The sequence below is a fragment of the Dendropsophus ebraccatus genome, chromosome 3 (assembly GCF_027789765.1).
Source record: "Dendropsophus ebraccatus isolate aDenEbr1 chromosome 3, aDenEbr1.pat, whole genome shotgun sequence".
NCBI lineage: Eukaryota > Metazoa > Chordata > Amphibia > Anura > Hylidae > Dendropsophus > Dendropsophus ebraccatus.
The window spans coordinates 91,398,860-91,652,723 of NC_091456.1; the positions used below are offsets into that span (position 1 = coordinate 91,398,860).

At 43.7% G+C, this 253,864-nt stretch overlaps 1 protein-coding gene and 1 long non-coding RNA gene across 5 annotated transcripts; one reads left to right on the top strand and one right to left on the bottom strand.

The window, feature by feature from the left end:
• Positions 1-123,874: 123,874 nt before the first annotated feature.
• Positions 123,875-190,461, bottom strand: PCGF3 (polycomb group ring finger 3). 4 transcript variants are annotated; one of them, XM_069964379.1, is made up of 9 exons: positions 190,280-190,461; positions 142,935-143,052; positions 135,178-135,274; positions 133,562-133,617; positions 129,381-129,491; positions 128,006-128,094; positions 126,568-126,705; positions 126,403-126,483; positions 123,875-125,066 (listed from the first exon to the last, which is right to left on the bottom strand). In XM_069964379.1, exons 2-9 carry the CDS (start codon positions 143,041-143,043, stop codon positions 125,019-125,021), a joined length of 729 nt encoding a protein of 242 aa, XP_069820480.1. In that variant the 5' UTR covers positions 143,044-143,052; positions 190,280-190,461; the 3' UTR covers positions 123,875-125,018. The 4 variants fall into 4 exon arrangements, with proteins under 4 accessions (XP_069820480.1, XP_069820479.1, XP_069820482.1 ...); XM_069964378.1 differs by lacking the exon at positions 190,280-190,461 and adding an exon at positions 185,435-185,760; XM_069964381.1 differs by lacking the exon at positions 190,280-190,461 and adding an exon at positions 164,001-164,048.
• On the top strand, positions 155,656-243,583 carry LOC138787192 (uncharacterized). Its single transcript, XR_011362322.1, has 5 exons — positions 155,656-155,945; positions 219,461-219,585; positions 242,191-242,308; positions 243,098-243,128; positions 243,479-243,583. It is a non-coding gene; the product is annotated as an uncharacterized lncRNA (long non-coding RNA).
• Positions 243,584-253,864: the final 10,281 nt, after the last annotated feature.

Here is a 253,864-nt window from a genome sequence, read left to right on the forward strand (position 1 = left end):
CCTCTGGTGGTGGAGAGAATGAGAGTTTGATCTTTTTTTAAGGGTACAAACACACTTGTCGTATCCGCAGCGAGTTTCTGGCTGCGTATTTGCAGTGAGAGTCGCTGAGGATCCCGGCCCTGTGTACTCAGTGGCAGACAAAGTCGCAGCAGGGATGTACATCCCTGCTGCGAGTTTGTCCGCAGCTCGCCCTGTTAACTCCCCGGCCGCCGGAGACTATACTTCACCTGATCCCGACTACGGGGCTCCCGACGTCTTCACTGCCCGTTCAGCCAATCAGTGCTGCGGTGGGGCAGCGCACTGATTGGCTGAGCGGGACGTGCCTGGAATCAGCGAAGGACCAGATGATGTATAGTCGGGACCAGGTGATGTATAGTCTCCGGCGGCCGGGGGGTTTACGGGTCGGCCTATGTACAAACTCGAATACGCAGCGAGAAACTCACTGCCGATACGGCAAGTGTGTTTGTACCCTAAGGAATTAATCACTGTGAACACTAAGGTTATTCCGGGGGGGACAGGGGGGGACATTCATCTCCTCTCACTGTGGATTAAAGGTGAGAGGAGATGAAAGCATGCAGTGCCCGTTACCGGTGGCCATCGTTATACTGGTAATAACGGCGATCGTCGGTGCGGAAACTGGCCGGGACTGAGCCCACACTCTGCGGGCATTACCGGCGCTGCTGCACTATAAAGAGCGCCATACCGGCGCCATAAAGAGCTGATGGCAGCAGAATAGAGCCCATTAGTGATCGCCGTAAAAATTCATATCGGCGGTCACTAATAACATAATACATGTATTCTCTGGGTCACTATGGTTACACCGATACCACATTTGTGTAGGTTTTTTTAACTATTATCACTTTGGTGCAATAGAAACTATCCTCCTAGCAAAAACCCACAAAAACTGTCGCCACATTGCAAGATCCATAGCGTTCCTGTCAGCAGGATGGCTTATCCATGGTAAGCCCGGGGGCCTTCATTAGGCTCCAGGAGTTACCATGGAGACATTGGGGGGACCAGACAGCGCCGCGGGACCTCCGATCATGTAAGTGGACCTGTGGCGCCGTCCAGTACACACCGGAACCCATTAGATGCCGCTGTCATGCTTTGACAGCGGCATTTAACGGGTTAAACTGCCCGGAGCGGAGAATTCTCCGCTCCGGACAGTTACAGGAGGGGGTCAGCGGTCACAATGACCGCTGATCCCCCGTCCTGCAGCCGCCGCCGGGCGGTAATTTATTCCGATGCGCCCGCCGTTAAAAGGCGTACACATCGGAATAAAGCCCATTAGTTTTCCTTATGTGGAGTTATATGGAGTTACCTACCTACCAATGGTTGGACAAGAAAAGAAGACAGGACAACTCTATTCAAAGAAAATATCACCTATGGATTAAACACCATGAGGCACCATGACATACTGCCAATGGTGGCGTTAAAGGGTACCTGTCATGATTTTCCCTCATCTGATCGGCACATACTCACTTCTGCCACTGGAGGTTCAAGTAACTACAGATTAAGTAAATATGGACTTTATGAGTCACTTCCGTGCACAGGTTCTATTCTGATTCAATAGGGCTTGTTGGGTCTCATGCAGTAACCGACCCAGCGTGGTCATCCAAATAGTTACCTGAACTTCCAGCAATATGAGTGACTGCATGCCAATCAGGTGAGGGAGCATCCTGAAAGGTACCCTTTAAGGGTGAATAAAGCTAATGCATGAGCAGCCCTCCTATTACCATTGCTGCATAAGCCAAAGAAATACCCCAGGCTCCGAGTCTACAGATCGCAGTTGGCCCCTAGAATAACACCTGCATTCTCACAATGGAACACATTCACATACCACAACATTTTTTAGTAACATTTAGCAACATGGCTTGATTGTAGAAGTTGGAATTTCATCTGTGAAAATGTGGCAGAAATTTTAAAACAAAGTTGTGAACATTCATCAGAAAAAGGTGTCTGAAAAGGTGTCTGTGGACTTGATACACATTATGGTTTATATTCTCTAGGGAAGCACATATGCTTACTAGAGATGAGCGAATATGATTCGATTGAGATGGTATTCGATCGGATATTGCGGTATTCGAAAGATTCAAATTCTATCGAGTAGTGTGGCGAATACGTGGGAAACCTTTCGAAAGCACTCCCATCGCAGTTGGCGCTTTTTTTTAATCCAATGACCATGCAAGGAGGCTGTGAGGGACCCTGGGAGTACGCATGCATCACGAGAACGGCGTCTATGACATCAGCAGCAGCAGCTGTATTCATTCCAGTACCTTGTGTGTACAAGTGACTTATAGTGTCCCTGGTTCAGCCCACTAAGGCCCCCTGATATATACTGTTCCAGTAGCCCAGTAAAAGGCATGTGATACATATTGTTCCAGTAGCCCAGAAAAAGACACGTCCTATATACTGTTCTAGTAGCCCAGTAAAAGGCATGTGATACATATTGTTCCAGTAGCCCAGTAAAAGGCACGTGATACATATTGTTCTAGTAGCCCAGTAAAAGGAACGTGATACATATTGTTCCAGTAGGCCAGAAAAAGGCACCTGATATATACTGTTCCAGTAGCGCAGTAAAAGGCACGTGATACATATTGTTCCAGTAGCCCAGTAAAAGGTACATGATACATATTATTCCTGTAGCCCAGAAAAAGGCACCTGATATATACTGTTCCAGTAGCCCAGTAAAAGGCACAACATACATATTGTTCCAGTAGCCCAGAAAAAGGCACCTGATATATACTGTTCCAGTAGCCCAGTAAAAGGCACTTCATACATATTGTTCCAGTAGCCCACTAATGACATCGGATATATACTGTTCCAGTAGCCTAGTAAAAGTCACGTGATACATATTGTTCCAGTAGCCCAGTAAAAGCCACGTGATACATATTGTCTCAGTAGCCCACTAAGAGCACCTGATATATACTCTTCCAGTAGTCCACTGAGGGCACGTGATACATAGTCTTTTTATAGCCCACTGAGGGCATCTTAACAACTATGAAGAACGGTAGTGCAAAGGGACGGGGTCATGGACGCGGAAGAGGCGTTTCAGGCACAAGTTGTGTGCAAGCACCCGGACAATCAACAGCTGCTGCTGAGGGGCAGGCAGGTTTACGTTCTTCCAACATCCCTCAGTTCCTTAACCGGCTAAGCATAGGGCAGAGTACACCGCTGTTAAGGCCAGACCAGCAGGAACTGGTGGTCAAATGCATAGCAGATAATGCTTCCACCCAAATGTCCACAGAGTCCAGTCCCGTCGGCAGCCAAGAGTCTGGACTGCAGAAACCTCGCTTTGACCCTCCTTCCTCCCAACCTGCCCAATGTTCCCGAATACATTGAGGTCACCTTTGCCCAGTCCTCGGAGCTGTTTTCTGGTCCTATTCTGGCATCGGAACTGCAAGAATCCCGGGATTTTATATGCACGGATGCCCAAAGTTCGGAGCATCCGCCATCTCCAGGTGATGTCGTTGTTGAGAAACGGCACCCACCAGGTGGAATCATTGATGACGATGATGACAAGACACAATTGCCATCTAGGGAGGCAATGGGTCTGTCCATTGGGCAGCAGGAGGATGACAGTGATCTAGTTGAGGAGGAGGCGGTTGACGACTAAGTGACCGACCTAACCTGGCCTGGTGTGTTGTCCCGTGGCGAAAGTTGTGGAGGCCCGTGCAGCCCCCCAAACTGCGTACCAAGGAAGAGAAGTGTCCAGAGGCAGGGGAAACATAGAGCGAAGGCAGGAGAGAGGTATCAGAGCACAAGCCCGTGTCAGCCTCCGACACCAAGCTCCCACCTCGAGGGGCCGTGTCTCTTTGGTCTGGACATTTTTTAATGTCTGCGCCAATGATAAACGGAGCGCGGTGTGCTCACTGTGCCATTCCAAAATAAGTCAGGGCTCTGAAGAAAGCAACCTCACCACCTCAGGTATGCAGCGCCATTTGAAAGACAAGCACTGGGCAGAGTGGGAGAGAGCGAACGCGGGACAAGCTGCTTCAGGCGTCCCCGCTGCTGCCACTTTCCCTCATTTGTCTGCTGCCTCTGCAGTCCGGATGACCAGGCAGGACATTGAACCATCATCCTCCGCTTCGGTTATGTCTCGTTCTTTCACCCCCCGCCTCCCCTTCGTCTGTGTCCGGCACTTCGCCCGCAGCTTCGTTTGCCTCCAGCCAACAATTGTCCATTGTGCAGGCATTTGAGCACAAGCGAAAGAATGCAGCGAGCCACCCACAAGCCCTAAACAGCCACATCTCAAAAATGCTGGCCCTTGAGAGGTTGTCGTTTAGGCTTGTAGAGACCCAGTCCTTCTGCGACCTGATGGCGGCTGACGTGCCATGGTATTCGGTCCCCAGCCACCACTACTTTTCCCGGCGTGCTGTCCTCGACCAGCACCAGCACGTGTCCGATAACATCAAGCGGGCCTTGGTGAGCGCCAAGGTCCACCTCACCACGGACTCATGGACAAGCGCCTGCGGTAAGGGCCGATACATATCCATCACAGCACATTGGGTCAATGTGGTGGAAGCTGGGACTGGGTCTCAAACTGGGAGGGACTACCTCTGACCCCCCAAGGTAATTGCCGGCACAGGTTCTGCCAACCCCACCACCTTCTCCTCTTTCGCCTTACCATCTTGCTCAGCCACTGGATGGAGGCGCTGCAGCACTGGCGTGGGGATACGACAGCAGGCCATGCTCAAACTCCTCAGCTTGGGCGATAGACAGCACAGCGCCCGAGAGGTGCTGAACGGCCAATTGCAGGAGACGGAAAAGTGGCTGTTGCCGCTGCAGCTCGGACCAGTCATGATTGTGTGTGATAACGGCTGTAATCTGGTAGCGGCTCTAGAGCTCGGAGAACTCACGCACGTACCAAGCCTGGCCCACGTTTTTAATTTGGTGGTTCAATGTTTCCTGAAAATGTACCCCGACCTCCCCAAGCTACTGGTGAAACTGCGGCGCATGTGCGCCCACTTTTTTAAGTCCCACGGACCCGCTGCTAGCCTGAGGAAGATCCAGCAACGCCACAATTTGCCTTAACACCGGCTTATCAGCGACGTCACCACTCGCTGGGATTCCACGTATAATATGTTAGCCCGGGTGTGTGGGCAACAGAGAGCTCTAATGGAATACTAGCTTCAAAATCCCTGCGTGCCTACCACTCAGCTACCTCAGTTTGCCAGCCATAACTGGGCATGGATGGCAGACATTTGCAAAGTTTTGCGCATATTCGAGGGCTCCACCAATAGGGTCAGCAGTGATGACGCTATAGTGAGCCTAACTATCCCTCTCCTATCAAAGAAACCCTGCTCTCCACAAAGCAGAGCAACTTGTGTAGGGAGGAGGCCGGGATGGCAGGAGACGTTTTGCAGCGTGACACTGAGAGCACACTGTTGTCAGCTTCTCAGCAGCAAGGCCAGGAGGAAGAACAGGACGACGAGATGGAGGAAGATGTGGAAGAGGAGGATGCCTATACTTTGGGTGAACAAGCTGGACACATGGCTGGAGCTGTCTCTCTATGCTTTGGAGGTGCTGGCCTGCCCTGCAGCCAGTGTGATGTCAAAGAGGGTCTTCAGCGCAAACGGGGGAATGCTAACCGATAAGTGCAGCCGGCTGTTCATGGACAGTGTTTATAAAGATGAACAACAACTGGATAGACCCAGAATTCCGAACTTGTCCACCACAGAAAAGCAGCCAACAGTGAAGTGCCTTGTGCACTTCCCTCTCACATTACCTTCTACTCCTCCTCAACCTCCTACTTCCTCCTTAACCACTAACTGCACCTGTAGGGCCTACTAAACCCAATTTTTCCGGGGGCTCGCTTCAAGGGCCCCCAAGTGATTTTCAAAAGGAAAAGCCTACTATGTTCAATGTTTTCTGGGGCTCAACTCAAGGGCCCCCCATCTATTTTTTCCAGGGCTCAACTGATGAGCCTGAACCTAATTTTTCCAGGGCTCATCTGATTGGCTTCAACCTAATTTTTCCAGGGCTGACCTGATGGACTTCAAACTAATTTTTCCAGGGCTCACCTGATGGGCTTCATCCTAATTTTTCCAGGGTTCACCTGATGGGCTTCAACCTAATATTTCCAGGGCTCACCTGATGGGCCTCAACCTAATTTTTCCAGGACTCACCTAATGGGCTTCAACCTAATTTTTCCAGGGCTCACCTGATAGGCCTCAACCTAATTTTTCCAGGGCTCACCTGATGTGCTTCAACCTAATTTTTTCTAGGGCTCACCCAATGGGCTTCAACCTAATTTTTCGAGGGCTCACCTGATGGGCCTCAACCTAATTTTTCCAGGGCTCACCCAATGGATTTGAACCTAATTTTTCCAGGGCTCACCTGATGGGCCTCAACCTAATTTTTCCAGGGCTCATCTGATGGGCTTCAACATAATTTTTCCAGGGCTCACCTGATGGGCTTTAACCTAACTTTTCCAGGGCTCACCTGCTGGGCTTCAACCTAATTTTTCCAGGGCTTGCTTGATGGTCCTCAACCTAATTTTTGGGAAGGCTGAGCTGAAGTGACTGCCTGCTACCTTGTTCTTGGAAGGCTGAGCTGAAGTGTCTGCCTTTGAGCATATTGTATTCAAAAAAGAATGGAAGAAATCAATACAAACACTGCATAGAGATCTAAATAACATATTTTAATTATAAAATTAGGAAAACAAATAACGAAAAACAGAACAAAAAAAAACAAAAACATCAACGCCTTTGGCGCAACTTGTCGATCTGGCCCTTCAGATTTCTCAGCCCCAGCTGCACATCCCTTAAGGTGCGCATTGCCCCATATGCCCTCATAGAGAGGTGGTCTGTCTCCTCCGCAAGCTGGTTAAGGTTCTCTATTACTGTTGATGTAGAAAAGAGTTATGTGATGATTAGAAAACTTATACAGGTGAGGAAAAGTGATAATTTCCATCCTGTAGTTTCTCAGGTTTCTGCCCTGACTATATGCTAGAGGAGTTTGGAGGATTAGGGGAAGGTTCTTACCGCTCGCTGATAAGGGCCTTGCTTCTTTTGGCTCTGGGGAAAAACGCCCCGGACAGTCCCCGAGGGTCGGAGCTAAAAAATTTAAAAAAATGTTTTCTAGAAAGAAATTCAAGCTGTATCACGTTATTTAACCTACCATCTGAAGACAAGCTCGATGCTGGAGGCGTTCTCTGGGGAGATGGGGTCCTTGCTGGCGATGGGGTCAGAGGGGCTGGACTTCTCAGTAGTGGAGGTGTGGGAGGGTCTGTCCACGGTGGTGTTGTATGAACTGTTCAAAATAAATAAATAAATAATAACAAAGACCTGCCACACGCTCTCCCGTATCGGCGGCTCTCCTCTTCTCTCTCTGAGAGTGGTGTGTAACGCACTCGACCTGCACTGCAAGCAGGCTCAGACTGGCCCATAGGGGAGTATGGGAATCCCCCGGTGGGCCCTACCCATTGGTGGGCCCCTGAGCAGTAGGTCTGTATCAGTGTTTAGCAGCTTCAGGATGACATATAATCCCCCGGTTAGTTTCATGGTACTTCACCTTTCAAGAAACTTAAGTGGACGGCTGTGCTTTTTGCATAGAGTAGGGATAAGGATCTTCGACCCTCCATCAGTTGCAAAACTACAACTCCCATCATGCCTGGACAGCTCCTGTACACTAGAACAGGGATGGGGAACCTTCGGCCTTCCAGCCATGGCCGATTCTAGCTTTTCTGCAGCCTGAGGCGAAAACTGAAATAGCCCCCCCCCACACACACACACACACACATACACTATACTGAGATCAACATCATATAAAAACCTTATACCACTATATAATAACTGCATATCACCACCCCATAGAGACAAAATATTATGGCCAATATTATCACTACACAAGGGAAAAATACCACGACATCCTGAAAACACTACCCCATCTTAATGACTGATCAATACCACCAGTATTGCTACTCAAAAAAAACTACCGTATAGAGTCCAGCATTCCCCCCACACAGTGACAGTATAGTGATCTGGGTACAGTTACATCGAGTGACTCACAGGTGACGTCTTCTCTCTTCAGAGTCGTTCGATTTCTCATTTCTTCAAATCTGCGCCATCAAATCTGCTGCAGATCCTGTGAACGCACCCTCATGCTATGTTCACACTTTGTATGAGGCCGTGGGAAAAATAGACATGCGGCCGGATTGCGTACATGCGGGCGAACCGCGAACATACGTCCGTAGTAGGGTTATGCTTCCCTAGCTTGTTTCGAAACAGGTTATTTACTTGGAAATCTTCGCCCAGCCCAATAAAACACACAGAACCTTTTGGATCTAAAAATCAAGTTCAATTTGGCTGAAATAAGTACTCCGTACGGGACCGCATGGAAATCCACGGCCGTGAGTTGGAACATTTTCGTCCTCAAACAATGGTCTTGTTAATTTTTCACGGCGCCGTATACCATCCGGCCGTAAGCTCATACGTAGTGTGCATTGTGCAGCCGTATATCGTATACTTTCAAGCGAACGCATCAACCTCAAAAATACGTGCGTATATTCGCGGTTCGCACTACGGCCGGAAATATACCTAGTTTTGAACATAGCCTTAACATGTGGTTTTTTTTTTGTCTTGCTTGAGGAACTCTCTTGTCTCCCATTTAGAATCAATACGAAACGCAACAAAAATGCACAAGTGTAAATGTTAGTGCATCCCCTTTCCTGGGACTCTCCAGGTAGTGAAAAATTATCTGGGCATGCTGGGAGTTGTTTCACACCAGCTAGCATTACCAGGTCGGGACATTGGCATACTGAGTACAAGATGCTGCAAAGCTGGGTGACCACATTATACAGAGAACAGGACACAGGGAAAGCTGGGTGACCACATTATACTGAGAACAGGACACTGGGAAAGCTGGGTGACCACATTATACTGAGAACAGGACACTGGGAAAGCTGGGTGACCACATTATACTGAGAACAGGACACTGGGAAAGCTGGGTGACCACATTATACTGAGAACAGGACACTGGGAAAGCTGGGTGACCACATTATACTGGGAAAGCTGGGTAACCCCCCATTATACTGAGAACAGGACACTGGGAAAGCTGGGTGACCACATTATACTGGGAAAGCTGGGTAACCCCCCCATTATACTGAGAACAGGACACTGGGAAAGCTGGGTGACCACATAATACTTAGTATAAGATGCTGGATAGCTGGGTGACCTCAGTCATACAATATGGTGGGTGACGTCACGTATACAATACATTGGACAGCTGGGTGATCTCTAACTTGCAGTGAGAGTTAACATACAACCCGGGGCTTATCATCAGGGGGCGGGGCTTGTCGGACATACCGGGGACTGGATGGGGGCAAGTAAATCCTCTATCAGTGGGCCCCCAGTCATTCAGCAACACCCCAAATCACACTACCTACATCAGAAGTGGTGCTCCCTGGCCTCCAGCAGCACTACAGAAACCACAATCAGCCACCTCTTCCCGTGGAGACACGTGTCGGCTGGATGCTTTTGCAGGCGGCAGTGTCTCCTGGGCTCCCCCACACACAGAGTTCGCAGTACATGTACTGAAGGGTGACCGGAGCCCACAGGAATCTGCTGCAGACAGGGCACTGCACCACACAGTCTCCTCCTCCTTCCCGACCACCACCAGCCCCGCTCTGCTTCAGCAGACACATGAGCTCAGGCACAGTGCACAGACATGTGCGCCTTCAGCTCCTTCACTGCTGCGCTCTGCACAAGCTCCCGCACTTCTCCAAGCCTGGCTCCTGCGTACCCCCTCAGCCTGCTCTGCGTACTGCAGGTTGAGAAACCCTGCTGTAGTCAGTGAGCGGTCATGCATATAATATATGCATGGCTGCTCACTATGCAGGGGCGGCCAGTGCCGCACCCTTCAGGGTACTATGAGCTGCCGCCTGAGGCAAAGACTTCACTTCGCCTCATGGCAGATGTGGCCCTGCTTCCTGCTGTTTCAAAACTACAACTCCTATCATGCCTGGACAGCTCCTATACACTAGAAAAGGGAAGGGGAACCTTCGGCCTTCCAGCTGTTGCAAAACTTCAACTCTCATCATGCCTGGACAGCTCCTATACACTAAAACAGGGATGGGGAACCTTCGGCCTTCCAGCTGTTGCAAAACTACAACTCCCATTATGCCTGGACAGCTCCTATACACTAGAACAGGGATGGGGAACCTTCGGCCTTCCAGCTGTTGCAAAACTACAACTCCCATCATGCCTGGACAGCTCCTATACACTAGAACAGGGATGGGGAACCTTCGGCTGTCCAGGTCCCCATCCCTGTAGTGTCTGACCAGTTACTAACAGTGAGTGAGCATTGCCGGTCACATACAAAGCACTATGCAAAGTTGCTATAGTAATGGAATGTGTGGCGCTGGGTATATCTGGTGTATGTAGGGTGGGCCCCTAGAAAAAAATATTCCCTGGTGGGCCCAAGGTACTCGAGTCCGACACCAGCTGCAAGTCCTGTTACATTGTGTGAACATAGCCTATATATACATGCAAATGTTTACACTTACAACACGGTCCCAACTCCCGACTTTCATCTGCTGTGGGCCGAACAGCTGCCCTTCTGTGGTACTGCAGCCTTCGTTCTTCCATTAGATCTTTTAAAAAAAAAAAGTTTAGACGTCATCATCAGCATCATCATACTAAGCTGTTTTATTGCTAAAAAGGTCAATACTTATATTATGAGAGGAGGACCATATGCTGTGGGCTGCACATGACAAGTGCAGGCAACTTATGATATATGTGGGCCTATGTGTTGGCAATCAGATCCCAGTATATTACATATTTCTGTCTCAGGAATCCAGTATATTACACATCTCAGTATCACGACTCCAGTATATTACACATCCCACGATCAGGCTGACAGCATATTACTCAGCGTGCTGTATCTCTGCAAGTTTCCGGGGACTCTTATATTTCAGTTCCGACCATTTTTTGGGGATTTGGATGGGGTCCTTCTCTTGTTGAGATCCTGCTGGAGGGCACGTATCACCTTCCTTACTATACGCCTTTTATGTGTGTTGGGGTTAGTGACAGGGACACGTTCTAGGCTATAATCCATTTCATCCATGATTTTCACCATGACTAGGGGTAGGGCAAATTACGGTGGTTACATAAAATGATAACTTTAAAGCGCATACCCGCCATTATCTTACTTTACCCCTCCCCATAATACACCTCCCCTTTACCTTAAAAGAAGACATGACACCTGCTAACGTTGGAATAATGGCCACAGCAGCCTTTTATTGAACAATAAATAACATGTCAAACATAAACACAAACTATTTAAACCCCGATAACTCCCACCCAACCTAATAATATACCCATCAGGGAGGTCATGGATGGCCCAGCAGCAGTATGAACTATTGGTCCCCCCGTCGCACCGCGCCGACTCAGGGCTGGCAAATATGCCCCAATACTGCTTCCCAGAGAACAATTATTCCTCCGCCTAAGCGGTAAGCACCACCAACCATGCCCCATCTCCCTGCAACCTAAAGGAGAGGGGATTGCCACCTTCATGATCTCACCTCCAACACCTCCTCACACAGTGCCATCCACGACCACCCCTCCGCAGCTGCCGCGACAATAGAGCAACAACAACAACAGCCAACCACCCACCTACCAACAAAGCAACAGGGCGGGCGGGCGGGCGCTTCAGGTCCGGGACACGAGGAGCTGGTAAGTGGGAAACCCCTCCCCTTCTCTTTATACCTCAGCTCTGCTCCCCTCCCCGACGCTATCCCTTGCCCCCTATTGGCCTCTGCTAGCATCCCCACTCCCCTTGCTCCATCCCCCTTTCCCACTGCCTGACCATGCGCTGCCCTCATGCTCCCCTAAGCCCTAACCCTGTTAACCCCCTACTGCCCACCCCTTCATGTCCGGGCTGCAGCTATACTGCGCCCGCTTACGCCCTCCCTTAAGCCTCAGCTCTTCATGGCGAAAAGGGGACGATTGCCTGGCCATTTTTCTCTCTCCTAATCTCTGCTCAGCTGCTGCCTAGTGTTCGTACAGCGTAATGCGTAATACGCGTGAATAACATGATGCTCTACGGACGCACATTGGAATCATGTATGCAACGCTGTGCAAGAAATATGAAGGAAATATTTTTCCTTCACAACTGCGGAGAGTGGCATTATACTGCGATTTTGGGGTGTTGGGTGCACCTAGGCATGCTCCCCCTAATGTCCCAGTGTCATTATTGAGATGTTGGCATTGTTTAGGGAGGGTTCATGGGGGACTTGGTGACCTCCAAGTAGTCGAATTTGGATTTCCAAGTGCCGAGAATTTTTTCTCCCATAGACTATAATGGGATTGAATATTCGTTCGAATAGTCGAATCTCGGTGCCTATTCGATTCAAATTCTCGAAAGTCAAATATTTCACTACTCGCTCATCTCTAGTGCTTATGCTATGCATATGTTTAGTTTATCACTGAATTCATTGCATTAATGCTTCAATAAATATGCCCCTATGCATCAACTTCTTTGATTTTCACTAAACAAGTTATAGGTCTTGGATGTTCTGTTCCCCAGTGCTCAACTTCTGCCCTCTGGCTGTCTCAAGACGAGAGGGGTTGGTTGCAGGGGCGTAGCTAATGTCTCATGGGCCCTGATGCAAGGGGTTAACTTGGTCCCCCCCGGCACGCACACACACACACACACACACAATGCCACGTTGCACCAAACCTATCCCCCTTGCAGGAATGTGATAATTTAGTATTGACAATTCTGTACACAAATTCACCCAAATTTTTTATAGTGAAAACGGGGGGTGATTTCAGTTATTACTATGGGTGGAATTTATTAATATTTTAAAGAATGTTTTCAATATTTTTATACCCTTTTTTTTAGTTGATACATACTGCATACTGAGCATACTTATTAATGCAGTAGTCAGGTTACCCAGGAGATGTTGGGTGCGGTAGTGTATATTGCATCTTATATACAGCAGGTTATCCAGGAGATGTTGGGTGCAGTAGTATATAGTGTTACATGGTATATACAGCAGGTTACAATGGAGATGTTGGGTGCAGTAATGTATGTTACATCTTATATACAGCAGGTTATCCAGGAGATGTTGGGTGCAGTAGTATATAGCGTTACATGGTACATACAGCAGGTTATCCAGGAGATGATGGGTGCAGTGGTATATAGTGTTGCATGGTATATACAGCAGGTTATCCAGGAGATGTTGGGTGCAGTAGTGTATGTTACATCTTATATACAGCAGGTTATCAAGGAGATGTTGGGTGCAGTAGTATATAGCATTTCATGGTATATACAGCAGGTTACAATGGAGATATTGGGTGCTGTAGTATATAGTGTAACATGGTATATACAGCAGGTTACAATGGAGATGTTGGGTGCAGTAGGGTATGTTACATCTTATATACAGCAGGTTATCCAGGAGATGTTGGGTGCAGAAGTATATAGTGTTACATGGTATATACAGCAGGTTACAATGGAGATGTTGGGTTCAGTAGTGTATACTATACATTATATACAGCGGGTTATCCAGGAGATTTTGGGTGCAGTAGTATATAGTGTTACATGTTATATACAGCAGGTTACAATGGAGATGTTGGGTGCAGTAGTGTATGTTACATCTGATATACAGCAGGTTATCAAGGAGATGTTGGGTGCAGTAGTATATAGCATTTTATGGTATATACAGCAGGTTACAATGGAGATATTGGGTGCTGTAGTATATAGTGTAACATGGTATATACAGCAGGTTACAATGAGATGTTGGGTGCAGTAGGGTATGTTACATCTTATATACAGCAGGTTATCCAGGAGATGTTGGGTGCAGAAGTATATAGTGTTACATAGTATATACAGCAGGTTACAATGGAGATGTTGGGTGCAGTAGTGTATACTATACATTATATACAGCGGATTATCCAAGAGATGTTGGGTGCAGTAGTATATAGTGTTACATTTTATATACAGCAGGTTACAATGGAGATGTTGGGTGCAGTAGTGCATGTTACATCTTATATATATATATATATATATATATATGTATTTTTTCCCCCTCCTTAACTAAATGATAAAAAAATAATAATCATTTATAATAATAATGAAGAAAATATATATATTTTCTCTTTAACTAATAAAATAATTTTTTCTTCCCTTTACTTAACCCATAGCTGCACCAGGACGTTACTGAACGTCCTCGTGCCGCTATGGGAGTTCAGAGGGGGGTCGCACAGCGACCCCCCTCTGAACTGCCGCGATCCCGGGTGCCGCATGTAGCCCGGGATCGCGGCTATTAGCGGGCACGGTCCGATCGCCGTGCCCACTAATTAAGTACTTAGAAGCAGCTGTCAAAGTTGACAGCTGCTTCTAAATACTTGCTCATATCCATCCCTGGTGGTCTAGTGGGGGGATCGCCCCCCTGCGGCGCGATTGCGGGGGGGCGATCCCCGCATCCATCCCGGGCCGGGGTCTGCGCCGTAATGGCGCTGATCCCGACTTGGCATTCTATTGCTTTTGGCTGCAGCAGCCAAAAGCAATAGAACACCGATCTCATGGATTCATGCAGTATAACTATACTGCATGGATCTCTATGAGAGATCAGAGTGCATATACTAGAAGTCCCCCAGGGGGGCTTCTAGTATATGTGTAAAGTAAAAGAAAAATGTATTTTTAATAACACAAAATCCCCTCCCCTAATAAAAGTCTGAATCACCCCCCTTTCCCCATTTATAAATAAAAATAAATAAATAAATTAATAAACAAACATGTTTGCTATCGCCGCATGCGTAATCGCCCGAACTATTAATTAATCACATTCCTGATCTCACATGGTAAACGGCGTCGCATCAAATCCAGAATAATTGTAATAAAAAGCGATCAAAAAGTCATATATGCGCAATCAAGGTACCGATAGAAAGTACACATCATGGCGCAAAAAATAACACCTCACACAGACCCATAGACCAAAGGATAAAAGCGCTTTAAGCCTGGGAATGGAGCGATTTTAAGAAACATATATTTTCTTTAAAAGGTTTTAATTTTTTACAAGCCATCAAATCAAAAAAAAGTTATACATGTTACATATCGTTGTAATCGTAACAACTTAAGGAACATATATAACGAGTCAGTTTTACCCCAGGGCGAACGGAGTAAAAACAACCCCCCCCCCCCAAATAAAATTTAAAAAAAAACATTTTTTTTTTCAATTTCACCACACATATAATTTTTTTCTTGTTTCCCGGCACATTTTAGGCAAAAATTACATCTGCCATAGCAAAGTACAATTAGTTGCGCAAAAAATAAGGGCTCATTTGGGTCTCTAGGTGGAAAAATGCAGGCGCTATGGCCTTATATACACGAGGAGGGGAAAACGAAAACGCAAAAATGAAAACTGGCTGTGTCCCCTAAGGGTTAATGATAAAATAAATAAATAAATAGTTAATAATAATAATAATAAAAAAATATATATAATTTTTTTCTCTCCTTAACTTAAGCTGCTGCCTCTTACTATACAGTCAAACAGAGGCAACAGCTTTAGTGGCTCCAAAACTTCTTCCCCACACAATCACAGACAGTCCCACCAGCAGCTCAGCTTCTCTTTGTCTGGCCACCTACCCCCTGCTGGGCTCTTCACACTTACAGCTCTGATCAGGAAATGGAGATGAATGGAGGCCAAGGCTCCACCTCCTCTTCTTCCTCCCGCTCCCCCGACTTCTGGTGACGTCATCATGCAGCACAGTGAGTTTCCCCGAACTTCCGGTCCTGGTGCTGCAAACTGCCTATGCGGGGCTAGGGGGTCGGCTGGGTCCCGTGGGATTTTATTTTTAGTGAGGGGTGGCAGATGTGGGAGAGCAGACTGCCTCCGGCGGGCCCCGTTTCACTATAATCAGAAAACAGGTCATATAGGAAAGACTGGATTTCTCCTCTTTTCAAATCCACTCTTGGGTTTGGCTTCAAATCTTTGGCAGATAATCTGTCGTCAGATCTGTTGGTGGAATAGGGCCTTAAGACTTTCAGACAATCCCTTTAAACAAAGTGCTGTTTAGAAAATAAATTGAAACACAAGAATTGTAGAAAAAAAATATCTTATTGCTATCCATATGCTCATATTAAGCAAATGGCAGAGCATCTGGTCGTGTTCCTAGCATAGATTAAAAATAAGTACATTTGATAGAATGACATAACAGTGGTGAATTAACATCTGAGGCTTTCATGTAGAAGTATTAAAATTGAAATTGTTTTCCTTTTCACCCATCAATCTTCCTTTGTACCTCACCTATGCTGAGGAATGTACCATGTATCATTACTAGTAGGGATGAGCGAACATGTTCATAAATGTTCGTATGTTCGTACGAATATGACGCTATCTAATTGTGTTCGTCGATCACAATTTTTTTTAGATGATCGGAATGGTTATAAGTAACGATCAAACTTGTCAACGTATGCAACTGCATAATTTATGCTTTGCGCTTGATAATTTGTACACATTTCTAGACTGAAACGTTTTCAATCAGTACGCACGTGCGTAACTCTAGACCAAAACAAACGCAATCTGTATGCAACTGCGTACGCAAATTAATGCAAATGAAATGCATACGCAACTGCGTAATTTACACTTTGCAACTGATAATTATTTTTATATTTGTGTTTGTGATCCGAACCAAACATCTGGATGTTCGCTCATCACTAATTCTTACTTTTCTTCTTTAAGATTGCAGATGTGAAGGATAAATAGAACAAAGTAATAGGGTACATTTCTAGAAATTGTGCTGAAGCACTTATATACAACTACAGAAATAGAGCTAAAAGCTATTTCCTTTAAAGGGGTTTTCCGGATAAAAATAACATCTGGCACGCCCACCAATAAGCTGTTCAGTAGGGCTTCTGCGTCCAGATTTCAGTGGTGAATGGGGCTTGAAGCCCCTGTATCAGGGGTTCGATTAGGAAAGTCCATTTCAGATTTTAACAAAAATGTCGGTCAAAACAGTGCAGCATACTGCCTTATTTTGTCCAGAAAAACACCATAAATTCAATAAGCTCCATTAACCTATTCCTGCTGCAGCCATTTTAACATTATTGCTTTTGTTTTTTTTCTCTCTCACCTTTTAACATATCCATCTAGCCTAGAATGTCATTATGACTTCTAGCCTAGAATGTCATTATGACTTCTTATGACAATTACTGAGTTGGTTGCTAAAGACATCTTGTGCCCCGTGATAGATATGCTCTGTAAGGATTATAAATGGGCAATGGTCCTTTATATAACTGGAAGAGTATAGGGCCAGAGCCTACAAGCTACTGCCTTGCTAGTACAAGGCAGAATTTAGAGCAAAGAGCAGCACACCAGCGGGGGGCCATCCACCAAAACCAACCCAGCAGGCAAGGTAGAAGAGCTGTCAGTGTGGGACAGAGGAGGCTCTTACTGGATGGATCCGTCAGCAGGTTATCAGCCAGTTTTTACAACATTCTGTCTACAACTATAAGAGGGAACAAATTGCTTGTAGCCATAATATTATTATTATTATTATTATTATTATTATATTTACTTAGTGTAAATGTTCTTAATTCATTGACTATATGTTAACACAGAAGCATTCTGACAAGATAACATACAAAAAGAATATTTTATTCTAAAATTAATTTAGACTTACTGATGTAGATAGACAGAAAATTTTACACTTTTAAAAATAAAGAATATGACTAGCGTGGGCACATCAGAATATATTTATCAGTGATAATTGTAAGGAATATAAATATGTGATCAAAAGCAGAGCATTCATAATCCATTACAAAGACAGCTTTATCAGACAAGAATTCCCATAGTTAAGCATTTTAATAGTTAGAATGCATAGAATTAAATAAAATTTGAACATCTATGCAGAATATATAAAATCCTTCCTATCTTACTATATAAAGCAAGTAATGATTGCATTAAAGCAGTGCAAAATGGCCTTCACCAGGGCAGGTACATGATGCCATAGCCAGTTACCCCAATTCATAAAAGAATTGAGGCAACTGAAAAACTGATATACTATAATTGTCACCTTTCTTGGGTCCTAACTGTGGCCTCCAGTACTCAGATACCTCCAGGTCTAAATGGTAGAGCAGAATAGAGTAACTAGCAGGCATTTGCAAGAAAAAACATAAGCACATATACATATCAGACGGTAACAACCGTGAGATTACAGATAACCACTTAGTGACTGGTACTGAAGAGAATGGCTTGGATGATAATACAAATAAATGATGCAGATAGCATCCTGGAATATGGAGAAGATGATAACACAAAGACAAGCACAGTAAAAGAACATAGCTCTCCCTAATGTTTCACTACTAAATCTTTCCTAAAGCTAAAAAACACAGTAAAACTTCATTGTCCCTGTATTACACATCTATCAACTCTAAACTAAATTATGCACCAGGATCAAGAAAAACACAACTAAAGAAAAACACTAGTGATAAGCAAGTACTAAAGTGCTCAAATATCACAGGAGTTGGCAGCAGCTGCAGCGCTCGCCCTGAGCCATTAATCACCTTGCACTTGATTCCTCGCTGACAGGTCTTTCCTGACAGTCAGATTTGGTTCTGGAGGAGGGGCTGAAGTTCCTGCTCCAATCTCGTTCTGGGGACGGGACTTCAGCCCCTATGTAACTACTTCCCCCACCATGTCTTAGTTGCCTGCTATAGCCTTCATTTGGATGGACTAACCTACAGCCTTAAAAGGAGTGTAATCAGGGCATTCTAAGCTGTATAAAGTGTAACTGTCCCTTGAGAAGTTAATAAAGATTGGACTTAAGGGAGTACTCCAGAGAAATTTCAATCTCAAGCCTTCCAGTACAGTAGCTGCTGTATTTCCTGCATGAAGTGGTGAGTTCTTACTGGAATCACACAGTGCTTTGTGCTGCCACAGTGCTCTGGACAGTGGCAGTGGCAGCAGAAAGCACTGTGTTAGACTGGAAAGAATAAACCCTACCAGGGCACATAGCAGCTGATAAGTACTGGAAGACTGGAAGACCCTCCATTGCTGGTTCACAGGTTTGTGGCAGTTGATGTGTGATAGGCGTACTGCAGGGGCTAGTGACTCCTGGGCCCTGGTGTGAGAGGTCAACTTGCCCCCCCCCCTTTCACGACCAAGTGATGCTATTGCTATATATATATATACACATAGACACCAAGACAGATATTACCAATAACACCAGCATATAGGAAGAGAAAATATTATCATCATACATATTACCACCATATTGTTACTGACCAAATCCAGCATACTGAGACCAATAAAAAACACAGTACCAGATAACAAGTAACAAATAATTCCACCACATACTGACTAACACCACCGCCGCTACTAAAACCGCCACATACTGACTAACACCAACGCTGCTACTAACACCACCACATACTGACTAACACCACCGCTGCTACTGACTATTACCACCACATACTAACAGCACCGCTGATACTGAGTAATACCACCACATTCTGACTAACACCACCGCTGCTACTAACACCACCGCTGCTACTGAATAACATCCACTATACACGTATCACCGCATTCAGTCATATAGAGGTGGACCCAGCTCCACAAAGGTTCTGTACACCATATACATCACAGTGCAGTTACATCAGTTGACTCACAGAGGGCGTCTTCTCTGATTGGAGTTCCTCCCTTTTCATCTTCTTCTCCATCCCTCCTGGGCCATCATAAGAACTTCTCCGAGCCACGAATCCACAGAATCTGCCAGACAGACATATTAGGCTCCTCATTCTGGCACCATCCTCATTTTTCTACACACTGCACATTTGTATTGGCCCCTTTATGCCCTCATTTAGTAGGTAGGCTGACTCTATGTGACCCCCTTACAGTGTATGCCCCACTATATGTAGCCTCCTTATAGATGGTCCCCCTCTGTGTACCCCCCTTATAGTATATGCCCCCTACTATGTAGCCTCCTTATGTACCCTCTGTGTATCCCCCCTTATAGATGCCAGCCCTTATCGATAACCCCCTCTCTCCCCCTCCTATAGATGCTAGATGCACCCCTTTCCCCCCCTTATAGATGGTCAACACTCCCCCCTCCCTTATAGATGGTCCCCTCTCCCCCCCTTATAGATGGTCCCCTCTCCCCCTCTTATAGATGGTCCCCTCTCCCCCTCTTATAGATGGTCCCCTCTCCCCCCCCTTATAGATGTCCCCCTCTCCCCCCCCCCCTTATAGATGGTCCCCTCTCCCCCTCTTATAGATGGTCCCCTCTCCCCCCCCTTATAGATGGTCCCCTCTCCCCCTCTTATAGATGGTCCCCTCTCCCCCCCCTTATAGATGTCCCCCTCTCCCCCCCTTATAGATGTCCCCCTCTCCCCCCCTTATAGATGTCCCCCTCTCCCCCCTCTCTTATAGATGGTCACCTCTCCCCCCTTATAGATGGTCCCCTATCAGCCCCCTCCCTTATAGATGGTCCCCTCTCAGCCCCCCCCCCTATAGATGGTCCCCTCTCAGCCCCCCCCCCCCTATAGATGTCCCCTCTCAGCCCCCCCCCTTATAGATGGTCCCCTCTCAGCCCCCCCCCCTTATAGATGTCCCCTCTCAGCCCCCCCCCCTTATAGATGGTCCCCTCTCAGCCCCCCCCCTTTATAGATGGCCCCCTCTCAGTCCCCCCCTTATAGATGGTCCCCTCTCAGCCCCCCCCCCTTATAGATTGTCCCCTCTCAGCCCCCCCCCCCCCCTTTATAGATGGTCCGCTGCGACCCTGGTAGTTACGCCACTGGTGTACTGGTGCCTTACTGTCAGCCACCGCCCCGTCCCCCGTCCTTGCAATCCTGCATATTAACCATTTGAGCCCTGTTACATAGTTTAAGCACTTGCACTTTAAGGCTGGGTTCACACTACGTATATTTGAGGCTGTATAGCAACCAAAACAAGGAGTGGATTGAAAACACAGAAAGTCTATGTTCACATAATGTTGTAATTGAGTGGATGGCCGTCATTTAATGGCAAATATTTGCTGTTATTTTAAAACAACGGCTGTTATATTGAAATAATGGAAGTTATTTACCGTTATATGGCGGCCATCCACTCAATTTCAACATTGTGTGAACAGATCCTTTCTGGGTTTTCAATCCACTCCTGGTTTTGGTTGCTATGAGGACCTGACATGAGGACCAAATACAGCCTGAAATATACATAGTGTGAACCCAGCCCCCCTGTATATATACTTACTGATTTGTATTCCATGTGTAGGGGGGACATTGTATGAATGCAACATCACTATACTAGATTGAATACCTACTCGATCGAATCATATTCACTCATCTCTAGTTAGTGAGATAGGAGAAGGTTTGGTAGGTAAAGTTAGTAACATAGGAGAAGGTTTGGTAGGTAAGGTTAGTGACATAGGAGAAGGTTTGGAAGGTAAGGTTTGTCTGTTTGCTAAGGACACAAAAGTGTGCAATAGGGTTGATATTCCTAAAGGTGTCAGTAATATGGAAAATTTAGGGGTAGAAGGGGGAAAAGAATTTAGGTTAGTGATTCCTGGCAGCCTATCATTCAAATAAACTTCTGACATGTCATTGCGACATGTCAGAGGTTTTTTTCAGTCAGGGTCTGGGTGCTTAGACCCCTGCTGATTGTTAGAATGAATGGCAGACACACGCTGTACTGGAAGTTCCATAGGGCTCCATTAGAATTCTGTTGACTGCTACTTTAGCAGTGAGACGGAGATGAAGAGGCAGAGTATGCGCAGCTGTGTTCATTTGCATCTTCATTCTAGTGATTGACAGGGGTCTCAGCACCCAGACCCCGACTGATACAAACCTCTGAGATGTTGCTACGACATGTTAGAAGTTTGTTTAAATGATTGGTACCATTATGTATAGATAGAGGTAAGAGGTATGATGTTGTGATCCCACTGTGTAGAGCTCTAGTGAGACCACATCTAAAATACAGAATCTAGTTCTAGTATCTCACCTACAAAAAGATATTGACAAAAAGGAAAAGGTGTAAAGAGGGTCTACAAAAACTTGTGCTCCAGATGAAGAAAGTTTGTAAATGATTTCTATTAAAAAACAAACAAACTTAAAGCCACTCTATACCCACAATCTTAGAGTATCTGTGCCCTAACTTTGCACCACCCCTTTGTCCGTCCTTCCCACCCTCTTCATCATTAGGAATGCAAAACAAAAGAAAACACTTGGCACTACTCCAATCCCTTTTACACTCCGTGTACACTCTGTGGAGTAGCTCACTTCGGGTCTTAACAAGCACAATGGTAGATGCGGTGCTCTGCATGAGGTAACGTAAAGTCCATATATATCAGAAATAGTAGAGAGAATGATCATACGGCACTCTCCAGATTCCGTGCAGATTCTTTATTTGTGCATAGTAAAAGAAAAAATAACCTTCACTGGAACATTTTCTCCCGTCTGAACATTGGCCCATGTTCAGTATTCACACAGCTGATGAATAGGAGACAATCTGCCTGGAGCATTCCTAAAGATGAGGAGGGCGGGGAGGAGGGACAGAGAGGTTGTGCTAGCCTAATGCATACACAATCTAAGCCCTGGCCAATGGGCACAGGGCTGCCAGTTTAAAAGTTGTTTTTTAGGACAATAACTGCATCACCTGCCGAGCAGACCCCAGGACAGATCTTGGATTAAAAGCAGCTATCCGAAGGTACAAGCGTGTTTTTTTGTTTTTTTTTGGGGGGGGGGGGGTCAGATTGTGGGTACAGAGTCGCTTTATGCCTTCTAAAACGTATCAGCTGCTGTATGCCCTGCAGGAAATTGAGTTTTCTTTCCAGTCTGCCATTGTACTCTCTGCTGCCACCTCTGTCCGCATCAAGAACTGTGCAGAGCAGTACCAAATCCTCATAGAAAACCACTCATGTTCTGGACAGTTCCTGACATGAACAGAGGTAGCAGCAGTGAGCATCAAGTAAGAGTGGGAAGAATACACCACTTCCTGTAGGTATACAGAACATACAGAAGCTGATAAGTACAGGACGCTTTTTAAATAGATGTAATTATTAAATCTATGTCTATTCACTGGTGTATCCAAGAATGTCGCCCAACGAGATCAAATCTTTGCTGTTGGTATTAGTTTATTAAGAAGTTTCTCCATTCTCTGTAAAAATAAAACCTCTCTAAACCACTCAGTTATTGTAGGGAAACTATTTTAACCTTTTAGGGAACACGTGCGCACTGTGACTTTATATAAATATGGGTAAGATCGATTGAGGGGTTTGCACCATTTTCCATCAGTTTCCGCTGCCTGCACCTTTTTTCAGCACTGGGATTTTCTATTAAAGGGGTACTACGCTGCTGATTAAAAAAAAATATGTCTCTGTTTAAATTTCCCACTGTTTGCAGGTCCCTGAAGCTCCAGTCGATGGCTTCATTTTTTCTTTACTTCCTGTTTTGGGGTTGCTGCACTTTGTCTCCTTTTATGTCTAACTGACTCTGTAGAACTGTTAGATGGCTTACATCTTGTTCAGACAATCAGAGCTGAGCAACCTGAGTCATCTGACAAAGGGGGAGGCTGGCCTAACAAGGCTTAGACCCACCTCCCTCTTGATGATGTCATTGTCACAAAATTGCTGTCACAGAAAAACCTGGGGTCAAGGTAATAATTAGTTTACTTCACTTCCTGGTGGGGGAAAACGATATGGAAGGGGGGCAGATAGGTGATTGAAGTGTGATTACAAAGTTATATAATGTGTTTCAATTTGTAATGTGTTTCAATTACCAGAAAAAAGCTTTTCGCTGGAATACCCCTTTAACTACTTTTTTTATTAGACATATCATGTGCAAATTGTCAGTCTTTGTGCAAAATCCTACCCTAGCGTAGCTTTTTAGGCAAGCTGTTTTAGGCTGGGTTCACACTGCTTTTTTACAGTTTGTCTTTTTTTTTTTTTTTTGCAAAAAAACAAATGAAAAATGAATTTAAAAAAAAAAGATGCATTTGTGTGCCTCAGTTTTGACCTGTTTTTTCATTGACTTCCATGATAAAAAATAGATTAAAAAACTATAAAAAAGCATCCATTTTTTAGCATACACAAGAAACTTGGTTGACCAGGTTTTTGTGTACGCTAACAAAAAGATCCATTTTGATCAGTTTTTTAATCTTTTTGTTTGCAAAAAGGGATGGGAAAAATGGACTGCAAAAAACACTACGTGAACCCAGCCATAGGCATAAATTGTGCAAAATGTATCAAGGCACTTATGTCTGATGATGATTTTTGCACCACAACTGTAAAATTTTGCGCATCCCATAAAAAGCTCCTCCTGCAGATGATGCACTGATGGCACTGTACTGTATTTCCCAACAAAAGGAAGCAGCTGTGTATCTGAGTATGATAAAAAAAAAAGGAAAAAAAAAAAAGATCTGCGCACTTTTCAACAAATAAGAGATAAAGCGAGAAAACCAGTGAAGTCATAACCTTATTACCTGGAAGCATATATTCTGGCCTAAGCTATTTTACACCCAGGGTATAGAATATATCCCCTCGGGTATAATGTGCCCTGGGCCAGGAGTGAGAAAATAAGATAAGTTGGAGGGATATAGTCAGGCCTAGACTGTTTTATACCCCGGGTTATACTGTGGCCTGCGCTAGACTATACCCAAGTTTACAGTCTGGTCTATGCTATTTTACACCCCTGGGTATTAAAATATACCCCATGGGGTATACTGTGACATGAACCAGGGGTGAAATAACCAGTGAAGTAAAAACATTATGGCCGGAAAGATATAGCATGGCCTAGACCAGGGTTTCTCAACCTGCTGTACACATACCCCAGGGGGTACGCGCCGCAGGTTGAGGGGGTATGCGGGAAAGCGGGGGGGGGGGGGGACTTTTGGTTTTAGTGCACCAATCATCGCTGCGGCTCTGATATCCCTCCCCCCTTCAACAGCAGCAGCTCACCCGCGGTACCAGTATACCGTGTGGGTGATGCTGCTGGGGAGGGAGAGAAGTCACAGCCGTTCCTAATAGCCAGCGACCACGGGAGGCGCTGGCAGTGACACCCCCGGACCCTGCTCGGCTTGCCATAGTACCCCGACTCCCTTTCCCTGACAGACTCCACTCTGAGGATAGCGGCAGCCCTCCCTCGCTCTGGCTCAGCATCGATTGGGTCCCGGGAAGGAGGGAGTGGGTGCTATGCGTCCTCGGTTTCAGGGGCACAATCGCCGCAAAGCATCTGCACTTTCCATCTCGGGACCCATTGCCCAATCCTGAGCCAGGGGGAGGGCGGGCTGCCGCTATCCTCAGAGTTGGGTCCGTCAGGGAAAGGGAGTCGGAGTACTATGGCAAGCCGAGCCGGGTCCGGGGATGTCATTGCCAGTGCCTCCCATGGTCGCCAGCTGATAGGAACGGCTCTGATTCTCCCTCCCCAGAAGCATCACCCACCAGCGGGTGCTATGGGGTGCCTCCAACGTCAAATTCAACCCCCTCTCTTCTCCTCTCCCCCCCCCCCCTTCTCCTCCTTTCTCCCCCATCATCTCTTCCTCTCCCCCATCATCTCCTCCTCTCACCCCCATCATCTCCTCCTCTTACCCCCATCATCACCTCCTCTCACCCCCATCATCTCCTCCTCTCACCCCCATCATCTCCTCCTCTCACCCCCATCATCTCCTCCTCTCACCCCCCATCATCTCCTCCTCTCACCCCCCATCATCTCCTCCTCTCACCCCCATCACCTCCTCTCTTCCCCCACTACCTCCTCTCACCCCCATCATCTCCTCCTCTCACCCCCATCACCTCCTCTCACCCCCATCATCTCCTCCCACCCCCATCATCTCCTCTGACTCCCATCATCTCCTCCTCTCACCCCCATCATCTCCTCCTCTCACCCCTATCATCTCCTCCTCTCATTCCCATCATCTCCTCTCACCCCATTCACCTCCTCTCACCCCCATCATCTCCTTTCTACCCCATCATCTCCTCTCTACCCCCATAATCTCCTCTCTACCCCCATCACCACCTTCTCTCACCCCCATCATCTCCTCCTCTCACCCATATCATCTCCTCCTCTCACCCATATCATCACCTCCTCTCACCCCCATCATCTCCTCGCACCCCCCACTACCTCCTCTCGCCCCTATCATCTCCTCTCACCCCCATCATCTCCTCTCACCCCATAATCTCCTCTCACCCCATCACCTCCTCTCACCCCCATCATCTCCTCTCACCCCATAATCTCCTCTCACCCCCATCATCTCCTCCTCTCATTCCCATCACCTCCTCTCATCCCCATCTCCTCCTTCCACCCCCTTCATCTCCTCCTTCCACCCCCTTCATCTCCTCTCACCCCCATCATCTCCTCTCACCCCCATCACCTCCTCTCACCCCCATCATCTCCTCTCACCCCCATCATCTCCTCTCTACCCCATCATCTCCTCTCTACCCCATAATCTCCTCTCTACCCCCATAATCTCCTCTCTACCCCCATCATCTCCTTCCTACCCTATCATCTCCTCCTCTCACCCCCATCATCTCCTCCCTTCACCCCTATCAACACCTTCTCTCACCCCCATCATCTCCTCTCACCCCCACTACCTCCTCTCACCTCTATCTCCTCTGACCCCATAATCTCCTCTGACCCCATAATCTCCTCTGACCCCATAATCTCCTCTGACCCCATAATCTCCTCTGACCCCATAATCTCCTCTGACCCCATAATCTCCTCTGACCCCATAATCTCCTCTGACCCCATAATCTCCTCTCACCCCATCACCTCCTCTCACCCCATCACCTCCTCTCACCCCCATCACCTCCTCTCACCCCCATCACCTCCTCTCACCCCCATCACCTCCTCTCACCCCCATCACCTGCTCTCACCCCCCATCACCTCCTCTCACCCCCATCACCTCCTCTCACCCTCATCACCTCCTCTCTGCCCCCACTACCTCCTCTCACCCCCATCATCACCTCCTCTCACCTCATCATCTCCTCTCACCCCTCACTACTTTCTCTCACCCCTATCATCTCCTCCTCTCACCCCCATCATCTCCTCTCACCCCATCACCTCCTCTCACCCCCATCACCTCCTCTCACCCTCATCACCTCCTCTCACCCTCATCACCTCCTCTCACCCTCATCACCTCCTCTCACCCTCATCACCTCCTCTCACCCTCATCACCTCCTCTCACCCCATCATCTCCTCTCTACCCCATCATCTTCTCTCTACCCCATCATCTTCTCTACTCCATCATCTCCTCTCTACCCCCCATCATCTCCTCTCTACCACCATCATCTCCTTCCTACCCTCATCATCTCCTCCTCTCACCCCCATCATCACCTCCTCCCACCCCCATCATCTCCTCTCATCCCCACCATCTCCTCCTCTCACCCACATCACCTCCTCTCACCCCCATCATCTCCTCTCACCCCCATCATCTCCTCTCACCCCCCACTACATTCTCTCACCCCTATCATCTCCTCCTCTCACCCCCATCATCTCCTCTGACCCCATCATCTCCTCTCTACCCCATTATCTCCTCTCTACCCCCCATCATCTCCTCTCTAACCCCATCATTTCCTCTCTAACCCCATCATCATCTTCCTACCGCATCATATCCTCCTCTCACCCCCATCACCTCCTCTCACCCCCATCATCTCCTCTCACCCATCACCTCCTCTTACCCCATCACTTCCTCTTACCCCCATCATCTCCTCTCACCCCATCATCTCCTCTCACCCCATCTCCTCCTCTCTCCTCCATCACCTCCTCTCACTCCCACTACCTCCTCTCACCCCCTTCATCTCCTCCTCTCACCCCATCACCTTCTCTCACCCCATCATCTCCTCTAACCCCCCACTACCTCCTCTCATCCCCATCATCTCCTCTCACCCCATCATCTCCTCTCACCCCCATCACCTCCTCTCACCCCATCATCTCCTCCCTACCCTCATCATCTCCTCCCTACCCCCTCATCTCCTCTCTACCCCCATCATCTCCTTTCTACCACTCATTATCTCCTCTCTACCCTATCATCATCTCTCTACCCCATCATCTCCTCACTACCCCCATCATCTCCTCCTCTCACCCCCATCATCTCCTCTCACCCCCATCATCTCCTCTCACCCCATCACTTCCTCTTACCCAATCACTTTCTCTCACCCCATCATCTCCTCTCACCCCATCATCTCCTCTCACCCCATCTCCTCCTCTCTCCTCCATCACCTCCTCTCACTCCCACTACCTCCTCTCACCCCCTTCATCTCCTCCTTTCACCCCATCACCTCCTCTCACCCCATCATCTCCTCTAACCCCCCACTACCTCCTCTCATCCCCATCATCTCCTCTCACCCTATCACCTACTCTCACCCCCATCACCTCCTCTCACCCCATCATCTCCTCCCTACCCTCATCATCTCCTCCCTACCCCCTCATCTCCTCCCTACCCCCATCATCTCCTTTCTACCACTCATTATCTCCTCTCTACCCTATCATCATCTCTCTACCCCATCATCTCCTCACTACCTCCATCATCTCCTCCTCTCACCCCCATCACCTCCTCTCAACCCCATCATCTCCTCTCAACCCCAACTCCTCCTCTCACCCCCATCATCTCCTCTCACCCATCACCTCCTCTTACCCCATCACTTCCTCTTACCCCCATCATCTCCTCTCACCCCATCATCTCCTCTCACCCCATCTCCTCCTCTCTCCTCCATCACCTCCTCTCACTCCCACTACCTCCTCTCACCCCCTTCATCTCCTCCTTTCACCCCATCACCTCCTCTCACCCCATCATCTCCTCTAACCCCCCACTACCTCCTCCCTACCCCCATCATCTCCTTTCTACCACTCATTATCTCCTCTCTACCCTATCATCATCTCTCTACCCCATCATCTCCTCACTACCCCCATCATCTCCTCCTCTCACCCCCATCACCTCCTCTCACCCCCATCATCTCCTCTCACCCATCACCTCCTCTTACCCCATCACTTCCTCTTACCCCATCACTTCCTCTCACCCCATCATCTCCTCTCACCCCATCATCTCCTCTCACCCCATCATCTCCTCTCACCCCATCATCTCCTCTCACTCCATCATCTCCTCTCACTCCATCATCTCCTCTCACCCCATCATCTCCTCTTACCCCATCACTTCCTCTTACCCCATCACTTCCTCTCACCCCATCATCTCCTCTCACCCCATCATCTCCTCTCACCCCATCTCCTCCTCTCTCCTCCATCACCTCCTCTCACTCCCACCTCTCACCCCCTTCATCTCCTCCTTTCACCCCATCACCTCCTCTCACCCCATCATCTCCTCTAACCCCCCACTACCTCCTCCCTACCCCCATCATCTCCTTTCTACCACTCATTATCTCCTCTCTACCCTATCATCATCTCTCTACCCCATCATCTCCTCACTACCCCCATCATCTCCTCCTCTCACCCCCATCACCTCCTCTCACCCCCATCATCTCCTCTCACCCATCACCTCCTCTTACCCCATCACTTCCTCTTACCCCATCACTTCCTCTCACCCCATCATCTCCTCTCACCCCATCATCTCCTCTCACCCCATCATCTCCTCTCACCCCATCATCTCCTCTCACTCCATCATCTCCTCTCACTCCATCATCTCCTCTCACCCCATCATCTCCTCTTACCCCATCACTTCCTCTTACCCCATCACTTCCTCTCACCCCATCATCTCCTCTCACCCCATCATCTCCTCTCACCCCATCTCCTCCTCTCTCCTCCATCACCTCCTCTCACTCCCACCTCTCACCCCCTTCATCTCCTCCTTTCACCCCATCACCTCCTCTCACCCCATCATCTCCTCTAACCCCCCACTACCTCCTCTCATCCCCATCATCTCCTCTCACCCTATCACCTACTCTCACCCCCATCACCTCCTCTCAACCCATCATCTCCTCCCTACCCTCATCATCTCCTCCCTACCCCCTCATCTCCTCCCTACCCCCATCATCTCCTTTCTACCACTCATTATCTCCTCTCTACCCTATCATCATCTCTCTACCCCATCATCTCCTCACTACCTCCATCATCTCCTCCTCTCACCCCCATCACCTCCTCTCAACCCCATCATCTCCTCTCAACCCCAACTCCTCCTCTCACCCCCATCATCTCCTCTCACCCCATCTCCTCCTCTCTCCTCCATCACCTCCTCTGACCCCATCTTCTCCTCTCTCCCCATAACCCTTCACCTCCTCTCTCTTCCTCTACCCCCTTTACCTCCTCTCTCGCCTTCACCTTCTCTCTCTTCCTCTCCCCCTTCACCTCCTCTCTCTTCCTCTACCCCCTTTACCTCCTCTCTCCCCTTCACCTTCTCTCTACCTCTCCCCCTTCACCTCCTCTCTCTTCCTCTACCCCCTTTACCTCCTCTCTCCCCTTCACCTTCTCTCTCTTCCTCTCCCCCTTCACCTCATCTCTCTTCCTCTCTCCCCTTCACCTCCACTCTCTTAATTCCCCCCCTTCACCTCCTCTCTCTTCCTCTCCCCTTCACCTCCTCTATCCCCCTTTTTCCTTCTTTTACCCCTCAGACCTTACTCTCCCCTTGATCTCCTTGTGGCTCAGAGGTCAGAGAAGAGAGGCAGGGAGCAGGGGGACTTATTACTATATGGGGGGGTCATAGGGGAAGGGGATATTATTTTTAAATGTGGGATCCTAAATACGGGGATAACCCACACACCTACTCACTGTACAGTGCATGACACCAAACAGCGGAATTATTACTGTATGGGAGCCTATAGGAAAAAGGGAGGGAAGTTAAGGGAAAACTGTGGCGCCTAAGATGTTTGGCGGGTTCTCTGGCAAGAGATAAATTGTAGCTGCAAGAGATCATCATGGAAAAGTGATATCTGGCTACATGGGGAGGTATCTGACTATAGAATAAGGTATCTTAACTACATGCAGAGATGTATGGCTGCAAGGTGGTAGGTATCTGGCTACATAGGGGTAGGTATCTCACTACATGGGGAGGTATCTGACTACATGGAAGAGGTATCTGGCTACATAGGGGGAGGTATCTGACTACAAAGGGAGAAGTATCTGGCTACATAGGGGGAGGTATCTGACTACATGGGGAGGTATCTGACTACAAAGGGGGAAGTATCTGGCTGCATGGGGAGGTATCTCACTACATGGGTAGGTATCTGGCTTCATAGGAGGAAGTATCTGGCTACATTGGGGGAGGTATCTGGCTACATTGGAGAGGTATCTGGCTTCATAGGAGGAAGTATCTGGCTACATGAGAAGGTATCTGGCTACATTGGGGGAGGTATCTGGCTACATTGGGGGAGGTATCTGGCTACATGGGGGAGGTATCTGGCTACATGGGGGAGAGGTATCTGACTACATAGGGGAGAGGTATCTGACTACATAGGGGAGATATTTGGCTACATGGGAGAGGTATCTGACTACATAGGGTAGATATCTGGTTACATGGCGAGGTATCTGGCCACATGGCGAGGTATATGACTACATGGGAAGGAGGTAGCTGACTACATGGGAAGGAGGTAGCTGACTACATAGGGTAGGTAGCTGACTACATAGGGGAGGTATCTGGCTACATGGGGGAGGTATCTGGCTACATATGAGGAAGTATCTGGCTACATGGGGGAGGTATCTGATTACATGGGGAGGTATCTGACTACATGGGGGAGGTATCTGCTACATATAAGGAGGTATCTGGCTACATGGGGGAGGTATCTGTCTACATGGGAGGGAGGTATCTGGCTACATGGGGGTAGTTATCTGGCTACATATAAGGAGGTATCTGACTACATAGGGGGAGGTATCTGACTACATAGGGGGAGGTATCTGACTACATAGGGGGAGGTATCTGACTACATAGGGGGAGGTATCTGACTACATAGGGGGAGGTATCTGACTACATAGGGGGAGGTATCTGGCTACATAGGGGGAGGTATCTGACTACATGGGGGAGGTATCTGACTACATGGGGGAGATATCTTGCTACATATAAGGAGGTATCTTAACTACATGGGAAGGAGGTATCAGTACACTGTCCCACTGTAACCACTGATTGGATGAGCGGGCTGTTAGTGAGCCGGGAGCCAGAGAAGCAGGTGGAAGTACAGGCAGGTAAGTATGATCTGTTAAGGGTCGGCAGCTAATTAGGTAAATAGGCTGTGGCTACATTCATGCAGCAGAATGAAAATCCTCTGTGAGAATGCAGAGCCATAGGCCATAACAGTACAGAGTATAGCAGTGGATTTAGCTACGAAACGTACACGTGAATCTACCCTGAGGCAATGTTATTAATGGATGGCATCCTTGGGGGTACTCGGCTGGAGCATCTTGTCGCATGGGGGTACTTGGCTTGAAAAGGTTGAGAAACATTGGCCTAGACTGTTTTACACCCCTGGGTATGAAAATATATCCCTTGTAGGGATGGTCCGAACCGATTCCCGCTGTCTGCCCGCTCCGTGGATACAGCGGGAGGAACGCCTGGAAAACTGGGATACAGCCTATGGCTATGGCTGTATCCCAGTTTTCCAGGTGGTCCTCCCGCTGGATCCGCCCACTCCACAGAGCGGGCAGACAGCGGGAATCATTACCGAGGGTTCGGGTTTGTATAGTCTGGCCTAGGATGTTTTACACCCCAGGTATAGAGTTTATCCCCCAAAATATATTGTGGCCTGGTTCTACATGATGGCTAGATGGCTATATTCTGGCTGGATGGGTATAGTTTGGCCTAGGGTATTTTATACTCTGGGGTATACTCTGGTCTAAGCTATTTTATACCCCAGGGCATACTCTGGCCTAAGCCAAACTATACTCGGGTATAATATGGACGGGGGTTAATCTAGCCTGCTACACCGGGGCCTACTTTTTCAAATCTGACCTGTCTCCCTTTTACTTACCTGGCTTGGGAACTATCACCTCTTTTAACAAATCAATCTTCTTACAGCAGCATTTGATCTGGCGCCTTCTGTTACACCTGTAACTGTGTAACTGTAACACAGAGAAATCTTGTTACATAGACTGGTAAAGATTCCAGTACAGACTTATCCATCAGAATGCCCCCCTCCCCACAACTGACAGTAATATACAAAGGTACCATGTATAACAAGCAAGAAGGATTTAGCACAGTCTAATCCAATACCTGGCTGCAGTGCTTATTGCCAATTTGTGTCAATTCTTTCGGCAGAATGCGGATTTAGCCGGCCCATAGAATGCCGTGCGCCAGTCCCTGCCCTAATGATGACTTTATGAAGGACATGGCTGGCATCAGAAGGAGTTACACATGTTGTACTATGTCTTATAAAATATACTGTCAGTAATAATAACAACAATCATCTTGTCTCTTTCCCATCATTCTGAAGAGTTGGAGTCCTGGCACTTGGTGTCGCTTTACTGGTCACCTTTATTCAGTAGCGTTCTTTGGCACCAAGCACCCCAAGCAATCGCTTGGGGCCCCCAACATCCACAGGGGCCCCCACGCCCACTCTTCTCTTGTGCTCAAGACCGCTAGACAGGGCGCTGCCCCGCTCGCTGCTGTGATCTGAACTGTAACTATAAGCACTCGTAATGAGCGCTCACAGTTACATGCAGCAGCAGCACTGACAGGACGGGAGCCATTGGCTCCCTTCCTGTCAGTCACTCTTGTGGCCGCAGGAAGTGTTTACCCTGCGGTCACAAGTGGCCGCTCTTTCCTTGTGGTGTCGGTGCTCCAGTGACATCACTGGAGCATTGGCGCCAGGACAAGGGGAGCACGGCCTCTTGTGACCGCAGGGAAAACCCTTGCGGCCACAAGAGTGAAGAGAAGAGGAGACGCCCGGACCCAGGTGAGTATAAGTGTTTGTTTTATTGTGTTATATACTATATGGGAGGGGGAGCACACAGGGGCCTGTGTAACTGGGGGAGCGCACAGCAGGGGTCTATATAAATGGGGGGGGAGCACACAGTGGGGCTATATAACGGGGAAGACACCGGAGGCTATATTTAACTGGGGGAGCACACAGGGGGGCTATAGACTACTGGGGCTTCACAGAGGGGCCTATATACTACTTGGGTCAGCACACAGGGGGTCTATATACTACTTGGGCCAGCAGAATGGGGTCTATATCCAAGTGGGGGAGCACACAGGGGGTCTATATACTACTTGGGTAGCACACAGGGGGTCTATATACTGCTGGGGTAGCACACAGGGGGTCTATATACTACTAGGGTAGAACACAGGGGGTCTATATACTACTGGGGAACACACAGGAGTCTATATACTACTGGTTGGGCACACAGGGGGTCTATATACTGCTGAGGCAGCACACAGGGGGTCAATATATATATATATATATATATATATATATATAACTGGGGAGCACACAGGAGGTCTATATCCAAGTGGGGGAGCACACAGGGGGGCTATATACTACTGGGGTAGCACACAGGGGGCTATATATTACTGGGGGAACACAAAGGGGTCTATATACTACTGGTGGGGCCCACAGGGGGTCTATATACTACTGAAGGAACACACAGGAGTCTATATACTACTGGTGGGTCACATAGGGGGTATATATACTGCTGAAGGAGCGCACAGAAGTCTATATACTACTGGTGGGGCACACAGGGGGTCTATATACTACTGGGGAAACACACAGAGGGTCTATATACTACTGGGGGGCACACAGGGGGTCTATATACTACTGGGGGCAGCACACAGGGGGGTCTATATATAACGGGAGCACACAGGGGGTCTAAATATAACTGGGGGAGCACACAGGGGGTCTATATATAACTGGGGGCAGCACACAGTGGTCTATATACTACTTGGGGAGCACACAAGGATCTATATAATACTGGTGGAGCACACATGGGGTCTTTATACTACTGGGGGAAAAACACAGGGGGTTTATATACTACTGGAGGAGCACACAGGGGTCTATATCCAAGTGGGGGAGCACACAGGAGGTCTATATCCAAGTGGAGGAGCACACAGGGGGGGCTATATACCACTGAGGGAGCACACAGGGGAGCTATATACAAGTGGGGGAGCACACAGGGGGTCTATATACTAGTGGGGGAGCACACAGGGGGTATATGTAACTGGGGGCAGCACACGGGGTATATGTAACTGGGGGCAGCACACAGGTTTATATACAACTAGGACAGCACACAGGGGGTCTATATACTTTTGGGGGAGCACAAAGGGGGGCTATATATAACTAGGGGAACACACAGGCGTCTATACACTACTGGGGGAAGCACACGAGGGGTATATACGGTTCAGGGAAGAAAAAGAGTGCTGCACTTCGCACTTATGGCTGATACTAGTACCTCTCGGCTTCATAAAAAACATCAGAATTCTGTATGTGAATTGATCAAGCCACACTGCCCCATGTACCGCGTGCAGGTATCTGATACACATGGGTCCCTACACTAAGTCCACACTGTGCCTGTCAGCGAACACCACCCTCGCAGGCATGCACAGTCAGGGAAGGGTGGCCATAGAACGGCCCTGCAACCCCCATGCCACAGGATCAGACCCAAAAATGCCACACCAAAACCCAGCCAGCACCACCGGCGGAGGAAGCTGCCCCCAAACAGCACAAGTCTGGATAAGGTATTGCACTCACCATAGCTATCAAAGATAGAATGGGACAGACAGAAGGGATTAAAACCATGAGCACTCAGGTGTCTCCTGCTAATTGCGGTCATGTGGGTCTCACCAGGAGGAGTGCAAAACATGGAGAAAAGAGAGAAACAAAATACGGTTCAGGGAAGAAAAGAGTGCTGCACCTCACACCTATGGCTTATACTAGCACCTCTCGGCTTCATAAAAAACATCAAGGGGTATATACTACTGGGGGCAGCACACAGCAGTCTATTGTTGTGGAGTGCGTGTCGAGGGGGGGGCAGATATAACTTTGCTTGGGGCCCCAGAAATGCCAAGACCGCCCCTGCTTTTATTAAATGGTGAGTTTTCTTCCTCATCTACTTTACAGATTACATTATTGTCTATAGGGATCTGCTGTATAAGCCAAACTGTAACTGCATTGTACTGTGTGACCTCTAGGGGGTACAATAAGCACTGCAGCCAGGGATTGGATTAGATGGTGCTAAATCCTTCTTGCTTGTTATACATGGTACCTTTATATATCACTGTCAGTAGTGGGGGAGGGGGTATTCTGATGGATAAGGCTATGTTCACACTATGTTTTTTTCAGCTCCCGTTAAAAGTGATGTCCGTCATTTTGAGTCTAAAATAACGGATGTAATATAGCAGCATGGCCTTCCCTTAGTGAATGACGGCTGTTGGTACATTATTCTAGTTTGGGTTACTAATTGGACTTTGGGTGCGGCTTAATTGAAAAGTCCATTGAATTTAATAGTAAAAACGAAGAAAGAACGATGAAAAATGAAAAACTGTGTGTGCACAACTAATAAAAAAAGTCTGCTGTATGCAAAAGACGTCCGAAAATAATGATAAGATAATTTTTTTAACGTCAGCTGTAAAAACGTGCGTTATTCAATGCATTGTGTGCATTGGTTGTCCATTTTCCCATTGACTTCAATGCATTGCCATTGCAGTCAGTTAAATTGCAGCAAAAACAGCCGTTTTTTCAAATATCAAAATTGAGTGCCTTTTATTTTTGACGTTGTGTAAACATAGCCTAAGTCAGTACTGCAATTTTTACCAGTCTATATAATACGATTTCTCTGTGTCACAGTTATAGGTGTGTGAGGCGACAGATCAAACGGTGTTGCAAGAAGATCGATTCTTTAAAAGACGTGATAGTTTCCGAGACAGGTCAGATTTTAAAAATAGGCCCAGGTCCTAAAGGCCAAAAACAGCCTGGTCCTGAAAGGGTTAAAGCAAAAGCTTCTGTTATATGTCTTGCCTACTGATGGGTTTTTTTCCATAGCAGTCATCCAGAAATCTGTAAAAGACGTTAAATCCATTTTTTTAAAAATGAAGGGCCGAGCTGTGGAGACGTCAAAGAAAGTGTCCAGTGCTACAAGAAGAATAAAAGTAATAAAAAAGAAGCCATCAAGAACGGCCCTAAAAAAAGGAAAAGACTTAAACGCCTCTCCAATTCTTTAACCTCTTAAGGACCGAGCCAATTTTCGTTTTTGCGTTTTAGTTTTTTCCTCTGTAGGGATCTTCCCGGGGAATGGTGTGTTTGGACACAGTTCACAGCAGACTTGGACTTGTAAAATAACAGCTTGGCGTTTATTTGCAGCATAAACAGTCCATCAAACAAAACACAGCAGCACCGTGCTTTAAGAAAAAACAAACCAAAAAGGTCTTGCCCGTCTAGGCACTTACTAACAGGTTTCTTCACCTATCGAACACTTGAAAACAGGACGTCTTTCACCTGAATACCGCAAGGTGTGTATTAGCTCCAGCAGAGGCTATGTTCACAGGTTGCTCCCAAACAGACACCCAGGCTGATCACTCCTGGCTGAGAGCAAACACTGGATCCTCTGCAGGGCTTTTACCTTGTCAGGCTGATTAGGGTCAGAAACACCTGACCCCAAAACCTGACCTGGATCGGGGGGAAGGGAATGGCAAGTCCCACTACCAAAACCTACCTGCCATTCCATGTAAGTCCAGGCCCGGCAATAATAAATAATAGCTCAGCAGCATAACACTGCTGAGCACAGATGCCTCCTGGACTCACCATCTCACGCTATGTATTAACCTGGGTGAGATGTACATCCCCTCGAGCACTTTACCAGTGACATGTCCACATATCCCCCCCCTCTTCTTCAGACCGGAGGGCTGAGCGTATTGTCCCCACAGGCAGTGTACTCTTGATAGGGCGTCAGCATTTGCCTGTAATTTCCCTGGCCTGTGTTCCACCATGAAATTAAAGTTTTGGAGGGACAGAAACCACCTAGTCACCCTCGCATTTTTCTCCTTGTTTAATTTCATCCATGTTAGGGGGGCATGGTCTGTCACTAACTTGAATCTCCTGCCTAGTAAGTAGTACCTCAGGGATTCTAGGGCCCACTTCACTGCCAGACATTCTCGCTCCACAATGGCGTAGTTTTTCTCAGCCGGGGATAGCTTCCTACTCAAGTACATCACCGGGTGCTCCTCGCCATTCACGACCTGTGAGAGGACGGCACCTAACCCTGTATTAGAGGCGTCTGTCTGTACTAGAAACTCTCGCCTAAAGTCAGGGGTAACTAGCACAGGTTGTTGGCACAGGGCAGACTTAAGGCTTTGAAAAGCCTTCTCGGCCTCTGGAGTCCATGTCACCATTGCGGACTTCGCACCCTTTGTCAGGTCAGTTAGTGGGGCTGCAACTGAAGCAAAATTTGGCACAAACCTTCGGTAATAGCCCGTAATACTCAGGAAAGCTCTGACCTGTTTCTTTGTGAGGGGTTGAGGCCAATTCTGTATTGCCTCAATTTTATTTAGTTGTGGTTTCACTAACCCCCTTCCAATAATGTAGCCCAAGTATTTGGCCTCCTCTAAGGCTAGTGCACACTTCTCTGCATTGATGGTTAACCCCGCATCACTTATGGCATCTAACACCGCCTGGACCTTACAGAGGTGACTTTCCCAATCAGGGCTAAAAATGACCACATCATCGAGGTAGGCAGCGGAGTAATCACGATGTGGTCGCAGAATCAAGTCCATCAACCTCTGAAAAGTGGCAGGGGCTCCATGTAACCCGAATGGCATCACTATGTATTGGAAGAGCCCATCAGGGGTGGAGAATGCAGTCTTCTCTCTAGCCTCAGGAGTGAGTGGGATCTGCCAGTAGCCCTTAGTGAGATCGAGGGTAGTTATGTACCTGGCATTACCCTTCCTTTCTATCAACTCATCTACCCTGGGCATGGGGTAGGCATCGAACTTGGAGATCTCATTTAACTTTCTAAAATCATTACAGAACCTCCAAGTTCCATTGGGCTTTGGGATTAACACAATCGGGCTGGACTACTCGCTCTGGGACACCTCAATGACTCCTAGGTCAAGCATACGTTTTACCTCGGATGATACCGCCTCCCTCCGTGCTTCTGGTATCCTATAGGGCTTAAGGTTTACTCTGCTTCTAGGCTCAGTTTCAATATGATGACTAATGAGATGCGTACGCCCTGGTAGGTCAGAAAACTTGTCTTTATTTCTCTGCAGGAACTCCTTAGCTTCCTGCTTCTGGGACACTGATAGGGTGTCACCAATCCTGACGGAGGGATTGGTGGTGACAGATGACCAACAGGCTTTGTCGCCACCAAGAATTCCCTGTCTGTCCAGGGCTTGATCAAGTTTATGTGATAAACTTGGAAAGGCTTCCTTCTACCGGGTTGGTGCACCTTGTAGTTGACCTCACTGATCTTCTCTACAATTTCATAGGGACCCTGCCACTTTGCTAAGTATTTGCTTTCTACCGTGGGAACAAGTATGAGTACCCGGTCACCTGGGCTAAATGTCCTGATTCTGGCAGAACGATTGTAAATTCTGCTTTGGCCCTCTTGCGCCCTCTGGAGGTGTTCCCTTACTAGGGGCATTACAGTGGCTATACGGTCCTGCATTTGTGCTACATGCTCTATAACACTCTTGTATGGGGTGGACTCACTTTCCCATGTCTCTTTCGCTATATCCAACAAACCCCTAGGGTGACAACCATAGACTAATTCGAAGGGAGAGAACCCTGTGGACGCTTGGGGTACTTCCCTAATAGAAAACATCAGGTAAGGTAGTAAGTGATCCCAATCACGACCATCCTTTTCCACCACTTTTTTTAACATATGTTTCAGGGTTTTATTAAACCTCTCCACTAATCCATCTGTCTGTGGGTGATATACAGAGGTACGTAGGTGTGAGATTTTAAACAGTTTGCATAGCTCTTTCATCACCTTTGACACAAATGGTGTACCTTGGTCGGTCAAGATTTCTTTGGGGATCCCCACCCTGGAAAACATATAAAACAATTCCCGTGCAATTGTTTTAGAGGCAGTGTTTCTTAGGGGTACAGCCTCAGGATAGCGGGTCGCGTAGTCTAACACAACTAGAATGTACTGGTGTCCCCTAGCCGACTTTACAATGGGACCCACCAAGTCCATTGCGATCCGGTCAAAAGGTACCTCTATGATAGGGAGTGGGACCAAAGGACTGCGAAAATGCGACACTGGAGCGCTAAGCTGACATGTGGGGCACGACTCACAGTATTTTTTTATGTCAGCATAAATCGCAGGCCAGTAAAACCTCTGGAGGACTCTCTCCTGCGTTTTATCTGTCCCCAAGTGGCCCCCAAGGACATGATTATGGGCCATGTCGAGTACCTGACGCCGGTACGACTTAGGCACCAGAAGCTGTTCCACAACCTCATCATTAATCTTAGTGACTCTATAGAAGAGATCATTAGTCATAGAAAAATGTGGAAACTTTTTCTCAGCTTCTGGTTCCTGAGGTACCCCATTCATAACAGTGACCTGCTCTCTCGCATTTCTGAGAGTGGGGTCCTGTAATTGTGCAGTACCAAAATTATCCCTAGACACCTCTAAGTCTGGAACATTCTGCTCAGTAGGAGGAGCCTCTTCCTCACCAGCCAGGACCTGCAAAGGAAAAGCATCATTTTCATCCTGTACATTTTTATCATTTACCGTGGGTAATGCAATAGACTTAGGGGTATCCTCACTTCTTTCAGGGGATTTTCTTTTTCCCCATAGAGCCCAGAACAATGGAAAATCACGCCCCAATATCACATTATGCATAAGGTTTTTAACCACACCCACTTCATATTGTACAGTGCCTAGTTCAGTCCCGACATTAGCCAGTACTATAGGGTAAACCTTTGTATCACCATGTATGCACACGACGCTCATATGTCTTTTTGGCACAAAGTCCCCAGTCACCAGGCTGGCATGCACCAAGGTGACAAGGCTTCCTGAGTCCAGCAACGCCTTAACAGGGAAGTTATTGACAGTAATGTGGCAGACTTGCGGTTCAGTCTCTAGTCCAGTGACCGCAACAAAAGACGGTTCCGCAAATAGCGACTGACGCCGGCTAGCGTCACACTCCATGGGCTCAGTGGTAAGAGGGCAATGGGCAGACACATGTCCCGTCTCATGGCATCTCCAGCACTGGATAGGGCCTGGTCTCCTTGGCAGGGAGTCCTTTTTAGGGCCACTTAGCCACCGGGGACCACCACCAGTCTTTTGCCCCTGAGACGCCTCCTGAGCGCTCTTCCCTCTATCAGCACCCCTCCACACTCCCCCAATAGATGGAAGTCTCTTACCAGCTGAAGGCACAGGTCTGGCACTCCGGGGAGGTGAAGGTGCTGCAGGAACATCACGGAGGTAGTCCTCAGTCGCCTGGAACCTCTCCACAAGGTTGACAAGTTCGTCGGCACTCTTAGGGTCGCCTTGTCCCACCAAGCGTTGCAGATCGGCAGGAAGTGCGCGGAGGTAGCGGTCCATCACGACCCTCTCTAGGATCTGTGCAGGAGTAGAAGTGTCTGGCTCCAACCATTTTCTTGCCAGATGGATCAGGTCATACATCTGGGACCTCGCTGATTTGTCCAGACTGTAGCTCCAGTTGCGGACCCTCCGGGCACGGACAGCAGCAGTAACTCCTAGTCGGGCGAGTATCTCTGCTCTTAGCCGAGGATAGTCCTTGACCTCTTGCTCACTGAGGTCATAGTAGGCCTTTTGAGGTTCGCCTGTTAAATATGGAGCAATGACCTCTGCCCACTCAGTGGAGGGTAGCTTTTCTCGCTCAGCCACACGCTCAAAGACAGTTAAGTAGGCCTCAACATCGTCATCAGCAGTCATCTTTTGCAGTGCTCGCTGCACAGCTCTTCTCACAGACAAAGTCTCTGGCGCGGCTGCTGCCACCAGCTGGGGATTAGCACCTGCAGACGCCTCTTGCTTTGCTATCAGGTGCTCAATAAGTCTCTGTTGTTGAGCCATCGCTTGTTCATGGCGCAGATTAGCGTCTCTCAGAGCCTGTTCTTGCTGCCTATTAGCATGCTGGTGTGCGGCCAATGCCTGTTCATGGCGCAGGTTAGCCTCTGCCAGAGCCTGTTGCTGTTGCATATTAGCCTGCTGCTGTTGCAGACTCACTTGCATTAACTGCTTCATCATCTCCTCCATGTTGCTTGACTGTTTTTGGAGTGAAGCAGCAGCCTTCACCCAGGACATAAGCAGCTGTAGCCAAGTTGATGCACACCGTTGCCCCTAGCAACCGTTTTGCCCGCTCCGCAGCACCAATTGTAGGGATCTTCCCGGGGAATGGTGTGTTTGGACACAGTTCACAGCAGACTTGGACTTGTAAAATAACAGCTTGGCGTTTATTTGCAGCATAAACAGTCCATCAAACAAAACACAGCAGCACCGTGCTTTAAGAAAAAACAAACCAAAAAGGTCTTGCCCGTCTAGGCACTTACTAACAGGTTTCTTCACCTATCGAACACTTGAAAACAGGACGTCTTTCACCTGAATACCGCAAGGTGTGTATTAGCTCCAGCAGAGGCTATGTTCACAGGTTGCTCCCAAACAGACACCCAGGCTGATCACTCCTGGCTGAGAGCAAACACTGGATCCTCTGCAGGGCTTTTACCTTGTCAGGCTGATTAGGGTCAGAAACACCTGACCCCAAAACCTGACCTGGATCGGGGGGAAGGGAATGGCAAGTCCCACTACCAAAACCTACCTGCCATTCCATGTAAGTCCAGGCCCGGCAATAATAAATAATAGCTCAGCAGCATAACAATGCTGAGCACAGATGCCTCCTGGACTCACCATCTCACACTGTGTATCAACCTGGGTGAGATGTACATCCCCTCGAGCACTTTACCAGTGACATGTCCACACCTCCTTGTGTTTAAAAGGTCATAGCACTTGCATTTTTCCACCTAGAGACCCACATGAGCCCTTATTTTTTGCGTCACTAATTGTACTTTGCAATGACAGACTGAATTTTTGCATAAAAAACACTGCGAAACCAGGAAAAAATTCAATGAGTGGTGAAATTGAACAAAAAAAACGCATTTTTTTATTTGGGGGGTATTTGTTTTTACACCAGTCGCCCTGGGGTAAAACTGACTTGTTATGCATGTTCCTCAAGTCGTTACGATTACAACGATATGTAACAGGTATAACTTTTCTTTTATCTGATGGCTTGTTAACAAATATATGTTCCTTAAAATCGCTCCATTCCCATACTTATAACGCTTTTATCCTTTGGTCTATGGGGCTGTGTCAGGTGTCATTTTTTGCGCCATGATGTTTACTTTATCAGTACCTTGATTGCGCATATACGACTTTTTGATCGCTTTTTATTACATTTTTTCTGGATTTGATGCGACCAAAATGCGCAATTTTGGACTTTGGGATTTTTTGCGCTTACGCCGTTTACCGTGTGAGATCAGGAATGTGATTAATTAATACTTCGGGCGATTACGCACGCAGAGATACCAAACATGTTTATTTATTTATTTACTTTTATTTAAAACATGGGAAAAGGGGGGTTATTCAGACTTTTATTAGGGGAGGGGACTTTTTACTAATGACAACACTTTTTTTTTATTTTTTTTACACATATACTAGAAGCCCCCCTGGGGGACTTCTAGTCTATACACACTGATCTCCCATTGAGATCTTTGCTGTATACTTATACAGCAAAGATCAATGAGATCGGCACTCGTTTGCTTTCGGCTGCTGCAGCCGAAAGCATCCGAGTGCCGAGCCGGGATCAGCGCCATTTTGGGGCTACATACAGTAATACAGTAATTTTGAATTAGCGGGCACGGTGATCAGACCGTGCCCGCTAATAGCGGCGGTCCCGGGCTACACGCAGCACCCGGGACCGCGGTGGTTCAGAGCAGGGTCGCCGCGCGGCCCCGCTCTGAACGCCTTTTGCGGACGCATGACGTACCGGTACGTCATGCATCCTTAAGAGGTTAAAAGAAAATCATAGAAGCGAACAAACCTTTTCTCCCCCTCCCCCATCCATACAACCATCGACCCACCATACCCCTTCTCCCCATACCTCCATCTCTCCCCTCATTCTCTACACCTTCCCTTATTTTCTCCCCAACTTTTACTGTTTTTTGTTTCCATTATTTAATTTTAAGGTTTTTTTATTATTCTTTTAACCCTTAGGCGACACATACCATACAGGTATACCTTTTGTTCCTTAATTGGGTTGTCCAGCTAAAATCTTTTTCTTTCAGATCAACTGGTATCTGAAAGTTATATAGATTTGTAATTTACTTCTATTTAGAAATCTCCAGTCTTCCAGTACTTATCAGCTGCTGTATTTCCTGCAGGAAGTGATTTATTCTCTTACATCTGACACAGTGTGCTAACATCTCTGCCCGAGACAGGAGCTGTCCAGAGCAGGAGAGGGGATTTTTATATGGGGATTTGCTGCTGCTTTGGACAGTTCCTGTCTCAGGCAGAGATGTCAAGAGATGTCAGCAGAAAGCACTGTGTCAGACTGAAAAGGAAACAACATTTCTAACAAAGGAATGGGGCCTGAAAAAGAAACAACAGAATGGGGCCTATACTATATAGGGGCTCCTATGGGGGGGGAGATCTGGTGATAATATTTGCTTCTTATGTAATGTTAATAGATGATACGGCTATGGGGGTGTGGCTATGGGGGCGTGGCTATAGGGCATGGCTGTAGGGGCATGGCACATCGCTGTGAATGTCCCTCTTTCCATCCAGCAAAAGTTGGGAGGTATGGTAGTTGTATGGCTGGGGGGTAGTACTTTTGTGTGTGTATGGTTGCGGGGGTAGTGGTTGTGTGTATGGCTGGAGGTTAATAGTTGTGTGTATGGTTGCGGGGGTAGTAGTTGTGTGTATAGCTTGGGGTGGATGTAGTTGTGTGCATGGCTGGGGGAGGTAGTATTTGTGTGTATGGCTGAGGGGGTAGTTGTTGTGTGTATGGCGGGGGTAGTAGTAGTTGTGACTGGGGCTGGAACTCAGTGGAAATTTATGATTTGTTCTGCAGACATGGCTTTTTTCTTTTTCTTTTCAATTTTGGCGTTTTTCTCTCTGGCGTTTTTGCAGCTCTGTGGCAGTTTTGGCAAAAAGCAGCAGGCTTTTGGCAAATAGCACCTAGACTTATAGATCAAGTGCGGCAGGTCCATCAGGGCGATAATAAATGTCTCAAATATTTCGGACTAGAGAGGGTTAATTAAACTGAGAGAGGCGGAGATCGCCACAAAACCTTCCTACGCAAAGAGACCCTCTGCATTTCTAGAATAAACACGCTTGGTCCGCTGGGTATGAATGAGCGCAACGAGTTTGCACCTTTCATTTGATGTTTTTGATATCTGTTTTGTGTCACATGCACTATCATTTATTTAAGCACCTTCTCAGGTGCGTTACATCATCTTTAGACCAGAAGAAGCGCGTCATCATGTAAAACAATTGTAGTCTACCTGTGGAGACGTGCTTGCTCTACACTAGCCAGAAGACGTACAGCATTGGTGAGTGCCTGCTTCTTCTTTCTTACTGTTTTACATACTTATAATAATGATACCATTAAATACATGCTATGACACAACCAAGTTGCACCTTAAGTGCCAATAATCAATACATGATGTCTAGTAAAAATGCTGATTCCAGCAATGCCTTAATGTGATCAGAGGCATAGCTAGCCTTTCCTGCACCCGGGGCAAAGATTCAGTGTGGTGTTCTGCCTCAGGGCCGTTTTAATACATTGGTGGGCCCGGTGCACAGCCTTCAAGAGTGCCCCCCCCCCAACGTTATCAGAGTAGGAGCTCCACACACAGTGTACTTAAAGTGCCCCCACACTGTATTAAGAGCCCCAATACATACAGTAGTTACCTTATAACACTATTTCCATCATACAGTGATTACATATTACATGAAAACTGCACTGAACAAAATATATCAACAATGATACCATTACATAATACCGTCACACCATGACCCCTATCACTACAAGCCTATAACAGAGTGCAGTTACATCCAGTGACTCACAGGGGCCGTCTTCTCAGAATCAGAATCTGTCACCTTTTCTTTTTCACTCCATCAAGCGTGGGCCACCATGATGTCTCCCCCGACTGTGAATCTTCTCTCCAGAATCTGCCAGACAAATATTTCAGGCTGCAACACATACAGTAGTTCATTTCCTTGTACCCCTATATAGTAGTTACACCATTCTGTACCCCTATATAGTAGTTACACCCCTCTGTACCCCTATATAGTAGTTACACCCCTCTGTACCCCTATATAGTAGTTACACCCCTCTGTGCCCCCATAGTTTTAAGGTGTCCCTGTGGTATATAGATCCCTGTGTGCTTCCCCAGTTATATACAGCCCTCCTGTGTGCTCCCCCAGTAGTATATAGAACCCCTGTGCACTCTCTCCAGTAGTATATAGCCCCCCTGTGTGCTCCCCCGTAGTATATAGCCCCCCTGTGCGCTCCCCCAGTAGTATATAGCCCCTCTGTGCGCTCCTCCACTAATATATAGCCACCCTGTGCTCCCCCAATAGTATATAGCCCCCCTTTGCTCTCCCCCAATAGTATATAGACCCGCTTTGAGCTCCCTCAATAGTATATAGCCCCCCTGTGCACTCCCTCAATAGTATATAGCCCCCTGTGTGCTCCCTCAATAGTATATAGCCCCCCTGTGCGCTCCTTCAATAGTATATAGCCCCCCATGCGCTCCCTCAATAGTATATAGCCCCCCTGTGCGCTCCCTCAATAGTATATAGTCCCCCTGTGCTCTCCCCCAATTGTATATAGCCCCCCTGTGCGCTCCCTCAATAGTATATAGCCCCCCATGCACTCCCTCAATAGTATATAGCCCCCCTGTGCGCTCCCTCAATAGTATATAGCCCCCCTGTGCGCTCCCCCAATAGTATATAGCCCCCCTGAATGCTCCCCCAATAGTAACACTTTTACTTACCTGGTTCCACACGTTCCTCTTCTCTTCCCTCTTGTGGCTGCACGGCAGTGGGCATAAGAGGCCCTTACCTTGGCGCCAGCGCTCCCGTGCTGTCAGGTGCCAACACTAGAGAGTGAGTGCGGCCTCTTGTGACCACAGGAAGTGCGGCCACAAGAGTGACTGACAGGGAGGAAGCCAATGGCTCGCTCTCTGTCAGCGCTGCTGCTGAAGGTAGCTATAAACGCTAAATACGAGCGCTCATAGCTACAATGTACAGCACAGCAGCGGGTGGGGGGGGGTCTGCAAGGGGCGCCATGGATGGGTAAGTAGATTACCCATCCATGGCGCTCCCCCCTGACAGGCTGGTGGCCAGAGCCCTGTGCGATCGCACATAGCAGCGGCCAGCCTGCTCTGGGGGTTCTTTAACCAGTGGGCCCGGTGCACGTGCACCTTTTGCCCTCTGGTTAAAGCGGCCCTGCTCTGCCTCTGCGGTCTGCAGCCTCACTTCCTTCTCACAGACTACACTGCTGAGAGGAGGAGAGGAGGGGCGGACCCGGACACTGTACCTTAATATCCTTATTGCGGCCTGCTCACTGCACGCACAGCTTCTCTGTCAGTAGTTTTTAAACTGACAGGGTTGCTGCTGCTGTGCATCAGGGGAGGCTGGTGCCCCACTCAGCCATGCACCCGGGGCAGCTGCCCCCCTTGCTATACCTCTGAATGTGATGGTATAATGAAAAATACAACGTGCCACAAAATGTACACATATTATATGTCCACTAACCCTCAAACACTCAGTAGGAGGTAGGCAGACAATAAAGCAGTAGCAATATACTATAGAGATGTTCTTGTTTATATGATATAAGGGTAAATGGTTGGATCAGAAAAATGCGTAATATACAGACACCTTAATAAGGTGACAGTGACATAGGCCTATCAATCATGCAGTAAAGACACTGCCAACAATAATATATTAGTGCTGAAAGATACTTAGCAGAGCTTCTGGTCCCAATGTTCCCTCCGGTATAGGGCAGATGGTATGGAGCCGTGGCCTGTGTAGCTGCCAAAAGTCTGGAAGCTTCTTGTACATACACAGGACAGCTAATCATGAAAAGTCACCCGAAGTGACAGTTACGCCGTGTCACAGAATGTGGCCTAAAAGTGTAAGGCAAATGTGGTGCAAATCTTTAAAAAGGGCTCTAGGACTATAGGTTATAAGTGCTCTAGGGCTCTAGGTTATAAGTGATAACCAGCATGGTTTTACTAAAGATAGAAGCTGTCAAACCAACCAAATGCAGTTTTATGAAGAGGTGAGTTGAAGCCTGGATGGGGGGTGGCTGTGACTATAGTGTACCTAGATTTACCAAAAGCGTTTGACACAGTCCCTCATGAACATCTGATGGGTAAGTTAAAGGAGAAGTTCGGCCAAAAGTATTTTTTAATACTGTATGTTATTAGACAAAGTTTTAGAGAAAGTTCGACAAATTCCTAATGTACATTAATTACGGGAAATGCACATGAAGTGCTATTTCCCTTAATTTAGTAGATCAGGGAGTCTTCAAATTCTCTCAAAAACGGTGGCGTCACGAATCAGGTGTCATTCCTATGGAGTATCCAGCAGGGAGCGCAGTATGTGTAGAAGTCTATGGCACTGTATTGAAGTAAATGGAAAAGAATGTAATGTAAAAACTACCCTTTATTGATGGACTATGTTTATGGATGGACTATGTCTATGGAATAATTTGGGGAGCAAGGACACTTGCTCCCCAAATGGAGGGCACCGAGCAGGGAGGGAGAAAGGGGCCGGTGCATCTAACTACCTCATCCCTCCCTGCTTGGTGCAGTGGGACAGATAGACACCACTACTCCTCCCATCATCTGCTCATAGTATGAACAGATGATGGGGGAGTAGTACCAGGGAGATCCCCCATCACAAAGCCCCCCCCCCCCCCCAGCCTTGCTCCCCAAATTATTCCATGGTCCATCCATAAACATAGTCCATCAATAAAGTGTAGTTTTTACAATTACATACTCTACCATATACTTCAATACAGTGCCATAGACTTCTACATATACTGCGCCCCCTGCTGGACGCTCCATAGGAATTAGACCTGATTCGTGATGTAACGGTTTTTGAGAGAATTTGAAGACTCCCTGATCTACTAAATTTAGTAAATAGCACTATATTTGCATTTCCTATAATTAATGTACATTAGGAATTTGTCTAACTTTCCATAAGTAATAACATATTAAAATATACTTTTGGCCGGAGTTGTCCTTTAAGGTTTCTATAGGTTTAGGGAATTTAGTCTGTAACAGAATTGAAAACTGGTTTAATAATCAAACGTGGAGTATGTGGTAGTCAATGATTCCTACTCTGAATGGTTCTTTGTCATAAGTGGTGTACCCCAAGGGTCAGTACTGGGCAGCCTTCTGTTTAATTTGTTTATTAATGATATTGAGGATGGAAATGACAGCAATGTTTTTATCTTTGCAGATGACACCAAGCTTTGTAGTACAGTGCGGTCTATGGAAGATGTGCAGATGTTACAGGATGACTTAGACTCATTGAGTGTTTGGGTGTCCACTTGGCTAATGAGGTTCAATGTGGATAAATGTAAAGTTATGCACCTGGGTACTAATAACCTGCAAAAACCATATGTCCTAGGTGGAGTTACACTGGGAGAGTCGCTGATAGAGAAGGATCTGGGTGTAATTGTAGATAATAGACTAAAGAACAGCACATAATGTCAGTCAGCTGCTTCTAAGGCCAGCAGGATATTGTCATACATTACAAAAGGCATGGACTCTCGGGACAGGAATATAATATTACTGCTTTATAAAGCTTTGGTGCGGCCTTATCTGGAGTATGCTGTTCAGTTCTGGAACCCGATTCATAGAAAGGATGTGCTAGGGCTGGAAAGGTACAAAGGTGGGCAACTAAACTAATAAGGTGAATGGAGCATCTTAGTTATGAAGAGAGATTAAAAGAACTAAATTTGCTTAGTCTAGAGAAGAGACGTTTAAGGGGAGATATGATTAATTTATTTAAATATATAAATGGCCCCTACAAAAATTATGGGCAAAAGATGTTCCAGGTAACACAGTAGAGGGCTTGAAAACAGGTTTAGGGGAGTTCTTAGAACAAAATAACATAAATGTATAGAACCTACCCATCATCCACCCCACTTCCCTCGATCCATCCCCTTCTTGGTTGAACATGGACATATGTCTTTTTTCAACCATACAGTCATGGCCAATACATTTGAGAATGATACAAATGTTAATTTTTACAAAGTCTACTGCTTCAGTTTTGTAAAATGGCAATTTGCATATACTCCAGAATGTTATAAAGAGTGATCAGCTTATCAGCAATTACTTGCAAAGTCAATATTTGCCTAGAAAATGAACTTTATCCCCCAAAACACATTTCAACATCATTGCAGCCCTGCCTTAAAAGGACCAGCTTCAGTGATTGCTCCATTAACACAGGTGTGGGTGTTGATGAGGACAGGGCTGGAGATCAATCTGTCATGATAGTAAGAATGATACCATGTAAGAATAGTAAGAATGACATGAACTAAGAATGACACCACTGGACACTTCAAAAGGAGGCTGGTGCTTGGCATCATTGTTTCTCTTCTGTTAACCATGGTTATATCTAAAGAAACACGTGCAGTCATCATTGCACTGCACAAAAATGGCCTCACAGGGAAGAGTATCGCAGCTAGAAAGATTGCACCTCAGTCAACAATCTATTGCATCATCAAGAACTTCAAGGAGAAAGGTTCCATTGTTGCCAAAAACGCTCCATGGTGGCCAAGAAAGGCCAGCAAGCGCCAGGACCATCTCTTAAAAGTGTTTCAGCTGTGGAATCGGGTTACCAGCAGTGCAGAGCTTGCTGTGGAATGGCAGCAGGCAGGTGTGAGTGCATCTGCACGCACTGTGAGGCAGAGATTCTTGGAGCAAGGCCTGGTCTCAAGGAGGGCAGCAAAGAAGCCACTTCTCTCCAGGAAAAACATCAGGGACAGAGTGATATTCTGCAAAAGGTACAGGGAGTAAAGTAATTTTCTCTGATGAATCCCCTTTCAGATTGTTTGGGACATCTGGAAAACAGGTTATTCGGAGAAGACGAGGTGAGCGCTACCACATGTCTTGTCTCATGCCAACTGTAAAGCATCCGGAAACCATTCATGTGTGGGGTTGCTTCTCAGCCAAGGGAATCGGCTCTCTTGCCTAAAAACACAGCCATGAATAAAGAATGGTACCAGAATGTCCTCCAAGAGCAACTTCTCCCAACCGTCCAAGAGCAGTTTGGCGATCAACAATGCCTTTTCCAGCATGATGAAGCACCTTGCCATAAAGCAAAGGTGATAACTAAATAGCTCAGGGAACAAAACAGAGATTTTGGGTCCATGGCCTGGAAACTCTCCAGATCTTAATCCCATTGAGAACTTGTGGTCAATCATGAAGAGACGGGTGGACAAACAAAAACCAACACATTCTGACAAAATGCAAGCATTGATTGTGCAAGAATGGACTGCTATCAGTCAGGATTTGGTCCAGAAGTTGATTGAAAGCATGTCAGGGAGAATTGCAGAGGTCCTGAAGAAGAAGGGTCAACACTGCAAATATTGACTTGCTGCATTAACTCATTCTGTCAATAAAAACTTTTGTTACTCATAATATGATTGCAATTATATTTCTGTATGTGATAAAAACATCTGACAAACACACATAAAAACCAGAGGGCAGCAGATCATGTGAAAATTGAATATTTGTGTCATTCTTAAAACTTTTGGCCATGACTGTACTATGTAACTATGTAACCTGCTTACAGGTCTGCTTTAGGCCTAGATTCAGATCTGGAATGCTGTAGATTTTATAAAAAAAAAAAATCTGAAATGCAGCGCTATTTTCTCTATTGGACCCAATTTTAGTGGTGTCTATTGGGTAAAATTGCAGTCATGTGACACATTTGATACTGCCATTATTTCCATTTTTCTGTTTCTAAGACAAAATAGAAGAATGGGGAAAGAAACACTACAAATGTAAGCCAATTTTTATATCATACTTCTTGACTCTAAAGCTCCTAAACAAGATATGGTAATTTATTTATTTACATTCATACAACATAGGATATACATTGCAAATTTATTAGAAACGATTACATCTGCATGGTCCTTTGGAATCTAGCATTTAACAATATTTCATGAGAATGGGGTGCACATTCATAGTTTAATTCATAGAATGTTTAATTCATAGAATGTTCAGCTGTGATGGTAGAGAATAGAAAGCAAAAACATTAATTCTATTTTTTTTTCAGTTATATGCATACAATAAAATGAAATAAATTTAATTACAATCTACTGTTATTGCTTCTGAGGCTCATCAATAAAAGCAGCAACAAAATATAAACTGCTTAGGGTTGCTTTTATTATACCAACCATGAAAAATGAGATGAAATCAGGCAAACTGACACACTTTTATTATATGAAATGACTAAGGCCTTATTTACACAAACAGCTCAAAGCTACTAAGGTGCCTTCCTAAAGCAGCCCATTGATTTTCTCTGGGTGCAGAAATTAATATTATGTTTGCTCTTTTTTTTCACCATTTCCATTTTTGACCTGCAATATCCATCCTGGAAGTCTGTTTCTTCATGTTACCTGAACCAAAAACTGCTTTTAACCTGCATAGAGCTGCTTGTCATGGGTACAGGGAAAACAGTCAATAATTAGCCAGTCGAGATGACAAAACTTTTCAAAAGTTCGATGCAGCAAATTTTGTCCTAAAATTCTGGTAAGCCCAAACCAAACTTTAAACGAACCGAACTAAAACAGCTGAACTGTGGCAGCTACACCAATGGGACTATTGGGGCTCTTTTGCAAAAAAAAGTAATTTTTTTAACGTGACATTGCTTTCTACAGGTGAAAGTGACTGTTTTGAGCAATTCTACGTGCAATTTGTGGCATAACCGCCCCACAAAAAGGCATCAAAACTGGAACCAGAAAAGCCTGCTTAACAACTTAAAGAGGATGTACCATCAGGTACATCCTCTTTATTCTGACCTAGGGATAGAACGGCGCCGTCACGGGGAAGTCGGTGCCGCGGTCTGTTTTTTGAACCACGGCCCGGTTTCCGTGTACAGCGCTGTTCTATCCACGGTTCCCAGGCAGGAGCTGAAGCACAGGAGGCGGGCCAGCCAGCCCCCAGTGGGCGGAATCCCCTGCCCCGCTATGACGCAGCTTCACAAGAATCAAGGAAGCTGCATCATACAGGGGCAGGGGATTCCTCTCACTGGGGGCGGACCGGCCGGCCTCCTGTGCTTCAGCTCCAAGCCCAGGACCGGTGGATAAAACGGCACCGTACACGGGAACCGGGCCGCGGTTCAAAAAACTGACCACGGCACCGGGTTCCCTGTGACGGCGCTGTTCTATCCTTGGGTCACATTAAAGAGGATGTACCTGATGGTACATCCTCTTTAAGAATGCTGTACCTACATCTCTGTATTTCTGGCCTTAGGAAAGTGTCTGCGGGTGTCAGATTAATGGTGCAAGCAGTGTGGAAAAATAACTGCAGGAGATTAGGTTGGGGACTGAGGGCATATTCCGTTTTGTTTTTTTCATGATGAATTACACAACCCTACCTGCAGCAACATGAAACCCTGGTTGAGATACTTATAGGGGTAGTGCGGCGCTGAACAATTATTCACAAAATAAGACACATTACAAAGTTATACAACTTTGTAATGTGTGGTATGTATGTGAATGGCCCCCTTCCCCATGTTTCCCCCCACCCACGCTAGACCCAGAAGTGTGGTGCATTATACTGACCGCATCTCGTGTTGACCCCCATCCGCCATCTTGGGACAATGATGTCATCTTCGGGAGGCCAGCCTAACCGCTCCATCCGTCCCTCATGCCGGCCCCCCTCTGCCGCATCATCAGAAGCTCATCCGTGATTGGCTGAGCATAACTGTGCTCAGCCAATCACAGCTAAGCACAGTTATGACGCGGCAGAGGGGGGGCGGCATGAGGGACGGATGGAGCGCTTCAGCCAGCCTCCCGAAGATGACATCATTGTCCCAAGATGGTGGACGGGGGTTGACACGAGATGCGGTATAATGCACCACACTTCCGGGTCTAGCGTGGGTGGGGGGAAACACGGGGAAGGGGGCCATTCACATACATAACACACATTACAAAGTTGTATAACTTTGTAATGTGTCTTATTTTGTGAATTATTGTTTAGCACCGCACTACCCCTTTAAAGGCCTGCATCTGACTCCACTATCAGGAAGAACATTCCCAGGATCAGAAACCAATCCATAAGTGGCCGAGACTTCATTACCTCCCATAGTGGCAGACATGCCCTTCTATCACTATATCTTAAATTTGAAAGAAAGCCCAGATGTCTTATAGGCCACAGGTTGAGGCCATTCTTTGGGCCTGCATCAGGGTCTTACCAAAAAGGGCCAGTTATAGACTCTTTTGTAGAATGCAACATTTGGGCAGTTATTGTTTCTGTTATTTAGGCCCAATTGTGCATAGTTTTTATGGTGTAACGTTTAAGAAATGTGCCTGGTCATTAGATCACATACATGGTAGTAAACCTGCGTATTGTAATGGAGGGGATTAGTTTTGTCGGGGTTTAGTGTGTTAAAAACACACTACTACTGTGATTGGCTTTTAGAAAGGATGGACACTACTTGCTATGTGCTAGAGGAACTTTGCCTACAAAAATGGACTTTTTATTCTAAAGACACTATATAGATTTACACTGGCAGAAGTCTTATTTAATCTCGTCACCACTACAGAAGTCGCCAGACTGTTTATAGGTGTTTAGGATAACTTTAAAATGGACACTGGTCCACCAGGTGGCTCTAAAGGTATGGTCCCAGTGTGAGCAGCAGCTGGTTTGTAAGAACTAGAACTAGAGTCGGTGCAAGGAATCGGGGAACAGGCCAAGTATACTAGTCAGCAAGCCGAGTCATCAACAGGAGTGTCAGCGCAGTACCAGGGATGAGACAGGTATCGTAGTCAGATAGGCAAAGGGTCAGGGCAGGTGGCTTCAGAGGCAGGTTAGACAGTCCAAGTTGACAAATGTAATCTGCTGAACAGGTATTGGTCAGGATACATGGGAACACAGCAGACAGATACCTTTGTTTGGGATGTGGTCTTCAACAATGCTCAGGCAAAGGAGGGACTGCTATAGCTTGTTTAAAGGGAATGTGTCACCTAAATTTTATTTTACTGATAAGAGTCAGATACTAAAAATTGTTCTTTTATTCCAATCTGTTTCTTTTTTCTAACCATAGTTTTTTATTTCACTTTTTGTACATTCTTATGGGGGCTGCCATCTTGCCTGAACTGTTTTGAACAGCATTTACTAACATGCTTTACAGCAAGGCTCATGGAAATAGATGGCAATATACAAAGTCTGCCCCTTGAGATAATTGTAAAACATTACTGAGCGTACTCTGTGACCTTTGAAGAGGTCATACCACAGGGAGCTGCTATTGTCTGCTTTATCTACTGGTGTCACATGTCACTGCAATGCTATAACGATCACTTTACAGTCCCCTCCTCTTATTGCCACATAGAAAACAGGAAGTTTAGTTTTAGCCTCAGTGGTGAGAATGAAAACTGCTAAATTTCAGGATTATTTTATAAAAGTAAAATTAGAAAAAAGTTACCTAAAATTGTTTAAAAAATAAATATAATAACGTTATTTGAACCTTGCCTTTTTGGCCTTTCATATGAGCATCTAAGTTTTCCGTTTGTTTCCACTTCAGATCACCACTACAGGTGTTATTTGATTGTTTTCCATTTTCATGCCATACATCATCTTAAATAATTCAGCAAGAATTCTACTAAGCACATTTAGTAAACCTTTGTCCTGGAAATTATTCACTTGTGTGAGCTTGTGAGCTCTATAAATTGTCTTAATGTGTTCCTGTATATGTGATTACTGGAGTGAAAGTTCCAGTGGTTAATTTGAAAGCTTCTCTTCTGCATAAATCAGGAGGTGGTTGTGAGGCAAAGATAAGCATTCCCCGGAAACCATCTTATTATAACAATATATACTTAGGCTCTTGCACATTGACTCCACAACAGTGCATGGAGCCATTTTGGCTCTTTTTATATGACATCATACAGCCCCTGTACACTGATATTCAGACTCTGTATATACAGAGATATTCTCTGGTAGGAGCAAAGCTTCTAAGGCAGAATACCTCCAGGAATGTGCCAAGATCTATATTTTTCCCCCTTTGATACTAAAGGCATGGGAGAGGTACAGTAGAGGGTTTATGCACCTCTTTGGCAGCCCTATTGTGCCTCTAGTCATGTGCATGAACCTATATTCTTAGTGCATACTGATACTGTGGTTACTGTGCACTCAGACCCCAATTCATTCCATAGTGTGTAACAGTGAGCCACCTCGGATCTTATTTTTACTTTAATACTTTTCTATGAAGCAACATAAAAAAAACGAAACAGATGCATCCATAGAGAAAATAGATGCACTTCTACAGCATGACAGAGAATAGAAGCCAGTGTCATAGCTTCCAATCCACTCACACACACAGAAAGCAAATATACACACATAAAAAGACTCTGAGCATCACCTTTAGATGTGATTATTTTCTCAACTAGAACAAAATGTATTATTGAAACAGATTACAAGCCACTGCTCAATATCACACAGAAGGAGCCGTGAAAAGCACCACCACATATTCGACATCTGTTACTGATACTAAAGAAATATAACTGTACTGTGGAGCTTACACCAGACTTATTTTCACTACTTGATGATGCCTTCCCATGGACTTGGAATGAAGAATTTTATGGCCGGTAAAGCAGTGTTATGAGCAGTCGCTCAGATCTGATACAAATTTTCTATAATTTTCTTAAACCTCTTGGACCACAGATATGGTATTTAAGTGACAAGTTCTTGTTCATATTGCATTACAGTTTATGCAGTTACAAGCGTCCAAGCAAGTTCACCATGTCACAGAGCATGTAAAAAGTTTTGCTCAATCGAGGTCTGGGTATTCAGACCCCCCCTGATCTCTGGAATGAGTTGGAAGATGTACACGGCTGAGCACGTCTCCCTCTAGCTCACAGCTTTTTTTCTGACAACTTCACTCTAAGGTCCCTATTAACCAAACGATTATCATCCATACTTGACCGATTACCTGCCGTTTCAGATGATAATAGTTTGGTGTAGTAGCTTATATTAAAAAAACACAATCAGCCGACATTGTGGTCTTTCAACATGTTAAAAAAATTACGGTAGCGACAGTCTCATGTTCATTGATTCCTTCATGCAACAGGAGCAGCGGCAGCAGCCCGCCACTGGCTACAATGGGCAGTGAGTGGGCATTCTTAGACCATCCGGGCAACTCTTCCTGCAGCTCCCTGCACTTCCTTCCTCCACTCCCCCACTCGCTGTTGGTGTATGTAATAGCACAAACAGCGAGCAGGGATTAAGGAAGAAGCCAGCACGGATGTGAACTGGTCGATGTTCACTTCCTCCTCTATATCGCCTTACCTTCTATAGAGCCCACCTCCTGCAGAAAGGTGCAGTGTGCATTTCTCCTAGCTCATTCTCTTAGCTCCTAGCTCATTGGTGGGGCTCTGAACACCCAGACTTTAAATGATCAAAACTTTTGATATATCTCTGTAAAAGCTCAAAAGCTTTTGCAGATGATAGTGACACTTTGCAAGGGTTATAAAGAAACAGTGCTACTCTTGGACTTAGTGCTACTCTTGGCCTTAAAGGGGTAGTGCGGCGGTAAAGAATTATTCACAGACTAACACACATTATAAAGTTATACAACTTTGTAATGTATGTTATGTCTGTGAATGGCCCCCTTCCCCGTGTCCCACCACCCCCACCCGTGTACCCGGAAGTGTGGTGCGCTATACTCACCTGTCACGTGCCGACACCCGTCTCCGATCTTCAGCGAGTGACGTCTTCTTCGGGCAGACGGCGAACAGCTCCGACTGTCCCGAATGCCGGCCGCCCTCTGCAGCGTCATCTGATGCTCAGCCGCGATTGGCTGAGCATAACTGTGCTCAGCCATTCGCGGCTGAGCAGCTGATGACGTGGCCGGAGTGTGCTTCCCCTTTATCATTGTCTAGCCAGGTGTTATATTTAAGACAGCTGGGGATCTCACAGCACTTTATCTGATCCCTGTTTTAATTATGTGATTTTAATAAAACTATGGCCATTTGACACCCAAAAATTGTTTCATGCATTTTGCATTTGTTTATTTTAGTTGGAGTTGTTTTAAGGGAAAGGCCCATTCCATACCAAAAAAGTCATGCTAAACACTGATTGCATTATTGGCCACAATGGACTAGACACAAGCATCATGGGCTGCATCATTGACTACTTGGTACCTAGATAATGACTGGTCTGACAACCACAAATAAAGCAATCAATGTATGAATGGATGTACAAATCATTGAAAGGACCACTGACCCGATAGATAACATCTCAGTTCTACAAATGGTGATCAGACTAACAAATTGTATATATTTCCCACTTTGCACTTTGAGTAATATTGCCAACTGACTTCTGTGTATGAAAATAAAAATAATAAAAGTTAGCAACTATTTCCTTATACAGAAAAATGTGTCTTGAAATAGCAGCCACAAGATGTCACTATGTAGAAGGCAAAATTCAACACTCAATAAAGGGGGAACAAAGCCTTTATAACGTGCTAGCTAGTAGGCACATGCACCATTACTTTCATAGAATAATAATTGTACCAATAACAAATTGGGAACATTTTATCTGTGCAGATTACCAGTGCTGCCCCATAGTAAGTATTCTGATGTATTACTGCAAGAAATTGCTGATTGCGGAACCACAACTTAGCATAACCTAGTATCTATTAATATGCCATTGTTCTGTGATTGCATGCCGCTCCTTCAGACTATTATGCTTCCATAACTTATTAAAACAGTATGGGGCATAGGTATCATTCTTTTTATGCCATTATTCTGGCTTTTTTTTATTTGCACAGGGTATAACATTTTACCCATAATTTAAAAAAATATTCACAAAATTTATCAAGGTCCATGCTCCTAATGATAATATTTGCGCATGGAACAGAGAGATGAAAAATGCGCAAACGCAACAATTACTGTGCAGATTGTACATTCCCCCTATATGTGTTAAATTAATTTCTAGTTCTGCTCCTTATCTAGTCATAAAAAGGGATTAAAACACTTTAATTAAGAAAATTAACAGTTAATTAACTAAAAAAAAATTACTCTACTATATCATTGCTTCTAAAAGGATTGGCAGTAGAGCCAAAACTTGGTGTGTATTTTACTAGATTATTTTAAAGAAACGTGTTATCGTCCATCAGTTTTTCTCAACTCAGCAGTGTCTAAAGTGATCCAAGTAAGAGGAACTGCTAAAATAATAGAGCGCTATATCAAATGTGCACTTCCTTTCCTCCTGCCAGTTAAATTTCAAGTTCAGTAATCTGTCCTAGTGTTTTTCCTGCTTCTATACCACCTCATAAGACATTTATAACTATATAGTAGAGGGATGTTATTCCAGTCACTCTAAGCACTTGAGTAATTTTTCTGCTTTTAGGATTTTCAGATGTGCCATAAGGTAACAGTGGGAGTAAGACTAAAGATTTCTGACTCATATATTTCAATGATTAAAGCGTACCTGTCATCAAGTGTCTTAAAAAAACACGCAGACTTGCTCAGGCAGTGTCTGTGATCCTTCCTAGACCCTTTTTGTATTTTTTTTTTATGTTTTGCTTTGGCAGTAAGTTGCCCCATTCCTCTGCTCACCTTATCTGTGTTTACTAACTACTACACTACAGCTGTTGTGGCATCATATGAATTATATTCTAGCTTTGCCCAATTGTCTCTGTCAAAACCACACTACAGTACACTACAGCGCTACCCACTGCAGAGCCATTGTGCTGCTGATAGTAGCACCCATTTCTGTGGAAAGAACTGGGACTGTATAGGTATCTTATGGTAAAAAAAAAAAAAAAAAAAAGTGATGCCATATTAAATGAGAAGTCTGGTCAGGAACTTAAAAAAAAAACTTGCTGGGTAGGTAGTTGGTTAAAAAAAATAATGTACACTTACTTCCCTGGGTCCAAGTGCTGGTGCCCAAAATCTGCAACTCTGGTGCGCAGTTCCTAGCCGCTTCCTGGTATAAAGACAGGACTTGGGAACTCACATTCCAGTCCTGCCCCTGTCACTGACTAGTTGAGAAGACCTGATACGATGTGTCCCATGTCCCAACTATACACCAGGAAGCAACCGGAGCCCAGAGAAGCAGACTGCGGACACTAGCGCTGAAGAGGAGGAGGTAAGTGCACCTTATTTTTTTCATCTCACCCCTCCCCAGCAAGTTTGAAAAATGTACCTGCCTGGACTTCTCCTTTAATAGGACAGCTACCTAAAACAAAGAGCTCTGAGGTAGTTCTGTATTACAAAACTAGAGGAGTATATGATGTACTCCTTAGCTGTATGGATCAGCTAGTGGGGTGAACCAGGACATCCAAGTTCTCAGTGTGCATGAACGTCTACCAATGCAGAGTACTGCTGGTGGATGTGTCCATTGGAAACAAGAAATAATAAATAGGTATGCTGAAGATATATGTAAGGCATCATCGATTAACAGAGGCATTTAAAAGGTCGCAATTAATGAAAGGGTCAACTACAGAAAACTTTAAACTACAGAAATTGACTTATAGGTATCCAATAACTATAATAAGAAATTATGCAAGGTTATTTTAATTCCGCAGCAGTATCACCACTAATAAAATAAATAAAGCATTACATTGTACACATTGAAATCATTGGACTGTACATTTAGTGAACAGATGTTCTGGGTCTTCCAGGGAGAAAAAAAGCTTGTAGCTGCTCAGGCTATAAGATAGAAAGTTCTAAACTGGGGACATATGATAAATGTAGTATAGAATAAAAACTTAGCTTATTTTGGCAACGTTTCTAAAAATCAATTAACCTCTAAAAAAAAAAGAGTAAAAATCAAATGTTTTGGTAAAATAATATGGGATAGTGATGTGAGTATACTGTATTTTTCAAAGGGAAACTAAGAACCTAACGCTGATATTGCATATTGCATGCAGGGTGCGGAGGATACAGATAAGCTTCCTGCCTTCATCCTCTCCACTGTTTCTGTGCTATCAGGGATTTAATCTTTATGGTAATTAGATATTTTGGTGCACTGGGAGCAACACCAAAACATGTAATCCCCTTTAAAGGCTTACTTTGTATGCAGCTCTGCCGTCGGAAGTGTGGACATCTCTTTTTACAGGTTGTGCCACCCTCCGTTTCAGACACAGCCATTGTGTTCCATACTCTCCCAATAAGCAATAGCTGACAGAGCAGAGCCGTACTCTCGCTTATCACAAGAGTATGGCACAGCGCTGTGTCTGAAGAGGAGGGCGGCACAGCCCGTAAGAGACATCTACTGCAACTGACGTCATGGCACAAAATGATGGCACTGGAACGCATCCATGCCGCGAAGTCACATTCCCGGGCAGAGCTGCACACAAAGTAAGCTTGGCCAAAGTACTCCTTTAACACAAAAGAAGCCATTAGAATTTTTTAATTAATACAGTATGTCAGACAACCCATTTGAGCAGACAAAATTATAGTAAATGAATGTGTGTTCATGTGTCACTGGAGGGCAGCTAGGCATTGTATAATCATGAGCTAAAGTTCCCTAAAGTAAAATTTCCCACCTATATTTTTTTATTCAATAGAGCCAAATAGGAAACATTCATTTTTCAAAGCCATTTATAACCTAAATTTGTAGTTGTACATTTTTTTCTCTAATTTTATTTCAGACATTATTACAGGGGAGCCATATTGCCTGAGCTTTAATGTGTTAAGATTAAGAAATGTGCTTTACAACAGCTACATGGGTCATAGGAAATAATAGTGTAGAGCTGACTCATTGACTTTTATGAGAGAGTTTCTCTGTGTTTGTTTTTTGACCTATAACACGAGCAGTTGGATTCCATTGGCATCCTGTCACATCTCTTTTTGGGGTCCAGCTCTATGTCCTATTCTAGGCTCCTGGCCACCACTGCAAGGCTGCTTCTTCCTGCATTTTTAGACCTGGACCATAGGGGGAGCACGCCAGCTCTTTCTGCTATTTAAAGGGGCAGTGCATGCTCCCAAAGCTAGTCCCCTTTATATAACTGAGTCTCTTTTGGAACTTCAGATACCTTTAAAACATAATAACAGATACAATTAAAATATATAATAATATTAAATATTTTATCAACTAGATCATTCTAGGCCTCACTGGTATCTAGTGAGGCCTTCCTTCTCCAGTGAAGCCACCAATTCAGCAGAGGAAGCAGGTGAGGAGGAGGTATGCATTGCCAGGTGCGCGCTATGTGAAACTGAGGAGTGGGTACTTCTGAGGAAGCTTTCTATTGTGCCATCTTTCTGGGCACCAGCTAGTTTAGGCTTGAGTCTGCAGGTCATTTAGAGACAAATTAACATTGTAGAAAGTGTAAGGTATGATTATGCAGGGAGGTGGTTCAGAAGTCATGGAAACAAGCTGCTTACACCTCCATGATCAAGCCATGCCACCCCCTAGATAATCATTATATTGCAAAACTGGTTCTGCTAGTTTTACTATAGTTACATAAATATGTTTTTCTTTATAGTTGGAGGATTCATGGGATATAATTACATAGTGTCCACTAAGTCTTTATACTACCTGGGTAAAGTACCTCAGGTGTCAGGTATCGCAATCAGATAATGGGACAGTAGCAGAAATTTCTATGAGTCTGCAATAGCACATGTGAATAACCCTAATGTGCATGTGAACTAGAAGAACTATAGTCATGCTAGTGTTTTGTTGGCAGGGAAGCGTTAGACATCTAGAAGAGTAAACTGCAAAGGTTTTGTTTTAATTGTGTTTAGAATGGATGCTTTATAACTAAGAGTCTGTAATACTCACCGGTGTTGTAAAAGTTCTGCTTTTAGTTGCCAACTTCAAAAACGTCACTTTGTGCTTTGCTCTAGAAGTGAGAAAATGTCTTGGCTGAATGTCTCATTGTTCAATTTTCCGGAAATTGACAAAATGCCTGTTACAAAATAAGTGCCATGGAATTTTCTGTCACAGCTGCTACACACAGCTTCCAATGAATTGGCCAATAAAAGCCTTGTCTATGAACAGTCTCAAAACTGATACACGTTTCTTTTTTTAATAGAAAAATATTTACATAATAAAATCTTTAATTATGAATGATGCAGCCTACAGTAGCAGAGAAGAAAAAGTCTGTCATGGAACATTGCTTATCCATTATCCATTTTAACTACAGTGACTTGCAAAAGTATTGAAACACCCCACCCCCGGCATGGCTTTTTACCTAGTTCTGTGTGTGATGCATCTGCACAAAAGTGGGTGAAGTAAAAAGTGAAAAATATATTTTTAAAAAAAATTTAAATTGGTATGTCCATGCATTCGGCCTGTTTGATAAGAAGCCCCTAAAAAGTTCTAGTGCAACCAATATCCCTCTGTGGTCAGATGCTTAGTAAACAAAAAATGGCAGGCACACCAATGCCACCATTCACACTATGCTGAATAGTAAACCATTTAAACAAATGGTATGTACCATCTCACCAAATTAAGGTGACCTCAGAGAGATGGTCCTACACTGACACTGGCCGCAGTTGGGGGCATTTACACATGCACAAAAATATGTCTGACAGTATTCTGAAAAATGGACCCCTGAACTCCTAGCATCACACCAAACTGTTTAAAAATGAGTTGTGTACTGTGTCAGTACACTAGCGCAAACTTTTAAACAGTTTTGGGGCTCCCAACATCATAATTATTCATGATGCTAGTAAAATAGATACACCTCAGAAGTGCTGTCATATTGACTATCTGTTCTGAAGTTATAACGTTTATAGTGTGTAACCACACTAACACACTGATGGTTAAGATGGATGTATATATTGTGGGGGCGTGTGTTCTTCTACAAAGGCTCGTGTCAGTACTTCATTGGCTGAGGTATGAAAATAGTTATTTGCATAGCCTTAGGGAGGCATTTATTAAGTCCGGCGTTTTTTACGCCGGACTTAAAAATGCCCCCGCAGCTCCGGTGGTACGGGGATTTATGTAGAGGCGGACTGCCTGTACATAAATCCTGTGCGCGCCGGTGCGCACCGCCGAAAACCTACGCCAGCTGAGGACTGGAGTAGGTTTTCGGCGTACATTTGGGCGGCACGGATGATAAATCGCGCGGACTCTGAGTCCGCGCCCTCCGTTCCGCCCACTTCCTGCCTACTTTCCGCCCCCTTTCCGCCCCCTGGCGTACTCGGCGGAAAGTGCCGATTTGCGATTATTTTATTCGCAAATCGGCCATTTGCGTATAAAATAATACGCAAATCGGCACTTTCCGCCAAAAATCATCCGTCCGCCGGATGATACATGTGGCCCTTAGTGTTTACTCACATAAGCTCTCAGAAATGTAAACATTTTTACTTGTTTAAAAGGTCAGTGCCATATTGTAATGGCTTCACTAAATATACAAAATATGATATCCTTAACAGTCTTCCTTGGAAGCCATTATCAGAAGAAGATCCTTTATCCCTAGGTCAAAATGCTATCAATCTGTTCCAGTGTATGTGCTTTGAGGTCTTCATCACTTTAGGAGACAACCCATCACTAGCATATACTGTAGGCTACCTCTTAATGTGCTTACACAAAGGAAGATCAAAGTCCAATTCTAGTCTACTTCTGTCTAATATGGAAGGTATGGGGAACCTTGTTTTTTCTTTGTTCATTGGCTTAAGGCTTTTGCATTATTCTTAATCATCTGAGAAGGGGACATCAGCATACATAGTTTGAGTTGCTTTTTCAACATCTAGAATATCTGTAACATTTGGCTGTACCTCAAAGACGTGTTCTTCCTCCTGGAAAAATATTTATAAGCATTGAGTCAGTTTAAACCACTGATTCACCAGCCTTAAATACAGCTCCCTTTAACCCCTTAGTGACCGCCGTGCTGCCTTTTCATGGCGGCCACTAATGGGCTTTATTCCGATGCGTACGCCTTTTAACGGCGAACGCATCGGAACGAATTGCTGCCCAACGGCGGCAGCAGAGCGGGGGATCAGCGGTCAGTGTGACCGCTGACCCCACCCCTGAAACTGCCCGGAGCGGAGGATTCTCCGCTCCGGGCAGTTTAACCCGTTAAATGCCGCTGTCCAACCATGGTCGGCGCCGTGGGTCACTTACGTGATCGCGATGTCCCGCGGAGCCGTCCGGTTCTCCGATGTCTCCATGGTGATCCCGGGGTCCTAATGAAGGTCCCCGGGGTAACCATGGAGATGCCTCATGCTGACAGGGGTGGCCATGGCTATTGCCTGTCAGCATGAGGCATGATACAATACATTGCAGTACATCAGGTACTGCAATGTATTGTATCAGTTATCTAAGTATTTTACACTAGTGTACAGTAATGTACACTAGTGTAAAAGTGAAAAAAAAGTGGAAAAAAAATGTGCACCAAACACAACACACACACCGAAGGCCCCAATAATAAAGATGCATTACATACATACATACAAGATGCATACACAATAAAACATTACATAAAAGTGATCAAAAACACAAATCCTATACATATTTGGTATCGTTACGTCTGTAAAGACTTAATTTATAAAACTATATCAATAATTGTAACGCACAACACACGCTGTAAAAAAAAAAAAAAAAAAAACAGTACCAGAATAACTGTATTTTATCAATCCACTTTAGAAAATACGTCATAAAAGAGATCAAAAAGTCATATACATATAAAACTTGGTATCAATAGAAACTACAGATCTTCCCACAAAAAATAAGCCCCAAACCAGCTCTGTCGCACAAAAGATAAGAACGCTATGGATCTTGCAATGCGGCGACAGTTTTTGTGGGTTTTTGCTAGGAAGATAGTTTCTATTGCGCCAAAGTGATAATAGTAAAAAAAAAACTATACAAATGTGGTATCGCCGTAACCGTAGTGACTCAGAGAATACATGTATTATGTTATTAGTGACCGCCAATACGGATTTTTACAGCGATCACTAAAGGGCTCTATTCTGCTGCCATCAGCTCTTTATGGCAATGGTGCAGAATAGTGCAGCAGCGTTGGTAATGCCCGCAGCCCCCTCCTTTCAGCTATTGGAGGTCGCTGAGAAGTCGGGGCAGAGTGTGGGCTCAGTCCCGGCCAGTCCCCTCACCGGCGATCACCGTTATTAACAGTATAACGGCGGCCACTGGTAACAGACATTGCAAGCACAGCTGAACGCTTTCATCTCTTCTCACAGTGAATCCACAGTAAGAGGAGATGAGAACATGTCCCCCCCCCCCCCGTCCCCAGAATTAACCCTAGTGACCTGGTCACTGACCCTCCCCTCCCTGGGCGGCCATGTGATCCAAGATGGCCGTCGCCATCACTGTGAACAGACTCTGTTCACAGTGATGGAATTTCTAAAAATGATTAAAGCTCCATTCTCTCCACCACCAGAGGTGGCAGAGAGCATGGGGCAATGATCGGGGACCACCCGGTGTGGTCCCAGTACAAGCGATCAGCGGTATATACTATATACCACTGATCGCTTGTTCCAAATGGTGCCGGCACTTTTTTACCCGTCACCAAAGTCAAGTGCCCTGGATTACCCGTAACCACCCTGGATTACCTGTAACCACCCCAGATTACCTGTAACCACCCCAGATTACCCGTAACCACTCCAGATTACCCGTAACCACCCCAGATTACCTGTAACCACCTCGGATTGACCATCACCACCCCAGATTGCCCGTCACCTCCCCAGATTGCCCGTAACCCCCCAGACTGCCCGCAACCCCCCAGACTGCCCGCAACCCCCCAGATTGCCCGTAACCCCCCAGATTGCCCGTAACCATCGCAGACAGCCCGTAACCATCGCAGACAGCCCATAACCATCGCAGACAGCCCGTAACCATTGCAGACAGCCTGTAACCACCACAAATTGCCCGTTACAACCACAGATTGCCACAGACTGCCTGTAGCTACCCCAAATTGCCTGTCACCACCCCAGATTGCTCGCAACCTCCCCAGATTGCCCGTCACATCCCCAGATTGCCCGTCAATACCCCATATTGCCCGTCGACACCCCAGATTGCCCGTCACCACCCCCAGATTGGATTGCCCATCACCACCCCAGATAGCCAGTGAACACCCCCAGATAGCCAGTAAACACCCCCAGATTTCCCGTAACCACCCCATATAGCCAGTAAACACCCCCAGATTGCCTGTAACCACCCCAGATTGCCCATAACCACCCCAGATTGCCTGTAACCACCCCAGATTGCCCGTAACCACCCCAGATTGCCCGTAACCACACCAGATTGCCTTTAACCACACCAGATTGCCTGTCGCAACCTCAGATAGCCAGTAAACACCCCGAGATTGTCCATTACAACCCCAGATAGCCAGTAAACACTCACATATTGCCTGTAACTAAAATGACACTCCTTCCCTTCTGAGCCCTGCTGTGTGCCCATACAGTGGTTTATCCCCACATACTATTGTACTCAGGAGAAGCTCCGTTACAAATGTTGGGGTGCTTTTTCTCCCCTGTTCCTAGTGAAATTGAAAAATTTTAAACTAAACAAACATGTTATTGGAAGAATTTTTTTCTTTTTTACTGTCTAGTTTTGAATACTTTCCTCCAATATTTGTGGGGTCAAAATGCTCACCACACCCCAAGATGAATTCTTTGAGGAGTGCACTTTCCTAAATGGGGGTGACTTTTGGGGGGGTTCTATTCTGCAGACATTACAGGGGCACTGCAGACGCACCTGCCATACAGAAACTTCTTCAGAAAAATCATGCACTGAAAATGCTAATTGGCGCTCCCTTCCTTCTGAGGCCTGCTGTGTGCCCATACAGTGGTTTACGCCCACATATGGGGAACCGTTCTACTCAGGAGAACCTGCGTTAAATATATTGGGCTGAGTTTTCTCCCCTCTTCCTTGTGAAATTGAGAAATTTTAAACTAATGAACATATTATTGGAAAAATAAATTTTTTTTTTCATTTTTACGGTCTAGTTTTGAATACTTTCCTCCAATACCTGTGGGGTAAAAATGCTCATTGCCTCCCAAGATGTATTCTTTGAGGGGTGTACTTTCCAAAATGTGGTGACTTTTGGGGGGGTTCTATTTTGCGGACACTACAGGGGAACTGCAAATGCACCTAGCGCTCAGAAACTTCTTCAGCAAAATCATGCACTGAAAATGCTAATTGGCACCCCCTTCCTTCTGAGCCTGGCTGTGTGCCCATACAGTGGTTTATGCCCCCATATGGGGTACCGTTCTACTCAGAAGAACCTGCGTTACATACACTCACCGGCCACTTTATTAGGTACACCATGCTAGTAACGGGTTGGACCCCCTTTTGCCTTCAGAACTGCCTCAATTCTTTGTGGCATAGATTCAACAAGGTGCTGGAAGCATTCCTCAGAGATTTTGGTCCATATTGACATGATGGCATCACACAGTTGCTGCAGATTTGTCGGCTGCACATCCATGATGCAAATCTCCCGTGCCACCACATCCCAAAGATGCTCTATTGGATTGAGATCTGGTGACTGTGGAGGCCATTTGAGTACAGTGAACTCATTGTCATGTTCAAGAAACCAGTCTGAGATGATTCTAGCTTTATGACATGGCACATTATCCTGCTGAAAGTAGCCATCAGATGTTGGGTACATTGTGGTCATAAAGGGATGGACATGGTCAGCAACAATACTCAGGTAGGCTGTGGCGTTGCAACGATGCTCAATTGGTACCAAGGGGTCCAAAGAGTGCCAAGAAAATATTCCCCACACCATGACACCACCACCACCACCAGCCTGAACCGTTGATACAAGGCAGGATGGATCCATGCTTTCATGTTGTTGACACCAAATTCTGACCCTACCATCCGAATGTCGCAGCAGAAATCGAGACTCATCAGACCAGGCAACGTTTTTCCAATCTTCTACTTTCCAGTTTCGATGAGCTTGTGCAAATTGTAGCCTCAGTTTCCTGTTTTTAGCTGAAAGGAGTGGCACCCGGTGTGGTCTTCTGCTGCTGTAGCCCATCTGCCTCAAAGTTCGAGGTACTGTGCGTTCAGAGATGCTCTTCTGCCTACCTTGGTTGTAACGGTTGGCTATTTGAGTCACTGTTGCCTTTCTATCAGCTCGAACCAGTCTGCCCATTCTCCTCTGACCTCTGGCATCAACAAAGCATTTCCGCCCACAGTACTGCCGCTCACTGGATGTTTTTTCTTTTTCGGACCATTCTCTGTAAACCCTAGAGATGGTTGTGCATGAAAATCCCAGTAGATCAGCAGTTTCTGAAATACTCAGACCAGCCCTTCTGGCACCAACAACCATGCCACGTTCAAAGGCCCTCAAATCACCTTTCTTCCCCATACTGATGCTCGGTTTGAACTGCAGGAGATTGTCTTGACCATGTCTACATGCCTAAATGCACTGAGTTGCTGCCATGTGATTGGCTGATTAGAAATTAAGTGGTAACGTGCAGTTGGACAGGTTTACCTAATAAAGTTGCCGGTGAGTTTCTCCCCTCTTCCTTGTGAAATTGAGAAATTTCAAACTAAATGAACATATTATTGAAAAAATTAAATTTTTTCATTTTTACCGTCTTCTTTTGAATACTTTCCTCTAATACCTGTGGGGTCAAAATGCTCACCACACCCCAATATGAATTCTTTGAGGGGTGTACTTTCCTAAATGGGGTGACTTTGGGGGTTTCTATTCTGCTGACACTACAGGGGCGCTGCAAAGGCACCTGGCGCTCAGAAACTTCTTCAGAAAAATCATGCACGGAAAATGCTAATTGGCGTTCCCTTCCTTCTGAGCCCTGCTGTGTGCCCATACAGTGGTTTATGCCCATGTATGGGGTACCTTAATACTCAGGAGAACCTGCGTTACATATTTTGTGGTGCTTTTTTTCCCCTGTTCCTAGTGAAATTGAGAAATTTTAAACTAAACAAACATATTATTGGAAAAATTCTATTTTTTCATTTTTACTGTCTTCTTTTGAATACTTTCCTCTAATACCTGTGGGGTTAAAATGGTCACCACACCCCAAGATGAATTCTTTGAGGGGTGTACTTTCCTAAATGGGGTGACTTTTGAGGGGTTTTTATTCTGCTGGCACTACAGGGGCACTGCAATTGCACCTGGCGCTCAGAAACTTCTTCAGAAAAATCTGCACTGAAAATGCTAATTGGCGCTCCCTTCCTTCTGAGCCCTGCTGTGTGCCCATACAGAAATTTATGCCCACGTATGGGGTACCGTTATACTCAGGAGAACCTGCGTTACATATATTGTGGTGAGTTTTCTCCCCTGTTCCTCGTTAAAATTGAGAAATTTCAAACTAAACAAACATATTATTGGAAAAATTCTATTTTTTTTTTTCATTTTTACTGTCTTCTTTTGAATACTTTCCTCTAATACCTGTGGGGTCAAAATGGTCACCACTCCCCAAGATGTATTCTTTGAGGGGTGTACTTTCCAAAATGGGGTGATTTTGGTTTTTTTTTATTCTGCTGACACTATAGGGGCTCTGCAAACTCACCTGGCGCTCAGAAACTTCTTCAGCAAAATCTGAACTGGAAATGCTAATTGGCGATCCTTCCCTTCTGAGCCCCGCTGTGTGCCCATACAGTGGTTTACGCCCACATATGGGGTACCATTGTACTTAGGAGAACCTGCGTTACAAAATTTGGGGGTGCATTTTCTCTCATGTTTATTATGAAAATGAGATACTTTAATCTTAGCAGATATGTTATTGGAAAATTTCCATTTCCGGCCTAATTGTGAATACTTTCCTCCAGCCTTTGTAGGGTTAAAATGCTCATTATACCCCTAGATTAATTCTTTAAGGTGTCTAGTTTCCAAAATTGGGTCACTTATAGGGGTTTCCAGTATACAAGCCTCCTAAATCAACCTCAAAAAAGAACTGGGCCCTAAAGAAAATCAGTTTTGGAAATTTTATGAAAATTTCATAATTTGCTGATACATTTCTAAGCCCTGTAACACCCTTAAAAAAGTGAAATATGTTTACGAAATTAAGCCAGAATAAAGAGGACATATTGATAATGTGACTTACTAACTAATTTATGTGATATGACTTTCTTTTTTTAGAAGCAAAGAATTTCAAAGTTCGTAAAGTGCAAATTTTCCAAATTTTCCATGAAATTTTGATGTTTTTCACAAAAAAACACACAAAAAGACAGTGACCAGATTTTGCCACTAACATAAAGTACCATATGTTAGGAAAAAACTATCTCAGAATCGCTAGCATACGTTAAAGCATCACTGAGCTATAAGCGCATAAAGTGAGACAGGTCAGATTTTGAAAAATGAGCCTGGTCATTAAGGTCCAAACATGCTTGGTCCCTAAGGGGTTAAAGAGTTGATAGAGAAATTTGCGAGAATTGGGCTTAGTCACTGAGCAGAAACTGGTTACTAGTAGAGTACCACAAAGGTCTGTTCTTTTTAATACCAGGAAACAGCTGTCTGTGGATGGGTACCTTGCTTGGGTGGTTTCCTTGATTGGAGACATTCCTTGGTTTGGTTGTTTCTTCCCATAGAAAGGTCTGGCTAGTTTACTGACATTGAGACTTGTGATGGTGTCTCTGCAGTGTTCTTTTGCATGACTGACATGTCTGGCATAGAAGGTACTATTTACCAATGAAACAAATGTGTGCAGTAGGGTTGATATGCCTAAAAGTGTCTGTAACATGAAAATGATTTAGCTTTACTAGATAGATGGTACAAACAATGTATCAAATATATTAAACATGGAATTTTATAAAATGGATCACAAAAAATGACAATTAAACTTAGAAAGCTTTTTGCTGTTTCCTGTAAAAACAAAACAACAAAAATTAAAATGTGTTGTTTTTTTCTAAGATACAAAAAAAGGTCTTTTCATCAGGACCATTACAGAAAAGAATATGAGACTGGTACAGAACAGAACCGCCATCTTGAAGCAGGGGCCCTCCACCATCATTCACAACAGTATAGCTAGTGATTCCATTTCATACTACTGTCTTCCTTAGTAGCAGCATGTCGGTTTAATCACCTGACAAACACCACTTTTGTGTTCATCAAAATAACAAAACTTTATTGAATCATCACTCCTGTCCCTATTCCTCATCTGTCCCTATTCCTCAATGATTGGCTGAGCGGGACATCAGGATGCCACACCCAGAGAAGCAGCCGAGAACATTGACCGGTAAAGAAATCACTGAGAAACCGTGAGTTGAGGGGGATGGGGTTTACATACTTGCAGAGGAAATAAAATTCAGCTGCGAGCATGTAAACCTTTTCAAAATGACAGGGCCAGAAATTGCAGGATGTGAGACCACCCATAATATGAATAAACTGGGCACTTACTACTGATATAATATTTGGATCTTATTAAATTGTTTCTTGTTTCACTGAGATAATCACATAATATACATAAAGACACCATATAAACAAAGTATAAACTATATAACATCTAAGGTATAATAGGAATCATATATCCAATGATCCCTTTCTATAGCAGTAAGTGGTGGTGGTATGGATCCTTGAACCTGTCTTTTGACTGATAAGGGTCCTTTACAGCCACTCAGACCCCTTGCCTCAGGTTGTTTTCTTCTTCTTTAAAGCCACTAGTATCACCTCAGGCATTGCTTCTTAGCTGTGTTTTATCCTTTAACTGTGGGTTAAGGTTGACATGCGGCTAACCTGTAAAGAAGACATCAATACAGACAAAACAAGGACATACCTATTTGGGCCATCTGTGGCAGTTGGATGAAGTCTACTTACAGTCTCTGGAAAAGGTAAGATGATCACAGACTATGCAGACAGGCACCTGTTTCCTCTCAGTAGGTTATGATAATACAATTCTACACAAACTTCCTATTTGTTGACCCCTGGGCCACCCAATTTTAAGATACTAAACCACATTACACATGGCTTCACATTTGCAGCAGGAAGAAGGACACACAGCACAGTGTGGAGAATAAAGGGGTTATCCAGTGCTACAAAAAAATTGCCGCTTTCTTACAGAGACCGCTCTTGTCTCCAGCTTGGGTGGGATTTGCCAATCAATTCCATTGAAACCACACCTGACCTGGAGACAAGAGTCGTGTTGTCTCTGAAAGCAAGTGAAAGCCATGTTTTTGTAGCGCTGGACAACACCTTTAAAGACTTATCTCTGTGCAGTCCTATCTGTGCCCTGTCCCCTCTTCCTCATGATTTCTGCAGCTGCTTTGTTATAAGGGGTTAATTGTGGTCACCGCTTCATCTTTTTTCCCTGGGATTCAGAGAAGCAGCCTGCATGGAAGGTAAACATATACATGCACAAATATACAGTGTGTGTAAAGGTATATATTTAACAGTATCTATTAAGAGTGAGAGCATAGATGTGTATGTGCATATAGGCAGGGCTGATTCTAGGTTTTAAGCTACCTGAGGCAAAATCTGAAAAGGTGCCCCCTATTGAAAATCATAATGATAAGTGCATACACAATCCAGCTCCACCTTAAAGAAGTCTGGTGAAAATTTTTATTAAGATATTGTATTGCCCCACAAAAGTTATACAGATCCCTAATATACACTTAATACGGGAAATGCTTATAAAGTGCTTCTTTCCCTGCACTTACTACTGCATCAAGGCTTCACTTCACTGGATAACATGGTGATGTCACGCCATGACTCCCATAGCTGTGCGGGATGTGGCTGCCGGAGAGGATCATGGCAGGGGGACACTGAGGGACACAGGGCACTGGAGAGACACTGAGCATCCCTCTGCCATCATCCTCTCCAGCAGCCACAGCCCGCACAGCTCTGGGAGTCAGGTCGTGACATCACCATGTTATCTAGGAAGTGAAGCCTTGATGCAGTAGTAAGTGCAGGAAAAAAAGCACTTTATAAGCATTTCCCGTAATAAGTGTATATTGGTGATTTGTATAACTTTTGGGGGGCAATACAATACTTTAATAAAAACAATTTGCTGGACTTCTCCTTTAAATCACCCTGTTCAATCCCCTTTTGCCCTTGGTGAGAACAAGACAGAAAAAGTTTCCAAGTTTCCAATTCCACCACTGTGTAAACAATTCTTTAATCTTTATTGCTTCTATAAGAATAAAAGCACCTGACATATACAAGAGTCAATGCATTGGGACTACACATAGTGATCTTATTCATGGTCACACAACCATTACACCTTGTGCTGCATATAAAGGGCTAGTGATCACGTGTAGTGTACTGATGTCTGAAGCATATAACAATACCTTCAAAGTGTATGCAGTCCTGACTTCCCTACATTTTATGTCTGTGTCCAGCTATTATTTTCAGGTCATGGAGTCAATGATGTGTAGCAGACAGTATAATTTATGGCCACTCCACAAAACATGCCACCCCTACAAATCTTCTGCCAGAGCAATACCCTCATTTGGCCTCATGGCAGTGAAATTCCATTCTGTGCTATTCATCTAAATGGGGCTAGCTGTAATTTTCTACATAGCCATGTTACTGGCACTGCCCCTATGGGGAAGACTTTGAATTGAGCACTCAACACAGTGGGGTTCCAGCAGTTATAATTTGCCATCCCTAAGATGGAAAGATGGAAATAACCCTTTAGGTTAAAAGTATATTGTCATCTGAGACATTTATGGCGTATCCACAGGTAAGCACAGAATGAATATTTATTTAAGGAGGATGGCACGAAATGCAGTTAATTTTAAGGTGGCTGTGGGGGTACCCAAGTGAAGTTAGCCAGCCCCTAATGAAGAAATGCCTAGCTACACCACTGCTTTATAGCACAATCCCCATCATGTGATTCCAGGATTCCTACTGAAGAATTGGGGTAAAAATGCCTGAAAAAAATGCAGAACATGCTGCAATTTTGCTAAACTGCTAAGTAGCCGAGAAAAAACACCAAAATACCCTGAAAAAAACCCCCACAAAATAGCCACACAGGTATTCAATATTTCCCTATTGACTCTCAGCTAACATCTAACATCAGTGTTTTTGAGCCAAAAAACAGGAATCAACATTTTTTTTATTGTTTTACAAATGCACCTAGTATTCCACCCTAAAAGAAGTATTGTTTGATGCTGATGCATAGAATAATTTTATGTGCCTGGGTAGGGGGTTTGTGCTTCTGATTTTTTAAGACCCTTAGCTATGCTCCCATCAGACCTTTTGATTTTACTGTGACTTTGTTGTGGTACAATATCTAAGCACTTGGGGACTCACTTTTAAACTTTACCCAGGGCCACACTTGGCCTAAAAATGGCCCTGCCTGTGTGCAATCTAAATGTCACATGGTCTGTCGGTATATACACACCTTTTCTGAAAGGCCCTGGAAGCTGTAACACCATTAACCAAGAGGCACCCCTTACCAAACAACATCATGAAGACCAATGAGATCTCCAAACAAATCAGTGACAAAGTTGTTGATAAGTACAAGTCAGGGTTAGGTTATAAAAATATCCAAATCTCTGATGATCCCCAGGACCACTATCAAATCCATTATTATGAAATAGAAAGAACATGGTACTACAACAAACCTGCCAAGAGAAGATTGCCCACCAAAACGCCCTGTTCGGGCAAAGAGGGCATGGATCAGAGAGGCAACACAGAGACCAGTGGTAACTCTCAAGGAGCTGCAGAGTTCCCAAACATAGACTGGAGTCCATTCGGCCACAATAAGTTGTACACTCCATAGATCTGGATGGCAAGAAAAAAACCTTTACTTACAGTCAAAAATAAAAAGGCTCATTTAGAGTCTCCCAAGATTTATGAAGGAAGGCACCCTGGTCATTGGAGACCAAATTGAACTTTTAGCCAACTTTTAGGAAAATGCTATGTCGGACAAAACACCAACACATCACATGTTTTTCAGCAACAGGGACTGGGAAACTGATAATCGAGGGGAAGACGAATGGTTCTAAATACAGTAATATTCTTAAGCGAAATCTGTTTTGTACTGTCAGTGATTTTAGAATTACCTTTTAGTAATTTGTCTGTGGAGTGGATTATGTACAATCTCGGGTCTACTAGTGTAATGAAGAGTCAAAGAGGAGTTGTGGCTAAGGATTTGTATCACACACTAGCACATCTCACCACTTATTCCTCCTCCCTCTCCTTCAAGAATAATCAATGCTGGGCGGCCTACTGCTCGTTCAGCTGTCAACCAGTATCTTCCAACAGGGAACTGATCTGCTATCAGATAAAGTTGACTCTATCTGATTAACAGATCTTTCTTTAGTTCCTTTCCCCTAATGGAAATTAAAGCTATTTGTAACTTTATATTTTCTATTATTAAATAATTTTTAAAAGTGCAAAAAATTCCCAATCAGGTTAAAATTAGTTCAGTTTTTTAATGCAATGATGAGAAAAACTTATATATATAATATATATATATATATTTCCATCAGGGGAATTGAACCAAAGAAAGAACTGTTAATCAGTCTCTAGTCTGGTGATTTACCCCTAGACCACAGCTTCAAAACAGATAGAACTTCAACACAGATAGAACTCCTCTTTACAGTAGAAGAGCTGACATTGTGCACAATTCACTCCACAGACAAGTTACCAAAAGGTAAAATGCTCACTAGGGGACTGACAACTGCAGCACACTGTCAGCACCTCAGCTAGGGCCTGGGTACTGACAACCAGAGGCATTGCTGAGACCTCCAGTGTCATAGCTACAGTGGCTGATCAGGCTCAGCCCTAAGACAGAGTCTAAGCACCAAATCAGCAATGTGCATGACAGACACAATAAAATGCATTGCAGATCAGTACTGCATTGTATTGTGCATGTCATCAGGTAATCAGATAGAGAAGTCCCCATGGTAACATGTAAAAATTAGAAAAGAAAAAAAAGAACAAAAAAATGAAAACAGTAAAATACACACATAAAAAACACACAAAAAGAATGCATATTTGTTATAACCGCGTGTGTAACAACACTGGCAAAACAAATAATCACATAGTTAAATGCACACAGTGACTACAGGAAATTAGAAAATCAGAAAGTTAGAAAAGTTCACATTTTTTATGAAATTAGGGCATTTTTCACGATGATATCAGGCAAAATTTACCATCAACCTAAAGTACAATACGTCCTACCTCAGAATAACTAGGACAAGGCAAAGCATCACAGAACTATAACCTCATAAAGTAAGACAGGTCACATTTCAAAAACGGGGCTCTGGTCCTAAAAGGGAGTATTTCAGTAAAAAAAAAAATAATTCAGATTAACTGGTGCCAGAGTTTTGTAATTTACTTATATTAAGAAATCTCAAGTCTTCCAATACTTATCGGCTGTTGTATGTCCTGCAGGAAGTGGTATTCTTTCCAGTCTGAAGATAGGGAGAGGTTTTCTATAGGGATTTGCTACTGCTCTGGACAGTTCCTGTCACAGACAGAGGTGGCAGCAGTGAGCACTGTCAGACTGGAGAGAATACATTACTTCCTGATAGACATACATAAGCTAATAAGTACTGGAAGAATTGATATATTTTTTGTTAATAGACGAAAATTACAAATCTCTTGCTGGCACCAGTTGATTTGAAAGATTTATTTTCCGAAGTACTCCTTTAAGGTCAAAACTAGCCTGGTCCCTGAAGGGGTTAAATTATTATTTAAAACATACAAAGTTATGGCATGCCACCAAAATATGCCATCATTTATGATAAGTAGAGATGAGCGAACCTCGAGCATGCTCGAGTCCATCCAAACCCGATCGTTCGGCATTTGATTAGTTGCAGCTGCTGAACTTGGATAAAGCTCTAAGGTTGTCTGGAAAACATTGATACAGCCAATGACTATATCCATGTTTTCCACATAGCCTTAGGGCTTTATCAAAGTTCAGCAGCCACCGCTAATCAAATGCCGAAAGTTCGGGTTTGGATGGACTCCAGCATGCTCCAGGTTCGCTCATCTCTAATGACAAGTAAATTTTTTAGCTTCTCGGACCCCAAAGAAACTGAAAATGGAGGAGTTGCAGGGTTGAATGGGGTGAATGAGGCTGTTCTGCAGTCCCCTACATAGTCAGTGTCACTTTTGTGCAGAAACAACTTTGTAGGGGACGCGGGGGTAAAGCAGCACCATCGCCCCTTCTTTCTAATTTCCTATGGTTTGGTTTCCATCAGGAGCATTTTCCATCTTTTTGTCTGCCAAATATAATATAATCTTAGAGTCTTAGAGCAAAGCATCCACATTTACCTAATTACCTACAGATAAAGTGCTGTGACATTTTTACCTTTTGAATTGGATAAATAACATATTGAAAATAATTAACCTTTTCCAAACAATCCTTAAGTAGTAATGTCAAAGATCTTTACCCGCGTATTGTGTCACTGAAATCTGCAAACACTTCTTAAAATAATTACGAAAATCAACATATTGAAAGTGATGGGGTTAATAATGTTCTGTGAAGTAAACAGTCAATGGGATTATGTCAGTGTAAATGTTTGCAAACTTACTAAATGAATGGTAAATATATTGTTAAGATTGCTGCTGGGAAAATAATACATGCATGTATGTCTATCAAGTGCAGTAAATAAAATGCATGTTGTGTTCTTTTTCTTTGGAAAGTAGATAAAGTAAGACCCCTAGTGGTGAAAGAGAAATGTATATATACTTAAAGTACTAATGTGATATAATGTTTTTAATGGTGGGACATTGTTTCATTATGGCCAAAAATCTGTAATAAATGTTATACTTTCCTCTTTATATTCTAAGAAACGTAGCAGTTTCATTTTTCCATTTACGGAGCCATATAGAAGCCTATTTTTTGTTGTCAGTACCCTTAGATCAGGACATTTATAACAATACCCAAGTTGTATAGTTTTAGTTTTGTTATATAGTTTTAATTTACAGTTTGAGTTTAGATATACTTTTTACAAAAAAAAAAAAATGCTTTGAATTGCTGTAGTCTGACTTTTTAACTTTTATGTCTACAGAGCGGTTTTGGGGCACGTTTGCGCTAGGTGCAGAACTTGATAAATGTGCCCCTTTATCTTTACCATTTTGATGTACATGAGTCTTATTGATCATTTTTTTTATCCAGTTTTATCTAAGATGCTATACAACAACAACAAAATAGTAATAATGTTTTGTTTTAAAGGAGTCACATGGCCACTTCCTTCCAGAGACAGCCCCACTGTAGTCTTCAGCTTGGGGCCGGGTTTTGCTGCTCAGTTCCATTGAAGTGAATGAAGCTTAATTGCAATCCGCACCTGAACTGGAGACAAGAGTCATGTTATTTCTGGAAGAAAGTCGCCATGTTTTTGTAGCACTGGATAACCAATTTAATTATGTGGTCGAACTTAAATGCGCATTAAACAAGGGATTCAGAAGAACTTGGTCCGCCATATGGCTCTTAATAGAGCAAGTCATAGTTGTGAGTAGTAGCAAATTGTCCAAGCACTTAGTTTGATTGGTAAGTGGCTTGTCAGCCACCTGCCTTTCAACTCTGTTTCGCTCCCTGCCGCTCCACCCCAGGTGTTGGGAAAAGCTGGATCCAGTCCTGGAAAACTGGTAGAGGAGCACCCAGGGTGGAGACCAGAACAGAGTTTAAAGGCAGGTGTCTGATAAGCCCCTTGCCGATGAAACAAAGTGCTTTGCTTCACTTCGTTTATACGGGCATTCTCTCATCTCTAGTTTTGAGGTTTTGTGATGACTTAAAGGGGAACTCCACATAAGCAAAACTTATGTGGTAGCTGATCGAAATTCAGGAGGTGAAGAAAAATGGCCTCTGTGCCAATCCACATTGTATCCTGCTCCTTCTGCTATCCCCCCTTAGGAGACAAATCTTCCATGCCTCTGTCTCACATTGTGTGTGTTTGCTGAGATCAGGCTAATGATGCAGACAGGGGGGCAGGGCGTGATGTCACAGGAGGCTTGACTGGATCCCCCAATCCCCTGAGTGATTTATCATCTCTGACCGGCCCTCACTACACTTCAGCAGGCTAGGAGAGACAGAAGCAGGTGCTGGAGCTTTACTGATTGTGGGAAAACTACAGTGAAATTAAGGCTATGTTGGAGTTTCATTGCAGTACTGCAGTGTATTCACAAAAAATGATGCAGTAACACAATTAAATAATGCTAAACTGCAGAGAGGATCAGAGCCAGCAAAGCCAATCCCACCTACACAAAAAACAAGGCATAAACAATATATCCCATGTAAGATATTATCGGACAAAGTCCTTATTGTGGGGCTCAACCTCAAAGATAAAAGATGCTTGATCATAATACATACGTGGAGATGAAAAGAAAAAAAAATAAATGTAAAAAGTTATTTACCTTAGTCCAATATCACCGTTACAGGTAGAGAATACAGCGTGCTGTGTGGTGTTACAGGTAGTAACAGTGCGCTATGTGGTGTTACAGGTAGAGAATACAGTGTGCTATGTGGTGTTACAGGTAGAGAATACAGCGTGCTGTGTGGTGTTACAGGTAGAGAATACAGCATGCTGTGTGGTGTTACAGGTAGTAACAGTGCGCTGTGTGGTGTTACAGGTAGAGAATATAGTGTGCTGTGTGGTGTTACAGGTAGAGAATACAGTGTGTTGTGTGGTGTTACAGGTAGTAACAGTGCGCTGTGTGGTGTTACAGGTAGAGAATACAGCGTGCTGTGTGGTGTTACAGGTAGAGAATACAGAGTGCTTTGTGGTGTTACAGGTAGAGAATACAGTGCGCTGTGTGGTGTTACAGGTAGAGAATACAGCGTGCTGTGTGGTGTTACAGGCAGAGAATACAGCGTGCTGTGTGGTGTTACAGGTAGAGAATATAGTGTGCTGTGTGGTGTTACAGGTAGAGAATACAGAGTGCTGTGTGGTGTTACAGGTAGAGAATACAGCGTGCTTTGTGGTGTTACAGGTAGAGAATACAGAGTGCTGTGTGGTGTTACAGGTAGAGAATACAGCGTGCTGTGTGGTGTTACAGGTAGAGAATACAGCGTGCTCTGTGGTGTTACAGTGGAGAATACAGTGTGCTGTGTGGTGTTACAGGTAGAGAATACAGCGTGCTGTGTGGTGTTACAGGTAGAGAATACAGTGTGCTGTGTGGGGTTACAGGTAGTAACTGTGTGCTGTGTGGGGTTACAGGTAGAGAATACAGCGTGCTGTGTGGTGTTACAGGCAGAGAATACAGTGTGCTGTGTGGTGTTACAGGTAGAGAATACAGTGTGCTGTGTGGTATTACAGGTAGAGAATACAGTGTGCTGTGTGGTGTTACAGGTAGAGAATACAGTGTGCTGTGTGGTGTTACAGGTAGAGAATACAGTGTGCTGTGTGGTGTTACAGGTAGAGAATACAGTGTGCTGTGTGGTGTTACAGGTAGAGAATACAGTGCGCTGTGTGGTGTTACAGGTAGAGAATACAGCGTGCTGTGTGGTGTTACAGGCAGAGAATACAGCGTGCTGTGTGGTGTTACAGGTAGAGAATACAGTGCTGTGTGGTGTTACAGGTAGAGAATACTGTGTGCTGTGTGGTGTTACAGGTAGAGAATACAGCGTGCTGTGTGGTGTTACAGGTAGAGAATACAGCGTGCTGTGTGGTGTTACAGGTAGAGAATACAGTGTGCTGTGTGGTATTACAGGTAGAGAATACAGTGTGCTGTGTGGTGTTACAGGTAGAGAATACAGTGTGCTGTGTGGTGTTACAGGTAGAGAATACAGTGTGCTGTGTGGTGTTACAGGTAGAGAATACAGTGTGCTGTGTGGTGTTACAGGTAGAGAATACAGCGTGCTGTGTGGTGTTACAGGTAGTAACAGTGCGCTGTGTGGTGTTACAGGTAGAGAATACAGTACACTGTGTGGTGTTACAGGTAGAGAATACAGTGTGCTGTGTGGTATTACAGGGAGAGATTACAGCTTGCTGTGTGGTGTTACAGGTAGAGAATAAAGTGTGCTGTGTGGTGTTACAGGTAGAGAATACAGTGTGCTGTGTGGCGTTACAGGTAGAGAATACAGTACTGTGTGGTGTTACAGGTAGAGAATACAGTGCGCTGTGTGGTGTTACAGGTAGTAACAGTGTGCTGTGTGGTGTTACGGGTAGAGAATACAGGGTGCTGGGTGGGTGGAACCACAATGAAACGATTAAGTACTGCAAATAGTTCAGTGACACAGTGAAACTGCAATGTGTGAACACAGCCTAGATGTTCTGCAACAGCTTTGGGCGGGAATGGGCAGGGTGGGGGACTTTGATGAACAGCTGAGGGAAAGCAATGCATTCTGGAACCTGTAGTACTATGTAGAACTGCTCAACCAGGAACACAGAACAAAAAAAACCCCAAAGCAAATGGATTTTTGGTAGTTTCAAAACTTGGATAGATTGGTAAGTAATGATATTTTCTTCTGCAAAAGTTTCATTCCCCCCCCCCCCCCCCCCCCTCTACCTGGAGTTTCTCTTTAAGGAACAGAAATATTCAGCATCTTAGACAAGTCTATAAAACATCTTCCAACTTTTATTTAATTTAAAAACAGATAAATTGAAGAAAGGCTATGCATCTTAGTTATGGCTTATAAGTAACTAGGGCAAAACCTCTAAGATATATAGAATCTTATAAAACATGGTATGCAAAATCATTACTTACATGATCTATAGTAATTAAAAATATAGAACAGTTGAAAGAAAGGAAGGAAGCAAATGAGAAAAACATTCAGAGCAAAGGTGTCCATAGCTTATAAATGGGCATTGTAAAAAAACAACAACATTTTTGACATGACAGGGACATAAATACAAAAAAGTTGTTGATCACTTATAATAGAACTATTTTAACTACGCAGGTGCATGCTACATACAGACACAAACTTATAAAAGAATAACAGTACTCTGCAAACGATACAGTTTATGCATAATATAGGCACTTGCCGTGTGCTGTTGTACTTATATATGTTTGCGACTGTATTTGGCAGCATGTACCTGAGTAGATATTATAGTGCTATTGGATGTACTTGCCAACTTTTTTGTATTTCTGTGTTGTATGTAGGGGGAGTAGGTGCCTCCATCTTGGATCATGCACTCCACACATTGCGATAAGTGATTTAAACAGGGAAAAGCTAGATCCCAGAATGTGTAGGCTCAATATTATACCAACTGAGTATACAAACAGTATACTGCAGAATATACCTGGGGTAAAGTGGCCTAGGATAGATTATACCCCAGGTATATTGTGGTCTAGGCCAATTTATACCCAATTTATCCCTCAGACCATATTATACCCACATTAAATCAGTAGCATTTCTTTTCCCCTTGTGTCCATTGTCACTCTAAGGAAAGAATAATGGATGCCACTGTTTGGGTTTCCCCTTTCCTCTTGCCAGGAATACAAGCAGTGTTTAGTGTGCCATAAGGAATGTCAGTTAACCTTTCTTTCTATCATGTACCTCTTTTCCATAATCCCCTTTTTCTTTTATTTTTTATTCTTGTCATTGAAGAATCTCATTGGTAACTTTCTTTGTATTTGCACCAAATTACCTGTGAGGGAAAACTTCATCTTAAGCTACTAGTAGCCTATATTGGTTGATTGTTTGGGAATGATTCATAGTTGTTATGGTATATAAAGCCCACAGAGCATCACTAAGTTGGTTTATCATTGTCCTTTCTGGTTATAATTACTTGGGTGTGAATCTTGACACGTGCATACTATTACAGACTCTTAACCATTCTGTTATTTATTTATTTTTTACAGAGCATTTCCTTTGTATGTTTCTTATATTGAAAACAATAAAACTTTACATTTTAAATCAGTAGCATTGAGCGATATACACAAGAATTACTTAATTTCAACATTTTATTTTATTTCAGCTTTGTCTGGTAAGCTAAGTGAAAAAACAGAATTTATAAAACAAATTAAAAACTTTAAAAAAAAAAACGAAATGTTCCTTAAAGCGACTCTGTACCCTCAATCTGACCCCCCCGCCCCCCCTCCAAAACCGCTTGTACCTTTGGATAGCTGCTTTTAATCCAAGATCTGTCCTGGGGTCCGTTCAGGAGGTGATGCAGTTATTGTCCTAAAAAACAACTTTTAAACTGGCAGCCCCGTGCCCAACGGCCGGGGCTTAGATTGTGTATGCATTAGGCTGGCACAACCTCTCTTTCCCTCCTCCCCACCCTCATCATCATTAGGAATGCCCCAGGCAGGTATTCTCCTATTCCTTAGCTGTCTGAATACTGAACATGGGCTGGATCATTAAGGCACCTGTGCAATGTTCAGACAGGAGAAAATGTTCCAGAGGCATTTCTAATGATGAAGAGGGTGGGGAGGAGGGATGGATGAGTGGTGCAAAGTTAGGGCACAGATACTCTAAGCCCCGGCCGTTGGGCACGGGGCTGCAAGTTTAAAAGTTGTTCTTTAGGACAGAGTGGGTGGGTACAGAGTCGCTTCAAAACTGCTCTATTACTATCCTTTTAACACTTTTATCTTTGGTCTATGTTGCTGTATCAGATGTAATTTTTTGCCATGATCTGTTCTTTTTATTGGTACTATGCTTGCGTATTGGTACTATGCTTGCGTATATGCGACTTTTTAATCGCTTTTTATTACAATTTTTTAGATTTGATGTGACCAAAATCAGCAATTTTGTGCTTTGGCATTTTTTTTGCATTTTTTTGCATGTTTATTGTGAGAGATCGGGAATGAAATAAATTTAATAGATTACGCACACGCCGATACTAAATGGGGAAGATTTATCAAACATGGTGAAAAGTGAAACTGGCCCCTAGCAACCAATCAGATTCCACTTTTCATTCCTCACAGACTCTTTTTCTGATTGGTTGCTAGGGGCACCTGTTTGATAAATCTTCCCCAATATGTTTATTTTTTATTTTCATTTCTAAAATGGGAAAAGGGGGGTGATTTATACATTAATTAGAAGTCCCCCTGGTGGACTTCTAATACAACTGCACTGATCTCTCATAGAGATCAGTACAGTATACAATATACAGCACTGATCCATTAGCTGTATTGCTCTGGGCTGCTGCAGCCCACATCTACAGATTACCGAGCCGGGATCAGCACCATTGCAATGCTGAGACCAAGCCAGGTAGAAAAAGGGATCCCCCCCCCCCCCCGACTAGACACCAGGGATGGGCTATAGAAGACATTTAAATGCAGCTGTCAGTTATGACACCTGCATTTAACTGTCTTAATTAGCAGCCTTGGTGAAAGGACCGTGCCCGCTAATAGCTGCATTCCCCAGCTGCACATAGCAGTGGGATAAAGAGTGGGGTCATTGTCTCAGTGAAACACTCTGTGATCTACCTAAAGCTGTATGTATGTATGTCACATGCATGCGTGTGAATAAATAATTTCTTGTTTCTCTTTTAGAGAATGTCGCTATTTCTACAATGTTTACTTCGGCTTACAAAATTTTTCTATTGTGCGCAAAATCCTTTGTGGATTTGAACAATTATTCTCACCCGTGCAAAAATCCATACGGGGTAAATACCCCCAGGTAAAGCATTTATCCCCCCGGTGTAGTAGCGCATTTTTACTTTTATCTAGGCAGCGTCTTTACAATGGACAGCGGGGAAGTAAAGTGTGCTCCCGAATCATTCTCCTGATCGGTGGGGGTAAGACCCCAACCAATAAAAACTTTTGACACTCATCAGTAACATAACAAAATTTTTTTTTTTTTTTTTTAGTCACAGCTGCACTTTGAACCAATTATGATGAGGCTCATTTATTGTATGCTTCTCTTGGTATAAAGACATGTTTGTACTTCATCATAGTGGGTAGATCCAAGACCACAAATGTCACCACTTTATTTCATTGTTCCAAAATCTGCTTTTATCATGACCTTTTGCATAGTCTGCAAAAAACTCTTCAACTGTTACTGGAATACCAGTAGCTAATGGGACTAAGGTTGGCTTCAGACAAAATACGTCCATGTCAAATCAGGCTTAGTCTCACTAACTACTGTTTTTTCAGTGAAAATGGATAAGGATAACCATATGTATAAATCATATACTGTGGCCACTTTTTCTCCCAGTACCTCCATCACGGTCAGGTCTTTTATTCATCTGCTGCCCCGATCCCAAGAAATGGCCTTTTTCTTTCTATGCAAAGTAGAAGGTCTGATGCACTGGACGCAGGTCCAGCACCCCCAGTTTACTGATATCTCCTTCCATTGTCGTTGTGCCTCACATCCTATGCAAAATACTAAAAGAGAGCAGGTGGAAGGGAGACAAGCCTCCTGGAAAAACCACTAACAAATTTTTAAAATCACTTAAAATACACAGTTGTGTACCCTGCTTGCTTTCAATTGTATTAGTGATTGCTGGTACAGTTGAATAAGAGACAAGAGCATACTATTGCTCACTGCAGTTCTCCTGTGCTGGATGTCATTTTCACAGCAGATTCAGGAGAACTGCAGAGTGACAGCAGGTGGTGAGGGGGCCAGTGGCCCACCAAGCGTGCGGGCCCAGTCACAATTGTAACCTTTTTGCAACCCCTATAGCTACGCCAACCCCTATAGCTACTGAGTTTAGCCTCAGTGGTGGGAATGAAATGTGTAACATTTTTGTATTATTTTATAATATAAATAGGAAAATGAAAAATGAGAAAAAACCTTACATAAAATCCATTTATTTATTTTTTTTTTTACATAAAAACGTTATTTAAACAATTAGTCATTTTATGATGACACATCAGGGTGGCTTCACTCTTGGCAGTGGTGTTCCACATGGGAAAACTACACACCCTTTACCACAGATTTCTGTGGTTTCTCAATTTCCACATGGTTTCTTCTGGGGAAACATGTTATTAGGATGTTTCTCATGTGAAAGACAATGCAGCTAAAAATGTGGCAATTTTTCGCAAAAAAAAAAAAAAAACATGCAGTAAATTATGGTTTTATAGCACACTAGAAGCATGTGAACCCAGCCTAATATTTCTTATGGCATAGCAAAGATGTTTATAGTAAAAGATATCACAGATAGGAAGAACAAAGGGAACACATCTTAACAACTACATGTTATTAGGATGTTTCTCATGTGAAAGACAATGCAGCTAAAAATGTGGCAATTTTTCGCAAAAAAAAAAAAAACATGCAGTAAATTATGGTTTTATAGCACACTAGAAGCATGTGAACCCAGCCTAATATTTCTTATGGCATAGCAAAGATGTTTATAGTAAAAGATATCACAGATAGGAAGAACAAAGGGAACACATCTTAACAACTACATTTTGTGTTCCTCAAATGAAGACAAGCTTAGCCGTCCTATGCTGCTGAATAAGTTTCTCAGGAACAAACAAATGATTGAGGAAATACAGATCAGATTTAATACGGTGGAATAAAATCTTAAATAACTTCACATTAAATCATAGCATCAGCAATAAAATAATTACATTCTAATAAGGAATCTTTAGATTTAAGAGCCTGTAAATAATATTACACTAGAGATCAGTACAATGAAAGGCAAGCTAATTTACAACTTATTTTATGAGCGTTAGGATGTCACAGAATCAGCAGTATGGAAAATGCATTACCTAAAATCATGGAGGTTTTCCCTTCTACTTTGCATTAACCCCTTGCCTCTGCAGCCTGTTTTGGCTTTAATGCCCAGGGCCTATTTTGCAAATCTGACCTGTCTATCTTTATGTAGTTTAAGGTTATTCCGAGATTGTTTATTCGTGACATATTCCTCTTTATGTTTGTGGTAAAGTTTGGTTGATACAGTCAGTAGTTTTTTGCAAAAAAAAAAAAAAAAAAAAACATTTGCGCAAAAATTATAAAAATTTACAATTCTTTATATTCAAAATTCTCTTTTTCTGAGAAAGATAGTCATGCCACATGAAGTAATTGTTACTGAAACATCTACAACATGTCTACTTTATGATGACATCATTTGGTGAACGTCCTTTTACTTTTTAGGATGTTAGAGGGCTTCAAAATTCTGCAGTGATTTTTCGAATGTTCAGGAAAATATCAAATTCAGATTCTTTTTAGGGACCAGTCCAGTTCTGAAGTGGATTTGTGGGGCCTGTATGTTAGTTACCCAATAAATCCCTTCACTGTAAAAACTGCAACCCTCAAAGTATTTAAAGTAACATTTCATAAGTTTATTAATCCTTTAGGTGTTTTGCAGAAATTTAAGCACGTTGGAGGGGAAATTTTAAATTTTAAATACTAACTGAGAAATACCACTCACTATTAATTCACCTTATTCCAATGTTTCTAGAAATCCCCCATATGTGTCCGCAGTTTGTCACCTGACTCAACCACAGTCTGCAGACATGACAGAGACCTGGGGAATTTGGGGGTCTTTTTTTTTCAGGTTTCTTTTATAGCCATTATACCATGTCACAGAGGCCTTGTGGTGCCCTAATATTTGTGTAAGACAAGTTGACGTTTCCATCTGTACCATTCTGGAGGACATGTGACATCCTGATCAATATTTATTTAATTTTTTATGAGGTGGTACAAATAAAAAACACAATTTAGTAGCTGTTTTTCATAATTTTTTTGTACGCCGTTTACTATACGTCACATATTACATGTTATCGTTATTTGTCAGGTCGGTACGATTACAGTGATATCTATTTTATATAGCTTTTGTTATAGTTTATGGCATTTATACTATAAAAACTGTGTCTTGCATATTGTAAGAGCAGTAATATTTTTATTTTTTCGCCAATGGAGTTATGTGATGGCTTTTTTTGTGGCATAAACTGACGTTTTTAGTGGTACACCTTTTGGGTACATGTGACGTTTTGCTAGCTTTTTTCTATATTTTTAGGGGGCGGGATTAACAAAAAATTGTCATTTTGGTTAGTTTTTTATTTTTTGAATGGCGTTAATCGGGGGTATAATTAATGTAACGGCTTAATAGACGGGGTCATTATGGATGCAGCAATACCAAATATCTGTATCTTATTTATAGGGGATTATTTATTTTATTTATTTATTTAATAATTTAATTTATTTGTTTTAATTATTTATTTATTTATTTATTCATGAATTTGTGTGTGTTTTTTTTTTTTACTTTTGCAGATACATCTATAATGCATTACAGCACATAATCCGTGCTGTAATGCATTATATAGTGAATGAGTGTCAGTGTTACATACGATCAGGTCCCTGCAGCTGCTTCAAACGATCAGTGTAGGGCCTTGATAGTTCAGCGGGGAGGGAGATGAATCTTGAGGGGAGGGGGACAAGGGGAGGGAGGGAGAGAAAGCCGTACTGGTTAAGAGAGAGGAGAACATAGGAAACACGGCGAGGAGCTGGATCGGTGCAGGAGGCATCTGGATCGGGGCGGGGGGAGCCCGGACATTACAGGGTGAAGGAAGAGGGGCCTGTGGTGAGGATTAAAGTGGTGACGGAGGGAGGAGCCAACGTGCTGCAGCCTCCTCCCGCTGTCCGATTAGCAGGAGACAGTGTTTCCCAAACCCAGTACTCATTGAGCCCCTAAAGGTTTTTTTAAAATCAGGATTTCCCTAAGGTGTGCTCAAGACCAATTCTCGCTTTTCTGCTGCCTGAGGCAAGAACTGTGTCCTCATGTAGTCATAATCCCTCCTCCTTTTCCACCATGTAGTCATAATCCCCCATTCTGTGCTACCATGAAGTAACCCCCCCTTCTGTGTGTTTGTGTAGTCATAACCCCTCTCCTGTGTCCCCATGTAGTCCTAATCCCCCCTTCTTTTCTCCTCACGTAGTCTTAATCCCCCTCCTGTCTCCTCACATAGTCCTAATCCCCCCTCCTGTCACCTCACGTAGTCCTAATCCCCCCTCCTGTCTCCTCATGTAGTCATAATCCTACCTCCAGTGTCCCCATGTAGTTATAATTACCCTTCCTGTGTCTCCATGTCCTCATAAACCCCCCTCCTTTATCTTTATAATCCCCCTTCCTGTGTCTTCATAATACCCCTCATGTTTCCCCCATCTCCTGGATGGACATTTCTTCAGCAAAGTTAAAAAACAAACAAACCCACTACTCACCTCACCAGTGGCTCCCACTCTGCTGTATACCCCTGGATGCTTCCTGGTGCAGGCTGATTGCTGATCTCTTGGAGCAGCCTGTGCCAGGAAGACATTACTGGCTGCTCCAGGTTACTTCTAGATCACAGGCCTAGCACGACCTAACACAGCCTGCAATCCAGAAGTGAAAGGCACAAAGCAGAAAGCTGATCGCTCCCTGCTCTTTGCCCCCTGTCAGCTGTGTCTGTGCCCTTATAAGGGCACAGACACAGCTGACAGCAGCGGCTTCTGAACCAGTGCAAGAGCAAGGAGTCCAGTGTCAGACTGGAGTCCCTGCCTCTGTAGGACGCCACAGAATATGCCTTAAGGAGCTGATCTCTCTGCTCCTGTAGTGAGTGAGCGGTCATGCATATAATATATGCCTAGCTGCTCACTGTGCAGGGGCGCCCGATGCCATCCCCTCAAGGGCCGTATGATCTGCCTCCTGAGGCAAAGTCTTTACTTCACCTCATGGCAGATGCTGCCTTGGGTGTGTTCCACATATGCATTTGGATTGCCATCCGAACATTGTGGAAACCATGCCCCAATTAGTTGCACAATATTGGCTATAATCCCAGAAAAATTGCTAGGCTATTGGGGGTGAACGGGGACGAGGTTTCCACAGCATTCGGATTGCAATCCAAACACACCCTTTGGGGCACATTTATTATCTGCACAATTTTTTTACACTTTTTTCCCCCCTGTGGTGCGCAAAAATGCTTTGGCTAAAACAACTTAGCTAAAAATCTAAGCCAGAGTAGCAGTGGTGTACTGCTACATATTTTTTCTGTGCAAAACTGATAAATCTCACTATGAAACCACGTCCCCTCCAAGGGTAAAACTCAATGATACATGTGCCCCTTAATATTTCACAGGTGCAGTGAAACCTTGAGTTATGGGCATAATTCATCCCGGTAACATGCTTGCAATCCAAATTACAATGCAATTCTACAATACAATTACAATTACAATATCAAACCAAATTTTCCCATTAGAAATCATTTAAATGCGATTCATTCCACAATCCAAAAATATTTTTTTTTATACTAAAAATACTACCACATACTGCCACATGCACAGGTAAGTTATAAAATAAATAAATAAGAGCTTTTTTTGCCTAGACACCAAACTGGACCTGTATGACTAATTTGGGGGGAGAAAGTGTGTTCACCCCAGTGAGGAGCTCCTTGCAGGATGTGATCAAGGGGCATTCTGAAGCAGGCGCTTTCTTGTCCTGCTCTAAGGCTTGTCTTAGTCATGCTGGGTGAGTGCTGCAAGAGGATTTCCTGTCAGCTTTTTTATCCTCCTCCTACAACCAGGAGTATGTGCCTTGTTTCTTTGCACCTTGTACACCCCAACTATCCCCCCATCTGTTGTGAGTGTACTCATAGGGGGGAATTTATCAAACATGGTGTAAAGTGAAGCTGGCTCAGTTGCCCCTAGCAACCAATAAGATTCCACCTTTCATTTTCCTAAGAGTCTGTGAGGAATGAAAGGTGGAATCTGATTGGTTGCTAGGGGCAATTGAGCCAGTTTCAATTTACACCATGTTTGATAAATCTCCCTAATAAAGTTTTCCACATCAGTAACATGAGTGCATTGAGACATGGGTGGGCAGGGCTTAGAAAAGTAAATCTAACTTCTTCTTTCTATGGAGGTACAGCATAGAGCTCAGGCTGACAGTGTGTGTACAGCCAGCTCTCTCATTGGTTCCTCAGCCTGTCAGACCTCCCCCTTCTCTCTGGTAGGTGTGACACTTGCTGCCGGGATCTGAGGATGCCAGATTGAGATGTAGTAGATAAACACAAGCCCTGAATATTCCTCCCCAAGAAAGGATGCAGAGACATCGGGGCTTACCATAGAACTTTCTTTGGGCCCCAACTTCTATCCTGCACTGCACTCTGAGTGGGCTCCTCCACCAACCCAGGCCCCAGGGGAACTCATATTATGAAATCTTGCTTATTAACCAAGTTACAATTGTTTAAAAAGGGAGCTTGTCTTGCAAACCCCTTCACAAACCACATTACTTATAATCCAAGGTTTCAATGTATAATTATACAGATATGGGTAGGGCATCAGGCATCACCACAAGTGTTCTCTGTATTCAATATTCCCAACTCATGAACTACAATAGTTAATTCCAATAGCAAGAACCCCAAAAACACTTTATAAGCATTTCCCATAATAAGTGTATATTGGTAATTTGTATAACTTTTGGGATCAAAACAATACTTTTCACTGAACTTTTCCTCTTAAGGACGCATGACGTACCTGTACGTCATGCGTCCGCAAGAGGTGTTCAGAGCGGGGCCATGCGGCAACCCCGCTCTGAACTGCCGCGGTCCCGGGTGCCGCTATTAGCGTGCACGGTCCGATCGCCGTGCCCGCTAATCAGGTAATCAGATGCAGCTGTCAGAGTTGACAGCTGCATCCGATTACCTTCTGCAGCTCTTCCCTGGTGTCTAGTGGCGGAGATCGCCCCCCCGGGACGTTGTCCTGGAGGAGCGATCTCCGTGTCTGGTGCCGAACGGGGCCTCTGCCAAGATGGCACTGATCCCGGCTCGGCACTCGTTTGTTTTTGGCTGTAGCAGCCGAAAGCAAACAAGTGCCATTCTCATTGATCTTTGCTGTATAAGTATACAGCAAAGATCTCAATGAGAGATTAGTGTGTATAGACTAGAAGTCCCCCAGGGGGGCTTCTAGTATATGTGTAGAAAAAAAAAAGTGTTCTTATTAGTAAAAAGCCCCCTCCCCTAATAAAAGTTTGAATCACCCACCTTTTCCCATGTTTTAAATAAAAGTAAATAAATAAATAAAGATGTTTGGTATCATCGCATACGTAATTGCCCGAACTGTTAATTAATCACATTCCTGATCTTGCATGGTAAATGGCGTAAGCGCAAAAAAATCCCAAAGTGCAAAATTGCGCATTTTTGGTTGCATCAAATCCAGAAAAAATTTAATAAAAAGGGATCAAAAAGTTATATATGTGCAATCAAGGTACCGATAGAAAGAACACATCATGGTGCAAAAAATGACACCTCACACAGCCCCATAGACCAAAGGATAAAAGCGTTATAAGTATGGGAATAGAGCAATTTTAAGAAACATATATTTGTTAACAATGGTTTGAATTTTTTACCATCAGATAAAAGAAAAGTTATACATGTTACATATCGTTGTAATCGTAACGACTTGAGGAACATGCATAACAAATCAGTTTTACCCCAGGGCGAATGGTGTAAAAACTAATACCCCCCAAATAAAAGAAATGCGGTTTTTTGGTCAATTTCACCACACATTGAATTTTTTCCTGGTTTCGCAGTGTACTTTATATAAAAATTCAGTCTGTCATTGCAAAGTACAATTAGTAACACAAAAAATAAGGGCTCATGTGGGTTTCTAGGTGGAAAAATGCAAGTGCTATGGCCTTTTAAACACAAGGAGGAAAAAACGAAAATGCAAAAATGAAAATTGGCTCCGTCCTTAAGGGGTTAAATGGCTGGCATTGGAGGGATCTCCGATGTTGAGGGGTGTCAGCTGAAAATAGCAGCTATCCCCTCCAGATAAGAGGTGACTTTGGCTCCTGGGCACATGCCATATTCCCTCACCTTACCCATGGCTCAGGAAGAGAATAACTTAGTCTAAATTTAGAAAAACAATACATGAAAGTCCTCTTCAAATCTTTTTATAGGGCACAGCCTATACGTTTTTGAAAATTGTTGCTATGGATTTTTTTTCTTTTTTGATTCATGGAGAATGAAACTAAACACTTCAATTGGCTCCACATTTCACTTCCAAGTATGCCTACAATCTGCACAACAAATAGTCACATTTTTCTTATCCCTGCCAAACCATAATTCAATTTAAAGAGAATTTCAGTGCCATTTAGCATAATCATTATAAAATAAAGTCATACTAAAATGTAATTCATTTCACCTAATATTTTGAACATTTAATTCACTGTCCCCTTTCATTTTTTTAATTAATCCTTGACCTGGATTTCGAAAAATGCATTTAAAAAGTAAGAAATTTTTGGTGAAAGGTAGGGAAACATTTAATTTAAGGAATTTCAGTAATACCATTCCTTAATGATTAGCCCTCATTCTGACATTTCTAGCAAGCACTACAATCAGCTACAGTTAGATGTGCAAGGTTGTTTAAGAATATACTGGGCAAATTCAAAGGGCCTAGACTTAATTAAATTCCTTGCTTTACAGAGGAATCCTCTAAGTTTGCAATGTCAAGACAGGTTAATATTACCTTAAAGCATACCGCAAAGATTAAATTCAGACTTAGACCTTCAAAATGTATTAAATCACTAGTGTTGCTTCTTGGATAATGAAGTGCAAAGTCAAAAGTTGAAAACAAACCTTGTGAACTTTACTTTAATCCCTTAAAGACACAGACAGTTTGGGGCGTTAAAGGAAAACTAACAGCAGGTTAGAAGACTCTAACCTGCTGTTATGTTTCCATAGTGCACCAAACACAGAGGATAAAGGTGATTTTCTTCCTCGTTAAATCTTCATTTTAATCAATATGTAAATTAGTCAGTTTGATGCACTAGGTACAGGACTATCACGCACTGGCCCATTGCCAGCGCATTGTCCAACCCTCAGTGCACCAAACCCCTAATTTACATATTGATTAAAGTAAAGATTTAGCGAAAACTGCTGTAAGGATGAAGGTAAGAAAGTCCTCATTGACCAGTTCACTATAGAAACATAACTGCAGGCTAAAGTCTTCTAAGACTCCGACCCTTTTTCAAAACTGACTAGTCTTATTTTATGTAGAAATAATTTTGTGATGCTTTAAGATATCCAAGTGATTCAGTTTTTTGTCACACATTGTACTTTATGTAAATTTTTGAAGACACTTAGCGATTTAGTGAAAAAATGTATGAAAGTTTATAAAATTAGCATTTTTTTTAAATATGAAATTCACTGCTTGTAAGAAACATAGTTATGCTAAAAATTTGTTATTAACTCACAATTATAATATGTCTATAAGTTTACATATGTCTATGTCTAGATGACTCAATATGATGCCAGCACTAAAGAGATACTGGAATGGCTAAGTCGGTTTCCCATGTTTTCAAATTGGGAAGTTTAATTCCTTGGGGAGGGAAATTGAACATGGAATATAGTCCTAAGATAATATTCCTACCGGCTGGATGAGCATAATGAATGTGCTCGAAGGCAGGGCTGGTAGGAAATGGTGGATTTGGTGGAATCTGTACAGGTCAAAAGGCATTATAGAAAGCTTCAGACAGAATCTGTCAAGGGGGATAGGGTGAAAAATTGCATACATTTTCTGAGAGTAATCAGATGATTTTCTATCCACCACTGGAATTCAGAGGTGGCGAGTCCTGGAGGAAATATGGGGTTGTATAATAGCTCCATCAACAGTGATGGGTTAAGCTGTAGCTTATATTTATAAGCGTTGTATGTTTCAGAGAAGTAAGGAGTAGTGTTTTAAGGGGATCTGGTTTTTAGTTTGGGTTGGAGAGGGTGAGTGGATGATAGTTTGCCACTAAGGGTATGGCATTCTAGGAGTGCTTCACATACCTAGTGTGGAGCATTCTGTTGGGCTGAGACGACTGAGGATTGGGCTATGTGGGCAGCCTTATAGTATCTGAAAAGTTGAGGGACAAAAAGGCCGACAAGCCTTTTATGGTAGTACAAAATGGATTTGGCTTTTCTGGCTTTTTTTTCCCATATGAACCTAAATACCTGGGATTGAAACTTATGGAAAACCTTAACAATAATAGATTGGGAGAGCTCGGAATAAATATAATAATCTGGGAAGGGTGACCATTTTGGTGGCGTGGATCCTACCCACCTGTGAATAAAATGCAAGAACAACTTTGCATTTTCTGACAGAGGCATCAATATCTAGCATATATGTAATTCACTTCATATTTTTTAAATATAGTTTTCTGTTGGAATTTCAAAGTTAGAACATTAGAATATTTTTAGCATCACTGCCTGTTGTCATTGAATGCACGTCAATAATTATAGCAATTTTTACCATGACCAGGAAGTGAGGTCGGGATGTTCAAAGCTCTGCTCCCATGCTGTCAATCACAGCAATCATCAATCGCAGCAGACATCAGAGAGACAGAAAAAGGGCACATTAGGTAATCTCCTGAACTGATTCCATATACTTTGTGTATATCAATTTATGCTTGTATTGAAAAATACCTTTTTGTATGTTTTCTTTTAATGTGATTTTCCTGTGAATTAACAAAAATTACGCAATTCTCAAGATTTGTACCACTTGCAAAAAAATTGCGTAATTTTTAACCATGAATATGCAGTAATAACTATGCGATTTGTGAAAAATTGTATGTAATTTTTAACAACAAATTTTAGAAAAATCTGTACCAATCATGGAACAACTGCTTAATTTTTTTTACAAATTGCAATTTTGCATTTTAGTAAATATACTCCCTTCACTGCGGGGCATTCAGAGCCCCATTTTTTTCTATATACCTATGCATACCAGTGTGTTAATACAGTACTTCAGGTATCTTTGCCATAGTTGGGTTAATTTGCTTTTACATGTACTTGTATTGTTTACATTCCCAACCTGTTGCTGCTTATGGACATAACTCTACATCGATTATAGCAAGCTGTTTCTGCAAATGGATGTACAGTTATGTCCATGGGATGGCATGAGAACAGGAGCAGTGCCCACTGTATCCAAGACGGAGCCCGATTGTGGGATGTAGCCGTGCCCCATAGCAAATGTCATGAGCAGAGCTGAGATAGATTCTGCAGTCAATCATAGCATGTAACAGGGCACCTAAAAATCTGATTACAAGGTGCTGATGCCTCCAGTTTTCTGGCTACAGAGGTCAATTGGGCTCTGTCCTGAGGCAGAGGCTGATCAGCTGTAGTGGCCAGTGTATGGCTATGTTCACACAACATTCTTTTTAAGTAAAGAACGCCTATCATCCGACTTATACTATACCTTGTCTAACATAATATCTGTTTATGGCACTTTTTGTGTTTGTTGAAGTCAATGCAATGCTGCCCGCTGTGTTCTCACATCGTTATTCTAACGCCTGATCTTTAGAACGAGCATTAGAATAATGTGCCTGTCAATTATGTCCGGACGCTGTTCACTGAACAGCATCCGGAAACATCAGCTGTTTACACAACGCAATGTGCAGCGCGGCTGCACATTGCATTGGAGTGAATGGCTAATTGATTTGCGGGCACAGCCGACGATGCCCGCAAAACAATTGTGAAAAAGAACGTTCCTGCAGTCGATACGGAGGACGCTGCTATGCAACGGACGCTGTTAAACGTTTTGTGAACCTAGCCTAACACTGACAGGTATTATACATTGCAGTGCAGATCTGTGTTGCAGTGTATTATATTAGCGCTGATCAGCAGTCAAGTCCGCTAGTGAGACATAAGAAAAGGAAAATAAAATAATAAATAATTGTAAAAAAACTAAATCTAAATATATTATTTAATTTTTTCTCCATGATAAATTTTTAGCAAAAATAAAAATCAAGTATTTGGTATTGCCGAATCCATAATGACCTTAACTATCACGTAATAATCTCATTTAATTCACACAGTGAACACTAATTTTTTTTAAAAAAGGTGCCCAAATCACTCATTTTTTAAAATTCTTTTTATTTTATTTTTTATTAAATTAAAAGTAATCAAAATGTCACATGTACTCAAAAATAATAGCACTATCCCGCAAAAAAAAACAAAAAAACACTCAAACAAGTCTGTTGGTTGGGAAAAAAAAGCTCTCAGAATATGACTTTGCATAAACCAATACATTTTTACAAAAAATAATCTTTATTGTGCAAAATAAAATAAAAAATATATAAATTAGGTATTGTCAAGATTGTAATGACCCCCAGAATAAAAATATCATGTAAAACATGTCACGTGTGTTCCACAATGGTACCAATTAAATTGTCAACTTGTATCACAAAAATATTTTCGTATCCCAAAGCCTCTGCAAACTTGAATGATGGCTGCAAGAATTCCTGAATAAAAGAAAGCCCCCTAAACTCACTAAGTGCTCCTTCATGTATAACGTCAATGTGTGAGTGAAGTAAGTTAAAGAAGTATTATTTTCTTACACACAGACTGCTCATACACACTTCAGAAATTAACTAGCCCCTAAAATAATCAGATTTTAACATTTTCTTGAACATTTCGAAAAATAACTACTAAACTATTAAGCCCAATAAGGTCCTCAAGAGGTAAAATGACTTTTAACAAGTAATGCCAATGTAAAGTACATATGTACTTCAAAGTATGGTGAAATTGAAAAAAAAAAACGCATTTCTTTTATTCGGGTTTTTTTTGTTTTTACGTGGTTCGCCCTGGGGTAAAACTGACTTGTTATATATGTTCCTCAAGTCGTTACGATTACAACAATATGTAACATGTATAACTTTCATTGTATCTGATGGCCTGAAAAAAATTCAAACCATTGTTAACAAATGTATGTTCCTTAAAATCGCTCTATTCCCAGGCTTATAGTGTGAGGTGTCATTTTTTGCACCATGATGTGTTTCTTCTATCGGTACCTTGATTGCGCATATGTGACTTTTTGATCGCTTTTTATTACAATTTTTCTGGATTTGATGCGACCAAAAATGCGCTATTTTGCACTCTTTTTGCGCTTACGCTATTTACTGTGTGAGATCAGGAATGTGATTATTTAATAGTTTGGGCAATTGCGCACGCGGCGATACCAAACATGTTTATTTATTTATTTTTATTTATAACATGGGAAAAGGGGGGTTATTCTGACTTTTATTAGGGGAGGGGGCTTTTTATTGATAATAAGACTTTTTTTTTTTCCACACTTATACTAGAAGCCCCCCTGGGGGACTTCTAGTATGAGTACACTGATCTCTCATTGAGATCTATGCTGCATAGATATGCAGCATAGATCGATGAGATAGGCACTTTGATTGCTACCGGCTACTGCAGCCGGAAGCAATCGAGTGCCGAGCCAGGATCAGTGCTGTTACGGCGCTGAGCCACGGCAGAGAAGGATGTGTGTATCCACCCCACTAGACACCAGGGAATGGCTGCATCAAGTAATTGGATGCAGCTGTCAACTTTGACAGCTGCATCCGATTACTTTATTAGTGGGCACGGCGATTGGACCGTGCCCGCTAATAGCCGCGGTCCCGGGCTACGAGCGGCACCCGCGGCCCCGCTCTGAATACATGGAGGCAGCCCTAGACGTATGGGTACGTGCAGAGTCGCCTAGGGGTTAATGTGATTTAATAACTAACTTATGTCGCATGGCTGTCTTTCCTACAAGCAGAGAATTCTATATTTTCCAAATTTTTACAAAATTAAATTGCTTAATGTAGTGATCAAAATTTACCAGTAATCCTTTGGATAAATAAAAGCATTCTAAGCTTTTACCATCTAAAACAGGGGTGTTAAACTCAGGCCCCCCAGCTGTTGCAAAACTACAATTCCCATCATGCCTGGACAGCCAAAGCTAAAGCATGATGGGAATTGTAGTTTTGCAACAGCTGGAGGGCTTGAGTTTGATAACCATGATCTAAAGTGAGACAAGTCACAGTTGAAAAAAGGGCCTTAATCCTTAAGGCACTAATTGCTCAGGTCCTTAAGGAGTCAAAAATAAAAATAAAAAAGTTTGATACATTTTTATGTATTTCACATGATTTTTAATAGTTTCAAAAGAAGTTAAAGAATTTACACTGGATGTGAAATTTTAGATATGGCAAAGACTACTCATAATTTGAGCTCTATGGGGGAGATTTATCAAACATGGTGTAAAGTGAAACTGGCTCAGTTACCCCTAGCAACCAATCAGATTCCGCTTTTCAGTCCTCACAGACTCTTTGGAAAATAAAAGGGCGAATCTGATTGGTTGCTAGGGGCAGCTGGGCCAGTTTCACTTTACACCATGTTTGATAGATCTCCCTTCTATGTGTTTCCTTGCTGCTAAGATCACTAAAGTAAACCAGTATATGCATTGTACATAATTAAATGGAATCCACACATAATATACGCTCCGGCCGGACTCCATCTGGCAGCATGACATTCATTGAATAGCAGAGGCAGAGAACCTGTCAGTTCACAGAGTACCGGCCGCACAGTCCATTGTGTGCAACAGCGAATTCAGCCGAAGTGAAGATCATCCTGGATGATCTTTAGTAACACCGGCTGGTCTGTGAACCGTCCGGGTCACAGAATGGCCGGTGTTATACATAGTGTGAACATGGCCTCATTCTACAGAGTCACAGTCCTCCTGGTATCAAAGGCTCTCTCCCATTGGACTGTGGAATTCTAACTCATTAGAAGGGGTAAGGCGTGCAGGACTGTTGACTTGGGAGGCCTCATTAAACAATCCCCTCACTTCTGTATTTTTTTTTTTTGTGTGTGTGTGTGTGTGTGTGTGTTGCACCTACATAAGGATCTTGGGCAATTGCGAGCAACTACTGTATTTGGCTATGTTCACACAATGCCAAAAATTGAGAAAAGGAGCCAGATTTTGATATCTAAAAAAACATTGGTTTTTGCCGTGATTTAAATGACTGCAATGGCAATGCACTGAAGTCAATGGGAAGAGGGACATCCACTGCACACAATGCATTGAATAACGATGTTTTTACCACAGACGTCAAAATAATCAACATCATATTTTCTGTCGTCTTTTGCAAACAGTGGACGTTTTTTATTAGTTGTTCACACACAGATTTTCTTTTGTTAACCTTCTTTCTCCATTTTTACTATTAAACTCAATGGACTTTTCAATTAAGCCACACCTAAAGGCCAATTAGTAACCCAAACAATAAAAATGTACCAACACCAGTCATTGCACTAAGGGGAGGCCAGGCTGCTAAATGACGTCCGTTCTTTTAGACTCAAAATGACAGACTTTTTTTTAAATAGAGCTGAAAAAACATTGTGTGAACATAGCTTTACTTTGCTCTCTTCACTACATCTTTCTGCCTCAATTCATGTCTTCCCTTGTTGTGTCTGTCATTGTTTCTTGTTTAGTTTGAGTTCTTGTTCTTTTTCTCCAGGCTTAAATTGAGTATTTAACATATTTCTGCTGTGTGCGTTGTTAATGACCCTCTTTACCTTTCATTTCTCCTACTTTTTTTCAGAACTTGATTACAACAAGAGAATTTGCATTTATGTTGTTGATTAGATTGCCTTGACATGGACTTTATATGTTGGGTGATACAAATATCTTGTTTCTTGTACTATACATTTTGTATCCTTATTTTATATCTTTTATGACTACATGTGTAGCACCTCACTGGCATTTTGATTGACCTCAATGGAATGCACCAAAGTCAATGGAAGGATGTCCGCCCAATGTAGTGTATTAAATATTGTTTGCATGGATGTCAAAATAATGATCATAACAATTATTCGCAGATGTCTTTTGCAAACAATGGACGTTATTTTTAGTTGTCCACAAACATTTTTCTTTTTTTACCATCCCTTTACCGTCTTTACTATTAAATTAAATTGACTTTTCAATTAAAGACAGAGCAATCACTAGAATAATGTTTCAGTTGCCATCATTGCAACCACTAAAATATGCCAAACCACGGACACTATTTGATACTCAAAACAACGGAAATTGTTTTAAAGTATCAAACAATTACCAGGAAAAAAAACTTCATGTGAACATGAATATATCCATCATTCAGGGAGAAGATAAATATTGTATCAAAGAAAGGTGGGCATTTTAGTAGCCAAAAATAGGAAATGGTTTAGCCTTAAGTTTGACATCAGATGCATTGTCTTACACCCAAGGAAGTTATATCAACCAGCCACTCACTATAAAATAAAGACAAAGTAAAAAGTAAGAGACCTTCCATTTATTTTTACTTTTGATTTATCTATTGCTTTACTTAAATTTTAACTATAATTTTCATATTTTAAAAACCTGAGTTCCATCAAGGTAAATGTTTCCATTCAGAATGAATGTGCTGGTGCTATGAAAAAAACTAGTGAGTGTCATATCAATGCTTCAAAAGTTATTAATTAGGGCAAAACATTGGCTAAAGCTGGAATTAGAGAAAATGAATGACTCTGTAACCAGTCCCCTAAGAATTTGCAACACAGACAGCATGTGTATAATAGTAAAAGATGCTGTTTAATTGATTCCACTCTTATTCCCATATTTTAGCTTTTAAATACATCCCAAGAGGTGAAGTCATTTTACTATATTTGAGCACTTAAAAGTACAAATGGAAAATACTATTCTCATCCAAAGAAAGTAAAAACTAGGGATTAACTGCACAGTCCCAGTATGCATCCTATTATTTCATAAATGCTGAATGTCAATAATGTATAAATAAATATATATTTCAATGCACAATTTTAAGGACTTGCCACGCAGGTCGTTATTTTCCCACTGGATAGAAACATTAAAAATAAATGCTCTCTCAACTATTACATCAGTGAATATACTCAACATATTAACAGAACAATGCTACACATTCAAGCAAATTGCCTGATACACGCTGGCACATTTTGTAGGTTTACATTAAGTATTAAGGAATTAGGCTATGTTCACACAATGTCCAAAAAAGGAAAAAGGCGTCTGCATTTTGATTTAAAAAGACCTCTGTTAATACATCATCTTAAGGGTCCATTTACACAGAAAGATTTTCTGACAGATTATCTGCCAAAGATCTGAAGCCAAAGCTAGGAATGGATTTGAAAAGAGAAGAAATCTCAGCCTTTCCTTTATGACCTGTTCTCTGTTTATAGTCTGTTTCTGGGTTTGGCTTCGAATCTATGGCAGATAATCTGTCAGATAATCTTTCTGTGTAAATGGACCCTATGTGACATCAATAAATTGCATTGAAGTCTATGGAATAACGGACGTCTTTTTCATAACGGACGTCTTTTTCATACAATGTACTGAATAATGGACGTCTTTTTAGGCGGACGTCACTCAGTACACTGTGAAAAAGATGTCCGTTATTCCATAGACTTCAATGCAATTTACTGAAGACACTTAAAATGCAATGACGGCCGTCTTTTTTAAAACAAAAAGCAGACACCTTTTTCCTTTTTTGGACGTTGTGTGAACATATTTTTAGACAGTTTTAGCCAATTTGGACAAATGTACCACTAAATTAGTTAACAATGAAATGTTAAAAAATACTGTGCAAATATATGTTTTCTGTATTTAGCTATTTATTTTGTTTATAGAATGCTTTCTCTCCTATATTCAAGTTTTTTTGTTTGTTTTTTATTTGGGGGGAGGAGGGTTACTAAAACCATTCATAATTACCTGTCCCAAACTATTTTTCATTCTGTGTTCCCTTATTCCTTTCAATCAAGAATGTTCACAGACTCGATGAAACCTCAACCTAATGTATATTTATTTGATGTCACAAAAAATTATTCACTACTGTATTTACCATCAAGTGCTATTAATATGCTTGAAAAAATGCAATTAAATGTGTTCCACGAAAAAACTACAGTAGCTACTGAATCAGTTTGATATTTTCATACAGCCTGTGTCATATTTTCTCTCCTGACAGAATTACTGACATGCTTTTGGCACTAACACTAGCATAATTAATAAGTTTACTTAGATTTAGGATGACATTTTTTATTGTATTCAAGTTGAAATCCCAGATGTATACCAATAGCATAACTGGATTCCAGGAGGCCCTAAGCTTGGAAAATAAGGAGAGCCATCCTGTTTTCATATTTTATTACTCAGCTTCCCCCCCTCCCCCCCAGCCATCTAGAAAAACATAGTCCAACCCTGTATTGCTACAACCTGATGCTACAGCCATTGATTCAAGAACTAAAGTTAGAGGTGAGCAAGGGTGTAAATGTCATAAGCATAGACATAGTGGTATATAGTAGTCAGAGTGTGAGAAAATTGTGGCATAAAATTGAAATAGTGGGTCAGAAAAATTATAACGATATCCATTTTATACAGCTTTTGTTTTAATCTGCATTTTTTTTAAAAGCACACTAAGGCTATGTTCAGACTTTGTAGGACACCGGCCGGAACGGAAGATCATCCCAGTCGTTACTGCAGTACCGATGATCTTCACTGTGGTTGAATTTGGATGTGAGCGCATCCGTGCGCGCCCACATCCGAATTCCCCACTGCACACAATGGAGCGTGCGGTGGGAGACACTCCATTGTGTGCCCTGACAGGTTTTCTGTGGCTGTTACTCAATGTGGGTAAAGGATTAATCATGGCTGTGTTGCAAAACGGTCATGATTAATAATTTACTTACGTTGTGTGAACATAGCCTAAAAATGTCAGAATAGAGCATTCCTGCCATGATGTGATTTTTAATCGTTACCAATTTGTTATTGAAAGGAATTTTTGATAGGACCAGTTAACCGATAATATAATGGGGGTGCTCAGTGAAGGTCTGAGAGGTTGGGCACCTGTAAGACAACCACCTAAATGCCACGTCACTGTTGATAGCAACATTCAGGGGGTTACATGACCAGCATTAATGGGATCACTGATGTCGTCAGCAGCAAGTGTCTGCTGCAGAGAGCAATTGTGGATGAAGTGGGTTTAGATCATAAGGGTCTGTCAGATAATCTTTCTGTGTAAATGAACCCTTTATCTGCTCTATACTCTCCGAGTTGCAAAAATGAAGACTGTATTGACCTAATGGTAATGTGCCTTTTCATGCTATTATTGAATGTGTATGTAACTGAATTATATACAATTACCCAATTACAGTGGTACCTCGGTTCTCAAACTTAATTGGTTCCGGAAGGCAGTTTGAAAACCAAGCAGTTTGAGAACCGAGCAGTGTCTTACCATAGGAACTAATGCAAATGTTTTTAATTGGTTCCAGCAGCCACCAATAATTACCTATAGTACCCATATATTACATTCAGGGGCGTAGCTAATGTCTCTTGGGCCCTGGTGCAAGAGGTCATTTTGCCCCCCCCCCCTTCCTCGACCAAGCGATGCTATCGGTATATATATATCTCAAGCTGATATTACCAATAATAACAGTATATAGGAAATATAATCACCATATACATTACCGCCATACTGTTACTAGCCAAATCCTGTATACTGAGACCAATATTACCAATAATAACAGTATACAAGGGGCAAATATTACCACCACACTATGACCACCATATTGTTGCTGACCAAATCCAGAACACTAAATCCAATAAAACAACCACCACATACTGACTAACACCACTGCTGCTACTGACTTATACCACTATATACTAACTAACACCACCGCTGCTACTGACTAACATCACCACATACTGAGTAAAACCACCACATACTGACTAATACAACCGCTGCTACTGAATAACATCCACTGTACAAAGACCAATATCACCTCATCCAGTCATATAGAGGTAGCCTCAGCTCTACACAGGTTCTTTACTCTATATACATTACAGTGCAGTTATATCCGGTGACTCACAGGGGACGTCTTCTCTAAATGGAGTTCTTCCCTTTTCATCTTCTTCTCCATCTGCCCTGGGCCATTATGAGAACTTCCCCGAGCCACGAATCCACAGAATCTGCCAGACAGACATATTAGGCTCCTCCCTCTGGCATCATCCTCATCTCTCTACAAACTGCACATCTGTCTTGTCCCCTTTGTGCGCTCATTAGGTGGGTAGGCTAGAGTTATGTGATCACCCTTATAGTTTACGCCCCCTCTGTGTAGTCCACTATAGTACATGCCCTATTGCATACACCCTCCATGGAGTCCCCCTTATAGATGCCCCCCATGTTATCTCCCTTATAGATGCCCCCCCTATGTTATCTCCCTTATAAATGCTCCCCCCTGTTATCCCCCTTATAGATGGCACCCCTATGTTATCCCCCTTATAGATGCCCCCTAGTTATCCCCCTTATAGATGTCCCCTGGTTATCCCCTTATAGATGCCCCCTAGTTATCGCCCTTATAGATGCCTCCTGGTTATTCCCTTATAGATGCCCCCTAGCTATCCCCTTATAGATGCCCCCTAGTTATCCCCCTTATAGAGATGCAACCCCCCGGTTATCCCCCTTATAGATGCACCCCCGGTTATCCACCTTATAGATGCCCCCTGGTTATCCCCCTTATAGATGCCCCCTGGTTATCCCCCTTATAGATGCCCCCCCAGTTATCCCCCTTATAGATGCCCCCTGGTTATCCCCCTTATAGATGCCCCCTGGTTATCCCCCTTATAGATGCCCGCCCAGTTATCCCGCTTATAGATGCCCCTCCCCGTTATCCCCTTATAGATACCCCCCAGTTATCCCGCTTATAGATGCCCCTCCCCGTTATCCCCCTTATAGATACCCCCCAGTTATCCCCCTTATAGATTCCCCCACTTATACCCCTTATAGATGCCCCCCCAGTTATTCCCCTTATAGATGCCCCCTCCGTTATCCCCCTTATTGATGCCCCCCAGTTATCCCCCTTATAGATGCCCCCTCTGTTATCCCCCTTATTGATGCCCCCCAGTTATCCCCCTTATAGATGCCCCCTGGTTATCCCCCTTATAGATGCCCGCCCAGTTATCCCGCTTATAGATGCCCCTCCCCGTTATCCCCCTTATAGATACCCCCCAGTTATCCCCCTTATAGATTCCCCCACTTATACCCCTTATAGATGCCCCCCCAGTTATTCCCCTTATAGATGCCCCCTCCGTTATCCCCCTTATTGATGCCCCCCAGTTATCCCCCTTATAGATGCCCCCCAGTTATCCCCCTTATAGATGCCCCCTCCGTTATCCCCATTATAGATGCCCCCTCCGTTATCCCCCTTATAGATGCCCCCCCAGTTATCCCCCTTATAGATGCCCCCAGTTATCCCCCTTATAGATGCCCCCTCAGTTATCCCCATTATAGATGCCCCCTCCGTTATCCCCCCTATAGATGCCCCCTAGTCTGTGCAACGCAGATAAAAAAAATTAAAAAACAACAACTCACCTGACAATTTGCTACCCCGTCGTGGCTCTTTTCTCCTGCAGGCTGGAACTGGCCCCCAGCTGACCCGCGGCTCCCTGGCTCTTTCCCATCCCAGCCCGGCAGGACACCGACCACAGAACTCTGTGTGCGCCAGGGCTGTTACTTCCGACACAGGAGGCACATGTTAGTGACGCGCCCTGTGCCGGAAGTACTTCCTTGGAGTTCACTTGTGCGTGTGCTGCCGGGGCTGGGAGGGGAAAGAGCCGGGGGCCAGTTCCAGCCTCCCTCTTGTGACCGCAAGCAAAAAACTACTTGCGGTCACAAGAGGGAGTGGGAGGGGGGCAGTGTGGCGGCAAGGGGGGGCCCCGTGGGGCCCCCCTTGGTAGCGGCCCGGTCGCGGAGGCGACTGCTGCGACCGCGGTCACTACGCCACCGATTACATTGATAAGTGCCCAGTTTAATCTCTACAGTACAATACAGTACAGCACTTTATACTATACAGGACATTACAGAGCAGCACTATATACTGTACAACACATTGTACACAAGAAACATAAAAAAACAGCAATTATAGTACAGTAGTCACTAACTCCTCATTTATCCATTACTGTATGGCCCCCATCCCAGCTCTGTAACATATGAGAGATGGTGGTGCACTGACTGTACTACTACTGTACTTTATATGCACTCCTGCAATCTTATACAGTACAGGGTGGAAGATGGTGGTGCACTGACTGTACTAATACTGTACTGTATATGCACTCCAGCAATCTTATACAGTACTGTAAGGATGGGATATGGTGGTACACTGACTGTACTACTACTGTACTGTATATGCACTCCAGCAGTCTTATACTGTACTATACAGGATGGGAGATGGTGGTGCACTGACTGTACTACTACTGTACTGTATATGCACTCCGGCAATCTTATACAGTACAGGATGGGAGATGGTGGTGCACTCACTGTACTACTACTCTACTATTTATGCACTTCAGCAGTCTTATACAGTACAGGATGGGAGATGGTGGTGCATTGACCGTACTACTAATGTACTGTATATGCACTCCAGCAGTCTTAGGTTATGTTCACATGGCATGTGAGACTGGACGTTCCGTACTTAAGTACCGGCCAGATGATCCCTCCGGCCCGCATCAGAGCTTCCCCCTGCACACAGTGAAGCAAGCGGCCAGAGCTTTTTTTTAGCTTAAAGTGTCACTGTCGTTAACATTTTTTTGCAGAAATTAGAACAAGCGATTTTAAGAAACTTTGTAATTGGGTTTATTAGCCGAAAAATGCAGTTTGAACTGCTGAAAAAGTCTTCATGATTATCTATGAAAAGGGTTGAGGGAGATAAGGTACCAAAACAGGACAACAAAGAGTTAATTTACAGCTACATCACAGGGCTATCTCCTCTGACGTCAGCACTGACCTCTTTGACCTCTGCATAACAGCTTCACACAGCTCCCACTGTGTAATCCTTTGTTCTCTGCTCTCTGCTGGCTAATCTCCCTCCTCCCTCCTCCCCCCTCTCCTCTCCATAGAACAGACAGGGTCCGACTGATGTAAAAGAGTCGAGATTTCCTGATAATGAGCAGTGGATAAGAGAGAGGAGGGAGGGGGGGCCTGGGGGAAGGCTTTTTGAATGCAGAAAATGGCAAATTTGCCTAATAAACCCAATTACAAAGTTTCTTAAAATTCCCTGTACTATTGATTTCTGTAAAAAAAAATAACAACAGTGACACTTTAAAAAATCTGTCAGATATCTAGCAACAATTACAGACCAAATTGCATGCATTATGGAACAAAAATAGTGGACCTTTATGTACACCTACCAGGCTATTGGTCAGTTAACTTATTATCATGAAAGCCTTTTGTTTTAGAAGTTACATACTTTGTTTAAAAGCTGCATAATATTAAGCATTTTGTACTTTTGATGAATAATGTGTAATTTTCACAGCAAAGAACTATACTACACATTTGTGGTACAGTGCTAAATCTCCCGGATGTGTTATAACTTCCTGACAGAGTTATTCCAGCATTTTTCTTATTGACAAGTTTTAATTAAAAGGATAAAGCTTTTCCCCCCAATTTCGTTTTCTATGATACACTAGGCTGAATACAAAAATGTTCAAAGAGATTTTCTTTCAGAGAACCTTACTGGAATATTAGTAAGAAGTAATTGAATTAAAGCAACATGAATAAGCTCTTTGTTTCCAATGTTTTCCATAGAGGCCATTACCATTGTACGATCTGAATGTATGAAGTGAGAAATCCTGTTTTCTTTATCTCGAGAACCCCGACAAAAATATCATCTCATTTAGTAAAATTCATGATTGTACAAATTAGACTTTTTTAAAAGAAATTTGAAATGCTGAAGAAATAGGACACTTGCTTAAAGCTATGTTCTCCCTAGGTAAAAATAAAGGGAAATAACGTCCACTATGTCAAAACAATGGGAGTTATTAAATATCATGATCATTAATAATGGCCGTTGTTTTGCAACAACCACCGTTATCTGCCCATATTTTAACCTACTGGGAACATAGCCTAATGCTGATTTGTCCTGTAAATAAATTTCAGTGTGTTAAGGCAATAAATATTTGGATAGGTCTGCTAAACTATTAGCCCTGTTGACACAAACTACATTAATATCACCCCCCCCCCTTTCTCACCAGTGTCTGATAGTTGCCATACAGTGTGCTGGGTTTCATTGAGGAACTGAGTGTGCGCTTTAACTAATCAGTATTCGCACCCAACTCCTACTGTGTTATACAAGTTGGGCTTCATTACTGAACTGAGTGTTGTAACGCCTGGAGTCGTGGATCCACTGGACCGTCACTAGCGATGGTATTAACCGCACCAGGGAGCGGAGTCTAAGGGGCTGCTGGTTTTCACCAGAGCCCGCCGCAAGGCGAGATGGACTTGCTGCGGCTGCGGCAGGCGACCCCCAGGTCGCTACCTCTGGCTTGGTTGCTAGTGACAGCAGGCGAGGCGTGGCAGGAGCAGTAGGCAGAAGATAGTGCAGGCAGAGGTCTGTAGGCGTAACCGCAGGTGGCAGACAGTACTCAGGAAACAACGGGTTAAGCAGCGGACAGGAGCTAGGGACCAGACAGTGGACAGGAACTCGGAACAAGGACTGAGGTCAGGAACAACAGGGAGCTGGGCCAAACGCTATGGGAAGCATGTAGAGGCTCCAACACGAGGGACAGGGCATGCTAGGATTTATAGGGAGTGATTGGTGCAACTACCAAAATAGGGGCGGACTGGCACTACAAATTTGAGACAGCCGGCGCGCGCGCCCTAGGAGGCGGGGACACGCGCGCCGGCCGGCACAGAGGGTGACAGGAGCGGGGCGAGGTAAGGCGCCCCCCGGGGCCGAACTAGTAGCAGCGCCGGGTCCCTGCACATGGACCCCGGCGGCTGCATGGAGAGGTCGCGGCGGCGGCCAGGAGCACGGGACGCCGCCGCGGCCGTGACAAGTGTGCGCTTTACTTAATGAGTACTTGCACTCCATGATAGCCAATGTGTTATCCAAGCTGGGATTCATTAAGGAACTGAGTGTGCGCTTTACCTAATCAGTGCTTGCACTCCACTCCTTATGTGTTTTACAAGTTGGGTTTCTACCTATCATGGTGATATTGTAAAAACTCCAAAAACATTTATCAGGCAGTCATCATGCATGTCCCTAAAAATGGAATATGAAAGCTACTATGGTTTGTGTGGTACTCTTGGTGGAGGCATTTAGCAGCTGTGTATAATATATGGCTTTGTCGGAAAAGCTTTAATTGGTGTACCCTATGGGCAGTAAAAGTAAAGATGGGGTTCTTTAAAAGTATGCAAATTGATGGTGTATTTTCTAGGGAATGTTGGGGGTTACTTAGGGAACATTCCTCAATATTTTTTTTAAAAGTGTCATTAATTATGGTGGCCAAATATTTGGGGATTTTTCTTGGAGAGACAAAGGCATGTGCTCAGTAGCTAACTGCTGGCTGATGTTGCAGTCCGTAATATCAGGAATGGGGGTGGTGAAATCACGTCTTATCTAGTCTTGGTTTAATTCGTTAAAAGTCAGCTTCTTTCCACTGGGACAAGACAGCCTCTTCCTACTGGGTTTCCAAATGGCCCCTTACTATGGGGGAGCACGAGGGGGGATTACTATGGGGGAGAACAGGGGGGATTACTATGGGGGAGCACAGGGGGGATTTCTATGGGGGAGCACAAGGGTATTACTATTGGGAGAACAGGGGGGGTATTACTATGGGGAGCACAAGGGGGATTACTATGGTGAGGGAGCATTACTATGAGGACAGCACAGGGCGGCAATACTATGGGGAGAGCACAGGGGGAGGGGGCATTACTATGGGAAGGAGCACAGGGGGGAATTACTATGAGGACAGCACAGGGGGATTACTATAGGGACAGCACAGGGGGGAATTTCTATGGGAAGAGCACAGAGGGGTCAGTACTATAAGAATGCCAAAGAAGAGCCCGTGGAGCCTCATTGAAGAGTCTCAAAACACAGGACTAGCCAGATATCCCTCCGGGAAGGACCCAGCCAAGGGGAAGCTCTTGTTAGGAAACCACCATATTAAGTGGCCCTATAAGTAAATGTAATGACAAGGGATAAACCAAGGCTAGGTAACCATCCACATACAGCTGTTTCGGGTGTTGCCCCTCATAAGTGTGGAGCAGGATTCTGGCTAGGTGGGAGCAATGCCTAGTAGAGCCATAAGAGAAACAGATTGCTGAACTCAGGTAGACCAGCCAAACAACAACACTGCCGGCTGCTAGTGAAAGTGCTCAATGCAGTGAAGTCCTAGGTGCATTGCCCCCTGGGAAACATAAATTTGCAAAAGAAGAGCCGGTGGAGCCTCATTGAAGAGTCTCAGAACACAGGACTAGCCAGATATCCCTTTGGGAAGGACCCAGGAAAGGGGCAGCTCCTGTTAGGAAACCACCAAAACTACCATATGTTTCTCTTATGGCTCTACTAGGCATTGCTCCCACCTAGCCAGAATCCTGCTCCACACTGATGAGGGGCAACACCCCGAAACAGCTGTATGTGGATGGTTACCTAGTCCTGTGTATCTGGCTAGTCCTGTGTTCTGGGACTCTTCAATGAGGCTCCACAGGCTCTTCTTTTGCATATTTATGTTTCCCAGGGGGCAATGCACCTAGGACTTCACTGCTTTGAGCGCTTTCACTAGCAGCCAGCAGTGTTGTTGTTCGGCTGGTCTCCCTGAGTTCAGCAATCTGTTTCTCTTAGTACTATAAGAAGAGCACATGGGGAGGGGGCATTACTATTAGAGGAGCACACAGGGGTTATTACTATAAGGGGAGCACACAAGGGGGCATTCATATAAGGAGAGCACACTGGGCCATTACGATAGGGGACTGCACAGAGGGGGCCACTAACTATAGGGGCCGGGGGGCATTACTATAGGGGATGGCACAAAAGGGGGGCACCTACTACATACAAACTGTACATGGGGAACACCTACTATATAAGTGCTTCACAGAGGGGCCAGACTACTATATAGGGTATATATTGGGCAGCACTATGGCTCAGTGGTTAGCACTGTAGCCTTGCAGCGCTGGAGCCCTGGGTTCAAATCCCACCAAGGGCAACATCAGCAAAGAGTTTGTATGTCTCTCCGTGTTTGCGTGGGTTTCCTCCTGGGTACTCCGGTTTCCTCCCACACCCAAAAACATACAGATAGGTGAAGCGCTGCGGAATCTGTGTGCTCTATACAGATATAAAACATGTGCTGGAGGAAGTAGCCTAAAATGTTTCTCTGGCTTCTTCTCTCCAAGATAGCCCAGGCAGAATGGAGAGAAAAAGAAAAATTGAACGACTTTGATCAGAAAAGACGTCTCCTGTGAGTCACTGGATGTAACTGCACTCTCTTATAAGGTCTGTAGTTATAGTGGTCATGGTGTGGTCAGTATTATGTAATGGTATCATTGGTTTTTCTGCTTTGTTCAGTTGCAGGATGGAGGCAATATGTAGTCACTGTATGGTGGTAATATTTATTGTCAGCAATGTTGTAAGATTGCATTGAGGGCATTATACTGTGTGTGGATACTTAGAGTGTGCCCTTAAGGGGGTTTATGTGGGCAGTGAAAATTACTAGTAGTGCACTACTAGTATATGAGCAAACTCTCTGTGTACATTCTGGCCTCATATCCTGTGGATTCTGATTGCGCTGTGTCATTGAGTGGTCAACAGGGCTGGTCATCTACCCCAAGGACAGCCCTGTTGTCTGTGGGTTGTGCTATTGTGTATTTTATTTTATAGTAGATAGTAGTGTGTTGTATTTAGTATTGTATATAGGTCATTAGTATGTTATGGATAGTAGTAGTTAACATTTTTGGGGAGATATATTGTAGATTTAGATTGTATAGGTTGTAAGAATGAGTGTGAGAATGGACCAGTATTGCCCTTATTTTATGGTTTGTTTTATTATGGTAACTTAATTTTTATTATGTTTTAAGTTCAGATACGTGAGGTTATTTATTTATGTAAAATTATAATATAACAAGTTTTTATATTATAATTTTACATAAAATTAACAACTACAGGACAGGATTACATAAAATTAGCAACAACCGGACAATCACCTTGGCACCTTTCCATTTATTATCTTTGCCGTAGGGTGGGTGCTAGCATACTGCGGTTTTCTTGTGATGGATTCAGGCTGTGAATCTTGTCTCAGCAGAGGGAGCATTTTGCTCCTGGTCTAGGCAGAGGAGGCAGAGGTACATGTGAGTGGCCTACAGCTTCCAACCAAGGCTGCACAAGCTTGACTTGCAGAGATGGGTCTGCACAATAGTAGCTGAAAGAAGTGGCGTGGATTTTTTCTAAGCAATTGGGTGGTAAGATTCCATGTACTGCCACATAGAAGTATTTGTGTTTGAAACCAAACCTGACCCTCTTTATGATCATATATGGTGTACATAGTATTATGGTCTTTGTCGCCACAGAGAATGGGAAACTGCTTCTGTTCACAGTGGGCGTCTTTGTAGCAGGTGCACTGTTTGATCGATGTTGAGTGCCGCTGTCTTGAGGTACCCATATAGTGCCTGGGCCTTTCTTAATGCTACTTTGCCAACTAGCTATTGGTGAACCCCTTGGTGGAACCTGAGCCTTCCTGAAAGCTAGAATGCCAACTAGCGGATGGTGTAGCCCTTGATGTATCCTTTTGCTTCTGGAACCAAGTTGTCCTTGGGACTTGACGCTGGCACCTCTACTTTTTGTCTAAAATTAATCTGAAGTAGCTTGCCAAAAAGCAGATGTTTGTGGTTGCATTCTCCATTTTTTCACTTTACAAGATATAATCCAAAATTATCTTGGGAAATAATAACATTACATATACCCATGTGCTATCTTGGCATTGATACTGTATATGTCAGAGGACAGTATGAAGGACCCTTGTACTTATCACAGGGGCTGAGCTACTACAAAAACAACTGTACTGGGGCAGAATTTGTGGGTATTTTGTAAATATATAGTAGGGAGACAATTACCAAGGGCACCATTATGGGCAGAGTTCCTTTTTGCCTGTATAAATATTTGCCTGTCAAAATATTTTTATAGCCTAATGATCAAAGTGTTGACTGCAAATTATTGAATACAAAAAAATGGTTTTATGTTATATGTTATGACCAGAGATGAGCAAATGTACAGTACAATCAGTAATTTAAGCCGGCTGCCTTTGAGGTCTGTGCTGCTCTGCCCCAGTTGCCTGGAAAAGCTGGATCTAGTCCTGGGAGAAAAGTTACCCAGAACTGAAACCAGCTTTTCCCGGTACCCAAGGTGGAGCAGCGCGGAGCGGCATGGACTTCAAAAGCAGCAGAACAATAAGCAGATTGCTGAGCTAACAAAGCGATTCACTTTGCTTGTACTGCAAATTCGGTTGGCTCTAGTTATGACTATTTACCTGACCCCTACTGTGTGTGAAACTACAATTTAGGCTTCTTTACCTAAATTGGACTATATTACAGTTCCATTTACAGCAGGTGCCTGGAAAAGCCTTGAAACTAAAGAAATCACTAAGACCTTTTGTTCTAGATGTCAGACTGCAAATGGACTTGCCATAAATAAGCACATGAGAATGTCTACTCTACACAAGTGCTTCTCAAACTTTTTCTACTGGAGACTCACCAAACAGACCAAGGCAATACCTGGGCCTCACCATACTGACCAATAGGTTGCCTGGGCCTCACCGTCTGTGGTTAAAGTTTATTTAAAAGCTGAAAATAATGCTAGGGCTACCTTTCACACATCTCCCAAGCTCTAGATAATAATAAAGCAAGTACTAAATAAATGAATAATGTTGCTAAAATGGAGATTTTTGCAAACAGCAAAAAGGACTGTACAGATCATAGCTGGGCCTTACCAACAACTAGTGGGCGCCTCTCTGGTGAGGCCCGTCTCACCGTTTGAGAAGCGCCACTCTACACTCTGTATATTTGACACTCTAAAGTGTTTGCTCTGCCACCCCACCACCAACAGATGATATGGCTCACCCTGTGCGGATCTAGCAAATAGTGCAGAAATAGGTAGTGGCATATACTAATATCTTTCACAAACATTACTTAAAGGGGTTATTCAGCACTACAAAAATATGGCAACTTTCTTCCAGAGACAACACGTCTATTGTCTCCAGTTAAGGTGTGGTTTGCAATTAAGATCCATTCACTTTAATGGAACAGAGTAAGGGCCCATTTACACAGAAAGATTATCTGACAGATTATCTGCCAAATATTTGAAGCCAAAGACAGGCATGGATTGGAAATAAGGAGAAATCACAGTCTTTCTTTATGACCTGATCTCTGTTTATAGTCTGTTTCTGGTTTTGGCTTCAAATCTTTGGCAGATAATCTGTCAGATAATCTTTCTGTGTAAATGGACCCTAATGGTGCGTTTACACAGAAAGATTTATCTGACAGATTTTGGAAGCCAAAGCCAGGAATGGATTTGAAAAGAGGATAAATCCCAGTCTTTTATTTATGACCTGATCCCTGTTTATAGTCTGTTCCTGGTTTTGGCTTCAAAGATCTGTCAGATAAATCTGTCCATGTAAGCGCACCATAATGGTGCGTTTACACAGAAAGATTATCTGACAGATTATCTGCCAAAGATTTAAAGCCAAAGCCAGGAGTGGATTTAAAAAGAGGAGAAATCTCAGGCTTTCCTTTATGACCTGATCTCTGTTTATAGTCTGTTCCTGGTTTTGGCTTCAAAATTTTGGCAGATAATCTGTCAGATAATCTTTCTGTGTAAACGCACCATTAGGGCCCTTTTACACGGAAAGATTATCTGACAGATTATCTGCCAAAGATTTGAAACCAAAGCCAGGAATGGACTATAAACAGAGAGCAGGTAATAAAGGAAAGCCTGAGATTTCTCCTCTTTTCAAATCCATTCCTGGTTTTGGCTTCAAATCTTTGCCAGATAATCTGTCAGATAATCTTTCTGTGTAAAAGGGCCCTAAGGGTCCATTTATGTAGAAAGATTATCTGACAGATTATCTGCCAAAGATCTGAAGCCAAAGCCAGGAATAGATTTGAAAAGAGGAAAAATCTCAGGCTTCCCTTTATGACCTGATCTCTGTTTATAGTCTGTTCCTGGCTTTGGTTTAAAATATTTGTCAGATAATCTGTCTGTCAGATAATCTTTCTGTGTAAATGGATCCTTACAGAACATACACCCAGACTGGAGACAAGAGTGGGGCTGTCTCTGGAAGAAAGTGGCCATGTTTTTGTAGCACAGGATAACCCCTTTGACAGGAACAAAGGGTATATGGAGTATAGTGCTGGACAATGACTTGTCAAGTAAATATGGATTTTTGTTGAGGGGAAGGGGGCAGCATTGGCATAGTGGATATGGTTCCATGCTGAAAATTTAACCGTTAACTTGACAAGGGCTGTAAACTGAACTGTTCTATAGCTAAATGCTCTGGTATATACTGTATTTTCCTGCGTATAGGACTACTTTTTAATCCAAGAAAATCTTTCCCAAAGTCAAGTGTTGTCTTATAGGAAGGGTGCTTGGAACCGGACTGGAGAATTTGCAGTCACTGCATACGCTGTGTGTGTGTGTGTGTGGGGCTACTCAAAAACGTCCACATCTCTGCCGCATGTGGCAACCGCATGAAGGCCAGACCAAGCTGCAGGTGTTCAGGGCATAGAAAAAAAAGGGATACGGAAGAGTGGCGCTGTGCCTAGAAAAACACACCTCTTTCACTCGTCTGGGCTGCCCTTGTGTCCTACCGGTATTACTGTACCTGCTTCTCTGCCTCTCAGATCTTGCTGCTGTCTGATGCTTTTTTAATAAATTTTTATTTGGTGTGCGCTGGAGGAGGGGTGGTCTTATATACGGCGAGTATATCCCAAACTCTATATTAAAGCAGAAAACCTGGTGATCGTCTTATACGGTAGTTACTTTGATAAATGACCCCTTTAACCCCTTAAAGACTTACCAATTTGTTCTTTGTGGGATAAGTTTATTTGAAAAATAAGTCATGTGTTCTGCAGACTGGACCTCGGAGCTGATGTTAGTATCAATAGGGCAGGAAGAGTAGGAAGCACTGGAATATCGTAGGAGGAGGAATCGGAAGAAAATTTTTCATTTTTCTGGAAGCGAGCTACTTTGCATATGAAGACTGTTTTTATTAAATAAAATAGAGCAGTGCTTCTCAAACTCCTATATGCTGTTATACAGCATATAGGAGACAAATGAAGGGTGAACCAAGCTATAGTTTTTATTTTTGCACAGACTTCCACCTCAAATGGTAGGGCCCTGGCATCCTTTTGGTCTGTCTGGTGAGGCCCAATTATCACTTTACTGTTTTGGGTGAGGCTTCAGTAGAAAAAGTTTGAGAAGCTCTGAAAAGTATGAGAAAAGTATGTATGTGTGGCATATACTAACCATAGTGCAAAATCTCAACTTACAAACAAGGAAGTGAGGATTCTAATTCCAAGCTTTGAATCTTAGACAATGTTGAATAAAGCCATTATGCCTGAACTCAAACAGCAAATAAGTAATGTGTAATAAAAAGATCTTGGGAGTGTTAAGTAGGCTGTAGTCCCTATTTAGTCCTGGATGTTACTTTGCAGTGTATAATAAAATACAAAACACACTACATACAAAAGGAGTGAAATTATCAATAGTATTCTTATGACGTTCTGCCTGTGTCTGCTGCCCACCTGTCAATAAATCCATCATCTCTGCGGCTTTCCATTCATGCAGGTTTAGAGAGCTTCAACCTGGTGTAGATGTTTAATACAATTTACATTTGCACATAGAAATGAATTGAAGTGAAGAAGAGGGAATCTGTCAGGTGTAATTCATGTTCCAAACGGCTGACACTGTTATGCTGTGTTTACACGGAGCGATAATTTGTCCAATTGTACGATGAACGATTTCTGAGTAATATTTTTTTTAATAACGATCAGCGTTTAGATGGAACGATATATCGTTTTGTGATCGCTTAATCTTATCTCGCACATAGGTTAAATCGATAAACTGTTTACACGGAACGATCTGCGAATTTTTTGCGAACGATGAACAACGATGTTGTAAGATCAAAATGAACGATTTCTCGCTCGTCATTTGATCGTTCGCTGCGTTTACACGTACGATTATCGTTCGAATTCGATCATTAGCGTGCAAATTTGAACGATAATGGTTCCGTGTAAACTCAGCATTAGATAGCTGTTATATAAAAGATAACATGTGTCTCCTTTACCTATCTAAAAAATTCTAAACATACCAGTCCTCAAAGCAAAATCTGGGCGCGAAACTGGTGCCCATAGCGGTCCCGACCCGCTGCAGGTAGTGTGTACCCCCAAAATAAAAATGGTTATGTGTCAGTATGAACCTAATTGTTTGTAAGATGAATTCTCGCTGTTCTGGTTTTATGTCGCCTTTGGTGAGAAAGTGGCCTACTGCCTGAATTCCTTGTTGGTGGTTGATGACCGTGTACAATGAGCTTACGTCCAGTGTTACTAGGGTATACTCTGGGGACCAGGTGAAATCTTTCAGGATTTCTACTTACTGGGTAGTGTCCTTGAGGTAGCATGGAGTTTGTTGTACTAAAGGCTGTAGAAAGCGATGTACTGTGATAAATTGGAAGTCAATGAGCCGATCCCAGATATGAGCCGATCCCTGAAATCCTTTGTGGATTTTTGGCAAGCAATAGAAGATTGGTAATCTGTTGGGTGTTCCGAGTATGAATTGGTGTTCATTGTGATTGAGAATATCTGTCTCTAACGCTTTATCACATAGATCCTTCAGTTCTTTGCTATATTCCAATGTTGGGTCTGTAGATAGTGTGGTGTATGTAGTTGGGTCTGAGAGTTGTCTGTTGCACTCTACATTGTATTTCTCTGTGTCTTGGATTATGATAGCACCTCCCTTGTCCGCGGGTCGTATTGTAATGTTGTTATTCGATTGTAAGTCTTTAATGGCTTGTCTCTCTAGTCGGGTTAGGTTGTCTTTGTATTTGTTACTGGTATTAAGTGACCTCAGGTCGCCTGTCACGGCTTTCTGAAAAGCCTGTATGTCCGCACCCGCATCCTATATATCTGCCTGTAATTCCATAAAGCAGAAAAATGCTTTTATTCTATAGTACAAAGAGTCAAAAAAGGCTTTCCTAAGCCCCTGAAGTGCAGCAAGCTTTAACACCTCATCAGACCCTCCTCCTATACCTGAGCCTGCTTGGAACTTAGATTCCCTTTAAGTGCACAGTAAGGACACAGCTGGTTCACACCTCAGTTGGTGGAGCATACATTAATACGTCAGACAAGCTTTGGTTTCTGAGAGGAAGAACATGCTGTGTATAATTATTACTGAACTGCACTGATCAGAACAGACATTATCATAGAGATCGAGGGATGCTGTTATGCTTATCTGAAACTGGCCTAAGGGTACAGTATATTCACACGATGCAGATTTGTTCAGTATTTTCTCAATTAGGTTCAATAGGGAAGTCAAAATCTGCAACAAATCCATAGTATAGAAACATATCGTAAAACTGCATATGCTTTGAATATATTTTAAAAGCTGCCCTAACAGATGTGCTTTAAAGAAAATCCACACCAAATTTTGTTGTTTTTTTTTAGTTTTTGTATTAGCTTTTATTACAAGCATATAATATTAATTGGCAAAACACAGAATACAAGCTTCACTGTAGGAAAATCAAAACATTAAGCAATATAGCCTTACTTAAAGGCATTATGGACAAAAAACTCTTTAATTGATACAACATTTACACAGTAACACAAAACAAAAAATAATGTAAACTTTTTGGGAAAAAATTTGCACCAAATCGATCTTTTTGTAACTTTATTTAAGTACATGAAATTCTTCAGACTTATAAATGTTACTGAAAACAGTTTCTTTTCTCTTAATACATTTTTAATACTGTAACCAAATCAGAGATATTTTCAGTGTAGTGTCAATGACACTAATAGATACACAGTGGCCAGAAATGATTCTAAGACTAAGTTCTGATATGGGTAGAAATGTATCCCTCATATAATTTACATGTACAATGGGGGGGAAAAAAACAATACTACGGCCATCACATTAAAACCTCAAGTGTGCCATTAAATTTGAGGGCCATGTACATTAGCTGAAACCTGAAAAGTGTACCTGATTTATTTATTTTTGCCTACAGGGAGACAAGAACATATACCTACTTAACAGTCAGAGTATTCATGCCCAAAAATATGTCAAAAAGTAAAATTATGGACAAACCTATGATTCCTCAATATAAAAATTGAGGTGTATTCCAAAGACTATTTGCAATAATTTGTAAAAATTCTAAAAGATTATTATAAAGGGAATAAACCTCAGAATTGCACAAAAATGATAATACTATGAAAAGAAAACATGGGATATAATCAAACATTTTGGTTAGCACCATACTAATATTATAGTGTAATATTCCTCATAAAACAAAATTATCGAAAATAATTTAAAAAACATAACAGATGGTTCACACATTCAGGTTTTTAAGTGCAATTATTGAACACAAACACAGCTATGGATCTGAGAAGAGAGGTCTTTGTATTTCCGATGTATATTTTAGTTATGATCTATTGCTGTCTTTGCATTCAATAACTGCAGTTAAAAACCTGAAATTGAGGACAAAACATCAAGGGTTGTTCCCATAACAGAAATTGATAGCATATTGTTAGAATATTTCATTACTGAATGAATATGACTGCTAGAACCTCCACTGATCTTGGCAATGAAGGGGCTGTTTTTAAATGTGACCATACCTAACAGTTGGATAGTCAGGCTGTGCGGGGGGAGGGTGGGGGGGGGGGGGGGAGAATGTAAATCGGCCCTTACATTTGCAGACCTGGTTGGGGTCCCAAATGCCAGACATTAATCATACAGTGAAAGTATATCCTAATAATATGCCATTGTTTGTAAGATGGAAATACCCCTTTAAGTTTATGTTAAACGCAAAGAGTGCTTTTAAATAAGGACAGCTTTCCTGTCATATCCATCTGAGAAAAAAACTTGTCCCACATAAAATAACAATGCTGGAGTATATCTTCTGCAACATACAATTTCACTGCCATATAGCTATTGGAATAGTACAAATAAATTTACAAATGAGAGTTACTTTTCCTTTGCGATACGTACCTGCAAAGTCAGACACAGTCTAATCTGTGTAAACAGTGCCAGACTGTGTAGGAACACAACATTTTGGTAAAAGAAATACCTAGTAGTCACTTTGAAATTTGCACAAATTTTGCAACCCCCCCTCCCCCCCCAGTCATTTTTACCAACATGTTCAAAAGATCGCAATGGTTGTTATTAATTTTGTATATTGTATATTAATTTTACAGACAAAAGTGTTGTAAGATTAAAGTGTCATTGTCTTTCAAAACCTAAATTAACAGTAGGTGTTATACAGTATACAGCATGCTTGCAATAAATATATATATATATATATATATATATATATATATATATATATATATACACGTTTTGGGTTCTTTTCATGGAAAACACAGCACTTCCTATGTCCTTTGTATCCCAGGCCATCTGAGCGCTCAGAGAGAAGGCAGTTGTGTGATTGATGGGCACATTGAGCCGGGACTTTATGTGTTTAGTCTCTTTTTTTTCAACCAGCACTAAAAAGTCTGCCTTCAGGAGACTGGAACAAAATTTCAAATAAATACAGCTTTGTTTTACAGCATGATAACTAAAAGAAATAATGAATGTAAATTGCAAATTCCTTACTTGCAAACTTATATCACATCCACTGTTTATTTAGACTTTGAAACGACAAAGACACTTTAAATCTTCATCCCTGTTTACCTGACAAACTTTAGCCATGTTTTGGGTTCTAAACATTTAAAAGGAGGAATAATAGAGAAACAACACAAGAGTTTCAAGAAAAGATGATCCAGCATAGTTACTTCATTGAGAGTACAAGTGGGTACTTAGACAGGTCAGGAGAGCGCCTTTATAATAACATTTTAGTATGGTAAAAAAAAAAAAAAAAAAACTTCTTAGCATTGCTTAAGTCAAACGAAGAAAGGGAAAAAATACCTTCGGTTGCATTCACACGTTCCATGTTCTGTCCTTGAAACACAGACAATGCGGACCTAGAATCCCCGACCTGGACTGTCATTACAGTGGCAATTGGAAAAATTTCCCCGCTGCTGGCATGATATTGATACATCATGCTGGGCGGGGAAACAGTCCAGTTTAGGCATTAAATGCCCGCGTTGACTGTGTTCCATGGACAGAACACGGAACGTGCAAATGCCGCCTTACTTTTCATAGCGCTGAAGACAAACATTTACTTAAACTAAGAATTCTGCAAGTCTATTGCACAACGGCATTCTGATGCTTTTACTTACCTTTATTGTATGATGAAGAAGAAAAAAAAAAATGAAGCTTGTTAAACATTTCACAATTTTATATGCCCGTAAATAAAGCTGGTCACTTAAACCTTTTCAATGGTAAAATAATATAGAAAGCTTAAAATAGAATAAATAATTTTATAAAGTTATTTTTAAACCCCTCCAAATCCTTGTTAAATTTATCATATATTCTGTCAGAATTTACTATTTTCCATATGAACTATATTAAACAAAAACTTATGTATACCTGGCTATCTTTTGTCTCACTGTTGCAGGATACAGCAAAGACATAAATATTATTTTTGCAGACACAATACAGTGAAAGAAGTTTTAAAACCCTGTTCACTGAGAAACGTAATTCCCCCACCTTCAAAAAACATTCCAGACACAATAGGCCAAGAGTGGCTTGTGAGAACAGCACAGATGTATCAAATAAAACCTGACAAAAAAGTGCTTCCTTGCCCATTCTTAAATGTAACATTTACTTTGAAGTTCCAGGAGCAACAGTACAATGTACCTCACAGAGGCTTCCATTAATCCAATATATCTCCTTCATGTATCCCATCTGCAGAATGTTAGCCTTATCAGTGCAACTAGCCCATTTATTTTTGCTCCCGAATTATTACAGAAGGGAACAGAAAATGGTAGATGGGAAGGAAGGGTAGTAGCAGACTTTGTGACATGGCATTTGCAAAAAATAAAAACTCATGTTATTTCACTGCTGAGGTTGTTAGGTTAACACATACGCATAGCTATACAGTGCTGTTAGATCACATCTACTTGTAAACACTGTCTTTGAGCATACATACTTATCTCTGATAAGCAGACAGTGCAACCAGTTGGGAGCTGCTGGCCTATACAGCTTTAGGCTGGGTTCACACACTGTATACTTCAGGCAGTATTTGGTCCTCAAGTCAGGTCCTCATAGCAACCAAAACCAGGAGTGGATTGAAAACACAGAAAGGCTCTGTTTACACAATGTTGAAATTGAGTGGATGGCCGTCATATAACGGTAAATAACTGCCATTATTTCAATATAACAGCCGTTGTTTTAAAATAACAGCAAAAATTTGCCATTAAATGACGGCCATCCACTCAATTACAACATTATGTGAACATAGCCTTTCTGTGTTTTCAATCCACTCCTGGTTTTGGTTGCTATACAGCCTCACAAATACAGCCTCAAATATACATAGTGTGAACCCAGCCATATACTGAATTTCAGCAACAGAGGGTTTATCGTAGCACCATTTTAAATTCAAGTGATCCAATAGATAGTTGCAAAAATGTAGATTGTTTCATGAATATACGCATTCAGTTTTGATTTATTACATTCGTTAAATTTACATGGTCCATGTTTAAAAAACCTAATCAACTTCAAACCACACAACTCCAGCAGGCACATGTGTCAGTCAGTTTTCCTGTAATATTCACTGACTAAATTCACAGCACCATGCCAATATTTCTGAAGAGGAAGGTAGCACCAAGAGTAATAAAGACCTCAAATCAGAATCATTGAAATTATATGGTCTGGGACCAAACATCCCTAGACTACCATAATTAGCAGTCACGGGTCTACAACCATATGGCGCAAGTGGAGGGACTTCTAATAATATTGCAGCTAAAGGCCAAAAGTGCACTGTGGCAACAAATCACAAATATAACCAGCAGTCAAAATGCATAATTCAATCACTAATCTTTGCAAGTGATATTTTCCACTAAACAAGAAATTCTGGAAACAGCATAAATCACAACTCCTCGTTTGCTTTACAAATATATTGGCTCAAATGTCTGCACTGGGCTATCCACCTACACAACTCTCTTTTTAAAGGTATCTACAAAGTAAACTTGATAGTGGGTTTTAATTGTAAATGATTTATAAAATCCTTTAACAATTAAAAAGCAACCTAAAGTAATTTTGGTGTCACTCTCTTTATCTATTATATATAGATATATATATATATATTTTTATTAATATATATGACCATCAATACATCTCAAAAACAAACTTGGATGTAGTTTGCAGCAAAGACATGTATATCTATGAAAAGTGTTCAATATTTGTAAACGCCATGCTGGTAGTGTCTTGAGTTGTGAAAAATTATCTCTTTTTGTACAAAAAGTATAAATATTTTTCCTGTCCAGAGTTCTGGTAATTGTGTTGCGTAAGAGAAACATTTTGAAGTGAAGTTCTCCTGTGAATGCGCTACAATCTTCTGGCTTCAATCCGCTGGTACAGGTCACATGTCACGAGTCATGTGGTGCACTGTGGTGGTGCCCATGATAGTCTCTGCAAAAACCTTGTCCAGACAGGACAATTAAGTTCTTTTACAGCAAGTCCATTTTCGGTCTGTAGTGTAGAAGTAGTGGTGATTTCTGCAACAAAAAATGTATAGAAAGATGTAAGAACAAAACAGTATAGGCTAAAACTTTGTTGTATGACAAAACGAATTCACTAAAAAATGTATACTATTATAGTTCATCTTATTTAAAACCTTAAAGTGTCACTGTTATTAACTTTTTTTTGCAGAAATCAATAGTAAAGGCGATTTTAAGAAACTTTGTAATTGGGTTTATTAGCCATCATGAGAAAGCAGTTTGAAGCTCTCCCCCCGTCTTCATTGTTATCTATGAAGAGGGGAGGGGTGGAGGGAGATGAGGCACCAAAACAGGACAACAAAGAGTTAATTTACAGCTACATCATAGGCTCTCTCCTCTGATGGCTTTCAGGGGCTCCATGTGGTGTAATCCTTTGTTCTCTGCTCTCTGTTGATGACTAATCTCCCTCCTCCACCCTCCATAGCACAGACAGGATCTGACTGATGTAAAACAGTCGAGATTTCCTGATAATGAGCAGTGGATGACAGAAAGGAGAGTAGGGGGAGAGCCTGGGGAAAGCCTTTTTAAATGCAGATAATGGCATATTTGCCTAATAAACCCAATTACAAAGTTTCTTAAAATCTCCTGGACTATTGATTTCTGCAAAAAAATTTTTTTACGACAGTGACACTGTACGTGACTTTGGAGTTAAGTAGCTATGAAGTACGAAAAAGTCAGTTAAATCCAGGGCTGCTAACACTGAAGCAGCATTGCTCACTTTAATGCCCATTTCAATGTGTACATATACACATTACAATTGTACAAAGCATCTTGATTGTTAAAGGGTATCTATCAGTATGTTCCTCTCCAAACTTCGAACTGGAAATGCAGCAGGTGCTAAAAGATCAGGTTACCAATGTAAGCACATAAGCACTAATAGGGCTTGTGCACTCAAACAGTCGAGGTACTCTTTAGCCCCCCTAACAGATTTACCTGAGCAGATCTTGAATCAGACTGTATGCTAACTAGAGAGAAGCAAAACTCCAGCCTCAGTGTTCAACATTTGAATACTGGTGGCTGAAGTTGAATGCAGCCCTAGGGAGTCCAAAGGGCTGCATCCAACTTCTACAGCCACCAGTGCTCAAATGCCAAACGACTTGAGCATGTGTGTTTTTAGCTTATCTCTAGTGCTAACCATAATTTGTTCTGCTCTTCTAATGCCATCATACTCACACACCCACACTACCAATATTTGTTCACACCAAAGGACTTGACTGTGAATGAAAACAAATTAAAAAAAAAAAAAAAAAAAAAGATTTAGCCCAACTAGCTCTTCTATTGTCAATGATTTTCTACAAGTAACAAAGCAGCAAGATGTGTGCAAAACAAGTACCTTAAACCTCCATCTTGTGACAACAACAAACTTAAGTGTGTGATCTTTGCCCAGAATTTCTTCATTGCATAATATGTCCAACTGAAAAAAAGAGAAATACAAAAAGGTTAAAAGGCAAACATAAGTATTATTCCCTTAATGCAATTCTACACTGCTCTGTCTTACCTCATTAAAAGAAGACAGATTAAGTTTTTTGGCTATGAACTTCTTGAGATGCAAGACTGTTGCTTGGGCTGAGCATCGTATCCATTTTCGCTTGAGTCCACGTAATTTACTGCTATTGCATTCTAAGCATATACTGACCTTTAGAGGGGGAAAAAAAGCACAGAAGACACACAACTTAATAATTTACACTGCCATTCCAGATTTAATGCAGTGCCACTTAAGTAAAGAGAGAAGTAAACCAAACCTGACAAAGTAGCACACCTACTGTTCTGCTTTCCAACCGATAAAAAATAACCCTTCCAGCTACCTTAAGCTTGCGAACAATGGCTACTCAGTATGTTACTTTAAAACTCATGATCTGTCTAAATTAGAAAACAACTACTTAGATTCTTTGACAGCTCAACAAAGCATTCCTTTGAATATTTCAGCATTTTAAAGCTACAACACAGAAACATCATGTGGGACTGTAGCAAGAAAACTGGCCAAACCATACAACCTCTCTTTTGTGTCAAAATCAATGTCTTTAATGAAATCCCTCTTTACATCCCTCAAAGCACCGGCTATATATAGAAATCTAGTGAATGAAAGCGCTCAGCATGAACAAATACTTGGGTCACACAAATGTCAACCTGCATTGTGTCTCCCTACAGCTCATTATACACATGCCCTGTCTTTCAATCCTTTTAGCCATTATTAGATTAGTTATGTCAGTCTGCATTGAGTACATGGGTCAGAAGATAAGGAAGAGGAGTTGAACTGATCCTTAGATCGCCTTAACAATTTATAGCCATTACTGCCATTTTGGGGGGTTTTAGTAAACCTGTCTTTTTTCTATATGAATCGTTTTTTTCATACTATCTCTAATTTTTGAGTGATCCATAAAAAGTTATTATAGGTCATCAATAGAGAGGAGTGCAACTTGAGCATGCTCGAGTCTGATTGTTTGGCATTTAAACACAGATGGCTTAAGAATTTGGATGCAACCCAAGGGAGTTCAGGAAAACACGGATACAGCCCGCCACCATCAGACTCGAGCATGCTCATGTTGCACTCATCTCTAGTCATCAGCACAGACGTTTAAGGCAACCCAGTATCATATGCTGAACAGCTCACATATTTGCAAAAGGTAGCTAGATGTACATTCTACGTAAAAGTCTAATAATAATGAGACTTAGTCAAATCTTCACATGGCCACAGCCATCCATCTAAAGCACTTCTATCTAAATATACAACAATCCATCCAAGGGGTTGTGTACTACAAAAAATACAATGCTCCATCCATCTAAGGAATAAAATGAGCTACACTACTCCTTCTTTTATTTATTTTTTTATTAGATCTACTACCTGCACCTGTACAAAGCATGGGAAGCCCCCTAAAGGATTTATGAAGTGAGCCGATTATATATTTTGCTTATATCATTCATAATGCTGTATATACCTGTTCATCACTTCTATGGTAGTCATGATCTTCCTCTTGTTTTTCTTCTGTTGTCTCTTTAGTTGTATTTTCTTCAGGTTTTGAGTCACCTACAATATAGGAGAATAACACAACAGCGGCAAATGTATTTATATTAGTTGGAGAATTTTGCTTGTTCCACACAAACATTTTAATAATATTAAGTGGTTGCAGTGGCAGAGGCTATGTAATGCAGACATTAAAGGGGTATTTCAGTCTTTTGTTTAAAAAAAGATAAATAAAAATTGGGGGAAAAAGCCACATACTTACCTAGCCCTAGTACCACACAGCTTCTGTTAATCTTCACCAGATCCCCTGGTCTTCTATCTTATTCCGGGTTTTCAAGAAGCATGCTTAGTGCAGGACCAGCCAAGCTCAATAACAGGCCCAAGCTTTGTCCCATCCTGGCCAGTGAGTGGACAGGTCCTGCTCCAAGCATTCAGAAGGCAGAACAGGACAGAAGATCAGGCAAAGCCAAACTAGAGCTGTGGGGGACAAAAGCTAGGCAACATGGCTAGCCCCCCCCCCCTCCTTCCCAACCCTATTTTAAAGCACCACTGTAGCAAGATGTAGTTTTCCACATTATAATGAACAGTTACTGAAACATCTTCCACATTTAGGGACCAGTGCCAATGCCATAAGACTGGACTATATAATATTATTTAAATGTCTGGAATACCCCTTTAAACACAATACTGCTATCCAAACCAAGAGCAGTAGATATAGTAGCAGTACAGGGAAAAGTTGGTAGAAATTAGTCTGCTGCAAACACCCCTTCTGAAACACCAGCCATGCTGCTCTGTGCTTTATCTTAAGAGAACTCCGGGCACTGGTGTAGAATCAAATTCAGGCTTTTATTTGATGCAACGCGTTTCGAGGGTGCAATATTCAGAAATCTTTTATCAGTTTCCAGAAAGCAGGAAGAAACTAGCCTAGAAATTGCTGTTTTTGGAGTTTCTACTTATTCTATTAATTTCTTAAAATTTATTTCCAAGAGTAAAAGTATTAGATTTACCCAACTGGCATATAAAGCATATGGTATTTTGTCCATTCCAGTTATAAATTCTATTACACTTGAAAAGATTATGTAAGATTATAAAATTGATTGCCTATTCTTTGAATAGGCCATCAATATCAAGTAGTGTGTGTCATTCTCTGGGCACACCCACAGATAAGCTGATTGAAAAGGACCACAGTACGCACTGGGGTGCCATGACTCTGAATCAACCAACTGACAGGGGTACCAAGAGACAGACCCCCACAGCTCTGATATTTACTGCCTGTCCTAAGAACAGACTATCAGTACTAAGTTAAATGTCATAAAAAACATTGACAATGTTAATTTATATATTCTTACCATTTCGAACAGCTTCTACATGCTGCTTAGCTGCACACAACTCTGCTTTGATGTCACCAGGCACTTCCATTCCAAGTTTGTGATAGAACTCTCTCTGCTTATGGATTTCAGCTATAAGTAAAGATAAGTCAAATATGAAATAGTTGCAAGTAGTGAAATGACAGACTGTTGTAAATTAAAGGAAATACAAAATTTTGGCAAAAATTATTTTAATTTTAGCTGTGTGATAGAATATCAACGGGAGATCTGTAGATTGACAGTATAAATCTCATATTGCTATGTATTTAGGAAGCAAAGTCAAATAACCTTTGCTTTTTGTTTGGTCACCTTTAATAACTTGCCAATATGCAATAGTTTAAGGAGCTTTCCAGGAAAGTTTAAATGTTCACTGCATACTTACCTCTCTAAGGGCCCTATTACACCAAAAGATGTCTGACAGATTAGCTGACAGATTTTTTCAGTCCAAGTCAGAAAAGGACAATAAACAGAGAATAGGTCGTAAAGATAAGACTGAGATTTCGCCTCTTTTCAAATCCATTCCTGGCTTTGGCTGAAAAAATCTGTAAAATAATCTGTTTAACACCCCCTCCACACCCCCCCCCCCATTCCCAATGCGTCCGCTTTCAAATCTTCTGGACCCTACTCCTGTGTAGTCATTTCTCTTTATCGAAGACATCCTACTCTGAGATCAGTCAATTACAGAGCTAAGCTGGGGGAAGTAGGTTGACATGAAAAACCTACTCAAAAATTGACAGGTGCAGCACAGAGGAAGAGCAAAGGTAAGTATGCATTGAGTATGTAGGCAAATAGTTACTTTTACATTTCTCTGGAATACCACTTTAAAGCTGGGATCACACTGTGTTTTTGCAGTCTGTTTTCTATTATTAAAAAACTGATGCTTTTTTGTTTGTTTTTAGCATACACTATGTTGTGCGTTAAAAGTAACCATTTAAAAACGGATACATTGAACTGACTGCAAAAACGCAATGTAAACTCAGCCTTATATAAAGCTAGATTTTATATACTCCTATACTAACCACAGCAAGGGCTGGTCCCACTACACTAACTCCTACAAAAAAGGACACTGTGGTAATTAATATATGTAATCTTTATTGTCAAATTTCATAAAAAAGATGATTTAACATTTAGTAAAGGAAAGCTAGATTTTAGCACTGTGAAATTCTAGTAAAGAAAAAAGTATATTTACAGACAAGAAGCCCTATTTTGGACCATTTTAATAAAAACGATAACCTTGCACTGATTGCTTAAAGGGGTAGTGCGGCGCTTAAAAATTTTTCACAGAATAACACACATTACAAAGTTATACAACTTTGTAATGTATGTTATGTCTGTGAATCGCCCCCTTCCCCGTGTCCCACCACCCCCGCCCGTGTACCCGGAAGTGTGTGGTGCATTATACATTACCTGATCCGTGTCAAGGGCCGTCCGCCATTTTGTGCCAAACGTCACCTTCGGACGGACGGCCGAATCCTTGCCCCCGTCCCCCCTCCGCCGCGTCACAGTTATGCTCAGCCAATCGCGGCTGATGAGGAAGATGACGTTTGGCACAAAATGGCGGACGGCCCTCGACACGGATCAGGTAATGTATAATGCACCACACACTTCCGGGTACACGGGCGGGGGGGGGGGGGGGGGGGGGGGGGGGGGGACACGGGAAGGGGGAGATTCACAGACACAACATACATTACAAAGTTGTATAACTTTGTAACGTGTGTTATTCTGTGAATAATTTTTTAGCCCCGCACTACCCCTTTAAGTTTGTTTTACCAGTAATACCCACAATGTTTTTTTAAAGTTTGTTAAGTCCAGTGTTACTGTTCCAGCAAACGGCAAAATCCTACTTTTTAAAGTGACTCTGTACCCACAATCTGCCCACCCCAAACCGCTTGTACCTTCGGATAGCTGCTTTTAATCCAAGATCTGTCCTGGGGTCCATTCGGCAGGTGATGCAGTTATTGTCCTAAAAAACAACTTTTAAACTTGCAGCCATGTGTCAAACTGCCGTTACCTAGAGTGTGTGTGCATTAGGCTGGCACAACCTCTCTGTCCCTCCTCCCCTTTCATCATTAGGAATGCCCCAGGCAAGTATTTTTCTATTCATCAGCTGTGTGAACACTGCACATGGGCTGGATCGTTAAAGCACCTGTGCAGTGTTCACTGCAAAGGAACAGGAAATATCCTGCCAGGGGCATTCCTAACGATGAAGAGGGTGGGGAGAAGGAACGGAGGAGTGGTGCAAAGTTAGGGCACAGATACTCTAGGCCACGCCAATTTGACACAGGGCTGCAGGTTTAAAAGTTGTTTTTTTAGGACAATAACTGCATTACCTGCCGAACGGACCCCAGGACAGATCTTGGATTAAAAGCAGCTATCCGAAGGTACAAGTGGTTTGGGGGGGGGGGGGGGTTGTGGGTACAGAGTCACTTTAAGGCAGCTACTGCCTACTGTAGGCAGTTTATGTCTCAAAGAAACACTACGGAACTCTTGTGGATAACATCCCACAGATTCCGCAGCTCGTGCTTGCACACTCCCACTTGACTCTCCGCCTGTGCCATAGACTCCATTCTATGCTCGAGCAGATTCTGCTGTCCGCCCAAAGAATTGACATGACAAAGAATTGACAACAGAAGCTGGCAGAGCATAGAATGGAGTCTATGGGTCCTATTACACAGAGCGATTTTTAACGATTAATGTCTAACGATAAACAATTGCAAACGAGATTGTTTATTGTTAACCTGAAATCATTCACCATATTACACAGAATGATAATCGTTAGATACGATCGTTAATGCGATTGTTACTATGATCGTTTACTCCTTCAGATCCCAGCAAAACAATGAACAATGTTCTATGGTGAGGTGTGCCAGAGTGTGGCACAAACAACTCCTGTTTGACTCTTCATTACAGTAGGAGACCTGATATACATAATCCACCGCATGGACAAATAACCAAAAGATACCATGCTCACAAGGGGACTCCCAGCACCTAAGGTAGTGCAGTGTCCCAGCACGAAAGGTTCTTTCTCTTTACATATATTTTACTTGGTATGGTGCTGGAAAGTTTAGTGGCCACTGCAAAGGCTTATTTTATGTTCCTCCAGTATTCAAGTCTGGTACTATGTCTTATGTTATCATTATTCTGCAATATATATTGCTTTGTTCATGTGTTGGTCACATGGTGTGGTGATGCAGAAGGGCTAGTATCACGTGATTTTCCCTGGCTGCTATGGTAACTCCAATAGCCATCAAGCTTTTGGCTGGGGTTTACGTCCTATCTAATTTTTCTGGCTGTTCCCCTCTGGTTGTGAGGGAAGAAGGGGGTTCCTCCCTAGTCCTCACGGGAGAAGGTTGTGCTCTCTGTACTTCTCTGTCAGATATATCCAAACTCATTCTGGTCCATTCCAGACCTGACGTGTCCTTCAAGATTCCTGCCTATTCAAAGATCTGGGTCCATTTTCCAAAGTCGCCATATTCTTCTCATTGCTAACTGCAAGTATTCTCCTCATCACCGCTATACCCAGCATCATTCTCCCAAGGGAACTACTACACCCATCCTCCGTAAAGATTCTTCCTAACCAACGAGACACTCATATACTACGGCCTATTGCAACACCACCCATCTCCTTCGTTGTACCTGCCGCTGCCTATGCCTGTTTGCAGCCAGAGACTGTTGCTATTAGCATTGCCGTTCCAATAAACTTTTGTTGTTGTTTTGTTGTTTCTGAACCCTGGCATTGGTCTAGTCATTGGTGCCTTGACTAGGGGCAGCGAAGAATTGGAGACCTGCGTGGTCAGGTTCCCGTGGACTAGCCACATACCCTTGTGCCGTAACCGTGACCATAACATCTGGCAAGTGGCTATCCGGGGCCTATACTCTCCCGCGGGATCACCCCAGTAGGACCCGGGAGCTGACAGATTCCTTTTAAGCGAAAAGCCATACACATGGCCGATACCTCTCTCCAGATATATCCACATACGCATGCATGTATGTATTCTGCACAGAGAGAAAAGAGAAAGGCACTGCCAGACACCTGTGGGGCAGCTTATCTGTTCAAGAACAATAGGATTGGGCATGCCTCACCCTTTTGGATAGGACAGGGCATCCCATCACATGCATTTATCAACTTCACGTCAGCTGTCCAGATGCAGAATATAGCCTACCTTCTTGGAGACCTGGCACCAGTTTGTAAACAATATCTTGCATTGTTCGGTCATGACTAAGAAAAAAAAACAAACATAAATTAACACATAGAAATTTAGCTTCCGGTGCATAGAGACATATTCTTGCTTTGTTTACAGTCACATGGAGGGATGTTTAAAGCGAATGTACTATTATGTACACGGCAAAGAGGGGAGGGAATATTGTCATGCTGGGGGCGCCAGGCCCGCCTCCAATGCATAAGAAGAAAATGGTGCTAGGTAGTAAAAAATAATTAAATCATATAAAATAAATCAGTTTACTTAATAGATTTCATCATTATTCAGCAAGAGGATACACCATGTTTGCTTTAGGCTCAACTGAACTGTAAAATCTAAAAATTCTATCAATAAAAGATTGGTGCTGAAAAAAAAAAAAGAGCACCAAGGAGTTCTAAGACTTCTACTTATCATAAGGGAGCATAAGTGTAGACCTTAAGAATAACTGAACATATGTGTTCTAACATAGTCCAGAGAAATAGTAAAGATTAATCCAATGCATAAGAGAATAAACTAAAAGAAGGTAAATGCATATACCAAACCTTGCACATTGACAAAATGTTTACTGTAAACAAAACTGTTGTACAGACATTAACGTGATATTGTCACCCCCTTTCCATGTAAGGAGTTCTCAGCACCATTCTTAAGCTTATATTCTGGACATTTCATCTTACCGTATAAAGGATTTCTTGGTGTTCTCTCCCCTTAAAAATGCATGTTATTGTTTGTGGACAGTGCCGTATGGGCGGGGCTTCATTCCCCATCAGCCATCATTCCCCATATCCCTGGTCACATCGATGTTGTAAGCCCCTCCCCCTCCATGAAGTCATCAGCCCCTGCCCCCTCCGTGGTGTCATCACTGTTCCCCAACAATAACATGCATTTTTAAGAGAAAAAAAAAACCAAGAAATCCTTTATACAGTAAGATATCAAATGTTCAGAATATAAGCTTAAGAATGGCGCTGAACAGGGGTGACAATATCACTTTAGGCAAGCAGATAATGTGGATGAAAATGAGCTGCCCTCATAGACTTCTTTACAGTCAGTCTTCAATTTGTGATTTTGTGTGTGTGTGCGTGGTGGGGATGGGGGTTATTGGCAAACAAGCTTCCATCAATACAAACAAAGGCCAACAGTTTTTGAAATTACAGTCACACTTTTAATCCCCGTCCCAAAATATACGTTTCCTTAGTTTTTTGTATATTACAGCTTCATGCCCCACAGGCATTAACACATATGTCTACATGTTACTAAGCTGTGCTGCAGCATGTAGCAAAATGACAGCCGCTAGATCAACACATCATAATATTGAGGGGATTGTTTCAGAGACAACCCCCTTGTGAATGCAGACATTGTGGTGATCAAGTAATTTCTGTGCTCCAGCCCCTGAAAAACAACTAAGGAAAAAAGGATGGATGTAAACCTGGCCTTATAAACCTAATTGTTTCACTTTAGAAGCTATGATAAAATGTCGGCAATTTCTGTTACTAAAGGCTTTTCAAGACTTTTGACCTGTCTACAGTCTGGGACAATAAAATATAACCAGTGGACTCTAAATGATGTATAGCACTCTTACTTACCCTATATACTGTAGAGGGTGGCTTTGATGGATGACAATTCTACACGTTGGACATGTGTTATTTTCTTCCAAATATTTTACTAAGCAACTTCTACAAACTGTAAAAGATAAATTAATGAAATCTATCACTTTCTGTTAAAAATCCTTTACAGGCAGTATGTAAAACAGAGACTTTCTTCTGTTTTAATACACTTCATTAAAACATGCATGCATTTTTGCTTATGGTATTTTAATTTTTTTCTATCCATTTTTCAGACAGTAAAAGCCTAATTAGTAAGCTATTCTAATTAAAACGGTTCCTTCCCATGCTGCACCATCTGTATAGTTTAATAGAACCTAATTCCAGTTCCTCAACTTCACTATCCAATGCTGCCATCTACTGGTCACATTAATAATGTGGAACAGAAATAACAGTTCAGTCTGAAACTCAGATTTGCATGACATAGGTGACAAACCGTATTCCTTTTACTCAGGGCCAAGGTCAGCTCAAGGTTTTTGTGGGCCCTTGGGCAGCAGAGCCTCAGCGGGCCCCTTCGTATAGAAAATTATGTGGTATCATTGTTACAGGGTCTCCATCTCTCGATTCTGTGTATGTGATGAGCAGTGTATTATATACCTATTATCCTCCTGTATGACTGTGTATATATCCATCTCTCGATTTCTTATTTTCCACATGTATGTATTAAAGGACTACTTAGACATCAGTTTTAAAAAAAACATGCTGCAGAAACATTTAGCATTGCTCACCTGTCTTTCCTGCCCTAGTTCTGCCCCATCAAAATTAGTTTTTAGGGTCTTATTTCCATATTTTCTGGTTAAGCAGTTGCTCAGTACTACAATTCCCAGAATGCATTGCTTTCCATCAGCTGTCACAGCACTTCTGCCAGTTCACTGCTCAAAATTAAACTGCTGGTTCCTCAAGTACGATTAAAAACATGTGTAGCTTATAGGTTATTTTCATTAAAGGAAACCGGTCACCCCCCCCATGCCGGGGTGACAGGCTCCTGACCCCCTGTTAGATCTCCCTATACTTACCTCATCACGCCGGGTCCCGCTTCCTGAGCCGGTCGGATGACTGAGATTTCAGCGCCCGAAACACGGCGCGCGCGCTCACAGGACAGTCCGATGCTCATAGAGAATGACGGAGCATCGGGCTCCCCATTCATTCTCTATGAGCATGTGACTCTCCTGTGAGCGCGCGCGCGCCGGGCTTCGGGCGCTGAAATCTCAGTCACCCGGCGCAAAGAGGTAAGTATAGGGGGATTTAACATGGGGTCGGGAGCCTGTCACCCCGGCACGGGGGGTGACAGGTCCTCTTTAAGGCCTCATTTACAAGTCTGTAGTTCTGTCAGCCAATCAGCAGTGAAATTCATTATGGGCACAGATTTCAAAGCTGTATAAAGAAAGAATCAATAAACTTTTATTAAGATCTGTGTTTGGTGTTGTTTTTACTGCTCTTCTGCTGCCTGCACTACTTCTCTGGCAGAAAGGGGTGTATACATACCATCTATCTATCCTCTCTAAGAAATAACACAACACTACAAGGCCTGTCTCTCACATCTGTAGCCGCAGACCTACAACTATGCACACTACTACAGATGTGAATCCATAACCGCCCACATTTGAGTGGACCCATTTATGGGTCCAAGTATGGGCTGTATAATGTCTTCTCAATTTTTCTTTTTGTGGCACAGATGACAGCCCTAACGCGGATACGTAACACCCACTGATGCGTATGGGACCATAGAAAAAGTCAGTTTTTTCCGCATATGCGCATTTGCAGACAGAATAAACAGATGTGTAGAAGGGGCCAGATGCTCTTATTTGTGTAGTTATGTAGTGAAAACGTATTCTACAGCACTTTACATGGCCTGTCATCACTTGACTCTGTCTTTGTCCCCATTAGGGCTGACAATCAATTAACCTATAAAAATATTGTTTTGGAGTGTGGAAGGAAACTAGAGTACCCAGAGGAAAGCCACACATACAAGGGGAGAACATACAAACTCCTTGCACATGTTGTCCTTGGTGAGATGTTACCGAGCCACTGATTAGGAAACATACAAGTTCACTCAATTATAATAAACAGTGTATGTGAGAACCAAGGCCTGTTGTGTAGGGAGGCTAGGATTACAGCACCAGAGCTATGGGGTCATCTCTGGATACACTGCAGTTCCGCTTCTGCCCATTATACATGCTGTGTAAAGAAACAGGCAGAGCAGAACGTAACCAAACAGCCAAGATGTAAACAGGGTTGTGTCACAGCAGGAGAAACTGACAGAGGAGAAATAAGTATATGCGGTAGTGTTGAGCAAACCTGTCAAAATGTTTGGGTTTGGTAATATTATCTGGACCTGAATGATCTGCGTTTGATTCCCTGTGGCAGCAGCAGATGGATGTCACCCTAGGGAATCCTGGAAGACATGGATACAGCCACTGGCTGAACATTTTGACAGGTTCGCTCAACACTAATATAAGGAGGTTTGTCAATATAGCTGGATGTTTTTTGAACTATGTTATTAATCTTGGAAAACCCTACTCACACAGACTTATATATTTTAGCCACGGTGGGTCCAAAAAAAGGGGTTGTGGCCTCTGTAAAAGGGGAAGACATGTTTTACTGTGTGCAAAAAAAAAAGTGCCAAAATCTGATTTAGGTGTGGCACACTGTAGGCTAGATAGGCACTTGCTTAAGGAGGCTATTACATGGCTCAATAATAAGTGCAGTCCTTGATTTATATAGAAAATAATAAAGTTATACTTACTTGTCCTGCTGCCTTTTCCCCACAGCTGCCACTAAAACTTCTAAAACAGACTATGAAGTGACAGGCCGCTCAGCCAATTAATTCAGGTATAGCTTCAGTGGCAACTGTGGGGAGCAGAGAATGTGGGGAAAAGGAAGTACAACACCTGGGAAGCCTGGACAGGTAAGTATAAATCTTTATTATTTTCTTTACACAGTCAAAGCAGTCAGTCATGCATTATTCACATTTATCAAACAGCCTGTGCCACACTGATAAATGTGGTGCACTTAAAGACTGTCTACGTGGAGTTTGCACATAGACAGTTTTAGTACATCTGGGCCATTGTTGGAAACCTCCATTTTTGAAGAGCAGTCCACACAGCGCGTGCTGCCACTTATGGTATGTGGAATCAGGTTGCCATCAAGTGCTCACGGAGACATTACCTGGGAGTAAAATTAAGATTTTGATATAGTGATGCAGTTATAAAGAAAATAATAAAGAAGCTATTTTTACCTCTTCACACTCACCCAGTGTCCTTGTGCATCCTCCCTTGATGAACAATCCTACTGCCACTTCAGAGACGGACTTGTCTCGGTAGTGACAACCCGCTCAACCAAGAGTGTCCCTTCAAACCCACTGACAGATACATGGTAATTTCAATTTCCGATGTTGCCCTATATATACCTACCCATTAGCAGACTACTGACTGTGTAATACAGTGATGGCTTTGCATGGCAGTAAATATTTTTTCTTCTCTCAATTGCATCAAAACTGGTAATAGGTTTTGGAACTGATATTTATTTCTTTCTATTTAGTGTTCCTGATAAATCATGTCATGTAAACTATATTGGCAGCTCATCCAGTATTTTTAGAGTCTGTCCTAACAGGGCATATAGACAGGGGTTGTCCATATTACAGCCTGACATTATCATTATCTCCAGCTTCCTAGCCCAGAAATAAACAGTATAAAACAGATTATTCGATATTTATACACATCACCATGCCATATAAATTTTGAGATGATCATTTCAACAGATAAATAATAGAGGAGGCTAGTACATTTGTTCATTATGGAGTCATAAAGTGAATCAGCTTATTGTAAGAAGAATCGCTGAGCTTTTAAATGTATCCAGTGATTGCTTGTTTCCGAGACCATACCATGTGTCAGCTGCACGATAGTGATAGTCACAGTCGCTTAGTAAGAAACTGTCACTTCAGGGTAGCAAAGTCTGCAAACAACAGGGAAGGGGGGGGAAACTGGATTGTGTTGTCACTCTACAATAAGCAGGCTGCACTTCTAGAAAGAAATTATGTGAGCATTGAAGATGGGCGCACTTTGTAATCCTGTTATAGGTGCATTTCACATGTTTATAGGTTTAGTAAATTAACATTAAAAGAACAACATGAGGATAAATTTAGACAATGTTGTACTAGTTGACTGACACATAGGATCAGGCTCTGAATTCGACAATACCTGACTGCAATACTAAATTATTATTGTGATCTATTCTATCAGATCACATTATTGTTCATGAATATTTACAATACATTAGCACAGTTGTATACAATGAACAAGGTGATTTTCCAGGATGAAGAGAAAACAGCATATCCACTATTGTTTTAGAGTTTTTTTTCCAAATGCTGTTTGTATGTGTCCTACATAACATGATTAAAGGGGTTCTCAAGCCTTAGAAAAACATTGCCACTTTTATTCCAGAGACACCAGCACTCTTGTCTCTAGTTTGGGTGTAGGTATTGGAGTGAATGAAGCTTAATTGGAAACCAAACTTGAACTAGAGACAAGAGTGGTGTTGTCTCTGGAAGAAAGTGTACATGTTTTTCTATGATAGGTTTTATGGGCAAAATGTACTGCAAAGTTTGGCAAATGAGCACAGTTTGTTTCCCTTGATTGTGTAGCGGTGGAGATGTGTGACTGCAGATCAGCTACACTGTAACTGCTACACAATAAATGGAGAATAGCTTTGCTCACTGTAGTGCGTGCACCGAACCATTGAACAGTACCTGTTGATTGTTTACTGATAAGCTATCCTTTGAAAAAACCCTTTCTAGTTTTTAATGTTAAAAAAATTACATGTTACTTAAGCAGGGAAAACCTGGATTCAACATGCCCAGAATTTGAAGGTTTATTATTAGAAGAGGCATATCTATAGTGAAAGGTCCACCTCATCAAGGTCAACTTTCTGTGGTGTGATGATTTACACTCTTTGATCAAATGGTATGCTAGGAAATTTTTTTTTCTACAGCAGCATTGTAATTTAAAAATATCTATATTATGTATATATCTTGAATATGCAAAAGAAGAGCCCGTGGAGCCTCTTTGAGATTCTCGAAACACAGGACTAGCCAGATATCCCTCCGGGAAGGACCCAGCCAAGGGGTGGCTCCTGTAAGGAAGCCACCAAAACCACCATATTAAGTGGCCCTATAAGTCAATGTAATGACGGGAAAAACAAAGGCCAGGTATTCATCCACATACAGCTGTTTCAGGGTGTTGCCCCTCATCAGTGTGGAGCAGGATTCTGGCTAGGTGGGAGCAATGCCTAGTAGAGCCATATAAGAAACAGATCGCTGATCTCAGGGAGACAAGCCAAACGACAACACTGCCGGCTGCTAGTGAAATCCTAGGATTGCACCTAGGATTTCATTGCATTGAGTGCTTTCACTAGCAGTCGGCAGGGTTATCGTTTGGCTGGTCTCCCTGAGATCAGCGATCTGTTTCTGTTATGTATATATCTTAGCATTTGCAGTGTGCTGGACTTTTGTATGCTTACGTGTCACATGGAACATGCCAAAAGTTTTCATTAGTCAGGGTCTGGGTATTCAGACCTCCACCAATCTCTAGCTGGTCAGGAAAGGCATGAAGCTCAGTGCTTAAATCTCTGGCTCTCTGCTATTCCTGTCTTGTTGTAGGAGTCGGGCTGTATAGTAAGCCTATGGAGTCCGACTCCTGCAACAAGACAGAGAGAGCAGCGAGCCATGCAGTGAAGCCCTTAGCTACACATTTCTCCTGGCTCTATCTAGCAATCAGTGGGGAAAACTCGGACCCCAACCAATCAATTTCTTTCATATCTGTGTCAAACATGTGTTAAAGGGAACCTGTCAGCTGGGATGACAGCGCCAAGCCCGCCCAACCCCCCGGTGGAGCCCCGGATACTTACCCTTTCCTGCAAGTCCTGGACCCTCCTAGACCCGGTCCCGGGACAAAGATGTCCCAGTCAGAAGCTGTGCTCGCGCTCAGCAGAGATGAATCCGATGCCCATAGAGAAGGACTGCTCCAGTCTCTTAGGTAATTAGCATACAGCATGCACTCAGCTTCCGGCGCTGATATCTCCGTCCGGGTACCGTGTCCAAGAGCGGGACTTGCAGGAAAGGGGAGGTATCCGGGGCTCCACTGGGGGTTGGGCGGGCTCGGCGCCGTCCTCCCGGGTGACAGGAGTCCAATGAAAAGTTTCATTAAAGTATTATATCGCCCCCCAAAAGTTATACAAATCACCAATATACACTTATTATGGGAAATGCTTATAAAATGAGTTTTCCCCTGCATCAAGGCTTCACTTCCTGGATAAAATGGTGACGTCACAACCTGACTCCTATAGCTGTGCAGGCTGTGACTGTTGGAGAGAATGATGGCAGAGGGATACTCAGTGTCCCTTAGGGTCCCCCTGGCATCATCCATCACCATTTTATCCTGACATCACCATCTTATCCAGGAAGTGAAGCCTTGATGCAGTAGTAAGTGCATGGAAAAAAAGCACTTAATGTGCATTTCCTGTAATAAGTGTATATTGGTGATTTGTATAACTTTTGGTAGGCAATACAATACTTTAATAAAAAAAAATTTACTTTAAAGTGACTGTAATTAAAAAAAAATAAATAAATAACTTGACTTGCAATGCCTTAAAAGGATTCTTGTACCACTGACAGGCAATCTTTAAGGCCATGCCTTTGCCAGACCTGGGCACTTTTGTTATGCTGGTGGCTGACATAAAAACCTGTGCCCTACCTAAGCCAAAGGGGTACGATCAGAGATTTCTGTGATCCCTTCCGCTTTGGTGGGAGTCCAGCACTTACCCATATAGAGGCTGTTGTGGTGATCTCATAAAAAAGAGCTGTCAGAGTTTATACACACAGAAAAGAACACCACAACATAAAAAAGCCACAATCTATAAGAATCCACACAAAAAAAAATCATCAAGTATTGTTGTTCATGTAGTCTAAGCTTGGGTGTTTTTTATGATTAGTCGTCTGCACAGGACTACATAGCACCATAATTATTGCAGGGTGGTACAATGTAGATGAGGTAGGTTTTGCATCACACCCATCTGCAGATCCAGCTGTGATGTTTGCAGATGTTCTGTGTTACTCAATGCCATTACAATACGTTAAACCACAGAATACCTTGTTGTTAAAAAAAAGGAAGCACTCCAGGCAGACAAATATATCTAAAGGAACGGTCACTTCTATATACTGCATAAAAAGTAACTAGATACACATGTATCATCTGTTCCTTTAGAAATAACATCTATTTATCACGACTACTTGAAAATACATTTCATTATTTTTCCCATCAATGCAGCATAATCCAGAATGTGAATTCTTGTCAAACACTAGCTACAACAGCCATAAAATCAGGATTAGACTATGACTTTTTGTAGTGGTACAAGATGAGTGACATCTGTAGTCTACGATATTGCATGAAACATAATAAATTGCTGTGGACGGCAGATGAAGCTTGATGGTTAAAAATCAATCAATCAAAAGGAGTTTCCAGCCAAAAATTATTGATGATAATTGGTCTGATAGCAGGTCAGTGAGGTGCTGACACCTGACACCCCTGCTAATCAGCGGTCTGCCAGAGCTGCAGCTTCAGCATACTCCATTGTGTGTGTAGTGACTGCATTGGACAGATGTGGTGGGTGCAGGGAAAATGGGATACATTATTTACTATATTATATTCATCAGATTTGTGATATAAATGCTGGATAATACATACAGGTATGTAAGCATTCCGTCACAGTAGTAGCATCGATGAGATAGCCATTGCACAAACGACACGTGATATGAGCGTTGATGTCCCAGAGTTTTATCTTTCGAGTCAGCATCTTTGGTGCCTGCAAAACAAAATTTTTTTTACAATAAGAAATCAATTACCTTTAAGATCAATAACAGTTTCATTTCTTTCATCGTCCCTCAACACAGTTCACGTTATCAGCATATGGTCGAGAGTGATTTGTGAGGGAAATGCTCTCTTACTTGATTTTTTTATTATTTTTGCCAGAGAATCTAAGGGGGGAATTCAACAGAGGATATATAGTGTCTTTAACCCAACTCTGAAACCGTAGTCCGAAAATAAATTATTTAACATGTATACAAACAAAATCTGCAGTACACACTATTTTTAGGCACAGTGTATTTAAAAGGGGAAAGACAGACCACCATTTATATGTTTAACCCACAGATAACATACATATATTAACACTGATACATCAAGTCGTATGTGTGGTTTACAGGTAACTAGTAGAAGGCTTCTAGGCTTAGGAGCGTACGTCTTCTTTCCCCTCCACTATTATGTGGCATAACGTGTTCAATCCCAATACACGAGAAGACAGTCAGATCCCCTGAATGAACATATACAAAGTGCTTAGAGACCGCAGATAGGTTCACCACGTTACAGTACACACTGTCCGATATATGTCTGCGGATTCATACTTTCAGTGGACCAGTGGTACAGCCTACATATTGTACATTACCAAGGGAACTGGAAATTAAATATACCACATATAAAACTTCTCATCTCAAAACTTTTTTTTAGTATGTACTGAACAGAAAAAATTTACCCAGATCAAAATCAAGTTTTATAAACTGAACTTTCTTTGTATGCCGACTAATCAAAACTTCTGACAGGTCTCTGTGACATGCCAACGTTTGTTCTAATGACAACCCTCCAAAGTGCTGGTAACCATGACAGCTACATGCAGCTGTCTATCCCGGGCTTGCCTAATTAGACAAAGCGATTTTTAACAATTAACGATAAACAAACGCAAATGAGATTTGTTTATCGGTAACCTGAAATCTTTCACCATATTACACAGATTAATACTCATTAGTTACTACGATCGTTTACTCCATCTGATCCCAGCAAAAGAAGGAACGATGCAGAATTATGCTGAGTTTACACAAAGCGATAATTCGCCCAATCGATCGTTTACCAATTTTGAAGCAACAATTTGGTTTTTAAAACGATCAGCATTTAGACAAATAAATAGTTAGAAAAATAGTTAGAAAATTTGTTACAATAATCATTATTGCGATTGTTTTTAAGATCGCTTAAGCCCATCTTTCACATAGGGTAAATCTTTGAAAGACTGTTTACACTAAGCGATCTGTGAATTTTTAGCGAATGATGATTTGAGAACATGTTGAAAGATCAAAATGAACGATTTCTCATGATCTCGCTTGATCGTTTGCTGTGTTTTACGCGGAACGATTATCGTTCAAATGGGATCGTTATTGCGAAAATTCCAACTATAATCGTTGTGTAAACGCAGCATTACACTGAACGATTAGAGAACTAATGTGGAATTACAGTGAACGATTTATGTTGTATTTTTATACATAGTATGCGATACATACTCAGCAAATGTAAATTTGGATAGCATAGTTGCCATTTCTGGTGTGCAATATATATACACATTTTTTTAACACACTCGTGTCTGACAGCTAAGTATTGCGTGGCCTCTGTTTTCAGCATGTTTAATTGTGTATCGTTGATACAGATGGTTGTTGTATATAAGAACTTTATGATTTTAACAATATTTTTATCTGTTAGCTTCTAACTTCGAAGTTAGTTTTAGGAACACACTTTTTTATTGTATTTATTTTCTAATAATTCATGTTTGTCACAAAGTTGAATGAAGGTGGTCTGTAGCCCATCAAGACAACTGTAACAATCAAGTTGACTGCTTTCAAGAAATATATAGGGTTCAGGTATGCCCCTACTTTTCATGGTGTGTTATCTCTGAATTTTACAGATTGTTACTCTTTGGCTGTTCAGGCATGATAGAAATTGTAGTTTTGCTCCAGCAGGAGGACAGCAAGTTTGACATCCCCGGTCTAACCGATACATGTAAACTGTGCACGTTAAACTTTTTTGTTCAGTAGGTGTGATATATACCTTACTGCTTGGATCACACTTACCTAAAATTATCGATTACACAGCAACACAAAATTACATGAAGGTGTTTAAGTGTTTAGAGAGCTCAATGTCTACTTTCAGAAAAATACGAGTCTAAGAGTTAGCACAATTTTTTATGTTGTATTTTCAGTTTTGTTGGACGTTAGTAGTGTGAAAAATGTCCTAGTTACTGGAGGTGTAAAAGGGTCGAGACCTCCAACCCTTGTAAGTAATAAGCCACTTTCAAACGTCACATCATGTTGCATAAGGACTTTTACCATAGTGTTAAAGGGGACCTGTCAGCTGGAATTCACATTCCACATTGCTGACATTATTACAAAGCTATTAGGTCAAGGAGACACATGGTACCCTTCATATATTCATCTGTGCGTCAATAATGTAAGGAAATGCTTTTACTTTTCAGTGAAAGGTGTCAGAGATGCTTTTCCAAGCTCCTGAACCATTTGCAGGCTGGAATGGCACCTAGCTCCCACTCCCAACCCTATCTGTGCTTGACTGACAGTCCTGTGGAAGCTGAGCTCAGATTTGATGCTAAAGGTTTTATGCGGTGTTCCATCATTTAATTAAATAGACCTTAAGAGTGCGTTCACACGTACAGGATCTGCAGCAGATTTGATGGCCAAGACTAGATTCAAAGAAACTTTAAATCTGTTGCGGATCCTGTACCTGTGAACGCACCATTAAAGGGTATTCCCACCTCAATAAACATAGTTATGCATAGTTGCAACCACTGCTTTTTGAGCATAGTGGTGGTCTGTAACCTATACTACGAGCTGTCAACAATGGGAAGGAAAGAGCAGCATATCATTAGGAGGAGGCAAATTTGGTAAATTAATGTATTTGCAAAACTATTTAACTAGATGAACCCTAAAAGCTTATCTATATTAGTTTAGATGGAAATATCCCTATATAACTTCCAGGTAGGGGTTTTATATGTGAACATTAAGTTCTGGCAATGCTCTTGCCTCCCTGTTACCACTAGTACACAGCAGTATCTGCAGCTTTCACCAGCTGGGAAGCTACTGGCAAAGAGGATGAAAGTTACACCATCTTAACAATGCTCCTACAAGGGTCTGTCTTGTTACATTTTTTAATGCTCTACTTTTTTGAATAAATAGATATGTTTACTTTTGAATAATCCTAAGCATGAAAAATCATGTAATAAAAAAAAAAGTGTCCCCTGTAAATATACCTGTAAAAACTAAACACATTATTGAGAATAAACGGAGTAATATGCAATAACATTAAATGCTACAAAAAAATTAAATAAATAAATAAATACATTTTAAAAAAAGTGAAAAAGTTCACAGTTCTTACCACCAGATGGCAGTAAAAGCAAAGTGCACAACATATTACAAGAATTTTAACATTAGCCTTTAATAGCCATATATACTAAAAGTAGTACTAATTAAAAGAAAACATGTTAACCCTTTATTTTGCCTAAGACCTGTGTTGTTAAAAGGAATTACTGCTTTCATACTCATGTTTTCATCTGGCATAGTTTGTCTCAGGTATTAAAAGGGTTAGTGCAGCGTTTAACTTTTATTCACTAAATAACACACATTACAAAAGTTATACAAAGGCTACAGGCTATACAGGGTATTGGAGTGCCTCTATTTTGATATCTGCACCACTCAATTTATCTAGGGGTGTATTGAGCATTCTGACCCACTGAGTTTTCCAGAAACTATCGTGCAGTATAGGTGTTACTTCCTCATAGAGCAGTTTCTCTATACCAGTAGAGATGAGCAAACCTCGAGCATGCTCGAGTTCATCAAAACCCAAGCGGTCGGCATTTGATTAGCGGTGGCTGCTGAAGTTGGATAAAGCCCTAAGGCTATGTGGAAATCATGGATATAGTCATTGGCTGTATCCATGTTTTCAGACAACCTTAAGAGCTTTATCCAACTTCAGCAGCCCCCGCTAATCAAATGCCGAACGTTCGGATGAACTCGAGCATGCTCGAGGTTCGCTCATCTCCATATACCAATATTTCTAGAATATAATGGTTTCCCTCAGCTCTTCATCACAGCCCTCCCCCTCTGCCTACTACCATACAAAGCTGTTACATCACAGAGAGGAGAGGTGCGCATAACATGTTTCATATGGTTTCCAAGAGAGCAGAAATATATAAAAACGTTTTAAACGATGGATATAAGCAAGAGGCACCACTAACCAAACAATACCATGAAGACCAAGGAGATCACCAAACAAGTCAGGGTTGGGTTAAAAAAAATCCAGATCTCTGATAATCCCCAGGAGCACTATCAAATCCATTATCATTAAAGGAAAGAACATGGTTCTACAACAAACTTGCCAAGAGAGCCACCAACCCAACCAGACCAGGCAAGGAAGGCAGGAGTACATCAATCAGAGAGGCAGCACAGAGAGCATAAAAGGTAGCCCTGAGGGAGCTGCAGAGTTCCCAAGCACAGACTGCTAGCTGTCTATACGACCACAATAAGTTGTACACTCCAGAGAGCTTGTATGTGTGAGTCTCCCCAAATGTACAGAGAAAGGTGCTCTGGTCAAATGAGACCAAAGCAAGCAAACATCTCATCACACCAAAAACACCATCCTCCCAAAAATTTGTAGTAAAATTTGGGTTTGTCCAAACTAAACCTTAAAGTTACTCTGTAGCCACTGTAGAACCCCCCCAAACTACTTATACCTTGTTGTAGCTTAGGCAAAGTCCTTTCTGGTGGTATGTTTTGTAAAGCAGGTTAGGCTTTGATGAGGCAGAAAATCCAACTTTAATAGCGGGGCTGCCGTGTCTAAGAGGCAGGGCCGAAGCGTTCGTGCCCTAGTGCAGCGCTGCCTTTGTGGTGTTGCTGGTCATCTCCCCCTGCCCGCCTTCACAGGGTTCCATGTAAATGCGCATGCAGCGTTTTTGAGCTCCGATGCCGCTGTAGTGACATGGCCGGGTCCGCCTCCTTTGGCAGTCTTCCACGCCCTGTTTATTGACGCTCTTGGCCCAGCTCCGGCTCGCATGCCTGTCAGCGGCCACCCCGCCCCATCGCATAACATGTTGGCGCACACTGCCTACATCATCTTGTAGAGTTCTTGGGATCGGATCGTGCGCAGGCGCACTGAGACGACTGGCTTTATCAAACTAGTCTTGCTTCGCGTCAGTGTGCCTGCGCAGGATCCGATCCCAAGAACTCTACAAGATGACGCGATTCGTTTAACCTCTTAAGTTTGGAGCCAATTTTCAATTTTGCATTTTATTAGGGGAGGGGATTTTTACTGTGCACTGTAACTTTTAGTCCCCCTGGAGGACTTTCAGTATTACTGCAGTAATCTCCCATAGAGATAACTGCAGTATACTTAATACAGCAATGATCGATCAGATCATTGCTGTATTACTCTGGTTTGCTCCAGACCAGATCTACAGAATGACGGGATCATTTTGAAGGTACCCCACAGACAAAAGACTTTTACCAGTTGTACCTGATGTTTGCGTAAAGTCACTGTTGGCGGAGTTCTACTGCACCTCACCAACCTGTGATAACCTCAGACAACAGTACAGTCATCCCTTAACTTACAAAATGTCCTCAGGTTACAATATTTTCAACATCCGTTTCTTTCTGGACCATTGTAACTTAAAGGGGTAGTGCGGCAGTAAAGAATTATTCACAGACTAACACATATTACAAAGTTATACAACTTTGTAATGTATGTTATGTCTGTGAATGGCCCCCTTCCCGGTGTCCCACCACCCCCACCCGTGTACCCGAAATTGTGGTGCGCTATACTCACCTGTCATGTGCCGACACCAGTTTCCGATCTTCACCGAGTGACGTCTTCTTCGGGCGGACGGCGAACAGCTCCGACTGTCCCGAATGCCGGCCGCCCTCTGCAGCGTCATCCGATGCTCAGCCACGATTGGCTAAGCATAAGGGTACTATTACACCAACAGATCTGACGAAAGATTATCTGCCAAAGATTTGAAGCCAAACCCAGGAGTGGATTTGAAAAGAGGAGAAATCCAGTCTTTCCTTTATGACCTGATCTCTGTTTATAGTCGGTTCCTTACTTTGGCTTCAAATCTTTGGCAGATAATCTTTCGTCAGATCTGTTGGTGTAATAGTACCCTAACTGTGCTCAGCCAATCGCGGCTGAGCACAGTTGTGACGCGGCGGAGGGGGGACGGGTGGCAGCGACTCGGCCGTCCGTCCCTCGACACGGATCAGGTAATGTATAATGCACCACACTTCCAGGTACACGGGTGGGGGTGGTGGGACACGGGGAACGGGGCGATTCACAGACATAACATACAATACATAGTTGTATAACTTTGTAATGTGTGTTATTCTGTGAATAATATCTGAGCGCCGCACCACCCCTTTAAGACCATACTCAACATGCAATGTTACAGATAGTGTGGACCTGCGGCATATGTGACTGACCAATAAGTGTGTCTATTTTACCTATTGTCCGCAGCCCGCCCCGTTAACACCCCCCCCCCCCCCCCCGGGCCGCTGGAGCTGATGCTTTACCTGATCCAGACTCCGGCTTGCTTCGGCGGTTCCCGGTGTCTTCAGCAAGCCGGAGCGGGGACCAGGGGAAGTATATGCTCCAGCCAGCCGCCCGGAGCCCCTTTAACACCCCCCTGCAGCCCCTGCCGCCCGATTGCTGCCAGCAACAAACCCCCCCCTTCCCCCCCCCCCCCCTGCAGCACCAATCGCCGCCACCCCAAGCGCGGAGGTTAACTGGGCGGGCTGCGGGCAAACTCGCAGCAGGGATGTACATCCCTGCTGCGTGTTGGTCTGCCATTGAAAGTATAGGGACAGGATCCGCAGCGAGACTTGCGGATCCGGCAAGTGGGTTTCTACCCTAAATGTAAGAACAAATGCAGCATGAACGTGGGAATTCTGGTCACTTTTTTTTGTTTTGCGAGGCAAGAAATATAAGCACACACACACACACACACACACACACGTACAGTGGGGGAAATAAAGTATTTTATACACTGCGTAATCAGTGGCGGATTATAATATGGGCGGTTTGGGCGGCCACCCGGGGCGGCCCATGCCACGCCACGCATTATAATCCGCCACTGCACTGCCATGGCTGATGCGAGGCTGCCGGGGGGTGTCCCGTCCTATCCCCGGCAGCGCACGCATCAGAGAGCTCCGGGGATATGCACGTGCTGCCGGGGATAGGACGGGACACCCCCGGCGGCCTCGCATCAGCCAGGGACAGACCAAGAGGCTAGACGGGGGAACGGATGGCAGGTGAGTTGTGTTGTGTTTTTTGTTTGTTATCTGCACGGGGGGGGGGGGGGGGGGGGGGTAGAGGGGGACCATCTATGAGGGGAGAATAGGGGGACCATCTATAAGGGGGGAAGCTGACATCCTCTGTGCTGCTGTGACTTCCCCTATAGATCAGCACCCTCCTCTCCTGACGTCCTCTGTGCTGCTGGGACCCTGCGACCTCCCCTGTAAGATCAGCACCCTCCTTTCCTGACATCCTCTGTGCTGCTGGGACCCTGTGACTTCCCCTATAAGATCAGCACCCTCCTCTCCTGACATCCTCTGTGCTGCTGGGACCCTGCGACCTCAGCTATAAGATCAGCGCCCTCCTCACCTGACATCCTCTGTGCTGCTCGGACCTCTCCTATAGATCAACACCCTTCTCTCCTGACATCCTCTGTGCTGCTGGGACCTCCCCTATAAGATCAGCAATCCCCTCTCTTGATATTCTCTGTGCTGCTGTGACCCTGTGACCTCCCCTATAAGATCGGCCCCCTCCTCTCCTGACATCCTCTGTGCTGCTGTGACCTTGGGGGGGGGGGCAACAGCAGGAAAGCAGGTGGCAATATGTTTATTGGGGGCAACAGCGGGTAAACAAGTGGCAATATGTTTATTGAGGGCAGTGGAGGTGGGGTGGACAATGCTTACTGGGGGTAGCAGCAAGGGACCAAACATTATGTTTATTGGGGCCAGCAGGGAGGGGAGGCAGGCAGTGTTTATTGGGGACAGCGTGGGGGGGGGGGGGGGCAGTAGCAGATTATAATGTGGGCGGTTTGGGAGGATTAATCCGCCACTGTGCGTAATACAGACATTTCCTGCATATGGAAGAGTGGGTGGGGCTAGATTCAGAGAGAAGGGGTGGAGCTATAGGGTTGTAGAGCTGTGATGTCACTGCTGACCCCTGTGACCTGGAAGTTCTTTATGTAAACAAACAAATCCAAAGAGCAGCAACAGAGGATGGATGCCCTGGGGCACAAAGGTGAAGAAAAGTTAGAGAAATCAGCTAAAAGGGACAGATTACAAAAGGATTTCCTTTTGCAATGAGAAAAATAAATAGTGTGGACATCCTGTTTAATGCAAATCAGATATACCACAACCATCTACAGCAACAAGAGCTTTTGGGCTAGGAAAAAAAAAAATGCTGAAACCGAGGATGTACAAGTATCAGCCATAAAAGGTGTTATAAAAAAAATGCATGAAAATTTAAGTTTGCAACAAAAATTGGGACTGGATGTGAGGAGTCTGTATAGATCAAAAAGGTCTACCTGAAACTGCAGGAATGTGCCAAAACGATTTTTGCATGCAAATTAAGTTGGTGATTATATAGATACATACGGTAATTTTCTGTCCACCTATACAAACGCCAATTCACATGAAGTAAAACTGGAGAAATACCCGCTGTCTATGGGAGAGCTTGCGCGACTCCTCTCTCCACGCCTCTCCGCTCGGAAGAGTTGACATGTCAATTCTTCCAACCGGAGAGGCGCGTAAAAAGGAGTAAGCACACGAGCCCCCCCATAGACAGCGGGTATTTCGCCACGCAGAGTTTCGCCAGTTTTACGCTATGTGAACTGGCCCTAATAGTGTGTTTACAAGAGAGATTTATGTGACAGATTTTTGAAGCCAAAACCAGTAATTAATTTGAGTCAGTCTTTCCTTTCCCTGTTCATAGTTTGTTCCTGGCTTTGGCTTCAAAAATCTATCAGATAAAATCTCTGTCTAAACACACCATTATACCAATCAATAATCATACATTACCAATCCTAATGAAATGTACCAAGACCGCTTTAAAGGTTTGTACAATATGGGTCCTGCACTGCTTTTGTATGATGGACCAAAAAACGAACCCCCAGTTTGTCAGTACCAAGGTTAGCGCACCATAACTATGGGCGGACGCTGTATCAATAGAGCATTCGCCTCTTAAGTGTAAACACTGAAAATTTTATGTAGCACATTATTATTGCAGCACATTATTAGATTTAAAATACAGCCGTTTCTTACCCGTATTTACTGTCACATTATGTTTACTTAACCAAATGACCTGTATCCATATTCTGGTTTACATTTCAGCTTGAACCCCTTTACTGTACTGTCTTTTCTGTTGCCAAATAAACAAAAAAATAAATAAATAACCAACACGCGTATAGATATAAGATAATACAAAGCAATATGCCTCCGAAGGACAGGTACCCTTACTCTATGTCAGTGAGTACTGGGGCACAGTCCACCAACCCTGGTCTGTCCTCTGTTAGGGTGGGTTCATACTGAGGAATTCTCGTGGATAATATCCGCGTAATTCCTCTGTCTGTCCGCGCGCCTTTCCGCCGGCTCCATAGACACCATTCTATGGACCGGCGTATTCCGCTATCCGCCGAAAGTAGTGACATGTCACAGACAGCGGAATTCCGCGGATATTATCCGCGAGAATTCCTCAGTATGAACCCACCCTTAGGCTTCACCACACTTGTATAAAATATGCCCTCTACTTCTGAGCCCAGTTCCAGGTACTCTGTAGCCATTAGTAAACCATTCAGGCTAGTGTTAAACAAACTATGATGTTGGCAATGTTACAACTAGTCCCTTCCATAACAGCCTCACCCTATGCGTATCAGTCACCAGTTTCAGTGTCTTTATCAGGGGCTTGGAGGTAGAGAAAATCAAATACAGTAATTACAAGATGCAGTCATCAACACCACTAATGCTGTGTTTACACGGAATGATTATTGTTCAGATTTTCGCATAAACGATTGCATTTGGGCAATAATCGTACCGTGTAAACACAGCAAACGATCAAACGACGAGTGAGAAATCATTGATTTTGATCTTTCAACAGGTTCTTAAATCGCCGTTTGCTGAAAATTCACAGATCGCTTCGTGTAAACAGTCTTTCACCGATTTAGGCTTAAGCGATCTTAAAAACAATAACAATAAACAATTTATTCGTCTAAACGCTGATAATTATAAAAACCAAATTGTTGCTTTAACCCCTTAAGGACGGGGCCCATTTTCGTTTTTGCGTTTTCGGTTTTTCCTCCTTGTGTTTAAAAGGCCATAGCACTTGCATTTTTCCACCTTGAAACCCATACGAGCCCTTATTTTTTGCGTCACTAATTGTACTTTGCAATGGCAGACTGAATTTTTGCATTAAGTACACTACAAAACCAGAAAAAAATTCAAAGTGTGGTGAAATTGAAAAAAAAAAACGCATTTTTTTTATTTGGGGGAACTGTGTTTTTACGCCATTCGCCCTGGGGTAAAACTGACTTGTTATGCATGTTCCTCTATTCATTACGATTAAAACGATATATAACATGTATAACTTATATTGTATCTGATGGCCTATAAAAAATTCAAAAAATTGTTAACAAATATACGTCCCTTAAAATCGCTCCATTCCCAGGCTTATAGCGCTTTTATCCTTTGGTCTATGGGGCTGTGTCAGGTGTCATTTTTTGCGCCATGATGTGTTTTTTCTATCGGTATCTGGGTTGCGCATATACGACTTTTTGATCGCTTTTTATTACATTTTTTCTGGATTTGATGCGACCAAAAATGCTCAATTTTGCACTTTGATTTTTTTGCGCTGACGCCGTTTATCGTGCGAGATCAGGAATGTGATTAATTAATAGTTCGGGCGATTACGCACGCGGCGATACCAAACATGTTTTTTTTTTTGTTTACTTTTATTTAAAACCTGGGAAAAGGGGGGGGGATTCAGACTTTTATTGGGGGAGGGGGCTTTTTACTATAACCAACACTTTTTTTTTTTTTTTTTTTACACTTATACTATAAGCCCCCATGGGGGACTTCTAGTATATATACTTTGATTTCTCATTGAGATCTCTGCAGCATAGATATGCTGCAGAGATCAATGAGATAGGCACTCGTTTACTTACGGCTGCTGCAGCCGGAAGTAAACGAGTGCCGAGCCGGGGACGGCACCATCTTGGACGAGACCCCGGCCGGCATCAGTAACGGAGATCTCCCCCACTAGACACCAGGGAAAGGTTGCCTCCGGTAATCGGAGGCAGCTGTCAACTTTGACTTTGACTCCGATTAGCTAATTAGCGGGCGCGGCGATCAGACCGTGCCCGCTAATAGCGGCGGTCCAGGATTACACGCGGCACCCGGGACCGCGGCGCTTCAAAGCGGGGTCGCCACACGGCCCCGCTTTGAAGTGCTAATGAGGACATATGACGTACCGGTACGTCATATGTCCTTAAGAGGTTAAAATTGTTAAACCATCGATTGGGCGAATTATCGCTGTGTGTAAACGTAGCCTAAGAATAACTGGTAAATATGCAAAAAACAATCTTTGAACAATGCAGGTCTGAGTTGGACAGATTTACTACTGAAAATGTGCCAATATTCTGGGAAAAACTGGCATACATGACTGGTGCAATATTTATTGAATTTTAGACACGGGGTGTGGCTTAGTGAAGAGCATAGGGCTTTGCAGGAAAGGGGTATGGCTTGCGTGCAAGTTCTTTTGAAACAATTGGTGAGTAATATAAGAGTTTCCATGAACTGTATTCCTTGTCTGGACTCTGTTATCCCACTATGCACTATTAAATCCGAAAGTACCGCCATATAGATCATATTTAATGTCAGCCTGCATTTTTTTCTTTTTTTTTTCAAAAATGTAGTTGCAATAACATTTATTTACAGAAAAAAAAGATGACATAAGCTTAATTTCTCCTGTTCAGCTAATTATTTATCCTTGTAACGTACACAAAAATATGCAAACTGTAAAGATCCTCCAAATCACCTGGTTTCCATGGAAATACAACCATTATTCACAAGACATTTAAAAATCTTACATCTAGAATAGGTAATTATTCAGCTACATTACGCCCATGTCAGCGTGACAATTTAATGTGGACTCTATCCAAAACTCAAGCAATGTAGTGATGAGCGAACTTTCTGAATGTTTGGCATTTGACTCTCAGTGGCTGGAGAAGTTGAATGCACCCCAAGTGTCCCAGAGCGGGTGTGGCCCCTGCTATGTTCTTGCCCACCTGTAGTAAGGTACCTTTGTATAGGACACTCTGGGTGAGAGGAATCTGCACTCTGCCTATATTTCCTATTTATACCTGTATTTCCTATTTCTGCCTTAACTTCTTATTTTATGCCACTAGATGTCACTGTATTGTATGTACTGTATGCACAGCTGAAGGTCATTGTTCACAAAGGGTTAGCTGACTAACTGCCACTGTGGTATGAGGTGATATTCCACTGACCAATCAATAAGCTGGGTACCTCAAGTGATCTCACAAATCACTGGCCAGAGTAAAGGCCTTCCAGTTGTGTTCTGCCCATCAGGGAGTAGTTTATTCCCTGAGGGAGATCTAGTGAGTGGCAGCAAGGATTTCTGTGAGGGAGCTGCTGCTATGGCTACCCTGTATGAGACTCTAAGCAACCCTATCTTGGCCATGTCTGGCTAAAGGCACACAGAAGAGACTGAGGTGAACAGGGACTAAAGTGACAACCCTACCTACGCTGGGCGGCTGCTCTCTACCTGATAACCAAGACAGCATTACAAGTCTGTGGCTAGGTAAGCGGATAAGTAAGCCCAAAAGACTTCACTATGATTGCCAAGCTTCCTTAGGGGTCCCGACGGCTAGCTTCACCCACAAAGTTGGGGCCAACCTTCCTGTTTTATAGAAGTTCATACCCATTGATGTAGGTACTCTTTCTCAAATCCAAATGGCAAAAAAATCCATTGCAATAGCCAGTTTTGCACATTACTAGACGTTCAGTTTGGGTTTGGCCTGTTATCCAGCGTTAGAAAAATATGGCCACTTTCTTCCAGAGACAGACCAACTTTTTTCTCCAGTTTGGGTGGAGTTTTGCAACTTGGTTCCATTGAATGGAATGGAGCTTAATTACAAGCACATCTTAATTAGTTAGAATTTCTTCAAAAAGTTGCACCTTTATCTACCACACTTTTTCCCTCCACTCAATGTTCTATTAACCCCTAGACGACCCAGGACGTACCGGTATGCCCTGGGTCACTGTCCCCATACGACACTGGGTGTACCAATACGTCCTGGGCTTCATAGCAGGTTGGGGATGGCTGCAGTAAGCAGCCCGGCCCTCACTGTTAATGACAGGCTGCAGCGTGTCATTAACCCATTAAACGCCAGGACTGCCCCTGTCACTTACCGTTCGGGACCCCCATAGTGTGACTGCGGGGGTTCTGATTGTTTTAACGGACCGCTGGAGGTCTCTCATCTTCCTCTGTGCGGTCCGATCGGTGCTCTGATGATTAAGTCTGCCACAGGCAGGCTTAATCAGCAGAGTGCCTACCAGAGTGCCTATGGCATAGCAATGATCAGTGTATAATCTAGTAATTATATGTAAAAGTCCCCCAAGGGGACTTAAAATGTGTTTAAAAAAATAAATAAATAAAAAAATGTCTTTATAAATACCCCAAAGTTCCTCCCCCAATAAAAGTTGAAATAACACCCCTTTCCCATTATATAAATAAAACATTTAAAAATAAACTTATAATATACTGTAGCGTGCATAATATTTCGATCTATAAAAATATAACTATCGTTATTAGAATGGCGTAGACGAAAAGAGGGAAAAAAGTGCCAGGATTACCGATTTTTTGTTATATAAAATTTTTTTATAAAAAGTCTGATCTTCACAAATATGGTATTAATAAAACTAGTGATCATGGCGGAAAAAAAATGCCACCCCATACAGCCCTGTAGGTGAAATAATAAAACCGTTATAAGCGTTACAATAGGCCCATTTTATTATTGATTAATTGAAAAAAAACATATAACATTAGAAAATATGTGTAAACCTGCATGTGGTTGTGTTCGGACTGACCTATAGAATAATGGTATCATGCCGCTATTGCGATATTTTACGTAGACACAGGAACCCCCCAAAAGTTACCATATTGCATTCTTTTTTTACAATTTCACCAATTTATATCTTCATAAATGATATTTTTGAGGTTCCATCATACATGTTATGGTAGAATGAAAGACGCCTGTAAAAAAACAAGCCCTTACATGGCCCTGTAGATAGAAAAATGAAAGTGCTAGAGCTCTTAGAAGGGGAGGAGGACAAAAAAACAAAAAATTAAAATTTGCGTGGTCCACTGGGTCATTTTGGGCTTGGTCCTCAAAGGGTTAATATGCCTAATATTTAGCAAAAAATAGCAAATCCCACTGACTTCTATTGGTGAATCTGTAAAAAAAAAAAAAAAAACACAAACAAAACAAACAGATCAGCACTAGGTCACAGAATGATTGACAGCTATCTTCTATATGTATGTTAGGGTTTTTTTTTTATACTTTCCATAGGGGACTTATATATGCAATCATCAGAATGGATTGGCATAGCAATGATCAGTCAGCATATTATCGACAATTTGCTCTGTTTTGTTTCAGTCCACAAAATGGCTGACATGGAGGAGCATGTGACCATGCCCTGCCCACGGTGTTCTCCATAGACATATACAGGCTCAGTGGTGGACACTAGGGGGCGGGGCATGGTCACATGCTCCTCCATGTAAGCAATCTTATGGACCAAAACACCACAGAGCTGGACAGCCCAGCCTGGAAGAGGGGAGTGTGATTTTAGCTCTATGAGGTACACAGGAAGCTGCTGTCAGTATATACAGTGAGTACACTTACTAATACTGTACACTGAGCAATTTTACTATAAAGTGGCCAACCCCTTTAAGGGGATGTAAATTAGGCTAAATCTGGGTGGATGACAGCAAAAAAAAATAAAGACAGCATTTCAACCAGGGTACCCAAGGCAACCTAAAGGCAATGTAAAATTATCCTGAAATATTGCAGTTTTCATTGTCACCACTAGGGTTAATCTAAGACTCCATGTTGTGTCTATGATAACAAGAGGAGGCTGCTCTAAAGTGACCTGTACAGCATTGTAGCGAAATGTGACACATAAGTAAATAGATATCAGTACAAGACAACACGACCTCTTCAAAGGTCATAAGAACGCGCTCAGTAATGTTTCACATTCATCTTAGGGGGAGAGAATCTTGCTGTAAAGCATGTCCCTAAACGCTGTTAAAACAGCTCAGGCAAGATGGTAGTCCCCATAAAGATTTACAAAAAAAGGGAAATTAAAAAAAAAAAAAAAAAAGACGACAGAAACAGGTTAGAATGAAAGAACAAGTTTTACTATCCGACTCTAATCAGTAAAAGAATATCTAGGTGGCACATGCCCTTCAAACTAGGTACCCAGATCACGGTTATGGATAAGACAATGACTCTGTACAAAGCCAGAACAGAGAACCAGTATGCAAATGCTATTGACGCTATTTCATCAGTGTAAAACACAAGGCCATACGTATTGTAATTCATTCTCAGTGGAAGCATTTTATTAGATTACATGTTCAATGACACCAAACAAGTCAGCTTTGTTTAGAAATATACATACCAAAAAACAAATAAATCTAGTAGACAGCGGGCCCAACCATAGTATTTACAATCATAAAACCGATCACAGAATGAGATGCACAGACAGAATGGAAAAACAACTGAAGGACTTTCTTTGTCAAATCACTCTGGTTTTCAAAATTTCTGTTTTCTGTAACTCATTTTACTTCTAGAAAATTAAAAGGAAATCTCTAGCAGGTTAGAAGCATCTAACCTACTGATATGTCCCTACAGCGCATGGGGTCCAGTGCAGTTTTCAAAATATTTTCAGGTTATTTCATATGCTAAAAGGGGCATTTTGCAAAAGGGGCATTCTATAGATTCTTCTAACCTGCTGAAACCCTTTAAAATCTGTCCTGCTCATAAGATCGGTAACCCATCTCAAGAGTCCATTTGCCAATGGACCACGAATAGCTAAACAAATTTCTATTAAACAATTGGATAAAATAAAAATTAATGCAAAAAAGGCATACAAATTTTTTGGGTTACTACCAGTTACTAAAAAGATCCAACTGGTTTCTGGAGTCATGAAGAATGGCAGCAGGAAACTGCCCCTCACACCCGCCCAGTGATGACAAGGGATTCTTAGTGAATGCTGATGCTTACACTGCTCTACAGTACATTCATCAGACCAGCCACTATCCCAAGCATCAGCACTCAAAGTTTTGTATGCATTGCTGCTCACTACATTTTATTGTGTGAGTGGCAAGTCCCTGTTGCTGCACGTATTTTTGCGTCATGCAAAAACAAGTGCCAAGCAGCCAATAAAGCTGCCTTACGAGTTCCATTAAATGTTACAGTTTTATAAAAGGGGGGTCCTCCAAGGTGCCTTAATTACATATGGACAAGCGAGTAAAAGGCAACTCAAATAAGCATTTAGCAATATATACGCCAGCATCAGTCTTTCCATCCATCACCAGAAGGTAACAGCATATGCTGCTTTGAATCATTAGAATTGACAAGTGTACTTCCTAATTACTGATTTTTGTAGATGAGCTGCCTGTTGTGCAATATACCAGTTTTGTTGTTATGTGGTCCCAAAATTGTTGTTTTTTAGTCAAAAGATAAAAATGTTAACACACTGCTATTGTAAAACACACACTTAAAACACCATCTATAGTTTTTATGCTTAAAAGGTTAAATCATCTTACGCTGGACGTTTTATGAAACAGGGGTGCTAGATATTGCTATAAAATGTATAGCACTAAAGGCCATTAAAAGAAAAATAAGCTTAAAGGCTATTATTCTATTAATGGGCTAATGAGTTACAGGTTACATGATATACATAAGTAGATGTTCAATTATTAAACCTGTGAAAAGTATTCTAAGAAGCTAAAAAAAAATTTATAGCAATAAAGTTAGACATATAGATAGATAAGTTATATAAATCATGCTGAAATGCATGAATTATATTGGTGACACTTCAGTGTTAGAGATGAGCGAATAATGAAATACATTCGAAATTCGATTTAAATAGCTCCAAATATTCGTATATTCGAACGACTATCAAATCCCATTATAGTCTATGGGAGAAAAATACTTGGGAACTGGAAATCAATATTCGACCACTAGGAGGTCACCAAGTGCACAATGACACCTCAGGAAATGATGCCAACACCTCTGGAATGCATATGGGACACCAGGAGAAGCATGCCTGGCTGCATCTTACACTATTGATGAGCGAACATTTTTCAATTTTCCCAAGTGTACGCCGAAGATTCACGAACAAATTATGAACATAAAGTAGAAGCGCACGTTTCGGTCTAGCAGTACACACTCGCGTACGTATCAGGTCAGGTGCAGTGTAAAATATATAATAACGAAAATTAACGATAACTACAAATCAGTAGTAGCAAGATAACAGGTATTATCCTGCAATCACAGTATACAGCCGTATACCGGATATATAATTGGTTTTTAAAATAATAAAATTAAAGTGCTATCAACTCCTTTACAGGATGCAGACTGCACAAATCAGTAGTAGCAAGATAACAGGTATTATCCCACACTCACAGTATACAGCCGTGTACACTCAGTAGATGTCTGAACACACTGCCTCTCACACAACAGCTTCACAATATACAGTTTTTAAGCTTTTAGCCCTAAAAAGGGCTTTTGGGGGTCCCTCCCTACCTAACTTCACCAGGGAGAGATAGCTTTTAGGTTAACAGCCTGTCCCTCTCTAGCTCCAACCAGCAACTGACACGAATCTGAAATCCCCTATTTTTTTAGGCTATGTTCACACTATGTATATTTGAGGCTGTATGTTTGAGGCTGTATAGCAACCAAAACAAGGAGTGGATTGAAAACACAGAAAGGATCTGTTCACATAATGTTGTAATTGAGTGGATGGCCGTCATGTAATGGCAAATGTGTGCTGTTATTTTAAAACAACGGCTGTTATATTGAAATAATGGCAGATATTTACTTTTATATGGCAGCCATCCACTCAATTTCAACATTGTGTGAACAGAGCCTTTCTGTGTTTTTAATCCACTCCTGGTTTTGGTTGCTATGAGGACCTGACATGAGGACCAAATACAGCCTCAAATATACATAGTGTGAACCCAGCCTTATTCAGGAGGTGATGTAGTTTAGCCAGCCAATCACTGTTAGGGAGTTTTTTTTTGTTTGTTTTTGTTTTTTAAGTCCTGCCTATTCCTAGAGCCAGTCCCTCCTAAAGCCTGTCGAATTTTTTCTGCGTTATCGTTCGAATATTCGAACGCAATCGAATAGCACGAAGAGCGTACTATTCTATTGAATACTATTCGCTCATCACTATTCAGTGTACATTACTGCTCTATGGAAACAAATACAAACTGTTAGAGATGAGCGAACCTCGAGCATGCTCGAGTCGATCCGAACCCGAACTTTCGGCATTTGATTAGCGGTGGCTGCTGAAGTTGGATAAAGCCCTAAGGCTATGTGGAAAACATGGATATAGTAATTGGCTGTATCCATGTTTTCCAGACAACCTTAGAGCTTTATCCAAGTTCAGCGGCCGCAGCTAATCAAATACCGAACGTTCAGGTTCGGATCGACTCGAACCCGATTCGCTCATCTCTACAAACTGTTTATAAAATAATCAAGGTTAGAATATCATGTCACCCTCAAAATAAATCTACCACACTTTCCTTGTTTGCTCCAGGAACCCTTTTACTCGGGCCGAATATCACTAGCAATTCTAGGATTTGTTCAACTCTCCTAAGCGCCATAATGCTTTTATTTTTCATCAACAGAGCCATATGGAGGCTTGTTTTCTATGTGACCAATTGTACTTTGTAATGACATCCCTCACATAACTATAAAATATACATGGGACTTGTTCCTGACAAGAAACTGCAATTGATCTGCAACTTGAAGGCAACTAGAATGCCGCTTCAAGGCAAACTATCAGCTAGAAAGGGCATCCTGCTTATATGGCTACATAGCCAAGTAGTGAGCCTATCTATACTAACACTATTTATATAACGCCAACAGATTCCAAAGCACTTTACAATTCTGGGGGTGCAAACAGACAAAAATCAGACATTACAGAGATCTACATATAATTACACTGGCCAACAAATTTTCAAAAGTTGTTTGGCTCCGAAATAAAATTAGCCATTTCTTAATGATCTTTATGTGCTGAATTCAAATATCACAAGGAAAAATGTGAATTGGCTCTAGTTTCTATGATATAGAAGAGTTCTCATGTTACTGTTTTGTGAATTGTATAGAATACAGTATAATAGCCAACATATTTATTACTTCTGCAATCATAAGGAAGCAAGTTTACTGTTCATAAACTTTTGAAATATATTCATAGGAAACTTAGTTCTATCTGAAATCAACTACAATTTACAGACATATCTAAGAATTTTTACAAATTAATTATGTTTATTGAACTCTGGAATGTAGGTCCTTATTCAATGGCTTCTCGGTGCATTTACACATGTCTTTTGTATTCATACATGGGATTGCCTCTGATAACTGTCCAACAGTAATCTGCAAGCATTGATGGGTTCCATTGAGGCTAGGTTCACACTGCGTTTTTGAAATGTTTTTTTCCATCTGTTTTTTGCAAAAAACGGATGGAAAAAACGGATGCATTTGTGTGCATCTATTTTGCTCCATTTTTCCATTAACTTCCATTGTAAAAAAAAAAAAAAAAAGGGATCAGTTTTTTAAATGGACACAAAAACGTAGCTGACACTACTTTGGTGTCCGTCAAAAAAACGGATCCGTTTTGACGCGTTTTTTTTTTTTTTTTTTTATAATGGAAGAACGGATGCACACAAATGCATATGTTTTTTTTTTCATCCATTTTTTGCAAAAAAAAAAACGGATTTCAAAAATGCAGTGTGAACCTAGCCTTACCCTGATACCTTTTTTCCATATTGGTCATTCTAAGATGATGCAATATACCAGTTGATGATGCAATACTGATGATGCAAACTTTTCCCAGTATTGTATCACAGGCTGTGAGAAATACAGAAAGTACGTCTATCTTGAAAATTAGAGCCAATTTCAAAATTTGAACATCATTTTCGATTTCAGCACCCCAAAATTAGTTAAGATCAACTGTTTTCATGTCGGAACCTTTTTGGCCGTTGACCAGTGTTATCAATACATGAGCTCACATGCATGAGCTTACAGACTAATGGATACCTTTATTGTAGTTGTCCAAGGCTTCAATCAAAATATACTTTTTATTGTTGCTCTGAAATGTCATATAGGCGTGGCCAGGGCGCTGAAGTGCCTTAAAGTGTCCTGGCCATGCCTCCATGACGCTTCAGAGAGACAATAGAAAGCATTGACACTCTGTCAACTACAATAAAGGTATGGATAGGCTCAATGCTTGCATAGCTATGTAGCAGCGTAAGCAGTTTGGGATGACATTTCTAGCTGTCGGTTTGCCTTTCAGGTTCTTTTTGTGTCAATTATACTTTCAAGAACCGTTCAGCTCACAAATATGCCATAACAGGAGATATCTGCTGTGCACTGTACTAAACAAACAAGCCATTCAGCATTTATCTACAAGACTTCATATGACATACTCCACTCTATAAAGAAAATTATTAGAGTTCTTGGGCTACATTTACACCATTATAATATGCAACTGTTGATTTGAAGAATTGTGCAATCTCTGAGGTGCAACAAAGGGCATGTTCACATGGGCACAAAGCATTTATCACCTTGGATTCAGCATAGAATCTGCTGTGTGGATTTTGATGCTAATTCTGATTAAGAACTTGTATTTTCATGTATTTTCTCTCTCACCGATACCCTTCCCCAAATGTATAGCTCGAATGGACACTGCAACAAGACACAGTATAAAAAAGTACAAAAATAAGAGGGGCCTATAATCCCAGCATTTAAAGAGGATGTTCAACACCAATGAAAAAACAAAACAAAAAACAGGCTGGCATAGTGGCTATGGCTTACCCAAGTCCCCCTGGCAAGTTTCGCTGCAATCCTCTCTTTTTTGAGGCCACAGTGGAGTCTTTTTTATCCAGGCATCTTCTCTTCACTTCCTGGTTCTGATAATGTGCCCACCCACTGTCTCAGACTACATGGACCAGCATGCTATGCAAGCCAGAGCTGGCCCCCTGCTGCTAATGTCTCCCACATTTCTTCTAGTTACCTCCCCCTGCCCAGTGATGCTGCTGACTAGACAATCTCTATGTAATGCTGCGTTTACACTGAGCCATAATTCGCCCAATCGATTTTAAGCAACAATTTGTTTTTTATAACGATCAGCGTTTAGGCGAATAAATTGTCAGAAAATTTGCAAGAAAAATCGCTCTTGCGGTCATTTTTAAGATTACTTAAGCCCATCTTACACATAGGGTGAGTCTTTGAAAGTGTTTACACAAAGAGATCTGCAAATTTTTAGCGAACGATGATTTGAGAACATGTTGAAAGTTAAAAATGAACGATTTCTCGCTCGTCAGTTGATCGTTTACTGTGTTTACACGGAACGATTATCACTCAAATGCGATCATTATTGTGAAAATTCGAACGATAAACGCAGCATAAGGCAGTGTACCTTGTCTAATATATTGCTCTTTGCTAACAGTCAACTACTATACTTATTGCAGCTGCTTGCAGCATTGAGTCACACAGACATATAGATCCCGCAGCTGCTGCTAGACTGCATGCACTGGGACAGAGTGGGGGTGGGGGCCGAGCCTGGTCCTCCCCTATAGTAAGCACTGCTCTCCCTCTCTGCTCCATCAGCATCTGACTGCCCCGCCCCTTGTCTCCGGAGTCGGGAGAGGAGGAGGGCCAGGAACAAGTTACAAGGGGGTATGCTTTCTTCCCCATGCTCCTCTACATCTGTGTGACACCTTCAGCCCTGCTAGACATAGAGGGTAACACATTCAGCTATGCTACATCTGGGGGGGGGGGGGGGGGGGTGACACATTCAGCTCTGCTATATCTGGGGAGCCTTTCAGCAGCTATGGGGGGGGGGGGGGGGAGAATGTATTGGCTGAGACAGTGCATGTGATGAAGGTCCGGCAGAGCTCTGTTATTGGCCACATAGGAACATGTGACAATTGAACCAATCAGAATGCATATGCAGATTAGCCGTGTGGAGCAAGTGCTGCCTAGTGTCCGGAAGTCACTTTATGGCGTATTGGCACAAAATGGCGCCTTGTAAGTTAGTGGTGTCAACAGTAATTGAAAATTTTAGAACTACATGACTTCCTGGGCTGCAGGAGAGGGATGAAAAGTGCAGAAAAATACCAGGACTGGTACTAGAAGCACAGGTGAGTAATGTATAACTTGGTGAAAGGGAGAGAATGGAAAGAAAAAGATTTAAACCGGACAACCCCTTTAAGATGGCAGGGGTTGTCACCACATACTCCTTGAATATGAATATTGTAGCAAAGAAACAGCATCCAGAATGAAGTGCAAGCTTATCGTAAGATACCAAAATTAAGTGCTGGGTTTCAATCAGCAGTTGGCCTTTTTTAACCCTTTAAGGACCGTGATAACGTTCGTTTTTGCCTTTTCGTTTTTTTCCTCCATGTGCTTAAAAGGCCATAGCACTTGCATTTTACACCTACAGACCCACATGAGCCCTTATTTTTTGCGTCACTAATTGTACTGCGCAATGACAGGCTGAATTTTTCCATAAAATATGCTGCGAAACCAGAAAAAAATTATATGCGCAGTGAAATTGAAAAAAAAAAAACGCAATTATTTTTCTTTGGGGGGGCTTCATTTTTACGCCGTGTGTCCTATGGAAAAACTTAGTTGTTATATATGTTCCTCAAGTCATTACGATTAAAACGATATATAACATGTATAACTTTTATTGTATCTGATGGTCTGTAAAAAATTTAAACCATTGTTAACAAATATACGTTCCTTAAAATCGCTCTACTCCCAGGCTTATAGCGCTTTTATCCTTTGGTCTATGGGGCTGTGTCAGGTGTCATTTTTTGCGCCATGAGGTGTTCTTTCTATCGGTACCTTGATTGCGCATATGCGACTTTTTGATCGCTTTATATTACATTTTTTCTGGATTTGATGCGACCAAAAATGCACAATTTTGCACTTTGGGATTTTTTTGCGCTTACACCGTTTACCGTGCAAGATCAGGAATGTGATTAATTAATAGTTCGGGCAATTACGCACGCGGTGATAAAAAACATGTTTATTTATTTATTTATTTTTATTTGTAAAATGGGAAAAGGGGGGTGATTCAGACTTTTATTAGTGGAGGGGATTTTTTATTAATAAAAACATTTTTTTAACTTTCCCTTACAGTAATATGAAGCCTCCTGGGGGACTTCTATATACACAGAACTGATCTCCCATTGAGATCAATCCTGTGTATATAATAGAGCAATGATCCATCAGATCGGTGCTCTATTATAATGGTCTGCTGCAGACCATCTGAATAGATTGCCGAGCCGGGATCAGCGTCATTCAGGCGCTGAGCCCCGGCCGGCTCATTAGAACGGATCTCCCCTCCGCGATCGCATCGCGGGGGGGAAATCCCCCACTGGACACCAGGGAGAGGGGGCACAGCTGCTATTCAAATGCAGCTGTCAGCTTTGAATACCCGCGGTCCCTGGCTGCACTTAGCAACCGGGGACCGCGCGCTGCAGAGAGGGCTCACGCCGGGAGCCCTCTCTGTTTACTCTTAACGGCCGCATGACGGGTATACCCGTCATGCGTCGTTAAGAGGTTAAGCATAAAGGGACGAAATGCAGCACTTTATTTGGGAATTATGCAATAAGCTTGCACTTTCTTCATCTACATGCTGGAAGCTCTTTCTTTGCTACAATACTACAAGACACTGTGAAAATAGCCTAATCATGGAATATTAGTTCAGCGCAGGGGTCTCAAACTCAATTTACCCGGGGGCCGCTGGATGTGGAGTCTGGGTGAGGCTGGGCCGCATCAGGGTTTCCACAAGAAAAACAAGATAGCAACCCTCCATAGCCACTCCTCTACAGTCACCACATGCTGCTGACTGAATAGTACCCCATATAGTATCCAATCCCAATTATAGTACTCTATATAGTATCCAATCCCCCCATATAGTGCCCCACATAGTATCCAATCCCCCCATATAGTGCCCCACATAGTATCCAATCCCCCCATATAGTGCCCCACATAGTAGCCAATGCCCCCATATAGTGCCCCACATAGTAGCCAATCCCCCCATATAGTGCCCCACATAGTAGCCAATGCCCCCATATAGTGCCCCACATAGTAGCAATGCCCCCATATAGTGCCCCACATAGTAGCCAATGCCCCCATATAGTTCCCCACATAGTAGCCAATGCCCCCATATAGTGCCCCACATAGTAGCCAATCCCCCATACAGTGCACCATATAGTATCCAATGCCCCTATATAGTGCCCACATAATATCAAATGCCCCCATATAGTGCCCACAAAGTATCCAATCCCCCATATAGTGCCCACATAATATCCAATGCCCCCATATAGTGCCCACATAGTAGCCAATGCGCCCATATAGTGCCCACATAGTAGCCAATGCACCCATATATGCCCCATATAGTATCCAATGCCCCCATATAGTGCCCACATAGTATCCAATGCCCCCATATAGTGCCCACATAGTAACCAATGCCCTCATATAGTGCCCACATAGTATCCAATGCCCCCATATAGTGCCCACATAGTAGCCAATGCCCCCATATAGTGCCCCACATAGTAGCCAATCCCCCATATAGTGCCCACACTATCCCACCTGACCCCCCCACACACTACCCCACGTGACCCCCCTACACACACTATCTCACCTTACTTCCCCCCTACACACACTACCCCACCTGGCCACGATCCCCCCCCACACACACACACACTGCCAACCCCCCAGCCTTCCCACCCCCGGCCGCCATCCCCTGGGTTACAATAGAATACTCACCAGCTCCGGCCTCAGGGTAGAGAGGGGGAGAGAGGGCATTGCTGACGCAGTGAGTGCCGGGGCGGGGGGGGATGTCTCCTGTAGTTTGACGTCGGTAGGCAAAAGATTCGGGGCAGTGACTTTTCCTGTCTGGGGCACTGGCCCCGAATCTTAATGCCTAGCGACGTCACTGGGTCGGGCCACATATAATGCGGGACACTGGGTGAGGTGGGGGCCGCAAACTAGTGTCCCGAGGGCCGCAGTTGGCCCGCGGGCCGCAAGTTTGAGACCCCTGGTTCAGCAGAACAAGTCTGTAAGTGCACCTTAAAAAAAATCTAAAAGATAACCCTTTTTTAACCCTGATTTGCAAAGTGGTGGGCTTTTGTAACGGTGCGTTTACACAGAGAGATTTATCTGACAGATCTTTGAAGCCAAAGCCAGGAACAGACTATAAACAGAAACCGGTTATAAAGGAAAGCCTGGGATTTCTCCTCTTTTAAAATCCATTCCTGGCTTTGGTTTAAAAAATCTGTCAGATAAATCTGTCTGTGTAAACCCACCCTAAGGGTCCTATTACACAGAGCGATTTTTAACGATTAACGATCGCAAACGTGATTGTTTATCGTTAACCTGAAATCGTTCACCATATTACACAGAACGATGGTCATTAGATACGATTGTTACTACGATCATTATTACGATCGTTTACTCCTTCTGATCCCAGCAAAACAATGAACAATGTGCAATTACACTGAACGATTAGTGAAAAAATGCAGAACGAATGTGGAATTACAGCGAACGATTAGTGAATGGTTAACGATAATTTTAGGTTCAGCTCTAAATCAACGATATAACGATTTTTTGATCGTTGCCTGCAATTACACAGAACAATTATTGTTTAAATTTGAACGATATAACGATTTTTCGCACGATAATCGTCCCGTGTTATAGGGTCCTAAGAGCCAAAGTGTCAGTTATGAAACCCCATACAGCCATGGTCTTAGTTTATACACCAAAATCCTGCTGTCAGGTCTGCGTTTGAGGCCCATTTACGTGGGGAAATATGGGCCAAACAGCCTGATTATTGCTCTGTGTTTACACATTCAGGCTTTTAATTGCAGTTACTGATCACAAAGCCAGAAAGTGATGTTGCCAGGATTATGAGCAACCTCACACAGCCAAGATGAATGCATGGGGGCATGGTTTAGGCTGCATGCATTCATCAGTAAGAAGCCACCCTAAAAAGAGCCTGTTCATCAGCTGATCGCTTTGATTTGGGGCCTATAAATGATCATTTGTTAACAGCACATCTACCCTATTTAAACAGGGGGCGCTGATAATAATAAAAGTAAAATGACGTTATGGTCCACTAACACGGAGCGATAATTTGCCCAATCAATTGTTTAACAATTTTGAAGCAATGATTTGGGTTTTATAACGATCAGCATTTAGACAAATAAATTGTTAGAAAAATCATAAGAAAAATGGTTATTGCAATCGTTTTTAAGATTGCTTAAGCCAATCTTACACATAGGGTGCATCTTTGAAAGACTGTTTACATGAAGCGATCTGCTAATTTTTAGCGAACGACCAACGACGATTTGAGAACATGTTGAAAGATCACAATGCACGATATGACCTAAAAATGTTTAATAGCTGAACATTGTGACTTCATAAAAGATACCTCAAATACTTGAAAGAAATTTATAGACCTTTTTGTCAATTTATGAGCAGGGTCCACTTAAAATTCTGTCTGTCCTATTGCTTCAATGGGATTTCTCGTGCGCCGTGTGGACTCCGCTCATAAATTCCGCCTCTTTTGCTCAGTGTGCACGGGCCCTCAGGACCGTAACCCTCCCTGTCCAACATGGTGAACACAGCGGAAGCTAATGCCACTAATGGCCAGGAGATTATGACAATCAGCCATACGCTACTGTGCCCAGTTCAATTACAACTATATACCAGGGTGACCAGTGCATTTACTGCTCTCTGCTAGCTATATCATACTACACCCTACAAGCCTTATGCCAGGGTGCCCAGTGCATTATACGCTGCCTACTATTTCATGTACAATGAGGGCACACAGCTCATTGACACTACATGTAGCATGCCAATGCACCAGTGTGCCCAGGTGATGTACTGCAGCTATACCAGCCATATGCCACAGCACCCACTGTACTTACTGCATATACGAGATACTACTATACCCATGTAATTTACTGTACACTACACGCCATATGCCAGGGGATCTGCCTTGTAACATTTCACAATGAAAGCAAAAAGACTATGCTACATATAACATGCTAGTGTTTATATTACAAGCCATATACCATGGAACCCAATGCATATACTGCAGTTGCAACCCATAAAGTACTGTCCCAAGTATGCTAGGGTACCCAGTTCATTTACAGAATGCTACCATACTCTAGCCATTTACTGTACACAAAAAAAACATTTTACTTCATACTACAGTCTGATCCTATTACTCCAGCTGCTCGCTTCATCTTGATAACCTAAACACGAGATGACGGGTACAGATAGAAGAATATACCACAAGGCTGGTTTGTGGTCTGTAAACCTGGGGACATATACAGTAAGGTTGGTCCATAAGTATTTGGACAGAGACAGCATTTTTTCTATTTGTTCTGTACATTACCACAATAAATTTTAAACAGAGCAATTCAGATGACATTCAAATTCAGACTTTCGGCTTTAATTTGGTGGGCTGAACAAAATGACTGCATAAAAATGTGAGGAACGGAAGCATTTCCGATCCACAATCGCTTCATTTCAGGGACTCAGAAGTAACTGGACAAATAAAATCATTGTAAATAAAGTGTTAATTTCTACTACTTGCAAACCCTTTGTTGGCAATGACTGCCTGAAGTCTTGAGCTCATGGACATCACCAGACGCTGTGTTTCCTCCTTGTTAATGCTCGGCCAGGCCTTTACTGCAGCGGTTTTTAGTTGCTGGTTGTTTGTGGCCTTTCTGTCTGAAGGATAGTCTATAACAAGTGAAATGCTGCCCAACTGGGTTGAGATCAGGTGACTGACTTGGCCATTTAAGAATATTCCCCTTCAATGCCCATCTGTATTATGAAACACTGACCAGTTTGGCTGCATTTAGCTGTATTTGAGCACATAGTATGTCTGTGAATACCTCAGAATTTATCCGGCTGCCTCTGCCCAGTGTCACATCATCAATAAACACCACTAGTGACCCAGTGCCACAGGCAGCCATGCCCAAGCATCACACTGCCTCCGCCAAGTCTGGTGGTATGTTTTGGATCATGAGCTGTACCGCACCTTCACCATACCTTTTTCTATGATTCTGGTAGAGGTTTATCTTGGTTTCATCTGTCCTAAGAATGTCCTAAAGGCCTTATTCCACGGAACGATTATTGGCCGTACTCGGCCGATATTGCCCGTTACGGCTGATAATCGTCCCGTGGAATAGAAGGCAACGATCAGCCAACATTGTTCATGTCGCCTGATCATTGCGGTCATTTGTCTTTCAACAATGTTGAAAAACGACTTTGATAGCAGCGATCTGCCACTATCGATGCTGAGGAATAGGAGCAGCGGCAGCAGACTGCCACTATCCTCTATGGGCTGCCCGGATGATCTAGTGATCACCCGGGCAGCCCACCAGACCCCCCCCCACACACACACACAGCACATGGCCCTTCCCGCACTCACCTGATCGCTGCCGCCGCGTGTAATAGCGGTGGCAGCGAGCGGGGGACAAGGAGCAAACAGTTTGCTCCTCACAGTTGGCCCGTAGAATAGGGCCTTAAGAATGCACTCTTCTCTTTATGGTAGATTTGCATATGGATACACCTACATTGAGAAAGGCTGGTCACTTGGTTGGCTGTTGTGAGGGGGGGGGGGGGGGGTTCTTCACTGGAAATTAGAGGAGTTAACCAGTGCTTGCTTGCTTTCTGAGGATGTGCCAAACTGCAGATTTTGCCACTCCTAATATTGTAGCTATTTCTCAGATGGGTTTTCTCTGTTCTCGCAGCTTAAAAGGGGTTAGCCACTTTATAGTAAAATAGTTCAGTTTACAGCATCAGTAAGTGTACTCACTGCACTTACTGACAGCAGCTTACTTCTACTGTACAGTGAACTATCTTACTATAAAGTGTCCAACCCCTTAAAGGATGGCTTGTTTCACCTGCATGGAGAGCTCCTTTGACCACATGTTTTCTACACAGCAGAATCTCCAAGTACAAACAGCACTCAAATCAACACCAGGCCTTTTATCTGCTTACTTGAGAATAACATATAAAGAAAATTGCCCATAACTTCCCATGAAACAACCCAAGAGTCAATTGTCCAATTACTTTTGGTCCCTTTAAAAACCAGGGTGGCACATGTTAAGGAGCTGAAACTCTTAAAGTGGTACTCTGACCAATATTTTTCTTTCAAATCAACTGGTTTCAGAAAGTTATATAGATTTGTAGAAGAAAGAAAGGATTCCTTCAGCTCATAGAATTTAATCTGCTTTATTTCAAATCTTTATTTAAAATCTTTAAAATCACTGTGCGTTTCAAACCCATCCGGTTCTTAGTCATGGTATCTTAATCAAAATATGTCTGGTAGGATTACCATTGATGGTATAGCCATAGAGCCCAATTCAATTCCTCGGCTACATCACTTGTGAGGAACATGTGGAAAGTGCCACTGTCATATGCCGCTTGACAACGACGCTTCCACATGTTCCTCACAAGTGATGTAGCCGAAGAGTTGAATTGGGCTCTACCTGCAGGAAGTGGTGTTTTCTTTCCAGTCTGACACAATGCTCTCTGCTGCCATCACTGTCCGAGTCCAGAGCAGCCACAAATGCCCATAGAAAACCTCTCCTGCTCTGGACAAAGCAGGAGAGCACTGTGTAAGACTGAAAAGAAAATACCACTTCCTGTCAGTGTCCAAATATATATATGGACCTAACTGTAGGTCTGCATAGGAGCTGAAGGCATGAAACAGAAGATCCTATAAAGCACATCATCTGTAAATAAATAATATATATTACAAGAAGCATCTCCGCTTAAGTGCAATAATAACCAAGAAGAAAAAAAACTGAAACAAAAATTCTGCCATTTCGCAGTGTGGCTTGCAAAAAGGGGATCTTCTAAAAAGAGACTTGGCATAATCATTCAATAATTGCAGTCAAGGTTACATAGCCCAGCCCTAGGTAAAAACGGTATTACGATAATTAAATTTTTTTTTTTACATTTCTTTACTACACAGTTACATAACGTTGTAACATAACTTTAAAAGAAATTAATAAAGTTTAGTATTTTTACACTGGTAATAAGGCGGTAGTAAGGGGCAACATGGCCCCACTGCTGCTACCAATGATAAGACCTGCACAAGCCCTGGTTCCGTCACAGTTACATATCACAGAGAAAACTGTCAACCTTCACTTCCTCTGCTAAATGTAGCCTCATTTGCAGCGCTAGTGACATAGGCTGCTTGTAGTAGTGCTAGAGATATGAAACTGTGCCAAGATCAGGTCTTGTGCAGCCCTGCAGTTCCTGACACAGGCAATAGAAGCAGCAGAGAGGCTGCACCGTCCGTTACTACAGCCACTGAAATGTAAAGACAATTATATTGCTTTATTGAAGGGGAACTATCAGCATGTTGAGCATGTACCTCATGTTCGTGGTGCCGGTCTTTTTTTTTTTTTTTCTAGGTCCCGCTGTTTTGGAGAAGTTTGATTTAGAGCAAATATGCAGCACATACCTGCTGATAGTTCCCCTATAATAATGTATTTGCCAGAATAACCTTTTAATCCCTTAACGCCCAATAATGGATATATCTGTCATGATTTAGTAACCGAGACAATGGGCTGTCAACAATGGGAGGGAAAGAGCACGCCTATCAGGTGGAGACATGTTTATTAAATTAACGTATTTGCAGAAACTTTCAACTTGACAAGCCCTGCAAGTTTAACTACATTAGTTGAGATTGAAAAACAATGTTTAACTGATAATCTCCCCCCGTAACAAGACGATAAAATAAATGGTGCAATGCAATCATCAGGAATGGTCACTTACCAGAAAACTAGCTATACTGGTTAGGGTTATAAATAATTAGGAAGCCTTCATTTACACATCAAAGAGCTGTGACTCAAGGTGCTACTCGGCTACTAAGATGTACAAAAGGTGCTAGTAACTTGTAAGGGTCCTTTTACACATACCGGTAAATTGCTTAAGCAATTGTTTAGTGAACGCTAAATAATTGGTGTTAAGATGAAAAGATAGATTGCTATTGCGATCATATTTAAGATGGTAAATATCGTAATTGCGTTTGAATATATACTGTGAATGTGTGTTTACACTGATAGACTTGTGAAAGAATAACAATGATTTCAACGTCAGCTCAAGCGAAGACCACCAGAAGATTATTGGTAAAATTTGAACAATTTAACGATTTGTTGAGCAATAAACAGCCCATGTAAAAGGCCATTAAAACCAGTTTGGTGGCTATAGAACAGTATACAATCAAGGGAAAGGGGGAAGACAGGAGAGACAAACTTTTACTACAACTTAAAATTGAAAGCTTTGCTCAGTTACTGTACAGCCTTAGTATGCTGAGCAAATTCTACTTTCTTTCTAAGGGTACTATTACACCAACAGATCTGACGACAGATTATCTGCCAAAGATTTGAAGCCAAACCCAGGAGTGGATTTGAAAAGAGGAGAAATCCAGTCTTTCCTTTATGACCTGCTCTCTGATTATAGTCTGTTCCTGGGTTTGGCTTCAAATCTTTGGCAGATAATCTTCGTCAGATCTGTTGGTGTAATAGTACCCTAACTGTATATGCAATTCTCTCCTAAATACTACCTTTTCTTGCTTTCTAGTCTATCAATAGCCTGTCACTGTCTTATTCGTGCGACCATTTAAATACATTGTTATTGGCCGCACATTTCTTATTTAGACAAGAGAGATTTGCAATCAATAATGAAGATTTTACCGCCACATGAAAGATCAATAGCCAACAAGCAGGGTTTGCTCACTTATCGGCTGATTGCTGGGCATTTTACACACACCGATTATCGGGTGAATTGGCGTTCCTAAAGCTTACTAGCGATAATCGGCCTGTTACATTTTTTCCGCAGATGAGGTAGACATCAATCAGATCAATAGAGCATTTACACACAACACTACAAGACAAAAAGGCTAACCACTGTGCCACCCACAGGGTAGCTATCAGTTTGATGTTAAATGGACACTGTCATTACAAAGAAAAAACATTTTGATGTGTTATAGAGGCACAATAAAAGATTGGAACTGTTAGGGTCTGCGCATTAGACCCAAACCGATCACTAGAACAAGCCAGAAGAAGTGTGTGTTCAGAGCGTTCTCTTCCAGCTGTGTCATGTGACCGAGAAAGGCTCATAATTGAGGTCTATAAACCAGTCGTCTCCAGAGACACCCAATGGAGAGAGAAGCCAGCAGCTGTGCACTTCTCTTCCCACTTGTTCAAGTGATCAGTCAGTGTCTGACTGATCAGACCCTGAGCAATAAAAACAATTAATATCTCAAACTATTTTTACAGGTATACTTGATGATTTTATTAAGAAACTGCATATATGTGTATTTGGTCTAATTAAGTTATTAGGGAAGGTATAGAATTCTCAAAAGCTCGGTTTAAAGTCATTATTTTTCTTATTACACCTAAACAAAAGCATAACCTTATTAAAGTGGTGATAGTGTAAAAAAAAGTCTGCAAATCATATACAGAAATATTCAACAAAATCTGAGAATTCTGCCATTGTCGATTAAATGATATTCCTCCACCCGTGGCTGCAAACGAGTGCTGATCAGTAAGATTGGCGCTTGTTTGCACTGCCTTTATAAAGGCACAATTAAATGATCATTGCATTTAAATATATTGCTACCAGCTGCACATCCCCTGTTTACACATAGTTTTTGGGAAATGTATAATTTATTTCATATGCGAATAAGGCATTTGGGAGCACTGGGGGCAGGACTACCACCCTTAGTACAACAATCTTCCCTGACCAGCACACTACTCCTAATAAATATTGGGGTGACACTGTGCTCATCACTTATAACTATTCATAACGAGGGGTGTGCCAGCCAGGGCAGAGTTTGGTTGTTCTGCTCCAGTGTGCCAAGACGCCTCATTTTCATTTGAAATAAACTGCAAATTTCCTGAAAAATGCTAAATTTACCATCATCCTCAGTGCCCTGTGCCCTTTAGCGACATAACAGCAGGTTAAATATTTTTTCGTTTCTTTTTAAAACCGGTCCTGCTCATAAAATGGATAACTAAGTGTGTGTTTAGAGAGAGATTTATCTGACAGATTTTTGAAGCCAAAGCCAGGAATGGGTCTGGAAAGAGGAGAAACCTAAAATTTTCCTTTATGACCAGTTCTCTGTTTATAGCCTGTTTCTTCCTTTGGCTTCTGTCTGTGTAAACACACCCTTAGGCCATGTTCACACAGTGTATAAACATCAGCCGTCGTCTAACATTGACGTGTCAAACACCGACACGTTCACCCGGCCGATACTGCACGTTAATCGGCAAGATTAACGTAATTTGATTTTAATTGGAATGCGGGCACATTCGGGTGTGCCCGTACCCAATTTGCCGTGGACCACAATGTAAAGTATAGCACACACTGTGAGCACAGGCTATTTTGTAAGGGCGCTGTTCAATGAACAGCAGCTGCACAAAATAGACCTGTAAATTATTTTGTGCATCCGCAACCATAACCAGGAGTGAAAAGGGGGGGGGGGGGGGGGGGGGGGAAATGGCATAAAATTGTGTCACTAGCTAACCCAACCATATCACAGAACTGCAGAACGCAGTTGCAGATGGTTTTGTTGAGTGCTCAGGTGTTCTCTGCAAAATGCAGAGGCTCCCATAGACTTCTATTGGAGAGTCTGTACCGCAATTACAACCTGTCCTTTTTTTGCGTAACGGATGCACAAATTTACAGGATTTATGAATAGCACCAGTATAGGGGCTCTAACAGGGGTTCGGGAGCATGTCACCCCGGCACGGGGGGTGACAGGTTCCCTTTAAGGCTGCGGTCACACACAACAGTTTTAATGGAAAAATGCCACTGCAGTTTTTGAACCAAATCCAAGACTGGATTCAAAAGGAATGGGAACTATAAAGAAAGGCCAGCTTCTTCTGCTTCCTGCTGGATCCACTTATGGCTTTGGCTTAAAAGCTAAATGAAAAACACACAAAGCTGTGGGCGATGCCCCCTAAGGCTTCTTTTACACAAAGGCCTAAGTTACACAGTATATTCTTTTAGAGCTTAAAGGGGTACTCCGGCCAGGGAGTATTTTTAAGCTATGGCCGGGGAGGGGGTGGTTATAGACGGCGGAGATCACTTACCTCCCCAGTTCCAGCGTCGGGTCACAGATGGCCCTGCCCCGTACACCCATCCCGCGGCCGCTCCCTGGTGTGAGCTGCGGCATGAGACGTGACGTCTCAAGGCAGCTCAGCCATTCAGCGGCCTTAGCGGAGTCCCACCTCGGCCGCTGAATGGCTGAGGTAAGTAATCTCCACCGTCTATAACCATCCCCTCCCCGGCCATAGCTAAAAAATATCGCCGGGCCGAGAGTATGCTTCAATCACCTATCTGCCCCCTTCCCTATCTTTCCCCCCCCCCCTCAATCCCCCACCAGGAAGTGAAGTAAACTCATTCTTACCTAATGACTGTTGACCCCAGGCTGTTCTGTGGCAGCCATTTTGTGACAATGACATCATTAAAGAGGGAGGAGGGTCTAAGGCCTGTTAAGCCAGCCTCCCTTTGTCAGATGACTCAGGTTGCTCAGCTCTGATTGGCTGAACAAACTGTGAGCCATCTAACAGTTTTACAGAGTCAGTTAGACATCACAGGAGACAAAGTGCATCATGGGAAAGCCCAAACGAGGAAATGAAGAAAAAAATAAAGACACCAACTGGAGCTTCAGGGACCTGCAAATAGCGGGAAATTCAAATAGAGACAGGCTCAGGAGGGATGTTTTTTTTATCAGCGCCAGAGTACCCCTTTAAAGCGAATGTATCACTTCAGTTAGTAAATAAATATTTTTATACGACTTGATGGGCACCACCTGGTTCCCGCTTTCTGCAATGTTTTCTCTTTATGCAAATTAAGTCGCTTGGTGCACTTGGTGGAAGTGAGCCAAGCACCTCCAGTGCGCCAATATCTTCTCCTCTGGGTGAGGCAGAGCAAGGCTGAGGCTGGACTTGATTTAGAAAGCGGCACATCAATTCTGCGCGTCAAAGAGACATGTCAAAAGTTACAATTAGTCGCGGTCTAAACACTCAAACCACGACCAATCAGAAGTCCTCACTCAGCACATTCTCTCCAGGCTTTGTGTGACGTGACAAGACTGCAAATCTATGAAGCGTCCTCTACCCACTTATGCCACGTCGGGTGCCTTTACACAGACGGATTATATGACAAATTTTTGAAGTTAAAGCCAGGAATGGATTTGAAAAATGAAAAAGGAGAAATCTCAGTCTTTCCTTTATAACCTGTTCTCTGTTTATAGTCTGTTGCTGGCTTTGGCTTCAGAAATCTGTCAGTTACTGTAAATCCCTCTATGTAAAGGCACCCGTACCGTGTAGAACCTCTCAAGCAGTATGTTATGTGTACGACACAGTAAGCAACGTAACCAAAAAGAGGGTAAAATAAACACAAGGATAGGGGATTTTCTTTTTTGTTACATTTTTTTAAAAAGTAAATAAAAAGTGATTAAAATGTCCAATCTACACAAATATGATACTACTAAAAACTAAAAAAATTGTGCCGCAAAAATAGACATCTTTCCGGTATGTGAAAAAAATACCATCACAATGGGGCAATTTTAATTATAATTATTTGCAAAAAAAAACAAAAACACACACATTAGAAAAGCTGTTAACATGGATATCATGTTCGGACTGATGTATAGAATATATAAATATATCATGTCAGTTTTACAGTAAAGTGCATTAAATAGATACAGGAGACCCCCAAAAGCTACAAAATTGCTCTTTTTTCCAATTTCACCTTATAAATAATATATTTGGGGTTCCTCTGTGTATTGTATGGTGGCTTGAAAGGTGTCTTTACAAAGCACACTTGCTCTTGAAAAAAAACAAGCCCTTACATGGCCCTGTAGATGAAGATATAAAAGCTAAATTTAAATTGGCCTGGTCATTTTGGGCATGGTCATAAAGGGGTTAAAATTGATGAACTATCCTAATAAACAGTCATTAATGTCAGCTCGGTGAGAGTCTGATTTACAGCACCTCCATGATTACACAGCTGTGATTTAGAGATTAACTATAACAATTTCATATCTGGATATGCCATAAATGTGTGATAAATACAGGTCTCATAGTTGGGACACAAATCTCTCAAAATCAGCAATAAATGTCCCAAACAGGACAACCTTTTAATTCTGTTGGTCTGTTATGGTATGCAATTGTTTTAGAATGGAATGTTTTAACCTTTAAGGGTGCGTTCACACCTACAGGATCTGCAGCAGATCCTGTAGGTGTGAACGCACCATAAGGCTATGTTCACACTACGTATATTTGAGGCTGTATGTTTGAGGCTGTATAGCAACCAAAACAAGGAGTGGATTGAAAACACAGAAAGGCTCTGTTCACATAATGTTGTAATTGAGTGGATGGCAGTCATTTAATGGCAAATATGTGCTGTTATTTTAAAATAACGGCTGTTGTATTGAAATAATGGAAGTTATTTATCGTTATATGGCGGCCATCCACTCAATTTCAACATTATGTGAACAGATCCTTTCTGTGTTTTCAATCCACTCCTGGTTTTGGTTGCTATGAGGACCTGACATGAGGACCAAATACAGCCTCAAATATACATAGTGTGAACCCAGCCTAAGGGTAGCTTCACACGGGCGGGCTCGCAGCGAGATTCTCGCTGCGAGCCCGGCAGGTCCTGGCAGTTCCCATAAACTACATACTTGCTGCGGACCGCAGCGAGTATGTAATTGTACCGCGCTTAACCCCTTCTACTCCCGCCCGGCTCCCCCGCTGTAAGCAGCATACATTACCTGTCCTTGCTGCTCGGGTCCGGCGTCCTGCTCTCCCGTCCGGCCAATTAGTGTGTTGCCCAGCCGCAGCCACTGATTGGCCGGGCGGGAGAGCAGGACGCCGGACCCGTGCAGCAAGGACAGGTAATGTATGCTGCTTACAGCGGGGGAGCCGGGCGGGAGTAGAAGGGGTTAAGCGCGGTACAATTACATACTCGCTGCGGTCCGCAGCAAGTATGTAGTTTATGGAAACTGACAGGACCTGCCGGGCTCGCAGCGAGAATCTCGCTGCGAGCCCGCCCGTGTGAAGCTACCCTAAAGGAGTATTCTGCTCAAACATAACTTTTCACATGTTGCTGGCCATGGTGAGACTAACAATTCATTCAATACTAGTTATTATCTAGTCAGTCTCTTTTCTCCAGTTCTGCTTCTGCTGCTTTGTGCTGAAGACACAGAAAAGTATATGTAAACTGTTTTCCCTACCACTGCTCTGAACCCCCCCCCCCCTTCCAAGGGGGCTGATGTAGACAAGGGTCTATTAGGCCTTATTCTCACGTCCCGTAAAACTGTCAGTAGTCGCGGATCCGATGCGTGCCGGGCAGTGGTGGGGGCTCTGGCTAGATCACGGCACGGATCTCCCCCCAGATCACGGCACGGATCGCGTTAATGAGCTTTAAGTTTATAGAATTTTTGCAATCCTCCCAGCATTACAAAGTTGCAGATACAGCCTGACTTGTTTACATGAGCCATCTTGGAAGGGATTTTTGGTTTTTCCTCCTTGCCTTCTAAGGCCTTATTTACACAATCTGTGCACGGTCTGTATATATGGACTTCGGAGTTCCTGGCATCACATCTCATTATGATGTCGGACATTGAGTAATATAAAATCGAGAACAAGGACCTCTTCTAAGGATTAATGAATTAACATTCTATCTAATGCTTTTGTGATAACTGAAAACATGATTCTGTGTTCTTCACATTTCTTTTGCTACTTGTAAATTGTCATAAGCTTTAGTTACATACTGAAATAAATAGTCCTGTTGATGATCAAACTTCTATCGGTGACTTTCAACCCTAGTTAGCCACTTCTCTACTGTGAGTGTCTGCAAAGAAAACCATGATATTCATGACTAAGGGTCATTCACATGTTTTGATGTTGGAAGTCCCGAAGTCTATTCTGTAGCACATTGTCCATATATACGGACCATGCACAGAACATGTTAAAAAAAAAAAAGTACATAGGAGTCCGCACTTTTAGGGTGCGTTCACACCTACTGGATCTGCAGCAGATCTGCAGCAGATTTGATGCTGTGTTCAGTTATTTAAATGAAATCTGCTGCAGAAAATCAGCTGCAGATCCTGTAGGTGTGAACACACCACTAAAAGGGATCTTCACTTAAAATCACACCAGTGTAACATTTCGGCTATAGATGTAACTTTGTGTAAGGGTATAAACACACACACACCGTATACGCAACATATACGCAGCAGATTAGATCTAAATAACTGAACACAGCATCAAATCTGCTGCGTATACGGTGTGTGTGTTTGTACCCTAAGGGTACAAACCCACTCACCGTATACGCAGCAGATACGCAGTAAATACGCAGCAGAATTGATGGTGCAGATTTGATGCTGTGTTCAGTTATTTAGATCGAGGGTACAAACCCACACACCGTATACGCAGCTTATTTACTGCTGCGATACGCAGCAAATACGCAGCAAACACGCAACAAATACGCAGCAGATTAGATCTAAATAACTGGACACAGCATCAAATCTGCACCACCAAATCTGCTGCGTATCTGCTGTGTATACGGTGTGTGGGTTTGTACCCCTAATCTGCTGCGTATTTGTTGCGTATTTGCTGCGTATCTCAGCAGTAAATACGCTGCGTATACGGTGTGTGTGTTTATACCCTTACAAGGAATGGCCACTGCATGTGGACAAAGTCCTGCCTTGTATGCAGTGGCCAATGACCACACCATTTTGGCAGAAATAAGTGTGGAATCGCAGTTAAAATCATGTTGTTATTGGCCCCTGCAGGCAGGCAGGTGTATCTTGTCTATGTGTAGTACCCACTAAATCCTTGGGGTGCCTATACACAGAGGTTTATCTGACAGATTTTTGAAGCAAAAGACAGGAACAGACTATAAATAGAAAACAAACCATAAAGGAAAGATTGAAATTCTCCTCTTTTCAAATCGATTCCTGGCTTTGGCTTAAAAAATCTGAGATAAATCTCTCTGTGTAAAGGCACCCTTAGGGTACAAACAAACACACCGTATACGCAGCAGATCTGCAGCAGATCTGCAGCAAATTTGATGGTGCAGATTTGATGCTGTGTTCAGTTATGTAGATCTAATCTGCTGCGTATCACGGCAGTAAATACGCAGCGTATACGGTGTGTGTGTTTGTACCCTTAGAGTGGCCAACAGCTGTGTCTCTTGATTACACCCCCTTTAATACACATGCATTCTTCTCTCAGCTTGGTATACAGGTATTTTAAAATATAGAGAGAGTGGTAGACCGCTGTCAGGCCTTACCGGTCACTGTTTATCTCTTCTGAGAAAAGTTAAAGGGGTTATCCAGTGCTACAAAAACATAGCCACTTTCTTCCAGAGACAGCCCCACTCTTGTCTCCAGCTTGGGCGGGGTTTTGCTGCTAAGTTCCATTGAAATGAATGAAGCATAATTGCAAACCGCACCTGACCTGGAGACGTGTTGTCTCTGAAAAAAAGTGGCCATGTTTTTGTAGCACTGGATAATCCCTTTAAAATCACCTGTCAGGGGAGAGCCAAGAAACCACCAATGGTTTAGCCGCCAATAGTCTGTGTATGGCCAGCTTTAGACTATGTTCACACAGTCAAAATAATGGATGTTATGTTATGGATGGATGTTTCTCGTTAAATGACGACCGCCCAATAAAAACTGCCATCATTATAACAAAGTGTGAACATAGCCTTTACCTGTGTTCACAAAACATGAAACCTCTGTCACAGGCTCATATGTGATGAGGGGGATGAGCACACACTAAAACGCTATTCTACCTGTCATAATGGTGGGCATAACCCTTTATAAACCACAAGGGTCTATGGTGTCTGGCACACTGCCATTTTAATCTGGATGCTTCTATGATAAAATAAAGACATTCTTAGCCTTGAATAAACAACATAATGGTCTTTACGCATGGCAAAATAGATTTGGTACAGCAGCAACAGGCCGTCTATGTTGAAGGTGTACAAATGACAAATTTATATTGATTCCATACACATACAGCCACAGTCTTCAACCAATGACAAATACTGTTCTAAAATGTATGTACAACAGCCTCAATAAACAGGCTATTCTGTTTTTCCCAGCAACCACCTGGAAACTAAGCAAAACTTTGCAAGAGTAACAATACAGTATAGTTACAATGTCCAAGCCCATAATACCAGTATCAGCCTGAATCCAGCATGAGACTGCCTTCATCCATCAGCTTACTCATCAACAGATGGATGGTGGGTGCAGATCACAAGTTATTCAGCCAATCTAAGCAAATGACAGGATGAAGGCTTCAAGTAGAAACTGACCAGCAAGGTACATTAGAAAGGATTCTCAATACTTTCTGATTCCAATGACACTCTTCAAGCAGCTAAAGTGGCTAAGGTAGCAACGCTGCACCAAGCTGGGCTGGGCAGAAAGGTAACAGGTGGTCGCATGGAGAAACCAAACCAAACACTGACCAACCTGAAAAATACGACTGACCCTTTCCTAAGGACACATACACAAGAGGGTAAGAAGACCACAACTTTGCTGTCAGAAGTTCAGGTGCTGAATCCCTCTTCCTCTACTGCAAAGATCTGAGTCTTTAGGATATATGGTCCTGTCTGACAGCAACCTATGCATTAAGAAGTCATGTAACATTACAAATGGATTTTTGTGATCACACCATGTCATTAACATATAAAGCAGCTCTCTAGTCAGGACCCTATCAAACAGCACCATAGATCTTTGCAGCCTGGAGGGAAGTGGGCATCATACTTGGCACCCATCACAACACAAGGTTTTTTCATGCTGGACATGTGGCACAAACTGAGTGAAAGAGGTTTACCAGTGCAATGTGGAGGGTGCAATGTAATGGACATGGGAAGGGTAGAATAACAAACATGGAGCCAGAGCCAAGCACTATAGTGTATGATCAAGGGAGGGCTCACAATAAATTGACAAGTTACTATAACAAAGTTCTGTTGGGGTTCAATGCCTGTGACAATGCTGATATAGACCTGGAAAGACAGTATGGTGGCAGCACGTGGTGACATACATGAAGGTGATGGCAATGGACCTGGCACCTGCTGCACAAATCTACTAGAGGGGTAAGGAGCTGCTCCATTATGTGTAACAGGATTGGGGGATGTAAGATACAGGCATTGCATTATGCTTGTTCAGAGAGGCAGAACTGTAATACAGCACTGAGAACATGAGGTGACTCAAGTGCATGTAGGCTGGCACTAGGTGGGTAAGCCATGCCATGATGAGTAACCCAATCTAGATAAAGTTGCACTGGCATTTATGGCGCTGATAGGGCGAAGGAGGATGAAAGACACAAGCAATGGTGGAGACAAGTGACAACAAGTCAAAGAAGTAGGGTGACACTAGTGGGTGACATGGCAGGAGACTGAAGAGTGAAAGTTACAATAAGACATCAGGAGGAGGTGGTAGAAAGAGACTGAGGGGGCACAGACCAGCAGAGATGCCCATCAATACATGCAGGCAGGACACAGAGGGCATGGGGAACTTCTGAGAATAGCAGGTGAGTGAAGGGTAAAAGGGCAATTCCATGAGCAGTCTGCAGCATTGTCAGTGGTAGGGGACCACAGAATCCCCCTGGAGGCCAGAACCCTGGGGGTCTCTGGAAGAACAGAAAGTAGGAAGGGGAGGGGGAGCAGTGGGAGAAATGGCAGGATGGAGGCATTACATGCTGTGGGGCCATGAGGGCTTGGAGCCTGGCTTACTTGGGGCTCCCCCATAGCTAGGACTGCACATGCAGAGGGAGCAGAGGGCATTAAAGAGAAAAGAAGCTGTGCTCTATTAGAAGGGGGAGGGCTGAGCAGTGGGGAGGGGGAGTCACATCCTGACTCTCCCCATGGAGCTCAGATCCCAGGTCCCCTCTCACTTTGCAGGGTGGAATCAGACACTGACCTGCTGCAGTTGTGGCTGTGGAGCGGCTGCTGTCGGTGCCGGGTCCGGGCTCTCCGCCGATGGAGCCGCCGCCGCTTGCTGGAGGGGCTTTCACCACCGGGCAGAGCACAGACACACAGGGCAAAAGGAAAAGCCTCGCTGTGTGTCTGTGCAGCTGGCGAAGCCAAGGAGGGGGCTGGCTGTGGGGGTGCAGGAGCCCCGTGGAAGGAGCGGGCTGCCAGGGGGGCTCCCGTCTTCCCAATGAGTCCCCCCTTAGTTAAAATAAGAAGAGAGAAAAATGAGGAGGAAAAAAATTCCGGCTGGAGTTTAAAACAAAGAGGCGGAAATAGCCGAGTCGTGCCGAGGAAAGCCGAATGTATGAGCTGCGCCTGCGCCTGACGGAGGGGGGAGGACAGCACGGAGGGGAGGAGGGGAGGCTGGGGATTGTCCTTCTCTAATGCAGGGAGAGGGAAGGAGGAGAGGTGTGAGGTGCATGTGAGAACCCCTGCTGCCAGCAAGCACATCTGCTCCACAGCTCAACTTCTGCCTGCCCGGACTCCTAGGGCTGAGGGTGACAATGGGCAGCTCTGAGGGCAGGTTGGCATACTAGGGGCACACAAGATAGATTTGAAGGGTATACCTGGTAGAATACAGGTGGCACAGGCCATGGCTTTACTGGGTGGATGCTTTGTCTTTGAGCATGCCAATTAATATAATGGACAGTAAGAAAACTAGGGCATGAAGAAAGGAGGGCTACAGCCCCTATTGGGCTTACTATATCTGAAGAGAGTTCTGTTCCTGGCTGGTGCGGTGTGCTTCTTCAGAGGGCACCTACATGTGGAAACAGGTCTCTATCTGGGCACCCCAATGGTGACAAGTTAGGAGATGCATGCCCAGGCATATTTCTCCCATTGTAATGTTAATAGCAGGTGCAGGAGTGCCCCCATATGGTCCTCAGTCACAAGTATGCCCCCATATGGTCCTCAGTCACAAGTATGCCCCCATATGGTCCTCAGTCACAAGTATGCCCCCATATGGTCCTCAGTCACAAGTATGCCCCCATACAGGCCTCTACCACATGAGTGCCCCCATACAGGCCTCTACCACATGGAGTACCCCACTTGTATATTGGTGATTTGTATTTCTTTTGGAGGGCAATACAAAACTGTAATAAAAAATGTCACCAGACTTCCTTTGAGCTAGGTGACAAGTGGATCCCACTTGTCACCTGCTGGAGAGGATGATGGCAGAGGGATGATCGGTGTCCCTACAGTGCCCTGTGTCCCCCTGCCATTCTGCTCTCCAGCAGCCACAGCCTGCACATCTCTGGGAGTCAGGTCGTGATATCACCATTTTATCCGGGAAGTGAAGCCTTGATGCAGTAGTAAGTGCAGGGAAAAAAGCATTTTATGTGCATTTCCCGTAATAAGTGTATATTGGTGATTTGTATATCTTTTGGGCTGTAATACAACATTTAATAAAAATTTTCACCGTTTGCAGTGTGCAGTTTCATTGTGTTACTGAATTATTTGCAGTAATTTATGATTTCATTGTGGTCCCACCCACACAGCACGCTGTATTTTCTACCTGTAACCCCACACAGCACACTGTATTCTCTACCTGTAACACCACACAGCATACTGTATTCTCTACCTGTAACAGCACCCTGTATTCTCTACCTGTAATACCACACAGCACACTGTATTCTCTAGCTGTAGCACCACACAGCACGCTGTATTCTCTACCTGTAACACCACACAGCACGCTGTATTCTGTACCTGTAACACCATACAGCACGCTGTATTCTCTACCTGTAACACCACACAGCACCCTGTATTCTCTACCTGTAACACCACACAGCACGCTGTATTCTCTACCTGTAACACCACACAGCACGCTGTATTCTGTACCTGTAACACCATACAGCACGCTGTATTCTCTACCTGTAACACCACACAGCACCCTGTATTCTCTACCTGTAACACCACACAGCACGCTGTATTCTCTACCTGTAACACCACACAGCACACTGTATTCTCTACCTGTAACAGCACGCTGTATTCTCTACCTGTAACACCACACAGCACGCTGTATTCTCTACCTGTAACACCACACAGCACACTGTATTCTCTACCTGTAACACCGGACAGCACGCGGTATTCTCTACCTGTAACACCACACAGCACGCTGTATTCTCTACCTGTAACACCACACAGCACACTGTATTCTCTACCTGTAACACCACACAGCACCCTGTATTCTCTACCTGTAACACCACACAGCACGCTGTATTCTCTACCTGTAACACCACAGCATGCTGTATTCTCTACCTGTAACACCACACAGCACGCTGTATTCTCTACCTGTAACGCTGATATTGGAATAAAGTAAAGAACTTTTAGAATTTTTTTTCTACGCACATATTATGATCAAGCATCTGTTATCTTTGAAGTTGAGCCCCACAATAAGGCTCTGATCCTCTCTGCCGTTTAGTATCATTTACTTGTGTTACTGCATCATTTTTGTGAATACGGTACAGTACTGCAATGACACTCCAACATGTGTGAATACAGCCCTAATTTCACTGCACATTCTGCACAATTATGGTGCGTTTACATGTAACGATTATCGGGCGAATTTGCGCGCTAACGATCGAATTCGAACGATAATTGTACGGGTAAATGCAGCGAACGATCAAATGACGAGCGAGAAATTGTTCATTTTGATCTTACAACATGTTCTCAAATCGTCGTTCGCAAAAAAATTGCAGATCGTTCCGTGTAAACAGTCGTTCGCCGATTTAACCAATGTGTGAGATAGGCTTAAGCGATAGCAAAACGATTTTCCGTACGATATAATGTACTGTCTAAACGCTGATCGTTATGAAAAAAAATCGTTACTCCGACATCGTTAAACGTGCGATTGGGCCAATTATCGTTTCGTGTAAAGGCAGCATTAGAGAAATCAGTGCAACACTTGCTTCTGGCCATTCAGAGATGGTGAATCACTCAGGGGATTGGGGGATCCAGCAAAGCCTCCTGTGACATCACACCCTGCCCCCTGTCTGCATCATCAGCCTGTGCTCAGCAAACACACACAATGTGAGACAGAGGCATGGAAGATTTATCTCCTAAGGGGGGATAGCAGAAGGAGCAGGAGACAATGTGGATTTGCACAGGGGCCATTTTTTTCACTTCCTAGATTTCTATCAGCTACCAGTGTGGCAAAACCCTACAGTTACAGTAATACATTGTATAGACACATAGTTATAGAAAAGTTTTTCTTACCCAGAGTTCCCCTTTAACACAGATAGGCCCTCCCTATTAAAGGGGTTATCCAGCACTACAAAATCATAGACACTTTCCCCCTACTTTTGCCTCCAGTTTGGGTGGGGTTTTGAAACTCGATTGCATTGAAGTAAATGGAGCTTAATTGCAAACCGCACCTGAACTGGAGACATCAGTAGGGGGAAAAGTTTTTGTAGCGCTGGATAACCCCTTTTAAGTCCAGCTAAACTCATTGCTGCCTACAAGCATATGTATTGGGAAGTCCCAAAGGTGCATAACATCGAAAGCTTCCTGCTTCCAGGTATATGAGCTTCGGCTTCTGTTCTAAATTTCATGCTTCTGAATAAGGGTTTCATCTTCTCTTTCATAATATATACATCCAGTTGGTAGCGATCTTTTGCAAGCATAACTGGGGCCTCATTATTCACAAAATAACGCACATTACAAAGTTATACAACTTTGTGGTGGGTTCTTACCACGTATATTTCAGTCAGCATTGTGGTCCTCATATTGCAACCAAAACCAGGAGTGGATTAAAAACACAGAAAGGATCTGCCCACACAATGGTGAAATTGAGTGGATGGCCGCCATATAACAGTAAATAACTGCCATTATTTCAATATAACAGCCGTTGTTTTAGGATAACAGCAAATATTTGCCATTAAATGGCGGCCATCCACTCAATTTCAACATTATGTGAACAGAGCCTTTCTGTGTTTGTAATCCACTCCTGGTTTTGGTTGCAATATGAGGACCTGGCACGAGGGACGGATGGAGTGGTTCGGCCGCCCGCCTGAAGATGACATCATTGTCCCAAGATGGCGGACGGGGGTCGACATGAATCAGGTGAGCATAGTGCATCACACTTCCGGGTCTGGCGTGGGTGGGGGGAAACACGGGGAAGGGGGTCATTCACATACATAACATACATTACAAAGTTGTATAACTCTGTAATGTGTGTTATTTTGTGAATAATTGTTTAACGCCACACTACCCCTTTAAAGTGAGAAGCCTAATGTTCTCTAACACTGCTTGGGGATAATTCCCCAGTAATAAAAGTGAAAAGTTTAGACTGAATGTTTAGACACAGACCACTCTTTACCAATCGCCAGGAGAATCTACCAAGTAGCCCAAAGTAAGGCACCTCCTGAAAATAAGGCATTCCCACCCCAAAAGTAGGACACCCCCCGAAAGTAAGGCTGTCCAACACTACCTCTTCCCCCTCCCCATGACTGTCCCATTTCGCTCACCCCTCTGTCTCCCTCCCGTGCCACTCACCCCTCCATCTTTCTCCCTATAGTCACAATAATGTGGCCCAGACCCTATTTAAATGAATAGGCTTGTTTTCTGGGCATGTTCTGTGAGAGGGCATTCCACAGGAAGGGGAAGGTTGACCTATAAGCGTCATCTGTTGTGAATGGTGGTAGATTAAACAGACAACACACAAATTAACACTGTTCCGCCCAGACCATCACCCCTATTGCTGTATCTAATTGTCACACCGTCCCCTCTTGCTGTACCTAAAGTGTACCTGTTATGACGTATAGAAAACCCCAGGAAGTATATTGTTAATGCTTACCTTGTATGCTGTCAGTTTTTATAATATTATTGCTGCTCCAGCGATCCCTTTAGTGACCAATTCTGCTGCTCATGCTTCTGCATTTCACTGTAAGACTGTGGGCAGGCCTTTTTTTCTAAGTGCCATTTTCCCTAAATCAGTTTACACAGGGGCGTGCATGGCCACTGACCAATCTGCATTCATCTTCACTGGTCCATTCTGTGCAAAACAGAGGGACAACTGACATCACTTACCGCATTTGGTCTTTTTTTTTTTGCTATTAAAGACAAAATTGTTTTACTGACGGAGCCTTGACTGCAGTTTTCCAGTAAGTGAGATACCTAGTGACCGATTTTATAGCACTGTATTTTATATAACTAGCAGGTAAAAATAAAAATTAATTGCAGGTGCAGAAGTTGAAGATGTGGTATATAAGTTGATGTAGTATATAGTTGAAGATGTTATATATTACCTCCCTTGCTGATTTAACATTGGAAATGACTGTGCCCATTTAATAGTCTCCCCTGTTGCTCTACCTAATAGTCATTCCTGTCCCCTGTTGCTGTATTTAATACACTCCTTTCCCCCCCTTTTACTGTACTTGATATTCTCCCCTATCCCACATTACTGTACCTATAGTCACCCCTGTTACTGTAGCGAACAGTCGTCCCCGTCTCCTTTTGCTGTATTTGAAAAACATGGCCACTTTCTGCCAGAGATAGCACCACTCTTGTCTGCAGTTTGGGTGGGGTTTTGTAACTAATGGTCCTTTGATGGTCCTTTGACACAGAGCGATAATTCGCCCAATCGATTGTTTAACGATTTTGAGGCAACGATTTTGTTTTTATAACGATCAGCGTTTAGACGAAGAGATAAATGATTTGAAAAAATTGTTATTGCGATAATTTTAAGATCCCTTAAGCCCATTTCACACATTGGGTGAATTTGTGAAAGACTGTACGCAAAGCGATCTGCGAAGATGAACGATTTCTTGCTCATCGCTTGATCATTCGTTGTGTTTACATGAGCCGATAATTGCTCAAATGCGATCATTACTGAGAAAATGCGAATTATCGCTCCTTGTAAAAGGACCATTAGTTCCATTGAAGTAAATGGATTAATTGCAAAACACACCTGAAATGGAGACAAGATTGGAGCTGTCTCTGGGAGAAAGTGGCCATGTTTTGTAGAACTGAATAATCCCTTTAATGCTTAAGTGGCCACTGGGTGAAGGGGTTACACACAAACTAACAGCAAGTTAGTCTTCCAAATCTTGTTCCCATAGCACTGGAGATGTTTAGAATGAAGGTTATTTAGTTACATCTTTTTTAATCAATATGTAAATTAAATGGTGCACCCATCCAACGCACTGGCCCACCCCTCCTCATGAATATTTATCTGTTTCTCTCCAGTGATGAGCAGGGTGATGTCCCCTAATGCAGTGATTTTCAACCAGTGTGCCGCGACACATGGTCGGGTGTGCCGCGGGGAAAGTTCCCCAAACTATGGTGCCCCTGTGTTTTGTTCCCCAGCAATCAGTGGCGGATTATAATGTGGGCGGTTGCGTGGTGCGCTGCGGCGGGCCACATCCAATCAATGTGTGCGCTACGGCCCGCTGCAGCGCACCACGCTCCCGGTCTCCGCTGATTGGAGGAGCACGTCCGGGCCCTACGGGTGGCCAGTAGGTGAGGTGGACAGCAGCGGCGACCATCTCGGAGGCGGTGAGGAGGAAGGGGGGAAAAGAAACCTGGGAATGGGGAGAGAAACAGCGGAGAGAAGCAGGGGGAGAGAAGTTTGGTGGAGAGAAGCACAGGAGAGAAGCATGGGGGAGAGAAGCACAGGAGAGAAACATGGGGGAGAGAAGCACAGGAGAGAAGCAGGGGGGAGAGAAGCACAGGAGAGAAGCAGGGGGGAGAGAAGCACAGGAGAGAAGCAGGGGGGAGAAGTATGGTGGAGAGAAGCACAGGAGAGAAGCAGGGGGGAGAAGTATGGTGAAGAGAAGCACAGGAGAGAAGCATTGGGTAGAGAAGCACAGGAGAGAAGCAGGGGGGAGAAGTATGGTGGAGAGAAGCACAGGAGAGAAGCACAGGAGAGAAGCAGGGGGGAGAAGTATGGTAGAGAGAAGCACAGGAGAGAATCAGGGGGGAGAAGTATGGTGGAGAGAAGCACAGGAGAGAAGCATGTGGGAGAGAAGCACAGGAGAGAAGCAGGGGGAGAAGTATGGTGGAGAGAAGCAGGGGGGAGAAGTATGATGGAGAGAAGCACAGGAGAGAAGCATGGGGGAGAGAAGCACAGGAGAGAAGCAGGGGGGCGAAGTATGGTGGAGAGAAGCACAGGAGAGAAGCATGGGGGAGAGAAGCACAGGAGAGAAGCAGGGAGGAGAAGTATGGTGGAGATAATCACAGGAGAGAAGAAGGGGGAGAAGTATGGTGGAGAGAAGTAGGGGTTAGAAGTATGGTGGAGAGAAGCACAGGAGAGAAGCATGTGGGAGAGAAGCACAGGAGAGAAGCAGGGGGAGAAGTATGGTGGAGAGAAGCACAGGAGAGAAGCAGGGGGGAGAAGTATGATGGAGAGAAGCACAGGAGAGAAGCATGGGGGAGAGAAGCACAGGAGAGAAGCAGGGGGGAGAAGTATGGTGGAGAGAAGCACAGGAGAGAAGCATGGTGGAGAGAAGCACAGGAGAGAAGCATGGGGGAGAGAAGCACAGGAGAGAAGCAGGGAGGAGAAGTATGGTGGAGATAAGCACAGGAGAGAAGAAGGGGGAGAAGTATGGTGGAGAGAAGTAGGGGTTAGAAGTACGGTGGAGAGAAGCATGTGGGAGAGAAGCACAGGAGAGAAGCAGGGGGAGAAGCACAGGAGAGAAGCATGGGGGAGAGAAGCACCGGAGAAAAGCATGGGGGAGAAGTATGGTGGAGAGAAGCATGGGGGAGAGAAGCACAGGAGAGAAGCATGGGGGAGAGAAGGACAGGAGAGTAGCATGGGGGAGAGAAGGACAGGAGAGAAGCAGGGAGGAGAAGTATGGTGGAGATAGGCACAGGAGAGAAGGGGGGAGACGTATGGTGGAGAGAAGTGGGGTTAGAAGTATGGTGGAGAGAAGCACAGGGGGAGAAGAAAACAGGCCCAGGTTTCACACTGAGTGAGTATAAATACATTTAGAATCTATATTATTAACTATTTGTATAATATGTACTGTTTTAGTGTCATTTTGTGCCATTTTGGTTGGTGGTGTGCCACGGGATTTTTTAAGTATAAAAAGTGTGCCGCGGCTCAAAAAAGGTTGAAAATCACTGCCCTAATGAACCAAACCACCTAATTTACATATTAAACTGAATAAAAAAATGCCCTGAGGATGAAGGTAAGAAAATAACCTTAAAGTGTAACTGTCATGTTTTTTTTTTATTGCATAAATCAGTAGTATTAGTGATTTTAAGAAACTCTGTAATAGGTTTCATCAGCCAAAAAAGCCTCTTTCTGTACTCAAGAAGCAATCTCCCAGCCTCCCCCCCTGACTTCTTATCTGTGCATTATCAGGCAAACACGTCTTCATTACAGAGAAGCCAGTGAAGACGGGCTCTGCTCTCTCCATTGTAAGCCTATGAAGGGGGGAGGGGCTGAGGGAGATGAGGGAGCAGGAAGAGGTGACATGAAGGTCAGCTGTTTGTAGACTCTCTGGGCACCTACACCGCTAAATTCAAGTGTCAGAAAGGTCAGTGCTTATCTATGAACTTACTGAGAGAAGATTGCAGGGTGTTGTGCTTTGCAGAAATCCTCCGTGTTCAGTCACTCCTAACAGCCCCTCCCCTCTCCATAGCCACATAATGGAGACAGAAATCCTGCTTCATTTGATGTGAGGGGGGAGGCTGGGAGATTGCTTTTTCAGGCCAGAAAGAAACTCTTTTAGTACATAAAACCTATTACAGAGTTTCTTAAAATCGCTTGTACTGTTGATATTTAATGTTTTCAGAAAAATGACCCTGAAATGACAGTTACGCTTTAATTCTCAGTGTCCAGTTCACTATGAAAATATAACAGATTAGAGTCTTCTAACCTGCTGTAATTAATTTTACTTTAACATGAAAACTTGAAATAAATAATTGGTAATTTTCTATTGACATATTCCCTTTTAAGCGGATTTACCAGCGGTACATCACCTTTCTCAATTTACCATGAATAGAACGGCACGGGGATGCCGGTGCCAAAGTCCTTTTTTTTTAACCGCGGCACTGTTCCTATACAATGCGCCAGTCTATTACTGGCCTGCCTCCAGTGCTTCAAGCCAAGCTGGTGGTCGGTAATAGACCGGCACCATGCACAGGAACTGGCCCGCGGTTGAAGATAAGGACCATGGCACTGGCATTCCTGTGCCGGCGCCAGTCTATTCATGGTAAAATCAGAAAAGGGATCTACCTCTTGAACATTCCCTTTAAACATATCTTTACTGACTACTGCCATAAATCAGGAGTGCCTCTAAAATTCCACTCATGATCAGGTGAAACTGGACATTAGGCTGGGACCGGGGCTATGCATTAGGCTGGCACAACCTCTCTGTCCCTCCTCCCGATCCTCATCATCATTAGGAATGCTACAGGCAGATTGTCTCCTATTCCTCAGATGTGTGAATACTGAACATGTGCTGGATCGTTAAGGCACCTGTGCAATATTCAGACAGGAGAAAATGTTCCAGTGGTATTCCTAATGATGAAGAAGGTGGGGAGGAGGGTCGGAGGGGTGGTGCAAAGTTAGGGCACAGAAACTCCCGTTGGGCACAGGGCTGTAAGTTTAAAAGTTGTTTTTTAGGACAATAACTGCATCACCTGCAGGACAGATCTTGGATTAAAAGCAGCTATCCGAAGGTACAAGTGGTTTTTTTTTTGGGGGGGGGGGTCGTCAGATTGTGGGTACAGAGTCGCTTTAAGCTCGATAGGTCACAATTCTGCATCTCTATGCAATAACCTATAATATTTATGAAATATTGGTATTGTATGATAAAATTTCTTAAGTTATTGGAAATCTTTGCCTGGAATAAAGTTTGATAAAATATCTTTGATATTTTGTTGCCTATATTATTTGTCTTGGAGTTTCTATATATTTCAAAATTCTGCTTCTCAATGAAAAGAGTCTCCTTCCTGTTCTAGTTTTTTTTTGTTTTTTTTTAAAGCCTATGTTCACATGCTGTACATACAACAGCCGTTCTGCTGTGAAAGTCTTTTGTTTAATGCAATAGAGGTAAAGATGATGCGGCACACATCCAGTACTTGCTAGTGGTTGTTTATTGTTCACATGCTCGTGGATACAAACAAGAAAATAGGCTACGATCGCTCGCGCTCTCACCGCGCTTCCTCCTGGCCCATACGTGTGGGCCAGGAGGAAGCGCAGTGAGCGCGAGCGATCGTAGCCTATTTTCTTGTTTGTATCAACGAGCATGTGAACAATAAACAACCACTAGCAAGTACTGGACGTGTGCCGCATCATCTTTACCTCTATTGCATGATATTCAGAGACTTTTTCTGAGCTTGCTGAGCACCGTCTATATGTGTCCGGTGGCAGGATTAAGCCAACCAGCTAACCCCTAAGTTGATTAAGCCGTGTTCGGGCAGGTGCAGAGGTACGTCTCATTGGAGTCTTTTGTTTAATGCTACCTACGGCTCAAATTGATGATCATGATTGTTGTATTCAGGTGTAGGTAGCATTAAACAACGGCTTTTTACAGTGGAACAACCATTGTTTGTACAACGTGTAAACATATGATCACAGATAGACAACCCAAAATATAAAGTAAAACTTAACTTTTAATTTAATATTTCAAAACATATCCCCACCAATGACCAAAAGCTCATAGAGCCAACACATAAACACACTGACAAGTGAGTAATAATCCAGACTGCGTGCGACAACAAGATAGTCCCTGGCACAAACTCTGATCATAACATAGAGTGCGTTGCTCAGAGTAACTAGATGTCATGCAGTAAATGCGAGAGAGGTGTTACCGGGCACTATTGAGTATCCGCCCACATGTGGGGAGCACCAGACCCTGTCGGTCCCTAGTAGAGGTAGGTTATAGATGTATATTACATATTTACATATTTACATAATGCTGACATATCAGAAAAATTCTGTGAAAAAATTCTTCTGATATATCAGCATTATGTAAATATGTAATATACATCTATAACCTACCTCTACTCTCCCCCCCTGTTTCTCTCTTTTGTACTCTTCCCCCTATTTTCCTCTCCCCTGAGATATTTTTGTTATGTATTGGTTCATCCGCCCCTCCACATCATAGTTTCTCTCCACTAACGTTCGCAGTTTGAAAGAATCAATGTTTGTAATACTAACAACGTTTGTACTAGTCATAACTCCCTGAATAGCTGTGAAGGTATATATTTGGTAAACAAAATAGGTTGCCAGGATTTGACGGGAGCACCGACATTGAGCGGGTCCCCTAGGATTATACGCCAGTGGAGCGCAAGTTGCGTTCCACGAGACCGGAAGCTGGGGATGACGCGCTGCGGGCGGGCGGCTCCCGGAGTATTTAGATCCCCGCTATGGGATGAATGAGCTGGAGCCATACGCTGCTGCTACATGTGACGGTTGGCCACTGGGCCACGTGAGTTAAGCGTCTCTGACCACTGTCAGGACGTCCGTACTACATTATATTATTTTGTGAGACATATACCCTAATGAATTTTTGTCTACCTGATGTGACTCCCCTGACGAGTATCTACGAAACACGTGTCGGGAGCTTTGGCAGGGTAAGTGTAGGGCATGATTACAGGGGTAGAACGGGGCAGGGACCGTCCTTTTTAGGACGATAACTCCGCTACTCCTTGAGCGAATAGGGGCAGGTGGTGCACCGGGATAGGGACCGACAGGGTCTGGTGCTCCCCACATGTGGGCGGATACTCAATAGTGCCCGGTAACACCTCTCTCGCATTTACTGCATGACATCTAGTTACTCTGAGCAACGCACTCTATGTTATGATCAGAGTTTGTGCCAGGGACTATCTTGTTGTCGCACGCAGTCTGGATTATTACTCACTTGTCAGTGTGTTTATGTGTTGGCTCTATGAGCTTTTGGTCATTGGTGGGGATATGTTTTGAAATATTAAATTAAAAGTTAAGTTTTACTTTATATTTTGGGTTATCTATCTGTGATCATATGTTGTATTGAGATACCCTCTAGTGGATTTGTTATTTTGTAACCACTTAACTGTGATTATTCTAACGTGTAAACATAGGCTTAAGAAAAACAGTACATTTCCATTAAAGAAAATGTGTAATAAAAAAATGAACCATTGATTAAATAATGTTTTTCTTTTACGTTACCATATTATATAAAATAATTAAATAAAAAGCAATCAAAAAGTCCAATCAGTGCCAAAAAAAGTTATTAAAAAAAGTTATAAGGTTCAGAAAATGACAATTAAATTTTTTAAAGGGAGAACAACATTAAAGAAACTACAACTGGGTGCGAGCTGCAGAATCTGCAACAGATTTTCCGTCGTAATTCCGTAGTGTGCACTTACACTAACAGTCATAGCAGTTTGATTTTATTACCCACAGGGCTGATTGGGGCGTAATCTTTTGGCAACAATCTCTATTTTTAATTAGTATCATATTTTCTAATTTTTTTTTATAAATAATGTAACAAAAATATGGAATTGTAGCCCTTTTTTTCCTCTTTTTATCCAAACCATTCTTTGTATAGGTATAGTATTGTGCAATACATAATATGTTTATTTTATAATCCCTAGGGGACTATTACATGCAATCATTAGATTGCATACACTTTTCAATGCTATGCTATGAGGCATACTCTATGACAAGACTGCCGTTCGGACTGCACAGAGGTAAGCATTAGACCTCTGGCAATCGGGAAAAACAATTGGGACCCCTGAAATTACAATGTAAGGGTCCCGATTAGACAGTGACAGAAGCTTACAGTAGCTCCTGTCACTTTCATTAAAATCCCACAATCGCTGCGTTTAAGGGAGTAATGGCGGGAGGCCGCGCAATCACGGCAGGTTCGTCATTAACTGTCCTCACCTTCTATGAAGTGAGCTCAGCTACTGAGCTCACTTTTTAGAAACTCTGTAGATAAAGGCGTAAATGTATGCCATGTGTCATTAAAACTTCCAAAGGCATTCATTTACTGTATGTCCATTGTTGTTTAGGGGTAATAGAGTTTATCATAGAAAAACTACTTTAATAAATAAATTCAGAACTGAACATAGAAATCTATGAGCGATTTATCAAAATGAAGTCATTTTAAATAGTGGAAAGATATAAATGACCCCTTTATGTACAGGTGTTGGCAGTTGAAGTGCATTGTTTAGAACAAGTAATTATCATTGAAAGCTGAGCCGTTTCCCACTGCACTTGCAAACAATCAACATAGGTATGTCTATGTGCAAACAGTTGGCTAAATGTATGTAAACAGTGCTATAATTATTATACAAATAGAGCAACAAAAGAATTAAACTTTAGCTATTGTTTTGCTAACTAACCCCTTCCCTTAAAACTATGTAACTGTACATAGAGTTTTTAAGGGACTATCCACAACTCATCCTTAGAAAAGAAAAAAAAACAAATACAGAACTTCTGACTTCATAATGGGAATTTTAAAAAAAACTTAAAGGGAATCTGTCACTAGGTTTATGTTGCCTTAACCCCTAGACGACTTAGGACGTAACGGTACGTCCTGGAAGTCTGTGCCCAGACGACCCTGGACGTACCGGTACGTCCTGAGCTATGAAGCGCGCTTTATAGCAGGTGGGGGCCGGCTGCAGTGAGCAGTGAGCAGCCGGCACCTCACAGTTAATGTCACGCTGCGGCGTGCCATTAACTCCTTAAACGCCGCGGCGTTTAAGTGTAAGTGACAGGGGGAGTCCCCTGTCACTTACTGATCGGGAGCCCCCGCACAGGCAGGCTCAATGACCAGAGCGCCGATAACACTAATCAATGCTATGCCTATGGCATAGCAATGATCAGTGTAGAAAATCAAAGTATTGTATTTACAAGTCCCCCAAAGGGACTTCAAATGTGTAAAAAAAAAAAAAAAGTTAAAAACACCAATACACTACCCCAAAACTCCTCCCCCAATAAAAGTTGAAATCCCCCCCCTTTCCCATTATATAAATGAAACATATAAAAATAAATAAATAAACATATTATATACCGTAGCATGCGTAATTGTCCGATCTATTAAAATATAACAAGCGTCATGGTGAACGGCGTACAGGAAAAGAGCGAAAAATGTGCGCGGATTACCGATTATATGTTACATTATATATAAAAAAAAACTATAAAAAGTGATCAAAACGTCCGATCTTCACAAATATGGTATTAATAAAAACTAGAGATCATGGCGGAAAAAAATGACACCCCATACGTTGCCATATTACATTCTTTTTTACGATTTCACCAATTTATATCTTCATAAATAATATCTTTGGGATTCCATCATACATGTTATGGTAAAATGAAAGACGCCATTACAAAGTACAACTATTCCTGTAAAAAACAAGCCCTTACATTGCATTGTAGATAGAAAACTGAAAGTGCTAGAGCTCTTAGAAGGGGAGGAGGGAAAACCGAAAGCGCAAAGAACAAAATTTGCGCGGTCCACTGGGTCATTTAGGGCCTGGTCCTCAAAGGGTTAAATGAGCAGCATAAACTAGTGATAGCAATGCTTAACAGATCGGTGTATTACTTATATCATTCTGTTTAGCCTTTCTCCTAATATGCAGGAGAATGGGATTCTTGCCACACCCCTCCAGCTGCTGATTGACAGGTAACTGCCTATACACAGCATGGATAAATAACTGCCAATTAGCAGCTGGTGGGCGGAGTTTTCTGCTGTTTAGGAATATCCAGGACTGCTGGGCTCACGTACATAATGGAGAGGACTACTTATTGTCCAAGTTATTCTGGAGGACATATCCAAATCAGCCGCAAAGAACAACGTAAGTGATACATCATCCTGCTCAGCTTCTCTGTCGCTAAATTATGCCAGTGTACAAGTACACAGATCTTAAAGGAGAAGTCCCACGGAAGTATAAAAACTGCAGGCAAGCTGGTGGGGGCATGAAAATAAACAACTGAAATCACTTGTCCCTGTGCTCTGATGCGCTGATCCTGGGTCCTGTTTACATCAGCCGGCTGTCTATCACGTACCCGGCTTCTCCAGCTGAAATGTCACGGCCTGACTGAGCAATCACCCGCCCAGTCAGGACACTGCCACAGTCAATGACTGGCTGAGCGAGCAATCACTCAGTAGGGCCATGACATTTCAGCTGGAGAAGCCAGTTTCCAGTTGAAGATGAGAGCTGGCTGATGTGAACGGGACTCGGGAGCGGCGCAACAGAAGCACAAGGACAGGTGAGTTCAGTTTATTATTTTCCTGCCCCCACCAGCCTGCCTGCAGTTTTTGTACTTCTTAGCTGCCACACCACCGTGCCAGCTGACCCAGCAGGGAATCACCACCAAAAGCTCCCTGCAGTACGGCGGCTGGCCAATCAGCATTCATCTTCACTGGGCCAGTCTGTGCAGAGCAGAGGGACACCTGACGTCACTTCCTGCATTTGGTCTTTTTGCTGTTACTAAAGACCAAAGAAGAGAGAATAATAAAACAAAAAAAAAGAGAGAAGAGGAAAGAGAAGTACTAAGGGGAAAGGGAGGAGAAGAGGAAAATAAAGGGGGAGGGGAAAGGGTGTACAGAGTGGCAGATGACTTGATTAAGGTCGCTTAGAGGTTCATGAGGGCAGTTGGAGATCCACTAAGATCAGAAGTGAGGTACCATGTCGTGTACATGAAAAGCCATACAAAGGAATGGATCTACTATGCCAAGAAGTGTTAGATCAGGAAGATTTTGTCACTTGTAAAAAAACATTTATGTGTGTTTTTTGGTGTTCTGCGTCGATCAGCTGCCAGGAACATTTTCCTACTGACCAATTATATAGCATTGTATTTCATATAGAAAACAGGCAAAAGTAAACTAAAGTAACAAAAAGAGTAAATTGCAAAGATGTAGTATATTTCCTCCCCTGCTGATTTAACAATATTTATTGGTGATGACTAGAAAGAGCGAAATGCCTGTCTAAATGAAGTGAATGTTTGTTTGATCGGCAAGCAGCTTATCTGCCACCTGTCTTTCAACTCTGTTTCATTCCCTGCTGCTCCACCCAGGAAAAGATGGATCCAGTCCTGGGAAACTGGGAGCACCAGTCGTCAAGAACTGGAAAAGACAGGTGGCAGATAAGCCACTTGCCGTCAAATGAAGCGCTTTGCATTGTTTAAACAGGCAATTTGATTATCTCTAGTATTGATAGTGCCATTATAAGGTAAGATTCAGAAGACATCTATCACATATTCAAAATCCTGCAGCTTTGAATATATATTTGCAGTTTCAAAACATTTTGCAAACCATCATCAAGGAAATATTACTGGTTTACAGTGTACGGTTACATAGTAACATAGTAAACAAGGTTTAAAGACGACAAGAGTCCATCAAGTTCAACCCAGGGAAACCCTACTGTCTTAATCCAGGGGAAGGCAAAACCCCCCACGAAGCAGACGACAACCGCCCCACCACAGGGAGAAAACTCCCTCCCGACCCCAACGGCAGTCAGAATAATCCCCAGATGAACATATCACCAGAAATCTAATGCCCATAACTTGCAATATTATATTTTTCAAGAAAAGCATCCAAGCCTCCCTTGAACTTATTTAATGAATCGGCCATGACAACATCATGTGGCAGAGAGTTCCACAGTCTTACCGCTCGTACAGTAAAAAACCCGCGTTGATGCTGATGGTGAAATCTTCTCCAGTAGAATCTCCATTTTTGCAGATAATAAAGTATCATCTGCAAAAATGGAGATTCTACTCTGTAGCTCCTCTACAAGATTATTAATAAAAATATTTAAAAGAAGTGGACCCAACACTGCCCCCTGTGGAACCTACTAGTAACCAAAATCCAATCTGAATATGTTCCATTAATGACGACCCTCTGTTTTCTATCACTCAACCAGTTACTTACCCATTTGCACACGTTTTTCCCTAGTCCCAGCATCCTCATTTTGTAGACTAACCTTTCATGCGGCACAGTATCAAATGCCTTTGAAAAGTCCAGATACACAACATCTACAGCCTCCCCCAGGTCCAGTCTATAACTTACCTCTTCATAGAAGCCGATCAGATTAGTCTGACAGGATCGATCCCTCATAAATCCATGCTGGTGCTGTGTTATAAGATTATTTTCACCAGTATAGCATCTCTTACAAACCCCTCAAATACTTTACCCACTATTGATGTTAGACTTACAGGCCTATAGTTTCCAGGATCACTCTTTGACCCCCTTCTTGAATATTGGTACCACGTTAGCTATGCGCCAGTCCTTTGGAACAATCCCTGTCATTATAGAATCTTTAAATATTAGGAATAACGGTCTGTCTAACACAGTACTTAAAGGACAAGTGCCATGAAAAACTTTTTCACAGTTATTGAAGCACATTACAAAGTTATATAACTCTGTAATGTGCTTCAATCACCTATCTGCCTCCCTTCCCTGTCTTTTCCCCCCAACACCCCCCACCAGGAAGTGTCCTGACTCACACAGACCTGATTACTGTCGTCACCGTCACCAAGCTCTTCTCTCAGCTCCTTCTCCTGTTACACTAGCCTCCCCCCTCCCCTGCCTTGTCAGGTGACTCAGCTTGGTCAGCTTATCTTCTCTAGTGACATGACTCCTTCACTGAGTCCACGGCAGCAGGAGAGAAGGTATGAGGGGAGGGGGAGCTGCCTGTGTGCCGGAGTCAGTCTGAGGGAAGATAAGCAAGTGACATGTGACAAGTGATGGCTTGCAGTTGTTCAGCCAATGGGAGCTGAGCAAGCCTGTCATCTGACAAGGCAGGGGAGGGGGAGGCTAGTGTAACAGGAGAAGGACCTGAGAGAAGAGCTTGGTGACGGTGAGGACAGTAATCAGGTCTGTGTGAGTCAGGACACTTCCTGGTGGGGGGTGGAGGGGGGAAAAGGCAGGGAAGGGAGGCAGATAGGTGATTGAAGCATATTACAGAGTTGTATAACTTTATAATGTGCTTCAATTACTGGGAAAAAGTTTTTCATGGCACTTGTCCTTTAATTCTTGCAAAACTCTAGGATGGATACCTTCTGGGCCCGGTGGGATTTTAATGCTTTTAAGACGTCGCCCCACTTCTTGTGTTAGGCAGGTGAGATTTATGGAAGGATTTACATTATCCCTAGTCATGTCTTCTGTTATGGGATTCTCCTCTGTATGAATGTATTTAGTATTTAGTATTGGCCTTTTCCTCTCCCCCCCCCCCCCCCCCCACCATTACACCCAGATTATTTTTAAGGGGACCAACATTTTCAGTTTTAAGTCTTTTGTTATTTATATAGGTGAAGAACATTTTGGGATTCGTTTTACTTTCTGTGGCAATCCTTCTTTCTGTTACAATTTTTGCTTCTTTTATCTGTTTTTTTAAACATTCTATTCTTTCTATAGTTGCTCAATGCTTTCCCACTACCTTCTTGTTTTAGTAGTCTGAATGCTGTTTTCTTATCATTTATTGCACTCTACTACTACTTTTATTCCCATATGGTATGTGTTGTTCACACGATTTACCCAGGATGCTCTTAAATGTCCCCAAGGTCCTCTCTTAATTTTTGGAAATTAGCCTTTCTGAAATTTAAAGTTTTTGTAGCCCCTCTACTAATCATTTTTATTATAGGACAGTTGAAAACTTACTGTGTTATGATCACTGTTACCTAGGTGACCCCCCCACCTCTATTTTTGATATTCTGTCTGGCCTTTTGGTTAAGATCAGGAGTGCCCCCCCTCTTGTTGGTTACTGTACTAGTTGGGAAAGGTAATTATCTTTTACTATTTCCAGAAACCCGCTTCCCTTGCTGGAGCTGCAGGTTTCTGCTTTCCAGTTTATATTTGAGTAGTTAAAGTCCCCCATAATAATGACGTCACCCTGCTTCGCTGCCGCGTCTATTTGTCTTATAAGGAGATTTTCTGCTTCTTCCATTATACTTGGAGATTTATAACTCACTCCTATAAGAATTTTATTATTCTTCCTCCCCTTAGTTCTACTCAAAGAGACTTCACATTATCATCACATATATCCTCCCGCAGAATGGGCTTAAGGCAGGATTTAACATATAGGCAGACCCCTCCCCCTTTCTTATTTTTTTGGTAATTTCTGAATAGACTATAACCCTGGATATTAACGGCCCAGTCATAGCTCTCAACCAGCCATGTCTTGCTTATCCCCACTATATCATTTCTCTTCCACCATTATGAGTTCTAATTCCTCAGCTTAATTAGTGAGGCTTTGAGCATTTGCATACATACAATCTGAGAAAAGAGAGAAGGTGGTAGGCTTTCCGGAGACAATTGGCTTGTATAAACTTGAGATTTGTAAATCTTTAAACAGTTGTTTATGAATAATAGACACTTCTGGAATAGTCTAAATCAATAAACATAGCATAATATAAAAATATTGCTATTTCTATGAAAAAAAATAAGTATATAAAATAATTCCATATAGGGTAAAATAGAAATCAATCGGTTAAAATTATTATGTAACATCCACAAAACCTTATTATAGGTCTATAATAAATTGTATCATTGTTTCATCATAATATTGAATGCCTGTACAGGGCCGCTAATTGCGGTGTGTCACTGCGGTGCTGGGCTCTAGCTATACCGCATATCGGCGATTAGCTGGCAATTAGTGGCTCTGTACAGGCATTCAATATTATGATGAAACAATGATACAATTTATTATAGGCCTATAATAAGGTTTTGTGGATGTTACATAATATTTTTTACCAATTTTAATGATTTCTTTTTTACCCTATATGTAGGGTAACAGTAACGTCTGTAACGACTCCCGCTGTCTGCCCGCTCCGAGGAGCGGGTGGATCCAGTGGGAGGACCGCCTGGAAAACTGGGATACAGCCACAGCCATAGGCTGTATCCCAGTTTTCCAGGCGTTACTCCCGCTGTATCCGCCCGCTCCACGGAGCGGGCAGACAGCGGGAATCTGCTGCCGAGCGTTCGGGTTGGACCATCCCTACCTATATGGAATTATTTTATATACTTATTTTATATACTTTTATATACTTATTTTATATACTTATTTTTTTTTCATAGAAAAAGCAACATTTTTATATTATGCTAGGTTTATTGATTTAGACTATTCAAGAAGTGTCTATTATTTATAAACAACTGTTTAAAGATATACAAATCTCAAGTTTATACAAGCCAATTGTCTCTGGAGAGCCTACCACCTTCTCTCTTTTCTCAGACCATTTGCAAGTTCTATGTACTAGGTAGTGCACTCGAGCCACGGCGTTTACCACATTTTCCTTCTACTACAGGTTGAGCACACCACCCCCTCCTCCATTTGTATACATACATTTAATATTTTTGTCCATATTTCCTTTCCTCTTATTACTAGTGACTATTCTATCCCCTCCTGCCGCTCCACCCCCAGTTTCGTAATCTAGGCCCAGCTCTCCATCTACTCTGTCTTCACTTACTGTATTATAGTTGAACGCCCCCACCCCCCGGTCCCTAGTTTATATACTCCTCCAACCTCTTAGCCATCTTCTCCCCAAGCACGGCTGCACCCTCCCCATTGAGATGCAGCCCTTCCCTATCATAGACCCTGTAACCAACAGGGAAGTCGGCCCAGTTCTCCATGAACCCAAACCCTTCTATCCTTGTTATACACATTTATCTGCCAAAAAAATCACTGGAAAAGTGCATTAAAAAAACTCAACGAAAAGGACATGTGTAAGCATAGCCTGAAAGAGGTGCAGTTAAAGAACCTATCCTTGCCATAACTGGGCAACCTAAAGGGTACTGCAATATTTTATGCACTTAAAGGACAACTCCGGCGAAAAAATTTTTTGGCTTATTTAACACACATTACAAAGTTATATAACTTTGTAATGTGGTTAAATACCCGGTCTGGCCCCCTTCCCCCACTTTCCGACTCCCGACCCCCCACCCCGGAAGTTAAAGAATGTATACATTACCTATTACGGTCGTCACGGTCCTCTTCTCCCGGGCGGCATCTGGTGACGGGTGACGTCAGAGCTGGGGGGCGGTCCGGGTCTTCTTCCTCTTCGGCGTCTTCATTGAGAGTGAATGGGAGAGAAAAAGCTGCTGGTGCACATGCGTACCAGCAGCCTTTTCATTGGCTGGAGCGCATCACATGGCTTCCAGCTTGGTCAGCCCTAATTGGCTGAGCTTGCTGGAAGCCATGTGATGCGCTCCAGCCAATGAAAAGGCTGCCGGTGCGCAAGCGCACTGGCAGCCTTTTCTCTCTCATGGACCCGGAAGCAAGAGACATCGCTGGACGGCGGACGCAGGTGATGGTGAGGCGGACGGCGGGCGAATGGAGTGGCGATCGTCACCGGAGGGATCGTGAGTATGGTGTCTGTGTGTGTCTGTGTTTTTTTTTTTTTTTTGGGGGGGGGGGTCCCGCCAGAGTTGTCCTTTAAGGCAAAAAAAAACAACAACTGCCACTGCAGTTTCTCTACATGGTTCAATTATGTATGTTGCTGTAATTGCTGTAAAGTGATCTGGAAAAAAGAAAAGTTTAGGAATTCCTTGCCACATCACATGCACTTTTTTAATGGAATAAAGGCATCTGAAGGTATGTTGGGGAGTGCCGCTGGTTCTTTTGCATGATCTGATACATAAATGAACATCTTAGACCATATATTCTATACTTTATCCTTGCAAAACTGGTCCCTCTAGTTCATCCTGTGCAAGACAGACAAGTCTCTATCTGCTGAAAATATGATATGATTTATTTTATTTATTCAACAACCAAATTACATACTGTGTCATCTGAGGCACACCCATATATAATAACATAATGCTACAAGTCAACTATTTCATGCAGAGAAAGGCCTTATAAAAATAAAAAGGTGCAAAAACAGGATCATTACTTACAAATGTTCCAATGTATAAATCATAGATAAAAAAAAATAAAAAAAAAAAAAACCAGAACAAACCAGTGCAAGCATATCTATTAACAGGGCCACCATCAGGGCAGTATTTCTAGTACGGTTGTAAGGGGCCCGGACCAGGTGTCAAACAGAAAGGGGCCAGTGGCTGCTGGCACTACAGTGTATTGATCGGTGAAAAGAACAGAATCTTGATTCGTCTCACCAGGTTTCAGTCTGGGGGCCTGCTATTTTCCCCTGTGCTCTGTGAATGTCCCACCTACTCTACCAGCCATCTTAGTGACCTCACAGATGCCTTCATGCTCTCCTTTGCAGTCTGTGTAGAGCAGTGGGATGGGCGGTAGAGCATGGTGTCAGCTTTGAGGAGGAAGAGGTAGAACCTGCAGCTGCTGTTCAAATCTAAGGGTTTTCTTTATATAATTATTTTATAATAATTATATATTGCAGTCCGTACAGTGCTGTATGTTTTAAACTGGCAAAAGCATATACCATATAGGCAACATTGTGCACATAAATCAAAATAATCCTAGGCCATCTGCCACTGACTACACAATACAGCTTCCCTTGCTGTTGCTTCTGAGCCTAATGCTCTACATTACAGTTGTACTCACTGGTTTGACCAAGCTGCAGCTCCCACAGGCCTAGCACTGCCTGAATTCTCCCACACTGGGAGCCATCACCCGAGAAGCTCTCAAGTCTTTAATAGAGCTCCACCAGGTGGGTTTTAGAGCCTGATCAGCTCTTGGACGCTGGAGTGGGGTATTTGACTAGGAGCACACCCTGAACAACAATGCACAGAGCACATTGCTCAGCCAATTGCTTCTGTCTCTACTTTCTAGTGATCATGGGGGTCTCAGCACCCAGACCCCCACCAGTCACAATTTCTGACATGTCACTAAAACCAAAAACAATAGGAAAGGTTAAAAAAAAGGTAAGGTACACTATATTTTGGCTTGTAATCATCACGTTTTGTGCTGTAGGGGGGCCCAGACACTTTGGCTGTATGGGGCCCCAACTATCCAACGGCACTGTCCATTGAGACAAACTCTAACAAATAAATTATACATTTCTTCTGTAAAAATATTAACCTCAGGTTAGATCATTATTACCATTAGAGGACAGGATACTAGACCTGCAAGTATGATGAAGTCATGCTGTGCACTACTTGTATCTGGACAATCACTGAACTAAATTGTAACCTTTATTGGAAAATGTAAAACCCACTCATTTATTGAAGTGATTTAGAGTAAAGCAATATGACAACCACAAACAGATAAATAGGAAGTCCTGGACCATGGGTGTTAGGACCTGTTGTCAAAAATTGTTATATCAGTGTGTAGTAGGTTTGTGCTGCAGCTACAAGCCACCATTGTGGATAATCGTTCTGCCATCTATTAGGGCAAATACGGCCCGGTGAATATAGGAAGGGAATATGATCACATTCCTAACAATTTTTGACAGTACTCCTGTAAGATAGCAGTGCTACGGGTGTTTACCTTTGGTGTTTGACATGTTTTTTTGCGGTGAATCATTCCAAATTGACAATAAGGTTACATTTTGCTTCTGTAATAACGGTTAGGTAATTACTAATAGCAGAGATTTTGTCATTATCCAAAGGAAGCAATTGTGCTGATTAATCTTTCAGCAACGCTACATAGCTGTTTTCACAGGTTCGCCTATCATACAGTATATACAGTGGGGAAAAAAAGTATTTCGTCAGTCACCAATAGTGCAAGTTCTCCCACTTAAAAAGATGAGAGGCGTCTGTAATTTACATCATAGGTAGACCTCAACTATGAGAGACAAAATTAGAAAACAAATCCCAAAGATCACATTGTCTGATTTTGTAAGAATTTATTTGCAAATTATGGTGGAAAATAAGTATTTGGTCACCTACAAACAATCACGATTTCTGGCTCTTACAGACCTGTAACTTCTTCTTTAAGAGTCTCCTCTTTCCTCCACTCATTACCTGTAGTAATGGCACCTGTTTAAACTTGTTATCAGTATAAAAAGACACCTGTGCACACCCTCAAACAGTCAGACTCCAAACTCCACTATGGTGAAGACCAAAGAGCTGTCAAAGGACACCAGAAACAAAATTGTAGCCCTGCACCAGGCTGGGAAGACTGAATCTGAAATAGGCAACCAGCTTGGAGTGAAGAAATCAACTGTGAGAGCAATAATTAGAAAATGGAAGACATACAAGACCACTGATAATCTCCCTCGATCTGGGGCTCCACGCAAAATCTCACCCCATGGGGTCAAAATGATCACAAGAACGGTGAGCAAAAATCCCAGAACCATGCGGGGGGACTTAGTGAATGAACTGCAGAGAGCTGGGACCAATGTAACAAAGCCTACCATCAGTAACACACTACGCCGCCAGGGACTCAGATCCTGCAGTGCCAGACGTGTCCCACTGCTTAAAGGGGTATTCCAGGGAAAATCAATAATTTAGCAATGGATAGGGTTAACCAAGGTTAACCCTTTCCTAATATACTTACCTGTCCGTTTTTGGCCCCCCAAGGAGATCTCCCGTCCGGTCACGTGATGGTCCAAGCTGTGACTCGCGGATCCTCTTCTTCCGGTTCGGTGACGTCACCACCCGGCCGGCGACTGACTCTTTCTTATTAGCAGCAGAGCACTGAACCCTGACTGACTTGTAGTGTGTAGCCAATCAGGGTTTAGTGCTCCTGCTGTACGAAGTTAGCCGGGTTCTGATCCCCCCGGCCCCCTCCTTCTCTATCATTACAGCGATCCCCCCGGCCCCCTCCCTGTGCTATAAGCCCGATCCTCCTGGCCTTCTCCTTCCTATGTAATCTGTCCTGATCAAAGATAGCTCACCCGCATCCCCCAGTGTGCTGCGGCGCCGGCCCCCGTATCGGCACTTATTGTAAGCAGCTGTTCTCAGCTGACAGGCGCTGTGTGTGTGTGTATGAGGCAGGAGAGAGTTCATGCTTGCGCTGTGTACGGAGCAAGCATGAACTCTCTCCTGCCTCATACACACACACACAGCGCCTGTCAGCTGAGAACAGCTGCTTACAATAAGTGCCGATACGGGGGCCGGCGCCGCAGCACACTGGGGGGTGCGAGTGAGCTATCTTTGATCAGGACAGATTACATAGGAAGGAGAAGGCCAGGAGGATCGGGCTTATAGCACAGGGAGGGGGCCGGGGGGATCGCTGTAATGATAGAGAAGGAGGGGGCCGGGGGGATCAGAACCCGGCTAACTTCGTACAGCAGGAGCACTAAACCCTGATTGGCTACACACTACAAGTCAGTCAGGGTTCAGTGCTCTGCTGCTAATAAGAAAGAGTCAGTCGCCGGCCGGGTGGTGACGTCACCGAACCGGAAGAAGAGGATCCGCGAGTCACAGCTTGGACCATCACGTGACCGGACGGGAGATCTCCGTGGGGGGCCAAAAACGGACAGGTAAGTATATTAGGAAAGGGTTAACCTTGGTTAACCCTTTCCATTGCTAAATTATTGATTTTTCCTGGAATACCCCTTTAAGCCAGTACATGTCCGGGCCCGTCTGAAGTTTGCTAGAGAGCATTTGGATGATCCAGAAGAGTATTGGGAGAATGTCCTATGGTCTGATGAAACCAAAGTGGAACTGTTTGGTAGAAACACAACTTGTCGTGTTTGGTGGAAAAAGAATACTGAGTTGCATCCATCAAACACCATACCTACTGTAAAGCATAGGGGTGGAAACATCATGCTTTGGGGCTGTTTCTCTGCAAAGGGTCCAGGACGACTGATCCGGGTACATGAAAGAATCAACAAGGGCATTGAAGATGAAACGTGGCTGGGTCTTTCAACATGACAATGATCCAAAGCACACCGCCAGGGCAATGAAGGAGTGGCTTCGTAAGAAGCATTTCAAGGTCCTGGAGTGGCCTAGCCAGTCTCCAGATCTCAACCCTATAGAAAACCTTTGGAGGGAGTTGAAAGTCCGTGTTGCCAAGTGACAGCCCCAAAACATCACTGCTCTAGAGGAGATCTGCATGGAGGAATGGGCCAACATACCAACAACAGTGTGTGCCAACCTTGTGAAAACTTACAGAAAACGTTTGACCTCTGTCATTGCCAACAAAGGATATATACCAAACTATTGAGATGAAATTTTGTTACTGACCAAATACTTATTTTCCACCATAATTTACAAATAAATTCTTACAAAATCAGACAATGTGATTTTCTGGATTTGTTTTCTCATTTAGTCTCCCATAGTTGAGGTCCACATATGGTGTCAATTACAGGCCTCTCTCATCTTTTTAAGTGGTGGAACTTGCACTATTGGTGACTGACAATACTTTTTTTCCGCACTGTACTGTTGGTTCCTCTGTAGATTTACATCACGGCAAAACCTCTTTTATTTTGGTTGTGCAAATCAGGGAGAGAGCCGTGAACTACGTATCCGGACTAAGTTCGGCCTGTAACTAGTCATGGCTCTCTGCCTGTCACCACGCTCTGCGGGAGTGATTGACAGGCAAAGAGGCACAGCATATATAATAGATACATTGTTACAACAAGGATATTGAGTTTTTATTTATATACTTATTGACAAAAAACAATGCATCCAGATAGAAATGTCAAATTGCTGCAAAATTTGGCATGCTGTTATGTCTTGGCATACTATAATGTTTTGAGGAGACAGTCCTGGCAAAACCATGTCCTGGGAAGCTGCGCACCCCGTTGCGGGGAGCCCGACCCCTGATTCCATTAGCTATAAGCACTAATGAGTGTTTATAGCTAACAGTGTACTAACACAGCAGGGAACCATAAGCTCCCCCTGTGACAGTATCTCTTGTGGCTGCAGGCAGAATTTGCCTCTAGCCACACTGAGCCACTCTCTCCTCCCGGCAAGCGGCGTAAGTGTTGTCACTCAAGCAGAGCAGGGAGGGGAGTCACTTGGGGACTAGAGGAACCATACAGGTGAGTATAGCTTTTTATGTTTTAATCACAGATGAAGGGGGTAGTGGTATGATGATGAAGGGGCAGGAGGATCATGAAGGAGGTAGTTGTGTAATGATGGCGGAGCATGATGATGGAGGTGCAGGAGGATGAAGGGGGTAGTAGTATAATGATGAAGGTGCAAGAGGATGAAGTTGTTAGTAGTATGATGATAGAGGGGCAGGGGAATGAAGGGAGTAATAGTTTGATGATTGAGGGTCAGGAGAATGAAGGGGTAGTAGTATGATGATAGAGGAGCTGGAGGATGAAGGGGGTAGTAGTATGATGATGGAGGGATAGGAGGATGAAGGGGGTAGTAGTATGACGATGGAGGAGCAGGAGGATGAAGGTGGTAGTAGTATGATGGTGGAGGGGCAAGAGGATGAAGGGGTAGTAGTATGATGATGGAGAAGCAGGAGGATGAAGGGGGTAGTAGTATGATAGATGAGCTGGAGGATGAAGGGAGTAGTAGTATGATATTGGAGGGACAGGAGGATGAAGGGGGTAGTAGTATGATGATAAAGGGGTAGGAGAAAGAGAGGGGTAGTAGTATGATGAAGGAGTATGAAGGGGGTAGTGGTATGATGAAATGGGGTGCAGCTGCATTCCCCAAACTACCAGTAAGTAGGTACAGATACATACTATACAGTAAGTAAGTAGTGTGCTGTCCAAAGACGGGCTACAAAAATGGTGGAGGGTATCAGGCATAAACCATATCAGGAAAGACTTAAGGATTTGAACCTGTATAGTCTGGAGGAAAGAAGGCAAAGAGGGGACATGATTGAAACCTTTAAAGGGGTTATGCAGCAAAAACATGGCCACTTTTCCCCCTCTCATCTCCATTTCAGGTTTGGTTTGCAATTAAGCTCCATTTACTTCAATGGAACTGAGTTTTGAAACCCACCCAATCTGGAGATGAGAGAGGGGAAAAAGTGGCCATGTTTTTGTAGCACTGGATAATCCCTTTATATATGTTAAAAGACTAAATAAGGTTCAGGAGGGAAGTGTTTTTGGTAAAACACTGAACTGGAGAACAAGAGGACACAGTGAGCGGTTAGTTGGGGGAAAGATCAGAAGCAACGTGAGAAAATATTACTGTACTTAAAGAGTAGTAGATGTTTGGAACAAACTTCCAGCAGATATTGTTGGTAAATCTACAATAACAGAATTTAACCCCTTAACGACATCGGGCGTAAACTTACGCCCTCGCGCCCTGGTACTTGGCGCATCAGGTCGTAAATTTACGCCCGATGTTTCCCCGATCGCTGCGTGTTCGCACCCAGCGATCGGGGAAGATGGCCTGCTATAAATCATCCGGGTTCGCGGCGTCCTCCGTCTTTCCGGCGCGTCTTCGGATCTTTCCGGCGGTCCCCGTCGTCTTCTTTCGGCTATTTTCGGCTCCAGCCTCGTCATTTTCCGGATTTTGCGCTCTGCTGCCCTCTAGCGGCTGATATGTGTAATACACTTATCAGCAGCTACAGGGATGTTCAGAATGTAGAAAAAGTTTTTTTTTTTTTCCAAATTTTTTTTTTCTATTTTCCGCACCCTATCGCCGCTGAGTGTTGATCAGCATCGCATGAAAGTGCGCTGCTAATCAGCAACTCCTCCTTTTTGGCGTAGGGTGTTTTTTTTCTATATTCTACTGCCACGGTCTGCTGATAAGTGCCGCGCATAAGTGCGGCATTTATCAGCAACTCCTTTGTTGGCGTAGGTTTTTTTTTTATACTTACTGTAAAAAAAAAACACGTAAAAAACAAAAAACACTACATTACACCACACTACATTGAATAAAGTTTGACACTACACCACTACATACCCCATATACTAGTCCCCGTATAAAGATGGCCCCCAGGGTGTTTTCGGCGTCAGAGGCATACGTTATTATTGCCTCCGACACCGAAACAGCCAGTGAGGATGAATGGGGGGGATCCTTCTTTCCTCCATTCATCCTCATCATCCTCATCATCCAATGACGTGTCTGGGGGTAGCGTAGCGTACGCTGCCCCCCAGACACGTCTTTTCCGCCAGTACCGTCCCAATAAGAGATCACGGTATGGTGTGAAATTCTCCAAACTCTGTGAGCGTACCTCTGGGTACTCTTACAGATTTAGGGTACGTGCACACTGCAGAATGGCGAAGGATAACCCTTCGTGCATTCCGCAGCTGGCACCCGCCGGTGGACTGATGTGGGCGCATGTCTCTACCCGTGTCATAGACTCCATTCTATGCACGGGCGGATTCCGTCGTCCATCCAAAGAATGAATACGTTGGACGGAGAGCGGAATCTGCCCGTGCATAGAATGGAGTCTATGACACGTGTGGAGACGTGTGCCTGCATCACTCCGCCGGTGGGTGCCAACTGCGGAATGCACGAAGGGTTATCTGTCGCGATTCCGCAGTGTGCACGTACCCTTAGAGTGTATGTAGGAAGGGACACCCGAATCCAGCCCCCAGATGCCCCCTCCCCCCCCCATCCTCGGAACAAGTGGAAAGATCGTCCGGGAACTGATCTTCCCACTGCTGGATAAAGGTTACCACCTGTACGGGGATAACTTTTATACCAGCACCCCCTCTTCTGGTCCCTCGCTGCCCGAGCTACTGTACCTTGCGGCACGATCCGAAAATATCAGAAGCAGTAATAGAGCCCTAATATTTAGCAGCCATGGAGCGGACCCAGCGCTTCTGGATGTGAGGGACCCCGTATCGCACCAGGGCAACATTTTCCAGGTGACGTCCCCCGCACTGGAGAAAGGGAGACCCCAGAAGAAGTGCAGAGTGTGGCGTAAAAGGGGGATCAGGAAGGACACCATTTACCAGTGTGACACCTGTCCTGATCCCCCCGGCCTCTGCATACTGGAAAGCTTCAAGGCGCACCACACGTCATTGGGGTTCTACATTATCTAAATTCTGTCCCATATTGCTATTTCAGGGGTCACGTTGATCCGGGGATTATTCTGATCGCCATTATGGAGTCGGGAAGGAATTTTTCCCCTGTGATGAGGCTACTGTCGTCTGCCTCACGAGGGGTTTTTGCCTTCCTCTAGATCAACACAGATTGAATTTGATGGACACCTGTCATTTCCAACCTTATAAACTAATAATTGGCCTAATACCCCCAAAATAAATTAGAATTGTCCCTTTTTCCCAGCTAAGTAGGTATGGCCGCTATTCCCATTAGAGGATGCCATGATGCAATTACAAAGCCTCTGTGCGGCCAGAACAGTAGAAACCCCCCACAAGTGACCCCATTCTGGAAACGACACCAGATAAGGAATCTAACAAGGGGGGCAGCGGGGATATGGCCCCCTGGTGACGGCCACATTTGGGACGTGAAAATGAAAAAAATGGTATTTTTTATTTTCTCGGCACATGTTCTACGTAAGTGACTGTCACCAGTGGGGTCCATATCCTCACTGCACCCATTGTTAGATTCCTTATGGGGTGTAGTTTCCAGAATGGGGTCACTTGTCGGGGGTTTCTACTGACCTGGCAGCACAGGAGCTTTGTAATTGCGACATGGCCTCCATCCTCCATTCCAGCCTCTAAATGGCGCTCTGTCCCTTTGGTGGCTTGCCCTGTGCCCATATGGCACATTATGCCCACATGTCGGGTATTTTCGTACTCAGTGGAAACTACCCTACACGTTTTGTGTTCATTTTCTTTTTTAACCCCTTGTGGAAATGGAAAAAATCAAGGCTAGACTAACATTTAGTGTAATCTTTGTAAAGATTTTTTACTCTAAATCATTAATCTTGTCATGATTTTTCATTTTCACAAGGGGCTAAAAGATAAAAAAAAACAATAAATGTGTAGAGCAATTTCCCCTGACTACGGAAATACCCCACATGTGGACATAAAGCGCCATGCGGGTGCAGGGTAAGCCTCCGAAGGGAAGGAGCGCCATTTCGTTTTTTAAGGCTGGATTTGGATGGAATGGATTTCGAGGGGCCTTGTTGCATTCAAAAGGCCTCTGTGTTGCCAAGACAGTTGAAACCCCCCACAAGTGACCCCATTATGGAAACTACACCCCTCAAGGAATGTAACAAGGGGTGTAGTGAGCATATGGACCCCACTGGTGACGGGCACAAATGTGGAACAATGTGGCGTGAAAATGAAATATAAAATTTTTTACACTTTAATGTTGGTTTAGCCTTGAATTTATCATTTTCACAAGGGGTTAAAAGAGAAAAAAACACACAATATGTGTAGAGCAATTTCCCCCGAGTCCGTAAATACCCCACATGTGGACATAAAGCGCCATGTGGGCGCAGGGCAAGCCTCCGAAGGGAAGGAGCGCCATTTGGATTTTGGAGGTTGGATTTGGCTAGAATGGATGATGAACGCCATGTCGCATTTACAGAGCCCTCGTGCTGCCAAGACACTGGAAACCCCCCACAAGTGACCCCCATTCTGGAAACTGCACCCCTCAAGGAATCTATCAAGGGGTGCAGTGAGGATATGGACCCCTTGATGACGGGCACATTTGTGCCATGAAAGTGAAAAAATGAAATTTTTTACTTTTACGTCACATTGTTCCACATTTGTGCCCATCACCAGTGGGGTCCATATGCTCACTGTGCCCCTTGATAGATTCCTTGAGGGGTGTAGTTTCCAGAATGGGGTCACTTGTGGGGGGTTTCCAGTGTCTTGGCAGCACGAGGGCTCTGTAAATGCGACATGGCCCTTGAAATCCTTTCCAGTGAAATTCAGCTTCCAAAAGCCAATTGGCACTCCTTCCCTTTGGAGGCTCGTCCTGCGCCCGCTTGGCACTTTATCGCCACTTTATCGTACTCGGGAGAAACTCCCCTACACATTTTGTGTCTTTATTTTCCTCTTATCCCTTTAAGAAAATGAAAAATTGAAGGCTAGATAAACGTTTTAGTGTAAAAAATAAATTTTTCTTTTTTCACGCCATATTGTTTGGAAAATCTGTGAAGCACCTGTGGGGTCCAGATGCTCACCGCACCCCTTGTTACATTCCTTGAGGGGTGTAGTTTTCTAAATGGTGTCCCTTTAGGGGTGTTTTTTAGGTTTTGGCACCCCAGAGCCTCTGCCAACCTGAAGTGGTACAGTCAGAAATGACCAAATATAACGGAGGCGTTGAAATTCACTAGGCGCTCCTTTGTATCTGAGGCTTGTGGTTGCGTCAAATAGCGCAATAGGGCCACATATGGGGTATTTCTATAAACTGCAGAAACGGGGCAATAATTATTGGGGTGCATTTCTCTGGTAATAGGTTTATAATTATGAAAAATATTGGATTACAATAAAATCTCTGCACAGAAAATTAAAATTTTCTAATTTCTTACACACTTAGCTTTTATTTCTGTGACTCCCCTAAAGGGTTAAAACACTTTCTGGATATGCTTTTGCAGAGTGTGGGGGGTGAAGTTTCCGAAGTTTTTGAAATTTGCTGCTAATGTTTTAAGCTTCCTATTGTCTAAAAAAAAATTAAAGATCGTTTAATAAATGCCGCCAACATAAAGTAGACATGTTGCTAATGCTATTTAATATATAATTTATGTGGTATAACCACTTTCTGTATACGCAAAAAAGTTTCAAAGTTGAAAAAAATGCAGTTTTTCACATTTTTTCACATTATTTGGGTTTTTTTCATAAAGATTCGTTATGAGTATCGACTCCAATTTACCAGAAATGTAAAGTACAATATGTCACGAGAAAACAATCTCAGAATCAGCCGGATAGGTAAAAGCATCCCGAAGTTATTAATGAATAAAGTGACACTGGTCATATTCATAAAATTTGTCTCTGTCATTAAGGCCATTTCAGGCTCTGTCCTTAAGGGGTTAAAAAAGCCTGGGATAAACATATATCTATCCTAAGATATTAAAAAGGACAATACTTAAAGGGCACACCCAATGTTCTTTTTCTGCCGACAATCTTCTGTCTCTAAATCATTATAATTGTCTGATTAGCAGGGTCTGTGTCAGTACAGGGCTTACCTGGGCAAGTGCCGGGGCACACAGCGCCTCTTGGAGCCCAGAGCTCTGATGTTCAGGCCCCTCACTGTAGAGCAGGGTGAGCACTGAACATCAGAAAACACAGGAGAAAGGAGCAAGACTTGCATAGAGAAAGAAAAGGGTGACCTGATCACATGACCCGCAGGTCCTCAAAAGCGAATGTACCACTAGTACTTCACTTTTTTGACTGACTGGCACACATTGATCCTAATGGAGCCATGTTACAGAGAAGAGGGAAGATCGACACACTGGGGGCCGGCCCGGCCACCTCCAGTGCTTCATGTCTGGCAGGTGTTCGGTAATAGACCGTCGCCATGTGCAAGAACTAGGCTGACAACCCTTGTACCAGTCTATTCATGTAAAAAACAAAAAAGCAATGTACTAGTGGAACTTTAGCCTCACAGTGTCGAGAGCAGCTGGACAGAGAAGAAGAGGGAGAAGACTGAGCTGTAAGTGCTGCGTGTCAGTCAGTTAGTAATGTGTGCCAGTCATTCATCAGTAATGTGTGTCTCAGTAAATGTGTGTCTGTCAGTTTGTAATGTCTAATTGCACCCAATAGTGTGCACAGATATAATACTACTATCATTGATATTCATCTGTAGCACCTGTATCTATGGCATATTAGATGACAACTCCAACCTTTGCTTTTGATGCCACGGTAGCAAATGACATAGTGGCAGGAGTGGACTATAACAGAGAATTTCTCAGAGCATCTAATCAAGAACTTTAAGCTAAAGAATATACTCGGACATCTAAATGTTTGTTGTCGTATAAATTGCATTGTACAACATTGGCAGAATACTTCAGGGCGGGACGTATTCCAAGGGGATTAAGATCACACCTCTATCCCACTTTCTTTAGAGAAGACAAAGAATATTGTGAACAATTTGAAAGTATCATTAACAAATGTTCATTTGATATCATTGTATTAACGATTCAACGTCTTCAGAAATCTATTACAGAGTTAACAACAGAGATACATACTATCGAAACAACAATTGTCAACAATTGTCAATTGTCAACATTCTTAACCCAAAGAAGAGTGGAACCAGATCCTGGAAAAAAACAAACAGACACTCGCTGAGTTTCAAAAATATTCAGAATCTAATAAGAAATTAAAATTTATAAGGGATACCGAAGATTATCAATTAAAAAGAGTATATAAGTGGCAAGATCCGAATTTCTCACCCTATCGCAATACCAACAGACCACGTGGCAACATTAACTACTCATATTCTTCTTCAAACAGGAACCGTTTTTTAGGACAAACAAATTTTGGGAAAGGAAAAGGAAGAGGAAAACAAGGAGAGGGAACAAACGGTGCAGAGAGAGGGGGATCAACAAACACGCTCACGGACCCAGGCGGACACATAGGTGAGAACATTAATTTAGTGATCAATATCTCTGCTGTCAATCTAACGAAAACACAATTTTTGGTTTTGCAAAAAGGGTTATCTTTTAGCCCAACTTGTCCATTGAATTCTTTTCTGTTAACACAGGAATTACAAAGGTTCTACAGAAATATTAGATTAAAGGGGTTCTGCCACGAAGTGGTTAAAAAAATAACACTTGTAGAGATACCTACCACAGTTTTAATACTATCTATGTGAAAACAGCTGCTCCCCAGTGTTATTTGGGCACTTTTTAGCCTATTTCTTGTCTCTGTTCTGCTCTGGTCTCCTCACTGTATGTGGGAGGGGCCCAGTGTGAACCATGTGACCAGGAGGCTACTGTATTTCCCAGTAGTGCTTTGCAGTGTTGGCCTTGTTACCATAGATACCAGATCACAGTTGTCCTGTTTTCTTCCACTGACCTAATCTGCATAAAAAAATAGTCCCTTACACACAGCTGCAGCAATCTCACTACTAGTGCAATGGTTTATAATTACAATGTATTGATAGACAGCTAAATACATAGATATAAGATAGTTTTGTGACACAGATAGATAGATAGATAGATAGATAGATAGATAGATAGATAGATATGTAAAGTAGCTTGACGGCACTCCAGGATAAGGTGAAAAAAAAGGGTTTACATTTATTCACAAAGTGCACAGCACAGCATACAAAGTAATTAGGCAACGTTTCTGTGGCCTCTCGCCACCATTTTCAAGCCTTGAAAATGGTGTCGAGAGGCCACAGAAACGTTGCCTAATTACTTTGTATGCTGTGCTGTGCACTTTGTGAATAAATGTAAACCCTTTTTTTTCACCTTATCTGGAGTGCCATCAAGCTACTTTACATATATACTGTGGACTCGTGGTTGGAGTATTTGCCTGGCACCCGTATTTTTCCTGTGCTGCTGAAATTACTAAGAATAGATAGATAGATAGATAGATAGATAGATAGATAGATATGACATAACAGACTGGCATGTAGATATATACATACATATGACAAGACATGATAGATAGATAGATAGATAGATAGATAGATAGATAGATAGATAGAAGATAGGCTAGAGTATGCTAGCAGAAGTAGAGGTCTTGGTTAGGGGCCCAGTCATCCATATAACATACAAAATGTAATACAGTGTGGTTCCTCACAGACAAACCCAAGGGCACAGCGCTATACTAGAGTAAATTGCCCGCTGCTAAATGTGGATAGAGACCACATACTTCTATACAGTCTCACTAATAATAAATGTCAAAACAAATATATTCAGTGCAGCAAACAATTCTTAAAGGGAACCAGTCACCCCCCGTGCCGGGTCAGAGCCCGGCCAACCCCCCGCTAGAGCCCCTTATACTCACCTTGTTCCTTAGGTGCCGCTTCTTCAGCCGGTTCGGGGACGGAGATATCACTGTGGGAAGCCCGGCGAGCGCGCTGCTGAGATGAGTCCAACGCCCGTAGAGAATGACTGCTCCATTCATTCTCTATCAGCGTCGGACTCATCTCAGCAGCACGCGCGCTGGGCTTCCCACGGTGATATCTCCGTCCCCGAACCGGCTGAAGAAGCGGCACCTAAGGAACGAGGTGAGTATAAGGGGCTCTAGCGGGGGGTTGGCCGGGCTCTGACCCGGCACGGGGGTGACTGGTTCCATTTAAGGGTGCCTTCACACGTACCGTATCGCTGCAAGTTTCTCGCATATGAATCCGCAGCGATACTGATTGCTATCAAGTCAATGTTTGTGTATTCCCGCTGCGTGTTCGTGCGATTTTTAAATGCGAGTTTTGATTTTCACAGGCATGTTCAACACCACAAAAAACGCAGCTACTTTCGTACGAGTTTTGTGCGAGTTCGGTGCGATAAATACGCAGCAATACGGTACGTGTGAAGGCACCCTAAGGGTACAAACCCACTTGGCGGGTCTGCAGCGAGTCTCCATGCTGCGTTTTTGCAGCGAGACTCGCTGCAGATCCCGGCCCTATACTTTTAATGGCAGACAAACACGCAGCAGGGATGTACATCCCTGCTGCGAGTTTGTCTGCAGCCCGCCCCATTAACCCCCCGGCCGCCGGAGCTGATACTTCACCTGATCCCGGCTCCGGCGGTTCCCGATGTCTTCAGCAAGCCGGAGCGGGGACCAGGTGAGGTATATGCTCCAGCCAGCCGCCCGCAGCCCCGGCCGCCCGATCGCCCCCCCGCAGCCCCGGCCGCCCGATCGCCCCCCCGCAGCCCCGATCGCACACAAGCCCCCCCGCAGCCCCGATTGCACACACGTCCCCCCGCAGCCCCGATCGCACACATGCCCCCCCGCAGCCCCGATCGCGCACACACACCCCCGCAGCCCCGGCCACTCGATCGGGGGGGCGTGCGATCGGTGCTGCGGGGGGGCGTGCGATCGGGCATGCGATCGGGGCTGCAGGGGGGCGTGTGTGCGATCGGGGCTGCGGGGGGACGTGTGTGCGATTGGGGCTGCGGGGGGGCGTGTGTGCGATCGGGGCTGCGGGGGGGGGGGGCGATCGGGCGGCCGGGACTGCGGGGGGGGGCGATCGGGCGGCCGGCTGGAGCATATACTTCACCTGGTCCCCGCTCCGACTTGCTGAAGACATCGGGAACCGCCGGAGCCGGGATCAGGTGAAGTATCAGCTCCGGCGGCCGGGGGGTTAATGGGGTGGGCTGCAGACAAACTCGCAGCAGGGATGTACATCCCTGCTGCGTGTTTGTCTGCCATTGAAAGTATAGGGCCGGGATCTGCAGCGAGTCTCGCTGCAAAAACGCAGCATGGAGACTCGCTGCAGATCCGGCAAGTGGGTTTGTAACCTTAAAGGTTCTTTTATGCTGCTGGCCCACTGGCCTAACTTCTCACATGTACTATTGTGAGAATACTACTAATTGCTGATTGAGCAATGTGATTACCTGGTTGATGATCTCTCCTCCACAATGATCTGCTTTGATGTGTACACTTATTATGTGAATAATACAATGAAAAAGTTCAGCTAGCACTGCTACAACTAACTTTCTGCTTTCTACATGCATTTTAGCAAGATGGCTCCCGTTCTTCAGGGTACAAACACACACGGCATATACGCTGCGTATTTACTGCTGCAATACGCAGCAAATACGCAGCAGATACGCAGCAGATTAGATCTAAATAACTGAACACAGCATCAAATCTGCTGCGTATCTGCTGCGTATACGCTGTGTGTGTTTTGTACCCTCAGACAGATTCCTGACAAAGTTAAGTGACCTAGCTGAAACGTGTAGGGTCTCTTGGTGTAGGCCTCCCTTATCAGCACCCATTGCTAATAAGAAATGTCATCACTTGAAACTTGTGTAGCTAGGTGTAGCATTGCTACGGACCAGAGCATGCTCCTAGACTAACTTTTTCATTGTATTCTTCCTCATTCAAGGAATAAGTGTATACATCAGCAGCTCATTGTAAAGAATGTGGTGGAGAGATCGGCAACCAGGTAATCACATTGCTGTATCTCATAGTAGGCAATCAATCAGGAGTATTCTCAGGATAGATGTACTGGTGAGAAGCTTTAAGGGTACAAACCCACACACCGTATACGCAGCAGATACACAACAAATACGCAGCAGATTTGATGGTGCAGATTTGATGCTGTGTTCAGTTATTTAGATCTAATCTGCTGCGTATTTGCTGCGTATCGCAGCAGTAAATACGCTGCGTATACGGTGTGCGGGTTTATACCCTTAGGGTACAAACACACTTGACGTATCCGCAGCGAGTTTCTAGCTGCAAATACGCAGCGAAACTCGCAGTGAATCCCGTCCCTGTTTATTCAATGGCAGACAAACACGCACCAGGGATGTACATTCCTGCTGCGAGTTTGTCCGCAGCCTGCCTCGTTAACCCCTCAGCTTGCTTTGGCGGTTCCCGGTGTCTTCACGTCCCGTTCGGCCAATCAGTGCACTGCGGCGGGGCAGCGCACTGATTGGCTAGGCGGGACGTGCCGGGAACCGCCGAAGCAAGCCAGAGCAAGCAGGAGCGGGGACCCGGTTAATGTATAGACTCCGGCGGCCGACGGGTTAACAGGGCGGGCTGCGGACAAACTCGCAGCAGGGATGTACATCCATGCTGCGAATTTGTCTGCCATTGAGAGCATAGGGCCGGGATCCGCAGTGATAGTTTGCACCCTTGGGGGACAAACACACACACCATATGCGCAGCAGATACGCAGCAGATCTGCAGCAGATTTGATGCTGTGTTCAGTTATTTAGATCTAATCTGCTGCGTATTTGTTGCATATTGCAGCAGTAAATACGCTGCGTATACGGTGTGTGGGTTTGTACCCTTAGGGTACAAACACACACACCGTATACGCAGCAGATACACAGCAAATACGCAGCAGATCTGCAGCAGATTTGATGGTGCAGATTTGATGCTGTGTTCAGTTATTTAGATCTAATCTGCTGCGTATTTGTTGCGTATCTGTTGCGTATTTGCTGCGTATCGCAGCAGTAAATACGCTGCGTATATGGTGTGTGTGTTTATACCCTTAGGGTACAAACCCACACACCGTATACACAGCAGATACGCAACAAATACGCAGCAGATTTGATGGTTTAGATTTGATGCTGTGTTCAGTTATTTAGATCTAATGTGCTGCGTATTTGTTGCGTATTTGCTGCGTATTTGCTGCGTATCGCAGCAGTAAATACGCTGCATATACGGTGTGTGGGTTTATACCCTTAGGGTACAAACACACACGGCTTATACGCTGCGTATTTACTGCTGCGATACGCAGCAGATACGCAGCAGATTAGATCTAAATAACTGAACACAGTATCAAATCTGCTGCGTATCTGCTGCGTATCTGCTGCGTATCTGCTGTGTGTGTTTGTACCCTTAAGACTTTTTTCCTTACTAATCTGGGGTGCAGCAGACTTTTAATGTGATAGATTTTCAAGCTTGAAAATGGCGGCTGATAGCTGATGAAACGTTGTGTCTGTATACTGCACTTGCTTTTTCAATAAACCCCACCTTTTGAATTCTACCGAGGAGTGCTGTGGACTTTCCCTTGCTATTTATATGGTCCTTGGTCTCGACTTGGATCCGCTGGCACCCGACATCTACCTATACGAAGTGCTGCTACTACTTTTAGATAGATAGATCTAAAAAAAAGCTGCACTTCTTAATGGATGTAGCGGGTGCGGATGTAAGTCCCTTTTGCAAAGGATCCTCAGATACCCAACGATAATCCACAGCCCACCAACTTCCAGTGAGAAAAATAGTGAGGTTTATTGCATTAAGTGCAAAAACAAAAAGATGTAATGTTTTGGTTCTCTTACAGAGCTTCATAATGGTTCTGTGAGAGAACCAAAAGCTTGCATCTTTTTGTTTTTGCACTTTATGCAATAAACCTCCCTATTGTTTTCACTGGAAGCTGGTGTGCTGTGGATTATCGTTTGGTAGATAGAGTATACAAAATTTGAGTATAGAATAGCGTGTAAATGTGCAAGATAGATAACGTATAGAAAGATGGATAGATAGTTATGAGATCTATACCGTATTCATCTGATGGACAGACAGGGTGGATGGACAGACAGACTACTAAGTGTGAAAGCACCACCAACATTCAAAGCGACCAGAACATCAGCCTGCAGAGCCTTCCTTTATTAAGGGGGGGTCTTGCTAATTGCCAATAATTTCCACCTGTTGTCTATTCCATTTGCACAACAGCATGTGACATTGATTGTCAATCAACTTTCTTTGTGGATACTGTTCCCTTTATTTTTTTGAGCAGTGTAGTAGCCAGCCCTCCAAATAGTGCTCCATATACTGTCCAGTAGTAGCCATCCCTTTCAATAGTGTCCCATATAGTAGTCAGTAACTAGACATACATACAGTGTCCCCAGCAGCAGAATAATAGATCATACCCCTATACAGTGTCCCACAGCAGCAGCATAATAGAAAATGCCACTGCACAGCCCCCCAGCTGAGAGGGGATCCCTGGTTGCCGACTGTAAGCTCAGGCATTTTGTATGGGGTAGGAGGGGATTGACTCTCTGCTGGGGGCTCTTTCTGTGATGGTGGCAAATGATTCCTCTCAGGTATAGGGTTAGGGGATTGTGGTTTTTGTATTTGGTCAGGCATCAGTGTGACATCTGATGGCTCCCTGCAGTGGCTGAGCTGTATACGCTATGTGACTATACACCCACTGCAGTTGTCACAACGATCTACTGTCCCTGACACAGAAACTTAGTCTACTGTCCTGCAAACTAGTTTTACCACACAAGACTCACTTTATCTTGTGCAGTGCGAGGGGAAAGGCACAAACTGTGGGTCTGTGAGGCAGGGGCGTTGCTAGGGTCCTAAAACATCCGGGGCACGGGCCCTCTGAGTTGCTATTAGTGGATCATGAAAGATCTCTGCACTGACGTTATTTATATACTGTACATATGTATGCTTATGTGTATATAGGTTTTGTTGTTCATTACGGCTAGTGAGTCACAGCTGACGTCTTCTCTGATCACAGTTGCTCATTTTTCTTTTCTTTTTTTCATTCAGCCTGAGCCACGATTCCTCTTTGCAGAATCTGCCAGAGAGACACTTTAGGATCCTTGTTCCAGCACATATATAGTAATATAGTCCCCTCTGTACTCCTATGTACTGTAGTATAGACCTCTTCTCTACCCCCACATAGTATTAGGCCCTCTCTGTGCCTGCATAAAATATGGACCCCTTCTGTGCACCTGTATAGTATAGGCCCCCTGTGTAGCAGTCTCCATATGGTATAGAGGCTCCCTGTGCAGCAGTCTCCATATGGTATATGTTCCCCCTATGTCATCCCATCCGATGAGCGCAGTCAGAGGACAAAAAAAGCTATATCCAATCTAACGTGCCACCGCGTCTTTATGGGCTGTCACTGCCTCCTCCTCATGTACTGTACCACTGCCTCCTCCTAATGTACTGTACCACTGCCCATACCTTCCAACTTTTGCAAAGATCAAAGAGGGACATGTGCGCCGCGGTCCCCATAGCCACGCCCCATAGCGACCCTCCATAGCCACGCCCCCATAGCAACCCTCCATAGCCACTTCCCTACAGTCACCACATGCTGCTGACTGAATAGTGCCCTATACAGTATCCAATCCCCCCAAAAATGCCCTATATATAGTATCCAATCCCCCATTATAGTGCCCCACATAGTATCCAATCCCCCCAATAGTGCCACACATAGTATCCAATCCCCCACACAGTATCCAATGCCTCATATAGTGCTCCCCATAGTAGCCAATGCCCCCATATATTGCCCCACATAGTAGCCTATGCCCCCATATAGTGCCCCACATAGTATCCAATGCCTCATATAGTGCTCCCCATAGTAGCCAATGCCCCCATATAGTGCCCCACATAGTAGCCTATGCCCCCATATAGTGCCCCACACAGTAGCCAATGCCCCAATATAGTGCCCCACATAGTAGCCAATCCCCATATAGTGCCCCACATAGTAGCCAAAGCCCCCATATAGTGCCCACATAGTAGCCAATCCCCATATAGTGCCCCACATAGTAGCCAATGCCCCCATATAGTGCCCACATAGTAGCCAATGCCCCATATAGTATGGTTAAAAACTATACATAACAAGAGATTAGTAACAAAAACATGCTGCTGTGTGTGTATACCACATGCTTAAACCATAATATATCCTGCCTGTAAGTGAGGCTATATATGGGACAACCACATTCCAAACAAATTGCAAGGTATAGCATGGGCTCAACAGCTGTATATATGGAATAATGCTCAATGCAAAATAGAGAAAACTTGGTCCAGTTATATAAAAAACCATGTGCCACACTCTCTGTGTTTCTGGGTGACACGCATACTGCGTTTCACCAACCGGATATGACGCATTACTGGTAATCCATACAGATTTGCTTTTCTCGGTGATACGCATTTTGCGTTCCACCAACCGGATGTGACGCTTGTTGTCACTTCCGGCCCTGCCGGGTACTAATCCGGACACAGACTTATCTGCCTCACACGCTGCAACTCCTTGCAGCGCCATCTGCGCTTCCCCTGTTGTCCGGGTCCTACGGGTGAGTGGCATCATTAATACTTTCCTCTATACAATTGGATTCATATAAGATCTATAACTCTCATTACATATTAGGTACCATGGATTTATTTATGTCTGTATTACATGTTCATTTCATTTGTCTATTACAGAGACTCCTTGTCTCTTGGGGATTTTCTAAATATGGTAGAGACTATCCTCCTTTCCCAGTGATTACACAGACCAAAGGTACCTTATGAGAGTGTGGCACATGGTTTTTTATATAACTGGACCAAGTTTTCTCTATTTTGCATTGAGCATTATTCCATATATACAGCTGTTGAGCCCATGCTATACCTTGCAATTTGTTTGGAATGTGGTTGTCTCATATATAGCCTCACATACAGGCAGGATATATTATGGTTTAAGCATGTGGTATACACACACAGCAGCATGTTTTTGTTACTAATCTCTTGTTATGTATAGTTTTTAACCACCCCGTATGTACATACACTAATATTATGTTTGTCTTGTAACATTATTGTTTAGATGCCATGATTAAGGGCCAGGTTGGGCCCGAAACGCGTCGGCTGTCGTTTTAATGAATTATTGAAATAAAATTGAATGATTTTACGTGAGCTGAAGGAATCCAGTTTGTTCTTCGTCACTGTATATACCCCGGTATCCAGGGGATATACCTTCGTGCTCTGTTACCTCTACTATAAGAAGCTTCATCCACTCTCCTGGGCGCTGACCGACATTTCTACGTTCTTGTTCCCCCATATAGTAGCCAATGCCCCCCATATTATCCAATCCCCCATATAGCGCCCCACATAGTAGCCAATCCCCCCATTTGTGTGGCCCCACCGAAAAAAAACAATAAACCAGTAACTCACTTGTCCGTCGGTCCCAGCAGCTCCTCTCCCGGCAGAGTGCGCACTCCCGTCATCCTCCGGGGCGGGCAGCGGGGTATACAGACACTAACTGTGCCGGAAGTAATTCATGACAGAGGCTGCAGGTCACTTCCGGCACAGTCAGTGTCAGGATGACGGGAGTGCACGCTCTGCCGGGAGAGGAGCTGCTGGGACCGGTGGACAGGTGAGTTACTGGTTTATTGTTTTTTCGGTGGGGCCTGTGACATAGTCCGGGGGTTGTTGCTGGATGGGAGGTATTTTCCTCTCAGCTTGTCTTGCTCTGAGGAATGCAGAGAGCTAGGTTCAAGGACTGGACTGGAGTTATTAAGCCATTCCAGGTTTTTAGGCATTTCCCAACATAGAAAGCTGAGCTGGGAGTGAGGGCAGGGGGAGGTGGCGTGTGCTCAAGTCTGGAGTACACCTATGTGATCTGTCTAGGAGGACTGGTTGGACTGTGGTCAGACACATGGACTGTGTACAAGGCAGCTGCTGCTGTAAGGTCTGAACCAACACTTAGAACTTCTGTTACTGCTTTAAAGGCCAAGCTGGAACTGCACTTATGTGTGATGGCAGCATGAAGGTAATGCTGGATTTTTGTTCCATTTGTTTTTGTGGTGTGAATAAACACTAAGATTTGAACTGTGAATTGCCTGTTTTCCTCTGTCTGCGACCACTACCTAGCTATACCTGAGCAACTCCCCTACAGGCGACATATAATGCGGGACACTGGGTGCCGTTCCGGGACTGTCCCGCGGAATCCGGGACAGTTGAGCGGTATGCCACTGCCCCTCCCCCTCATGTACTGTACCACTGCCCCTCCCCCTCATGTACTGTACCACTGCCCCTCCCCCTCATGTACTGTACCACTGCCTCCCCCTCATGTACTGTACCACTGCCTCCCCCTCATGTACTGTACCACTGCCGCCTCCTCATGTACTGTACCCCTGCCGCCTCCTCATGTACTGTACCCCTGCCTCCACCTCATGTACTGTACCCCTGCCTCCACCTCATGTACTGTACCCCTGCCTCCCCCTCATGTACTGTACCACTGCCTCCTCCTCATGTACTGTACCACTGCCGCCTCCTCATGTACTGTACCCCTGCCTCCACCTCATGTACTGTACCCCTGCCTCCACCTCATGTACTGTACCCCTGCCTCCACCTCATGTACTGTACCCCTGCCTCCCCCTCATGTACTGTACCCCTGCCTCCTCATGTACTGTACCCCTGCCTCCTCATGTACTTTACCCCTGCCTCCCCCTCATGTACTGTACCACTGCCTCCACCTCATGTACTGTACCACTGCCTCCACCTCATGTACTGTACCACTGCCTCCACCTCATGTACTGTACCACTGCCTCCACCTCATGTACTGTACCACTGCCTCCACCTCATGTACTGTACCACTGCCGCCTCCTCATGTACTGTACCACTGCCGCCTCCTCATGTACTGTACCACTGCCGCCTCCTCATGTACTGTACCCCTGCCGCCTCCTCATGTACTGTACCACTGCCTCCCCCTCATGTACCTGTCCAGGTTTTTCCTCTTCTCTGGGGCTCACATCTTCACACATACTGTACATACATGCACCATATGCATGCATCATATAGACATATACTGTGCATGCATACACCATATACACACATACTGTACATGCATACACACATCAGTGGCGGATTATAATATGGGCGGTTTGGGCGGCCGCCCGGGCCCAAGGCTCCGCCGGGGCCCATGCCACGCCGCCCACATTATAATCTGCCACTGCACTGCCACGGCTGATGCACGGCTGCCGGGGGTGTCCCGTCTTATCCCTGGCAGCGCGCGCATCAGAGAGCTCCCCGTGCGCCTGTGGCTGTGACTTCCGGCGCACGGGGAGCTCTCTGATGCGCGCGCTGCTGGGGATAGGATGGGACACCCCCTTCAGCCGCGCATCGGCTGCGGACAGACCAGGTGGCGAGAGGCTCGATGGGGGAACGGATGGCAGGTGAGTTGTTTTTTTTTTTTTTTGGGGGGGGGGTGGGGTTGTGATTTATCTGCTGTGCACAGGGGGGGGGGGGAACAGGGGGACCATCTAGAAGAGGGGGACCATCTAGAAGGGAGGTAGGAGGGTGACCATCTATAAGGAGGGGAAGAGGGGGACCATCTATAAGGGGGTAGAGGGAAGAGGGGGACCATCTATAAGGGGGTAGAGGGAAGAGGGGGCCAGCTATAGAGGGGGCCAGCTGACATCCTCTATGCTGCTGTGACCTCCACTATAGATCAGCACCCTCCTCTCCTGACATCCTCTGTGCTGCTGGGACCCTGCGACTTCCCCTATAAGATCAGCACCCTCCTCTCCTGACATCCTCTGTGTTGCTGTGACCCTGTGACCTCCCCTATAAGATCAGCGCCCTCCTCTCCTGAAATCCTCTGTGCTGCTCGGACCTCTCCTATAGATCAGCACCCTCCTCTCCTGACAACCTCTGTGCTGCTGTGACCTCCCCTATAATATCGGTACCCTCCTCTCCTGACATCCTCTGTGCTGCTGTGACCTCCCCTATAAGATCAGCGCCCTCCTCTCCTGACATCCTCTGTGCTGCTGGGACCTCTCCTATAGGATTAGCACCCTCCTCTCCTGACATCCTCTGTGCTGCTCGGACCTCTCCTATAGGATTAGCATCCTCCTCTCCTGACATCCTCTGTGCTGCTGTGACCTTTGGGGGGGGGGGGGGCAATATGTTTATTGGGGGCAGTGGAGGTGGGGTGAACAATGTTTACTGGGGGTAGCAGCAAGGGACCAAACATTATGTTTATTGGGGCCAGCAGGGAGGGGAGGCAGGCAGTGTTTATTGGGGACAGCGTGGGGGCGGGTCAGTAGCGGAATTATAATTTGGATGGTTTGGGCGGATTGGGGGGGGGGGGGGGCAGGTTGGGTGGACAGCCCGGGGACCAGGGTACATTTAATCCGCCACTGACACACATACATACATCATATACACAAATACTGTACACGCATACATCATATACATCGTATACACATAGGGCCACATGTATCATCCGGCGAACGGATGATTTTTGGCGGAAAGTGCCGATTTGCGTATTATTTTATACGCAAATGGCCGATTTGCGAATAAAATATTCGCAAATCGGCACTTTCCGCCGAGTACGCCAGGGGGCGGAAAGTAGGCGGGAAGTGGGCGGAACGGAGGGCGCGGACTCAGAGTCCGCGCGATTTATCATCCGTTCCGCCCAAATGTACGCCGAAAACCTACTCCAGTCCTCAGCTGGCGTAGGTTTTCGGCGGTGCGCACCGGCGCGCACAGGATTTATGTACAGGCAGTCCGCCTCTACATAAATCCCCGTACCGCCGGAGCTGCGGGGGCATTTTTAAGTCCGGCGTAAAAAACGCCGGACTTAATAAATGCCTCCCATAGTGTATTTATGATACCAGAATTTTGAGTTCGATACCAATACTAACTTTTTTTTCAATGCTCAATACCAATGCGATACTTAATAAATTTTATTTAAAATCCGTCCGTACAAACCAATTTATGTTCCTTTCATTTTATTACTTTACAAATAAAGCTTCCATTATTTAAAATAAATGTGCTTGAAAAAAAATTTCCCTCCTTTGATTTCTAAGACTTTTTTTTATCTTTCCGCCTGTCTGGCTGTGCGATGAGGGGGCATTTTTTTTGAGCCGTGATCTGTAGTTTTATTTAGTGCCACATTTTTGTGTGGTACTGAATTTGATGGGTTTCTGCGCTTGCACTTGCAATTGTCCCTGAAGGTGACAATTTTATAGAATGGACAATAACACTTCAGCTGTCAGGGGGATGGACGGTGGGGGTTGTAGTCATGTAACACACACGTCAGCTGTCAGGGGTATGACGGTGGGGGTTGTAGTCATGTAACACACGTCAGCTGTCAGGGGTATGACGGTGGGGGTTGTAGTCATGTAACACACTTCAGCTGTCAGGGGGATGATGGTGGGGGTTGTAGTCATGTAACACACACTTCAGCTTTCAGGGGGATGACGGTGGGGGTTGTAGTCATGTAACACACACCAGCTGTCAGGGGGATGACGGTGGGGGTTGTAGTCATGTAACACACGTCAGCTGTCAGGGGTATGACGGTGGGGGTTGTAGTCATGTAACACACTTCAGCTGTCAGGGGGATGATGGTGGGGGTTGTAGTCGTGTAACACACACTTCAGCTTTCAGGGGGATGACGGTGGGGGTTGTAGTCATGTAACACACACACCAGCTGTCAGGGGGATGACGGTGGGGGTTGTAGTCATGTAACATCCACAATTCGCACACACACCACAGGCACACAGCTAGCACATACAGCACACAGCTAGCACACGGAGCACATACAGCAAGCACACACAGCACATACTGCACACAGCAAGCACATACAGCACACAGCACATACTGCACACAGCAAGCACATACAGAACATACAGCACACAGCACATACTGCACACAGCAAGCACATATTGCACACAGCAAGCACATACAGAACATACAGCACACAGCACATACTGCACACAGCAAGCACATAAAGCACACAGATACAGCACACAGCAAGCGCATACAGCACACAGAAAGCACACACAGACACACAACACACACTTGAGGAAAGTTCACTTTCAGCAGCTCCTTGCCTCCTCCTGCTTCCATCTTCGGCCTGATGCTGGCACCAGGTTCTTCTGCCCCTCCCCCACCTCCTGTGCACCAACAGCAGGAAACATGTGATGTAGAGGGAGAAGGACCCCAGATAGCAGCCTTAGGCAGCCTGCAGCTAGAGCATTTCTCCCAAATCGACTGCAATTATCACAGCTGATTTGGGAGAAATGCAGACAGGCAGTAAGTGGTGAGGGAGCCCGCATACTGACCTTCCTCCCCAGCATCTTTCTTCTCTTGGAGCCCGGCTGTGAGGACTGACAGCAATACAGGCTTATTGTAGATCCGGCCGGCGGAGGGATATTACTACAGTACACACAGAGAGGAGCTTCATATACGCATGCTCGACCAGAAAATCTGTTAAGATGGTCGGACAGAGGAGCCTTTACTATAACCAGCAGGGGGTGTCATTACTCTATTGACAGGTATTTATCTTTATAGGGGGGCATTATTTTAACAAAGTGTACATTACAAATATGTTTAAATTCCTGTTCTGGAGCAAAGTACTTTTAAGTCACTTCGTGGCAGAACCCCTTTAAGGACATATTTTTTGGAAGTGATAATACAAAGACTATCACCAACATGAATCAACTTTCTCTTAAGAAACTGGGTCTGAGAAATAAGAGTAATTTTATGCCCCCCAAAACCTCTCATACGGTGGAGACATATATACAGTTGACCAATAATGAGATACAGAAATTATTGAAAGAAAATGAACAGGGAAAACATAAATTTCTGAGTAACATCACTAAGGAGGAAAGACAAGCATTAGAGGAATTAAAGAGAGATGATAGACTAATCATAAAATCAGCAGACAAAGGAGGGGCAAAGGTGGTGATGGACAAGGCAATGTATTTGGAAGAGGTAAACTCACAGCTAACAGATACAACAACATATGTGAAGTTGTCTAAGGACCCTCTTAGTAACATTAAAGCTAAGATTGAGATTATATTGAAGGAATATGTGGACAAGGGGATAATAGATGGTGATACAGTAAAATTTTTACAGAAACAAGACCCCATAACACCAGTTTTTTACATATTGCCAAAAATTCACAAAAGACTTGATAGGCCTCCAGGTAGACCAATTGTTGCATCAACAGAATCTGTGTTGTCTCCCTTAGCCATCTATCTAGACCGAGTGCTCACTCCATTAACTCATCATGCTAGATCGTTCATACTAGATACATCTGACTTTCTGTCCAAAATTGATAGATTACATTTTGATCATGAGGTTCTTTTGGTAACATTAGATGTAAATAGTTTATATACATCAATTGAACACTCAAAGGGCATTGCGGCCACATCTGACCTCCTGTCCACATACTCTTCCCTGACTACTGATGAGAATAAATTCTGTATGACATTATTGGAATTAACCCCTTAAGGACCGGGCCTGAAATGGCCTTAAAGGGGTATTCCAGGGAAAATCCATAAATTAGCAATGGAAAGGGTTAACCAAGGTTAACCCTTTCCTAATATACTTACCTGTCCGTTTTTGGCCCCCCAAGGAGATCTCCGGTCCGGTCACGTGATGGTCCGGGCTGCAACTCGCGGATCCTCTTCTTCCGGTTCGGTGACGTCACCATAGCGGGCCGGCGTCGGCTCTCCTATTAGCAGCAGAGCACTAAACCCTGACTGGCTTGGTAGCGTGTAGCCAATCAGGGTTCAGTGCTCTGTGTCCCTGCTGTACCAAGTTAGCCGGGTGCTGATGTCCCCGGCCCCCCTCCTTCATGTATTATCACCCCGATCTCTCCCCCGGCCCTCTGTATAATTACCCCGATCTCTCCCCCGGCCCTCTGTATAATTACCCCGATCTCTCCCCCGGCCCTCTGTATAATTACCCCGATCTCTCCCCCGGCCCTCTGTATAATTACCCCGATCTCTCCCCCGGCCCCCCTCCTTCCTGTGTATACAGTCCTATTCAAAGATCGCTCAGCCCCCGGTGTAATGCTGCCTGCGCTGGCCCCGATCTCCGCACCTGTACTCAGCTGACAGGCGCTGTGTAAGTGAGTGCAGGAGAGATTTCTTTCTTGCTTCGTACACAGCGCCTGTCAGCTGAGTACAGGTGCGGAGATCGGGGCCAGCGCAGGCAGCAGTTACACCGGGGGCTGAGCGATCTTTGAATAGGACTGTATACACAGGAAGGAGGGGGGCCGGGGGAGAGATCGGGGTAATTATACAGAGGGCCGGGGGAGAGATCGGGGTAATTATACAGAGGGCCGGGGGAGAGATCGGGGTGATAATACATGAAGGAGGGGGGCCGGGGACATCAGCACCCGGCTAACTTGGTACAGCAGGGACACAGAGCACTGAACCCTGATTGGCTACACGCTACCAAGCCAGTCAGGGTTTAGTGCTCTGCTGCTAATAGGAGAGCCGACGCCGGCCCGCTATGGTGACGTCACCGAACCGGAAGAAGAGGATCCGCGAGTTGCAGCCCGGACCATCACGTGACCGGACCGGAGATCTCCTTGGGGGGCCAAAAACGGACAGGTAAGTATATTAGGAAAGGGTTAACCTTGGTTAACCCTTTCCATTGCTAATTTATAGATTTTCCCTGGAATACCCCTTTAAGGACCGGAGCAAATTTTATGAATTTGACCAGTGTCACTTTATTCATTAATAACTTCGGGATGCTTTTACCTATCCGGCTGATTCTGAGATTGTTTTCTCGTGACATATTGTACTTCACATTTCTTGTAAATTGGAGTCGATACTTATAACGAATCTTTATGAAAAAACCCAAAATAGCGTGAAAAATTGTGAAAAAATGCATTTTTCCAACTTTAAAACTTTTCTGCTTATACAGAAAATGGTTATACCACATAAATTATATATTAAATAGCATTAGCAACATGTCTACTTTATGTTGGCGGCATTTATTAAACTATATTTCATTTTTTATAGACAATAGAAAGCTTAAAACATTAGCAGCAAATTTCCAAATTTTCAGTAAAATTTCAAATTCAGATATTTTTAGGGAACTGTTCAGGTTTAAAGTGTATTTGAGGGGACTGTGTGTTAGAAAGCCCCACGAAGCACCCCATTTCAGAAACTGCACCCCCCACACTCTGCAAAAGCACATCCAGAAAGTTTTTTAACCCTTTAGGGGAGTCACAGAAATAAAAGCTAAGTGTGTAAGAAATTTGAAAATTTTAATTTTCTGTGCAGAGATTTTATTGTAATCCAATATTTTTCATAATTATAAGCTTATTACCAGAGAAATGCACCCCAATATTGATTGCCCCGTTTCTGCAGTTTATAGAAATACCCCATATGTGGCCCTATTGCGCTATTTGACGCAACCACAAGCCTCAGATATAAAGGAGCGCCTAGTAAATTTCAATGGCTCCGTTATTTTTGGTCATTTTTGACTGTACCACTTCAGGTTGGCAGAGGCTCTGGGGTGCCAAAACCTAAAAAACACCCCTAAAAGGACACCATTTAGAAAACTACACCCCTCAAGGAATGTAACAAGGGGTGCGGTGAGCATTTGGACCCCACAGGTGCTTCACAGATTTTCCGAACAATATGGCTTGAAAAAAGACTAAAGTATTTTTTACACTAAAATGTTGTTCTAGCCTTCAATTTTTCATTTTCACAAAGGGATAAAAGGAAAAAAAACCACAAAACATGTAGCGCAGTTTCTCCCGAGTACAGAAATACCCCACATGTGGCGATAAAGTGCCAAGGGGGCGCAGGACGAGCCTCCAAAGGGAAGGAGCGCCAATTGGCTTTTGGAAGCTGGATTTGGATGGAATGGATTTCAAGGGCCATGTCGCATTTACAGAGCCCTCGTCCTGCCAAGACACTGGAAACCCCCCACAAGTGACCCCATTCTGGAAACTACACCCCTCAAGGAATCTAACAAGGGGTGCAGTGAGCATATGGACCCCACTGGTGACGGGCACAAATGTGGAACAATGTGATGTGAAAGTGAGAATTTTCATTTTTTCACTTTCATGGCAAAAATGTGCCCATCATCCAGGGGTCCATATCCTCATTGCACCCCTTGTTAGATTCCTTGAGGGGTGTAGTTTCCAGAATGGGGTCACTTGTGGGGGGTTTACAGTGTTTTGGCAGCACAAGGGCTCTGTAAATGCGACATGGCGTTCATCATCCATTCTAGCCAAATCCAACCTCTAAAATCCAAATGGCGCTCCTTCCCTTCGGAGGCTTGCCCTGCACCCACATGGCGCTTTATGTCCACATGTGGGGTATTTACGGACTCGGGGGAAATTGCTCTACACATTTTGTGTTTTTCTTTCTCTTTTAACCCCTTGTGAAAATGATAAATTCAAGGCTAGACCAACATTATAGTGTAAAAAATTTAATATTTCATTTTCACGCCACATTGTTCCACATTTGTGCCCGTCACCAGTGGGGTCCATATGCTCACTACACCCCTTGTTACATTCCTTGAGGGGTGTAGTTTCCATAATAGGGTCACTTGTGGGGGGGTTTAACTGTCTTGGCAACACAGGGGCCTTTTGAATGCAACATGGCCCCTCGAAATCCATTCCATCCAAATCCAGCCTTCAAAAACCAAATGGCGCACCTTCCCTTTGGAGGCTTACCCTGCACCCGCATGGCGCTTTATGTCCACATGTGGGGTATTTCCATACTCAGGGGAAATTGCTCTACACATTGTGTTTTTTTTTATCTTTTAGCCCCTTGTGAAAATGAAAAAATCAAGACAAGATCAATGATTTAGAGTAAAAATTAAAAAAAAATTACACTAAATGTTGGTCTAGCCTTGATTTTTTTCCATTTCCACAAGGGGTTAAAAAAGAAAATAAAAGCAAAACGTGTAGGGTAAATACCCCTACACGAAAATACCCCACATGTGGACATAATGTGCCATATGGGCACAGGGCAAGTCACCAAAAGGACAGAGCGCCATTTAGAGGCTGGAATGGAGGATGGAGGCCATGTCGCAATTACAAAGCTCCTGTGCTGCCAGGACAGTAGAAACCCCCCACAGGTGACCCCATTCTAGAAACTACACCCCATAAGGAATCTAACAAGGGGTGCAGTGAGCATATGGACCCCACTAGTGATGGGCACATATGTAGAACATGTGCCGTGAAAATAAAAAATACCATTTTTTTCATTTTCACGTCCCAAATGTGGCCGTCACTTGGGGGCCATATACCCGCTGCCCCACTTGTTAGATTCCTTATGGGGTGTAGTTTCCAGAATGGGGTCACTTGTGGAGGGTTTCTACTGTCCTGGCCGCACAGAGGCTTTGTAATTGCATCATGGCATCCTCTAATGGGAATGGCAGCCATACCTACTTAGCTGGGAAAAGGGACAATTATTAATTTATTTGGGGGTATTAGGCCAATTATTAGTTTATAAGGTTGAAAATGACAGGTTTCCATCAAATTCAACCTGTGTTGATCCAGAGTAAGGCAAAAAACCCTCGTAAGGCAGACGACAGTAGCCTCATCACAGGGGAAAAATTCCTTCCCGACTCCATAATGGCGATCAGAATAATCCCTGGATCAGGGTGACCCCTGAAATAGGAATAAGGGACAGAATTTAAAAAATGTAGAACCCCAATGACGTGTGGTGCGCCTTGGAGCGATCCAGTATGCAGAGGCCGGGGGGATCAGGACAGGTGTCACACTGGAAAATGGTCTCCTTCCTGATCCCCCTGTTACGCCACACTCTGCACTTCTTCTAGGGTCTCCTGTTCTCCAGTGTGCGGGACGTCACCTGGAAAATGTTGTCCTGGTGCGATACGGGGTCCTTCATATCCAGAAGCGCTGGGTCCGCTCCATGGCTGCTAAATATTAGGGCACTATTACTGCTTCTGATATTTACGGATCGTGCCGCAAGCTACAGTAGCTCAGGCAGCGAGGGACCAGAAGAGGGGGTGCTGGTATAAAAGTTATCCCCGTACAGGTGGTGACCTTTATCCAGAAGTGGGAGGATCAGTTCCCAGACGATCTTCCCACTTGTTCCGAGGATGGGGGGGGGCATCTGGGGGCTGCATTCGGGTGTCCCTTCCTTCATGCACTGTAAGGGTACGTGCACACTGCGGAATCGCGAAGGATAACCCTTTGTGCATTCCGCAGCTGGCACCCGCCGGCGGACTGATGCAGGCGCACGTCTCCGTCCGTGTCGTAGACTCCATTCTATGCACGGGCGGATTCCACTCTCCGTCCAACGTGTTGATGAAATGACGGATGATGGAATCCTCCCGTGCATAACATGGAGTCTATGACACGGGCGGAGACGCGCGCCTGCATCAGTCTGCCGGCGGGTGCCAGCTGCGGAATGCACGAAGGGTTATCCTTCGCCATTCCGCAGTGTGCACGTACCCTAAATCTGTAAGTGTACCCTGAGGTATGCTCACAGAGTGTGTAGAATTTCACTCCATACCGTCATCTCTTATTGGGACGGTACTGGCGGAAAAGACGTGTCTGGGGGGCAGCGTACGCTACGCTACTCCCAGACACGTCACTGGATGATGAGGAGGATGAGGATGAATGGAGGAAAGAAGGACCCCCCCATTCATCCTCACTGGCTGTTTCAGTGTCGGAGGCAATAATAACGTATGCGTCCGATACCGAAAACACGCCAGGGGCCACTTTTATATAGGGATTGGTATATGGGGTATGTAGTGGTGTAGTGTAAAACTTTATTCAATGTAGTGTAGTGTGGTGTAATGTAGTGTTTTTTTACGTGTTTTTTACAGTAAGTATAAAAAAAAAACCTACGCCAAAAATGGTGTTGCTGATAAATGCCGCACTTATGTTCGGCACTTATCAGCAGACCGTGGCAGTAGGATATAAAAAAAAACACCCTACGCCAAAAAGGAGGAGTTGCTGATTAGCAGCGCACTTTCGTGCAATGCTGATCAACACTCAGCGGCGATAGGGTGCGGAAAATAGAAAAAAAAAAAAATGGGAAAAATTTTTTTTTTTTTACTACATTCTGAACATCCCTGTAGTGGCTGATACGTGTATTACACGTATCAGCCGCTAGGGGGCAGCAGAGCGCAAGATCCGAAAAAAGACTACGCTGGAGCCGGAAAAATACGAAAAAAGACGACGCTGGAGCCGAAAAAAGCCGATCGGGACTCACGGAAGAAGCCGAAGACCCGACAAGATGAAGAGGACGCCGGGAACCCGGAAGACGCCGATCAGGACCCCGGGACAGGTGAGTATTGTACAAATACCTGCTCTGGACCCCTCAGCTACCTAGCTGAGGGGTCCGGAGCAGGTATTTATTACTTGTGGGGACTTTGATCGCCGTGAACGGCCGGCTGGCCGTTCACGGCGATCGGGACGGTGGTACTGTGACCACCATTACTTTTTACAGTAATGGCGGTCGGTGCCATCCTCGGACAGCACCGACCGCCATTTTGTTTCCGGGTCATCGGGCCACCGATGGCCCGGAAAGGTTCCGATCGCCGCTATGGGCTTATCAGCCAATAGCGGCGATCGTCGGCATGGGGGGGGTTAACAACCCTCCATGCCGACAGGGAGAGATGGCCTGCTATGTATTATAGCAGGCTATCTCCCCCGATCGGGACCCGGCCGGCCGCGGCGCCCTCTTAAAGGACCCGCGTACCGGTACGTCATGGGTCCTTAAGTGACAGTGATCCATGACGTACTGGTACGACATGGGTCCTTAAGAGGTTAATACTTAATGAAAATTATTTTTTGTTTGGTGATTAATTTTTTGCACAGAAACATGGGACGGCTATGGGTTCCAATATGGCACCACCTTACGCCAATGCATACATGATATCATTTGAGGAGAAGTACATCTACATTAACAACCTCTTTCAGAAACATGCGCACACATGGCTAAGATTTATAGACAATGTCTTTTGTATATGGGACGGTCTAATTGAAACTCTACACAGCTTTATACAGGACATAAACGGGATATACCCTGAATTATCTTTCACTCAACATATCAGTTCTGAAAAAGTAAGTTTCCTTGACACAGAGATACACATGACAGCATCAGGCAATTTGGATATTGATTTATTTACTAAGGAGACGGATCGAAATAGCCTATTACATTATCTTAGCTGTCATCCCTGTCCCACAAAAAGATCTCTACCGAGATCACAGTACAAGAGGGTAGAAAGGATTGTTTCTGATCCATTAAAACTTGAAAAGAGACTTGACGAGATGACAATAAAATTTAGACAACGGGGGTATCTCCAACACATGTTGGATAGGGAGAGAACAGAATTAAATAAGCCACCTAGACCTAAGGACAACACAACTAAGAGATGTTACAACTAGCTTGTGTTACAACATACCATCCTCTAATGCCTATGATACAGAGAGCCACAAAAAAGTACTGGCACATTCTTCATGCCAATTTTCCACAGATAGAGGAATTTAAATCACCCCCACTAACATGTTACAAACGTACCCGCAATATACGGGATCAGATTGTTAGAGCAGATATTGGCACATTAGGCCCTCACAAAACACAGATGGTATTAAGGCCTCAGAAAAACTGAACCTTTCCATGTTTATCTTGTAACAACTGCTCCTCAGTAATAAAGGGAGAATATGTAATGCATCCACAGATGGCAAAAAAATACCTATCAAAGTTTATTTCACATGCAACTCGAGCTTTGTAGTTTATTTGTTGAAATGCCCCTGTGGCTTAGCTTATGTGGGTGAAACCACCCAGAGAGTGAAGGAACGTCTTACAAAACACAAGTCTACTATTAGATGCAAAAATACCCTTCTGCCAGTCCCGTACCATTTCATTGAGAAGGGTCATTCCATAGCACAATTACCGTATCAGGTCCTGGAACATGTCTCCCCCCCCCCCCCCCCCCCCCCCCCCCGAGAAGAGGAGGCAATAGAATTAATCTACTAAAACAATGTGAATCCTTTTGGATCCATAAGCTGCAGACATTGTCACCACAAGGTTTAAACAGAGAATGTGATTTCTATATCATCTGGTGAAATAATTGTGATTTTTTTTTCTCTTCCCTAGAGACGTCCCTACCCGAATAAACAATTTGCACTTTCCTTATGGATGGCTGTTTTCATACTTATCCACTCACCTATAGGATGTCTGTTACCATACTTACCTTCAGGATCCTCTTGGTTGGGTTGGTAGTCACGTGGTGTCTTTAAATATGGTTCTGGGGTAATCTTTTACCTCCTTTTCTTTGTATATTTTCGTATATATTCTCTATATTTTTCTTATATATTTTCTACACATTTTCATATACTTTATTTTGATTCTAATTTTTATCCTTTATTCTTATAACATTTCATTCTTATTTTTCATAATATCCTACTATACTAGACCATTCATATATTACATTATGTCTATTTCTACATATAGTATTTTCCATCATGATTTTTGACTCACAATATTATAGTATAGAAGATGATATAGTATTTAGAGATTTAGTTCCTCTATAATTTGTACATTCACATATCTCCTATTGTTAAATTAACACATAGACTGTAATTTGGTCATGACATCACTAGTGCACCTGGTAGAATCTGTTGGAACGCATAGTGGAACGCATACTTCATTAGGATGTGCGTTATGCACCGAGAATCAGTTTGAACGCATAATGGAACGCACACATCACCAGGACGTGCATTTTGCGCCGACTGGTGATGCGGAGACGTTACGTAGCACGTGACCACGTTTCGGGTCACGTGACTACTTTTTTGCCCTATATAAACCCGGAAGCCGCACCGGAATGACCGCTCCGGGCGCGACTGTTACATCTAGCCACATGGTAAGATAGCACCATCTCTACATGGAGTGTAATATTCTTGATTGTATTTCTTCTTGTATTCTTTTCTCTATTATTTCTTCTGGGTACTTTTGATTCATTCACAGGAGACTTATTTCTATATTCATTTTTTCATCCTTTCAGGCATTCCTTTATTCCTACCACCCACCAATGTGTGAGTATAACTAAATCATGACAGACACATTTTTAAGTATTAAAACCTCAATGGCCACCATATGCATCATATAGCTTTGACATAATAACATAACATTATACGAACTTGATTATTATAGAAACATTGTGTAATAACTTTGTATACCAGTGATGATGAATATATCAAACATGGTCAAATATAGATGTCTTATAATGCCACTCGAACCATTAATACACTCTGATTTATTTTTAAAACAACTGTCTCTGGGCCATAATAGATTTATATTATATTTGAGATTTAATGAGATTACGATTATTGTATAACTTTTCCAATATAAGGTACACTCATTGCAATGTATATCTACCCTGCAGATACCAGTTGAAAAAGGTCATACTAGACCGAAACGTCCGTTATGGTATATGTTCTATGGATGAATTGTTATACAAGAATGCATGTGCCTAATTGCGGAGCCAATTTTTGTGTATACATATTGGAATAAAATAAGAAAATAAGAAAGAAGCAAGATAACTGTCTCATGGTGTACAATTAATATTACAATATGAGTTTGTAATGTCTGTGTCAGTAATGTCCATGTGTCAGTAATGTCCATGTGTCAGTAATGTCCATGTGTCAGTAATGTCTGTGTCAGTAAGTGTGTGTCAGTTATGTGTGTTTGTGTAAGTTAGTGGTCTCTCAAGTCATTTTACTTCATTTTTCTCCAATAAATGTATGCTTTAACTAATATTATAATCACTTACATATATCATCATTACAGTCACACAAAGTTTTATTTGATTCCAACAACTACTTTGTTATTAAGTGTACTTATTATTTCTTGTAGGATGTGACCTGTGTCCAAAATAATGATGTCACAAAACAGCTCCGCTATTATGATAAATTTCTGTCTGTGGAAACTGAAGGAGGAAGGGGACACATTTCATGTTTTCTCCACCAAAGAAAAATTTGATAAAACATTCCATCAGTGTACAGTATGTAATGTATTACATCAACCACTTAAAACATGTCAGGAACCTGATATAGAACACATTCGTGTCTCAGGACATTGTGGTATCTCTAATGCAGATTAAGGATATGTTCACACTACGTATATTTCCGGAAGTAGTTTTTACGCGGCCGGAAATGTGCAGCTGAAACTACGGCCGTAGGAAAAAATAGACATGCGGCTGAAAACATACGGTCATTTACTTGGAAATCTGTTTCAAATAAAAATAACAAATAAAATTTTTAGAAAGTGATGCAAACACCTCTGGATGCATCTGGAAAAGCAGGGAAACAGTTTACAGGAATTGCTATTACCGGGGTTAGCGATCCTCTGCAGTATGCCGATGCCGATCCCTCTCATGGTTAATATATTTAATTAATGAAACACATTTTCGTTGTAATAAAGTCCCTTTCGTTGTTCAATAATTAAATTTAAACAAATCCATCATTTTGCAATTAAATATACTGTTAAAATAAATATATATATAAATAAATGTATATTTATATTTTTTTTTTTTTACAGTATATTTAATTGCACAATGATGGATTCGTTTAAATTAAATTATTGAACGAAACAGATTTTATTACAACGAAAATGTGTTTTATTAATTAAATATTAATTATTACAGGAAGCTCTATTAAGCCGTTAATTGATATTGCCGGTAAAAGAGCAAACTGTAATAATCAATACTTTACTTTTGTTAGGACTCGGGCTATACGTTTGGCTCGGCGTCCTTAGCAGCCAGGCTGCATGTCAGGTTTTGCTCTGCTCTGCTATTCATGGTTGTAGTAGTGGCCAGTATTCACTCCCTGACAGATCAACATAGGTGTAGTGAGTTCACTAATCATGGACTGAAAGCTGACTCACTAGTCAGCTGTCAGTATCTGGGCAGGACCTGGAGCTTCAGCCCCAATCACGCCTTGGGGGCTGGGACTACAGGTCCTATAAGTATAATCCCCTGTCTCAGTATCTTGCCTGTGATAGAGCCTAGTACTCCTAGTGTTTCTTGACCTTGCGTTTTCCCTGACTTAGATATTCCTGTTTACCGGACCTTTTGGCTTGTATTTTGACTACCCTTGGACACGTTTTTGTACCTCGTCGCTAGACTGTTGCTGACCCGGAATTCTGACCTCGCTCTTATTGTGTGTGTCTGTCTTGTTTTGTTTCGTGTTGCACCCTAGCAGTAGAGGGACTGCCGTCCAGTTGTCCGTTTGCCACCTAGGGCATCTGGGGCAAGCAGGTAGGGCCAGTGGGGCGGGTGCCAGCTTCAGGGCTCACCTGTCCTTGTGTCTCCCTGTCCCTATCCTGACAACTTTAATTAAAACATCAAATGTTTTTTCTAATTATGTTATCACAATAGCATTATTAGAAGAAACATTTTGAATTATATGTGCGCTCAGCTGATTGGCTGATCAGCTGAGCGCACATATAAAGAGCCGGTCCGCAGCACAGTGACTTCATTGTGCTGCCGACCAGCGAAGAGGACACATCCGGCTGAGTATAAAGCTCTCCCCACCCCCTCCCCAGCACTCAACCCATCCCAGTAAGGAAGGGGGGGTCACTTAACCCCTTCCTTGCTGGTATGGGTGCAGTCTGACATCAGTCTGGCCCCCAAGGGGTTAAGGGGGATGCAATGCATCCTTCCTTAACCCTTGGGGGCCAGACTGTAAGCAGCGATCTGTAAAGATGCTGCATACTGTAAGGTGCACAACACCGCTCACAATGATGGGTGTTGTGCTCCTGTTTGTGTGTTTTGTGTGTGTTATCCTGTGGATTACGTCGGATTCGATGGACTGCGACGATGACCAGCGTCATATTTTTAATAAAATGGTCAACGAGGGGTGTGGGGGTGTTTTTATTTGAATAAAATATTTTTTGTCACTTGTGTCTTGTCTTTATTTCTTTACTTTACAGACTTAGTAGTGGAAGCTGTCTAATAGACGGTATCCATTACTAAGTCAGAAAGGGAGAAACACACAAAACACACACAAACAGGAGCACAACACCCATCATTGTGAGCGGTGTTGTGCACCTTACAGTATGCAGCATCTTTACAGATCGCTGCTTACAGTCTGGCCCCCAAGGGGTTAAGGGAGGATGCTTGCTTCGCTGATCCGCAGCACAATGAAGTCACTGTGCTGCGGACCGGCTCTTTATATGTGCGCTGAGCCGATCAGCCAATCAGCTGAGCCCACATATAATTCAAAATGTTTCTTCTAATAATCAATCAGAGAAAAACACAGTCACCGGCACTGCTCTACCGGCACTATGCTCACTACTGAATGAGATACACAACGATTTTAAACATCCAAAAAGAGAGGAAAGATGAGGGCACTCACCATATAACGTGATCTTCTTTCTTTATTTCAACTTTATACGTGCATTAAAAGTACTGGACACATCGGGCTTAACGCGGACGCCAGACACCCACCGGCTATTTTACTCTGTACGGACCGCCTGTCAATCCCCGGCCGTGAATTTGCACAGTTCCGGCCGCAAACAGTGGTCTTGTTCATTTTTTACGGGTCCGTTTACGATCGGGCCGTAGGCTCCTACATAGTGTGCACTGTGCAGCCGTATATCGTATACTTTCCAGCGTACGCATGAACCGGAAAAATACGGCCGATTATTTGCAGAGCGCAATACAGCCGCACAGATACATAGTGTGAACATAGCCTAAAAATGACAGAGCCTTCCATTTTTTGTAGGTGGTAAAACTTGCAAAATCGGCAGTGTATCAAACACGGATTTCATAGTTTAAAGAATCTATAGGATATGGGGGTAGTGTATTTTGTTGAATTTAGGGCTCTACATGTCAGTAACATCATTATCTTTTCAATATCTCAAAGTCAATTTTTTTTTTTAGACTTCAATATTCACCATTACAGTGTCTATGCAGGAAACTCACCATTACAGGGTCTAGGAGGAAATTTACATTACAGGGTCTATGGAGGAAAATGGTCACAAATGCAATGAAGGAGAAGCAGTAGTCATTGGAGGCCAGTGGAGGTCCAGCAATAGTCATTTAAGGCCAGTACAGGAGCAGCAGTAGAGCAGTAGTCAACATGGAGGCCAGGCAGGATCAGCAGTAGTCAACATGGAGGCCAGGCAGAATCAACAGTAGTCAGCATGGAGACCAGGCAGGAGCAACAGTAGTCAGCATGGAGACCAGGTAAGATCAACAGTAGTCAACATGGAGACCAGGTAGGATCAACAGTAGTCAACATCGAGGCCAGGCAGAATCAACAGTAGTCCACATGGAGGCCAGGCAGGAGCAACAGTAGTCAACTTGGAGGCCAGGCAGGATAAACAGTACTCAACATGGAGGCCAGGCAGGAGCAACAGTAGTCAACATGGAGGCCAGGCAGGAGCAACAGTAGTCAACATGGAGGCCAGGCCGGAGAACCAGTAGTCAAAATGGAGGCGAGGTAGGAGCAACAGTAGTCAACATGGAGGCCAGGCAGGAGCAACAGTAGTCAACATGGAGGCCAGGCAGGAGCAACAGTAGTCAACATGGAGGCCAGGCAAGATCAACAATAGTCAACATGGAGGCCAGGCAGGATCAACAGTAGTCAACATGGAGGCCAGGCAGAATCAACAGTAGTCCACATGGAGGCCAGGCGGGAGCAACAGTAGTCAACATGGAGGCCAGGCCAGAGCAACAATAGTCAAAATGGAGGCCAGGTAGGAGCAGCAGTAGTTATTGGAGGCCAGTGGAGGTCCAGCAATAGTCATTTAAGGACAGTAGAAGAGCAGCAGTAGTCAACGTGGAGGCAAGACAGGATCAACAGTAGTTAACATGGAGGCCAGGCAGGAGCAACAGTAGTCAACATGGAGGCCAAGAAGGAGCAATAGTAGTGAAAATGGAGGCCAGGCAGGAGCAGCAGTTGTCATTGGAGGCCAGTGGAGGTCCAGCAATAGTCATTTGGTGCCAGTACAGGAGCAGCAGTAGTCAACATGTAGGCCAGGCAGGATCAACAGTAGTCAACATGGAGGCCAGGCAGGAGCAACAGTAGTCAACATGGAGGCCAGGCAGGAGCAACAGTAGTCAACATGGAGGCCAGGCAGGATTAACAGTAGTCAACATGGAGGCCAGGCAGGAGCAACAGTAGTCAACATGGAGGCCAGGCAGGATCAACAGTAGTCAACATGGAGGCCAGGCAGAATCAACAGTAGTCCACATGGAGGCCAGGCAGGATTAACAGTAGTCAACATGGAGGCCAGGCAAGATCAACAGTAGTCAACATAGAGGCCAGGCAGGAGCAACAGTAGTCAACATGGAGGCCAGGCAGGAGCAGCATTAGTCAACATGGAGGCCAGGCCAGAGCAACAGTAGTCAAAATGGAGGCCAGGTAGGAGCAGCAGTAGTCAACATGGAGGCCAGGCAAGATCAACAATAGTCAACATGGAGGCCAGGCAGGATCAACAGTAGTCAACATGGAGGCCAGGCAGAATCAACAGTAGTCCACATGGAGGCCAGGCGGGAGCAACAGTAGTCAACATGGAGGCCAGGCCAGAGCAACAGTAGTCCACATGGAGGCCAGGCGGGAGCAACAGTAGTCAACATGGAGGCCAGGCCAGAGCAACAATAGTCAAAATGGAGGCCAGGTAGGAGCAGCAGTAGTTATTGGAGGCCAGTGGAGGTCCAGCAATAGTCATTTAAGGACAGTAGAAGAGCAGCAGTAGTCAACGTGGAGGCCAGACAGGATCAACAGTAGTTAACATGGAGGCCAGGCAGGAGCAACAGTAGTCAACATGGAGGCCAAGAAGGAGCAATAGTAGTGAAAATGGAGGCCAGGCAGGAGCAGCAGTTGTCATTGGAGGCCAGTGGAGGTCCAGCAATAGTCATTTGGTGCCAGTACAGGAGCAGCAGTAGTCAACATGTAGGCCAGGCAGGATCAACAGTAGTCAACATGGAGGCCAGGCAGGAGCAACAGTAGTCAACATGGAGGCCAGGCAGGAGCAACAGTAGTCAACATGGAGGCCAGGCAGGATTAACAGTAGTCAACATGGAGGCCAGGCAGGAGCAACAGTAGTCAACATGGAGGCCAGGCAGGATCAACAGTAGTCAACATGGAGGCCAGGCAGAATCAACAGTAGTCCACATGGAGGCCAGGCAGGATTAACAGTAGTCAACATGGAGGCCAGGCAAGATCAACAGTAGTCAACATAGAGGCCAGGCAGGAGCAACAGTAGTCAACATGGAGGCCAGGCAGGAGCAGCATTAGTCAACATGGAGGCCAGGCCAGAGCAACAGTAGTCAAAATGGAGGCCAGGTAGGAGCAGCAGTAGTCATTGGAGGCCAGTGGAGGTCCAGAATTAGTCATTTGAGGACAGTACAGGAGCAGAAGTAGTCAACGTGGAGGCCAGACAGGATCAACAGTAGTCAACATGGAGGCCAAGAAGGAGCAATAGTAGTCAAAATGGAGGCCAGGCAAGAGCAGCAGTTGTCATTGGAGGCCAGTTGAGGTCCAGCAATAGTCATTTGGTGCCGGTACAGGAGCAGCAGTAGTCAACATGTCGGCCAGGCAGGATCAACAGTAGTCAACATGAAGGCCAGGCAGGAGCAACAGTAGTCAACATGAAGTCCAGGCAGGATCAACAGTAGTCAACATGGAGGCCAGGCAGGAGCAACAGTAGTCAACATGGAGGCCAGGCAGGAGCAACGATAGTCAACATGGTGGCCAGGCAGGAGCAACAGATGGAGGCCAGGCAGGATCAACAGTAGTCAACATGGAGGCCAGGCAGGAGCAACAGTAGTCAACGTGGAGGCCAGGCAGGATCAACAGTAGTCCACATGGAGGCCAGGGAGGAGCAACAGTAGTCAACATGGAGGCCAGGAAGGAGCAACAGTAGTCAAAATGGAGACTAGGCAGGAGCAGCAGTTGTCATTGGAGGCCAGTTGAGGTCCAGCAATAGTCATTTGGTGCCAGTATAGGAGCAGCAGTACTTAACATGGAGGCCACGCAGGATCAACAGTAGTCAACATGGAGGCCAGGCAGGAGCAACAGTAGTCAAAATGGAAGCCAGGCAGGAGCGGCAGTAGTCAACAAGGAGGCCAGGCAGGAGCAACAGTAGTCAACATGGAGGCCAGGTAAGAGCAAAAGTAGTCAACATGGAGGCCAGGCAGGATCAACAGTAGTACACATGGAGGCCAGGCAGGATTAACAGTAGTCAACAAGAAGGACAGTCAGGATCAACAATAGTCAACATGGAGGCCAGTGGAGGTCCAGCAATAGTCATTTAAGGCCAGTAAAGGAGCAGCAGTAGTCAACATGACGGCCAGGCAGGAGCAACAGTAGTCAGCATGGAAGCCAGGCAGGAGCAGCAGTAGTCAACATGGAGGCCAGGCAGGAGCAAAAGTAGTCAACATGGTGGCCAGGCAGGATCAACAGTAGTCAACATGGAGGCAAGGCAGAAGCAACAATAGTCAAAATGTAGGCCAGACAGGAGCAACAGTAGTCATTGGAGGCCAGTGGAGGTCCAGCAATAGTCCTTTGAGGCCAGTAAAGGAGCAGCAGTAGTCAACATGGAGGGCAAGCAGGAACAACAGAAGTCGACATGGAAGCCAGGCAGGAGCAACAGTAGTCAACATGAAGGCCAGGCAGAAGTAACAACAGTCTACATGGAGGACCGGCAGGAGCAACAGTAGTCAAAATGGAGGCCCGGCAGGAGCAGCAGTAGTCATTAGAGGCAAGTGGAGGTCCAGCAATAGTCATTTGAGGCCAGTAAAGGAGCAGCAGTAGTCAACATGGAGGCCAGGTAGGAACAACAGGAGTTAACATGGAGGCCAGGCAAGAGCAACAGTAGTCAACATAGAGGCAAGACAGGAGCAACAGTAGTCAACATGGAGGTCATGCAGGAGCAACAGTAGTCAACATGGAGGCTAGGCAGGAGCAACAGTAGTCAACATGGAGGCCAGGCAGGAGCAAAAGTAGTCAAAATGGAGGCCAGTCAGGAGCAACAGTTTTCAAAATGGAGGCCATTACAGGAGCGGCAGTAGTCAACATGGAGGCCAGTGAAGGCCAGCAGTAGCCAACATGGAGGCCAGGGCAAAAGCAGCAGTAGTCAACATAGAGGCCAGTGAAGGCCCAGCAGTTGTCAACATGGAGGCCAGTACAGGAGCGGCAGTAGTCAACATAGAGGCCAGTGAAGGCCCAGCAGTAGCCAACGTGGAAGCCAGTGAAGGCCCAGCAGTAACCAACATGGAGGCCAGGGCAGGAGCCACAGTAGTCAACATAGAGGCCAGTGGAGGCCCAGCAGTAGTAAACATGGAGGCCAGTACAGGAGTGGCAGTAGTCAACATAGAGGCCAGTGAAGGCCCAGCAGTAGCAAACATGGAGGCCAGTACAGGAGCTGCAGTAGTCAACATGGAGACCAGTACAGGAGCGGCAGTAGTCAACACAGAAGCCAGTACAGGAGTGGCAGTAGTCAACATAGAGACCAGTGAAGGCCCAGCAGTAGTCAACATGGAGGCCAGTACAGGAGTGGCAGTAGTCAACAGAGAGACCAGTGAAGGCCCAGCAGTAGCAAACATGGAGGCCAGTACAGGAGCGGCAGTAGTCAACATGGAGGCCAGTACAGGAGTGGCAGTAGTCAACATAGAGGCCTGTGAAGGCCCAGCAGTAGTCAACATGGAGGCCAGTGAAGGCCCAGCAGTAGTCAACATGGAGGCCAGGGCAGGAGCTGCAGTAGTCAACATGGAGGCCAGTACAGGACTGGCAGTAGTCAACATAAAGGCCAGTGAAGGCCCAGCAGTAGCCAACATAGAGGCCAGTAGTCAACATAGAGGCCTGTGAAGGCCCAGCAGTAGTCAACATGGAGGCCAGGGCAGGAGTAACAGTTGTAATGGGGTGACATGAGCAGCGGAAGAAGAATAATGAGGTCCATGGACAGGCGAGAGGTAGCAGGGCAGCAGCTGCAGCAGCAGGAATGGTGGAATGACCAGTAAGGTCTTGTTCACATATAGGCCATAAAAGAAGCAGAAAAGGTCCTACATCTTGGTGACAACACAACTAAATCCTACTCTGTGGTATCAGGAGCAGGTGTCACAAAGTTCTTATCTATCCATGTGGCGTTCATTTTGATGAAAGTCAGACGTTCCACACTATCACAGGACAATCTGGTTTTTCTGGGACTGACAATATGACCTGCTGCGCTGAAAACTCGCTCGGATGGCACAGTGCTGGCCGGAAAGGAGAGTATGTCCAAAGAAAATTCAGCGAGTTGTGGCCAGACATCTCATTTTCCCACCCAGTAGTCCAGGTGTTCCGGCAACGTAGAGTCCAAAAACACCTGGACTTGCTGTTTGAGGTGTGCCGCCATGTCCTGCTGCTGTGCGGGTGCCCCTGTTACCCCGGCTTGTGGCTGCATGAAAGCGTGCATCATGGACATCAGGCTTAGATTGGTGCCACTGCTAATGCCACCCAAGCTGCTAGAGGAGGATGTGGAGGAGTCAGCGTTGCTGGTGTGGCCCTGGTGGGAATGGCGTAAATGAGAATGTCGTGTTCCAAAGGCTGCCATTAACTGTGCACCCAGCTCCTATCTATAATAATTCATTTTTTCCTCCCGTTGGGACGGGTGAATGAATTCACACAGCTTGTTGCGATACCGTGGGTCCAGTAGTGTGGCCAGCCAGAACTCGTCCCATTGACGAATCCTTTGCAAGCGTGGGTCAGTCCGAAAGCATATCAACATGTGCTTAGCCATTTCCACCAGGGAGTGGGAAGGAGTCCCCACCTCCATCTCCACAGCATACTGCCAATGGGTGCTGCTTCCATCCTCCTCATCCTCCTCATAGCCCTGCATATCCTCCTCTGGTCTGGCAGAAAGGCTCATCTCCTTCTCCTCCACCCATCTTCCCTAAGAGTTCTTGTGCGTTCAGGTCCTCCTCCTCAACTTCCTCTCCCTCCTCCTCCGCCAATCCTTCCTCCAGTGACCCAGGCTGCGACAGTGGCAAGACCTGTTCCCTCTCGCCACGGAGTCGCATGAGCATCAGCTTCAGTACATGAAGCATGGGTATGATGGCGCTCAGTCCAGTGTCTTGCCCACTGACCAGAAAGGTGGCCTCTTCAAAGGGTCGTAGCAAGTGGCAGTTGTCACGCATGAGCTGCCACTGCCCGAGCTCCAAGTTACACAGGGGAGTTGCCGTGTCCGTCTGCATCAAGAGGAAATCCGTCAAGGCCTTCCTCTGCTCATAGAGCCGGTCCAGCATGTGGTGGGTGAAGTTGCACCGCATGGCTACATCGCAAATGAGACGATGGTTGGGAAGACCATTCCTCTGCTGCAGGTCGAGGAGGATGTGGTGAAAGCGACTTGAATGACTGAAATGGTTACACAGCTTTCGAACCATTGACAGCACAATCTGTAAACGGGATGAAGACTTTAGAAAGTGTGTAACTATTAGATTTAAAACATGTGCCATACATGGGGCGTGCCTCATACCGCCTCGACGCAGCGTGGAGAGAATGTTCCTCCCATTGTCACTCACCACCATCCCAACTTTCAGATGGCGTGGAGTCAGCCACGAGAGGATTTCCGTCTCGAGCAGGCGGTGCAGCTCTTCCCCTGTGTGTCTCCTTTCCCCCAGGCAGGCTAAGTGCAGCACAACGTGACACCTCTGTGCTACACCAAAGTGGTACAAGGGAGGACCACTGGCGGTTGAGGAGGCTTTGGACCTACTGGAGGAGGTGGAGGAGGACCACGACACAGGAACCCTGCTGTGACAACGAGGTGGTGTCATCACCCTTCCCTG

Bases quoted from the DNA above. Each gene is read 5' to 3' on its own strand.
- PCGF3 (XM_069964379.1), bottom strand. From the start codon at position 143,043: ATGCTGACTCGAAAGATAAAACTCTGGGACATCAACGCTCATATCACG. The intron at 126,484-126,567 runs GTAAGACAGAGC...TCTTTTTTTCAG, and splicing joins ATCTGTCTTCTTTTAATGAG to TTGGACATATTATGCAATGA. The intron at 125,067-126,402 runs GTACTTGTTTTG...TTTTTGTTGCAG, and splicing joins TCACAAGATGGAGGTTTAAG to AAATCACCACTACTTCTACA.